Source organism: Pithys albifrons, chromosome 5 (assembly GCF_047495875.1).
Source record: "Pithys albifrons albifrons isolate INPA30051 chromosome 5, PitAlb_v1, whole genome shotgun sequence".
NCBI classification, from domain to species: Eukaryota; Metazoa; Chordata; class Aves; order Passeriformes; family Thamnophilidae; genus Pithys; species Pithys albifrons.
In genome coordinates this window covers 25,610,608-25,898,965 of record NC_092462.1, presented here as the reverse complement: position 1 = coordinate 25,898,965, position 288,358 = coordinate 25,610,608, and the positions used below count along the sequence as shown (strand labels likewise).

The following is a 288,358-nucleotide window of genomic DNA, read 5'->3' as shown; positions in this document are numbered from 1 at the left end:
CAGGACTTGGCGTAATGTGTCGCACAAGTGCAGATGTGGAAACTGCTCTACAGCCAGAGACAAACAAGATTCACAAGGCAAGAAAGGGATTGAAGTTGTTTCTGCTGACTTGTTCATGCACTGAGACCCAAGAAGACAACCACAACTCAACAGTAGGGTTGATTGCTAGTGTGTTATTTATGGATCAATAACCTCTGTCTCCAGAACTCACCAGTTCAACAGGACTCACTGACATTTCCCTGAGCACCTACTGCAAGCTAGATCCAACAATTAGGCCTTGAATAGAGAATGTAGTTAAAGATTCACAATTCCCACAAGAGCACCTTAACATATTAGCATTTCCCTACACCCAGAGTACAGGAAAGTTTTTCTCAAGACATAATGTGGAGTCTCAGACAGATTTGTTACTCAACACTAACCTTCCAATGCTATTTCTGATACATTACCCACATACTAGAAAACAGAGGGGGTTTTAAGTTTTATTTGTTTATTTTAACAAGTTAAATTGTGGAAACATTCAGCATCTGTACTAGTTTCCAGCTATTTTTTTTTCAAATTCATGAATCTATTCACTTTGAGTGGATACTCGCAGATGGCTCAGCTTCATTTGTAGTATGAAGGACCTGAATAACTGTGTGAAAAACATCTGAACAACTGCAATCTTATGAGTTTTCATTCCATTCGAAATATCTCAGAGTCGACAAGTTGGAAACTCCACCAGTTTTGACTTGTGGAGTGTTTCTGTGATTTTTCTCTCTCCGAGGGCATATTTGACTCTCCCCAAAGAGACCAGGAGTTTCAATCTACAACTTCAGATGGATCACTAGATGCAAAGATCACCTGCACTGCAGCTTACTACATCTGCTACTCCCACGAGCATTCACTCTGCTTAATACTCTTTCCAGGTTCTTCCTTGACTGTTGGTTTTTTTTCAGAACATCCCTTCAAGGGGAAGTTCCAAGCCACAGAAAGAGAAAACATTACAGTCTGCTGCTGACTGTGAATTGCACTATCAGCCTGGGAGAGAGAATAAAAGAGAGACAAACAGGAGAAAAAGAGAATGGAAGAAAGAGAATTTGGCAATTTCTACACCACTGAAATTCTAAATATAAAATATAGAGCAACAACCTGGGAGTGGACATGTGGAGATTCAATAGGGCATTTTCAGTATGAGAGGAAAGCCTGTTAACTAAAGAAGATCAGGTTGTAAATTAGATCAGCCACATTTATTGACACATTTCTAACTTGGCACAGAAGTGGTTTTTTATCCTTTTGGGCTGCTATTAAACATACCATTGTCCTTGCTTTAGCAGGGGTGTGATCACCAGTATCAAGATAATAAAAATAATATTTTGGCAAATGTTTTGGAATTGCCATACCATTAGATCAAAACAGTGAAAGTTATGGACTTTTTTCCCAGTATTTAAGTTCTAGACCTTTCTGGAAAAGAGATTGGTGCAACTTTGTACATATATCCTTGAGTTTATTAGTTTGGCCATTAGTTCTTTGCAGTCATAGTGGCAACATTAGCAGGCTTATATTAGTAAGTCACTGATACTTAAATGTTTCACTGTAAACCAGTAAACACTGATTCATCTAAGTGGAAACCTTTTTTTTCAGCAATCCAAGACATATATGGTATGAATACATGCTTTTGAATATGTCTGCATTCTTATTTCTTCTTGCTCCCTGTTTCTCCTTTCAGCTTTCTCTCAATGGCTGCTTTCTCCCAGCTTCAGCAGGAACAAAGCTAGCTTCCCAGGATTCCTGCCTGGCTCTTCAAACAAGTCAGCTCTCAGTCTGTCCCTATACAGGGAGTGCCCACAATAACTTTACACACAACTCTCTCATACAAACACACATACATATTCTTTTGATCTTTTGCCTTAGAAATTGGAGGTGATAGGGGTGTAGAAGGTACTCCCTGGAGACTGCTACTGGTGTGCCAAATCCGTCTCACCCTCCCCATGCTCTCAGTCAACAGCCTTTATACAAAAGAAAGCTGTTTGTCAGCTCAAATGAAATGCCCCAAAGTTTCCTGTTAGCACCTGGCAGTACCAGGAATTCTTTCACATCCCATCTTAGAATGGTGCTGCCTTGCTGTCCCTGGCCCAATGGGGCTGTATTCATAGATGACACAGGCCACTTGAGTGATTCAATGTACAGGAAGGGGCTACTTTGTGTGCTAAATGAATTTAAAAAGAGCAAGACTTCATTCTTTAAACACAACCAGAAGCAGTTCTAATTCACCATTTTAAACATGAATCACACAAGTTTTCCACCTTGTCTCAGCAGGACAATAGGTTCAGGCACACAAAATCAGAGCAAGAAGATGCTTACAGCATGTTTCTGAAAAGAGGACAATGAATGAATTATTCTCTGTCCTCCAAAGAGGTATCTATACATGTACTCATATTTTAAATAGATATTAACCTAAAATAATTTTTAACAGCAGAGTACAGACTATCCTGCCCACTCATAGAGAAATTAGGCAACTTAACCAAGAAATAATTAGCAGAAATTGCTTACATTTGGTCACATTGTAACTATGCAGCGTTATCAAGACCAAACTACCAGTATTTTCCCATTATTTTACATTACTTGTTATGGAAGTTGACTATTGCATTTCTGGGTAACTCCGGGCAAATCTAATAAGCTCACTTGCTCTTGAATTTAAGAGGACTTCTGAGATGCATGTTGAATGAATTCTGTACATGCCAAGTTCTTTAGAGCTTTGCATCAGTGGGTGTAGCCTGATTACAGGGTAGAGAATATAACAATAACACTAACATCAGACATCTTGCTTGTTTGATGGTTCAGCTCTTTTTCTGCAGCTGTAAAACAACTAAAGCACATCTTACTAGATTTGTCACAGGACTCCCGCTTGCCATGTGGAGTCTGAGGAAGAGCCTTGAGCTAATCCCAAAGAGCACTCTCATAAGCTAGCCTCAAGCAAAATTTACACTGAACCCTCACACTGCAATCAATCCCTGTTTAGTTTTGTAGTCTGCCAGCATCTGCCTTCTGTCAGCTACAGAAAGCCAGATGCAACACTGGGCACTGGAAAGCAGACAAGTTTTCATAAGAAGTTACACCATGTACTTCAGGATATCACAACTAAAGAGACAGGTTTGCTTATTGTTAATTGCATTTTGTTACCTCAGAAGTTTAAAGACTTGATTTAAGCCAGTCACTAAAAGATTGTCTCAACTCCTACAGGAACAGTACTTCTATGCAAGTACTAGTGAAGAGAAAGCATATTTTGAACATGTACAAGAATCCACCAAGAGTGACTCATGTTTTCACTATTCTCGTTCAGGCTTTTCTGTGGACCTTGGCTTTCCTAAATCTTTTGCTTTGTGCATCTATGAAAGAAGGAGACAGAAAACACTTTTGTTACAATGACAACATTATTAGCCATTCAATCACATCTGCAGAGCTGGGAAATAGCTCATGAAGAAATAAAACATTTTGGAAGGTCTTTGGAACCAAAGTGCTACCAGTGACCATGTTGACATTTAAAAACACAAGTGTTCTCGTGTCAGCACTTGGGTCATCCTGCTGTTGTTGCCTTCATTTCTTCAGGAAACTGTGGTTGTGGTAAGACACCTTGTCAGCTTTTGCAAGCTAGTTCAAAAGACTTTTAGAGAAAGCATTCCCATTCAAGTTGAGAAGCATTATCAGATCAGCTCTGCTTCTTGACATCACCTCAGGCAGTTCACCTCACACAGTTCTCCCACCACCATGTATCTTTAGCTCCAACACCTGTGCCACCTTCATTACAGGACACTGCACTTTCTAGTACAGACATACTTGTAATACTTTTTTTTTGATCCAAAATGTGACTGTGCTTTCTATTTTTTATTTGTATGTAAAAAGACACAATTGCTTCTTCCAGTAACTGCTCTAGCAGCTTGGAGAGGTTTTTTTAATTTGACTGGTTTTTCTTGTTGGTTTTGGGACTTCTTTTTCCCAGGCATCTTCATTCTCCAAGACAATTTACAAGAACAAATCCTTGTAAATGTTGTCTTTCATATTTATTGTGCTGTCCTAATTATCACATTCTTTGCTGTATTTCAGACACTGTGTATACCTTGCCTTGCAGCTACATTCCATTGCTGACATAAGCATAACTGTCTTGGTGGGAAATGATGCTATTTAGAAATATAAAGCAACAATAACAAATTCAAGGGAAAAAATGCAAAAATTCTCCATGACCTCCCTGACAAACTGCTGTAATGGTCTGAAAACTGCAGATGTTTTTCCACTAAGTTTTTACAATGTTTGTTTTGAAACGATTCTTTTTAAAATCATGTTGTTTTCCTGTTGTAATTTCTGCAAAGCAGATGTGACATCTAGGGCTTAAGGGCTTTAAGCTGATTTTGATGGCTCAGTCTTGCTGCTATTTATGCAGCACAAGAAGTTCTCTTGCAGTGGAACAGGATCCGCTGTGTAAAGAACAAAGAATCACCTGGGAGGAAAGGGGTTGTTCTCACTGCCAGTGATGGGACTTGGTCCTTGCATTTCGGAAAGGGGTTCATCTACTGTCTAGTCCCATATGGCTAATTCTCAGAAACTGCAAGAATGCAATGGGCGACACCCACTGGCCTCACATATCTCTATTTCAAGCAGCCTAAGGTCATTTACACACACACACACACACACTAGTGGTACAGCAAAATTGGGTCTGAGAATGGTAGAAAAATGGATTCCATCCTTGAAAGCATTTACAATTCTTTCTTCCAAAATTGAAAAGATCTGCAGAACAGTTATGATCTGGACCAACTAGATTAGCCTCTTATACAATCAATTACAGTCAGAGCAGAACTAAAGATTTTCCCATCATATGTCCTCAGAACAACAGTATGAGGAAAGTTGCTGTCTGAATGTCCAGCTGGTGAGAGTGATCACCAACCATAAATGCCTTGTCTGTCTGCCAGTTAAGCTGCAAATGATTTCAGTGAGGTGCAGAGCAAACTTGTGTAGTTTTTTTCCAGTCTGCAGTCTCAGGTTTCACTGATGTCTACAAAACAGGCATGATTGTATCCACAAAACCAGCTGGATCTTAAGCAGTACTACAGGAATAACAAAATAGATTATTTTACTCCCTTCCTCATAGCCCTGCTACCCTCCTGTTCCTCAACAGCCACTTACAGACTTTTATCTTACAGAATAGTTCTCCCTGCACAGGGAATTCTACTTGTGGCTACTGTTCAAAGCCTTTTTGTGATAAGGACAGATGTTATTCTAGAGTTAGCCAGAGAGGTTGTGGATAGTACCTAAAAAAATCAATTAACATATACCCACATCTTCCTGCTATCTCACTCTACTCATCCATGGCCCCTCAAATTGCACAACAGTACCATGCAAACCCCCCCACAATGAGACCATTACACATTCAACTGCGCTTAATAGCTTTATGTTGTAGACTGCTTGGGTACTGAGAGATTCCACATTTACCTGCAATCAAGTCAGGAAATCTCTCTGTTTTCTCAGGAACCTGGATCCCTGGACAAATTATGATCACATATTTTTCTCCTGATTCTCAGTCATGTCAGATCTTTTTGGAAAGTCACCTTCCACACTTATGACTCTCTGGTAGCCTACATAGCCACAGGAAGTGTACACATTCAAATTATTGTGCTGCTACAAGATGCACAGAAAGAACAAGGCCAATACAGCATACTCCTGAGCTGTGAAGGAAGATTTTTTAAGTAAAAGGCAACAGCCATTTAGTGCCAGTCAGATACTCATAAAGTGAAATACATTTAAAACCACTCATTAACCATTCCCAGCATGCTGTGAATCTTGAAACAGATATTCATTGCAGGACAGATCATGTGGTTGAGATGTCCCTCAAAAAGTCAACTGCCTTGGCCTCTTAAGGGGCAACATGTTGTTTTAAAGCATTATCTCAGACAACTTGGGAAATTGGAATGAATACTAAGACATATTAAACACGGTTTAAAAGACAGAGCAACATAACTTATGTAGGCAAAACAAAAGGCTGTCAAGCACTCATCACTACAGTGTCTTATCACAAGTAAGGTAATGAATAGTGCAGAAACATTAAAAATGACGATTTCAGAGCTGCCTGGGTGATCCAGATATCTATTGATTTTCAAGTATGTTTGACAGGTCAAATGCTGCCCATAAATTTCCAGTGATGGATCAAGGGCTATATAGCAAAGATTGATGAGAAACTATTGTCATAAGTAGACAGTATGAACTGAAATAGTAAGTTAACCTGAAATAGTAATAAGCCCAGAATGAAGGCTTATTTGATTTTTCAGTATAAAACCAGCATAGAATTTCACTCTTTTTACACATGCTCAAAGTGAAGCCATGCAATCTGGAACAGTGAGACCATGCCTTCATCAAATTCACTGTTCAACAAAACATGCATTTTGGTGTTAGTCTATCATTTTGTGTCAGTATTTTATTTCTTTTGCACCTTGAGTCAGGGACAAGACAGCAAGCAATGTAGTCCCATAAGGCATAAATAAGGCAGCTTTATAAGCAAACTTAGCTCTCCACCTCCCTAAAGATTGTTCTTTCCAAATTGTTCAAATATTGAATAACTCCAAAATATATTTATCCCTTGTATTCGATCATGTGCCAAAGTTAAACTAACCAAGCATTGTAATATAATACAGTTCTGTGAACCAGCTAAACTTTCACATTGTTTATCTCTCTGCCATATGTAAAAGGACCACCCAAACAGAATAGCAGGTAAAGGCTAATGAAATCCATGCTCAGTGAAAAGGACAATGCTAGAGAAGAGGCCATAGATGGCACAGTAGTAAGGTGATTTAGTTACACACAGATTTGTGCTTTATTGTAGTCACTAACAGCTGCAGGAAAAGCAGTCACATAACTTGTTTGGCCATGACTCAGTACTCTCTTTGTAAATTGGAGGCAAACCTATTGAAATGTATCTGTTGCCTGAAGATTTTTATGAGCCAGAAAAGAAATGCATCACTTTATTAAAATAAAATCAGATTTTACTTCCAGAAAATGGTGAGGAATTTTTTCCTTAGTGTTGAAGATGACAAATGTAGAACAACCTACTTTCAAACAATCACAGAAACTTCATTTGTCAAAAATGCAGTATTATAGTTTGGTTTAAGGTTAAAAATGAAAATGTTCCTTTCACTCAATCTGATCCTAGCAAACACCCTTCTATTTTACATGAATAAGGTTTCAAATGAAGAGATGTTATCTGAACCTGGGAATATCACCAGCTACTAAAGACTTTTTCCTTTCCACATAAACATCCAACTTTGAGACATGAAAAAGTAAGAAAACACTAAATAATCTGTTGAGACAAAAAAAAAAAAGGTTGCATTCATAGATAACTTCTTGGAAAGTATTTTAAAGACCATTTGGGGAACAGCTGATGAATTTAACAGGATTTTTTGTTAATGTAAGGACTAAGGGTCTTTAAAAAAAAAAAAATTGTCAGCACCCACTAAGCTTAGAGTATGATATTTCCTGACTGTTTCAGTTCAGATAAGCATAAGAGCCCAGTTATCCTGCATTTTCTGCTCTGAAGTCTTTCTCCAGCCATTGTCTGGAACACACGGTAAGACAAAGCGTGAAATGGGTTTTCCATATGGAGCGAAAAAGTCATCATCACCATTCAGTTTAAGCAAGGAAAGAGACATTATCATTTATTGTCGATAGACAAGGGTGAATCAGAATCTCCCAGCTTCTGATCCTGGTGCTATATAACACCATCTCCAGAAGGTCACTCCCATCCAGATCCTCAAAAAATGGCTAAGCAGCAAACTTTTAGTGAAGTTAAGAGTTCACATCCCCTCCAGAGAAGCATTGTGTAAGTATCATGTGGTTTTCTGGACCAGAATTTTAACTTGCATGCTTTCTTTTCAGTTTGTGAAACTTACACAGAAAGCTGTAAGAAAAGGGCAAAAGAAATTCCTAAAAGATTAGGAATAGGATTTCCCCAAAACTCCTTTAGATGTCTTAAGCGAGATGCCTAAATACATCCTGTGGAATGCCAGCCTTAGTTTCTTTTTAAAGTCATGGAGATGGAACTTGAAATGTGGCTCTGAGGTACCATTATCTTCTTTCCTGACCCTATAGTGCTGAAAAATACAAGAGGCTTTCTAGAGATTCTTGAACTATTAAGAGGAGGCTAGAGAAACAAACCATAAACCAAAATGATATGTGAACCCTCTAGAAGGGTGTGATGGAGTAAACTCTGCATTCAAGAACCGGTAGCACAGTTGTACTTCTGTACTGTACATGTCAGCTAATCATTCATTTGAAAAGCCTGTAAACTGGCATGACAAAACTGAGGGAGAGGTGAGGAGAAATCATGTGTGGCTATATACACTCAGATGGTTTTAACACATTGGTATTATCCAAGGTAGGCCTTAAAGATCATATGATTTCAGCCTTCTGGAGACAAAATTAAGATGGAAAGTAAGATACATTTGTCACAAGCCTCAACCTATCTACAAGCCTGAACACATCCATAGTGGCGAAGACATACTACCATGATAAGAAGTCATACACTAGGACAACTGATGAAGGAATACTGGACTGTGTTAAAGACAGGGAGGGATTACCATACACTTTGCAGGCTTTTAAGTTGCTAAAAAAGCACTTTATAAGTTCCTCTGGCACCAGCAGCTACATAAGGAAAACATAAGTTGCTCCATAAGAATATAAGTGTTTTTAAAGCTTTCAAGGAAAGCTCAAACTCAGTGCTTATAACAAGTTTTCAATAAAAGGAGAGATAAAAAAGGGGAGATTTTTGTATGCAACAATCCATACAACAACCCTTATTTCAAGCCAGCTGTACCCTCTGAAAGGATTTCCTACACTTATATGCACTGTTTTTTCTAATACTGTGTAACCAAGTTCCAGGTGATGGGATTGTCAGTACAATTTTGCACTACTGCATTAAAGTAAATGCCAACAAACGAAAAAATACCCCAACCATCTGAAAAAGAATAAGGCTCTCACTTATCTTTGCCCACTTACTCAGCGGTGCTCAACTCAAGCAAGTGTAACAAAGAACCTCAAATGTCAAAACCACTTTTTATATAGTCCCCCCTAAGTTAACTGCACAACCTTCAATATGCCACCAGAGCTGACATATGCATTTCTGAAGAGAATGAGTTTGTTAAAAAAAAATAAGAACTAGATTTTTTTGTTTCTGCAGAACAGCTCTAATCTGACATATAGTTTGCCTGTATTTTGTCATACAAAAAAGCCTCAGCTGCTGCCACTGGCAGCACGAACAAACAGGCTGTATTTTGCTCTGTTTAAACACCAAACTGCTTAAAGGCCACTGTAGAATTTAATGGCAGTGTGCCTCCTGGAAACATATTAACACCATAATTAGGGCTGGTAAATTACTTGCTATTCATTAGCTAAGAGAAACAGAAACAAATTTGAGTTGTATTTAAACTGACTTCTTGTTGTGTATTGAAGGTAAGCCAGCTATTCTCAACAGTGGGAGACAAAGTCTACAGACATAAATAAATATGCAAAAATATGTTTATTTGTGAACAAATGCATGGACTTAAAAAAATACCTCAGAGAACATCCTTGACAGGCACTACATATACGTCTGAGCCTGAAAGAATCGGATGCTAAATGCTGTGGCCCCATGCTATTTTTATTCTTAAAATACAGCATTGACCACAATTAATACATGTGCGCATACATGTGATTGAGCTTAAAATTTAAAAAGAAGGGAAAAATTTAAGGAGAAAGAAGATTGGCATCTACCAGAGTGAGACCCCAAAATATTCTTAAGCAAGAGTTGAAGGTGACCTGAGGCAATATGGCACTTCAAAGCAATGGAAAGTGTGTTCAAACAGCTGTACCTAAGTAGTAGTGTTACTAACACATCAGTCACAATTGTTTTAATATAAACATTCTTCCTGAATAATTATTCAATTTCTTGAAAAAGAGCTATTTGTGGTACACAAAGAGCTTTTAGACATTGTGAGATTAAATAAAAATCAACTTTTAACTGGAAAATCTCTATTAAGTATGCAGAAAAAAAGATGCAAGTAGGTCACCCTTCACTTTTACAAATTTCTCAAGCTGTCATCCAAACAGCACATAATCAGGAGTGCTGCATTTCAGAAAACTAGACTCCAAGAGGGAGGACATTCAAGCATTCAGGAAACTGGCCAAGGCTTGCAAATATGGGATTGATTTCTTGCTCTCTCAAGGATTTCCAATGTATCTTGCCTTGTGTTACCAAAGAGATTCCAAAAATCTAAAAATCAAACTTGGTAACAAATTTAGCATCAAATATTCATCAAAGAGTAGTTGCTTAACTTGGAAGCATCTAAGACCATCCACATGTATGCTTGCTACCTTCTAATTGATAAAATAGGCAACTCTTTGTTTTGGAGTACAACAATAGCATCTGAGCCTTATCATACGTGAACACCCATGTTCTGGTGGCATCACTAGGGTATACCCTCAGGGACCATGGGCGACAGACTCTATCTGCAGATTTCCATTGTCCACTCCAAGTGGTGCTCCAGTTCCTGCTCTACCTCCATACACTGGTGATAAGACACACAGAACTGACTTCCCGTAGACATGCAATAAAAGTAAACTGTATCTTTGTTTAAATGGCAGTTGTCACACCAGGTTTACTGTGTCTGTCTTGCACTTCCACACTACTGTCTTTGAGAAAGCAGAAAGGGTCCAGGTGAGATGCTCAGGCACTGCAGTAATAGGGCCACACTAAGTAGATGGAAAATATCCCCATTTTGGACTGTATATAGCCACAAAAAGGAAAGGAGTGGCAACTTTTGCGTAGCAAGTGTTCCAAAATGTTTCTAGGTCACGGCCCAAGGGGGGAACAAGCCCCAGGGACTGCAGCAGTTTCTAGCAGAGGAAAAGCGATCAGTTGTATAAAAATGTCCTGACAGTTTGGCACACCTGTACTTAAGGACTTTAGTGAATAACAACACCACACAGTAAAATGTGTTTTCTATTGTGTTACATGAAGCCAATATTTAGATTAATTTTACTTGACATTTTCCACTTCATATCATTACTTTTTTCATCAAAATGGAAAAAAAGTAATAAGAGGGATTCCCTGGAGTAACATTTTTCCAGTGTGAAGAATTTGTATAATGGATTCTGGCCAACATACAAATTCCATATAAAACAATCAAATGAAATTTTACCTATAGCTTTCTACCCTCTCACCCTCATCCTGGTAAAGGTACTCCTGGTTTTCAACTTCCTTCTCCTCTTCCTATTTTGGGTACTACTGTGACCCACTGTGTCATGAAAGGAAATGAGCTCCTGGTTAGTTTGATTTTCACAGCTGAAACATAAAATAAACAAACAAGAAAATAAAAAAATATAATAAAGAAAGATTCTTATCTTTAACTTTTATCTGTTATTTTAGTACTCCTTAATTTCATTATAGTCTCTCCCTGCTTTATTGCCAGATGAACTATTGGAGACTGTAGTGCAATCAGTGGTCAAAAGATTTGTCCTATAAGAAAATAGCTCTTCCTCAGACTCCTGATAACCATGAAAGGCAGAAACAATTTTACTAGGTTATTTTGAAGGTCTTGACATATGTGTGCAATCATAGTCAGGGATTCTAGCAAGCTAACAACAGAAATGCTTGTTAGAAACTCACATTTATTGTCGGAATCACTAAAGTTCAAAACAACTGGCTTTTTTATTATTATTTATTGATGACACAAATATTGTAAGATGAAAAGTATATTGATTTTTTCTTTTTTTTTTCCCTGATTTAGGCCAAATCTGGACTTACTTTATATGCCTGGCCCATGTGCCTGGATTCCTTTAGATGCAAAAGAGGGAGAAGTATGCCACCATGCACCATTATACCCCAAATGGACTTGAAATCAGCCAGCTGTGTACTGTGGCATGGCAGTTTGAAGGCATTCCAAAGACATGCAGTTTAGAGGTAGTTTTAGCACTATAAAAGTGTAATTTCACCTAGGAAGAAAATGCACAGCCATAGCCAGACATTCAGAAGTGGCTATAGATGCTACAGATACAGTTCCTCCTCACCTGTTCATGCAGAGAGTTGAAAAAAAATAGATAAAAGATGATAAAATTATCAACTCAGTGCTCTGACTTTTCACCTGAAGTGCTGCTAGAAGTTCCTCACTTACACAATCAATTCCCACTGTCCTTAAGCAATAAAGTTTTATTCTTTAAGACAAGTTGGTTTAATTTCTCCTTATAAAATGACAACAAAACCTTGTGCAAAATATGGTATTAGGTAAGGTAGCAATGTGATATATTCAGAACGGGCTTTGCTAAAAGAACTTACAGTTATTACAGGAAACTGAAACTATCCTACTGTAACAACACTGAAATTTCATGCATCTCCCTTGCAGTCCAGTATTAGTCACAAATGAAGCCAGAGCAGTAGATTAGAGAGATCCAAGGTCAGTTTCTAACTCAGGTGGCCACTTCTAAGTGCTTCTGTGTGACAATTTTCAGCAGTGAAAAACACATTTGTTCATAGTTTTGTACATACACAAATCATTAAGAATTTTACTTGCACTTTATACACACTAATCAGTCACAAACAGTCCCAACAAAAGCATGATCAGGAACAGAATTCTCACACTTAAAAAAGAAGCTTCTCCTTTGAGCTATCAGCAACTCAAGGATATACCAGGAAGTGGTTATTTAAAGAGTTTTCTGATCTTCACCAAGAACTTCGTTGCTAAATGAAAAAGAATGTACAAGTACAAAAGCAGCAGTGCTTTGTGTAACAGTTACTGAGGAAGAACAGACCTTCCTACTCCTTCCTTTTCAGTGAGGCATTGTCTGCACTATGTGCAGTCCAGAAACATCTCTGGCACTGACATTTTAATGATCCTATCCCACAAATTATTCCCTCAACCGATTAACCTTATTGTTGTAACACTATTTATGCAAGTCTAATTTCACTTCTAATTTGAAGGAAATTTTCTGCCTGCCAAGGCCACTCATTACTTTGAAACACTACTTAAAACTAAGCCCCAACAATATAAAAAGAGTTCTTAAAATAGCCCATAAACTGTGTGAATTAATGCCAGAAAGAAATCAGATATTTGCCTGTGCTCTTCCAGCTGCTTTATTTGATCTCTTGTGGGAAGAACCCAAAATCTCTATTTTTGTTTACTATAGTTCATATAATGCCTAGCTATAGAGAGATGGGCTTGATGTATATATCTGTGCTAATCCTACCTCTGAAATCATAGAGGACCAGGTTATGATCACTCAATCATTTGAATGCTCGTTTTATGAATTGCTAATAAATAAATCAGCTCTCAGGACAGAATGCTGTATAAAGGGAGAAAGCAAATACACATAGAAACAAACGTGAATGATATAACATCTAGTGATTTAAAGCACAGTATCCACAGTTGCACAGAAAACATCTAGAAAGACCTGTTCTTGTTTGGAAAGAGATTCTGGATCAGACTCTGCTGGTACGACTGTAGGTGTGTCAGCTGTTATACCAGCAGGCAGCCGGCACAAGAGGATCCTTAGAGTTGGATATTCCCACAGGGAGCAAAACCAAGCTATTCCCTTTTAGCTGAATGATATCAGAGGGGGGGTGGTTTGGCTGTTTATTTTAAACTGTGAAGATATTCTGAAACACAGGGTTTGGTAAGCAATCAGAATTTGTTATATATGAATTCATATTTTACTCAGTCTAAAGTCTGTTTCAAAGATGTTTTTGTGAACAAAGCTTTAGTAGGGTGCATTTTCAAAGCATTACTAGTATTTGGCAATACAGAGTGGTTAACAAATATAATGTAAGCAGAGATAAGGAAAGTGTGATGTATGACCAGTAGGTATAACACTAATCACACTGTTCTAAAGAACTCATGCAACCACAAAAGTGATTCAGATAACATGAATTTTTGAAAGATGCAGCATCTGGTATAATTTTTTGAAGCACAAGGCCCTCCACCAAACCTCTAGAATAATCTGTACAACAAATAAAGCCAAAAATATATAAGTTGGGGTGAATATTTGTTTAAAAGAAAAAAGTAATGCTACATGAAGACATCAGTTCAGTTATTAAAAATCTTTATTATTAGCCATTAAGTTGGAACATTATTTCTTGAAGTCAAAACTCCTATAATTCTTGATAAACTTATATTTTAGATAGATAGCTATACTCTATCACCACATCATGACATTACACAGCTTATTTTAATTTAGTAATGTAAAGTTTCCATTCACTGCTTTACCAAAAGTTTGCAAAGCTACCTTTTAAAACTAATGAAGAATTATTTTTAGGGTCTTCACTTGAACTCATGCTGCTTTTTTGATTCTCAAAAGACTTAAGAAAGGGTGATTGGGGATGGAAGTTGGAGGTAAAACTAATAGTGATGCAGTATTACATTTTGTCCCAGCTAGGAATGCTGCCTGGTAAATTTTTCAGCAATATAGGTTTATTGGCAAAAGTCTTTACTATCCCCTGAGACAGTCATCTGGATTACATCTTCTCTAGCAGTGGGATTAAACCACTTGTAAAGAAATAGATCCCTTTGCATGGGTTTTTCATTATTTATCTATTTATTTAAATAAAACAACTATGAAAGTAACTCCATTTAAAAAAAAAAAAAGACACAGTCTGAACTTTACAAGCTCTTCAGAAAGAGTAACTGTTTGGTTTACATTTTCAGTGTGTTGCAAGAGTCTCACTTATCCATGGGTCCAATCGTGATATTCCTGTGGGGCAAAATTATTATATGGTGACAGCACCAATAATTTTGCAAGCATAAGGCCGGGAACAGGGGGTCCAACACCTACAGATGGAAATCTATAGTCCCTCAAAATGTTTTTTACCTGAACATATTGAAAAAGGCTCTTCACCATAACCAATATTTGCCCAGTACAAGAATTTTGAAGACAGAGGCTAAACCAAGTAAGTAAATCACTACAGTCCAGATTTCTTCAACACTGACCCTTTAACAGTATCAAGGGAAAGTTGGGGTTTTTTCACCTCTGCCACTCCAACTGAAAAGCAATGACTTTGGCTACAGTTTAAGCACAGCTTTGAGTAGGATTTGGGATGTCTATAACCACGGTAGACAGAAGTTTATTGCTCCTGCTCTGATCTTAATGTTGGCTTTCACAGGGGCCTGTGGGAGATCCTCTGACAGCAAGCAGGTTTGAAAGCAGCTGTGATTACAGTCATTCTGAGACTGCCAAACACTGCACGTGGGGTGAGACAATGCACCATTCAAAATTTCAGCATGTTTTCTGCCAGCAGAGATTTTAGATTTTGATAAAGAAAGAGCACAGGATTAAGGCATCACACAGAAGGAGCATAAAGGAAGGGGGAAGTCAAGAACAAAAAACAACCCAAGGCTGTTTCAACAGCTGCATGGTATGAACCCAAGGCATATATACTAAACAGCAATATGAAACGATACAAGACATCTCAGGTACACAAAATGGACTGGTTATGGCGATGGCTGGAAAGCTAATAGTAAATATGAGTATCCATATTCGCAGAGTATTTTAACTGAGTTTTACAGCAAACTTTTCAGAGAGGTTCAAATATCCACTTTTCCAAACTGACCTTTCACAGTACTGCTTCTCCTAGTAGAGAGGTCACAGCACACCCTCTCTGCCAGCATGCCAGTCCCACCTATTACTGCTTTGAAAGAAGTGTACCATCTCACACTAAGGCCAGTTGTTCAACAATCTCTCCAGATCTCACGCACTTCACTTAAAATGGAGCCATTGGGGCTCTCTGAAATAAGCTGAGCCCTTTGCTTTCTACAGAGACATTTGTGAACTACATTTGGCACAGGTCTCTGAATGCATGCAAACCATCTTTCCCACTGCTGTAGATGGTATCCTGACATTTGATTAATTCATACGCATAATTTATAATACAAATGCCTGTTCATTAATCCATTCTGTTATCATTTTACAGTCATCACGTATCTGCGTGTCAGATAATGCAACACTTTTGTGTTTTTGATGGACTTAATCCAAAATAATAATATTAATAATAATAATAATAATCAGGAAATAATCCAAAATTATCTCCTCTCATTTGAGCACATTCTGCTTACGCCTACTCAGTGGGTCAGTGAAGCATCTTACACCACTGTAAAGGAGTTAACAGAGTATGTTCAGCTGGAAGGGTAGTTAGGTTTTGATCTGCTGCTCATGTATCAAGATCACATTTTTTTTTGTCCAACGATCTTGATTTAGTTTAGAAATTAGTACTGTACATGCAAAATGTTACAAGAACTACAAACTGACCCATATAGTTTAGTATTATTTTAGCTTACCTTAAAGTTTTAGGAAGGAATTTATGGCAATTTTTGAGAAATTAGTTGCAAGGATAAATACTATCAAGACAAGGAATGAATCCAAAGATTTTGTGCAGAAAATTATGTTGCTGCATTGTTAATTCGTTCTCCAATGCTACCCATCATTTCTATTATCAAAATAATTGTATTTTAAGTCTTATACTTGTATGGGAAAAGGAGAAAGGAGGAAGACATGCTTAACTCAGTTCCGCAAAGGTTGATTTGGATGACACACCCTCATTACATATAACCACAAACTTTTATCATCATATTTTTTTCACTGAACTTGTGAAATGCATAGGAAAGAAATTCTGTTCCCCACAGATGTCAAGCTTCCCTTCCTGACAAAGTAATCTGGGGAAAGAGGAGTAACAGTTTATAATGTCACAGAACTGTCTCATCTCAACCCTGAAAAACCCCCTCAGCACTGTTTGCTGATCATACACAACTTGCTAAGCCTAACAGAGCTTGAGGACTTAGAAGAATTAGTTAAGAAGGTGAAAAATTAGATACATATGACATGTTTTGAGAGCGAGTAAAACAGACCTGCATTCTGATGCTTTGTTGGAGTAGTATAGCTACTATTCTCTGGCAAAACAAAGCTCACTTCTTGCACTTGCCACAGGGCATAAAGCTGGATTTTCAATTGGCAAGTCAGTACTCTCAAACTATGGGTTTAGTGCTCTCCTAATGATTTTCAAATAATCAGAACACCTATGTTTCAGGGAACAAGTTGAAATTCCTACTAGGTTTCAGCCTTTGTATAGATGATTATATTTTCACCTTAACACTATTTACCCTATCTTTGCCATAAATTTAGAGCTACACATAATATAGGTAAGACCATTTAACTCAGAGAGAAAGCTCTTTGCATATCATTGTGTCTCTCAGTATCTCACCTACTATCAGTACAATACTCTAATTGATTATGACCCCATGGAGGGGAACTGAAAGCGACATTCAAAATGTCATATATAGTTGTCTCAAATTATCATTTGCTGTTTCTCAAACACTGACTACAGTGTGTGATCAGCAAATTCAAAAATCTGTATTATAAATGCAAACACACTCTAAATAAAAATAGAATACCAAAGCTAAGTTTAACCATGCTACCTATGCATGCCTTTAATGTAATATTCATCTGGAACAACAGTGAATCTGGAGAGACTTTCATTTCTACTATTTGTTTGGCAAAATCCTTCATTCTTTTATCTTAGTCATGAATGCTTTTGACAACAGCTACTTGGCTGAGAAGCTGGAAATCAAACTATAAGCAGTGCTGTAAGAGGTAACAGACAGCATCTCAGTCTTTCAAGAAAAGATGATTCCAGCTCTACAGTGCAGTAGCAGACCTACCTATGAGATCACATCTCATTCTTTGTGCTGATCACTGTATCATACTGTTTCAGAATTGCTCATTCCTACCTGAAGCCAAATTAGAAATATAGAATCATTTATATTCAAAAAAACCTCCAAGATCATCAAGTCCAACCATTAACCCAGCACTGTCAAGTCCACCAAACCACGTCCCCAGGTGCCACAGGACAATCACACCCTGCTCCTGTTGATACAGGCCAGGATGCCATTGGCTTTCTTGGTCACCCGGGCACACCAATACAATTCTCTGCAGATGAAACAAAACTATTGTCTGTGAAGTAAAATCAGCAGTGATCTTGGTCCTTTGTCTTTCAGTGTAATAGAAGCATTCATTTAAGTCACTGGGACAGACTTTATTTTTCCTCTGCCACTAAAAGATTGCACTGCCCTTGGTAGTTAGACTTCAAACACCCATTTCAGCACATATGCAAAAGCAAAAAAGATACTAGAGGAATCACAGATCAGATTTCTAATGTTGCCAAATAAAGTTGTATTTTCTACTTGATATTAAAGCAAGAGGAATAAAACAGTTATCCACCTTATTTGCTAAATAATAATTCTGCTAGTCAAATTACTGTCTTTCTTCTCAATCCACTTCCAAAATTCTGTGAGTGCATCCAGTTGCACAAAAGCAAGAGAGTAGATTTTGTAACAATTGCCACTGATAGTCAAAAAGCTGCTTCTTGACATTTTAAGAATGTCAGTTCTCTGGTGTTTGCAAGCATTTTTTAAAATGTGGTTAAAACATCAACATTTTTGTCACTAGAGCAATCAGTTCTAAGTGCACATGAAAAACAAAACCTCCATGATGTGCCAAGAGTGAATTTCAGAAGCCCTGAACACTTGAAAGATCTGTTGAATTCTGGAACAGACGCAGTGACGCCTTCGCCTGTGCTTCCCCCTTCAGGCAAGTTGTGAATAAATCCCTCTAAGCACCTTTCGTGACTATCCCAGGATTTCCAGAGACAGAGAACAGTCTCCAATGCACAAGTATCTAATGTCATCCAAAGACCGGTGGCTATGTAATAAATTCAAAGTTCATTAGTACTGCCCACTGATGGTTAGCTTCATTAGCAAAACGCAGGTTGGGGCATATATCACAGCAGCGTATGCCTGAAAGAAGGTCTTGAAGTGCTAGTTGAGCACTTAACATTCATTCCATGGGAATATTCACTTTTTCACATTGCAAGATGCATTACAGTGGACTACTGTACTCTCTGTAATATTTAGGGTGTTCAACAATCTCTACTCACAACAAGTTTACCTAGTGAGTTAGCCAGTTACTCTTAGATCTAATTATAAGTTGTATATGGAAGTTCTTACACAAAAGCAATAAATCTTGCAAATCTGACAAGAAGGTAAAACCATATTTCAGAAGGTTCAAGAATGCCCAGGCAGGTATGCACACTGCCCAGAAAAGCAACATAAGCATATTTATTCTCTGCTATAATTTGAGAATGAAAGTGCTTTAATTCAGAAAGAATTAGACATCACAGGGACTTAACAGCTTCTTCAGAAATAAAAAAAAAACCAACAAAACAGGTCAAGTCAAAACTATAGGGCCAGAATCTGCACTTTCACAACAACTTTGTCTGAACTCTGTAGTTATTCCTGACATATTTAGTTCACTTTTCACTTGATATGTCATACATACTTCTGTTCCAGGCTGTCATGCTGTATTGGCTCTCCAAGACTTGTATATATTGTATACTGCCAGCTATGAAGTCATGCTAAGATTGCAAAATACATCAAAACAAGGACATTCAAAGTTTCTCCAGGCATTCTCATCTCATTTCCTCCTTCTCTGCTTTAGCTGCAGTTTTTGTTGCACTACATTTAGGCTTTAGCCTGAGATTCTGGTAATCCATCAAAAGAATAAGATGCAGACCTTAAAGATATTTTTCAGAACTACTGTTAGTGGGTGAACCTCAAAGGCATTTCTGTGAGCACCCAATATATTCACTAAACCTCAAGTCTTTGTGACAGTCATTTTGGAATCAGCTGGCATCTCTCTTTGTTCTCCTAAGTAATATGAAATATTTCACGCTTTTGGAAATTAAAACACAGTTTCAGTGGTAATTCTGTTTGGTTGGGATGGAGGGCTGGTTTTGTTTTGTTTTTGATTTTTAATTTTTTTTTTAACTCAGAAGAAATTCCAAGTGGCTACATCTGCCTTGATTAACATTACTTGCAACATACATTTCTTGAGAAACTTGGATATGAGTAGATATGCCAATATCATAAACACAGATCTGTCAAGAAAGTCCAGCTGTGGCCAGGACACAGCCTATGCAAATGAACAGGGTTGATCAGCACTGAAGATTTGCCTATTCCTATTTTCATCTCACTATTGTCACACTCATGGCTTTGTCCAGCATACATGTAGTGACATTAAGAGTTTGCTAGTGGCAATGACCAAGAAGTTGGTAGAAGTTCAGGAATTATGCCTGTTATATAGCAACAAAACTCTCTCCTGGCTTTTAGACGGATCAAGCACTAACTAATTTTTCCACTGCAGCTCATAACACTTACATGAAAGACAATTATACTGGGAAACTTTGCCCATTTGCTCTTTGGAGGTTTTCAGACGAAAGAGACAATAAAATTCTAAGTCATATCTGTACTTATGCTGTGCACTGGCAAACTGATTCCTATTTCAGCCTAGCTAAATGACCGCTAACTATAAGGGATGCTGCTTTCTGCTGTCTGCACCTCCCTAAATGCTGGCTCATCAGCTGGTAGTGCTTTGCTGAGCCAACAAACAGCAGTTAAAGCCATCTCACTTAATAGAATAAATAAAATTCAATTAAAGAGCATTTCTTATTCTGATAAAAATCTGATTCATCTACTTATTATGAAGCCACCATTGTGCACCAGTTACCAGAAAAAGTCTACAGCCAGGTTTCCTCAGAAGACATTGGCAGACAGCCCATTGAACCCATGCTAAGAACACTATCTTACACCACTCTTCCATTGCTTTAAATATATATATATAAAAATATATATATATACATATATATATATGAAGTTACTTAAGCTATTTCAGGTTAGCAGCTGTACTGGTAAGACAATTTTATACTGCTGCTGGCATAGTTTAGAGGCTATTTTTTATTTAAAATTCACCGACTAAAAAAAGAAAGAGCACCACAGTGCCCAGATTTTAATTGACCAATTGGTCCTCAAATTTTAAAATGACCAACCTCTTTTCTTGCAATTATATTAAATTTTTCAGAAAATAAGCTTTCAGGAACTGGATGCATGTAAGTTACTGAGGGTGAGGTTTGGCTGTTCCAGTAATTCCACAAATAAAATACAAAATGAAGAAGGGTGTATAAGCTTGGGAACTTTTTCCCCCTCTACATTATTATTAAACAAATGTAATTTGTGGTCTATATAAAGAGATGATGTTAAAGCAGCCATTAGCCACACTCCCATTCGGACAAACTAACACTTCTACTAATGGATTTTTGTCTGTCAGGACTTCCAATCTACCACATACTAAAATCCAAAGTGCTCTGGAGCCAGTCTAGTCCACAAGTGCATCACAGTCCCCCTTGCATCCCTCTTGCTTGTGGCAATACCAGCTCTGTAATGCTCAGTTTCAGACGGCTGTCACAGTCCTATTCTACTTCCCAGCTATATGGACCCCTGCTCTTCAGTGAATCCAGAATTTAAAAAACTCCTCACTCTCCCTTGTTCAGCAGCTGACTGCATTGGTTCTCTGTAGTAAGAGGGGACTGATCTTTTGTTTGCTTTCCAAGAGTAACATTGTACTTCACCCATTCTTAGGGCATTTCTCAGCATGTCCTAAAGCAATTTATCATGTTATTCATTGACTGCTTTCCTAATTTCATATAAAAAGCCAACATTCTTTTTTAATTATGCAATACAAACAAAGGCATTGGCATTTCAGAAGGAGAACAACATGGGGGTGCTGATGGTTTGGTGTTTTTTTACTTTCTTCTCCTCTCCTCCCATTAACTTTTTTTTAATAAGATAGCTAGACAAATATCTTAAGAATTCTCCTGTACATATTTAGAAATAATAATAATAATTTAAAAAATTTCAGATCTAATAGAACTGATTACTTTAAAGGACAGGCGCATAAGGAAAACATTATTTTACAGTCTGCTGGAGCGCTCTTTGTAGAGCTGGAATAAATGCTTACACTCCAGCTTTTCTGAATACTGAAGTCCTGTTAACCTTTTGCATTCTTTTTTTTCCCTCTTTAAACACTGACCTATCTGGAATGCTATACAACAACTTGAAAACGTAAAATAATGTCAAATGGAGAACAAAGACAATCCAGTGCACATTAGATTTTGACATGTTTTTCCCCCAGCATTCCTCAAGCCACTTTAGAGAGCCATTGAAATTCTTTGAACTATTCATGGAGTGGGAAACTGTATGAAGCAGGGAAGTATTAATTATCACTTGTATAAACCAAGCAATCACAGAAAACTCTCCCTTATTTGAGCTACTCTACTATCTTATACCTAAGGTGGTAACAGCAGCAATTCCCAACAACTAACCTGCCATACAAAGCACTTGGCCACAAAAAGGTGCAAGAAGAAATACGTTCTCCACCATTTTAAAAAAAGCTGAAAGTCACTCTAAACACAAGTTTATAAAGAATGTCAATAACAACAACTGGCATGAATCAGTGTGTTGTAATGTGCAAATATTTACTTTGAAAGGGACAAAGACAGCCAAAGCTATAATCTGGCAGCACATTCTTTGTGGAGATTCAGGAGGAATGTGTTCTCTATTGATAAAGGTATCCTTCGGCTTGTATCTAACCATGAAGTATCTGTACAGCTGTTTTGTTCTTAAGTAATCATGATGCCTTTTTCATTTTGCTAAGAAGCCTTCAACACAAGCAAAATACAACCTTCTATTGACCTGGTAACTACTGAGCTAAACAGGCCCTTCTTGCACAAATGCCAGCAGTAGGACTGTTTGATGTGCTTCACTAAATCAAAAGGAACTAGAGCAAAACTTGGGGCTAGAGGGGAAAAGAAAAGAGGAAGAACAGGTTTAGGAACTTAGTTCTAAATCCATATGCAGAGAGGACTAGAAGTCAATTACTTTTGGTAAATGCACTTCAATGATTACTTGAGAACCAGAAAAATGCACTGCCTATGATGCCAGATATCTGCTGGGAGCTTCATACTGCAGAGAAGAGGCAGTCAAGAAGGTTCGTGGAGCGTATAGAGGAGAATTTCCTTCATCAACTGGTAAATGAGCCTACCAGGGGGAAGGCCCTGCTAGACCTACTGTTTACAAACAGAGAGGGGCTGGTAGATGATGTAGTGGTTGGAGGCCGCCTGGGGCATAGTGTCCATGAAATAATAGAATTTTCAGTCCTCAGGGATGTAAGGAGAGCCACCATTAAAACCTCTACTTTGGACTTCCAGAGAGCAGATTTTGGCCTATTCAAAAAACTGATTCAGAGCATACCCTGGGAAACAACCCATAAAGGCAAGGGGGTCCAGGAGGGATGGACGTGTTTTAAGAAGGAAATTTTGAATGCACAGCAACAGGCTGTCCCAGTGTGCCGAAAGGCCAGCCGGAGGGGAAGACGGCCTGCTTGGTTAAATAGGGAGATTCTGCAAGAAATCAGGGATAAAAAGAAAGTTTACAGACTATGGAAAAAAGGGTTGGCTACTTACGAAGCCTTTACAGATAGAGCTAGGTCATGCAGGAAAAAATTAGGGAAAGAAAAGTGGAATTTGAAGTAAATTTGGCTATTTCAGTTAGGGATAACAAAAAGTCCTTCTATAAATACATTAATAACAAAAGGAGGGGTAAGGAAAACCTCCATTCTCTGTTGGACTTGAAGGGAAATATAGTTAAGGAAGATGAGGAGAAGGCTGAGGTACTTAACACCTACTTTGCCTCAGTTTTCACCAGTAGGACAGGTGGCCCTCAAGACAACTGGCCTCTGGAGCAGGTAGACAGGGAGAGGGAGCTGAATAGCCCTCCTGTATTCCAGGAGGAAATAGTTACTGACTTATTGAGCCAGCTGGATCCTAACAAGTCTATGGGACCAGACGGGATCCATCCCAGGGTGATGAAGGAGCTGGCAGAAGAGCTTGCCAAACCTCTCTCCATCATCTTCCAACAGTCCTGGCTCTCTGGGGAGGTCCCAGATGATTGGAGGTTGGCCAATGTCACTCCAATCCACAAAAAGGGCTGCAAGCAGGACCCTGGCAACTACAGGCCTGTCAGCCTGACCTCCGTGGCTGGCAGGGTTATGGAGCAGTTCATCCTGAGTGCAATCACACAGCACCTTCAGGGTGGACAAGGGATTAGACCCAGCCAGCATGGGTTTAGGAGGGGCAGGTCCTGTCTGACCAACCTGATCTCTTTCTATGATCAGGTGACCCACCTGGTGGATGAGGGGAAGGCTGTGGATGTGGTCTATCTGGACTTCAGCAAGGTCTTTGACACTGTCTCCCATAATATACTCCTGGAAAAGCTGGTAGCCCATGGCCTGGACAAGTGTACCCTCTCCTGGATTAAGAGCTGGCTGAAGGGTCAGGCCCAGAGAGTGCTGGTGAATGGAGCTGGATCCAGCTGGCGGCCGGTCACTAGTGGTGTTCCCCAGGGGTCTGTATTGGGTCCAGTCCTGTTTAACATCTTTATTGATGATTTAGATGAGGGGATTGAGTCCATCATCAGCAAATTTGCTGATGACACCAAGTTGGGAGGGAGTGTCGACCTGCTGGAAGGCAGGAGGGCTCTGCAGAGGGATCTGAATAGACTTGAGAGATGGGCTGATTCCAATGGGATGAAGTTCAACAAGGCCAAGTGCCGGGTCCTGCACTTTGGCCACAACAACCCCCTGCAGCGCTACGGGCTGGGCACAGAGTGGCTGGAGAGCAGCCAGGCAGAAAAGGACCTTGGAGTACTAATTGACAGGAAGCTCAACATGAGTCAACAGTGTGCCCAGGTGGCCAAGAAGGCCAATGGGATCCTGTCCTGTATCAAAAACAGCGTGGCCAGCAGGACCAGGGAAGTGATCCTTCCCCTGTACTCTGCATTGGTGAGGCCACACCTTGAGTATTGTGTTCAGTTCTGGGCTCCTCAGTTCAGAAAGGATATTTAGGTGCTGGAGCGAGTCCTGAGAAGAGCAACAAGGCTGGTGAAGGGACTGGAGCACAAGTCCTATGGGGAGAGGCTGAGGGAGCTGGGGTTGTTTAGCCTGGAGAAGAGGAGGCTCAGAGGTGACCTCATCATTGTCTATAACTACCTGAAGGGAAGTTCTAGCCAGGTGGGGGTTGATCTCTTCTCCCAGGCACTCAGCAATAGGACAAGGGGGCACGGGCTTAAGCTCTGCCAGAGGAAATTTAAGTTGGATATCAGAAAAAAATTCTTTCCAGAGAGAGTAATCAGGCATTGGAATGGGCTGCCCAGAGAGGTGGTGGATTCACCATCCCTAGAGATTTTTAAACGCAGATTGGACGTGGCGCTGAGTGCCATGATCTAGTAAATGGACTAGAGTTGGACCAAGGGTTGGACTCGATGATCTTGGAGGTCTTTTCCAACCCAATCGATTCTATGATTCTATGTTATCATACCCATGCCATGTCTGAAGCCTTGAAAGGAGTCCATTTTGTGATGCTTTTTACCTTTTAATTGAAAAAGTCCTTGTGGGTGTCAGTTTTGCACATGTATCATGTCTATTGCCAGAGATATTTCCAATGCTACAAACTGAGGACTAAAGCTCATAACCTGTCTTCAACACTAAAAGAAAGGGGAAATGCCCACAGAAAATAATACATTTTTGAAATTCTTGTTCTTGTTCCAAAGAAATTGAACATGATCAAGCACCAGTTCACAGGCAGAAGGTTCCTGTAAACACCTATAGCCCTTATGATCTCAATCTTTCTCTGCAGTCATGCACAAAAAGCAAATATCAGGAAGACTCTTGGTTCTGGAGGTTGAATTTCCTCCATGTACATGAATATTCAAAGAGAACTTATAGATGAATGATGCTAGGCTAGAAATATATATTGAAAATGTTTGTTTTGAATCTGATCAATGTAATTCAAATATTCAATTACTTCATTGATGAAGGCAGTAATGTCTCATTCTTCACATTTTCTCTCCTGGATCAGTACTGGCTGTTTTATTACCACTGCTCATTTGTTGCTTGGAAAAACAGATGAAAGTCAAATTAGTTTCTGGAAATTTGGCAGAATAAGATATGTGAAGTCCTACATTTCCTTCAATTATTAGCACTGGAGAATTAGCTTATACCTGTCCCTCAATATCAAGAGTTAAACAAGAAATACAAATTAGACTTTACATTAATGGTATCACTAAAAGAGACAGGAAGAGAAACAGCATAGTTTTTGCATTAATTAAAGTGGAAGAAAGCAAATACCAAAACAATTTCCACAATTACAACATCACTGGATGCATGTAGCAAACAAAGGAATGGAAGTCTGGGTTTTAATGGCATTTCCAATCCACTTGGTGGGGGACCACATGCTGTACCCTGTAACAACTTAAAGTGCAAAGTTCATAGTATATAGTATAGTAGTCTAGATGCATAGAACAGGTCATATGATACAGTATAGTGTTAGATATATAAGTATATAGAATAATATTTTATTATTAAACTATGCTCTGAGCCTAGGCTGGTATTCTGGTTAATTAAGCTCTTATTTATTTGTTGCTCAGTGCAAGCATGTCTTCTTTCATAACTGATTTTGGCGAGTCATACTGTGTTCAAACTAAAATTTTATTTATATCAATTAAGATACAGAGAACCCCATAACAATGAGCCTTAGGAAAATTCAGGTAAAAAAGAAACATAAAAACAAGCAGTAGGGTAAAAAAAGGTTCCAAGTAAGTTCAAACACCTCACAGTGTGATATTACTTTTGCAGAGTTACTCCTGATAAAGAGCTGTACAAGGAAAATTTCCAAGAAAAAGAGTTGTTACTACTGAAAGAAGCACTGGAGCCACCAGTCAACTGGATTTTGCATCTGTACACTTGTCTAGTGTCCTTCATTTAGAATGCTTCAGGGCATTCCCCAAGATTATCTGGATTTTCTAAGGGCTAGTCTGTACAGAAATTGCTTCTGACCTAAAAAGAAATCCTTTTGGTTGTTGAACATGGCAACTTTTCAACCAATAAACTTTACAGCCAATTATGACAGGAAGAAAGTAGTAGAATATTAATGCAAATCAGAGTTCAGTTGGGGGTATAAGAGCCAGAACTTCATCTCTCAAGCAACCTGGTTGTTTCCTTACAAGGAAAGAGCTGTACAGGCCCTGGAGTGGGAACTGACTGAGTAGCTGGCAGCTCCACTGCAAAGACTCTGCAGTCCTGGGGGACAAGAGTTTAAACACCAGTGACTCGTGACCTGGCAACAATGAGGGCTAACAGCATATGCAGCTGTACCAACCAGAGCATCACAAATTTTCTAAGAAAATTACTAAGTTTCCTTAATTAAGGAACTTCAGACTGTCTCTGAATTCATTGTTGGGCAATTCCAAAAGCCTCTTCCAACCTGAATGACTTTTATTAATGTCATCAGATTGTCAAGGATCACAATGGTAATTTTAGAAATCACTTCTAGCAGTGCAGCATCTCCCAAAATAAAAAGCATCTGCTTCTCCAAACTATTGTGTCCCAGAAGGTTTCATGTCCAAAATTTAGCCTCACTTAGCCCTACCTTGCTTTGAGATCTGTATTACCATTAGGCATGCTTCTAAGGAATAGTACCTACCACGCTAGCCAAGTAAGGCAGTCTTAACAAAATCCATGCCAGCATATTTGAAAGATTACATGTATGATTCACTTCTTTAAAGCAATTATTGTGATGTTTTTATTGGAAAATTCTTACATTCCTTAGATTTTCAGTGCTATTCCTTGCAATTAGATCTCTAAGCACGGAACATTGTTTCTTTTGTTTCACATCTCCAAAATGAGTACAATCAACCAAGAGAGTTTTCAAGGCAGTTATCAAGGGTCAATCCAGGGCTATACAACTGACTCATAAAAGGAAACTACCACTATGTTTATCACACTTTTGATGAAAGGCAAAAAAAACAAAGAAAAGAAAGAAAGAACAGGAAGTTACCACCCCTGTAGTAATACTTTTTCTAAAAACTACTAGCTGAAGTGGGGGGAAATTTACTCACTATATTAGACCATTGATTTATATTGTCTAAATATACACTTTCAGCTAAAACATTCTGTTCAACCACCATTCATCACTAACTCAACCATACATGATAGATCTATCTGTATCTATGCCAGGGTTGCTGCAGAAACAGGAATATCTCTGCCCCTGGTGGGGAGGAAGCAGAATGAGGAGGGAAAATGACATTCAAATATTTAACAGCAGTTAAAAAATTTGTTGAGTGTGATTAGTACATTCCAGGTAACAGATTAAAATTGCTTCATACTTCAGGCATCTCTGAATGTTTAAAGGATTACAGTAGGTAAGTATTACTTTAAGGAAGCACCACATGGGATCACTTATTATGAAGTCAGACTTCAAATTAAACACATGGAAAAGAGAAACATTTTGGTAATTTACTCTATGCCTATCTCTAAAACTCTCTGTTTCATCTTCTGGGCTGCCTGCTCAGTTCTGTGTCAAATTGTCTCCCAGTGTACTCCTAAGTCCTGCCTGTCTCTTGTTACTGCACAGGCGTGTGTCAGGCAGCGAGCCAGCCAGAGGCGTATGTGTTCCTGGCTAACTGATACCAGTTGACTCTCTGCCTCCTGCAGTCAGTGTGATCCACCAAGGCAGCGTGAACCAACTTCACATCCACACCTTAATCAGGAGCACACCTGCCTTACACCAGTTGCAGGCACTGGCCTTCAAGCTGGTGGAACTTCATCCAGAATAAAGACCATTTCAATAGGTGGACTAATTACCTCCAGCCTTAAGTTTTCCATACAAACTTCTCTTTTTACTTTAACCTTGGTGAAATTCTTTCTTCTTTGCGAGAAGTAGAAAAACAATGAAACTGCTTATAGAGTTTGCCTATTTACATAAATTCAAAATGAAGTGATTTTAGGATTTGAAAACTACAGTGCTTTAACCATTTCCCATTCCTATGTGGCATTTTAAAATCAGCATAAAAAGCACCAACTTCCATGCACAACTGTACAAGTTCCTTTTTGGTTTTGAGCTCCATCATTACTCAAGATGTCCATGATGAAGTGAGACCAATAAGGACTGCGATGGCAGACATTAATTACTTTCCTTAAACAACTTAACCAAAGCATCACTGGCTTTCTGTTCACTACACATCAGTGGATATAAAACACACCACAGAGCTGCATATACCTGTAAACACACCGTCCTCTCAACTCAGTACCTCCAAGACTGTATTCATCTCTGAGTTACTTAGACTCAAGGGGAGGCATTTAACTTTATTGGAAAGGTTATCTGACAGTCTACATATCAAAATGTATGTAGGACTTAAAGTCACACAGCACAAAAACTTACCTCAGAGTGGTGTAGACCTTGAAAAACAAATCACTATTCCTCATGCAAACCTAAACCTGCCTCTGTGCCAGGTTTCACTTCAACATTATGGCAGCCAGGCCCTCAGACAGACTAGTCTTTCAAGAAAGCATCAAACTCACTGCTTCTTATGCCTTTCCTCTCCCCCAGCTTTCCCCCAGAACACTGGCCACATATACACTTGGATCTGCATCCAAATGACAGGCAACTCTCTGTAACAGACCAACCAAAAATTGAATTGTCAACTGCTTCCCCAGAAAGCTCACAAGTTAGGACAAATCTCTAGAGACTGAGGCTATTTAGTGGCAATCAGAGACTGAATGAAATTTTTACACAAGCACAGAAACAGCTTCATTGAAATGCTCCCAAGCCCAAACCAGAACAAGCTTTGCCAACAAGATTTAGAACCTCAGACTCTCCTGAAAAAGGCAGCAAGCCCTGTAAATTTCAACTCATCCAACAGAGAAGTGAAAGGACACTGACATATTAAGATACACAGGGACAAATATCTCTTTGTACAGGAAACAAATAGTGTCAAATACCAAGATATCTATGGGGATGCACCTACAAGCAGGGAACAGGATTTCATTTACATATCCTGCACTTAAACTTTCGATCACCACTTCTTCACTAGCCCAATCTATTTTCTCTTTTTCCCCAGCCTACATCTAGAAAACTCCTTCATTCTGTACCTTAATAATTAATTCCTACACCTCAACACCAACTTTTCTTCAGCAACCAGCCACTCACCTGCATTATTCAATGAAGAAAACCAGAGGCTGCTGCTCATCAGTGCTCAGCTTCTCTTCGAGCTTTGCAGTGTAAAAAATTAAAACAACTAACTGTAAATCAAACGCTACTGTAGTTCTTTAGAGAAAAACAAACTCACACAGAGCAGAACTACACTCACCCACACACATCTTTAAAAAAGGGTGCAAAACCTTCCCATTGCATGCTAGCAGCAACCTGTTTGGATTCCATCACCTGGGTAGCACAGGTGGTAGGGATCACCATCACCACTCAGCCACATCTTTGCTGGCTCAAAGAGATAACAGCATCATATCAAAAATGCTTTACAGCTGTCATAAATGCCTCTGTGCATGTCTCAAAACAAACCACATGTATTCTTTCTACTGTTTTATTTGCAAGTGTATTCACAAAACCTTTTAATTAAAAAGTGAAGAGAGGGAGACCTTTCTCACAGATGTCTAAAACTCTTCAACCTGTTCTTGAAACCTCTTGAAGTGTAATGTAAAGAAAAGCATTGCAAGAAGGCTATAGATCTCCTTTTGGGCATCAGATTCCTTTCTCTGTCTAATCTTCCATGATCTCTCCACTGTTCAGTCTTAAGGATTACTGCAAGAGAGCAAAGATATTCAGCTCTCTCCTTCTTGCACTCTAATTTCTATCCAACTCACTCAGTCTGAGACACTTCTCTTATACTCTTCCATAAAGTCTGATGTGGAAAACTACGGTCGAACAAGAATCTGGCATTTCCTTAAAGTGCATATTTTGTTGGCATTGATGTTCTTGAAAATAAGGTGAAGATAATCATGTCAGTTATAAAATCCTTTGCTGCTCTATAATGAGCGTGAAAACACTACCAGAGCAGCAGCAGCAGGGGAGGGTGTGAGTGCCATGGAGCAGCACGTGCTCATTTCTCTGCAGTTTCCATTAGAGAGGTTGGGCACTTTCCCTTGCTTACATGCCTGCAGGTGTGTGCACTTTGTTAAGTTTGATGGATTTTTTTTGCTGGAAATTGTCTCCTGGAGTGACTGAGAAGGAGAATCTTTAAGATAGTTGGGAACAGTCAATGTTTTACAGCTTCAAAAGAAATCATTTCAGTCCATCAGTTATCAGCAAAGATATTTCCATTGGCAATCAGGAATGCCATTAATAACATTTTTAAAAGTACAAGTAGAATCCCAACCTCATTACCTCAGTAATCCTGGAAGAAAGAGAAGCCAAGAAACTTTTATGTTTAAAATTTTAGTTAACGTGATTTCCTTCATGTTTCACAAGAGACAAATCTGCTTGCCTTTTTCTGTGTAGTATGAGAGCCAAAGTTTCCTCAAGCACTTCATTCCAACTTTGTTCTCTATTTCACACCTTCATTAGCATATATATAACCTTTGTGGTTATATGTGGTTGTACACTACAGTTCATTGCACTGAACTATGCTTTCTCATTTTTAAGACTATCATATGAAAAAGAGGTCATGGATCAGTTTTTAAATGAATTTTAGAGTAAGTTGTTCATATAGACACATGATATGCAGCTTGAATAGCAGGAATCCTATACTTGCTTTGTCAGCAAAACTTATCTTTGGTAGCAGTTCTGCTCCTTAAAACAAAAACCTGTGTTTCTAGAGTTACCTCTTAGCATCTGCTTCTCTTTTCTTGCTATCCATATGCTTGTCATATTAATATATATAGGTTATACAGTTGTACAGTAATTCTGCTGTTTCTATTTTTTTTTAAAGAGGTTTTGATATGTAATATAGTAGGAAACATGGTGGAAAGTACCTGTGGTTAGGCTGAAAACCGGCAGTGTTTGGACTGGCTTCACTTTTATGCAGAGCACTGTGGAAAGGTGCTCAGGAAAGTTCCTGAGGAGCTGAAGCCTCTCAAAGCCTCTCCTTTACAGACTGGTTCCTCCTCCAGTGTTACTCCTCATATAAAAAGGAACAGGCATGTATCTGAAGTATAGCCACCCACACAGGGAACAAGGGCAGCAGCTGGAACATGGCAAATCTCGATAGTTAAAAATTGTTGGAATGAACCCTTCTGTATTAGTGGTTTGAACACGCTGAAGTTCAGCAAAACAACAGATTTCACGCAGACAACTTTCAGTTGAGCTTGATAAATTTTTGCAGAGATCTCGACTAGTATTCACAATTATTTTGTCCTTCAATTTCTTTGATATTCACTCACCTTTCTGCTTTACCTTGTTTTTTATTTTTATATTATCACTGTGTCTTGGTTAACCAATGCCTAATTTGCCAACAGAGGTCAGGGTTTGTTTGCATTTCCTGTGCATCCACTTGTTTCACATGTCAAGGATCTCAGTAAACTACATCAGTGTCCTTTAACAAGTAACCTGTTGCTTGCTATCTCATAGTTTGAAATGCTGAAATTTCACCTTTTATTTCAGCTGAATTGAAATGCAAGAGATGACTCCTGTCACACCCGGCCACTTCTTTTTCACATTTGCCTCACTCCTGAGGAATCCCTTCATTCTGTGAGCAGAAATACGAACCTGCTCAGTTACAAGACATTTCTCTACAATCAAATGTGAGTTTTCTAGTACCACCAATAGAAGTATTTACATTCCTTCAAAAACCACTTCATAATGCCCATTGCATTAGTGGCTTCCAGTTGTCCCTGCGTTATGATTTGACCTAAAGTATTGACTTCTTCTTTTGTTTAAAGCACTGCACAAAAACAGGATGTCTTACAAGAACTGGCAGTGAAACCTGAGATCATTAAAAATCCAGTACTACATTTTGAAACATTTTTGATGAATCACTGGATAAATATTTGGCAGGAGCATGAATTCTGCAAACTTCAATTGACTTTTCTCACTCTATTTTCTTCTCCCTTGATGCTTTGATCTTGTGTAAAAAGAAGAATGGACAATAAAAACACTTACACAGATATTCTGGTTTCACAGAACATGCTTTTTAAATTTTGACAGGTTTTAATAAGGTTTCTGATTTCTTGAAGAACTGTAAAAAGAGAAACTGTGATTTTCCAGAAAAGAAAATAAAGAAGAAAAACAAAAGAAATATATCCAAAAGAGTTATAAAAGAGATTTGAGGATATTACAGTTAAAGTTCACCAAAACAAGTATCTCAAGATGTATGTTATGAAATGGATATAGGCTCTATAAAGAATAGCTATAGTTGTATGCTGAAAACAAAGGATTTTTAGCTTGTCATAAAACTACACTTGGATAAAAATATCTACAATGAATGCAGAAAGATTTGCTGAGGTTGTGGAACAAAAATATGAATTATATTAAACAGATTAAGAGATAATAAGATATACCCAGATATAAGATATTAAATAAGATAAACCCAGAAATTAACTTTGAAATTAGGAAAAATGAAAAGACTGCTGAAACTGAGAGGGAAAGCACTGTACTGGTTACAAATTGTAGAACAGTTTTCTACAAATATAATTTTTATTCTTCTTTTTCTCTGTAGACTGCCAGTTTTCCATAATCAAAGGCTATATAGCTGTATCAACAACTAAATTATCTGTTGCACACTAGGAAGAAAACAACAAAGATGAGAAAAATAAGCATTCATGGTTGTATGAGAAGTGCACATATACTTTTTCAAAAAACCCAAACTTCTCTACAGATATTCCAAACTTTTGGATTTTTAAGGTAAGGAGGACCAGAAAGGCCATGACAAAAATGTAATTTAATGTTTCTTCAGTTAATTCTTTTCTTAATGAGATACATTAAAAGGCAGATTTCCACCAATATCTTACAAACTGATCACACATTTGTACACTTTTCCATTATGTGATTTGATATAGCCAAGTGGTCATTTAGTCTTGGAAAAAGTTCATACCCAACACTTGCAGGCAGTTTTAGTTTTCAGTTTCCCAGGTTCCATTTGTCAAGAAGTTTTTTGTTTCTTGAGGAAATAGTTTGGCCTCCAAGTTGTGTCTGCAGGTTCTGAATTTTAATACACGTCCTTGCAAAAGAATCTTCAGACAGTAGAATCAGACATGCACATTGATTCATGGTTTTTAAAATGGCAGCAACTTTTCCTGACACCTACATATAACTAAAACACTGTGTATCTTAAAAGCTGTATAGATAAAATCACAAAATTAACACCATCAGGATAATTGTTCATATTTAGTAACTGCTGGTCACCTGTCCTGGTAGGTAAGAATCCATGGATTTCACAGCTGGAACTATTAAGCAACCCAGCAGCAAGACCCGTGATTTCCCCTGGTGCATGTCCAACATGAAAGTTCAGTGATATGAACCATTTCCTTTGGACCTCAGCATACAACATCTGAAGTTATTCCAACAAAGCAAAAATGATCATTTGTAGAAAGGAGTAACTCAACCTCATAAATTGCATTAGCCTTCATGAGATATGAGGTAGGGACTGGAGGGGTCAGTAGAAGACAGAAGAAACTTGAATTTGCAGTGAGATTAGAAACAGTATTCATCAACACACAGAGGTCTCATGACATGAACAACAATGCTTGATTTTCATTAATGATGGCTGCAACTCTCAGATAGACAAAGTAGGAACATGGGAGAAATCCTTTCTTTGGGACCACCAAACAAAATTAAATCCTTGACTGCGAGTCATGGAATAAGAACTTAATAAGTAAAAGAAAAAATGTTTTTCTGTCTTTGGCTTGAAAAAGCTGTGAAATTTATCTGTCTTGTCTGCTATTCTCAGAATACCAACACTCCTTGTTCTTTTATAGACAGAATATATGACTTAAGAGAAATGAGTACTAAGGGGGGAAAAAGGCACTTAAACATAGTGTCTTTTTATCAGGGACAAAATATTTGTCTCCCCTTTCTTAAGATGTTTAGAAGTTGAGTGCAGCTTTTTATCCTTTAAATAAATATTTTTCGCTCTCTCAGTTCATACTATTAAAAATAATAAGAGGAATATAATACAACTTTAAATGAGAGTTTATATATCACATGCTTTATGACAGCTGCTTTTATTTCACTTTAGATTAACAAAGCCGTTATGTTGAGACTTTGGAATTGACCTTACAAAGGAGCAATACCATTAGCCCTGAAGCACATGTTTCCCATTTGATGTTTCTGAGGTAATATTCTTTGTGAAAGTGAGAGAAATGAGAACGCAAACTTGCAGGAAGAATAAAAGTCTGACTGTCCTCTTTTGAACAGAATTAAAGTCAGTTTGGACACTTGAAAATATGAAGTGAGAGGCCATGGCCTTACAAAGAGTTTCTCAATGTGATCCTAAGAGTTACAATGCTCAGCTTTCCTTCAGTACACCATAGGTCATTGTCATTTCTTCTCAAGAGGATGAAAATATTTTGCCATCTCAATTTGAAGTGAAAGGTCTCACTTACATCAATGTTATTTCAGTTTTAACCAGCACTACTCAAATGATTTATAAGAACACCCAACCAAGAGAGCACTATAGTAGTTAGAGCAAATGAACCCAGTGAAGTTATTCTGAGGTACAGGAGAAAGGAATTTGATCTGCCATATCTGAAAGAGTCATAAGTTACTGTTATGCATGGAAGTAAAAATAATCTTAATGACATTTTACCATTATCATGTTCTACTGGCTCAATACAAGAGAAATGTACTTGCTTTTTTCCCTCAATAAACTTTACAGTGCCTACCCACAAGTCCTCCATCCTCCTTTTGTTCAGTATCCTCGTGCATTAAAGCCTGTTCAGTATCCTTCTGCATCTGTCACAGTCACAATTTTATGCTTGAAACCCTTTTCAGTTGGTGAATCTGAAAACCTGCAGACTAGAGTCTACAAGGTTCAAGATAAACCCAAGAGAATTTGACAACCACAGGAAAGAGCTGGACAAGGGCACTCTTTGGAAGCCAGTGGTTGCTCTTGATATCTGGGACCTTTCCAAAGAAAAGAAAAATCTGTATGCACAAGAAAAGGAGAAAACCTCTATGATTTGGAGGAGAAGCTGACAAATTTAGCACTAAAGTTCCCACTTATGCCAGTGCAAGTTGGATCAAAGTTCCTGTAAACATATAGCCTTTCACTCAGAGCAAGTCTCACCTTTGAAATACACATCTGTAAAGTCTTGCAACAGGAATGCTGCAGGATTTGTTAGAGTTGTATCCAGGTTTCAAGAGACTGTCCCTGCACAGTTACCTGGGACCAGTTTAGAATAGAGACACTGGTCTCTCCTTTTCCTCTCCTGCTCCCTCTCCTTCTCGTCTCCTCTCCTCTCAAGAAACAAAATGGTTGTTTGTAAATGCCATGTTTGAGCATTTAAATTCACAATTCTAATTGAAAACCACAATTTTCCTTTCTTCCTACTGACTCAAATGAGTATTCTTGGAAGCTAAGCACTTCTGGAAATTAGAGAGAGTATTTAGGGGACAAGACAATGAAGATACAGACTACTTGGAGTGTCCCTCTGTGACACTCTTTCCCTAAGACTCAGGGGTTCCAGCTGTTTTTTGCCCCAGGACCAATATTAACTTTCAGAGACCCACCAGCAGCTGCACAATAACTTTTCCTAATCTTGCAGACAGTCTGAATTTACATTCATGATATCAGTTGCAGACACACAGGTTTTCTAAGACTTTTTTAAAAAAATGTGGTTATTTTAACTTACACTAAGCAAAGCTATACAATCTTTATTTCACCAAGTTCATTTCCTCATAGGCACATAATCTTTAGACTCAGGTCAGGCTCCTCTGACCAATAAACCAACCAACACTCATGACTTTCAGTTCATAGCTTCTGCCCTACTCTGTGGTGCCACCAGTGCAAGAGTTTGTCCTGCACTTTGTCTACATGCCATATGCCTGAACTCTTCCCTTTCAGTTTGGGCACCTATCCCATCCATTTTTTTCCCCCCTCTTGGTTTTATTTTTATGCTGTGTAAACCAGTATTGGGGAAGAAGGAATAACAGAAACATGCTTACATGACATTTTTGCCATCAGGTATCTGGTATTCCTTGGCAATATTCCATGTAAGAAATTACTCTCTGCCTGGATAATCCCCCAGTTTCCTCTGACATACCTAACTTCTCATTCTAAACTGTTGGTTTGCTGTGTTACACTGTTGACATAGCTGCAGTTAAGTGACTCCAGTGTCTAGATTTGTATTTCAATGAGGTTAGATATGCTCAGATCCAAGAAATCTGAAAGGTGAAACACTATAAATAAAAGTCACTTATATGCAAGGGCAGACTTAAGTACCCAATATGTCTTATTGAAATGACAGTCTGAACTACCACATCATCCTTGTACCAAGGTTCAAATAGGCTATTTTCACCACATTACAGTTCAAATTACAATTTACTTTTTGTCCGTGATTAAATACAAATTGTGGGCCATCTTCTCTTCCCTTTCTTTTTCCTTGCTTTGCTTCCTTTAATAGCTGGTCTTGATATCATTAAATGGCATAAAACAGGCCAATATTTAAATTTCTGTCCAATTTTCTGTGTTTGGTTATTTAGACTTAACTTTCTTTGATGTCTAGAAAATACTTTTTCTTCATGCTGTTTGTATTCAAAGGCAAAAAGAAATCTGCAACTTTTTTGGTGTGCTATGAATAGCTGTAGACATGTTGGGACAGGATATTCATACATGCCACTGCAATTAAAAAAGACTAATTTGTTAGCAATTCCATAATATTCCCCAAATGCAGAAATTCTAAACAGTGTGAAGTCATCTGTGGAACTCCTCTTTTCAGATGCCAGGGTCGACAAGCTGAGTCTTCTAAAACAATGAATATCATGGGGAGGGAGACAGCATGCCAAATTTTGTGGCCTGATATTGAATGAACACTGCAGCACTAGTCAGTAGGATACAGTGCATATTTCATACAGTCACTGAATCCCTCATCTACTAAAGCAGACTCCTTTTTGGCAGCTTTTCTTTTATGATTTTTCATGCTCTCTCTGCATGCTAGATCTATCCTGTCTGCCTTTCCTGACACATCCATTTGCAAAGCTGGCCAGCTCCATGTGCTGCCTGTGGAACTCTGGTGCTAATGATACATTAAGAATTGTAGCTCTAAGAAGCTCTTCTTCAAAATTTTGAGAAAGTGTCTACTTTATTTATTCCTGCAAAGAAATTATGCATTCAACAAATAAACATGGCAACAATGCTGTCCTTGGAGGTCCTACGGGATCACTGAAGACACTTCTCCAGGCTCCAGTGCTCTCACACATCTTGCCAGAAGACAAGATATTTTATACCCCAACAGCGTAAGAGGTGGTATCAAAGATGTACCAAATCACTACACATGGATTTCTAATTAAAAAGAAATATTTCTCCTTTACCATCTGTTTAAGGCTGTCCCTCTGTTACAACATGTTTAAGATACATTTCATAGGGCTTCACTATAGGCCTTCAGAGGTTCCTCAGGAAGCACCAAAACTCAACTAACTGTTGAATTACATTGCCAGTTTATCTTTTCTAAGAAAGCAGGTAACTTGGCCACTGAATTCTAGCTGTATACATGCTAAAGAGAGAGCAGTTTCTTGAATCAGGGTGGATTTATCCTTCTGCTAGAATGAATTCTCAAAACCAGTTTGAAGTCACAAACTTTCCAGAAAATAACAGCCAAAAGATGATCACGGAAAGCAATTTAAGATGCAGCATTCTGACAGATGTTAAAACCAACACATCTTCTGCACAAATGTCATAAATTTATATATAATCATCCAGTTATCCAAATCTGAAACAAGAAAAACAAAACCATATTTTCTCTTCACACCAAGATTATAAATTAAGACATGAAATTTGGGTCTTGTGAGGTTACAGAAATGTTGACAGATGAAACTTTTTGTTCCCACATTACAGTTTTCATCTTTTTTTTTTAATGAATCCTTTCTCTCATTTGTGACAAATGCCATTTCTAAATAAAGAAATGTGGGTATAGACTGAAAAAAATGACAACTCTTGTTTGTTCTTCGTGGCCCATTGATGTTTTATGCTGACTCTAAAGAAAGGTTTTGTAAAATCTTAGCTGTTGACAATGGGCAAGCACTGTTTGAGCTACAGGGGAGATAATGAAGAAATATAAACTCACTACATAAGGGTTTGTTTTCTCCAATTCCAAACTAAACTTCACTTGAAACCCTGCATTATTCTTATTGGTTCACTTAACTGGGAAACAGAATTACTGGGAGTTGTGGTTCGGTCTCTGCTATACAGCTGTCCCCTGTACACCTCTGTTCTGAGAAAAGGCCTAGTGAACATTGCATGACAGTCATTTATAGCTGAATTTCCACCAGCAGGGCTGCCTTTGCATTGTGCTACAGATGGAATACTCTCATCTCTGCCACAGAAGTTATTCACAGCATGATGCTACATTTTAAACTCGTCTCATGGTTTAGTGTGCTGTATTGTAAAATACATCAGAGGCTTAACTATTTGGGAAAAACCACAGCTGACTACAGGAAGGAGAGACAATACTTTCACTTACTTTATCAGAGTCCATGAACTTGATAGTTGGTTAGTGAGGCCACATAATGCAGCTCTGTATTTTGCATCAACATCAGACTTCCAGTTACTGAATAAGGTAATAGTCTATCACACTGCAAGGCCTGAAAGATCCTAGACACATTCCAGAGTTTGTAGAGGTAACACATTCCTGAATGCAGCACATTACAGATGCTACAAAACACAACACTGAAAAGAGGAAGCATTCTGATTTCTTATATCCTTTCCACTGTGAAACACAGTGTTCCTTTTGTCCCCTCATACAGAAGAGGCATCAATCTAAAAAGCTCCAACTTCATAGTATTTTGTGACAGTTAATATGAGAAAGTTACAAGCATTGGAGTTCATTACTGCATCTGGGGCTCCCAGTCCCAAACCACATATCATCTCTGTAACCATATACCTTTCCCCATTATTTATCAGAATTCTAATAAACAATCTACAGCAATTCCACTTTTCTAAACAAGTGTGTTGTCAAAGCAAGCCACACTGGCTTGTAAGACAACTTTTACAGGATAATTCTTAGCATTACATGTTCAGTGGCTTGAGACCATGAAATATGACCTCAGATTTAGTTTGTTGGGAAAGTTTTAAAATATAAAAATCATCTGAACAGGTTTCATGTCCACAATCTATAATAATTATTAAAACCAAGAAGTGTAGTATTTCTAATTAGTAGTGCAGTTTCTTAAACTTGTGTTTTTCTATGGAATGCTCTTTGCAATTGAGCATATTGCCTCAAAAGTGTAGGTATACAAAGAGAAGACAGGAGAGATTAGTAATCAGAATTAAATATAAAAACCAGCAAGTTGTTAGTTATTGCCTATTTTAAGAGAAGTACTCAACATATATTCTATCCATAGAAATACAAACAGCCTGAAAAACCTGGAAAATAAGAAAATTAAGCAACTGAGTAATAAATCTGTCCTGAATACACACAGATATTCATGTTACTGAGGAGAAATATGTCATTTTTACACATCCTTGAGTTGAAACTTTATAACTCTGACATTCTATGAAGTATCTCTTCAGGATTAGAACGCAGAAGAGTAGCAGTGTGATCAGGTCAACTCTGTGCATTAGTGCAATTTCTGTGCTTACTAGTGTTACAATGGTTATACCCTTTCCAGGCACCATGGGAATATATTTGGAAAGTATGTCTTAAGTCATTTGGGTCCCTACAGAGCATTATACAATACGATAAAAATATTTTATTTTCTTTTAAATGGAAGCAATGCTGTTATTGCTGTACAGAAATCCACTCCCTTCAGCTAATCACTCCTACTACACATCTTCAAAAGGGTTAAATACTCCCTCTATTATTTAGATGAGCAAACTGAGAAACTGCAGCTTTTCAGAATTAGGGAATGAGTGTTATAGAAATAGCAGCCAAAGCTGGGGTTCCTGAGCTTCCAAATATGTTCACCATTCATAGGACTTTTGTCCCAAGGTCACAACAGGAGATGTATGGGGCCAGTCATCGAGTTCATCCAACTAACTATGTGTAAGGGAAAAAGGATACTTCCTGAAGTCGGTATTTTCATCCTTTCTGATTATTGTTACTTTCCAAATATATGACATTGAAATTAACAGTTTCTTATTTTGTTTTTATTGTTGTTTTAACATATTATCTACATATGTATAGTCTTACTCACAATATCACCTTTATTCCTTTGGATATTTTGCATATTTTGCATGAAGCAGTGAACAGAAACAAACATGTCAGCATTAAGGCACAGCACTATAGCCAGACCTGTGCATTACTGACCAATGTTCAACTTTTACACTAGGGAAAACATATTGTGGCAACAGGGTTGAAAACAATGCAGATTAAATATCTCTCAGTACTCTGCTCAAGAAATAGCATAGCACAATAGAGTATAAAAGCTCAGTCCCTCCTTGGCACCACTGGGTCTGGGAAATTGCAATTTTTCCAACAAGAACTGAAGACGAACGAAGATTCCTCTTGGAAAAGGAATTGAAGAGGAAAGGTGCCAGGCCAAAAGGGCTGGCCTAGTTCTCTCTATTCTGCCAGACCCCCTCCTCTCTCCACTCTCGACTCCTGGGTTAGGGGTACTCTTAGAGTTACGCTTAGAATTATGGTTAGGGTTAGGGTTAGGGTTAGGGTTAAGGCTAGGGTTAGGGTTAGGCTTCACTTTTGTTTTAGGATTAGGGTTTGGGTGTTTTTTTAATGTTAATGGTGCAGCATCATCAGCGCTTGAGAGCCCAAGGCTGCCACCTTTTCTCCTGGCACAAAGCTCAGTTCTTCCTTGGCACCAGTGGGTCTGGGATATTGCCATTTTTCAGCCAAGAATTGAAGACGGACGAAGATTCCTCTTCCAAAAGGAATCAAAAGAGGAAAAGTGCCATAACACAACGGGATGGCCTAGTTCTCTCTATTCTGCCACACCCCCTCCTCTCTCCACTCTCGACTCCTGGGTTAGGGTTACGTGTTGCAGACCAGGCTCTAGTGAGACCGCACACACCAATATGATGTTCATGCAAGATCCAAAGTTTTTTCAAACACACAGGTATATATCACCTTAAGTGATTTCACCCCAGGTACAATGGTCTGACTCCATAGGTTGAGGCTGGAAACATGTCCTTTTAAGGTGAAAATGAAACTTGTAAGGTGGTCCTTCAGACCCACCAGAATCAGGGGCAGCAACATCTCCCCCTTTTGTTTCAAAGAACAAAGCAAAAATACAAACAACATAATACACATAATAACACTGTAATTTTAAATCTTAGCTCCTTAGCTAACTTATCCAATGGGGCAATTGTTACCATTAGGATACTACTCAGATTCATGCATATTGCAACTTGAACTCAAAGGCTGAAAAACTGAAAATTGAGAAAAAACATTTTGAAGATTTTACTTAACAGGGTATTTTGCGGGTTACACATCCCTACCTCCCCCTCTCTTTTCAAAATAGACCTTTGGAAGGAGGTACAGTAACCTTTGTAAACTAACACAAATTAACACATGACTAAGACATGTATGCTTGGAATTTTCAAACTTACAACTAGTGCAAAACAAGAAACTTTTCTCTCACATGTGAGGTTGTAATCCTTTCTGTGCAGTCGTCACCGCACAAATGACTGTAAACAAAACTACAAATTTTATTAAATTTTGTGCAAAGTGTCCAAGAGTGCAGAGTGACTCTACTTTGCAAAGAAGCAAGTTCAGTCCAGCTGAGCTAAACTTCCCTATGCAACATTTCAATGTCAATTCTCAAAACCTCTGTATGGCCACTACAGAGGTTTAAGAATAGCCTCGAGTCTCAGTCACTTTATATTTTCTTGGTAAAGTAGTAATGCTGTGTGGAAACAAGTTTGAATTCACAGAGAAAATTCACAAAGGCTAAACATAACGACTTACATTCTGCAGAAAATGTTCAGCAGCTGAGGGGACAGGTGTCCTTACCCCTACAGCCTGCTGGGCAACTTGGCAGTGCAATAAGCTCAAAACTGCACTTTAACTGAAAATTAACAGAATTTCAAAATACAGGCTAAACCACATGCTAACTTGCACTGGACTGTTCTGGTTTGATTGACCAGTTAACGACTAGTCCTAGGCTACCACTGCTTGTGGTTGTGGTTGCCATATGGAGAAGGCAGCCTGGCTCCAGTTTCCATGAGGTATTTGACTGGCTGTGCCCCATGGCCTGCAGCCCCTCTGGTTTTCTGGAGGCCCAGCTCCCCACCTCATGTTTGTTAGAGGAGTACCATACTTTTTGTATTTAGAATGACAATCCTGGGCCCTGTGGCCAAGCCTGTGACAACGGTTACATTCCACAGTGAAGCTTTGGGTTCTGCTATATTTTGGTTGTGCTGGACAAGATTTTGTTGTTAAACTCCAGGGTCTTTTCCCCCTTTTTTGGGCAGATTGTTTGCTAAGAGCTGTGGCTATGGCAGAGGCATGTAGCTTTGTTTTTCTTCCTCTTCTATCCAGGGCACTTTGGCACAGGCTTCAATTGACTGTACCAAAGTAGCTGTAGCAGGAAGGGAGGCAATCAATTGCCTACACTGAGCATTGGCATTATTAGTTACCAGATCCTTCAATAAAGCTGGTTTCATTTCAGGGGTAAGATTTGGAGCTATGTCCAGGGCTTCTTTTACTTTGTCTACAAATTCCATAAATGTTTGTCCAGGCTTCTGCATGATTTGCATATAAGGTAGGGGAGGTTTTCCCTTCTTAGGCAGATTAGAGAATGCGGTCAAAGCAGCATTCTTTGATTGTTGCAAAATATGAATGTGTAATGCAGCTTGTGTTTGTGGGTCTTCGTAAGCTCCTGATCCCATTAGCTGGTCTAAAGATGCAAATCTTAAGGGATGTCCAGTTTCTAAGTGTATATTTTTTGCCTGTTCCTCCATTAACTGCTCCTTCCATTTCTGTAGAAATATCATATAAGCAGTAGCAGGTAGAATAAACTCCATTAAAGCTTTTATATCAGCAGGAACCAAATTGTTATATTTCATAAAAGCAAGAAATTTGGTTCTTCACTGAGGCATTATCATAACTTTATTGCATTACTACAGATCATATATTTTGCACGAGCTTCCAATCCAGTGCTTCCCATTTTGGACTCTGGGCAGTGGTAATCACTGGTGCAATTCTTGGTAGCTGAATACCTAAATTAATTGCAGCTTCGGCTCAACATTTCTATCTCTGGTGGCTACTAAAACTAAGGTCACGAGGTGGCGCTGTGACCACCTCATCTCTCCACTCGACTCCTGGGTTAGGGTTACGCTTAGAGTTATGCTTAGAATTAGGGTTAGGGTTAGGGTTAGGCTTCTCTTTTGTGTTAGGATTAGGGTTTGGGTGTCTTTTTACTGTTCATGGCACAGCATCATTAGCACCTGAGAGCCCAAGGCTGCCACCTTTTCTCTTGGCACAAAGCTCAGTCCCTCCTTGGCGCCAATGGGGCTCGGAAAATGCCATTTTTCAGCCAAGAATTTAAGGTCGACCAAGATCCTTCTTGGAAAAAGGATCGAAAGAGGAAAGGTGCCTGCCCACAGGAGGCTGGCCAAGTTCCCTCTATTCTGCCAGACCCCCTCCTCTCTCCACTCTCGACTCCTGGGTTAGGGTTATGCTTAAAGTTACGCTTAGAATTAGGGTTAGGGTTAGGGTTTGGGTGTCTTTTTACTGTTCATGGCCAGCATCATTAGCACCTGAGAGCCCAAGGCTGCCACCGTTTCTCTTGGCACAAAGCTCAGTCCCTCCTTGGCACCAGTGGGTCTGGGATATTGCCATTTTTCAGCCAAGAATTGAAGGTGGACCAAGATCCCTCTTGGAAAAGGAATCAAAAGAGGAAAGGTGCCAGTCCACAAAGGGCTGGCCTAGTTCTCTCTATTCTGCCACACCCCCTCCTCTCTCCACTCTCGGCTCCTGGGTTAGGGTTACGCTTAGAGTTACACTTAGAATTAGGGTTAGGGTTAAGGTGAGGGTTATCCTTAGGGTTAGTGTTAGGGTTAGGGTTTGCGTTACGGTTAGGCTTCTCTTTTGTGTTAGGATTAGGGTTTTATTGTCTTTTTACTGTTCATGGCACAGCATCATTAGCACCTGAGAGCCCAAGGCTGCCACCTTTTCTCTTGGCACAAAGCTCAGTCCCTCCTTCGCACCAGTGGGGCTCGGAAAATGCCATTTTTCAGCCAAGAATTGAAGGTGGACCAAGATCCCTCTTGGCAAAGGAATCAAAAGAAGAAAGGTGCCAGCCCACAAAGGGCTGGCCTAGTTCTCTCTATTCTTCCAGACCCCTTTCTCTCTCCACTCTCAATTCCTGGGTGTAGGGTTACGATTAGAGTTATGCTTAGAATTAGGGTTAGGCTTCTCTTTTGTGTTAGGATTAGGGTGTGAGTGTCTTTTTACTGTTCATGGCACAGCATCATTAGCAACTGAGAGCCCAAGGCTGCTACCTTTTCTCTTGGCACAAAGCTCAGTCCCTCCTTGGCACCAGTGGGGCTGGGATATTGCCATTTTTCTGCCAAGAATTGAAGGCGGACCAAGATCCCTCTTGGAAAACGAATCGAAAGAGGAAAGGTGCCAGCCCAAAAAGGGCTGGTCTAGTTCTCTCTATTCTGCCAGACCCCCTCCTCTCTCCACTCCTGACTTCTGGGTTAGGGGTACTCTTAAGAGTTACGCTTTGAATTAGGGTTAGGTTTAGGTCTAGGGTTAGGTTTAGGCTTCTCTTTGGTCTTAGGATTAGGGTTTGGCTGTTTTGTTAATGTTAATAGTGCAGCATCATCGGCACCTGAGAGCCCAAGGCTGCCACCTTTTCTCTTGGTGCAAAACTCAGTCCTTCCTGGCACCAGGGGGTCTGGGAAATGGCCTTTTTTCAGCCAAGACTTGAAGATGGACGAAGATTCCTCTTGGAAAAGGAATCGAAGAGGAAAGGTGCCAGGCCACAATGGGTTGGCCTAGTTCTCTCATGCCTTGCATATATTAAAAAAATTGATATGGTGCCATTGGGAAAATCATCAGTTGAACTGGGGAAGGGGACTAGTAGGAGAATTAACCAAACCATACAAACAGGAAACAAGAAGAGATTGCTACAGTGCTGTTCTAAGTGCACAAAGAAGCAGAGTGCTTACAAGAATATCACTCCTGCCAACTGAAGAGAAACAGCAGTTCCACAGCACAGACCTACTAGATCAGCATGTCAAAAACGCTGCTTTCTAATCTGAAGTTGCCTATTATTTGCAGAGGATGAAGGACAGGGATATTTTGTGGATCTTGGTGATTCCTTTGGAGAATAGAAGATCTGGCCGATATTGTCACTGTTCAGTTAGTTCTCTTCTATTTCATTTGAAATACGAAGTGGGTCCTTGACCTGCCTTTCAGCCAGCACTATTTGCCCTGAACCCATAGTCTGCTGTGAGAAGTACAGTGAGAGCCTGGGGAGCTGGTTTCACAGTTGTGCAAACATTGTCCAAAAGCTGGTGCAACTGCAATGCTAGTCTGCAGTTACACCCCATATCCTTTCCCCTTCTCAATGCCAATGCAGTAGCACACAACCTACACAGCCACCTATACTGCAAAAAGAAACATAATCTTGTAGACTGCTGATAATTGATTACTCCTGTTCAAAGTTACTAAGAATAGTAAGGACTGCATTAAGCAGAGCTAAAAATAATAATCTGTTTTAAGGAAAATTTAGTGTACTTTACATGTGTCATCCTTTAGAATCAGCACAGAAGTTTTGGTGTGAATGCAGTCCAGAAGGAGTAGAACATCACTAGATCTTATTTCTCTCTCAGCAGTGACGTGCCTGCTGTTTCTTAGAAATTACACATCAACAGAACGGAAGCCACACTGACTACATGGACTGCATACCTTTCTGGATTTCTCATGTTGTTTGGGCAGGCTAACAGCCTGCCTCTGTGTGTGGCAGTCCATAAAATGGCCTCACTGGGTTTTCTCTGAGTAAGAGAAATTCATCAAAGCGCATCTTAAATTACTTATTATGGCATCATCTTGGGCTAAAACAAGAGCACACATCAGGAAAGAAGCTGTAAGGAATGGGAAGGCGTGGGAACTAAAAGATGGTGTGTGGTAAGAGCTACCATGTGCCTAAAAAGAAACTCTGCTCTTTCAATTTTAAAAGATCTAGCCTTCTTGCTACACCCTAACAAGCATCATGGAGAGCTTGTTTAGGGTGTGCGCAAAACAACTGGGTGATCACAGGGATTACAACAGAACAGCAGCTGACACAGTACTGTGACTGAAGTGCATTGCAACTCCAGTTCATTCTGTAGCAGATACAAAACTAATGGCTACATGCAAATAATTTTATCCTTGTTTTATTGAAAACAAAGATGCTGGACACAGAAATGATGCTTATTTTCAACTAGATTAGGGTCTTTACTTCCTCAGATTCTTCACAATTCCTCTCTAGACTTGCTTGGTATTTCCACACAAGTACAAGGCTTCTTTTATCAGTTACAAGAATACTTCCTGTCTGCCAACTTATAATAGACTCAGGTTAGATTTTCTCTTTGCCATTTCAAAAATAAAGTAATATAAAAACAAAGCAAACAAAAAGAAATAGCTTACCCACTGGCAGCAAGCAGCTCTAAAAATTATCCAAGGCAATGTTATTGTACTCTACTTAGTCTTTGCAAATTCACAGTCTGACAGTAGGTAGATTTTAGGATCTCATATCTAAAGCCCCCAGATAATTGTCACTGGCTCAACTTAAAAGCTAGAGAAAACAAAAGGTCTTGATTTACAAGAATCATGTAAGGAACAGTAAATAACACTTCCAGTTTCTTGGCTGCTACCTTTCCATTTCTGCTGTTCAAATTCATTAATTAAGGTGTCTGCATGTTGTAGGTAAAGCAAAATATTTCTTGTAACAAAAAAGAGACAAATGCTTTTTACATTTCTTATTTCAAGAGATGTTTAAAGAGTTCTGTAATCTGTATTTTCTAATGCTGTAGCTCATTTCTGACCTGGTATTTTATTTCAGCATAGGACTGCAGAGCAAGGGGACCCCAGCTGAGTTTTACAGTACCTGTGGAGCAGGCTGATACTGCCACCTTGGGGAGGACTTTTTCCACATTTGAGGAGCCTATGCAAGTGCCATATAAATCTGTTGGATTTTTTTCCCCTGTCATATCCTCCCAGGAAGACAACTTAAAATCCTCTGCCTGTGCTGTTTAAGACCTTCCAGATGTGATCCAACTCGGACTGGATTACATTCATAATAACATTGGAAAGAAATTTCTTTTTTTGTGGGGGAGTTTGCTTAGCCAAGTTTTAGATCTCATTTAAGTAGTGCCTCATTTACACCACTCTTAATTTTACAGCTATCTTACCATCATAAAACACCAGTTCTGTATCCAGCTGGGCAAGCTGTATTTTGCATACAACACTCCTCTGCTTCTGGGATTCTAACTTTCTTAGTAGTCCAAGTCCATGCCAGCTTAAATTATCTCCTTGGCAGGCGACTAGCTTAGTTGAATGTGACTGCTAGGACATACACTACCTCAAATGCCATGAGGGGCATTATTGTGCATAGGAACAGTTCAATGAAAAGTACTGACAAGTTAAAGGAATCATGTGGATTTTATCTCACAATATCTAGTTTTATGAGCCTGACCTACCCTTTTGTTTTGCAATTGAGTCTACCCTCATCCAGACTTTGAGCTTGCATTCACCAGCAAATGAAGGAACTTGCCATACACTTCATATATAAAGGCGCCTTAAGACACAAAGACCATATACAGCATTGAGCTGTAAGGCTTTTCACAGTGGAAACTATCAGCAGTTGCCTCAGGTACACATACAAGTAAAGATTTAATGTCTGACCCATCACTAGAACAGGCAGGCTCAAGAGCAGAGAGCTATTTGAAAGTAACTTGTCTACGTGCTCTTAAAAACGTAGAGCAACAAAATCTTTACACAGCCATCTATAGCCAAGTATTGTGAAAGATGAACGCATTTATGATGAATGATCTGAATTTACATTAGCTCCTACCATTGCTTGTGCCTGTGGTTCCATAGCAGGAGACAACAGGCTTCTTGAGGAACTGAAGCCTCACTTCACTTCTGCGGCAGGCAGGAACAGCCCTGGTACTGTGGTAGACGAATACTTACAGGCTCCCCCACAGGGCTACACTTTGGAGGACTGTGTCTCCAGCAGCACTGGGATCTGGAAAACATTTTCCCCTTTTCCTCCCACCACAACTTACATACCAGATTTGAGTTCTCACTGTAATAATACATATGTTAATACCTTTAGAGTAAACATGCACCTCCATCCCCCTGGGATCTACAGTCAGAAAGATGGCTTAACCCTGTGAACAGACATGAAGGGATCATCCATTCCTCCATTCTATAACTAGAACACAGTCATTAAAGCATGAATTTGTACTTATTTTCTAACCAGTTACTTTCCCACTTGTGGGAAATTGTCCAAAAAGCAAGTGACAGGTCCTTTCAGGACAATTTTTTATCTCTGGTTTTAATGCTACTGTAACATGGCAAACAATGATACTTGCAAGAGAAATGTCTTAGGCCATCCAGCCAACAGCTAATGCACATGACAAGGCAGTTGTGCAAGACTTCGGTTTTCTTCCTGATTCACAAATAACTTCTGTATTTTAATATATTTTCATTATTTTAATCCATCTTTGTTAGGCAAATGGCTTTATGTCTGCAAATTATTTGCTATGAAAATATTGCAATTGTTAGTTAATTCATTGTAGTAAGAGAGAGTGCATATGCTCTTCATATTAAGAATACACAATACAAAATAATCCCAGTACTTCCATCATCACTCACATATTTAACTGCTGGTGGAATTCAAGTAACTTTCAAAAATATCAACATCATACGACCACTAAAGTGACTGCAAAATCGCTACCTGCAGCTAAGTTGCAAAACTTCAACAGTGCCAATTACTGACCAAACATATTCCATTGTATGAGGATCTATCAGTAATAGATTAACCAGACTGATGTGTACGTAACAGTCTCAGAGTGGTACATTGCTGCTGATAGTTTCAAAGTTCACATATGGCCTTATTTTTGTACTGCACATGTGGCTGATGAATGAAGTCTGATTTCAAGAATTTAAGTGAAAATAAGGTAAGTGACATGATATGAAATTAATTTAAGTATTTAAGTGTAGACTGCTTACAGGGGGAAAAGAACAAATCTTTGATTGTGATTTAAGAAAGGAATACACAAAAGTTATGTCCACCATACTACAGAATTATACAATGCAGATCTAAACTGACGAATAACCAAAGACAACCATTTCATAAGGTGTCTTTTCTAAAAGGAAATTGATTGTTGAAAAATCCACAAAAACCTCACTGTGAATTCAGAAAAGATTATCATGGACAGTATTCAATGTTGCTTGTAACAAAATCAGCATATTACTAGCTCTTGCATGTTTGGCATTGTTCTGAAGTTATTTCAGAAGTTTGATTTAGGTATGGATTTAATATGAGGAAGAAAGCTTAAATTGCACAGCAAAAATCTAAATAAATTAATCACAGGAAATCCCAGTCTAAAATATTCCATGATCTCTCTATGAGTATCTAAACAAAGAATCCTAACACAAAAATTCTTTCTGAAGTTCAGATGTCAGAGAAAACTTAAACTCAGCCTATTTGCCACTATGGTTTTTACCTTCTGAAACATGTCTGAGTTTATTTAAATAGCCAGCATGCCTGTTAGTCAATTAACATGCATACCCCATTCAGATACTGGATAACTGAAAAGTACAAAGAAATTGAGAGGTTTTATTCATGAACAATTAGAGTAACTGGAAATCATACCCAGCCAACTCTCCTCTCCATTGCCCAGTCTATGTTTTTCTTTTCCTATAACTGTGCTATGAAGTCTGTATAGGATACATTTCCAAAATCTCATTTTCATACGGGATTAGAAGATGCAGCATTGGCTATTTCAGCTCTTCTCTTTTTTTATTGACATATTTACCTGTATCAGACAGCCCTTTCAGATAGTCTATTACAATTGCAGTGGGGTTGACAAAAGGTATATTGTAAGGTGTTCTCTGTTGTGAAAAAGTGCTCCTTTAAAAATCTGTTTCTCATGATTATTCTTTTTTTCCCCCAAAAAACAAGAATATATTTACATCCTGAAACAAGGTCATTTAATAACAGCAGCACCCATTTGTTATCATTCTCTTCTTCCTCCCCTAGTTTTCATCCTTTTCCTAACCTACTAGTCCGCCTGCACACCAATGCTGTTTTCCACAGTTGTTTCCCAATTCTTCCCTTCTCTGTTGCTTCTCCTAAGCTCCGTCTGCTTGGCTTATTCCTAAATCTCTTTTCACATTAGATTCTTTCCTGGCTCTTCAGCTTCTGCCAGCAGTGTAGGAGTGCAGCCTCCTAGGTTGCTTTTCTGACATCTTTTACAGGGTCTTGTTATTTCTCAGCAGCAGACTGGGAAGGACAACAAAGATCCATCTTGGATCAGACAGAGGTATATATCCTGTACTGCATAACATTCTATACCACACTTGGGAAAACATTTCAGGCAGGGAAGAACACTCAGAAGACACTGCATTTTGAAATTTTTGCCATTTTTTTAAAGTTTTCTGAAACACCTTATGTTATTTGTATTTCAGTTAATGACAGGTTTCTAGATAAAAGCATAGACAATGACAGACACCTGTGAGATGACCATCAACCTTGTAGTCCTCGGAAGAAGTCAGACTGGCAAGAGTGCTGCCGGGAACAGCCTCTTGGGCAGCTCAGACTTTGAGAGCCGTCACTCCCCGAGCTCAGTGACCACATGCTGTAGCCTTGGACGCAGCTGCCGCATTCTGGGGATTATCCGAAGAAATGGCTGTGAGCTGGCTCTCCGTGTTCGAGTACTGGACACTCCAAGCTACCCTCACAGTGGTCTGAGCAAAGAGCAGGTGGGAGACATGGTGAGATCAGCCCTGGCTCACCACTTCGGGGACGAAGGCCTGCACCTGGCTCTCTTGGTCCTCAGGGCTGACTTGCCTCTGTGCCTGGATGAAAGCAATGATGCAGTTCAGTTCATCCAGGTAACAAAAAAAAATAAATAGAAGTCTCTGCCTTAATGGCAACTCCTTTATCTTCAGGTGACAATAGTTATGGAAGAGTTGACTGCAAAAGTAAAATAAAGAAGTGCAGATGAAAACTGGAACACTTCCCAGTCCAGCAGCTGCAACACACCACTCCCAACTCCAATACCATAGCTACACTTACCACAATAAATCTGAGAATAGAGAGGCAAGAACTGCTCTTTTTTAAATGGGCTCAGCACAGAGGAATTTAGGAACCAAACTTACTTATCACAGTAAGCTTTCCTCTCAGAATTACAGTTCATGCTTTATCATGACAGATCTACCTTGTCCAAGAGAAAAGCTGTTTAAAGCAAGCAAAAGTCAGTTATTACACTCTCCTGCACTCCGTAAAGCACCAGAGCAGAGTAATGGGTCCAAAATCACCCAGAAAATCTGACCTCAGACATGGATGATCAGCTCTGTCCTGTACTGTTACTACTGCTGTATCTATTCAAGAGAAAATAATTAGGGAGCTACCACAAATTTACTCAGGCTAAGGAAAATTCCTAGCATAACTGATTTGAAGCAAGTATTTTGAAGCTCCTGGGGAATTTTTTTTTTTTTGCAAGTAAGTAAGATATGTAGGAGAGTGCAATGAAAAGGGATGTCTTTTCACTTGGAGATTTCTCACTACCATGCATATACATCTTTGGAGAGAAAAAAAAGAGGCCAGCAGATATTGTTTTATTTGCCTATCTGATCAGATGAACCAGGTTAGAATGATTTAGTAAGAAACAAAGGATTTCAGTTATTGCTAAAGTCTGCACATTACACTTTGCATCTGTTACTGTAACAAACTTTCTAAAAATCAGCAGTTCTCAGCCCATCAAGTCGTTTCATCTGCTGATATTATCTAAACATATAATATATATGTAGATAGAAAATACACCGGTAAGTAAATATATAGATTAAATATAGCTTTCAAAATGTGCTTGATTTGCTGTCCTCTCTAATGGTAGGCTACTCACTTTTTCATTGAGAATTGGTTCTAACTTCAACAATTCAACAAATTCATTGTCAGTTTACATATAGTTGTTTTGAGTGTTACTCTTTTTCCTTATACAGTTCTCCATCTCTCTACACTTCATATTTCAGAAAAAGCAGTACTTAATCAAACAATCTTTAAGCGAATGAAAAATCATCATGCTTCTGGTCTGAGAGTGGCCTGGATTAAGTCCATGTGGGCATTAAAAGAGCAAGAGACATCACATCTTTTCTATCTAAATGAATCTTTAAATACCTACTGTAAATGAAATAAAGCACAGAACCACGGAACAGTTTGTGTTGATGAAGACTTCAAACATCATTTCATTTCAACCCCCTGCCATGGGCAGGCAAACCTTTGACTAGATCAGGTTGCTCAGAGCCTCATTCAAACTGGCCTTGAATGCTTCCGGGGTATTCTCTACAACAGTGTCTTGCCACCCCACAGTAAAAAATTTATTCCTAGTATCTAATCTAAACCTATCCTTTTTCAGTTTAAAGCCATTCTTCTATCTCTACATGCCCTTGTAAAAAGTCCCTCTCCATCTTTCTTCTAGGCCCTCTTTAGGCACTGGAAGGTGCTGTAAAGTCTCCTCAGAGCCTTCACTTCTCCAGGTTCAACAGCCCCAACCTTCTCAGCTCGTCTTCATAGCAGACGTGCTCCAGCACTCTGAGCATCAACATGTTCCTCCTCTGGACTCGTTCCAACAGGTCCACATCCTTCTTATATTGGAGGGCCCAAAGCTGAATGCAGTACTCCAGGTAGGGGCTCATGAGAGTGGACCAGAGGGGCAGAATCCACTCCCTCAACATGCTGGCTCCGCTTCTTTTGATGCAACCCAGGATACGGTCAGCTTTGTGGGCTCTAAGTGCATATTGCTGGGTCATGTCAAACTTCTAATCCACCAAAACCCTCACATCCTCCTCAGGGCTGTTCTCAATTCATTCTCCACCGAGCCTGTATTTGTGCTTGGGATTGCCCTGCCCCCTGTGCAGGACTTGCACTTGGCCTTGTTGAACTTTATGAGGTTTCCTTGTTGGTGAAAACAATGTCCAGCATAACAATGTCCTCATCTCATTGGCTCTTTATCACTTGAAGAGTAAAGTTACCTTTAATGCATTCCAGGAACCTCCTCAGTTGCTTATGTTCTGCTGTGTTGCCCCTCCAACAGATACTGGGGAGCCTGAAGTCCTCTGTGAAGGGCTTATGAATATGAGGCTGCTCCTATCTCTGTATAGAGATCCTTATCTGCTTAGTCTTCTTGGTCAGGTAGGTTGTAGCTGACCTCCATGTAACATCACCCAACCCTTCACTCTTTAATCCTGACCCATAAACTCTCAGTTGGCTCCTCAGCCATCCGCAGACAGATGTCCATGCACTCCAGCTGATCACTGATCGCCTCTTTATTTCCCTCATGCCTTTTCTTCTGAAAGAGTCTGTCTCCTTCCATTCCAAAACTCCAGACATAGGAGCCAAGCGACTGCATCTCCATGACACCAAAAAGGTGATAGCGCTGCAGGTGTGCACACACCCAGCCTCCTGTTCCATGACCAAAACGGACTCTCGGCTTCTATAGCCTGTGGCTCCTGCGATAACTGCTGTGGTTTCATCAGTCACAAACACAGAGGGTAGGACAGGTGTCTAGGTGCCGGGAATATGAACAGTAATGGTTTTGTTTCAGTGTGCCATTCCCTGGAGTCATAAGCATGAAGACTACCTTCAGCAATCGGGAGCTTTTACCACGATTGTTTGCAATCACTTCATATGAATGAAGGCAGAATATCAGTAAAAGGCTACTAGAATTTTAACCTGCATGAGATTTTTTTTTCAATAACAGCCTAAAGAATTGAGAGTGGCAGATATTAATTTCACAACAAACATTATAATTGAGTCCTCAGCAAATCAAAGCACTATCCTTTCTTTCTGAAAGGGATAATCCAAGGCTTCTTTAGGCAATTTATGGCAAAATTTTGTATACATTTTGTATCTTTCATCCCTAGTGTCTAAAACAGATTAACCACTACCAATACACCATTTTTTTAACTCCTTGAGTATCTTGGAAGAAGAAAGATGTCCTTTAGAGTAGTTTTATACACCTTGGTATTTAGGTTACAGAGTTAAGATCATTGCAGAGTGGAACTTGTTACTAAATGAGGCTTCTCATCACACACACGAGTTAGCATGATTGCACTAAAGTTGTAATTTCATTTACATCTGTAAATTAAGTCCAATCTCTTATTCATATTAACATTTTCTGTACTCATTGAAAGAAAAGCAGCTTATTTTATCAGTTCTCCTCCATCAGACGTACCACAGCAGTTGAAGCCAAACACTCTACCCCATTCTTTAGGTTGATACACTTGATTTGCATTTTTTCCTGAATTGCTGGGTCATAGCTAGAACTGCAGCCGGTGTTACACAAAAATTCATCATTTATTTTTCCAACAAATGGTGATTTGGTGATTTTTTTTTTAAATTTAAAGGGCTATAAAAACTGTAGAAATATGGATATGTGGTAACTACTGATTTTAAAACCATTGTGTGACATTACACAACCATTTTTCCTCATTTACATGAACATTTTTTAACTGAAGAAATTCTATTAACATCTGTAGTCAGAGAACAGATAACTGCTAGTACTGCATGACCACACATTTCCACAGAAAGTGAATATAAGTGTCCTGGAATGGTGAAAAAACCCCAGATATTTCAGCAACTCAGATAGCATGAACTGGATTACTGCCAGAAAAGAAACAACAAACCACCAGCGAACAAAAAAAAAAAAACCCAAACCAAAATGATGTAACTAGTCTGTTATTGTACTAAGTATATGAAACGGGAGTGGGAAAAAGGAACAAGAGATAACTATTTAAGATTTGTTTCCCATTACAGGAACTTCTGGGTCCCACATGGAAGGATTTCACTGCAATTTTACTTACTCATGCAGACAAGGCAGAAGAGGCTGGATGCAGTGAGGAAACATACTTACACAGTGCCTCAAGTGCCCTGTTGTCACTTTTGAGCTCAGTACAGCATAAATACATTTTCCTAGACAACCAGAAGAGCGTAATTAAAGAGGAAAGAGCTAGTGTATTAAGAAGGCTCTTGAATTTTATAAGACAAAATAATTATCGAGTGCTTCTACTTAAACACAGCAAGGAATAAAATTAGCTTTCAGTTGCTCATTTGTCTAATTCCTATGGTAGGTAACCTTTAATGGAAATAAGAGTAGAAGCCATCAACTGGAAAACTCCACATTCACACCAAACACCTTTAAACACACAATCAGAAACCTCTTTAGATTCCTAAACTACTCTCACTAGTGCATCCAGAATCCTAGCTTCAACCACAAAATCAGAAAAATTTAGTGCTCTAAAATCACATTCCTAATACATATGGAGTCACAATTGAGATTTTGCACTACATCAGACTGTATATTCCAGTTCAGACAGAATACAGACTTGGAAGAAAAAGATCCCAAAATCTAAAAATTAACATGAGTTCAGATTGTAAAGGAGACTCTGTTCAATGCTTCAAGCTTTCAAAATTCCAAAATTTTCTCTGAACTTTCAACTCTGTAAGAATTCTCTAGTATTAAAAGTTAAGATTTATCTACCATAACAGTATTTCCTTACCATGATTCAAGCTTAGTTAGACTTGAGTTTTTGAATTTCATGGATTTTGTTTAATAAGACATTATTGGATGTGTAGTTTACAAGGCAGATAAAATGGCTTCCATGTGCTTAATGCTATTCAGCCCATTTAAAAGAACTAATTACTATTGCTTATTCCCAGATGCATGAAAAATGAACAATTTACAGGCACATACAAAACTCGTTTGAAAAAGAAATCTGTTCATCTCTTTTACGCATGTTTCTTTCCATTTTATATCACTGTCATTTTGTTTTCTCTCCATTTACTGGATGAAGTTCAAAGCCTGAAAAATTTAGGGAGGTTATTTTTTTTTAATTTCCGTAGTTAAAATAGCACTTACTCATTCAATGGTTCAGACAGTAACTCTTTCATTAAATATTATATGCCAAAATATCTGATTTATCTCTAGATAGGTATTTGAAAGGGCTATTGTAAATTGATCCAAAATGTTTATTTTTGTATTTTGAGAAGTCAGGAATTCAAAGTAATTTGAGGCTATTACCCTAGCAACATGACTATTTGTACAACACTACTAGAGAATAATTGTAATTGTAAAACCAAAGGATCTTTTTTATAAATTATCACTGCATAAAAGCCACATTAAAACAGAACAAAAAATCAATTAATTTTATACCTGTTTCGGGCATTGGAAATGGATTTTTATTTTTTAGTATTTGAGTAGTTCCAGCAATCTATTTGTTATGCTTTATTTTTTAGTCCTATCTATAATTAGGGACAAAATACACAGGTGGACTAGATAAAAAACTATTTTAGTAAAGTGGCAGCTTTGATCTTAATGAAATTATAACAGATTAGTTATGGGACATGAAAGTATGTCCACTTACACATCTTAGGGCGCGAAACACCGCGGTTTAATCTTCCTCTTGCAACTGTCTGCAGACTACAGAGATAATACAGGCAAGAACCAAGTTGTAGAGGCTCATAATATGAATGAAAACTGCTTCTAAGAAAAGGAGAAAAACTATTACAAAGTGTCTAGAAAAATACAGATAACTGTGATCTTCACTAACCAATTGCTAGGAATGTGGAAAAAATTTTTTCTTACTTAGATGCTCTTCCTCCATAGATATCCTCTGCACCTTTAAGCCATCCAGAAAACAAACTTGTCTGTCTGTAGGTCCCACCATGAACAAGTCCTGGCAAATAAGTTATGAGCACTAAGTGGTTAATAACTGTTGACAACACATAACCTCAAGGAGAGCAAGCATAGCAAGTAAGTGAATGGTCAAAATATTGGAGGAGTAACACATTCAATACCTCTGGAAAAGGAGTCAAACAAAAAGGGTCTTAGCCATGCATTTAATGTTTTTTATTATGCTTGCATCACTTTTCATTTCAACATCTGACAAAGTTTCTAATAACCATTTCTTTATTTAATTCCGCTGTTTGCCATGGTCTCTGCCCTGCAGACTCCCTTCCCTTTCACTTCAAACGGAACTCCTTTGTATGTAGCAACACACTGGTCATTGGTATGAAGATCAGGTTGGATTTGCTCCCAAATCTTCTTCTTGGGATTCAGCTCCTTCTCAGGATCTCCTGTTTCAAAACAAAGAATAAACTAATAGCACACAGCCCAGAGCAAGAGCTCTATGACAGCCCACATAGCGTCACTTTAAAGGGGAAAAACTCCATTACTTTTGATTCTCAAAATGAAAACTTCAATTGGAATTGGTAAATTACCTAGGAAATGTCTCCAGAACTCTACCAAAATGCTAATCTTTCAGGGAAAAAAAAATTTTAACAGACCATAAACACTGCCAAGAGGATGAAATTAAACCATTACTGGTTGTTAGTTTACAATATTTACTTACAGACCAAAATAATTCCTAAGAATTAAGTAGGTGTGGACCACAGAAACACATTACTCACCAAAACACAGGTTTGTCAGCATCTTAAGTTTAGAAATTAATGATTTTTATAAGCAATTAAGTGAATTTAGCAGATCACCTTACAGTTGAGAAATATTGAACAAGAATAGTTCAGAGGCAGAATAGTGACTTACAATTTTAGCCCCACGTTTCAACACAGTTCTGTTACTTTTTGTACTATTTGATGACAAACTCTGGTGCCTAAAATAACAGAGGCAGTAGAAGTTTGTCTAGGTTTCAGGAACTATGGCCTCATTCTCTGTAAGCCTCAGTTTCCTGTTTCCATGCATATACCATGATAAGCTAGCTATGCCTTAGAGGTATTGATAGTCTAACTACATTAGCAAATCTGACTATTTAAGGATCTCTAATGACCACAAAACACAGGTTTCTTCTATTAATGTTTTGAAATACTGTCAACAAATTAGATAGCATAGTGAAGTATTAAATATCTTTCCTATTTTTGAATAAGCATGAAATGTGAAGTACAGAAATGAAAACAACTGACCTAAATAAGCTTTCTTGTGTAAAGACACTGAATAAATTGCTGTTTGCTGACATAATTTAGATAAAGCAAGGCTGCCAATTCGCTGTGCTATTATTTTCTGTTCAAAGGGCAAGTACATTTAATCTCTTAATTCTAATATAATATAGATTCTATTAAAGAAAAATCTTTTATTATAGATGTTATTTAATCAGAATGCTGTTGGGTTCTTTCAACTTCTTGTGTGTCACACTGGCAAGACAAATAAAAAAACCCACAAGAATTGTTTAAATATAATTAGAGCACATTTAAATGCTGAAAGGGATCCCATGCTATTTCATTGTTGTCACACTACGTATTTTTACTTGCTTGGAGTACCATATTGGCACCATTCTGACTAAACTATCAAAATCTAAAGTTCCAGAACATGTAAGAATCAAACACTAAATTCTAGTAATCATACCCTCCCTGAGATCCTCTCAGAGAAAGAGCTCTCCAAGTGACTAGAACATCAAGTACTCTCATATTCCACTATGCAGTGTTCCTAAAGGTTCAGGAAGAACAGCTGTAAGGCCACAGGGATTTTAACGTACCTATTTCTAGTAGATGGCTGAAATTTGTTATAGCTTGGTGTATTCCTGACTGACTGACCAAGTGGTTAAATGAACTACTCTCACTCCAGCCTGCCTTATACCTTATTAGCATTCTCCTTTAAATGTCTTTAATGGTTTAGGCTACTCACACGCTTGCAAAATGCTTGCAAAACTGAGTTATTTCTTCCCATAGATGAGTCTAAATTCTGTAGTTTCTGTATCTCTAACTACATAAGAGAAGCAGACCAGGCCAATAAATTAAAAAATAAATTTTTTACTTCAATAATTAAATAACAAAACTATTAAATAAAAATTATGAAATGTTTAGAACTAACTGCGCATTTTCATAAAAATAAAAATCCTGCTCAGTGCTCAAGTTCATGAACAAAGCAAACTTGGGTTTAGACCAAAGTGAATGCACACAAACTAATGCTAAGTGATTCATAGTGCCTTTTCTTTCCCCTCCTCAATATAAAAAGCACATGGGTTTTTTCATTAAGAAAACCCCCTGACTTTTATTATTAAAAACATGCTTTGAATGTTAATAAGTTTCTTTGGAATCTTGCGTTAAGCTCCCTTGGGATCTGTGGTGAGTTCATATTAGATTAGCGTAGGCACCAATTTTAAATACTACCAGAGCTTTAGGCTGTGCATTTTCCTATGCCTTCTCCTCACTGCATTCCTTCTTTCCAGAAAATATTCTTTAGAAGGATTGCTATAAATAAAATAAATCAAAGTTTTTAATGGTTTAATTTGCTTCCCATTCTCTTTATATAAAAAGGGCCAAATAAGAGGTCATAAATTTTATTAAACATGTCATTCAGTCTAGCAGTTTTAATATTACAAAATAAATTCTCATAATAAGCAAGAAACCTCTCCACTTTGTAACAGCTCAACAACTACTGAAGGAATATATCTCAGCACAAGAAGGGGCAAACAGACATGGTGATGTGTGACTTTATGAAAAGTTAATATCACTTACCCCACTGTGGATTATAACTATGCAAGTGAAGAAAAGCCACCCACATACCCAAGCTTTGAGTAAAGAAACCTGCTAACTACAGGCTAATCATTGCACTCCAGTATTAGGACTTTTTTTTAAAAGAGATAGTAACTAACTAAATTGCCAGTGATTCTTACACCAGAATGATAATTGAATTATATAACTTTAAACCACATTTTTGGTTCCTGTGGCATCAAAGCATCAATTACACTGCTATCAAAAAAAATACTTCAGCTAGCTTTGAAACCGCCAAGTATTATTGCTCTCTTAAGGCAATTACTGCATAGGAGGTTATAGTATCTACAGACACAAGAGAGAATAATTTCTCTCTGGTTTAAAAATCAGACCTTTTCCACTAAAGGTGAATAAAAATTTGATAAAGTTCTTAATACAAAAAAGGTCCAACAGATCTTGAAGATTCATGTACTAGACTATGAAACAGTATTAAAGTTCCACTGAGGGCAAAGACATCAAATAAACAAACAAAAAAGAACACTCCTCTAGGCAATAGCATTCCTTATCAAATCACTCCTCTGTAATACTCAAGATGGTTCTAGGAAAACTCTCCAGCTGCTGCAGTAAAGACATTTAATTGGTTTGAAACAAGATACCATATGTTTACTTTGACTAAAATGACCAAAGAAAATTAGGCTGTATCTCACGCATATTTTGTATGGTGGAGAGAGGCTTTCAAATAACTTGATCCCGGGCTGTCTGACAGACAGCTGAGTGCCTTTTAGAGTTGCTGTAGTTGCTGCTGGTGCTTCTGTTGTTTCACAGGCTTTCATACTTTGAACTAAAACAATTAAGCAGTGACATTAAACGACATCTGACATAGAAAGGAGTCTATCTCTTGGTATCAGAATTAGTGAAGTTCTGGATGGTATTTGAGGAGAAGACAGCTAAGAAGTGTGAGATTTTAACATATAAAAGGTGAGTAAAAGAACCAGACAAAAGACACCATTACAAATTTAGAGTTTTCCAGTCTCCTAGTGAATTTCCCTACCTCAGGAATAAAAAAACAGACCAAAACCGAAACCTCAAACCAACCCCAAAATAAACAATAAACCAACCAACCAACCAGCTACAAAAGAAAACTCCAACAAAAACAAAGAAACAAACAAAAAACAAAACAAAACCACACCAAAAACTATCCACAAAACAAGAAAACCCCCACAAAACAAAATTCCAAAACAAACCAGAACAAGTGTTGTTAATCACCTGGACAAGCAGGTGTGTTTAACAATCTTAGTTTCTAGATAAAAGAAATTAAAAACTCTGAAACAAACAAAAACTGTACCAAAGATCAGTGCTATATCTTCGTTTACAATGGCAACATGACAAAGCTAAGTAAACAACACATAAAGTTACAAAATCACTCCGACATCTGCTTGGTAAGTCTCCACCCAGTAGTGCTTTATTTCTTGCATAATTTCCTACTCACTTCAAGATAATAAAATCGCAAATCTTAAAATTCTTTCAAGTAAATTTTATGTAAGTAGGAGATGGATCACTCCACTTTGTACTATTAAGCATTATGTGTATTTTCAACATCAATTATTAGCTTTAATCTCATAAATTTTTCTGAGCAGCTTTTTACAAAACATTAGGAAACAGCCTTGGATATATATACTTTGTAAAGGAGTTGTAAAAGCCTTCATTTGGTACTTATCAGAGCTCTATGTCTTTGGCTCTGTCAGAAGGGAACTGATACAAAGCATACAAAACCTTTGTATCACTGACTGCAGGTCATAATTTCACAACTAGTACAACCTATGCATGACCTTTAGCTTATTCTATGTCTTTTAAGGATTAAAATGTCAACACAATGTTTGTATACCTTAATACATGGGAATTATTTAGGACAAATGTTTCTATAACTGACCTGCTCTAGGAAAAGCTTTTTCCCACTGAGAAAACCCCAACCAACCAACCAAAACAAACAAAAAAACCCAAACAACTGAATCAAATAGTTCAATTACTTAGACAAAACTTGCACCATTAGTCAGGTGCAAGAACAGACTTGCTGGTGAACTAGCATACATAGCGCAAACTAGCACTACTACCAGCTCTCACATTATTTTCAAATGCCAGGTATATGAAACTACATGATACACAAATTTGGAGTAAGGCTGTATCTCAGACAAAAACAAACAAAACAGACCCTCCAACCCTCAAAACACCCACATGCCCAGGTTAACTTGTGTATGATTTTGCAGGGCTTATGCTCTAGAGTATTTACTCTACAACTTGATGCTCTCTCTTGCACATCCATTTCCACAGCACTAGAAAGCAGTATGAGTGTAACTTTTCATGTAACAAATGTTACACACACAACACTTAATCTATCTTTACTAAAGGTACGTGATAACTACTAGAAGTTATGAGCGAGTATTCGTACAGTTTAGTCAATACAACTGTTGAAGCCCTTAAGACCTCAGTATAGTTTAGCAATTCTGCATCTCAGCTAGCAAGCTTAGTATATTTTTAAACCAGGAAACTAAAACTGAAAAAACACTGCCAGACTCATTTCCCTCTCAAATACAGTATCATTTAAAGTATTTTCAATTGGAGCATTGAACCACAGCAAGCTCAGCTATGCTTCTGCTTTATAAACACCTTAGATAAAGCATTGCTTCGTTTATCATATTCCAACCAAAGCATACTTTCTAGATTATCACAGTTTCACTCACAAGAAGTATAAAAACATCTATATACATTTATTTATTTGTTTGTTTATTTATTAAAGGTATTTAATGAAAATATTTTACAGATTGCACAGAGTATTCTGACTAGGAAGGGAGCCCCAAGGAGCAGAGTCCAACTCCTAAGTAAATGGCCCATATGGGGATCAAACCCACAACCTTGGTGTTATTAGCATCATGCTCTGAACTGAGCTCATCTCAAAGTCAACATGTTTAACCATAGAGCTAGCCCAGAGGTCCATAAATAAAAAGACTACTGTACAGCTAGAAATTGTCCAAGGTGCAATAGCTTAAAAAGGTTAATATGGTTCTACATAGAACATAGAAAGCTACACCCTTTCTCACATGTGAAAGCCAACTTTTGAGCAACAAATACATCTTCAAGATAAATGCACACACATGCAACTCCACCCCACAGGGGAAATACTGGTAGTTAGACAATTTGGGTTTTTAAAGTGATGCAGTGATCCTGACCAGAAGAGCACTATTCATCAAGAGCTGTGATCCACATCAGTTGACCTGAGTAGTTTTGGGCTTGGGCTATGCTGCACAAATTCCTAGGGTGCAGGATAAACCTAAGCAGCTGATTTTAACAGAGGTGTCTGCAGGCAGCTCCTATGTGGTACCCACAACTGAGCCACCTGTGGATCCCACCCTTATGGAACAGCGGAGCATCAAGTTCTCACATGAACTTCTTTTCTGTTCGACAGTTGCAATGTGTAAGAAAATTGAACAATAGCTTGAGTTACCAAAACGGGGGAAACTCTTCTCATGGACAGGGAGTGCATAGCATGCTGCATGTGTATTCCCATCATCTGGACAATATAAGATTATTTATAGTAGTTGCTCTTTTCAGGCTCAGCTCTAATAAGCAGCACTTTAAATGACATTTTACAGAGCCTAAGTGCCCTTCTTAGTGGAATCGTAAGGGCCCAGCACTTCCTGATGAAACACCTATCACCACCATAAAAATAACACAATAACAGTACTAACAATACAGCAATAGGAGAAGCTGATCTGCCTGCACCACTTGTAGACGGTGGGAATAGTGAACTGACATTTGGGTAGGAGGGAAGCATTCACCAACATGCTACATCTACAATGCTGATTCGAGGTCCCAATATGCAGTCAGAAACTAATAATTTCCTAGAGAAGAGGAAGGTGGAAAAAGTGGAAAAAGGGATGAAAATTATCTTTTGAGAAAGTTTAAATTTGATTAAGTTCTTAATCATAATCTGAAAATAAAATTGATTTATTGATTTAATTAACAGGGAAGAAGCCCAGTGTCTGTCTTTGAAGACCTAAAAAACCCATTTCCTCCCAAACTAACAAAGCCTGGTGTTTTGAATATTATAGGCTCCTCTCATAAACAGGAGATTTCCATCCCCTTCTATCCCCTCTATACCTTCCTCCTTAAAAAAAAAACAAAACAAGGGGCTACCTAAAGTTCTGAGACTTGCTTTGCAGAAAGGAGCCAAAATCAGGAACTGATTACTTCATCGCTTACCCTGAGACCCAGAGAAAGATGCTTTACCTTTGCTTATTGTAACTTGCAAAGTGCAAATACACTTATCTGCACATTTCAAAGCTGAAACACTTATTGAGACTTTAAGGAACTGGGTATTTTACATTAAGGTTCCATACACCTTTTTCAAGTTACAATTTTTTGACAGATCGTTACATATTTTCAATCTTTTTATTTACACAATATTAGCATGCTAAGAATAAAAACATAGTAATATAACTAATTCAGAAAATTTCAACAAAGAGTGCAACCAGCTTTAAAAAGCTGTTTTAAGTGCTACAATGCTGAGGTCACCTTGGCATACCTTTTTGCACCATTTTCCTGAATACCTACTTACCAGGAAAACCTTCAAAAGTGATTCTGTCTCCAGGCACTGCTCCAGGTGGGGGAGCCAAAATTTCTACTTTTTCTGGGGAGCTGGCACACATCACCATTGCTTGGGATACCACTCCTCTCATCTTTGCAGGCTTCAAGTTACAGAGTAGTATTGCCATCCGATTCTGCATCTTGGGGGAGGAAAACAGAAGGATTTGAGTACTTAAGATGCCACATTCTTTTAGGGACTCCCATTATTTCCTTACAACAAAAGAATTGCAATGAAGATGTTTTAACATGATGCGAGAAGCACGAGAGAAGGATGTAGCAACAGTTTCACAATTTTGATGTCTCAACATCATTAGCAAATAACATTTAAACCAACTAAGAGCTGGCCAGTAAATGGAGTAAATGCTGAAATGTGACATACTTATTACCATGTAAACAGAAAACACACAATTCAGAAATCTAAAAACCAGGTGACGGATTTCACACTCATTCCATCTTTGCTCATTCTAGATCTCCACTTCAGCCTACTTTCAACATAGCAGTATTAATCAAACAATTTCTACTTAATAACAAAACAACTCTACAGATTAGGCTAGCTCATAGGCAAAATTTCAAACTGTCTGTTGGAAGCACACAGCTGTTTTACATAATGAGCTCACATCATAAATTTCATCTTATTTAACACAAATGCTTTGAAATTTTTTTAACACTGCAAAGGGTTGTATATACTGTATATTCCAATTTTTTATAGAAAACTTGTAAAACTAGATTTCTCTCTTTGTTGTTTTATTTAAACAAAAATTACAATAGTAAATGAGAGCAAATACACTTTGTTGCAGAAAATTGACACACTTTAAGACTATAAAACAAACCGCACTTTCTAACTTATTAAAAACTAAACCCTGAACATTTTAAAGAGATAAAGTAAGGAAGTCTTAATTCCTGTGCTACTAGTGACCATTATTTCCATACATTTCATATTTCTTGATTTTGGTCTTTGTGCATTAAAATACAAACTTTAGCCAAAACTGCAGGATTAATAATTAATAAATCTCATGCAGTATTTAAAACACTTGATCATATATTTGCCAAAAAGAACACTTTAAAAAGCAAAAATATAGGCAACCAAAAGGAGGCAGTTACAAGAAAAAGTTGAACTTGTATAGGTTTCAAGACAGCCCATATTTTAGAGTTATTGCTATGGATATAAATAACCCAAAATAAAAGAAACAGCTGTAACATGTCAGTGACTAAAATGCAAGCTGCAGCATTATTTAGCACTGAATAACAATTAGTGAATGGTTATATGGAATAAAAGATTAAGCAAGATTTCTGCATTTGGTATTCAACTTTAGTTTTGATTAACTGAGAAAAAAATCTAGACTTCAGAGTATTGCTTTTTTATTATAGATTATACAATTGACAAAACCAGACTGCATTAACGTAGAGATAAAGATCACCATCTTTATCAAACTAACAGAAAACAAAACTAGCACCACATCATTCCTTTCTCTCCTATCATAATGGCCCAAATGTCTATATATAATGCATGAAAATTCTATATGAAAATATTCCTATACTAAAATAAACAAGTGTTTATGAACATTTCAAACACACATTGTTCCATCACTTCTACTTGGAAATATCTTCAAATGCTTTTGAAAAACCGCTCTAATTCCAAGATTTCCCTGATTTCACAATTAAATGGTAAGACAGCCCACAAGGTTAAATGACTTAAGTTTGCCAGCAAACACAAGTCACAAGTTTGTTCATATAGATATTTCTATTTGCTTCATATCTGAAAAGAAACAGTAGCATTTACTATAGCCTTGAAGCATAATGCTACAAAAGCAGAGGAAGATGATTTTCTTAGAGAAAGGCATCTTACATTACGCAGAATGTGTTAATAAGTTTACAACCATGATTTAGTCATTGTTCTTTAGGATTTATAGAAACACATTTTCCCTGCAGATTAGATTAAGAAAATTAGAAAATCAAGAGTATGTATAAAGAATACTATCACCAATCTATCTAAGGAAAAGAAACTAATTCCAGTACCACTCCCTAATCCCTGGGTGAACAAAATAATGATCTGTTAAAAAAAAGTTCAAGCCATTTAAGTGGAATGAAAGAGTTATTGCTATAAAAATCAGCCTATATAGTTCATAACATATATAATTGTAATGTATCCTCTCACAAGGAATGGTTGTAGAATAGTGTTTCTGGAGGCTGATGGTGGCCTCTTCTCTTCTTGCTAAGTGCAGGCTACATGTCCTGCATTCTTAACTTCTGATCACTGCAATGAAGTTCTCTTAAATTAGGGATTTCAGCAGGTTAGAAAAAGTGACATTTGAGAATTATCTGAATGTCAAGAATGACAATTGATGCTAGGAACACAGAGATTCACCTCAAAAAGTCACATGCAGTGGCAGAAAAGCTGTCAATTCCTATTGATATTTCAGAAAGTTCTCCAGTTGTCTCCAGCTGCTGCCCAAAGAGCTCGGCATTGGCATAGTCCACATCATGCCAGCATCCTTCCATATCCCCGTTACTGCTGACACATCTGTACAAGATACTTGAGGGTGCTACTTCTGACACGGCTTCACCACCATGTGGACAAAAATACAGCCTATCACATAGAAAGTGGGCATGCAATAAACTTTCACACCCATAAATAACTTGTACTACATACTGAAATGTTAGTGAAGATACATACTGTGCTTCCTAACCAAAAGTAAAATCAGATGATGCCAATACTACAGCCTCAAACACTGCAAAATTACCACATCAAACACTCAAATCATGAACAGCTGAATTTTTTGTGAATTATGGCTACAGTGCTTGATCTGATGTATACATTTTTATTTAAATATATGGCAGCATACACATGCCAGGCCTTCACATTTTTGAACACTTCAAAAAAACACCAAAAGATGGAAGCTTGCCCCTAACAATTTACTGTCTTTATAGAGACTTGCCGAAACCAAAACCAGACACGCAAACAAATTGTTCTCAACGAACACGCAAGGATGAACCCTAATTCTCTGTTAATGAATATTTCAGATTATTATTCCAAATAGAAAAAAGGTTAAAGAGAAAAAACTTTTACTGCCATTTCATTCTAGACACTTCATATTTGTATGTCTATTTAGAAAGGCTTTTAAGATGCTTTTTTCTGCACGCTTTTCTTGAAAGTGGACTGCTAAAAATGAGCAATTTGAAATTTTACCCACTGCATATCAGTAACTGGACACTATGAGGTGATCAGTGCAGAGTAGCCCCTGTGTTATTTTACTGGGGGCTTTTTTAGGTTCAATAACTTTCTGTAGCATAAAAACAAAAATCACAGTTTTAATTGCCTCCTACATTTGCAGTTTTACCATGGGGACAGGGAGGGAATAGGGATTGAAAAGACATTTGAGAAAGTGTAGCTTTTCCACACTAAGATCAATTCCTTCATGATCCATTTTGCAGTTGCTCTACACAACACTGTCTTAAATGCCAAGCTTGTATTTGAACTAAGAAGCAGCCTTCAGTCAATTCCTCCCACTCTCTAGAAGAGGTGTGAAAGGAAAATTTAATCTTGAAGCCTTAGGTTGTTCACAAGGCATCCATAAACCACGTCTGTCACATAGAAAAGTGTATCAACTAAAAAAACCCAGACACAGATTCTATTCTGCACAAGGAAGTAAAAACATGCATTTTGTATTTCATTGTTGTTTAAGCTACTCGTTGCCAGCCAAGTCAAACATGCTCTTTGCTTTACTTTATGCCAAATATTTCAACAGGCTATAAAAGACAATTGGAAGGCAAAGGTTTCAAAAGTTTGGATCATAGCAAAAAAGTTACTATGTTTTCTCTACTACATAGTCAGAAACCTAAAGGTAGAGTTGCATCTGTTTGGTTTGTCAGTCCACTGTGTACCAACGGCACAGGAATTGGAGTAAGACCCCAGGACAGAAGCACTGCAAGCAGAAAGGAACCCATTTGTGGTAAGGGTACTTCTCTGTTTTCCAATAAATGTCATTAAGCTATACTTCTATTTGCAGTTTATTTTTGTATTCACGACTGTACTAATCTTTTAGCAGAATGAAAACACCCTATAAACAGATGAAGGTCTTAAGATACTTTAGGAAAGGAAAAGCTATCAGTAAATAATTTTGTCAATACCTTTTCCAGAGGAACATGTTTCACTAAACCACTGACAACGGTCCTTGGACTTGCTTCACCAACATCCACTTGTTCAACATACAGAGTGTCTGCATCCGGATGCTTTTCAGCAGTAATAATGCAGCCAACACGAAGATCCAGACGAGAAACATCTACAGGTTTTGCATCACTACTTCCAGCAGCTGGCTGCTGTTTCTTCTCCTTCTTTTCACCTATTAAAGACAGGTTTGTTCATGAAACAAACATTAAAAAAGCACAACTAAAGTATATGACTATTGTAAGGGCAAGCAAGCTACAGTCTCAGAATTAAACATAAATTTAGTGTAAAACACAAGAGTAAAAAGGTAGCACCTCTATTACCAGTTTCCAGGGGTGAATCATCATACACGCTTCAATTTAGATTGTTACCTTAAGGAAGTACCACCTTAGGACAGAGGTATTTTCCTTATTTGTAAAGTGAAGTGATCCTGAACTTAAGTGTAGCTAACAAGTATGTAAGTGACAAACACTCTGCCAAAGGTCACATCAAAAGCTTGCTAGTCCTGCTTCAATAATCAATAATTACCAGTAAGCCTTGCCACCGTGTTTCACCTGCAAAGGGAAACCAGATAATCGCAAGTCATCAGGTTGCTAGTGTTTGACAGCTTTGTTCAAAGTAAGGAGCTGTGAAGTCACTGCAATGGCACTTTGAGCCCCACAGTGCAGCCTTTGAAGATGACCCCAGCTAACATTCTTCACTTCCCAAATATACTGGTTTGTGAAAATGTTCATGGCTTATGAGGTTCCCCTGACTCGGAGTCTTTACCCCATGGTCATCACCCATCCACACTGTATAGTGTAAAACAACAGTGAAGCAGCACTCCCCATACTCAGCTGCCTAATTAGGTGTTCCTTTCAAGATGAAGTGACATCCAGTTTGTTAAGACTGTCCTGTTCAGAAGACATTCAAGATTTCTCCAAAAACTATAATCTCTGGGAGATGAAGAAATGGCTAAGATGTGCATTAAGTATATTCTGTTACTCTTTCATCCAAGATAGCTTATTTGTATTAGTATATAATTCCCTACTTTAGGGAACCAAAAATGAAAAGTGGACACAGGATGCAATTTGATTCATTCATTGTTGTTCTAGACAGGCTTGAAATTAAATAATGCATTCAATAATAATAATAAAGGCGGTATTTTTAATACAAGCAATAGCTTTTCCAAAATACAGTTCGTATTCAATTAATACATGATGAATTAAAAGCTCTTGTGTTTATAACTGCGGTTTTTAATGTAATTGACAACTAAAGGAATAAAATCAGTCATATATATAGTAATAGCAGAGAAGCTGGGGAAAAAACCCAATCAAAATAATAGTTAATATATACAATCTCTCAAAGATCATTTGAAAGACCTGCTAACTATACATTGGTATTACTTGCCACTGTTCTCCATGAAATTTCTTTAGAAGAGAAATGAAGTCATGAGAGAAGGAAAAGAGAACACAGAAAACGTGTACATGGAGAGATAGAGAGATACATAGAAACATCCATTTCAAAGCCATAGGCTAAGGAGAAAAATGCACTCCTTTGGCCAGTGTTGGAATCAGTCCAGAATCAATATCCAGAGAAGTTGCACAGATGAGGTTTGCAGGACTGGAACAAAGAATATGAGAATAACCAGAGAGGAAACAGATGAGAAAGGTGACAGAAAGCAATGGATTTTGAGATATTCCATCACTTCATCAATTTCAAAGACTAAAAAACAACTTTTACATATTGGTTACTTCAATTGTGAAATACAATACCTACAACAGATACTGAACTCCACAGAAATAGCCTGTTTAGGGCTACTATTTAATGTTCATGCTGTATTTCACCTTTTTCCAAATACAGTCACTGAAAGGAAAAAGTCAAATAGATTTTTTTTCTATAGTTAAGCCACTTGAATTGTACTTCTCCTCATTACATATAAGAAAGTTTTTTTTATCATTACCAACTGAGTACTTGCTCTGCAGCCACTCAGCACTTGAAGAAAACAGTTAATTGTCTGATATGAAATGTGGCCTCTGCTTTTACAATCACAGCTCTGTGGAAGATTGTGTCTGTGGAGTGTTATGTGTCAGTATTATGTGCAGTACATCAAAAATATAAAATAGCTTATAAGTTGATGTACAGCTCACCAGAAAAATAAGAGATACAATGCACTATCAGCATAATATTCAAATTCTGAAAAGCTGTACAAATCTATTCATAGCAAAATCAGTAATAATTTGCATGAAGAATGATTGTAATATGAGTTTAAATTACAAGACACACTAGCACAAAAGTACTGTAGAACAGACATGCTTTTGTTGTTGTTGCTGCTTTTTTAAAATAAGGAAGCTCAGTCACATCAAACAACATTTAGCATGGATTCCACTTAAGGAAGAATCTGTAGCTTACTTGGCAGCCTTCATTAGCTTCAAGTACTTTCAAGATTTAAGAGCTAGCACATGACTTTTCCTACTGTAGCTGTGTTAAAGGCTGTTTTCCCGTGCACAAAGCAAAATGATGCAAAAGAACTTGCATAAATTGAATACCTTAACTGCCTATCACAGCTAAGAACAGTGAAGTACCTTTTTTTTCTACTTTTTCCTTCTTTTTCTTTTCTTCATCTTCACCTTTAATTTGATCTTTGGAACCAGGAGATGATACAACTGCTGTAGGCTGTGGAACATCATTTGAAAACGAACCTGTAGAAATGGTTGTGCCAGGAGGAACTGCAATTTGCTTTACTGAAATCAAAATCACAAAAGTTAGGAGTAACAGAACTTTGAATGCCAACATTTTTAAGTTTCCAACATAAATGAAAACGCAGAGAGAATTGAAAATTTTGCTTAAAATACCTAAACCACAACTCCTGAGTAGTGAAGCACATTACAAAACATGTTTCAGAACTCAATCTGTATATGATTATTATGATCAGTTAAGAACCAAGCATTTGACACTGTATTTTTTAAATGGGAAAAAGTGCTAAACACAAAAAAACATAAAAGCAAACACCATCCATTTTTGTAGTTTATTCCAACATTTAGTTATCTTTGCTACTGATTCCCTATTTCTAATTTGTGTTAGGCTAGTTTCAGTTTATAGCTACTAGCTCTTGTTGTACTGAAGAGTATTTCACAAATAAGTTATGCATAAAACTATTTTTATATTGCATCCAGATGATTCCTCAACACTTTTTCCTGATTAAGTTAGAAACTGAGCCTGAACAGTAACATTCTAAGAAATTACCTGCAGCCCTAACATAATCTGTTGATTTCTCACTTTCCTTCTCTAAATTTTCCACATTACCTGTCCATAGCTCTTTTTAAACTGCTGATCTAGAATTCTGGACATCATCTCACTATAAATCTTACGAGATGAAGAATAAGAATCACCTCTCCTACAGTCTGCTCTTCAAGAATCTCAGTAAGGCTTTTTACCTTAATAACTGCACTGGATAAGCATCATTGGTGCCCTAGACAGTATCATCAAGGCTCCCTTTCCCAGGAAAGAATAGATTAGATGATCTTTCAAGGTTCCTTCCAAGCCAGGCTGTTCTATGATTAATGACTGTTTGAAAAATCCTTCTAGTGTCAGTATTACACAGTTCTCCATTGCCCACACATGTAGTTCAAGGAAATGTCTGACATGCAAGAAGAAACACTTCGTTTGTTGATTCCTGCTCTCTTCAACACTGAAGTGATTTGCATAAATTACGATCTTATAAACAACTTTCTAAATCATTTGAATATGAGATTTGTTGCACCAACAACTACTGGCTTGGTAGTTGTGGAAACTCTTTGTTTCTCAGATTTTGGAAAAAATCTCATGATACTTTTGATATTCTGTGACTATCTAATTTCTGTGCTCAACTACTTAGTACTTCCAAATCTAACATACATCTACTTACTTAGAAAGGCCTAAATTCAGGTATTTTCTATTACCACTTAGATAAACTGGCTAAATAAAAGAAGATGCATGTCAAGCTAAGTATTAATTTCGTTTCTCATCTTAGACCAATATACCTTAGACTTCTCTGAAGCACAACAGATTCTGTGAAATATCCTATACCTGTCAAGAACTGCTGCAGATTAACAGACAACAGAAAAATATAAACTAATGCTTTAGTTTAGTACATGAAATGGCTTTATTGGTGCCCAAAGGAGAAAAATAATTCACTGTATTCACAACATGTCAATCTTTTTGAAGACTGAATGTGCTGTTTTACCAGTAAAAGATTCAGGACAGTTGAATGCTAGCATCTAGCTACACTGGATACCATCTCAAACTATTTACAATACTGACAGCAAGGGTAAAAATAGCAGGAGCTGTTGAGGACAGAAAGGACTTTTCTTTGAAATCATTTTAAAGACAATGCAGTGCACCTGAAACTCTTCAGTTTTCTTTTTTTCTCTGTTTTTAATATGAAGCATATAATGATGGTGCAAGCTGAACAGAACTACACAGAGGACTGCAAAGAAACAAAAAGCCCAAAGGAAGGATGGTCTTACTGAAGCATGGAATCTTAAATTAAAAATCACATTGTTTCTGATTTTACATTACCACAGTTTTTTCTGGGAAGTCCCTGGCCATCTGTACTTTGCACTGGGGCTTGATTTTTCCATAGTGGTTTTTCAGTCATGCTAGATTAAATACTGCAAGTATCAAGAAGCGTTAGATATTAAGCAATTGCTAAGATATCTAAGGAGTCATTGTCATCAGTCGGAGTACCTGTTAGGCTTGCAGCTTATTAAAATGTTGGAATTAAGTAATTTGGCAGAGGCATGGAACCCAGGAAAACCCAGAATTTGTGACAAATGCCATAGAGTTACACAGAGAGAAATAAAAATCAAGAAGAGTTAGGATAGTTTTGATAGTATTTTGTCCTAACTACATGTAAGTTGTATGAGAATAGAATATTTTTCCTCACCTCCATTTCGAATTTCTGCCTGAATCAACTCCTGCTTCAGACCTTCAATTTCTTTCTTCAGTTTGGCATTTTCTACACGGAGCTTTTTCTCTTCACGGAGAGATGCCTGCAAGACTACAGTTGACACATGAAACATGACAGGTTTCAGTAACTTACATGCATCACTTGGCAAACAGAGGTTTTGGGTTTAAAGGCAAGAGAAACATGGTGAGCCAAACAGCAAAAAAGTGAAAACTTTCAAGGGGTTTATAGTCAGAAATATTTTGAAATCATCTTATTTGCTGTTGAAGTAGTCATTTTTATAATACCTGCATGATCAATTTGTCCCTCAATGTTCTATTTTCTCAGTTCCTTAAATAGAAACACAAGAAAAATCTCAAGAAACCTATCAGAAAAACCTTGAAGATGTTTGTAAAACAGAGCACCTTAATTCACTGATACAGTTAAGCTCAAAATATCAAAGTTGAAGGTATGATACTCTTTAGAGAATCCCATAGCTGTGAAAAAGCATTAACACATTCAGAATAGTGCGTAGTCTTATACTCTTCCAGCTCCCTTTCTCCCTTCAAATGGAGTCATGTCCTATAAAATTTCCATCATCTGTCTGTGTCATTAATCCTTCCTCATCTATTCCCTTTCTATTTCAGAATAAACAGCTTCAAAAAAACCCCCCACAACCCACAAGACACTGAAGTGGTGCTTCTATTACAAGGTTTATCTTGGAGAACTTGAAACACAGGCTGACAGCACCAATGTTTTCCTTTTCTCCTTTGACCATTTACTGCTGTCTGTTTAACAGGTTTATCGTAAGACAGATAATTCCTTACTGGCTTTTTCCTTGAGCAGAGCAACTTGTTGCTTGAGGTACTCGATAACTTGATCGGCCTCTGCGCCCTTCTGCTCCAGTCTGTTCAGCACTGCATTGTTGGCTGCCATCTTTACCAAAAGACGGGCTAAAAACCTGGACAAACAACAGACAATCTGAAATTAATGACTTTTTAATGCAGTAACGCTACTCTCTCTTACCATGTGAAGCAGTTGTCAAATCAGTTGCCGAATAAGAAAATCTGCTAAGTGAACAAGCTGGGCTCCCACCTCCTAAATGCAAAGCCCAGACAAAAACGCTGATGGAATTTGATGTTTGACAGTTGCTTTCAAGTATTTTGGAAGAAAACTGTTTTTTCCCCAGGTGCAGAAAACATGTTCTGCCTTTATGAAACAAAAATAAAACCAACAAAATCTACCGTCTCAGAAAGAAAGGTCTTAATATATTCAGGGGGAAAAAAGGGAAATAAAAGGGAAATGATTGGACAGGAGAACACTGTATCCTGGTTTTAGCTGAAAAAAAATATATTAAGCATACACCGACTTTCATTGAGACTAAGAAAATCCAAATATTCCACAAAAATTTCCAAATTTTTCTAATATATTTATTCAGAATATACTGAATATTTCATACATTGTGGTTGTGCATACATTTAAATTTATTGCTGGTTTACTTTTAAGCAGAATTCATGAGTATTTTTAGTTATCTCAGATCAAGACCATTTTTATTGCAGGTTTATACCTTCAGAGTTATTTTGGCATCGATTTTGATTGTCTGATTTTCTACCCACTGAAATGGAAGGGCCAGCACACAAGTAACAAAGAAGCAGGAACACAAAAGCCCAGCAAGGGCAAAAGCACAAATAAATGCTGTCTAACCTTCTTTTAGGATATTCACCTTTTACTGGGTTTCTCTCATGTTCCAGAAACTAGCTATGCCTTGTGTACGACCTTTATTTCTTGAACGCTACAACATCTGTCCTGCTTTCCTTCTCAGCAACATTTGTGGCTAAACATAAAAGCTCAAATAGTAGCAACAGAATGATAAAACACAGTTACAGCCACAGATAGTGCTTTTACCCTCCTACTCAGTATCAAAATGAAGAAAGAATCTGTACCAACAGCTGCCTCATCTGTAACTTAAGAAAACTGATACAGGTGGGAAGATCTTTACAAGCAATGGTGATTTAATTCCTGTGAGGTGATTTAATTCCTGTGAATTTGCCCACCAACTGCAACAAAAGGAAGAATTGGTAAGAAAATGGCAATCCAGATGCATGCATTGGCTCCTCAACTTTATCCAAGTCCAAAAATGCCTTTTCTCATATCAAACTGGCAGAGAACTTCCCATTTTATTCCATGATTATTCCAACACTATGATCTAAATCTGGTTTTAACGTACAAATATTCCCTGTTGGGATTTGCAACAAATGTCATGCTGCAGACAAAACAGATTCAGAAATAACTGAAAGGTGAACAGATACAATCGCATTCATTCCAGTGTCGACACACTGCCTTTGCTGCATTCTAAATATCGACATATATTTTATATCCAATCCTATATTATTAATAACTCAATTCTCCAGAGCTACATATCTAAAAAAAAAAACCCAGAAAACCAACCCAACAGAAAACAATCTCCAGTCATTCAGGAATACTGTAATTAAATGCACGGGGACATCTGACTCCTGTAAATGTCATGCATGAACCAATATCCTGCCTTCTTTGCAATGTAATGCAATCGAAGTCTGTTCTATACACACGGTTACCCTTAAAGGTGTAGGAGTATTGCTGCCTTCACACCTCCCAGTCACCCACAATCGAGTTTTCTTTCAAAAACAAAGAAACTCTCAAGGGGTAAAGAGCAAGAAAATCATCTCTCCAGGACAACCAAATTAATTTTTATATTCAAATTAATCTCTGCTAACAAGAAAATAATTTTGTTTTCCTGGGCAGACTGAAAACAGCGAGTTTTAAAAAGGAAAATAGCGATTCCAATAAGTTACTAATTTAGATGTCAAATGGAAACAGACATAAAACTATTATGGCACAACACAGCATAACACAAACCCTGGGATATTACTGTCTGCATACCAGTAAGATTTCTTGCAAGCTACAAATTCTCTCCCGGGAACACAATACTAACAGTGGAAACTTTGCCAACAACAACAAAAACGCTACTAAAACTTCAAAGTGAATAGAATTGGTACATTTTATAGATTTTAGCCAAGTTGGCTAATGAACTGAGGATCTGGAAATAAAGTTACATGATTACAATGGGTAGACATTTTCCCATTTGTCACATAAATTTCTGTAAAGCTAGGATTGTAACAGTAACACAAAGGCATAGGTATTTCCGAGGCTAATATAAAAAGGCAACAGGCTGAAGTCAACTGCAGTACAAGCACAGGAACCCATACAGCAAAGTAATAAAACTGTTTGTAAAAAGGACACATTGAAAAAAAGGTAAGATCCACCCTTTATTACACAATACAAAACACATTACATTTGTTTAGAAAAAAGTGCAGCCTTTGATTATTGCAGTTCTAATTTTTTTGTCTTTCCCCTATTTCCTTTGCTCTGTTACTCTGACATCCCCCTGCTCCACACAAAAAAAATCCTCAAGCAACTAACTCTTACTGGTGATACACAAACTAAAAATTGGAAAGAAAACCTGAAATAATACAACTTAACCCCAGCCGCATATCTCATCACAGATAATTCTGACCTGTTTTGGAGAAAGTGCCCCAAAGGTCAACTGAAACTGGAGTCCCTTCATACAATTGTGCCCAAGTAGCTGCTTTCCCTTCAAACAAAAAGCAGAGAAACAGGTACAGAGTACCTACATTCAGACCTTCTTCAAAGGATAACCTCCTAAAGGTACCTGGTTGCTTAGCTAAACTAAAGGAAACTGTTTTATCTCAAACCTCTAAGGATTATTTTGTTACCTGCAGGACACTCAGAACTGCTCCAAAAACCCACTTGCTCCACTCACTGGAGCTCAGTCTTCAAATGAAAGACCCAAGTCCTGTAGTTATTCATTAGGTCACATATCAGCACATAAAAGCTGCTTCATTTCTCACCATTCTACTTGCCTATCTTCTTTAAACAGAATGCACTGCCTCCTGCAGTCTTCTAAGCAACTGCAATGCCCACAGGAGAAAACAGGCATTAATCTACTTTGTTGCTTGAAAACAAGTAGTGAGGAAGCATCCCCAGAGGAGCAAAAACTTTATAATAAATCAAGACTTCATATATTGTACAAAACCCCCAAAATTTTAACATGTTTTACATATACTGCTTTATCAACATCAGCCTCAACCTTAGAATATATCCAGATCAAAAAGTGAGCACACAAAAGGCACTGAAAATATAAACCTTGCTGTAGTTTACTCTTCACTATTAATATTCTCTGTTTTCAAAAGCAAGAAAAGACAATCCCTCCCACCCCCATAAAATTAAAGACAAAACTTAAAAGTCTAAAAATTAGTGTTGCAATCTATCCATAGTCTCAAAGTGGAACCGACTACTTCTCACTATTGGAAAAGCAACCATTAAACCCAACAAACAAACCAAAAACCACAAACAAAACCTCCAAACCCAAACCAAACCAAACGCCCCACAAACAAACCAAACAAAAAAAGCCCAAAAAACCCCAACCCCCAAACACAGAGACTGGAAGCCAACTGTTTCCCAAGAGCTAAAATAAATAGCTCTGAGCATTCCTATTTCCAGCTGGAAGTTTTAAAAAGCTCAGTACTTCGAAGTTCTCAGCTTTTTCTTGGAATGCTTTGCTAATGTCAACAGTAACTGCACAAGATCTAATCTGGTCAGTAGGACCCACCTGTAAAACTTAGAGATGGGCATGTTCTCCATGTGTTCATCAAGTGCTTCTGTGACAGGGATGCAGCTGTATTTCAGCCTGTCAATTTAGGAAGGTTTGATGCTGCTGTCTTAGGTGACAGGCATCTTATTTTTTCTTTCTTTCTCACAGGCCTTAATGCAACACAACCAAATAACAAACATGTTTCAGTTGGTCACCCTGAGCATGAGTTGAGATATAAAGATGCCAAGTTTTGTCTCAAATGATGCAAAATGAAACAAAATTACCTCAAGTGATTCCTTCTCCTGTCTTCCTCTTCCACATAAAATCTTCCACAGTAGGAGGGTAAACTTTGGCACCTCACCACACCAAGGCAGAATTTGCCATTGCACAGTGCTCTGCTCTGGCCCATCATTGTCCTTCCCTCAAATATTCCTATGGCAAAGCTGACCCTACTCATCTTTAACAAAAAGCAGATAACAATCACAAACTGGCCCAGGTAGCATTCTCCATGAGGTATATGTTTATACCGTATTTATGACAGGACTTGATTTGTTTGAAAGGTTTGGTTATGGTGTTGCTGTTTGTTCTGCTCTGGGTTTTTTTGGTTATACATACATATATTTGTAACAAAGAATTGTTACCCTTTTCTCTACATTTTCTGATTAAAATCTCTTAATTTCAAAGGTTATGGTGGTTTTAGAGGAGAGGCCCCCTTCTCAATCCAAAAGGATTCCTCATTTTCCTTGATAGACATCTTGGTTTCTTTTAAACTGAGACACCTGTTCAAATTAAGAGTTTGTCATTATGAAGCAGAAACAGTGGCTCATTCTAAAGATTATCAACAACACAAAGGTAATTTCTCCAATGCTAAATAAAGTTCAGTAACTTAAAATAGAGAAAAACATTTAATGGTAATTCCTCTTCCTAGGCTTTTGGTCTTAAGTCTCAAGCAAATCTGAAATTAAACTCTTTCTTCCTCCATGAGAATGTGGCCAACTTGTATAGCAAAGCATTTTACTTTCTGTAAAAGACACAAAGTACCAATAATGCCTTTGTTTCAGCAAGAAGTGTGTTCAAACACTTCTATCTCAGCATCTTTTTCAAGTATGGTCATTCCTGGCAGACAGCCTTACAAAAACCCATAAACATAACAGAATATGCCAGCTGTTTGCCAGATTCTGCTTTTCTATGTTTTGCACTTCTACAAACTGTTAGGATACTGTGAATCAGATTTGAGAATCCCACATCACACCTTTTTATTCTGGAAAGTAAGGAACAGTAGTTAGCAGATCAAAACAGAAGAAAACAGACTGGAATTACGTTTTCATGGGCTAAGCCAAACTATCAGTGTAACTGGGCTGTTGGTGCAACTTATCCACCTTCTCCTGCCTCAGAGAATTGAGATTCACACTTTAAAAATCAATTCTCGCTTAAAGGTTTCTCCCAACTTCTGATAAAGTATTCTAGAAGTGATGCTGTCAATATCTGGCTATGATTTAGAGTATCCAATTTGATGATTTCCTATTTTTGGTAGAAAAACTTAAGGTCTAGTTTCTAAAGCTATCAAAATTTAAACTATATTAAAAAAATTTAAAAATAAAACCTAGAAGAGCTACAACTGATCAGTTTCGAGATCAAATCTTAGTTTTGACTTGATCATTTCACTACTTCACTCTAATTAATGCAAAGATCATTAGGGAGGCAATGGCAGACACCTAGTTACAAATTTGCAATGATATAGTTCTATTACAAGGACATTCTGGAAATCAGGTATATTCTGTAAGTGTCATGCACTTATCACTACCATGAAAGGTTGGGTATTTCATTGGTTTTATACCCATTATACACTGTAAAACACAACCATGGCTTTTATACTCAAATATTCCTCTCAGCAAACACAATTCTAAAAGATTAAGTGTTTCTAGGCTTCAACAGACAAAGAAGAATCTGATTCACTTATCAGAAATACACATTTGCTACAGCTTTATCTGTGGAAAATGTAATTCCTCAATCACCAAATAAAGTAAAACATGAAGCTGTTCATAAACGGGTTTCAAAAAATTGTGCCTTTTAAACCTATATATGTAAGGCCAAGGTAACAATAACAAGCAATATAATGCTGAGAAAGAAAACACAGGTATCTTAGGCATTAGATATCTTTGCATTGCTTGAGACTACTCAATCACAACCAACCAACCAACAAAAACCCAACAGAAACAAATCAAACAAAAATCTCCCTCAGACGAAACAAAAGTGACTTCTCCAAAAATAAAAAACAAAGAGGTAAAAAAAACCCCCAAACCAATTAAAAAAACCCCAAACCACAACTGTATTATTTTTTTCAAAATCTAAACAACATTGATAGACTGCAGTATAAGAAGTCAAAATTGAGAAATTATTTTCAAAAGAATCATCATGGAACCCAATTTTGGACTCTCAGTACTAGACCAGTGCACTCCTACCAGGTAGTAGAAATTTGGGCACTATAAAAGATCAAATGAAATTTTAACTACTACCTTTGCATTTTTCTAAAGAAAGAATGCCCTTTTGAATATGACTAAAATAAAATTACAGCCTAAAATGTAAGAAAGTGTTGTAAAGTATGGCAATACAGCTTTAGAGACTCATAATTGCAGGGAGACATCAGAACTTTTATCTTCCTTTCTCCCCAAATGTGATTGCTATGACTGTGACTTTAAACAGTTGAACAGCTTGATTTTTTTTTATTTTTTGCTTTTAAATACAATTTATCAAGTACTCATAATCTAAGCTTCTGTGTAGGCAGCATTGAAAGTGATTTACCAAGCAGCAAATTATTAGGCAAACTTGTACATTTCTGCCATATGTTATTTCAACTCACACATTTGGCAATGAGAGAGTCAGAATAACCACTTTGCAGATTTTCAAACAACCAGAATGTCTAACACAGTCCATCTAAGTAGCAACGTCACCCCTGTGGAATGATTTGCTAGCTCTGGAGACTACAGTCCAAGTCTTCTGACTGCCAGATAAATCAGGCTCAGTCCCAGCTGCAGACAGGTCTTTTAGTAGTCCTAAGAGCCTACCCCTCCCTTTTTAAAGGGCTGTAAATAGTAAAAACACACAAAACTGAATACTTCATATTGAAAAACACTGCAGCATGAAAGAGATTTTTTAAACATGTGATGGAACATCATACAACAAAAGGCCCATCTACAGGTACCAATTTTGAGGCAACAGAAGTGACTTAGTAATGACGATTTTTAAACCTGCAGACAAGTCTGTCCTTAAAGGGCAAGCAACAAGCAAATCACAGTATTAACGAGACAGGCAAAAATCAGATCTGTGGAGAAGCAATAAATGAGGAAGTAAGACAGACATATTAGAATAATAAAGTAGAAGCATGAAACTTTTACTTCAAGAGTAAAAGAGACTTGCATTAAAATGGATGTCTTGGATCTGTATGGCAGAGAAACATGAGAGGCAGAAGTAAAAATTATTTTAGTATTTTGTTCTATTTGCATTTCAAGACTTCAGTAGAGGCCGCAGCATATTAATTAACTGCATCATATCTTAACACACTGCAGCTGTAAAATTCAAAAGGTTAAGAGTATTTGCAGTTGCGTTCACATCCCTGACGCAAACTTATACTAAATGTCTATTCAGGGAGAAATTTCTACTAATGCTTTCCTCAGTCCAATTCTGAATCAACTTTGTACTTTTTCCCACCTCTAAGCAGACACTCCAAGGACTAAACAAAGCAGAGGCATGACTACCCTTAAGGAGTTCTGTCCAGGTTAAATAAAGGCAGCAGTCAAGCATTTGGACGTGGTCTGTAACAAAATTTACGCCGTAATTTATTAATCTGAGGAGTCTGCCCAGTAATTCGATAGACACGGATGGCTCCCAACATGGCTCGAAAAAAGCAACTTCTATGTGCTGCTTGACTTAAGTCTCAACAGTTTACACACCCAGTACATCTGCCAGGTCCCCTGGAAGTTCCATAGGGGTTCATCTGTTTGTGCTTTGTAGTACAGTCTGCAATTTAAGTAGCAGCTCAGATGCCAAAACAGTTGGACAGCCTGATGTATTTTTTCAGCAGTGTGTATCTTTTGAATCCCAGTGCATTAATATTTTAATAATACTATCAAAATCTGATGCTAAATGATCACCACTTGCATAAGGAATTCTCACACAAATCCCATGATGAAAAAGATGCAACACCCACAACATGCTGCCTCATTTCTTTGACCTTAATGACTGATTTCCAAATCCAAAATACATCCAATTCTTTGGAACAGAATGCTTATATAAAAAAATCTGACAGGTTTTTTGTGGTGGTTTTTTGTTGTTGTTGGTTTTTCTTTTGTTTTGCTGGGTTTGTTTGTAAATTTTATAGCTTCAATTTCCAAACCACAGCATATCCAGTGGTTAACACTGTATATACATATACGTGTGTGTGTGTATCTACAAATACAAACATATATTAAAAAGTATCTGCTACTTATGCCTCAAAGTATCCTCATAAAACTTCCTTGTCAGGTGATGGACTTTACAATTACAGACACACATGTATGCCTATAAACTCAGAAATTTAAGAGGACTCAGCTGCATCTGGACAAGTCTGCAAGGTCAGCATATGCCACAGGAACTCGAAGAATCTGTGCTGTGGTTCATCCTCTAGGGTTTTCCTGCAGAGTGAAAGCCTTAGATTACTGTTGTAACAACAGAGCAAACTACTCATAAATAAGACTGAAGAATCAGAACAGCACTGAAATCTACCTGCTGATGCCAAGTAGAACAGTTTCTTAGGTACTTCATTAGATTTTTGTAACTTGATCCGAAGTAAAATGAACATTAACACTACATCCTTAATTTAGAACACATACAGCAGTTATTAAAAGGTAAAAAAAGTAAGAAATGTTCATACCCTCTCCCTAAGACAAGTCTCAGTTGAGAACAAAAATACATTTTTAAAGCATCAAAATCTGGTATTTTTCAAGTCTGTCAGAACAATAAAGACAATAACTCTTGTAATAATAACCCTAGGTACTAAAAAGACACTTTAAAAAAATCTTCGTAGAAATTTCAAGAATTTGGGAATAAGAATACCATTAAACAATGTATTTTATGTCAGCAATAGTCTGCAAAACAATGGTGTTAGGTAGTTCACAGGAACACATCTGATCACCCTGTTCACTTTCAATTCATAATATTCTTAATGTCTGAAACCTGTCTACTGCTTATCTTACACAGTCCAACTGTGTTAAAAAAGAATCTTGAAATTTAACCTTTTTACATTAATACTGGCTTTTCTTCTGTAAAAGTAGTATCTTGTAGCACAGCTAAAGGAAAACAGGACTTAGCCCCTCAGGTAAAGCAAGTGCTAAGGTTAAGCATAATCATTATTTATTCACAAGAGCATTCAGCAGACATCGTGCAGATGTACTGCAAAAGAATCAGTGTTGTTCTCTAACTTCAGACACTTTAACCACTGCTGGCATTTACTGAGGCAGAAACTTTAGGTATTCTTTATGAGGGCCAAATAAAAGCTGAAGAAAAAACTGAAAATGTGCATATTTGTGTGCATGTGTCTGTGTGTAATCAACACAAGAATAATGGCAAATACCTCTTAATGGGGAGCAACGAAGCTGTCAAATGAAGCCTTAAAGCAGCATTTTCTGCACTTTGAGCCCACAGTTGCCATTTGCTATAAAGATACTAACCCTGTGTAGAGAAAATTATTTATTCACCTGTGGAATGAAAGGCATACATGAAGTTTTATATATAAAGATATGAATATATGAAGTAGGCTGGCAACAACTAATGCAAGAGCCAGAAGCAGTTACATGTCACTTCAGAAACACATGCCAGCAGCGTCTTCCACTGCATATTCCTGGCATCACCCTCAAAACACAGGTCTTTCCTTTCACCCGATACAGTGTGAAAAGACTTAAAATTCCTAGCTGGCATCTCATTGACTTAAAAAAATCTACAGATACAGCTATTCAGTATTGTTAACGATCCACTTTTTTGACTAAAAATTTTTATTTCTGTGGTAGAAATATACATAATGTTTTTCCCTTATGAAGACAAAACAAAAGAACTCTGAAGAAAAAACTTTCAGTAGATCTACAATTCTGCAGAGGAAGACTCCATTATTCTCAACAGGAAAACAACTTCTGAAGCAAAGACTCTACAGCAACTACCTGTCAATCATTTTTACATAAGGAGTACAAAGTAAAGATTTGAAGGATGTTTGAAAACAAAATGTCAGCTTTCCCTCCCCTCAATCTTAAGGGTTGTAAGTACTACAAAGCTATTTCAGATCTTCTACTGATTTGAAACAAAATGAATTTTGACACAAAGATACCCTTCGTATGAAAAAATCACCACTTTTTCCTGTACAGCAAATGTTGCTTATTTGTAAAACATATTTTTCTTTTAAAAATGAGAATAATTTAATTCCTATTAACAGAGAACCAGATTTTATATGCTTATTTTACCCCATCCAAACAAAAAGCTTTTGACTAGTGTAGCTATTTAGCTGACACAGAAATGACCTTCCCAAAACAAACAGCATGATCTTGAAAGGCTTTTTTTCGTCGAGTTGTTTTCTATATTCTAAATTAAAACGGAACATCAAGAGGGTTTTTTGAGTACCATTATCACATCTCTTTTTAAACTCCAGCTGTTACAGGACAGTGCTCTCACTTTCTTCTTCCCTCTGTTAATTTAACATTACATAGCCATCAATACTTATCACAAAAACTTTGACACACTGATACTGAAAAGAACTAAGTTGAGAATGCCAGTGTAACTAAATATCTGGCTTTATGAGCACCTGATAACCCAATTTCAAAGTAAGGATACTCAGTAGCCCATTGGGCAGTCCAGTACAACAGCACTATTATTGAATTAGTGGTATGTTAGTCTAGGTAACCTTCTGGATCACATCTTTTATAAATACTCAAGCACTGCTTGAGAGGAAGCACAGCAATACTGTATCTTTTAATGGCACCAAAAAAACCAAGCAGTTCTGTAATTGCATTTCACATCCTTCTTCATAGTTGTATGTAGCAAGAACACTTGAGGTTCACAACTTTTAAAACTGCTAGGATGAAAATGTTTTCACCTCTTTTAATACTAGATCTGTGCAGCAGAAATAAAAAATTACAAAAACAAACTCCCTGTGCACTCAAGACGTTGAGGGGGCTGATGTCAGCTATTAAGACTGACAGCCTCTGACAGAAGAATCCTCCAAGCAGCTTTTGGGGAATACCCATTTTTCATCTATGAATTCAAACTATGGAAACAAAAGAAGCTTTAAGACAAATAGAGCTAAATTCGAGTTTTGCTGTGTTCCAAATTCTTTCATTAGAAAACCAATCATTTTCAAACAATTATTTTCAATTAGAGTATCTTGGTTTAACATCTTCAAAAAGTGCTGATTTGCAGGTAAGCTTTCAGTAAAATGCAAAGGAAAAAAAACCAGATCTGTGCCTAGTTCTTATCATGAGGGATCTGGATAGACTTGAGAGATGGGCTGATTCCAATGGGATGAAGTTCAACAAGGCCAAGTGCCGGGTCCTGCACTTTGGCCACAACAACCCCATGCAGCGCTACGGGATGGGCACAGAGTGGCTGGAGAGCAGCCAGGCAGAAAGGGACCTTGGAATACTAATTGACAGGAAGCTCAACATGAGCCAACAGTGTGCCCAGGTGGCCAAGAAGGCCAATGGGATCCTGTCCTGGATCAAAAATAGCATGGCCAGCAGGACCAGGGAAGTGATCCTTCCCCTGTACTCTGCATTGGTGAGGTCACACCTTGAGTACTGTGTTCAGTTCTGGGCCCCTCAGTTCAGAAAGGATATTGAGGTGATGGAGCGGGTGCAGAGAAGAGCAACAAGGCTGGTGAAGGGACTGGAGCACAAGCCCTATGGGGAGAGGCTGAGGGAGCTGGGGTTGTTTAGCCTGGAGAAGAGGAGGCTCAGAGGTGACCTCATCACTGTCTATAACTACCTGAAGGGAAGTTATAGCCAGGTGGGGGTTGGTCTCTTCTCCCAAGCAGTCAGCAATAGGACAAGTGGGCACGGGCTTAAGCTCTACCAGGGGAAATTTAAGTTGAAGATCAGAAAAAAATTCTTTCCAGAGAGAGTAATCAGGCATTGGAATGGCCTGCCCAGAGAGGTGGTGGATTCACCATCCTTGGAGATTTTTAAACTGAGATTGGACGTGGCACTGAGCGCCATGATCTGGGAAATGGACTGGATTTGGACCAAGGGTTGGACTCGATGATCTCAGAGGTCTTTTCCAACCCATCAATTCTATGATTCTATTATTTTATAGATGGTCACTTGGATGTGAAATTACTTACCCACTGTGATGCAGCAGGGAAATTGAACCCTTCCAAAAAGATTAATTTCCCTGATGTACAATTCAGTGCCATATCCTAGCTGGCAACAGTGACTTTCTTAGCACATGACTGTTACCAAAGCCCTTCACACAGGTTTCAAACCTTACAGTAGGACTAGTACAGATGTGAACTTGGGGCCTTCGCTCCAGAGCAGCTGCTCCCAAGCCAAGCAAAGCGTCTCCGGCGTGCCCTGCGCGACCCCCTGTGCTCCCTTGGGAATGGCAGTCCCCAGCAGACCAGGACAAACGAGCTGCTGAAATGATCTGGTCACTTATCTTCAGACCCTGCAACAACATCCACTACAAAGCTGCATATTAAACTGTAATTGAGAAACACTCTGGGAGAGAAACCAGACCCAATAGTCATGGATCGTTTCCGAGAGAGGGTCCTGAAGGTAGAGACTAATCTTTAAACTATTAATTTGTACTCAGCCAAAGTTAAGTTGGGAAAACTCCTGATGAGAAAGAAATAGAAATAAAAGTCTTTCCTATTAGGTAACTTTATGCCAAAAGATTGAACCAAATGACCTCAAGAAGAGATTTACAACTTGAGACAATTTTGTATGATTTTTAATGCATTGTCAACTGCCAGGAATTGAATTTCCTCTAATCCAGCACAGAATATATGTCAGTTTTTCACAATTATGAGGAAAGAATAAATTCTGTATGAATTGTGTTTAAGAGATGATGGTTAAATACAGTATATATTGCTTTCTAATATGAATGCCAGTTTAATCTTTCTTCTCTACAGTTTTGGAAGTCAAGGAACAGTTTCTAGACTGTTAATTTATATAAAGTCACAGAAAAACTTAAGAACTGAGGGTGGTGAGATACTGGAATAGGTTGCTCAGAGAAGCGGTGGATGCCCCATCCCTGGAAGTGTTCAAGGTCAAATTGGATGGGGCTTTGAACAAGCTGGTGCAGTTGAAGGTGTCCTGTCTGCAGGGTGGTTGGAACCAGCTGATCTTTAAGGTCCCTTCCAACCCATTCTGAGATTCTGTAACTGTATACAAAATTGTGGAGTGTAACAAAAATTGCAAAAGCGAGGTTAGCAGAGAGGCTCTTTTCTGCAATGTCACCCTGAAAATGTACACAGCAAAGAGGAATTTATCCAGTTCTCCTTTCAGTGAGGTATGAACATAATTTTCTTTACAAACAGCACACATCAACAAGTGAATATAATTACTCTTATAGGTGCTCACTGATGCATTTATTTATCCAAACGGATCAATTTCAGACTATCATAACTCTAAGTTACAAATGGAACTTTAGAGAAACCTTATCTTTCATCCTGGTTGGCATACACGATTTCCTTGCTTATGCCTTTTAAAGTAATTCATACCAGTATTAATGTTGATACCTTGTATGGACAATAAAGGGGGTTCAGATTCCATAGACAGAACAAGTGACCTACCCTTATCAGAAGGCCACCAACCAACTGAAAATACTATGACCAAACTGAAGGAAGCAAAACAAATCACAAATGTGCAAGGAAACAACTGAGAGGTGCTCTGCTCCAGGATTTCAAAGAAATTAGAATCTCAGAACATTTGGAGCCATCACACTACCCAAGCAAACTAGCACAGTTTTAATATGCTCAAAACTCACTTTCCCTTGTCCCATCTATCAGATCTATTCAGCTGACAGGAACCACAGGGGCTATATTTTCAGGAGGAAAATACCTGCTTGCAAAATGTTTCATGTTCATTATGGCCTTCAACATAAGACAATTTGCCAAAGAGCAACTAATGACTTAATCAATTTACACAACACCACACCACAAAAACTAGAGAACAACTTCTGACCTGGGAACTATTACCTTGCCATGCCTCCCCACTCCAGTTCAAAAAACAAAAATCATTTCAAACTTGCACTTTCTCTAGAAAACAAGCATGAGGGAAACAGGAGCAAATAAAGGAGAAGCAAGTCAGGAAAGGCCTGACTAGCCACATTTTATTATAGGCAAACTGCCTCAGCTGCTCAAGCAATACTCACATTGCACTCATACATACTCAAGACCCCTTACAACTGCCACAGAGATTTGCCTTTGTTCAGATTCCCCTTTCCTGTCTCTCAACTTTTTAAAGACACTTCAAAGAAGATCAAAAAGCCTGAAAGAAGTGTAGTTGTTTAGTCTATAGAAGAGAAGATAGATGGGAGACTTGGTCTCATTCTTCAGACGCAAAGCAAGTTGGTACGAGAACGGGACTAAACTGTTCACCAGGTCTGATGCAGACATCAAAAAGAATGCAAGATTTAAGTTTTGGAAAATTTTCAAGTGACAGTAATAGACTGAACAGCCTTTGCAGGCTGTGGAATATCCATCACTGGAAGGTTTTAAAAACAGGTTAGGCAAACATCTGTCAGAAGTGATTAAGATATAACAGAGAATGAATGAGATCTTTTGCTACTTTTCTGCTAAGGTCTTTTTGTTACACCCAGGGTTACAAACCCAATGATATTGTCCTTTTTTATATCCTTGTGTTTTATTTAACTTTAAAAAACATGTAGTAAAACATACCCTTCTGTATTATTTCCACATATTCAACTGCATTTATTTGGGACAACAAAATACACATAAAAGATCTGCTAACAGGGAAAGCAGGAGAAAGAATCCACCTGTGAACTAAAATACCAATGTATTAAATTCACACTCGCTCCGAATAAATTGACTTCTAACATCATAATGCAGACAGCACTCTAGTTTCTTGTTCCCCAAGAGAAAAAACTGTGTAAACTTCAACTGATGACTTACTGATCTGCAGTCACTAAGATTTTCCTTAAACGAATTTTTTTTAAAAAGACAGCACTTTTTCCCATGCATACATAAAGAAATATAAAATGATACATTAAAAATAATAAAAAATAAAGAAGAAAACTGTTTTGAGAAGCATCCAAATCTCTTTTAAATTACATTAAATTATGAGTAAAGATGGCTTCTATCACATCAAGGGGAGGAGGGGAAAGTCAGAGACCTTTTTCCTACTCCTTTACTGTTTAATAATAATGTAACCATGGAAATGAAAAACAAATACTGATTTCCCCCTAACTCCCAGTATGACAGGAAATTTAACAGGGGAGATGTTTCTTGGTAAAGGTAAGAACCATACAGGTAGAATAAACAGATTTCTGGGGGGTCTCTGCTGGACTGACATCATGAAACTCATAACACTACGAGAAATAAAAGGTGCTGTTGCTTTACTCTCATCTGATGTTCCTACCAGCTGCCCTCTATGCTGACTCCTCAATTTTATCTATGTTGTCTTGCATTTGACCTTCCTTAAGTTTTAAGACACTCCCCCTTAGAAGAGACGAATATGAATGAATACATTCACATTATAGGTGTGACATGCAGCAACCAAACCATAATCAGAGAAGTTAAAATTATTATGGTCAATACCAGATTTGTCTTCCTGGACACTTGATCAACCCTTCTAATGAGAACTGCTTTATGTTATTTTTATTTTACAGGTATTTCCCAAGTATGTTTATGGGGACTTGTGAAGTAGGTGGGATTTATAGGCACCCAAAACCTCAATTTTTCTTTACATTCTTGGTCTGGACAGGTCCTGTATAACACTTATGTCCTATTTTGGATCTTGATATGTGGTTTTTACTGCCAGTTCAGGATCCACCCTTTGGTCTGATGTCAAGCTATGTCTGCTGCTTCCTTAGACTTCTTAAAAAATGAACAGAGTAACATGACATCCATAAAATTATTTATTGTACTTTAATGGGGAAGGGGCTGTGAAGCTGAGAAACTGATAGTTTTCTTATTTGATTCTACTGTCAATTAGTGAATTTACATAAAGCAGCAACTTCAGAAGTGATTTATTGATTCAGAAGGAAAGCACAAAACACTACAACTGATTATTACTTTATGTTATCTCTTACCATATCGTAATTCAAACTAGCATGGTTGTACAGGACAAAACATGCTGTGTAATAAAAACATAGAAATACTTTGAGGCATTTTTACAGTATTTCCAGAAGCTGTTTTTAAGGTTTCATGCCAACTGAAATGAGTATCTCAATATATTACAGACTAATATAAAGTTTTAACTTTCTACTTTAGTCTGAATTTAAGAAACAAGAACCCCCCCCCCCCCCTCCCAAACCCTCAGAGTTAAAACCAACCAGATCTCTATGGAGTTTATGGGACAAAAACAAAAAAAAGGTTAAGACATAATTTGGAAATGGCAATCAAATTATTGTGATGATGTGTCACTTAAATAAAGAATTCAGTGTGTCAAGCACATACCATGAAATTTCAGTGACGAACTCTACAGTTAGGTATATATATTTCAGCATTCCCTGAAGTAGAACCCTGCCCCTCAAGAATGTGATTTTATCAAGCATATTAAGCAGGCAACTTTAGAAAGAACTAACAGGAAGAAAAGGGAGGAATGGCACCAATACATCTCACATGACAGTGCATTACTCACATGGTGTTTTATAGTTCTCTTTTCAGGAAAACATAACATTCTGAAACGTCCAGGTCAGCAGAAAGTCAAAGACTCCAGCAGACTCGAATGTATGAATTTTTGATTTTCAAAAATAATTTTAAGAAAATGGTATTATTTGATTTAAAAGATTTTGCAAAGCATGACTAGCAGGGTAGATAACTTATCTAATTGAAATAACAATACTGTATTCAATAGACTTCAGTCAGATAGTGTTAGGAGAAAAGCCATTACAGACAACATCTAAATCAAAAGGATGAAGAAATATCCATGGACTGCTTAGCGCTCCTTTGATCATGAAATCCCAGGTGAACTTCATACTAAATTAGAGTCATAACAATGTCAAAGCAACAAGAACACACCTTCATGAATTAAACTTATTTTTCAGTTTTCCCACTCAAATATGCTTCATTCAGAAACATCAAGTCCTCGAGGCTCTAGGAAACTCAAGAGTTCCATTATTTCCAACCTGATGGACTGTTTTTAGCAGGTGTCATTTTTTATTTGATACCATTATCCACTGCTTTCCGTCTGGAGAATAAGTTGTTTCCTTTTCTTACATTTAGACGTGTAAAAGGCACAAACAAACCTACAGCAATATACAGAAAATATGCACAAGCTTCGAAATTACAACTGGAAAAAGACATTCCTGTGCACAAATTTGCCCAAGATAGTTTTAAGAGTTATTTTAACTTAAATCACCCTGCTTTCAACATCTTGGACCCTCAGGATCTGGTGGTGCTAAAACATCAAAGCAACTCATAACGTATTGCTTAAAACACATTGAAGTCAAAATTACTATAACAAGAATATATTGTTAATGTGTGACAGGGTGGAGAGAATGTATTATGAAGAAGCCACACTGATAAGAAATGACCCTTAAAGCTAGCTAAAAAAACAAAACACAAAATAAACAACAACAACAAAAACCCAACCAACCAAAAAAACCTCAACTAAAAACCCTACTTTGCCAACTAATTTCTAAGGCCTTATAATTTTTAACAACTTTTAATATCCAGTATTAAAAATTCCGGTTTGAGACTTTGGTTTTGCTTGGGTTTATAATTTTGGTCTTGCTTTCCAACAGGTCTGCCAAACACTGTAATAAAATTTAATCATAACTGGAGAACAATACAGCAAGTGAATGATAAGGACATACAAAACTGGGATGCTGTATGGAATCCCTGCTGCCTTGCCTCACTAGACTTCATGTAAGCATCCTGAATCACAAAACTATTTGTGAAAAGCAATGACTTCATTAAAAAAAAGCAATAAAAACTCCAAGTTAAAGAAACAGAAAGAACAAGAAATTTAAGTGTTACTTAATTTGCAGTGGTATTTTGTTCATTTTGCCAGCTGCTAAACTCTGCTCAAAAGCACTTACAGCTCAGCCTAAAGTATGCAGCACTGCAGCAGTGCTGCCCTGCCACGTGTTGGTTGGCTGCTGGCTCGGAATGTGTCCTAATGAGCAACAAACCATCATCTCTGCTATCCAATTAATCCCCAAACAGAGTAGGTGCTGTGTGTTAAGTCTTGCAAGTAACTCTGTCGAGGGTGGACCAAATACTGAGTTTTTCGCTCACTGAAGTCTGTATGTATGTGTGTATGTGTATGGCCAGACTTCACGAACGCAGATTTGGGCAGGGCTCTCCCCACGTGGGTGTGCCCTTCCAGCCTGTGCAGGGGATTTTTTAGGTGAGGCACAACGTGCGCAGAACTGGCCCCACCGTTTCAGTCCGGAGGTTCATCTGCCACGGCCGAGAGAGCTTGGACAGTGACAGTGAAGTCCTCGGGACTGTCACAGCACCCGGTACTAACCGGGGCTGACCCTGCTGCGCATCCGAGATGTGACGGGATGGGATGGCAGGGAGGCATTGAACTGCCAGGGGACGGTCCCACTGAGACTGAAACTCAGGGCCTTCGGATTTAGAGTCCGGAGTGCTCTCCTTTACACCACGGGACCGCCCCAAGGCATAATAAACACACAAGGCATAACGAACGTTCTACAATTAACCAAAACTGAGGCAGCATCTCTTTCCCATCATTAACAGCCGTCCCTATGCAAAGCCCAGCAGATGCTCCGTGCCTGCACTTCCCAGGCTGTTACTGCGTTTCCTTCAAGAGCCCACCGCCCCGCGGCTTCCAGGCCCTCATTCCAGAGGAAGGGTTGCACAAAGGAACACAACAGATTTCGGATGAAGCCCTTCGCATTCAGGGGCGCCCTCCGCGCTCAGCGCAGTCTCTGCATCTGCAGCGCCGCCCCAGAGCGGGGCCCGCAGAGCGACCGAACCCACGTGCGAGCCGAGCCGCTAGTTCAGCGCCGTGTCCGCCGCTCCGACCCTGCCCCTCGCAGGGAACCCCCCAGGGAACCCCCGCTCCAGCCCACCCGCGTTGCACTGGCGCCTCGAAGCCAGTTAGCAGAGGCAAATTAGCAGGACCCTGCCGGGCTCCCCCCTGGGCCGGCCCGGCCAGTCCCGCGGGGTAGCCCCCAAGGCGTGACAGCTACGGCGTATCGCCCAGCGGCTGGGGAGGGACCCCCACGGGGCGCGGAGACCGCGGGGCAGGGCCGGGGACAGGAGCGGGGACAGGAGCGGGGACAGCTGCAGGAGCGGGACCGGGGGCAGGAAAGGGGGCAGGGGCAGGAGTGGAGGAAGGGGCAGGAATGGGGGAAGGGGCAGGGGCGGGTGCAGGGGCCGAGGCCGGGGCCGGGGCGCCCCTGCGGGACACTCACATGAACCGGGAACCGCCGCCGCCGCCGCGCGGTGAGGAAGGACCCGCTCCCTGGGCTCCTGCAGCGAGCGCCTAAGGCTGATATAACCGGGAGCCGGGACCGCTCCGCTGCCCCCACAGGCACCGGGCTGAGCGCCGCGCGTTGTGCCCGCAGCGCTGGCAGAGTACACGCGTACAGAGTACGCGAAGAGTGTTAAATTCTCTCGTGGGTTTGGGTTTTTTTTAATAACCAGAACAAACACAGAGCTCAGGCATCGTACACGTGAGCCTCCGGTCCTACAACGAGCGGCTGGCGCAGCCGAGTGACGCCACTGCGGGGCGGGGCGGCGGCACTTGCGCAGGTACCTCCTGGCACCTTCCCAATCCCGTCCCTATTCCCGTCCCTATTCCCATCCCTATTCCCATCCTTATCCCCATCCCCATCCGCTGGCGGTCCCTGCCTGGCGAGCGCAGAGCGGCACGCCGTGACCGGGGGCGTTGACAGCGGGCGACCAGCGAGGCAGTGCCGCCGATCTCTCCGGACGGGGCTCAGTCCCCGAACAGCCGCTCTGTCGAACCCGTCAGATGGTGACAAACCCCGTCTTTATGTCTTTGCAGGGACACTGGTATCGCAGAGCAGTCAGGCTATGGGCAAAAGAGAGTCATAAACAGGCAAAAGAAATAACGGGTTTATAAAGGAGAAAAATGGGACTAAAAGCCTATTCTGACCTATCAAGATATACATCAAAACCTGGCATGTATTTATTCCTTCACGCTATCCCAGTGCTCTGATATTCTGAATGTCGCAGCTGCAGGTGTGACACTGGAGGGGACACGTAAGTGCCACCAGTTTTACCCCGCCTGCCAAAGCAGCAACACCTGAACCTGAGCAGTGACATTATAAATGCTCCAAACAGCACCAGTAGCTCCTCTGTAAATACCTGCAGAGAATGCAGGTATAGAACGGGTATGAATAACAAAATTCCAACTATTAGTGAGATACAAGCAATCAGCAAAGGTTTAAAAATGTTCCATTTCACTTGAGGGATGTTTTAATATCCCTACAAAAGTAGGGAAAGGAAATACTGTTTAGCATTTTCATGAAACAACACTTCAAATGTGTGTTAGTTACCTCTGCCAAAAACACCATGATACCTCTTTGAGGGTTCTTCCCCCAAAAAATTTAGTATTGATTGAAGGCAAAATAGTGGCACTGGAGCCTTGTCAAAATCTGGTTTGCATATTCTATTTATGTTGAATATCAATATTAAAATTTTAATATACTTGTTTATTTTATCTATTGCTGAATTGGTGTAGCTGGAACCTGAAGCAAAATGTTTTTTCTACATTGAATTTATTAACCTAGACAGAATAATGAAAATATTGGGTTTTTCCTTCTAAGTGTGCCGTATTGTCTGTCGTTATCTGCCCATGACTCTATAGTTATTCTTTATTTATGGTCAGAATAATTCTTACTTCAGTGAATGTTAAAGAAGTTAGTAAATGTTGTAAACGAGGATGTTTTAATGTTACTTCACATGGGAAAACATTTGATTTAACACAGCACTGCTTACATTTGGAGTTTTTTTAAGCACCCTCATGGTGTTTGTGGGAGATGTTTATACTGCAATTAATTAAAAATTGCAAGGTGAACTAAATTTAATGCACAGGTGCCCCGTTCCCTACAAAAATTAAGTTGATGATTTAATAGGTTTTATTATTATTATTGCAAAAGGAATGTGTCCCATCTCATTAATGTGATTGCCCAAACAAACTCTTCCTTATTTTCTGTGGTCAGGAATCTGAACTCAACTGTTCTTCAATACCTATTATGCATTTTAATAAACTTTGAATAGCTTAGTCACTGTGGACAGTGGGAGATAAATGGCGGTTTGGGGGTTTTTTGTGCAGTAGCAACACTAGGTAAAATTATACCTTCCATTTCAGTTACTTTGTCAATAATTACTGTGATTGAGGCAGAAATATTGTGAGATTGAGAGTGAAGATGTTCTGTGAAAGAATTTCTTCTTACGAAATGGCCTTCTTTGTTTACAATACTGTGATTTAATGAAAGACAACATAATATAGAATGTTCAGGATATCTGGTCTCCTGGAATTGTTCTCAATTGCTTTAAAAATAGTTGAGCAGCAGTACTGATTATAATTATGTTTTAATGCAGAAAAGCTGCCTTCATTAGGTGAGGAGTATTTGTACCTGGATACTCAAGAGGTGTGTAAGTAAACTGCTATTTCATGTAACTAACAGTAGTGTGTGGCTCCTTGTCATTGTTTCTGCACGTGGACACTTTAGGAGAGCCCCTATGTGTGTTTCACTCAGTGTTTTCATTCAGGTTGGCCTGTCTGTGTGTGCAGTGTTTGCTTCTGAGAGTCTGATTTGTTTATGTTGATTGTTTTCTTTTTTCCTAAGGGCACGGTGTCTATTAACTCGATCACTTTAGCACTGCTCTGGTAAAGAAGTTGTAAATAATGGAGAGAAAAGGCTTGATTCTGGATAAAAATATGTTTGTTCTCTGAGAGCAGTAGGTATTCAGAGGAGCAGATAAGTTGTTCAGTAAATGAGCTCCCTTTTGTTTTTTATTTTTGGGTCTTGGTCATGGAAAATCTATCTAGTGCAAGAGTTTCAAAATGGTACTAATCTGAATATTGAAAAGGAATCTGTAAAAGTCATTTTTATTTTCTTTGATGTCTGATTTTCGTGAGAGTATTAGTGTTTTTGTGTACTGCAAAGGTTTCTAAGGGAGATTTGGATGAAGGTAAGGGAGCTAGGGAAGGTCATTCACAGGTGGGATGAAACAAATCCATTTCTGGACTTCTAATCTTTATGCCCGACCCATTTCACAGATGTGATAGACTGTGTCTCATATATAGAATAAATGGTGCTTTGGAAACAGTGACTCAGTAATTTTAGATGACACTATTAAGACAAGTCTTCGCTTTCTCTTCCATATGTCTGTTTTGGATTATCAGAATTAAATTTCCAGAATTCAATCCCAAAATGGAATTTGCCTTAACTGTTTCTCATGTCAGTTTAAAATAATAAACCTTTCTTTTTCTCTTCCTATTTTTATTTCAAAGTAAGAGGGAGGTTTGATATAATTCATGCCGTCAAATCTTAAAGTTAATGCAATGTGTGTCTTTTCAACATAGTAAAGCTGAGTTTGAGGTGTAAAATTGTGTTCATTGAACATAAGGATGATGCGTCACACACTGTTGGGTTTATTGTTCTTCTAGACTTTGGTGTGGAGTTTAAGACAAACAAAAAAAGACAAACAAAACAAACAAACACCCCACAATTTAAAAAGCTTATGGTTTCCCCAGAATTAAGTCTATAATAAGAGAACCTTTTTAATGCATAGCTTTTAAATTCTTTATTGATTCCTTTAGGTGTGTGTCAGGAAATATTGATTGCTTATATCCTGTCTTTCTTTTTCCTGTTTGCTTTCTAGCCAAAGGAAGCAAGTGATAAGTTGAACACATTGCTGCTGGTCCAAATCATTCTTGTAGGCCAAATGATCCAGAGTGCAAGGAAAGTTTAATCTCTTAAAGTGAGTTATTGAATTTATGATTTTTAACTATTCTTTTAATGCAAATTTGTTTCTAATTGTAAGTTGAACGCAGGTACAATGTATTGGGAAATTATTATCTAACCTTATTTTTCTACAGTAAAAATGAAAACATTGCTCTTACAGGGCCATTGTGCCAAGCAAGATTATAATTCGATCTCTAAATCAAGCTATTTTCCCTGAATGTTTAATATATTTTTTCTTTCTGGAGCTGAATAGTTCATTAGGCAGACATGGTGTTTTTACAGAAATGTGGGTGTTTTTATAAAAACAGAGTTAAAGGCTTCCAATTGGAATTTGCTGCATGCCAATAAATCTTTATGCTTTCCATTTGTCCAATTGGTGTCTTTCCAATGGAAAATTCTATCTGTAATTTGCATTGCTCGCATCCCAAAATAGATATTTACCAGAAAAATTTAAATATTCATTAGATAAAGAAGCATTGTGTCTCTACAAATACGACTTTTAATACAAATACTACTATAAAACTGCAATGCTCAAAGCTGTTTCAGATTTTCTTCCTTTTTTAAGTTTGATTCCTTAATGCTATGCATTCATATCTTATATGATGTTTATTAGAATATAAAAGTATATATTTCATGTCCATGTTTCTTCAAGGGGAAAAAATCAGAAATGAGAACAGTTTTTTAAATTTGCTTTGTCTCTTAAATTGGCCTGTATTTGTTAAAACAGAAGGTACATTCCCTAATTTCCATTTGTCTGGACTTAGTAAATATGTTTGGTATATAATGATCTTTGTGCAGCCTGTATGGAATCACTCTCAGCTGGGATTCACAAAATAAATGTAGTAGCTTTTAACTGGGAATTTTATGCTTGTTCCCACAGAGAAAGAGTAATTTTTTGTTAAGTGTTCTCTTTTTCCTGTGTAACTTCTTCTGGAGAGAACCACTTTTCCTGAAAGCAGCAGGTCGATGTTGGCTTGAGGAATTAATAAAAAAGTTGTAAATCGCTTCATTAGTGCTCTGCATAATCTTCTCTTTCTTGGGTTTTGTTTCATGAAGCACCTATTATGTTAAAAAAGTGTCACATCTGGTTCAAAAGAATTATGCTGCATTTATGTTTTAAGCTTGTTGTATTACTTCTTTTATGGGATTCAAATCCTGAGTGTTCCTCTTCCTTGTTTCCCGGAGAAGTTGCATCTCGGCCTCTGCTCCTCAGAGCTTGTAGTTCCTGCTCTGAGGCTGACAGAGTTCTTTCCATCTCAGTGGACTGATTCTGTTGATTGTATACACAGATGCCTTCAGACTCTGTGCTGTGATGTTGGAGTGAACTGGATGGTACCTCCTGAGCAGGTTTTTAATGAAGTGGGCTTTTTTTTTTTTTTTGCCCTATGACCTCTTGTACTGTGACACTTCAAATTGTTATCTGCTTCACTGTCACAACATCCACACCAGAGCTCACTAAGAGTGTACAATCTCAGCCCTTTTATCTGTGTGTGTATCCCTATACACAGGAACAAGTGTGCTGAGGGAGTTCAGGTGTGTGGCAGGTGCCTGATGGCAGTTTGTACTGTCCGAGTCACCTACTGGCCAACCCAGATAGGAGCTGAGAGAGAACTGTCACAGCATCCAGCACTAACTGTGGCTGACCCTGCTGAGCATCTGAGATGTGACGGGATGGGGCGGCAGGGAGGCATTGAACTGCCAGGGGACGGTCCCACGGAGATTGGAACTCAGGTCCTTGGGATTCAGAGTCCAGAGTGCTCTCCTTTACACCACGGGACCGCCCTCTTGAATGGTGTTATGGCAGAGGAAATTTTTAGCTTGCACTGAATAGAAATGTGGAGTTCAGGAGGGAACTTGTTCCTGCTGGAGAGAAAAGTGGCCATGAAATTAAGTGCTCCTGGAAATAATATTCAGGATGATTTATTTTGATTGTCTCACAGAAATATTTAATGAAGATTACTTCCTTAATTTGTTACTGACCCACTGTGTGAACTGGCAGATTGCCCATGGATAGGGCAAGAAATGGTGGTGGGAAAGATGACTGTTACTTGCAGCTTTAAATATTGGGATTGCCATAGTGTAAAGATGCTGGATCATCACTAAAGCTGCAACAATCTGGACTTGCGGCCTGATGATACTAGGTAGTATTTTAGAAAGGTGTTTTCTGTTTGGTGCATTTACTGTTTTTTTGAATAAATAACCTACTGTATTGCAGTAGTCATCTGAAGATTGCTTGTATTAAAGCATTTATCTGCTCCTAAAAAATAGGTTTGATTCTTAAATCTGTGTTTAAAACTATCACTGTATTTTCATCTTTAAATGTGGTGTTTATGATGCAGCAGTACTGTATTATTGGTATTGTGTTTATTATGCAAAAATGTCCCATTGTCTCATGAAAGAAAAAACCATATTAATTGCATTTATTAGTAAACAACAATACCCTGAGACTGTATCCTTTGCAGATAAATTTTTACTTTGTTTCTCTAGGAACACAAATTGCTCTGAAGGGCTTAAGATTGTGTGAAAAAAATGTTTCCTTTAAAAGACACTGTGATGGGTGCCTCCACCTTCTTTGCCTCAGCTCTGCCGCATGATGTTTGTGGAAGTAATGGCCTTCCTCTAACACCTAACTCCATAAAAATTTTGGGAAGATTTCAAATCCTTAAAACAATCACCCATCCCAGGCTTTGCCAGTACATTGACATAACCAGAGGTAAACATGGTGAGTATCTGTCTAAGAAGCAAATTCTTATGTATGGTTACAGTTATGTTTTTGTGACAATATATTTTAAGGTGACTGAGCAGAAGATTGTCTTCATAGCACCAGACAGTGGCTGCGTTTCAATCTTAAAATTACTGTATACCTTTGCTGTGACTGGCAGTACTGGTGCTTTTGTTTCTTGTCTGCAGAGTCAAGGCAGAGGGTTGTTACTTGTCCTGTTTTGTCATATGTTACACTAACTGGTAAAAGCTAAGTACTTTCTTCTTTTTATACTTCACTAAATTCTTGTATTCAATTGCTGTTCCATGTCTTTGTGTGGGACATGGAAATACATGTATTTTTGAAGCTGTGCTCCTACACCCATGTTCTAATCTTACTAACATTTTCATGGGTTTTGTACTCAATTTGCAGCTGTTCTTGTTGTCTCAGTCATCTTGTGCTTTGCATGTAAGCTTCTGGTGTTACCTTTTTCCTATCTTTTCAAGATTTCTCCCACTAATGGTTGCTGTATTTTAGTACAGGGGCTTTTTTCAGTAACTGTTATCACACTTATTTTTAGCTCAAATAAAGTTTCAGTTTTTTTTTTCTGCTCTAGATGATCTTACTCTGTTGTGAGCTCAGCAGGACTAGAGCATTTAATTTCCACGAAAGGGCTGCAACACCTGTGACAATTTTAAAGATTTCCACCTTTAACTTTTAAATCAAAAATATTTCCATATAAAAGTGAACTGCATGTATTTGATTAGTTACAGGTTCTCATAAAGTAGAACTAGTAATTTTTGTCCCCTTTAGAATGCAGTATGATAGGATGTTTCAGATTTTTAGGAAATTAGGATGTTTCCAGCTCCAGACACTGAAGTATTCTGTGGGGCAAGGGCTTTTTTATGTTTTTCTCTGCTCTCATACATGTGAATTTTTCATTTATGCCTTCAGGAGATCTGTAAAGTTTAATTGCTTTCAGTTATTTTTGCTAGTACCTCTTGAAACAAAAGCTGGGATTTTCTTATAATACTGTTTAGAATGAAAGGTTAGGAAGCATTAACTAACATTTAATAAATAAAAAATAAATAGAAAAACATGATGGTTTTGACAATGAAGAGTAAATTGCATGAAGATTTAGGTGTGTATAAATATGAAAGAAAAAAGTACCTTCTGATTATTGAAGTAATTTGAAGGATAGCCAATAAGATGTCTAATCATGAAGTCAGGAGCCTGTTCTGTTCCTAATGGTAAGAATATTAACTAATAACTTTCAAATAAGAAGACGAATTTGGTGTCAAATTTGGTCTTTCTTATACTGATGGAATTTTCAGTTTATCAGTTCTCCACATAATGATTTAATGTTTCCATGATGTTTTGAAAATATCAGTTTCTCTTCTTGCAGAGAAATATCAGAGCAGACTAGGAAAACAAGGAAAAAAGTAGATGTATGTGTTCCCCCCAAAAGACCCTCAAAGGAGGAATATAAAAGTAAAAAAAAAGTCAAAACAATTTTTTTTTGTAAAACTGAACTGCTTTTAAGTCTTTCCTAGCATCTTAGAAGGCAATCTCAGAAATTTTTTTCTTGCAAAGAAGTCATAAGTGGTCCTTTAAAAAGGAAGAAACAAAGTTGAGTAACAAGCATTCCTGCTTTAATGTGGTGATGTGTTCCTTAGTTTTCTGTCTTCATCTTACTGAAGCGGTCATCTTTCAAAAATGTTTGAAATAGTGTAGTTTGATTTGATTTTGAATCTGAGCATTGATTACTAACCAGTCTGTGAATAATGGAAATAGCAAAGCCTGTCTACTTTGGAAGTTTTCTTAACACTTCTGTGTAACATCTTACACCTCTGTCGTTTCCTGCTGTATGATTGTTGTCTTAAGTGCAGCAAGAGTTTTGGGTTTTTCTCAGTATTCAGAGCCAGCCCATCAATCTGGGACCCCTGCAAGTTCTATAGCTATTTTTTGAGTACGAGTTACTTGAGCTAGTTGGCTCATCAAGACTGAAGCTCCAGTGCTCACCCCAAGTCCCATTTCTCAAAGGTGGTGTTCTTTGAGTGTCTTTGATCAACCTAGCCACATATTTCAGCACATTTATAGTTGCTTTTCTTTGAGACCATTATTCTTCAGTCAAATCTGCCTGATGTTCTCTGAGGTCTTCAACATTTATTGGGGGATGGGTGGGTGGATTGATGGATTGACATTGCTTTGCACGAGAAAACAGGAAAGACAATCTGCTGCATCTCATAGACTAAAAATAGTAGTGTTATCTGTAACCAATACATCTTTAATTATGGGTGATTTTCTATACAGTGTGTGTCACAATGCTTTAACATCTGCCAAATAGGTAGAGTGAGAAGTCTGTACTTCCAGGGTCTTGTTTGGATTCCAGTCCTCCTATACCTGTTTTTTTTTCCACTTTAGAGAGACTGGTTGTGGCAGCTGAACACTGTGAAAAGAGTCTGGAAGATTTGCTACGAGAAAGAAAGCCTGTGTGGTAAGGTGTCAAGCTAACTCAAATCCACTCATCATAATTTCCCATATCATCTGTGGCGAAGTCCTGGATAATTTTGTAACTTTTGCTGGTTTATATAAATTTTACTCTGTTAAAGTTTAATCTAAAAACATTGTCAGATAAAATATGTGCCTGAAGAGGGAGTCCTCATTTCCCTGCAATTCTAAAAGCCAGAAGAGTTACAGGGAGCTTGCTTACAGCTGAAATACTTTGTAACTCATAAAATCCTGTCTGTCTTACAATAGTAATTTGGGGTTTTCTAATTAAAAATAACACCAGACCTATGACAGGATAAGGAACTTTTTAAGAATTGATTAAATGATTAAGTCTGCCAGATGATGAAATACAACTTTCACTAGAATGGATAGAATTTGGTGTGTATTTTTCATATGCAGGAATCTATTAATTTATCAGCTGGAAATTGGACAAGATATCAGATACATATGCCGGGGTGCTACTAAGTGATGTGAATTTGGTTTTATATAGTCACTTCAGCAACTCTTTGGTCAAAAATCAAGTCCGAAGGCTGGATGCCAGTACTGTTTGCTTAAATACTAGGATGAATGGAGTAGTTGAGCTGTATCTTTAAAGAAATAAACAATAAACCCCAAAATCTCTGTCAGGCTTGTTGCACAAAGTGTTAGCTGTCATTTTAAAGTCTTCTGTTATTACCTTCCTAAAAACAAGTGGTATCTTGTCCTAGATAATATGTAGCACAAAAAATATGAAGAGTGGCAGGTGAATAACATTTCCTTTTGGGAAAGCAAGGTGTTGTGTGCTATTTCAGAACATAAAAAATATATAAATATAAAACACATTTTAGAAAAATCCTGAGTCTCCTTATTCTGCCTTTTGAAGCTTGCAGAAAGCATTCGATTTTATCTTTCTTGGAATTTATGCAAACGTGGAGATCATGATTGCTCAGTAAAAGAATTGATAATTGTTTTCCCAATTAACATGAGTCATGTCAGGTGGGCTGTGTTTGATAAGGTACTAGCCTTCTGTGACTTCCTGTGACTCATCCCAAATTAGATTTGCATAAAGGAAGTGTTACTGGATGTGTAGCCTTTTGAGCCTTGCAGTCCATAAGTAGGAGGATAACAATGTCTGGCAGAGATACATATAAATGCAAAATGCTCTGTGTTTGTGTTAGCATTTTGTAGGCTTAAGCTTGTATGAGAGTGTGTTGCAGAGGACTGTAGCTTGAGGAATTTTAGGGAAATGTGGCTTTTATTTTCTCTCAGGGTAGAGAAGTAGTTAAGTGTAAAGGCTTTTTCATGTGTAATATATATTAGAGTTCTTCACACAGTTTTGCATCAGTTTCCTATTGTGCAAAGTTCCAGAAATTATTAAAGCATCAGAAACTCTTTTCATTCCTTTTCCATTCAGTTCTCACACTGTTCTTTGAATGTGTGTCTTGGTGTCAGATGAGGAGCAGCCCAGGCTGTCTCCTGCCTTGGGACTGCTGTTGAAAAACCATGCATGGAGCTATTTTAATTCAGTTTGAATTCCTTTATACAGTATACTTATGAGGGTTCTCAGACAAAACTTTCTCAAATAACAGTTGTGGTCTATATGCACATCCATTATGCCTCTCTATACTCACATGTGTTTTGAGGAATCCAGAAAGGTTTCTGAGACCTTTTTAGGTAGTTTGCTAAGGTACACGACTCTGGGGTTTGGTGTGCTGAAAGATGTAACTTGCTTTGTGACGGTCACCTCAGCTCTTTGGGCTGTGACTCTGTTGAGAGTAATTGCACAAAATCTCGGTTTATTTTCTTCCTCTCAACTTGAGTGTTTTTACTGAAGTAAGTTATTTTACTATCTGATCTTACTTTTAATGAGCCAATTGGGATTTCTTGTGGAAGCTGCAACACCTGAGGCATAGGGTTAAAATATAGCCTGTATATATATCCATAGCTTTAAGAGACATTAGTGGTTCATCTACTGAAAATTACAGCTTTTGCAGTAGTAGCTAAAAGATAAATTATGTTCACTTTAAATGAAGTTTCTCGCAAGACTGATGTTTTCCTTCTACTTCTGTTTTTTTTGTCAATGAAAACAGAATTTTTTTATTCTTATGTGAGACCTGGAAATTTTCAGAAATAACTTGGATGGACCAATTCCCAGTTATTTGTTATGTGATCTGTCTGTATCAATTACCTTTTGAGGGAATTATTTGCCTTTTTTAATGTGTTCTGATGGTATTGGTCAATGGTAGCATAGCTGGTTATACATCCGGAGTTGATCTGTATGCTATTGCAATTAATTTCATAAACTGTTTATGGAATGTGAGAAACTGCTCTTCTGGTTTCTAGATTAATTTTCCTTACGCTTGCCAGTAACCCAAGTCCTTTGCACCTGTACCACAAGCTGATGTAAAATCAGCAGGAAATCTTCTATTATGCTAGTGCTGAAATTCAAGACATTACATTATGGACTGTCTATCTTTCTGTACATACTTGTGCTGGTTTAAAGGCTGTAACTAGGACAATACTGGAAAACAGGCCATACAGCTGTTTGGTAGTTATTTGCAGTTAATCTTTGCTGAAGTCATGCATCAAGTATAGCATACATTCTTTAATATATGAATTATACTTAAAAAAAGAAGAAATACAACAAAGTTCTTTCCTAGGTTTTCGAGTCAGTTGCCATAGAGGCCAAATACTGAAAATCAGACCTCTAACTGTTTACTTTATCTGATCTGTCACAGTTCAGAAAGGCATTTTACTGAGCATACCACCAAAAATTTTCTAGAATCTGGACTTGTGGTATATTCAGGAATTCACTAATTTGCTGCATAACAGTAAGATGTCAGCAGTGCCAGGAATCGCAGAGGTGGTTTGTCATCGTCCTCAAAGTTGACATGCTTAACTTCACTTTCAAAGATTAAGCAAGTAGGTGTTTGTTAATGTATGGCCAGATTGTTTTCTGTTTTGAGAGTTGCATATTTGGGATCCTGGAATAAGCACCTGCTGCTGTTTAGAACTCTTATTAGTTAAATTTCAAGAAATCTCAAAGGGATGAAGTGAGTGTCAGCTCTTTGCAATTCTTACCATAATTAGCCAGATACAGAAAAGGAATTGAATACAGCTCTACAGTGTTTTCTGTGTTTCAGGGGATAGCCATGTGGACATTATAACTACAATTAATGCTTCTAAAGGTCACATTAATTCAAATTTTCATCACTGTGCTTCCATAGGCATCACAGTAACAGCAGGGGAGCTCTTTTGGAGTTGTGTGCCACAGGAAACTCACGCTGCAAACATGGCCAAGAGTTTTAAGGGAGGTAGGATAAAAGTTTTAGGCATTGGTAACCCATTTTTCACCAGATTATTTTTCATTGTCCTCTGTGTGAGAGATTGTAGTCTGGGTCATTTTTCGGGAGTGAGTTAAATTTTTTAAGGGCCAGGAATTTATGCAGTCACAAAAAATAGTAAATACCTGATTTAAGCTCATAATAGTTTACTGCTATTCAGAGATTTGAAAATGTGTCTCAGTCTGGCTGGCTTCCTCTGGGTCTTCTTGCACAAGCAAAGATTTTTTTCTTGTGAATGAACTGAAAATAAGTCCTGAAAAATTACAATGAGTAGACATTTTGTACTGTTAACAGTCTCACTAAGGGTAGTGGCAATAAAAATTTGACTAGCTCTTCATAGTTGCTAGTTATTTTAGCACTGTTGATACCGAAGACCAGAATGTAGGATGTACATTTATCTTTAAGGTTTTCCATCTTTTAAACACATTTCTAACTACTCCTTTGAGATACCTTTTCCAGACAGTGTTAAAGGAGTTCTTTGCTCCTGTGCTGTTATAATAGGAGTTGTGAGCATTTCCTTTTCTGTCAGGCTTGAAGTGTGTTTCTTCTTTGAAGAAGTGGGTCTGCACTTGTATTCATAATAATAAAAATGCCAGCAAATACTGACATTCAGCAGACGTTTGGCACCTACAACAGTTTCTGGATTGGTCTTTAATTTGTGGCTTGGACAGTCTAAGTCTATTCCTTTCTTCAGTAAAATATAGTTGTCATATGTTTTGAAAGTCATGGTATTGAAAAATTACTAGTGAACCATCAGAGATAGAAGGTATAGTTTGTTATACATCGAACATTTGATGGGAAGCAGACTCTGTCTGCAGCTGTTTACTGGTTTGGAGAAAACATGATCTGACTGATTCAGATGAGTGCCTTTTATTTGACTGTATTAAACAGTTGTCTGTTCGGGGATTGACTAGATTTCTTTATGCCATTGTTGCTGTTACTATGCTTTTGGCACACTTGAAGTGAAATTGCCTTACAGAAGAAACTAGATGGGGGGAGGAAAGCAATTTCTGAGTAGCCAGGCATTCTTCAAAAATAGTGTAAAACAGGTGCAAGTCATCAAAAGGCTGAAGGTTTTACATGATTTGACTTGAAGAGCTGCATATGAGCAGAGCTTCATGGCCTGAGTGTATTCTGCTTTGAATCAAGTCTGTATTGGAATTTCACATGAGAAATCCATATGCCACAATGAGGCTGCATTTAGCGAGGATAAATTATGTAATAGTAAAATAAGTAGCGTTAATAAACAAACTTAAAATTATTTTTTCCTAAACATATGTGATATTCTATAGTTAGGGCATTTAGTGTCCATAGATAGATTTTTCCTTTAGTTTCATGATAATGATTTCATTTCAAAGCTATGATGAAAGATTATACCTCAGTCCAGACCTGATTATGTATTGTCCAATTATGCTTTTCTTCATACAGCAGTACTGTTTTATTTCTGTAAGTAATTTTCAGTCTGACTGCAGATCTTCCTCTAGCATTCCTTTTAGCATAGATTGTCTCCTGTGGCTGCTTTTCCTCTCACAACAGGAAAACAACTGGAATAGAAAAGAAGTCCAGCTGTTATGATGTATTCAAGGTGAACATTGTTGATCTTGATGTTTGAGTGACATTTTTAGGTATTTCTTCACTTGTATAGTTGGCTGCAGTGTTTGATGGCAGCACAAAGACCTTTCAAAACGTATGTTTATGTCTTCCTTACATGTGAAACATAAGTGAGTGCATCCTTTTTTCTTGTCGTCCTCTATTTCAGGAAGAAACAAAACCAGAATAATCCTACTCTTTGAGATTGATAATCTCTGCTTCTTGCTATTTAAGTGTAGGTATAGTATCTGTATACGATATAAAGTCTGTAGATGTGGAAAAAGTGTGTGATTGTGCTTCAACCTTTTGCTCAACTTTGCTTGTTCTGTAGTTACTTGTGGACACTTCATACAGATTTTGGTGCTAAAAGTAGTGTTAAAGATCTTGAGCTGAAAATGAAATATGCTGAGCCAATTGAGGACAAAAGTAGTGGAGAATTTGAAATCTACGGTTTTTAGTAAAAGAGAATATTGAGTTTTTCAAACAGACCAAACACCATCCTCAGTGGGAGGATGGCTTCATACTGCAGAGATTTATCTGCAAGGAATTGTGTAAGGATCATTTTAACATTCCATTCTGCGTAAATGTGCAAATTACTACTAATGAGCTAATGGCTGAGAAGCGAAATGTCAAATTTGTGCTGTGCAAATCTTACTGGATTTAAGGCACTTATTAATCCTAATGTTGATTTACAATAGTTGTGTTTATAATAAAAATTGTCTGTAGACTGTGAGGACAAGATGTAATTAATATATGGTTATTCTAACTTAATACAGTATTTGACACTTCATCCTGCTGTTAGGAAGGGAAACAAAAAGGAAGGGTAACCCTCATTAGACTTGCTATACAGTGCATCCTTCTAGAATGGGATTGTTTTTTTAAAGTGCAAGTTCTTGTCTTTGGAACTACTTAGCCCTGTTTTCAGGAGAGCATTTGTCACTAATGAAGGACAGCTGGTTTATTTAGATGCATTGATATGCTTACAAATCTCTGTCACTGTGGTTTGAGATTTTTTTCTTCTGTGTGTGTGGATGTTCTGTCTTTGGGTTTATGACTTAGATACCAGGGAATCAGAGATTGCTGCAATAGAGTGTTCAGAAGGCTGGTAGATCAGGCTGGTTTTGAGATTTAAAATGTTGATTTCATTCATTAGCAGCACACATCTTGCTAAAGGTTAGCTCATGCATGTTATTAATTATCACTGTGTACACAAAACACTTACTGCAAATTAGTGACATCTGTGGCCCTTTGAGGTTTCTTAGAAAGTGCTTGAAGCTTCTTCAAAGTGGAAAGGCTTAAGAGCTCTTTGAGTGAAGCGTGGAGGGTCTTTCTTCTACCATTTTCTAATGCCTGATATTTGTACTCCCACTACAGCTTGTTCTATGTTTTCCCAGTCATCCTTCTTGTGTTTGGGAGTATCTGCAGCATATTTACAGTGTGTTGTGCTTCTCTTCCCCTTGCAACTTTACTTGTGTGGATTTCTCCTGCATGCAACTGTAGCCATCTCTATTTCCCCCTTTGGTGATCACATTTCTCATATAACATTTATATTAATTGTATGCTGATTAAAAATTTCTACTTTATGGTCACAGGCATCTGCTTTGGCTATACGTAAGTTTATGGTTTCCTCCCTAGATAGGTGTTTTCTGCCCCTTGATGATGTGTACAGGTTTACAGATCAAAGTGATGCACTCCTTAATGGCTTTTAGAATATTTGTTAGCTATGAAATTCCTAACGGCGCCATTCCTTGTTAGCCTAGTTGCAAAGTCCCTTTCATCACTTGTATTTGCATGGTGTTCTTCTCTTAGAAATTTCCATCATTTCACTTTGAGTAGTGTTTGTGTCACTGATATGAAGGTACAGGTTTTTTGATCTAAACACTAAAATGGACTTAGGTATGCTTTTAACCTTAGATATATAGATTTTTTTTTTTTAATTCTGTTATAGCCAAGTTGTTTGTTAAAATAATACTTTCAAAGTCTGCTCATCTACAGAGAATGCCTGGCTTTAGGAGAAGTTCTGTGCTGTGTTGCAAGATTCATTCCTAGCTTAAAAAAGTCTGTTGCAAATTCATTAAATGGGGGGGAGGGGTTTAATTAGGAATGTGGCTTGTTACTAATGCTTAATCCTCTCATAGATTAAGCAGGAATTAATAACAAAAATTTCCTGCCTGCAGGGATTAATAACAAAAAACCAATCCTGCCTGACTGTATTATTTATTGTTAGTCACAATTTCTAGAGCTGCCAATTGAATTCATACTGCCACATAGCTGCAACAGTGTTAACTGCATTAATAACTACTCTTCATTTTCAGGTTTTCTTTTCTTGATCATGTTTTTTATGAGGTTTTACTGAGCCACCATGGGCACCACAGTAAGAATGAGGAAATCCATTTCCTTGTGCAATGAGGTTAGAGACCTATCACTTCTGTTGCAGTGGGAAGGAGAAAGCTGGCATGGCTAACACTAAGTAAAACTCAATATAGGTCTTCCTTAAAATAAAGTAAAATATGCAATTCTCCATTATAACCTTAAGAATCCCTATGATGTTAATGTGTTTAATCAATACCTTGCCCTCAGTTGCAGTTCCACCCTGAGATGCTGATCATGTGTGCTCTCCCTGGCTGTGGTGAAAGAAGTTGTGGACAGCTGAGCTAAGACTTGCCCCGCTTGTGCCTCATGATGCTGCATGTAGGAGTTTGTACAGGGAATATTGGCTGGGGTTTGCAGCTGCCTTGGTTGTGGGGACAGCCTGTAGGCTGTGTGTGCTCCCCTTGGCCTACAGTGCCAGAATATCTTTGTGGAGCTCAGGAACACAGATTTTCACGGGTGAGGTGTAAAAACCTTGGATGACCTGTACTATGAAAAGGGACTTCCTCAAGTTATCTCTTTATTAGCAAGTAATGTGATCCATTAAGAACAGATGTGTTAACCAAAGTGTGCCATGCATCTTTTAGGAGTACTGATTCTATATTGCTCCAGTCTACTCTGGACCAAATGCCCATTAGCAGCTGCAGGGAAATAAGCAAGTTCTGAATCCTACCTCCTGATTCATATAAGAGGAATCCAGTTTGTGTGCTCTGAAAACACTGTGAATGAAGCATGGCAGGAGGGGCTGATCAGTAGGGTGTACTTTAAAACTGTGTTCTGGTCCCAACTCAAGTCTTGATGTAGAGCTCCTTAAGTGCCTTGAGCTCCCTGCTGCAAACACAAAACTCAAGATTGCTGTTTTTATTTTGTTTAGCTTAAAGAAGGCTCAGTTTTGCATAAGCTGTAGAAAATCTGTGAACTGGACTTACATAAGGGGCTATATCTTATGTATCTCCCTTGCTGATTATCAAAGTACCCTGTAGGGAGTCGAGTGTCTCCTCTTTTCATATTAGTTGTTCAGAATTCCTGACAGCTGTAATTGATTTTCAAAGATGGAATACTTTGAGTGCAGAGTGAAACAAGGGAAGGCAGCAGTTATAGGACGTAGTTCTTACTTTAGTTTATATATGTAGAATTACAGGTAAGATGCTGAAAGTAGATGAAGATTGTTGATTCTTGTATGAATTTGTGTACTTCTTGGGGAAAAGGTAGGTATTTGTACTTGTATGTCCTCAGTAATCTCTACACATTTTTTTAGTTTTAAATATAGTACCTGTGAGATTGCTCACTTTTGAGTTCTGAGCTACTATATTGAGATGACATAAGATTTACAGCCCTCAAGCATTCAGAATTTTATTAACTTGCATGTTCTTGTGTTACTTTCTTGACCATTTGCTATCATAAAAAGCCTTTTTGTGTGTTGTTGGTTGGTATTTTTTAACAGAATGATTAGGCCTACTTTCAATGCAGATTTCCTTCTTCACACCTAAGGATTTTTGCATAATAGTCTGAAGATCTCCTTTAGTCTCTGTAAGAGATATTCCTTGGCTGCTTCTTGTTCTACATTATGTGCAAAAGAAAACTGTCCTGTTTCGAGACGGTAAATTCTTAAAGAGCTCAATTCTTAAACTTTTAGGTCTTTGATGAAGAGGATCTCTCTGCATTTTTTGTGGTCTGAGTGTTTTGATATTGTGGACTTTTTTTTTTCATCTTCAAGCAAATAGAAAAAACTGTTGAATTTATTCAGGAGTAGAGGACATAATGTTGAAAATCCCATTGCTGATAACATTTTCCATCAAATTCTGAGCAGACAACCTCATCTTGATTTTTATTTCCCAGTGATTCTGAAACCTTGTTTTCTTCAGCTCTTGTACTTTTATCAAAGATCATAAACAAAAGGTATAAGTCAATTTCAGTGGGTTTGCCCTTATGGTATTTACAAAAGTAACAATACACTGGCTTTTCTTTTCTTGATAGGGAAAAAGCATTTAGCACTGTGAAACCACTGTTAGAGTCCTCTGTGTGTGCTGAGCATAGCATGTTCTTAAAAGGACAGAAGCTAATATGCAAACAAATTGGCTAAAGGAAAAAAAAGGATTAATTTTTTTATAGAGAATTATTTCTGTGGCTATTCCCCAGTTCATTTTCAATGCATACATTTGTTATAAAGCCTAGACCTATATACTGTAGGAATGAAAGCCTCTGTTGAAATATGTGTAAATTTTTCTTCTTGTGAAAAATGTAGCTCTAAGCAAAAACTTTTCAGAAAACTTCTTCTTAATAATGATACATCAAATGCCTCTGCTCATAGTCGAAGTTGAAGTATGTCAAGACATCTAGGCTTGTAATGGCATGGTTGCAGAGTTGTTCCTAAGAGCAAATGTAGATTATGGCCCACCCTCCATCAGAATGAAAACTTCAAAATGCTGCTGTTCTGTTGTTTGTTTCTGTGAAAATACTGCTGTGATCTTTGTAGAAGATAATCCTCAGCCCTAGTAAAATCACAGTTGTCATTGTAAAGCAGATAGAACGTTACACCGTCCAGTTTGTGAGGACTGAGTTCTCTCTGGATAAAGACAGCACTGGCAAGAGGAAAATCCTCTGTTGTCTTGTGAGCTAAGCCTCAACAGTGTAGCAGTTTGGGATGAAAAGAGGCTGCTTTAGTATCTGAAAATAATGTACCTTGAGCATGTGAACATTTGTTTTGTGAAGAAGTGCTTCAAGCGTGCACTATAAGGCGTCCCACTCTTCTTTCATATGCATTTGACTGTGCATTATGAAAATACTTTCCTTCTGGCCTTGGTGTGTAGAAGGAACCTGCACTGACTTAACTGTAGCATAGTAAGGCAGTTCTCTTAATATTCTCCCACTTCCTTTCTTTTCTGGCAAAGACCATGCTAGGAAACTCTGTGCAATTACCTCTTTTCTTGGTGGGAGGGGGCAGAAAAGCAGTGATGAAATTAATCAGCAGTATCCTGTCAGCAAATCTTTGAAAAACAGCAATTCTGAGTAGCTAATGCAAAGAATACTGAGACTTGCTGACTTTACAGAGTTGCTGCTGAACAAGCATATGGTAATGTCTGGTTCAAGTGTAGTATTTAATGATCAGAGTAACTTTTGGATATTTATTGAATGCATTAACACCAGAGGATGGACGGTTTCTGTTTATTACTATAATTTTTGACAACTCTGTGGGTTCAATTTGAAATTAATGCCTGGGTATTAAAAACAGTTTTTGTTTCTCAGTGTGGATTCAGCAATCATTAGAAATATCATTTGGCTATAAACAGGGAGATTGGTAATCATTTTTTTTAGAATCTCTATAGTGAATGATAGTGGTGAATATAAAAGATTGTTTTATTATATTCTTTCCCTTGAAAGAGCACTTTTGACATGCTTGAGGTCAATATGGTCTTCCATAATTACAGAATCACAGACTATTCTGAGTTGGAAGGGACTCACAAGGATCATCAAGGCCAACTCTTAAGTCAATGGCCCACATAGGGGATTGAATCCATGACTTTGGCATTATTACAACCAAGTTTAACCAACTGAGCTAATTAGGTCAACACTTACACTTAAAAATTACCCTTTAAAAAAGCTTATATGACACTAAGAAATTGACAATACATAATGTAACACAAGCTTTTTCAAAGTTATTTTTTTCTTAATTCATTAATATATTTTTGAGAGGAAAATATGGAAGAGTGCTATTCTATAAATTTGTTCCAAATGAAGTAATAATTTTATGTTACTAAGAGACTCAAAAATCTGTAGTGGTAGAAAAGCATAACAAGCCAGATTGTGTTCTGTTAGACAAGTGCTGGGTAGATATTCCCAGCTCAAAATAAAATTTTTGTGTAGACAGAGCATTGGTTGATACCTGGACTTGATAGCCCTAACATGCCAACTTCAGCCACTGGAAATGGTGTCTTCAGAGCATGTGTGAAGCACAGATGAAGCAGAGCTTCCCCTTCTGACAGTTTGTTGGAAGTGATGTTGCAAGGATTTGAGCTGCAAAATCGCTGTGCTCTCAGATAAGGTTTTTCAGATCTTCATAACCTTCTGGCTGTATGGAAGTAGCTAAAATCTGTTGACTGAGTCTTTACTTTGCTAGTGTAAAAGTAATATAAAAACAAGAAGAATGCTTCTTGGTCTCCATCTTTGCTATTTACGTTCCTCAGAGGTTTTCTTAAAGGAAAGGGAAAAGTATTTCCTCTACTTCAATTTTCCTACATTATGAAAATCCTGAATCTGTCAAGTTGTGCATCAGCAAAATTCCTTGTCCATGCAATGCTGCAATGAGGCAGGTGAAAAGTAGCTGGCTGAGGAATAATGACAATGTTTTGTGGAGCACCTTGCTTTGGTGCTTGATACACACTTCCACAAGTCTCTATAAGCACCTTTTATACTGCTCTATATGCTGAAAGGATGTGCTGAAATGAACTAGTGAATTACAGGGATTATATGGACTTTGAAATGTGTGGTATTCTTTTTCTGTAATGTTTTTTTTCTATAAAGTTAGTGTTGCTAACTCTTCCAGTGCATCGTAGCTGTCAATTTCTGGTTTTTAAAATGGCAGGTTAGTACAGTTTGATCAGTTAGATACGATTACTTCAGAATATGTTCTTCGTTTTTGAAAGAACAAATCTTACCAATATAGCTGTAACCATGAGCTGCTGTAATCCTTCCCATGTCTTCCTGTAGCAGTAGGACTATTCTTTTTGATGTAAGCCTCAAAAATGTATGGATCTACTGGCTTCTCTTTCTTATTATTTATTTGTCATTCTGAATCTGCCTTTTCTCATGGTTCCCATTGTATGAAGTTGTTGGGTTTGTTTTCATAACAAAGGTTATTGAGGAAAATCCAAAACTATGCTTTTGGTTTACCCTCTACTCTCCAAACTGATATAATTTAGATGTGATCTTTGCTAGGTCTATTACTTCTGCAGTCCTATATATTTTCTATCTAAACATGTAATATTAGGTGTTTAAGTCTGAACAGATTGTGTGTAGGGATTGTTACAGGGTAGGATTAGGGAAGCAAACCAGATTTGCTTGCTACAAAAGTCATTTGCACACTTGTTATAAACCTAGATGTCTTTAGCGTATGAGCGAGGTGCTTGGTCTATAGTTGCCAGTTGGCATTTTGCGATACAAACAGCAATTATTTTTAGAAATCTTTAACATGAGAAAGGTATGGAAATTGGCACTGCCTTCTGCGTGACCACTCATCACACATCTTTAGAAGTCACTTTTTCTTCAATGGTTAGTGATTTAATACACTGGTAATACTGCTACTTTTAACATTTACTGCATAGCAAACATGTAATAGAGGAATGTTGAGGCCTTTGTTCTTAGAGAGGCAAAACTTAACATACCCTTTGCCTAGAAATTAAGATGCTGGTGCATTCAGATACATGGATTTGATGCCTGGTTTGGAACTACATTAACAAAACACCCCCGAGCAACTGAAGGTCTGATTTAGTGCCTTTTATTGTAAAGAAAGAGTATCCTAGTTAGTGTTAATTCTTGTCTCCTTTTTATATGTTATCTGATTGGTTTCCCAGGTCTGTCAGATTGAGATAGACTTTGCTGAAATATTGATCACAACACAAGCCCTTTTAGAGGTACATGCCTTTGTTCAGGTGGGATACAAAAGAAAATAAAATGAAGATTTTTTTTTGAGATATGACTTCAACTGATCTTAATTCTACTTCTACACTTTGAGTTTGTTCCTTTTGGAGAAGGAGAGGAGCATGTGAGATGTGTTGTTTCCTGCAATGAAATGTTGGCAATGTGAAGTATGGTACATGTATGTAATGCTATTGAAGTTGAGGTCTTTATTGTATAATTTGAGGCAATTGTCTTGTTTTTTCTCTCGTTAGGTCTTCTCTCCTTGTCACCTGTGCCTCTAGTTCTATTGTGTTACTTACATCAGAATGTATAGTAAGTGATAAGAATGCAGAGTCTCTAGTCTGGTTTTCAGTGAGGGCTACTTTACCTAATCCTTAGTGATGGAAATTTTGTTTATTTCATTGCACTTTTTGGGCCAATGGAAAGTATCACTATTATATCTTTTACCTATGAGCCAGCTGAGGCTAAGATGCAAAATAAGGCTTCACAGAGGTTAATCAGGAACAAGATCAAAAACTGGAAATGTGGATGTGTCTTTCCTATTCTGTGCATTGAATCAGATAGCACTAGAGGTTTCATTAAAATGGTGCTTTATAAGGTATGCTTACTTTTCAAAAGGACTTTGTTCGTTTGCTCCTCCACTTTTTGGGATGAATGTTGGATGTCTTAAAGGAATTCAATGCGCAGTGTTTGATAATTTTTGTTTTATGAGGAGCAGATACACGTAAATCATTTAGAGTGATAATGATCTGAAAGATCACCTGTCTGATAAAAATCCACGTGTTCAATCTACTCCATATATGAAGTTGTTCTTCATCTGTGTCTTTATGTGTTATTTTATGGACTTTTTTTATCATGTGTTACAAGTTGAGGCCTTCATAAAAACATAACACCGTCTGTGTTGCTTTTAAAGTCATGCTTGCAGCTTAGAACTTTAAAAAAGAAATGAAAGGACTTTCTGAGTTTCCTCAGATGAGCAATATGAACTTGTTGAAGATATCCTGTGTGAAATAACTCTGTGCATGAGTTAGAGACTTCCTGAAGACTCTGTCTATACAATTCTTTTTTTTTCTTACTCTCTGCTTGTTGCATTCCCTTCCAGTTCATTTGATTCTGATAATGTGAGTGCATTTCCAAGTAAATTGGCAGTGTTGACAATCTCAGTCCCCTGTGCCATTTTTTAATCAAACACATAATAAAGTGCTAAATAAACCATTCCCACCTGCATCAAACTCTTTATGTTCTATATAGGGTATTTTGTAATTTATTTACCCAGGAAGACCCAATTTATCTGCACATCTGGTTTTCAACCCAGTTCTGCTTTTTATCCCGTTTCCATCTGGTTGATTGAGGCATAAGGAGGTCAGATGGCTTTCTTGAGGTCAGCATAGTGATTGCCCCAGCTGGGATTACACCCGAACTTTATCCTTTATCCATTGCTGTAACCACTTGGCCACACCACTCCTAACCAGTCTATCCACATTGTTGGTGGTAATGGAACTAACTGCAAATGTCATTTTCTTTGTTTTATAGTTTTGCCTGTATTGAAATATTGTCACTTTCATTAGTTCAGAAACATTACATCTGTTAACAACCTGGTTCCCTTCCACTTTGAACAGACAATTTTTTGTGATGACTCTCCTTCCTGAATTCCAAATGTGTGTTAGTTCCACAAGTTCTGGCGTAATGATTGATGACATTGCTGGTTTGTGTTGCTCTGGTGTGCTTCCTCTGGGCAGACCCTGTCTGACAATCCTCTTGGGAAGAGGAACCCATGTTTTTCCTTCTGTGTATCAGTGCCATAAGTTTCTTAAGACTCCTGGTTGCTGAGTTTCAATTCCTCTAGAGTTTAATTGTTTATAGCAATATTACAATGTTAGAACAAGATGCACAGAGTTGATAAAGAACTTAGCTCCTAAGCATGCACTTCTCTGTATGAATCCATGAATTTTAAGTCTAAGGACAGAGAAACTCAAACATGGTATCATCAGCATAATCTTACCCCATTTAGTCTTGCTTTCTTTTCCTGGGAGAAGTCAAACAGTTCTGATTCCAGTTTTTGTTATCAATTTCCTCTTTCCTTGAGTTGCCACTGCATTGAGGAAGCCTGACTTAATACTAATCCCCATATACATCTCTAGTACATACAAAAATTACAGGACTCTCTACAGTTAAGTAGATGATGAGTCTTTTCTTTCTGATACCAGTCCTGTGTTGTTTTCAAATTCCAGTGGGGTCTCTGTTCACTAGATGAAACACTGTTATTGAAAAGGGTCCATGAAGTGCTGATTGCACTGTCAGTATTTTCCAGACACAGCTTTCTTCCTTCTACAAGATGGATTAGGTACTCTCTGTTGACTGATACAACAGCATCAAAAGAACTGAAATTTACAGCTGCTCCTAACCACTTAAAAATACCACAAATGTTTTTGTAACAGCCAGAAATATTTCTCCTTTCCCCAAGATTTTGCTTCTGCCTCGACTTTGCTTCCAGCCCATTGTTTTTATTCCTTTTCTGCTGTCCAGGTACATCAATATGTTCTAATTTATCTACACCGTAATAGCTCAGTTGGTTAGAGCATGGTCATGGGTTTTATCCCTGTATGGGCCATTCACTTTAAGAAAGAGTTGGACTTGATAATCCTTATGGGTTCCTTCCAACTCAGAATGTGATTCTGACTTTAAGCTACATTTGCCTTGGCCACAGTCATCAAAAGGGTAGATGGCTTAGTCTAGCAGGTAGGATTGGAGACAGTAAGGATGCAGAAAGATCTTCTGAGATACCCAGTTACTCTCATGTTAAACTATTATTGCAGCACCAAAAAAGGATAAAGAAGATGTATTTCCAGTTAATGGCATGAAAGCACTTTTCTTAAAGATGATGAGTAGAGTGAATTTGTGTGCAGATTGGCATTGATTTTCTTTTAAATTGAAGGAAAAGAAACTTGTGTGAACTCGTAGCTTCCATGATACTGACATGGCTGCTGAAAATCTATCTCTTCATTGTTTCTTTTCTCATGTTGGAATTCAATTAGTCAAACAGATTAATAGGTCAGATATCCTGACCCCACTCATCACCAATTTCAAACTGTATGATCTTCAGTCCTCTTGTTCTTAAGTATTCAAGATGTCATACATCAAGTAGTTTTTATTTTTCCCTTCAGCATTCTGTGGTGTATGTAGGGACTATTCTGCTTCTGGCTGTCAAATGCATTTTTTCAAAATTGCTTTTCCTGCTTTGAAGTTAAGCAGAAATAAAATAGCAAGGAGATTTTATCAACAGAATACTTGATGGCTGTGAATTTCCACAGGAACTAGTTGGTGATGTTATCAGAAATAACGCTTAGGAGGAAAACATTTTTTTTTTCAATACAGAAGCAAGCTTCAATTAAAGAGACTGGAAGCCAGGGAAATACCAAGGAACATTTCATATATGCTTGCTATGTATCTCTGTATTCTCTCTCTCTCTCCTAGGCATCTGCCTATCTCTCTTTTTTTTTTTTTTTTTTTTGTGAAAAGGATAGTGGTCTCAAAAAGGTTTTGGTCTGAGCTAGTGTCACCATCTGTACGGTTTGAAGACCAGTAATTTTGTCTAAAATGAAAATAATTAGTTGCAGAAAGTTGTTTGTTCTTAGAACATCCTATCTGGGAGTCCAGCGTCCTGCTTCTACAAGCAGCTGCATTATCATTCCCATTAATCACAAATAATAACTTGATAAATAGCCACTCAAGCTGAATAAAACATAGGTAATATTGTTGGGGTTATTTTAGCAAGAATTCAGCATATTACCTTTCTGTCATAAAGTTTTTTACTTGTAAATGTGTTTCTAGCCTTTTTTGTTTGATCTGGTGTTTGTTGACCTGTAGCATGGGTAGTTCTCCATGGATATTTTTTCTGAGGTACTGCTCCATCATTACTGGGTGACTATGTTCACTCTTAGTTCTCCAATCCCCTAATTAACTTCAGGGCTCCTTGTCTTTACTTAGTTCCTGACAAATCACTCTTTCCTGCTTTCTCTATTATATATCTGATGCTTTTGACAAAGGTAAGACTTTTGGTATGCCAACTTCTTCTAGTACTCTTCCCTTTCACTCTGGCCCAGAAATTGTTCTCAGTCAGATGAAAGAATGTAGCAGGTGCGCTTCTTTCCTTCTCCCCTTGCCCCACACCATCTCAATCCAAGAAGTGGCAACAGTGTCCTAAGCAATCAAATTAGTTCATCAGTGGGTTTGCAGAACCACAGGAGATTGAAACTCTGCTGAACCATCTGTTTCCTGACTGGTTAGGTTTATTATTCCTGAAGTAAACTTCCAGAAAAGGGCTTTGTGTCCTTAACAGTAAGAAATCAACAGACTGCAGATCAGGCTGACTGCTAAGTGGAAAAGTTGATGGATTTTGTGGAGGCACAGTGCAGCCACCTGTGTACTATTACAGTGTGGAAATTAGTCATTTGTCTGGTATAGTTTTTGGCTTGACAAATCCTGGAGGTAGTAAAACAATCCTCATTTTTGAGGGTTTTTATGTTGACTTCTCTCTCCACCCACAAATGCTATGCGTATGCCACTCTTAAACATGCTGGGATTTGTGCTGTTGGCTGAACTTGCTCATATCAACTTGTAGAGATTTTCTCTTCCCTCTTCATACTTATGGGATGAATTTCTGAGGGATGAATTCAGTTACCCTTTGTGCTTCCTTTTCTATGGGTTTATGCATTCAAGTTATAGCCCCAAACCTGGTACTGGTTTTAATCCTTCTATTTTTTTAGTTCTTGATTTGTAGTATGAAGGATCACAAAATGGCCCTTTTTCCTGATGATGTTTCTTCTTTTCCAAATCAGAAAAAACATAGGAAATTATTAAATCCAAGCAGTTTGATTTTTGTATCAGTGCACAATCCTCTCATTTGAAGAGAACCCCTTTTCAAAAGCCTAGCTGAGTAGGCTACAGCTGAGTAGATTTTTTGGTATCCAGACTGAGGATTAAAATGAAGCTGGCTCCTTGAACATATGCTGGTAGTTGTAGCAAGATCATGCCGTGTCTTCTGTCTGTGAAGTGTTCCTTTTGCAGAGAACCTCCTGTTTCTTCTCTTGCTCTTCTTGGTGAAGAGGAATATAACCTTAAACCAAGTCTTGATAGGAGAGGTAGGAAATTTCAGTCCATCCCACAGTTTCATGTTTTCACTTACTGCCTCCTACTGTATTTCTTTGAGCAGCAGAATGATTTCCTTCACCATAATGTAAAGTTGCAACCATGATCATCCACTGCTGAGATGAAGAGGGTACTTTGAACAACGCAGCTGTCATTGTGGCTCCTGTTAGGTTAGTGCTGTAGCATGGTTGGTGTCAAACCTGCCATGCTTGCATTTGGCCACCTCTTCTCCTCTGTTGTTTCTAGTGCTTTTGCTGTAGGTTGCCCCCCAGCTCCTGTTAAAGGAAGGTGCTCAAACCTCTGCAGTTCCAGAGGCCCAAAGAGCTAAACCACTGCTCTAGGTCTATCATAGTTCAACAGTAGCCATTCTATCAAGAAATAGGCTTCCGGTTAATCAGGAAAAGAGTTTCTGAATCTGCTGAAACACCCCCAACATTGGATTTTATGTGTCCTACTGTGTTTTCTTTTTCTATGTATGTTTTGTGGGGTTTTTTTAAAGGCCAACTTAAGCTGAAGGCTGAAAGCAGCTTCATGGGTGCACCTTCTGCACTTGCAGAACGTTGTTGCAAGGCTTGTGGTGTTGACAGTGGCTGTAGAAACTGGGAGAGTGCTGAGATCCACTGAAGCAAGGGGATAGGCTTGGTACTCCCCTCCAGCAAGGCTGGGAACATTTGCAGCACTTGGCCGTGCAGAGTTTGAAGGAGAGAGATCTCTTGTGCTTATTACAGCAATTAGTTGTCAGGCCCTTTGCAATTAAATGCAAATCTCATGGATTATAACCACACAGTGTGCTTTCCCCAGTAAATAAGGACAACATAACGTGCAACAGCACTATGAAGAGCTTTTTATGCAGAGGTCCCTCTCTCCTGGGGAGGTGGTGTGGGTGCTCAAGGACAAGGGTGAGCTACTTGGCTGATGCTTCTGCCCAGCAGGGTGGCATCAAGAGTGTAACAGCACTGACAATTATGTGCAGTGAAAAATAATTAGCATTCATGTGTTTCAGATCTTTGTAATGGCGGTGAAGGGTTTATCTTCAAGAGCAAAGAATCACAAAGCAATATTTTCACGTGTTTTTTCGGGTTCTGTTTTTGTATGAATTGCAAGAGGACTTGGAGAATAAATGGGTGGCAGAGGCCCCCTGGCGCCAGCAGAGCGCACTGCACTCCTCAGGGAAACTGCCACAAAATTACTCTTTGTATTTACTTTAAATTTTTTAATGCACTATTTTTACTTGTATGTTTTAATACGAAGAAACTTTCTAGCCCAAAATACTTAATGATAATTGTTCATATGCAATTGTTTCCTTACTGGAAACATGAATAATCTTATCCTTTATTTTTCATGTCTCATTTTGCCAAGCTGTCCAGATATGAGAGGGGAGACTCTGTTTGCTATTATCACTAATATTTAAATTCCAGGCAAAAAATTACACAAGGAAAATGAAAACTTGTAAGGTCCATTTTTTTTACCACAGTTATAGCTCTGCCCAAGAAGGACTAGGAGAAAAAACTTCACAGCTAATGGTGTCTGATGTTGTGGTGTAGTATTTAACTTGGAGGTGGGAGGTGTGGGAAAGAAGAAGTACTAGTGAAGGAGGAGCAAGATAGTTGTGGGGTATTTTGTTTTTGTGCTTATTAGCCATGAGGTTTTGGTAAAATTGCTAAAACCTCAAGAATCACTTTCAAATGCTATGATCTAAGACACAGCAGTGTGGACATATGTTGGAATAGATTCTCTTTGTGCCCAAAATTTAGCTTAGAAGTTTATATTCACAACTAGTATAAATTGATACAGAGCTCTCCTAAGAAAAAAATTATCTAGAGAGCAGCTTCATGCAGGGTAACTTAGTTGTGGCTCTTCAGTATTCCTGTGTGCACTAGTCAGAACTTGTTGGAAGTGTGGTTTTTGTCAAAATTTAAGTATTTTCTCTTGGGACAAAGTTTTGTCATTCCATCAGGTATGAATAGCAGCTAATGAAGGTGTATAAAGAAATTAATTTTGGTGCTTAGTCAGCTAGTTGTCTTGTCATTCTCATCAGTCTGTAATGTTCTTCCTCATTTTGCTGTTGCATAAATTTTTAATAAGCAAGAGAAGGTGATGACATCCTCCAGAACAGTATTATATGGTATTCATTAACAATAGAATAAAACAAATGGGATGTGAAGCTAGGCCTTTGTAAGCAGACATGCTTTGCTTTTTGAATATTTTGTAAACCAGTGCCTTCAGAGAAAAAATTGGCAAACAGACTTGAAATATCTGAGGGGGGTGAGTAAAATGAGGAGAGTAAAAAGTTAAATGAAATCTTTCTGGGTGATATGAGATCTGTGCCATTTGTTCTTATTTTGGTTGCACTTTGGAAGGCTGTTATTGGTGGTTTCTGTACAGATTTCTGATCACTTGTTCACAGAATCTCCTCTTAAGGTTATCAGTTCTTACAGTAAATTATAACTTTTGCCAAAATACACAGTTATGTCAAAATATTTTGGATGGTAAACTTCAGTTTTTCTTTCCAGAGATGGTAAAGTTGATACTTCCAATGTTGTAAAACAATATGTGCTGAAAATGAAATTTTGTTTCCTTTCTTTTGTTTCTTGTTTAAGATTTTGAGATGACTGAAAGCTATAGGTGTGATTTGGCCAGGCCTCTGTCTTCTAAATAAGCTCCAGTTAACACATGAATTTCAGAAGCGCCTATTCAGCTGAACTTGTCTGTGAATATCAGTAGCAGACTTAAGAAGAACAAATAAAAGGAGGGTTGAGATTTTTTTACCCTCATTAGGGAAGATATTCCAACAGAGTTTCTATCACAGAGAATATTTTATGCTTTGTCATCATTTTCTACTGTTCTTAAGGATCAGTTCAGGATAAAAAACCCAAACTAGTTGTGGGATTTTGAGAAGTTGTGTATGGCACTGAACATATCCTACCGTATTCAGTGCTGATCCCTGAAACTGTTCTGTAATTCTCAAATGTGTTTGAAATACTGTGAAAAACTACTTTTCACAGATTAAAAAGCACAGCATTAACTATAACCTGTTGTTGGTTGTTTTTTTTTCCAGTTCTTCAAGGATCTTATGCATAGCATATGAGGTTCTGCAAGGGTTGCAATATATGAATAAACATGGAATGGTCCACCGAGCGCTCTCACCTTGCAATATTCTTTTGGATCGAAAGGTACAGCTACAGGAATAAATCAATTATTTGGTTTGCTGCTAACAAGTATCTTGCTATATAATACATGGAGACTGTGCAGTCACATTTCTACAGTGAGGGGAAAAAATAGGTGTCTGGAAAGGTGTTTGTATTGTTTATTTGTTTTAAACTACAGTTTCCCCCCATTGCTGAAATTTAAAATATATTTCAGAACTTATTTTTCAATTTTCACATTTTCCTTTATGTCAAACCACATTTCTTTCTCCCTTTTCCTCTGAAAGTGGTAATCTAAGTCTGCTTGTCATCATTGTAATTAGTTACAAGACATTCCTGGCTGTTTGAATAGGAAAATACATCTTATGGCTAATTGGCTGTTAATAGTATTCCCTGTGTTTCATGGTGCTGTGGTACTTGACTTTTAAGATGGCAACATATTTCTTTGTTCATGTTAAATTATTCAAATTTAAGCATCTCTCAGTTCTGTTACCACAGACTGTGGAGTTGTCAGTGTGGAATTCAGGATCTGCTTGTAAGAGTTGAGGGAAATTTATAGCCCTGCTGTACTCAGAGCAGTCACTTCATTTGAACTGATGGCTTAAGAGCTTAGCCTGTCTGCATAACCTCTCTGTCCTTCCCCTTCTGTCTCAGCTTAGATCCTCCCCTTGGAAGGAAGAAAGAGAGGACAGAGGAAATAAGGAACACATACTTTTTTATATGCTTGTAAACAAATGAAAATCATAATAATGCTCTAACATGCAGAAGTACTGTAGGATTTTAAGGTATTCCTGAAATCAATAAAAGAACAAAAGAGGGCTGTGAGACCATACACTTCTAAACTCTCCCCTGCCCTTTGAATAGCCTTCTCTGTTGGACCATCTGCAGGCTCAGTGTAATTCAAAATCCAGCAAGTATAAGACCTCAGTTTAACTGCTATGCCTATTTTTTGTTGGTTTGGTATTAACTTTCTGTTTCCACAAATAAAAGCAAGCAGTTGAAAAAAACTGTGTTTTTGAAATAGATGTTGATAGAGTTAGGGAGAGCAAGATAGTAATGAGTTGATGGAAGAACTGGAAGGCTGGGTCAGTGGAAGAGGTGAGGGACTAGTGGTTATGTTTAGGGAGTTCTTGGAGTCAAACAGGATTTTGAACAGTTTACAAACAGGAAAACTGTTCAGTAGAGTATTTAAGCCCTTTTAATGAAGGTGTACTGTAACTTAGAATGGTCTGGTATTCTTGTGTGTTACAAAGTAACTAGTTAATACTCTTAAAAAGTAAAAGCTTTAGAAATAAGCACCTTTGTAACTTGCATGAACTTCTGCATAATACATAATACAGAAACATAAGAGAATGTCTTTTTATAAGTATTTGTCATCTGACAGCTAATGCAACTCGAAATTAATTTTAATTTTTTTTTAACTAACATGCAGATTCTTACAATGTCAGATTCTGCCGCTCTTCATGATTTATTTTTTCATTTTCAGGGACATGTGAAGTTGGCTAAATTTGGACTCTACCATATGACTGCTCAAGGTGTTGATGTTGATTTTCCCATAGGGTAAGGATGTAGCTACACAACAAAAATACATCAGAGTTGTATTTTTTCAGGAAATATATTTGTGTTTTGAGCAATCATCTTTAAAAATGTGCTGTATGCACAGGTTATAGTTTGTTGGTTTAGTGTATATCTGGTGCATACACCCTTTACATAGAAACTTCTGATAATGTCACTTAAGAGGTTGTCATCTGACAAGGTGAAATGGATGAAAGACAGAGAATGGGTACCGTGCAACCATCTTACTGTAACTATTTGATGGTAGTCCTTGTTGCTTAGATTTGCCTTAAATGCTAGTAGTTCCCTGTGACTTGGATTCCTAATTTCAAATTTAGGAAAATGCACAATCAGTGCTTCACTGTTGCATATGAGTGGAGGCTTCTTGTCTTGTTACCCTTTTGTGATTTATTTTCAAGTGGTCCTGCCATCTGGTCAAAATGGCATGTGTTGTTGCAGGGGGTTTTTTGCCACCCTTTGTTTTTTTAAGGTGTCAGGTTGTTTGCAATTGAAATACTGAGCTGATTCTTCAATAAATGGCCAAAAAAAGCAGTGATGTTTCCTTTCAAAATACAATTTTGATTTTTTTAAGTATTGTAATGAATTCTTGACAGAAAAAAGTGATAGTACTATTTTGAAATTATCTAGCAGCAGGTAGAACATGTCCTCAACACCTTTTGTTACTTTTTTTGCAAATTCAAGTTATTTGATGGGGATGCTATTGATGAAGAAGAATACTGTCACCATTCCCAGATATGTGTCTAAAATACACTCATTTAATATACTAATGCTGAAACTCAATGTGCGTTTTCTCTGAGATATGTAGACATACTAGTTTGAAAGCTGCTACTTTCTCTCACAAAAAGACTGAGCTGGTGATTGAAATTTGACCTTTTATGTAGTAAACACTGTGTATTTTGCAATTGGAGTGAAACTTTGCTGCAAAGTGTAGATTTTGACTGAAAAAAGTTGAACAGTCTGCTTTGCTATGAATTCAAGTTTCTCAGAATGCAAAATTATTCTTATTATGCAATGGAAAGTCACACTTCTTGAACAAACAGGATATTACTTAATGTTTCTGCATCTTTCTAGGTACCCATCGTATCTGGCACCTGAAGTAATTGCACAGGGAATAGTCAAACCCAATGATCATATTCAGTGTGAGAAGCCTCTGCCTTCCGGCCCTAAATCAGATCTGTGGTCTCTTGGTATAATATTATTTGAGCTTTGCATGGTATGTAAGAGGATAATTCTCTTGATTTTAACTCTTGGGGAATAGTTTCGTTGGCTTGATTGCTGTTGAGTATGGGGTTAATGACACTTTGCCCATCACTCAAGCACAAATATCAGAATACGTTGGCATTCCTACGTGAACAGTGTTGGTTGTTCTAGGAGTAGGATGCATATTGGTGTGTAGGGCGCTTGGTGTGACTATATGTGATAATCATGAAGGAGAGCTGCTTGTGGAACCACAAGGGCGTGACTGCAAAGCTGTTCCAATTAAGAGACATTATCAGTGATGTATTTTTTCTTTATAATGGTATGAAACTATTTCTGCTGGATTTGGGGTAAATAATATTTTCTGTTCTTGCAGATGCTTTTTATATATCCAAAATTCACCTGTAGAAGCGTATTTTACTGTCTTTGTATATAGACGAGATACAATGTTATGTAAATATTTTCAGGTAGTAGTATTCAACTGTTGATTTGACTGTTATTTGTTTAGGGGAGAAAATTATTTCAGAGTTTGGAGATAGCTGAAAGATTGAAATTTATACTTATGTTAGGTAAGTAGCACAAAATGATTTTTTTTCGAATTTCCAAACAGTTCTACGATTTAGAGTTTTACAGACTAATCAGCTTGTGATGCTCAAACCTAAAGCACTTTACCTTTGTCATCATTCATCTCCAGAATTAAATAGCCATGTGAAACATGGTTGCTTTTCTAGCTAAAGTACAGAGGTGGGTGCAAGGAAAAATAACTTTGGAAGAGCTGTAAGTATGTTACAATAAGGGCAAACTATTAGAAAAAACATGCTCTGGAATGGTGGTCATTTTCATGGTTATTTGTTGGTTTGTGTTGCAAAAGGGCTCAGAAAAGACCTGGGACTTGCATAATGCTATTGAAAACTGTCCCTGCACTAGCAGTGCTGATGTAGTAGCTGCAAAGAAGCAGGACTCAAATAGGAAGACAGAAATAGAAAGAGAGCTGAGAAGTGTTTTACTGGGTCCAGGCATGTTTCTGGCTTGACCTGAAAACTATAAAACATTACTGTAGATGTGATATTTACACTTAATGTAAATAAGTCTGTAATTGGGACTCTTTGTGTGTGTTTTAGATTTCTTGTGGTTTTTTTTTTAATAAACCATGGGAGGGGATGGGCATGAATTCATGACTTGAAGCTTTAACAGTAAGTTATTACTGTCCAGAGCAAAGAGTAATACTGTTGAAGTTAATTACTGTCAGGAGAAACATCGTTTTCATTCATCAATTAGTGCTTAGGTGCTAAAATTCTGACTGTTTTGGAGATTTTTAACAAGTTGTGGATAGCCTTTATCCACTGCAAAACGTTCATTCCTGACTTGGGAATTATTTACTCAATAATGTGATGAAAACAGGTTCTAAAATACTGCTGGTATTATCTGCAAGTAGCACCAAAATGAAAAACTACTTCATGATTCTATATGCAGGTAACTTTAAGGGATTTTTTTCCCATTTATAGGTGGAAAGACTATTTTAATTTATTTGGCAGAGACTACCAGTCTGGTAGCTAATAAGCCTGCAAAAAGATTTTCACTGTTAGCTTAGATGTGCTACTTAACTTTCCTTAGGCTTCAGTTTTCTGTTTGCAAAGGTGATAGTTTTCATTTCTGATTCTGGTAGTTCACTTTCAAGTGGTATGGCAATGTTAATAAAAAGCCAGTATCTAGTGTTTTTTATTGGAGTGGAGGTTTATCTGGTATCCTGTTTAATTGGTATCACCTTTTTCGTAATCTTTCAACTTTTAATTGTTTGTTTTTCAAAGGCTGTGTAGATGATATTGTAACTGTATTGGCTGAAGAACATGGATGCCTTGATATTATTAAGGTTTGTGAAACAAGTTTACTCTTTCATGCTGTCTTGTGTAGAATATTTTATTATTGCTGAATAATATTTCACTTATTTATTTTTTAACCTATTTGGTCACTTATTGTTTTGCAATATGACGAAAAATTTTGAAGTCTAAACTACATATCTAAGATCCTTTTAATAGCCAGTACTGGTAATATTCTTTCGTAAAATTACTGTCAATCTCAGTAAATATTAGTGCTCCCTAGGTAGTTTAAATAAGTTACAAATTTTCTTTAAAGTAGTATTTTTCTTCCAGAAATTTAGTTTCCACTTAATGCATTTTGATTATGTAGATTTATAGAGTTCAATTTCTCTTCACCCACAAAAATAATCACTAAATTTTAGCGTCTGTATATTTTGAGACATTATGTGAAAGGGTTCTGACTATTAGCAGAAGAAAGTCCCCAGGTACTGCATTGTTGCAAGTTGGGTACAGAATACCTAAAAACATAAAAGTCTAAAGCTGCATACACTGCAAATTTTTCAGATGCTTTTCCCCCAAATCCAGTGTAGGATTGGGAGGTGAGAGAATTACTTCCCCAGAGATTTCATTCTTGCACAGCTAACCTCATGTGTGTAGGTGTGAAATTTTATTGCCCTCACTGGAATAGCCTGTGTTAAAAGCTAAGCGTGAGCCAAGTGGCTTGCTGAGTTAAGATCCAAATAAACAGACCTCTTCCATATTTTTCTTTTCAGGACCTTTCTGAAAATATCGTAGCTCTACTGAAGAAATGCCTTACATTCCAGCCTTCTAAGAGGCAAGTATTCGGGCCAAGGGCCTAATAAACTACGTGGGTTGCTATGAAGTTAGAAGAGCTGTTGCAGAGCCTTTTTTTTTTGGAATATTGGCATTTGGGCTATTCTTGGTCTTGTTGCTTTTCAGTGTTTAAAGGGAAAGAATTAGGAGGAGGACACAGAAACCAAGTGAGCAAACCTTGAGATTGAGAATTTCAAGGGAAAACTACTCAGGCGTTTATAGTTCTAAGTTCACAGCTTTTACTGAGTCCATTCCCTGCTTTGAGCAACTGAAGGGCAATTAATAAACTAGTTACTATTTACAATAAATGAAGGTAGGATCTGAGTTTGGGCTGTGACAAACCACGCAGTCTGTTTGTGCTTCATGAATTGAAAAATACTGGTAGACGTTTTTGCTATTAAAGTTTTTGCAATCCAAATATAATTTAAAAAAGCATGATAATATTTGTTACTGACGATATTTCTCACTGAAATAAAACATTTTTGAAAACATTTTGCTCTAAGTATTTTATTCTATTTTTCTTAATTCAAGGCCAACTCCAGAGGAATTGCTGCATGACAGTTTGTTTAGTGAGGTATCCTCACTGTATCCTCCCTTCCACAAACCTGCTGGTCTGTTCTCCTCTTCTCCAAGGTGTGCTAATTTAACGCTTCCTGAAGACATAAGTCAGTTATGTAAAGGTAAAAGCAGGTTGTGGGATAAATGTCATTGGAGGGGGAAGGAAAATAAAATGTTACTGCATTTTCTCTCCAACAGTTTATTCCAAGAAACTATTAAATGTTGCAATACTACATTAATGTAGGAAGTTGATTAATTAACAGATATAGGCAAACATGTTTTGAGGGATGTGTGCAAGTCAAAGGAAGACATCTTAATTTTATGCTTCAACCTTAGAAAATAAATGTTTAACATTAGTAGTCAATTCCAGGTTGCAATAACATATTATCTTTTGCCTTTAGAATTTGGACATGTGCATATACAAGGTAGGGGGTTTTTTTCCACTAAATTCTGTTGTGAATTGGTAACTGGATTCTGCTGGATCATAACATCAGGTGATTTTTGAAACTGTTGGAAAACAAAATCCTTGTGAAAGAGGTCACCTTCTAAGCTAAAAGAATGTACCTTCAAGTTTTGAACTACAGTATGTTGAAAGTATTCTTGAGTCCTCATTAACTTTTTTAATGAACTTGGAGATGTTTAGAAAATCTCATTTGACAGTTTTTGGAGACAAGTATTTTATAGCTTATTAGAATGAATGTGATATGTGAAGGGAAGAGAAGAGAGATTATAACTATTCAGTATGAATCACTTGTTTCTTATTTTACCTTAGTGCTGTGTTGTGTACAAAACAATGGTTTGTTTTGGTTAAAAACACTCAGAAAGCAAAAGTCCATACTTCAATGTATTTTTCTGAGAGGTTCAAGGCAAACTGTAGAAGTATTTGGTTTTTTCCTGATTTTTTCCTTAATTTCATAAAGAGCACTAACAAAGGGAAGATTACTTTTCTAGAATAATTTTTTTTCAATGTAATGTATTTAGAGTAGTAAGAAGAAATACAAACTACCTCATAAGTTCTAATATATTTTTATTTTGTTTCTCCCAACAGATGAAGATAGTGATTACCTAGCAGAAAGATCAATTGAAGAGGTTTATTATCTCTGGTGTTTGGCTGGAGGAGACTTGGAGAAAGAACTTGTCAACAAGGAGATCATTCGATCAAAGCCGCCTGTCTGCACCCTTCCCAAGTAAGGATGGGAGTGAACTTCGAGGAGAGGATGGATGGATGGATGGATGGATGGATGGATGGATGGATGGATGGATGGATGGATGGATGGATGGAGAAAGCCTAGTGACTTTGAGAGAATGTATTTAGTTTCAAGACCTGTATGTGTGCAAAGTATTGAAAATGGCGTTCTGTTAACAGAAGAAAATTGCCACTTCCCCTCTTACCCAAATTAAGGTATTATGTGAATGCTTTATATTTGTCACCTGCCTGATCTGCCTCTTGTTTTTTGAAGGGAAGTGCAAAATACTGAACTGGAAGTCCCTAAATATTGCACACTTTCCAATGGCATTAAGTTGTATTAATAATGTCTAACTGTGCTTCAAAGGCATATTTGTAATTGTAATTTAATTTACTTAGTTGGGCAGCAAATTCCCACATTCTGAATTCTCTTTCCCAGAGATGCAGAGCTGAATAGTCAACCCAGTAAATTCAGCAGGTCAGCTGATTACTTTTCAAAAAAATGCTTAGTTTTATGACTTATAAATCTGTAACAGCATGTCAGTCATTACTACTTTTATCTTACTGCTACATATTGTCATTTTATGTAGTAGATTCATGTTTTACTATCTGATCTTAGTAAGCATAAGTGTGTGCATATATATATATGAATTTACTATTTGGGGGTTTAGACATGAAGTATGTGTATAGCCAAAATGCTTTTTTGTTTTAAAACAAAAAAAGGAAAAGATGAAGCTAAGTTTTAAGTGATATTCTGATGTCAAAATTAGTGTGAGATTTTGAGGAATTGCCTATTTCTTTGCCCATAGGTGAATGAATTGCTTTTGAATTATGAGGGACAAACATTTTTCATCATACTGTCTATCTTGAAGATCAGGTGTTAATTTCAAAGAAATGCAATCTAACTGCATCCTCTAAGTGATACTGATAGTTCTAGTTTAGTTTCTGAAAATCAATTTTATGTGGTCTGCTTTAAAAATATCATGAAATAGAAAACTTGTATATACTCTGTCTTGGATTCACTTGTATCTTTAGATAGACTGCAACAGAAAAGGTCTGGGTCAGACTTTTGCTTTTTTTTTTTTGTCACGATGGACAATGGCTTTCATATGATAATAATATTTTATTTTTGCTTTTCACATTAAATGGCAGTCCTGGTCGGTGCCAGATCAAGAAATAAAAGGAAGTATGCAAACCAAAGTTATAGAAAAACTGAAATGTGCCTTTTTACGACAAAAGCTGTCTGAATAATTTAAGGTGATTGTACATTCCCTTGATAGCAGGTTTCCTGACATGCAGAGTCAATACAACATACTTCTAAGGCTAATACTTTGTTTTAAAGAGGAAACTCCTTGATGTAAGAAATTTTTTTTCCTAGCTTAAGTCCTGTGTTATAAAATGACCTGATTTTTCTTCTCCTTTTTGAAGCTTTTTATTAGAAGATGGTGAGAGCTTTGGGCAAGGACGAGATAGAAGTTCTCTCCTAGATGACACAACTGTGACTTTGTCTCTGTGCCAGCTCCAAAACGTAAGCCTAATATTGTGCACTTGTTCTTCCAACCTCACTGCAGAAACATTTGTTTAAAGGGATATATAACAGCAGCTCCTGCTGCTGTTTCTGCAAACGGAAGTGTCGCCAATTCCAAGAGAACACTTCTTATTGTCCAAGTCAGATTCTGACTATTGTTAATAAATTTGTCTGCAAAAGCTTACTAGATTTGATTTATCTTCTGCCCCTCCATCCCTTTCCTGTGTCACTCCCTTTTTTTTTTTTTTTTAACCTTCTTTGTTCTAGCATAGAGCAAATAGTTCTGTAGTACCTGATATTCTCTTCTCCGGGGACACCCCCTTGTCGCGGGGGAGAAGCTTGCATGCACTCATGAGGTTGAGAGCTATGCTGGAGGTGGTTTGTGCCACCGGTAGGGGCTCCCATGCCAGACAGGTCTCAGCTGAAGGGTCAGACAAAGTGTGTCCATGGGCAGGATGGGCTCGCTAGCCGTCTGGCAACCATCCTAGGAGAAGGACAACTCCAACCCCAAACCCGGGCAGATGGAGCTCGTTTAGCCCTGTAAGGCCATCCATCTAAGAGAAGGATACTTTAACCAAACCTGTGTCCTGAGGTATTCGCTGTCACCGTCCAAGCTCGCTAGGCCGTGGCAGATGAACCTTAGGAGTAAAGGGTGGGGCCAGTTCTGTGCACGCTGTGCCTCACCTAAAAAATCCATTGCGCAGGCTTGAAGGGTTCACCCACATTGCAAAGCCCTGTAGCGACAGGTGAGGGTCAAAAACGGCAGGTGATAGGAAGCAGCTGGAAGCCGCAGACCCAACCCTGCATGCAGGCGGTTCAGGATAAGGGTCATTAGAGACTTGACCCCGGAGATGACAGTCTCTTGCGGCAGCATCCTGAATGACGAAGCAGCCTTTTCTAGGGACAGCACTGCTTGCTCCACACGGAGAGGGGCCTAGCAAAGTGGCCTAGACAAAGCTCATCTCCACACCCGGTTGGATAACCGCGGCCAACCGGCATCTTCCATGCGGTCAAACAAAAACAAAGAGATTTCAAAGGCATACACCTGCCTGCAAAGGTGTGCTCAAACTAACACTCGCATGTTGGAACATCAGAACCATGCTTGATACTGGGGATAGTGGACGTCCTGAGCGTCGTTCTGCTCTGATTGCCCACGAACTGTCACGGCTCAACATTGACATTGCTGCTCTCAGTGAAGTTCGTCTTCATGAGGAAGGCAGCCTTAAAGAACATGGTGCTGGCTACACACCCTACTGGTCAGGCAAACCCAAAACCGAAAGACACATTTCAGGCGTTGGCTTCATGATTAAAAACTCCATTGCCTCCAAACTTGAAAATCTGCCGACAGGTCATTCCGATCGCATTATGTCCTTACGCCTCCCTCTACACAACAAGCAACATGTTGTTCTTTTTAGCGTATATGCCCCAACTCTCCAAGCTGACCCAGCGGAAAAAGACAAATTCTACACAGACCTGCGCTGCCTCACCCAAAATGTTCCTGCAGATGATAAGATCATAATCCTTGGTGACTTCAACGCCAGAGTAGGTAAGAATTCTGAAGCCTGGAAAGGAGTCCTGGGCAAGCATGGCGTTGGAAACTGCAACGACAACGGACGCCTCCTGCTAGAGTTTTGTGCAGAATGGCAGCTCACCATCACCAACACTGTCTGTCAACAGAAAGACAGCCTGAAGACAACCTGGATGCATCCTCGATCCAAGCACTGGCATCTCATTGACTATATCTTAGTACAACAGAGAAATGTCAGTGATGTCCATCATACTCGAGTGATGCCAAGTGCAGATTGTCAAACAGACCACTGCCTTGTGCGCTGCAAACTTAACCTCCACTTCAAGCCCAAACCTAAGAGAGGCGGCATTCCAAGGAGGAGGCTCCAAGTCAGCAATCTTCAAACAGCCACAGTGAGAGACAGCTTTCAGGTAAACCTTCAAACTAGACTTAAAGATAATCCCATAGATCCCTTTCCTGAAGCGCTTTGGCAACATATTAAAAGTTGCATCCTGCAGTCCTCTGAAGAGTCCCTAGGGTTCTCCTCCAAGAAAAACAAAGACTGGTTTGATGAGAACAATCAAGAGATCCAGGAATTGCTGAAGAAGAAGAGAACTGCTCACCAAGCACACCTTGCTCAGCCATCTTGGCATATTAAAAAAGCCGCCTTTCGTTTTGCGTGCAGTAAGCTCCAAGAGAAACTTCGAGACATCCAGAACAAATGGTGGCTCGACCTAGCAGAAAAGTCACAACTATGCGCAGATTTGGGTGACCAAAGAGGATTCTGAGGCCCTGAAAGCAGTGTACGGACCCACACACCAGGTTCAAAGCCCCCTACTCAGTGCAGATGGTCAACTGCTTCTAACAGATAAAACCTACATCCTGAACCGATGGTCTGAGCACTTTCAGACTCTCTTCAGTGCCAACCGTGTAGTCCAAGGCTCAGCAATTCAGCACATTACACAACAACCGGTGAAACATGAATTGGATGCAGCCCCTACTATGGGAGAGATACTCAAGGCCATACAAGAGGTGAAAACTGGCAAGGCAGCTGGGGTTGATGGAATTCCACCTGAAATCTGGAAGCATGGAGGTCAAGCACTCCATGCCAAATTCCACGAGCTTGTTGTGTGTTGCTGGGAACAAGGGAAACTACCACCAGATCTTCATGATGCAGCCATCATCACCCTGTACAAGAAGAAAGGAGAAAAATCAGACTGCTCAAATTACCGAGGTATTACTTTGCTCTCCATTGCTGGTAAAATCCTTGCAAGAATACTTCTGAACAGATTAGTACCCACTATTGCAGAAGATCTTCTACCTGAAAGCCAGTGTGGTTTCAGAGCCAATAGGAGCAGCACAGACATGGTGTTTGTTCTCAGACAACTGCAAGAGAGGTATAGGGAACAGAAAAAAGATCTCTATGTAACCTTCGTTGACCTCACCAAAGCTTTCGACACTGTCAGCAGAAAAGGCCTGTGGCAGATCTTGGAACGTTTGGGATGTCCCCCCAAGTTCCTCAAAATGATCATCCTGCTACATGAGGATCAGCATGGACAAGTCAGATATGGCGATGCACTCTCTGAGCCCTTTCCAATAACCAATGGTGTGAAGCAAGGTTGCGTTCTTGCACCAACTCTATTCACAGTCTTCTTCAGCATGATGCTCCAAAGAGCCACAGCAGACCTCAATGAAGAAAATGGCATCTACATCTGATATTGTACTGATGGAAGCCTCTTCAACCTAAGGCGACTGAAGGCCCACACCAAGACCCTGAATCACCTTGTCCGTGAGCTGCTTTTTGCTGATGATGCCGCCCTCGTTGCTCACACAGAAGCAGCTCTGCAGCACTTAACATCCTGCTTTGCAAAGGCTGCTGAGCCTTTTGGGCTGGAAGTCAGCCTGAAGAAGACGGAAGTTCTCTACCAACCTGCACCTCAAGAAGTCTTCCATCATCCTCACATCACCATAGGCAATTCAGAGCTTAAGTCAGTCCAGCAGTTCACCTATCTGGGAAGTATCATTTCCTCAGACAGTAAGATTGACAAAGAGATAGACAACAGGCTGGCAAAGGCATACAGAGCCTTCGGAAAACTCCATAAAAAAGTCTGGTCCAATAAACACCTGAAGAAAAGTACAAAGATTAGTGTCTACAGAGCCATTGTACTGTCTACTCTTTTATATGGGTCTGAATCCTGGGTCATCTACCGCCACCTGCAGCTTCTCGAACGCTTCCATCAGCGCTGCCTCCGTTCAATCCTAAACATCCACTGGTCTGATTACGTGACCAATGTGTCTGTTCTTGAACAGGCAGGGGTCACCAGTATCGAGGCCATGCTGATGAGAACGCAGCTGCACTGGACAGGGCACGTCTCCAGGATGGAGGATCACCGCCTTCCGAAGATTGTGCTCTATGGTGACCTCGCCACCGGCTGCCGCAAGAGAGGAGCCCCAAAGAAGAGATACAAGGACTCCCTGAAACAACACCTCAGCCTTGGCCATGTTGACTGCCACCACTGGTCCACTCTGGCCTCCAATCGGGATTCATGGAGACACACCATTCATGACGCTGCTGCTTCCTTTGAGAATGCACAGAGAGTCAGTCTTGAGGAGAAAAGACAACGCAGAAAGAACCGTTCCTTGCCAATGTCACCTGAGGAGACGTTTCGCTGTGCTTTTTGTGACCGGACCTGCCTATCCCGTATCGGCCTTTTTAGCCACCAGCACGCTTGCAGCAAGCGTGGGTAGTGCCCTTCTCAAATCTTCGTTTGCGAAGCCTGGCCATGAAGATGAAGACCTGATATTCTGTACAATTGCTAAACTAATTGGATACGAGTGTCTTCCTGTGTGCTTTAATTGCTGGCTCATGTTATCCAAAGGAAAGATCAACTCCCTTCAGTTTCAGCTCTTTAAAAGTTTTGTACTCCAAGTTGAATACCAAGTTTCCAGTAGTTAATTGCTAAACTTCAGAATATATAACTATGAAACAGCTAGTTCAAAAGATCTCTTCAAAGCATTTTGTAGAGGTGCTGTCATGCGGTTTTCTTCCATCTTCAATGAAAAAGTCACCATATGATAACTCTTGACTTTGCTTGGTGTAATGATGAGTTACAAGATTTACTTCATATATTACTGAAATGTTTTATTGTTCACATGTCTTTGCACATGTTTATTGCAAATTATTTAGGAATTTATGCTGCAGTGGCAAATGTAATTCTGTCACAGCATTAAAAAAACCCAAACCTTTCCAAATGATTATAGGAAGGTGACCCTGGAAGTCTTGTTTTCTGCCGCCTTAATTTTGGGGGCAATGTGTCAAATACTGTGCAAATGTATTTCTTAAGTAAAACTTTGCACTACACACAAATGCATGAAGACAGACTAAAGAGTGGGATACCTTCTTTGCTTGGTCAGTGGGGTTTGCATGGCAGGAGAGAATTTAACAATATAAAACAAGTATTTTAAACTTAATACACACTGCAGCTCCTATTGTTCTTACAAAAGGGCAGCTTTTTAAGGCTTTTTAACAACTTTAATTCTGTAATTCTGGATATTGTTATCTATTTCCATAAATACAGCAGGAAATAAATACATACTGAAGTTGCATTTTGAGGAAGATGGAAGCCTGAACCTTGCACTATTAGTTAAAATAAATTTTTGAACCTATGCAATTCTTCAAACACCTTTTATAGAGCAGAGCATGATGCTTATAATCAAAAGAGGAGCAGTACTGAATGAACTGATCCATCAGCCCCAGGAGGGAGAGGCTATGCAGTATGCCTTCAAGTTAAGTATGGAACTGCAAAACAGAGCACTGCATGGAGCGTGGTATTAAACATTAATCGTGATGCTCCACTGAAAAATCCAAGCACATTTGTCTGTCACCTTTCCTGAGAGTGTCTGTATTTCCTAAAAGTTTGTGTGACTCTTGAACTGATTAGAAACATAAAACCAAGTTATGCAGTTGCTTTGCAGCTACTTGGGTAGGAATTCCATGAAGAAAAATGAGGAAAAGAAAAGGAACTCTGTAATACTATTAGTCTATTAATCCTTGGTCATTAGAAGCCATTTTTTTGTGTGTGGAATAGGTTTATGAATGAGTTATCTTCAGACAGGAGCCCAACTCGAAAAGCCTGTCTTAGCATAAGTTTTTAATATTAAAAGCTGTATTCTTCTTTGCTGTTGGACAACTGAGCTAATTCTTAGCTCTCAAGGCAAACTACTAATTTGGCAAATGAATTACTAATTAATAGTTGTTGTATTCCACTAAGATTTCCACTTGAATTCTGAGAAGCATTTTGATAATGAATTATTTTTCTTCTTCATTTCAGAGACTGAAAGATGTTGGTGGAGAAGCATTTTATCCCCTGCTTGAAGATGAGTAAGTGTGTATATAAATTTGTACATCTACAAGGGATTGAATTTTGAGTTATTAGTTTTATTTGAGTGGCACGCTGCAGAGCTAGACACAAAAAGCAAAACTAACATGTCCTTTTTTGCCTCTAAAAGTTAAGAGCTGATAAACACTCTGCACTTAAGGCCCTGATACCAAACTGAGGATCTTAGCCTGTTTCTTTGTTCTGGAAATCAACTGTTTATGCTGAATATTCAAAATTACCCATTTATACTTGTTTCTGACTCAGAAGTGCATCATAGGATATTTTTTTTTCAATTATTTGTATTTCATGCTCTTCACTACTAATCTAGCTCTTTTTGCAGCCAGTCAACGTTACCTCATTCAAACAGTAGCAATGAGCTCTCTGCAGCTGCCAGTCTTCCTCTGATCATCCGGGAGAGGGACACAGAGTACCAGCTAAATAGAATTGTCCTGTTTGACAGGCTGCTGAAGGTATGGAATCTTTCTAATGCTGGATAATTGGATTTGGACTGTTAATTGGAAGATTTTTAAAGGACAAAGTAATTGAAAAAGAAGCAGTAATACAAGAGACAGCAGCAGAAAAGGGGAAGAAAATCCTACAAAAGTATAGGAAGACTGAAGATAAAAAGAGAATCGGTCTTTCCAGTAGTAAGGAATATGAAAGTAGATTTTAAAGTATGCACTGAAAACAGAGCTGCTGCTAGTACTGGTTATTTACTAATGAAAATAATTTTGCATCCTTTATTTTATAACAGACTAAGCTATTATAGATACAAATATGCCTGTAACATTTCTGCATTTTCAAGTAGTAAGGTACTTGAAAATGCACCATCACAGTGGCATGTTATAAATAAGAGGTTTATATTGGTGAAGAAATAGCAGTTCCTAATTTACATGTATGGGAAGAGATGGTCTTGTTTAAGAGTGAGAGAGCTGATGCACATTATCAGGTGTGAACTAGAAATGTTTAATAAAACCAAGATCTATGCATAGTATGAAAATAAACAAATAATGAAGAAAAAACTTTTAATAAATTGTTTGGATTAGTAAGTATATCCAGTATATACCAAAGCACATGAATGCATTTATGTGAAAGAGTAGATGTTTTGGCATCAAACAGTAGTTTTCCTTCCAAGCCTTCCACTTAGGAATTAAATTTACTTTTTGTAAAACTTGTAATCTCTGTTCAGCTGACAGCATTTGTCCTCCTAGGAAATGACTGTCCCAGGGCTGGGATTTGAGTTGTTTCAGTTTCATGGTAACATTTTATGCAATTAATCTCTTCTCTTTGAAGGCCTACCCATATAAGAAAAACCAAATTTGGAAGGAAGCCAGGGTTGACATCCCTCCTCTTCTGAGAGGTATAACCTGGGCTGCCCTGTTGGGTGTTGAGGTAAGGGTAATGGGAGGGCATTTGCAGAAGTTCCAGTACTAACAGAGTGGAGTGGTGTAGAAATGGGATTGACAGGGAAGTTGAAATGGATTTAAAGATTTGGCAGATAGAGTTACTGGAATTTCAAACAAAATGAGTCATGAAATTGTGTTAATGAAGAAATTCAGACAAACTTGCCTCTTGTCTCTAATGTTACTTGATTTCAGAGCAAGTATGTAAACTTGACTGCCTTTAATTTTGATTATGAGATGGAAATATAATACCCTTACAGCCAAATTCTGCTAGATAGTTTACATTTGGTAGTTAACAGAGGATTTGTTTTTATTTTTTTCTTTTGACAAATGCTGTTACAGTCCTGCTCCAGTCAGCAATAGTTGGACAAAACAGGATGAAACATATCAAATGTGTTTTTCTCACCTGCCAATCAATGTGTTTCCCAGAAAGACTGGGGAATAAATAAAGCAAGTGTAGCCCTTTCAGACAAAGGACTAGTAAGGAATGTCCCAGAAATGAGAGAGCCTCACATAGTACCTCAGTTGCAGCAGTGTAGCAAAGAGATTCTTGCAGGTAATACATCCCAAGTTTTTCAAGATACTTAGTGTCGGATATGATCTTCAGAGTGCTACATAATATAATCAACAAAAAAGCTGCAAATAAAAGCTGCTGATCATGGTTGTAGCCTGAGTCTTGGGAGATGAGTCAGTTCTCATGCTTCAGCAGCCTACCATATCTACAATATGGGTTAGGTTTCCCATCTCATAACAGGTACTTGAGAGTGGTCTACATTGGCAATATCCATTAACAAGCCACTGGATTCAGTGCCTTCACAGAGATGATGCTGAAAGCCACTTGCTAGGGGTAGGGGTAAGCGCTGTAAACTGAGAGCATCTCTTAATTTGAAAATGGGAATTGTATCAAGGACCTAGCTTTCTACATAAACAACTGAAAATCACTGAAGATTGTACTGAGGACGTCACAGAAAGGTCTGTATGTCCTGGATTACAACAGAATAAAGATGGTTGTGTTCGAATTTGGCTGTCAGAATTTTCTGTACTTTTTCAGGAAAATATATTTGCTGACTAAAGAACTTAACAAAAACAGTCAATTCTTCTGCATGTTGGCATGCACATTGTCATATGCAATTATGTTAGTAAAGGCTTTCTAAATTCAAATATTCTTCTTCCACATTTAGGGTGCCATACAAGCAAAATATGATGCCATTGATAAAGACACACCGATTCCTACAGACAGACAAGTAAGACTTCTGGTGTTACCAAATATTGTCACTTGATGTTTTCCACCCATCAGAGTCACTTGCCTATTACAGCAGATGTGGTTGATAATATGAAAAATGTTCCATTTACCCTCTAACATTACTCATGCTGTGTAGCAGGAGTCTTGCAAAACAGATATGAGCAAGTACTGTGATTCAACTTACATTAAAACATGTGGGAAGTGAAATCCTCTTTTACTTCATAATCGCTATTTCTGTAGCACCAGCTAAGTGTAGTGAACAATATTAATGATGTATTGTTAAAATCCCTGGGTTTATTGAATGCTTGTTGGGCCTTTTGGACCTTGTACCAGATAGTGCTGAGGGCCCTGAGATCCTGTAAGGTGAGTTGTGCTTCACAGAAGTGGAGTTTTAAGCAATTTGGTCCTCCAAGAAGAGGATGTTTTCAAATGTTCTCTTACCAAACAGAAGACATCACAAGCAACAGCTGTTCCTTTCAGCTGGATGAAGAAATATTTTCCATCAAATTGGTCACAACATTGAGAACTCTGATTTGATTACCTTTTAGGGCAAAGTGATATTACCACCTGCAATGTGTCCAGAAGTAAAAAACTGTAACTGTAATCTGCCTTCTGCCTTTTTCAATGGTTAGCACCCTTTTAAAAGTATGAATGCAGAAAAAGAAAAATTCTCTATTTTTAAACTGCTAGCTCCCCTGTCAGGTTTGGTTTTGAGAGTGGTGGAGGAAGCAGATCGTGTTTATGATGGTGGTCTGACATCCATTCTTTGGCTGACTTCCACTTCTAGTACTGCAAGATTACTGTAGTACTACCTCACTTTTCCCAATTTCTCTTTATATGCTTGGCTTTGGTGCAGATTGAAGTTGATATTCCTCGATGCCATCAGTATGATGAATTGCTGTCATCACCAGAGGGTCATGCAAAGTTTAGACGAGTATTGAAGGCCTGGGTTGTTTCCCATCCTGATCTGGTGTACTGGCAAGGTGAGTTTGACTAGCTGACAGGGTCAGATAATTAAATGGAAAACTGTGACTACCCTAAAAATACCTCTCCCTCTTCCCCACAATAGAAGCTTTTTTTTTGCGTGCTTTCCTTTTTCTTTCCTTTGAAGAACAAATCTGTGGGTTATTGCAAATAGAGTTCCTAATAATTCATGTTTAATTTCTAATGGTAAATTGCCTCTCTCTTTTTATATATTTACTCTTCTTAAGTTTCAGTCACTTTATTTACAAACAAAGAATCTGTTGCTTACTGTTCAGTTCCAAGATAAAATTGCACAAGTTACTGAGATCTTGGGATAGTAATTGACCTTTCTTGGAAGCTTTGGGGCAGATTATCAATTCAGCATTATAGTTTAACAATTTGAAATCTTCTGTTTTCATGCATTGATTTCACCGTTGTGCTCAGCATTACATGGGGAACCCCTGGCAGAATTATAGCCAGTATCAAGTATGCAAATTTTCATAATAAACTAATGAATTTATTTTGTGTATTAAAAATAAATGAGCTCTTTATGCTGTTTCTTCATGGCTCTTCTCTCTTAGGTCTTGACTCTCTTTGTGCACCATTTCTGTACTTGAATTTTAACAATGAAGGTGAGTACTTTTTTCTGCTGGGAGTGAAGGGGAAGCACAGTCTGTCATCTGTACCTAGTTGCAGACAGATATGCACACCTGCTAACAGATGGAAAGTCTCTGTACCAAAAAGGAATTTTAAAGCTCTTGTTGCCACAAGTCAAAAGAAATGGTTGGGTTTTCAAAACTGAATGTGGTATACTGCAGGTGTTCAAATCCTGTGTTTATTGCCAATTACTATAATGATAAATAATCAAAAGCACAAATAACCTTGTATGTAAAAGAAGCAAGAAATGTTGCTGTAGTACATGTGTGTTTCAGAGGAGCCTTAAACTTTAAGGTGAATGTATTACTTATTAACCGAAGTGTTAACCTGTCAGACTAGCTTTATTCAGAAAATTTGATGATAGTTTTAAATGCCTAAGAGTTTTTCAGATCGTCTTTGGATATGTGGCCTTCATCTTCTAAGAATGTGGTTTGGTCAGATCAGGTCTTTTATTTTCTTGCCCCTGACTTTCTTTATATAAAGTCTGCATATGGGAAAACTAGTTTCTAAGGACAATGACTCCTATTATGCCTACTGTGCATGCAGTCATTTTTGTGTATAGATTGATTTAAGCATTTATGCTTTTTATCTGCTTAATAATGAACTTTTTTAGGTGTGGTTTTGTTTCTGCCTCTGTCATTGCATCCATTTTTCTAATTCTTTCAGCTCTGGCATATGCTTGCATGTCTGCTTTTATACCGAAGTATTTGTATAACTTCTTTCTGAAGGATAATTCTCATGTTATTCAAGGTAAGTCAGTCCCTTTATTTTTTGTAGTTCCAAGAGAAGTAGAATTACTTCTGGATATATAAATACACTTTTTCAAGGGATTTCGAATTTTGTATGCAATTAGAATGACATAGCTGTGCAAGAAAATTAGGCCCAAAATAAGAGGGTAAAGATTCAGAAAGGAGAGAAAACCCAAATGTGTGCACACACACAAAAATGTACTATGTAAAATCCAAGGTAAGAGTCAGTCCATCCTGCAAAGTTGTAAAAGCATTAAATAGTCTTTCTAGTGTTATATTGTAAAGACTTACCCTTCAGATGATCAAAATCATACTGTTATCAGCCCTATTTTGACAATCAGGGAAAATTAAGAGGAGCAGTACAAATGAGGGGATTCTCAGAAAACGGAAGTTACGATATTCAGGGAAGTAGGGATTTGAGGAGAATTTCTAATTGCGTGGAAGATAATGTCAGTCAAAGCAGGACAGGAACTGGACAACCCTGAGGAATAATGTTCCATAGTTCAGTCCTTAACAACTTTTTAGGTAACTCAGAGAAATTAAAGCATTAGCTAGGAACGTCTGTTCTACTTGAAGATTTATTTTAAATTTCATGGAAACTTGATAAAGAATTATCTACAACTAGAAAGCCACTTTGGCACAGTCTATGGTGGGAAGATAATTTGTCTTCCAGGCAGTTTTTAAAAAACAGAAGAAGCTGTTTGAAAAGCCATCAGTAGTTTAAAAAAAAATAGGTGGTAATGAATGCTTTTAATTGCACACAGTTATGAGTGTTTATTGAATACTGGGTTTCAGCATGGCTTGCTGCCCTGGTATTTCTTTTAAAGAAATTCTTTTGTATATTTCTTGTGAAACTCATCAACTTCAAACTGTCATTTTTTTGTCTTCAAAAAAGGAAATTAAGAATGGATCACCAAAACTAACTAGACATAAAAGCATTTACATATTAGATAATCTGGAGAGAACTACTGTAAGGAGAAAATGCAGTGGTTAGGAGGGTTTATGTGGAGAAGATAGTGGGAAAGAGTTGTTACAAACTGAATCAAATAATAGTTATGCAAAAATTATTCTGGAGAACTTGTTTGCATCCTTTTGTCTGTAAAGAAAGATTGCTTGCTGTAAAGGTCTAAACATGAAAAGAACAGGTATGCTCCTCTGGAGACAACTGCTTTGGATTTCAAGATTAATAACTTGGTAAAGACTTTCCTTAAGGGAGTATACTTTTCCATAAAATAATGCTTTTGTTCTCCAGGGTTTCGTGAAGTTACTCCCGAGGAGCTTTACAAAAATATGTATCAGCTGAAGTTAGAAATATAGGTCAGTAGGATTCAGTGAACCAAAGCAGTGTAGGCATTCCCAAGTTCCTGTTCAACATCTGGCATCGTCAAGGACCTGGGGAGACTGGACCCTTCAGGATTCTTTCAGTATTCTAATTAATCTTTTCTAGGGTTGTAAGTCTAAAACCAATGGTTAAGTACAGGTTTGAAGAAAAATTCTGTGTCATTTCCCTGCTTTATTGAGTTAGAAGAAAGTGTTAAGAATATGTCATTTAACTGTCCACTGCAACTTTACCTTCTTTGTATCTTTTGTGTAGAGGTGGATGGAAGGAATCTTTCGAACTGCAAAGTGCAAAAATCTCATTTCTGAACTGTTGCATACAATGAAGACAGGTGTTTTTTTCTAAGCTTATCAGGTGTATTTCTTTACATGAAATAGGAAGCAGGAGCAGTTAAAGAGGTTTTTCTATGGAATGCCCAATATTTAAACCAGAAATTCTTATTGTTAAATTCCAACCAACTGCAATTGACTATTTTTGCAAAGATGTCTGTGTTTTTCATTAGTCTCTTAATTACACACATAATCCTACACAGTAATTACATTTCATGACACTGGCTAATCAAATAAAGATGGAATTTATCAACCTGTGATATATCCATAGAGAACCATAGTGGGCATGAATCTTCATTTTTAAAATAAATGTGTTTCAGGAAAGCTAACTGGGAAATCATTTTCATTGGCATATAGATGAAGGTGTAGGATTACTGTTTTGTTCTACCTGAATAGAGATTGCTGGCAGTTTCACGAAGGTGTGGATGCAAGATGTGCTTTTTGTAAATTATGATGTAGTGTGGTATAAATTTAAGTTAGTTAATCTCCCTACTTGTATGCATATGAATAACTTTGGCTGGAAACTGAGAAAACATGAGACATATGAGTAACTCCAAAGTAGTCTAGCCATGGTGACACTAAACTCCTCGTGCTTCTGTTTACCTACTTACCTCCCCAGGGCAGAGGGGAGATGGGGCAGCTGCAACACAGCACAGATGCAGTATCAGAGCAGAAAGGCTGTCACTCCTAAAATGCCAGAAATCTCTGAAGAGGTTTAGTATACTGTGGCTTTGTCATTGCAGCTTGAAGCAAAAAAAGTTGTGAAATTCTCAAGTAGGCTCAAGAGATCTTAATTTTTTATTGTAACTTACCTTGGAGAATTAGGCATCCTTTCAAGTGTAATCTGCAGTAGGCTTGTGGCTTGTTTCCCTAGTATTCTTACAGTGAGAGCAGAATCAGCTTTTAAAATTTCTAGTCCAAACAGTATTATTTTACTGAGGGATTGTCCTTAGCTAGCTGACTTAACTTGAGAAGAGTTAACTTGAGTGCAGATAATCAAGACTTAAATAATACAGGAGTCTATATAAACAACTGAATGTTTAGACCCTCTTCTATTCTTAAGGGAGTCTATGCATGACATTGTCCAAGCAGAGCCACTTCTGTACTTCTTAGCAGTGGAACTGGAGTTTCATTTTGTCACTTGAGGAATGAAGACGAACAGCAATAAAGAATTACTTTTTCTCCCCTAGAGAGACAGCAGTAGGCATCTAGTCCTACAATAAACTTTAAAGCAAGCAATGGCAACTCTGAATGACTACTTTGTGGAGCTGTGTGGACTTGGTGGATCCAGGTTTATATTTGGGGACAGTAGTTGTGGAGCCTTGAGGTGTCGGCATGTTCTGGAAGCAGAGTTTATGCTCTCTGTCTGTCTTTCTCCCCTGCACTAGCTGTCTGGGCCCTAATTACTCTGTTCTTGGGAGCCTGGAGGAAAAGGAATTGCCATCTGTTACGAAATCCCGATGTTAGTGCCTCTTCATCTTCCTTCTAACAAAGCATACGACTGCGTGGACAAAAGTGAGAGAGAGGCGAAACAGAGAGAGAAACCTGTCAGAGTCTGTGTTCTGCTGTCTGCTTCTCTTCCAATTAAAAGCAGATGTTACTTAGATAACTTAATGAAATTGTACCCATCAACCAAATGTGCCAGGCTGAAGATGTATTAAGTTTTATCTGTTACAGTAAGCATTTCTCCTTGTTGGTTCAAAGAAAAAAAATAGCAAGGCAAACCCCCAAAAAACGCCAAGCAAATTAAGGTGTTACTGATCATGAAAATGGTAATCTTAGAGCCTCATTGCCTTAAAACCTCAACTTCCAGATTACAAAATTTAACTTTGTAGAAAAGAAACCACACAGAATATTAAAACAATAATACAAACTTTGTGTATCACTAAAACAGTAGAAGTCTTAAAAATTCTTGGAACAGTGTTGCTCTAATTTGCTTCCATTGGTATTTTGCAGCTTGTACTCATACTGAAAAGTCTTTAACTTTGCATGTTGCACATGCATCCCAACCTAAGGATGAACCAAGAAAACCATTGTTAAAAGTCCAAATTAAGAAGTACTAAAAAAGAGAAATGAAACATTTCTTCCTTTATATTGAATATCATGGTGACAAGGAGGACAGTGATGGAATTCACTTGCTGGTTTTATTTTAGGTTTAAAATTAGTGATTTTCCTTTCCTACAGCTCTGCTGTGAGCTATCAGCATGTGGCAGAAGCTTGTGAGCTTGCAGCTTGTGTTTTTAACAATGATCTTGGATTTGTCATTTCAGAATACCTGACGGTGTTTTCCCAGATGATTGCATTCCATGATCCAGAGCTGAGTAACCACCTTAATGAAATTGGGTTTATTCCCGATGTAAGTGCTAAGGATTCTCATAAGTATTATTCAAAGGAATTAAAAAAAGAAAAAGGAGGGCAACTGGTATTGAGATGCCTTTCTAGATTGTTTCAGTACTACTTTGACAGAAGTGAAGCTTCCATATTAATGGACCTTTGTGAATATGCTGATAAAATGATGACGTTTTAATTCTTATTTTACATGCTTACCAGTCACTCCTGTTCTGTTGGGATGGTAAATACCAAAAAATAGTACTAGCCAGTTATTATAAATTTACAGGTTCATCTTAAAAGGTGTATATATTTTTTGAAATGTGAATTAATATACAAAAATCAGTGTGGCCATAAATGACTATTAGCAAAATTGCTGCAAGATAATTAAGTGCTGTTGAGTAGCACAAAAGACATATAATTTTGCCAGTAGTGCAAAAAATATGTGCAAGTGATGGTTAATCTTGTAAATGTGACGATGGAAAAGGCTTAGCAGTGATTTGCTGCAGTCTCTCAGAAATATAGGACAAGTGTATAACTTAGACACAAGTTTTATGCTTTCCTTGGGAAAAAAATCTGTAAGATGAAGGAAAATGAGAATTGAGAACACAGCCAAAACATAGTAGAGAGGGTGGACTGTTGGAAGAAGCCAACCAAGGCCTTCTTTAGATCTCACTTGTAGCTATCAGTGTAAATAGTAAAGCTTTCCTCCTCCTTTTTAGAGAGGTACTTTTAGTGTAATAATGTTGCTTGAGTGACAGAAATTTAAAAGATACTGGGATGTTAAAATGAGGAGAAGACAAAGCTGATGTATTGCATTATAAAGAGAGAAGTTTGAGAAGGCCATGTGTATTGCCAATGACCCACATCTGAAGAGAGCAGGTGGAAGAAGATAAAAGGAAGGTCAAGAGAAGGGAGAGCATTGATCAGCAGAAAGCCTAGATATTTGAGTAGACAAAGGGCAAGGGTAACAACAACAGTTAAGTTCCTGAGGGAGAATCAATTTTGCAGCATCACTGTGTAAATGCACTTGACAGATAAGCATCATCTGTTAGAGGCTGCAGATGACCAAAGCAATTCCTCAGTGTATTTTGTACAGGAAACTAGTTCCCACTGAAGAGGTTGAGATGTAATTTCCCTGACTATTGTATGGATCCTCATTTGGGCTACTAATCTGTGTGAGAGCTCTGTAGCAACCCATCCTGGTTCTTACCTGATGTTTCAGCAGCTCCTTCTGTCTGCATATACAGTTATATTTCAGTGTTCTTCATTGACAATGTCTAAGGTATAAGTCAGATGGAATAGTTTGAAATCACATGTTTTGTTATATTTTAGTTTTGTGATGTGTTATTTATTGGACAGCACATAGTTATATGTGAGCCTTGTCTCTACATCTTACAGTTTAGAAATGATTAAGTAACTGCAAAACAGAGGTTTATTTTTGGAAAAAACCTCTTGCATTGACCAATGCTAGTTCTAAAATTAACACTAACCTCTGAAGAGGGTTTGTCCTTTCTAAACTGTGTCTGGTTTTGTGGTTTTTTGTTTTGTTGGTTTTTTTCTCTAAGACTTTTTCTGCCTTTTAGATTAGTTAGAGAGGTGGGGGTTTTTTTGTACCTATAAACAAGGCAGCACAAGATCCATCAAGGTGAAGTATATGCACTGTAGTAATGAGATCTGAACCACAGTTTCGTGCTTGAGTACTAATCCTATCAAAGTAAATCCTGATTAATCTTTCATCATTGAAACGCAGGCTCCACTGCAGGGAAGAATGTGTTTCCTGACACCGTCCTCATTTGCTTCAGGTCACGTAGCTCTCAGAATATTGAGCACTGCTGAAGCTTGAATTGTTGTGAATATTATTAGCTCATGTGGTGCCTGGATTAGGTACATTGCTATGGCTGTGTGATTTACTGTAAATACAGGGGTGATATATACAGTGAATCTTACAGTTCTTTGCTCACACTCCCAAAGTTTATAATCTTCCTCACCCTATGTAATGCTTTATAATATATTCCTAATTTACTGAATAATTCTGACCCCAAATAGCAGACCATTTGGAACTGAAGAATAACAAGAAAGTGTACTATGTTACTAAAAGTGTAACTATAACCATAAATTATTCTGAAGCACTTTCATCTGCAAGTTGTGGAAGCTAGAAACAGTTGTCATCTAATCATAACGTAGATGTCAAAGTCTGGCTGCAGTTACTTAACATCATTGTGCTGAAGCTGCTGGCACAGTGGGACAGATAGATACCTTAGCTTGGTTTTGGTGATGTGCAGGAGGTGTCAATAATAGAGGCTTCATCTAAATGAGAATTAAAAATCCTGCCCTTGAAGTAGTTTATCTCTGTTTGTTCTGTTATGCAATTACATGATGGTAATTACCTGTAGGAGAAGTTTCTTGCTGGTATTTTTATCTTCTTCAAATTGTGTTTATGTAGGTGCGTATAGGTGGGTAGTCTAATATTAAAAATTTGACTAAATTTACACTATCTTTTGAACCTTTCTGTAGCCTTTAAATATATGATTAATTTTCTAGGCACCATATAGGATTGAAGCTAAGTATGTGTGTCTATGTATGCATTTAAAAGATGGAACAGAAAGGGGAAAAATCGGGAGTTTATAGAATAGACTATTTCATTTGGAAGGGACCTACAACATTCATCTAGTCCAACTGCCTGACCACTTCAGGGCTGATATAGAGCATACTCTTAAGGGCATTGTCCAAATGCCTCGTAAACCCTGGCATCAACCACCTATCTAGGAAGCTTCTTTCAGCGTTTGATCACCCTCTCAATTTTCTGGAGACACAAATTTGTAGTGCTCTTATCTTCTGGAGGATCAGTCAAATAATGAAACAATCCAGACAGTTATAACAGGCAATAAAACAATCCTTGTGGAGAAAGCTTTCATCAAGTTTTGAGCCAGTATCTCAGAGAGCTTTGAATGTCTAATGGAAGATGCACTTTTCTTAGAATATGAACACCTATCTGTGGGCAAATAAACATCTTCACCCTGCTGAAAATCAACAAACTTGATCTCCATGCTCAGGTACTGAGCAGAATTTGTTATAGGAGAGTACTATTGGAAAGGAAGCTGTAGACAGAGATAATGGAAAGGTGGAGAATTAAACAGTCTGAGATCAACAGGTTTCAGTTTTAACTAAAGAACCTCGGTGGATTTATTGTTTGAATGATTGCTGTGTGCTTCATATATAAGAAATGTCCAAGAACTTACTGGAAAAGATCTTGTATTTTACTAGCAAAGCAAAATGATAATTCATGGAACTGTTCATCTCAAAGTCACTCTGAGAAAATGAAGTGTTTGGTTTACAGTCTCTTATTTTAAAATTACTTATTCTCAGGCTGTTTCAGTGGTTCAGATGCTACTTTGCTTACACATTAGGTGTACTTCCCAGCTATGGAGAGTTGCGTCAATAAAAACCACAACCCAGCAAAATGTTTCAGTGTTCAGTAGTGAAGGATTGGAAACCTTTTCCCGGAGCTTGTTATTCCAGAGGCAGGGCACGGCGCTGTTCCGGCGGGCGGTCGCTGGAGGGCAGCATTTACCAGCGCTGCGCCCAGTCCCGCACCCGGCGCTGCCGGTGCGCTCGGTGCGGGGGAGCTGCGGGTCCTGCAGCCCCCTCTGGCCACCTCTTCCCCTTTGCCTTGAAGGGGGTGTAGTGCCACCAGTGGTGTGGCTTTCCTCTGCTTGCCTACTAATAGTAATCATAACTTTTTCAGGTTTACCAAGACCTACTTGTCTTAAAACACTGTATTTATTAAAAACAGGGGAAACTCCCTTGAATAAAAACTTCACTGATAACCTTATACTTGAAGTGTTTGACCTGCTTTTCAAGTCAGTGTTAATAGTTTTAGTGAGGATGGTTTAGAACTAAGCAGTGCTTTTTCTTATGGTTACCTTTTAAGAATCTTTAAAGTTTTGCGTTTTGTGTATTTTTTTTAATTTTTTTTTGTAAGTGCATACACAGTAGAGGTGTTTGTGGCATTAGAAGAAAGTTTGTATCTGCTTTGGTAAAACATTTTAGTCAAATATATGAAAAGGAGGAAATAATTGCTTTTAAATACCAAGAAAGTAATGTAGCTCAAAATGATGTCCACATAATATGTACCTCCAAGGCAAGCAGAGCCTCGGGGTACTAGACTTGTTTTCCTACTGTGTGGGAAGCAAGATATTGCATACTAGCAAGTAGGTAAATAGGTGTTACCTGATCACAAACACTGTGGGGGATCTTTCAGGGGAGAAGGCATGTTATATATTATTCACTAGAACGCCATCTATTTAAGACATGATGTAGATATACTTGGGGAAATAGAATGAATGTATTTTAAGATTAAAATGGTGATAGAAATTTATTTGTTTTAGATTATGAACCCTTAAAATCTATTGGCAAGTTGGAGACCAAGCTTCGTAAAAGCCTTCTGAATATTAAAAGTGGTGAACAGTCTGGTCATTCATTGCAGCTTTTTTTTATTTATGGACAGTATGGTTCAGATATAATCAGCTGCTCAGATGAAGCCATAGAGCTAAAATTTAGAGAGAGCTGTGCTAAGAAGGTTTTCAGTAAATGTGTGCATCATTTAGTCAGTGCCATAACACAGTTAAGAGTTTATGGAATAAGTAGTCATTTATTAACATAATATCAATTATGCTTTCTACTTTTCATTTGTTTACTTCCAGCAGAAGCTTAATAGGAGAACTAATTTGCACTTTTTATGAGCTAAAAAGTAATATATTAAGCTTTATGTCTAACTGTAAATCTTCAGAACATGAGCTATGCAACTGAGTAAAATTTGACAGTGATGCTCTTGCGTTCCTAATTTATGGGGGCTTTCTGTGCAGATTGTTTCAAGAAAATGGATTCTGTTTCCTTCAAATAAGAAAATAAGAAAAATAAGAAACTCAGTGTATCATAAATGCATAGCTCTTCTTTTTCTGTATGATGCCATGAGTACAAAAGTTTGCAGAAGTTAAAGGTTTTCTGTAGCTGGGAGCAGCAGATTTTTAGGCAGTCTTGTAGCGGTGTAAGGTCTGAAGCAGGACATCATTGGATGCCTTTAAAGCTCAGAGCAGAACTACATAAATGCTTAACGTGTTAATAACTGACACTACTTTTGAGAATGAAACTGTTCTTAGTTCCTTCACTGAGAAATATACATGTTAATAAATACCAACAGAGAAGAAAAAGTCAGATCTGGTTATTTTTTCCCTTGGATATTGTGATTTGTGCTCTTAGTTCTTTATATAAAACCATTTTTTTCTGTAGTCAGAAATACATATTGAATCAAGTCGGTTTATACTTTTCCAGGCATCCTTGGCTAATCTTTGCTTAGCTTAGTGAGAATTTTAATAGGTTAATAGAGCAGGTGGTTTAGTTCTTTAAGACTTTGGGGGTTATTTTTTCACAAACACAAGCCTAGTGGGAGTGGTGATTTTTTTTGATACAGTATCACAAACTGAAAGACCAGAGAACTGGGGCTGGGGAATGGAAAAAGCTTCTGAGGGGCTAAGAGTTGTGTGGTAGTGGATCCAACACTGATGCAGTTTTCCATTTTAAATACATTCATATGAAATAAGCAATTTTTAATGTATTTGGCAGACAACATTAGTTCTCAAAACACTTATTTGTTTTCTTCCCTCCATCACCATCTTTTGCAGCTTTATGCAATACCTTGGTTTCTTACAATGTTTACACGTGAGTATGCTTTTCTTTATTGTCTGGTTAAACATTCTTCTATTTCTTAAGCATATTGTTTCTCACATTTTCAGCTAAAGCTTTCCTAATTGGTATGATATGTAATTTAGTAGTATGCTTGTAATTTGCCCGGATGTGTTCTGGTTTGAAACTCAAAAGTGCCTGTCACTTACTGTCTGCCTGGTTTGGCAATAGTTAGCATTTCTGGGGGTTTTAATTATTATATTAAATTTGAACTGGATGTTATTACACATGGAATATTTAGGTTGTATGCAAAAGAAGCTGATGGTCTACTGGCAAAAGATACAGCAATAGATTAAAAAAACAAAACCAAACCACACCAGCATCTCCTGCCATCACACAAATAGTGCGAGAGTAACTGTTTTTGAAGATCATCAAAAGAAGTTTTTTTAATTGCACTTAAACACACTGTTATTCTAGTAGCACTAGTTTGCCATATGTGTATGTATGTTAGGAACAAAAAGAATTTTATGATTTGTTGAGGTTTTAATTAAAGAGGACAAAATTAATAAAGTCTATAAAAGTAATTTAAAAACTTCTTTCCTTAAAGATCTCTGGGGTTTTTTTATGTCACGTCAACATGTGCAGACTTTTAATTTAAATTTTTTAAAAAGTGGCAAAATTAAAAGAGCTAATAAGTTATTTCTCTGATGAAATATCAAAGAATTTAATGTGAGATTTTTGATTGCAATTTCTAAAGGTCCTGACTAAAGCACTGGTTTCTCTTTCTGTAACTTTAATGACAATCACCACATTTGGAAAACCAAGGAGATGATTTCTATGGCAATCAACTGCAATAAAATCTTGAACTATTTAGTTGGAGGATAGTTTATATTAAGAGTCACCTTCAGCTTTATATGTAAAATCTTGCTATTCTAATAGGCCTTTCTCCTTGTCTTTCCTTTAATCTGCCAGTTTTTGCTTTATTCTGCTAATTTTTTTGTCTAATTGTAAATAGTTGATCATATTGATTAACTCATTAGTGTCTTCATACCATGAAAAATTGATATGCATGTTCTAATGCTTAATTGTGCTGTACCAAAAGAAAAAAAATTACCTAAACTTTGCTTAAGCTTGAAATAGGAAAACCAAGTATTCATTCATGAAAGAAGACAGTGATAATTTCCAGAATAAAGACAAATACAATCTAAACAGGCTGAGTCCTTTTTGCTCCCATTTAGAAAAGAAATAACTCTAAAATGGGAAATGAAAAAAGTATATAGGCAGTTCATTAACACTGTGAATGTGTGTATATGCTTATAGGGGTTTTCTAATTGTGCTTATTCATCATGCAGATGTCTTTCCTTTGCACAAAATTTTTCACTTGTGGGATACGTTACTGCTTGGAAATTCCTCCTTCCCATTCTGTATTGGAGTTGCCATCCTTCAGCAGCTGAGGGATCGTCTTCTGGCTAATGGATTCAATGAATGCATTCTCCTTTTTTCAGATTTGCCAGGTACAGCAAAAACTCCTTCTTCCTTCTGCCTTCCCAGCGGGTCACTGCATAAAGCATGTGAATGTATGTTTTGAAATCATGGTAGATTTAGGCAAACTCACTACCAAAGTGTGTAGGTCTTAACTACAGTTTGTTGTAGTTTGTTGAAGTATTTTTGCTGTCATCAACAAGAATTCAGTAAGCTTGTTATTTCCAGGTAAAGGTTGGAGTATTTTGTTGTGAAATTTAAAACAATCAAAAATAATTCATAACCAACTTTTTGTAGACATATAGAAACAATCCAGTTGATAAGAAATTTTTTAAGTGAATTTAGTGTTGTTCTGAATAGTGTTTTACCACTTTGATGCTAGTACTAGCCTGTTTTTCTTTCAAACATAGTTAAACTTCTTCTGTGGAAGCAATCAATGTAAATAGATCAGGTAAGGCAGTATAAGAAGCCACTGGAATTGCTGTATGTATGAATTTCCATTTGAAATTTAAAGCTCTTTGAAGAACTTCCCAAATGATATCAGAGGCTGCATGATCATTGTGCAGAAGCTCTGTATCCTTGTTCAGTGGGAGGTGGTTACCTCTCCGTACATTCAAGAGTTGCATCAGATAAGAAAAAGAATTGCTGATAACCATGAAGATTGGATCCTCTTTCTGAGCAAGTATGTAGTGAGAGAATAGAATGCTTTTGAACTAAGCAAGCCATGTCAACTGAAAGATGTGTTTTAATTTGTAGTAACACATGAATAGGAAGGCTACTGCACTCAGAACATGCTTATGTTCTTATATTAACTCTCTCTCTCTAACCTAGGATCTTATTAACATAATAGAGATGTTCATTAAGAGGTGGCACTGTTCATTTGTGTGGGTTTTCTTTAGATAACTTCAACTTCTGAGTAATTCCTGGGCTAATTATAGATGTAGTGGGCTGTGTTTGAACACCATGTGTGCAATTCAGTAATTCATAATTTATTGAAACAGAAGTCATTCTTCAGAAGAACCAAAGGAGTCAATGTTGTTCAGAGAAGCATTTAAGTTGAAAGCATCTTGTTAAGTGTTGCAGTCTTCACTACTGAAGAGTTTACAGAGGTCAGCAGTAGTCTAGGATATGGCAGCAAGCAAGCTGAGGCTGTGTTCATAGTTGCATAAATCAGTCTCTCAGAAGTTCAGTGAGTTGTCATAAATGAAGCTCTGTGATTTCTTTAAATGCTGTTATCACAAGTGCTGTCTCGCACTGTGTACCCTTTCACATGGGTCTGGATTTCAGTTTTACTTGTCACCACTTACTGGTTTAGTGCAATTCATTTGCTACTATATTATTGTTTATAAGAAATTTAATTAGGCCATTCTTTATAATGCGGCTTTTTCATTTTCAGTCTATATGCTTAGTCATTTCAAATGCTCATATTAAATTTAACTGGATATCTTCAAAGGGCTGAAATGTGAGTGCTAAACTAAAAGGTGGTCTCTCTCCCCTTCTTCTCATCCCCCATTTGTTAGCTGTATGTCTCAGTTAAATATAAATTCATTAATGTTTAACTTATTTCCTTGCTTAAGCTCAGTTCTCCATAATTGTTTTTTCTGTAGGGGGTGCTCGCGTACAGATTCCAATTTGTGTTTATCCAGCTGATTTACTGACAATTAAAGTACTTTATGCTGAGATCATCTGCAAGAACACGTTAGTTCTCATAATACATACCTGTTTATATAATAAAATTAATTCACTATAATCTGTACTGTTACAATGTACATATGTTGTTCTGGTTTTAGTTGACGACAACTTTGTTAGTACTCTGGTACGAAATGCCAATTTCTGAAAAGATCTATATTTTTTTTAACATCAGTGATGTCTGTGATATTTAGGATGACAGCAGTGGCACAGTTGAATATTGTGAGATTAATCTAAAGCATATCATAAAATACTACTAGTAAGACTAGTAATGGAAAAAAAGAATGAGGATGGAATATAATTCTAGTGTGACTTAATGTTATTGGTCTAGCTTAATCAGTAATTTTTTGAACCTGTAATTGTCATAGCCTTGTGCCTTATCTTTCTGACCCAAATCTTATTTCTGGTTAAGAAGTAGTGACTAATTATGCTTTATGTCAGTTGTGTCTTCCAAACAAGACTTATGTTATTTTGGTTACAATAAATTGTGTGCCAAGGCTGAGAATTTCCCAGAAGTAATTTACAAACAACCTTCAACTAAAACTGAGTCATCCCCAGGAAAGGATTATTTGTTCAAAACATCTATGATAATTTTAATCTAAAATCAATTGTTGCTCAACAGTCTGAAACTCTGTGATTTTTAAGCTTTCTGTGCACTGGATTGGGTTATTTCAGGCTTCCAGTGAAAGTAACTTGCTTTTCAGTACAATCTTGCAACTTTGTGGAACATTTTTTTTAAGATGTGTTTTTACAAAACAAACAAAACCCCACTGCTTTATTTCCAGTTCACAGTATATAACAATATATAACACAGATTCAATTACTTTTTAAAAAAGTTAATGATGTGAGAAAAAAGAAACAGTATCATGTCATTATTGATTACTTGATTCTGAAAACCCTTTCCAGTCCTTGTCTCAAAGCTTTGGCCATATTTTATCTATAAAGTCAATACAATTGGGCATTACTTGCTATTTTTGGGAGCTCTATTTGAAATTTAGTTTATGTTTATATAGTTTAAAAATGTCCTAGCATAGTAGGAAACTTATTTGAAGAATTTGACAAAATTTAAGAATGCTGGAAAATCCCTTTTCTGTAGCCACAAATGTGTGTTCATTTCTCATGGGGGCTGTATAAAGGGGACATATAAGCAACAGCTAAAACTTAAATAGAATTAGATTGTTTAGGAAGTTACTACCCCAAGGTGGTTTCTTTCTTTAAATTCTCTTCCATTTGTACTTTCATATATTTTTCCTTGTGTTTAAGAAGCTTTGTTAAGTATGAATTTTATTCAAACAATATAAATACCAGAGAAGATTTAGGTACGATTTGAGACAGACAAACAAAACCAACCTTGGAATCACTGCTGATGTTTTATGTGTAGTTTAGAGATTAAGTAAATTTTGTCTTATTCAGGAGATGCAGAGAGATCCAAGACCTTTGATTTCGTAGAAGTCTGACATGTAACGGAATGTGGCAGGAAAATGAGGATAGTAAGGTTGGCACTACTGTGATGAGATTACTGAGACAGGACTCTGCTTTCAGACTGGTGCTGGCTTGTACTCAGCCAGTTGGATATGTCTAAATCTCGTGTATCAGCAAATTTATAACCCCAAAGACTTTTATGCATTGAGGACCTACTGTATAATTTTACTTTAAAACTTCCGGTTTTACTTATATCTTAGTCTTTAGAATTTTGCTGTAAACTTGTGTGATAATGTCCATTATTAAACTCAGAAATCATTACTATTGTAGCCTGACTTAATTACTAAGTTCATTACCCACTGCTTCTAATGGCTTAGTATCTTTCTTATATTGCGGTGCCCAAAACTGCACACAGTATCCAAGGTGAGGCCACCGCAGTGCAGAGCGGGACAATCCCCTTCCTTTGACTGGCTGGTGATGCTGTGTCTGATGGCCCCCAGGACACAGTTACCCTCCTGGCTGCCAGGGCACTGCTGATACTCATTCAACTTGCTATTGACCAGGACCCCCAGGTCTCTTTCCATGGGACTGCTTTTCAGCATCTCAGTCCCCAGTCTGTCTGTATATCCAAGCTTGCTCCATCCCAGATGCAGAATCCGGCACTTCCCTTGTTGAACTTCATACCGTTGGTGATTGCTCAGCCCTCTAATTTGTCAAGGTCTCTTTGCAGGGTCTCTCAACCTTCGAGGGAGTCAACAGCTCCTTCCAATTTTGTATTGTGTGCAAACTTGCTTAGTATCCCTTCCAGTCCTGTGTACAAGTCATTTATGAAGATGTTGAAGAGCACAAGGCCTCAGATGGAGCCCTGTGGAACCCCACTAGTGACGGGTCACCAGTCTGATGTTACCCCATTCGCTATCACCCTCTGTGCTCACCCACCACATTATGTGTTTATCCAGCTGTGCTGGACATTTTGTCCAGAAGGATCCTGTGAGACACAGTATTGAAAATTTTACTGAAGTCCAAAAAAATTACATCAACTGGCTTCTCTTGATCAAGTGCAGAAATCTGTCTATAATTTGCCTGTGCTGAGTGTGTTTGCCAGTACAGATATAATTGGCCTGCTCAATAATCTTTAGTTCTCTGTCAGTTGAGGACACAACTACACAAATAATGCATTTATAAAATTTCTTGATTAAAATGTAAATTAGCAGCACATCTCTCTGTGATGATAGATTTATTTGGAGGGTGTCTATCAAGCAGTGTAATAGAGATACACACAACTACTTAATACACAATTGGAATGGCAACGTAGGCTAAGGGCTAGAAAAATCTGTCAAAATGAGGACTGAGAAATGAGGTCTGTTTTAAGTGAATTCTCAGTGTTCCCATACTTTGGTATAGCTGTCAGTTCCTTTTGGTTCACTTTCACATAACATTTCCTCATAAAATCTTGCCTTTATAAATCTGCATTAGGCTTTTGATTCTGTCTGTCCAAACTCTTTGTTCTTAATATACTTAAAACTGGAGTTTAGTAGAAAGCAACAAAAAGACAAGTAGAAGACCAAAACTAAACATGGAGAACTAGAGCAGGGTTTGTACCTAAAACTGAGGCTTTGTTGATATTGCAAGCTTGGAATAAATTTCAGGATTACACTCAGTATTGAAGGGCAAAACTTGGAGGTAGGAGAAGGACAGATATCCCAACTGGGATAAACTGAATTCTGCCTGTATTGTGAAAACTATGATAAGTGGTCTAAGTAGCCTTCAGGGATGTGTCCAGTGAAACCTCTGTCCTTGCAAAAATTTACAAAGTCCAGACATGCGTCTGTAGGGGATAGGCTGGCCACGTTGCATTTGGCTTCAGAGCAATCAAAGGAGCTAGGCAGTTTCTTGCTGGTTCTTCAGTCTTTATGCTGAAAAAAAAGCATAGCACAACTCTAAGGAAACTTAATTCAGCAATCATGTAAGCTGATAGGGTATAAACCACAAACTTGGCTGCTGGGAATGTAGAAATGAAACGACAATCTTAAAAAAATCTTGAATGTACTTAAATGCTTTCGTGTATAAACTCAAGTGAGGAGTGTTAGCTTTTTCACAGAATAGGGCAAACTTTTTTCTCAGCTGATGAATAGGGTAATTATGCAGCAAGCTTTAAATAACTTAGAAATGTATACTGACAAGGTTGGCTTGATGTTAGTTACTTAAAGCTATTAGCTTTGCAATGTGTAACACTAACATAGACTTCACTATTTGGTAAACACTGGAAGTTTTGGATCTCAGTGTTACCTACTGTAGTGCCAAATGGCGAGAGTATTTCTTTAGAAATGAAAGCAGTTTTAAGCATAGGTACATAAGCAGGACAGATATTATCCTTCCTGTTTACAGTTGCTGTATTTGTGGGAAATAACATTTCAGCCTTGAATAAGATGTTGCTTGCTGTGGCAGGTTGAGAGCATTACATGGTTCAAGATATTCATTTGGCACATCTAGATATTTTGTTTGTATTTACCCAGAGGTTTTCCATCATTGATCTCGAATGAATGAGTCAAATTAGAGGCTTTCATCCTTTTCTCATGGCAATAGGTACTCCTTTTCAAGATTGTTTGAGTTTTTGTCTTATTTTTAAAAATCAAAAATCTGAGTTCCTTCATATTATTTCCCTAAGAATATCCTGAAGGCTAACAGGAGGAGAGCTATGTTAATATAAAGGTCTTCTACTTACGACTCTTTGGAGAGTCATGAGTTTTACAAGCGTTTGGCCTGGTCAGGATTTCTGACTGCAGATTTTTAACAAGTTCATATCTGTTATGCCTGACAAATAACAGAAGTAGCTCATAGTTACCACCCAGATGGAAACCTGAAACAGCATGATCTCTCTTCATGCTGAGTTTCAGTATTTGCATATTATTTCTGTGAAACACAGATTTAGGATAAAGAAGGTGAGTTTCACTGGCATTTCAGATTCTAAAACTGACTCAACAGATACTTAGCAAATACTGTAACAAATCATACAACATATAAAAGCCAAAAAGCAGTGTTTTTCCTTCAAAAATTGAATGTTGTTGGATGTGGTGTTGGTGGCACCACAAGTTCCTCACCTCCACATGTTTCAAACTTTCAAATCTTTCCTCTGAGCTGATTCCTGCAATTTTGTGAACATCTCCTTTTATGTATCTTCTGTAGATGGTTATTATCTACCTGTGAAATAATGTCTATTCTTCTGCTGAGCTGCTTTACTTTTCCTTCTGTATCTCTTGGGTTTTGCATATTAGCCTCCATCTATTTCCATTATATAGTCTGAATGCCTGTGCTTCTGTTGTTGGCCAGTGTCCTACACTGTGGTAGGGCTCGTTCAGATGTCTTAATCATTTTGTTAGTTTGTAGAATGTTTGCTGTTAAACAGCCCTGGAACAACTCATAACAATATTTTAGAAAAATGCTTTTCTGATGGAGCTTAGCCAACATTACAGACTTCATGTAATCTGTTTCTGTCTTATTTCTCAATAAGACATAGCAAGTGGCATTTGGTGATTCACTAACAGTAAAGCTTTACACTTTGTACAGTCACTTGGCATTCTATGTCTTCCCTGCTCATCTTTCTCAGTGCAGGACAGCATCACATTTCCATACTGGAAGGCACACTTTATTAAACCTTTTCACTGAACTGCTGAGTCAGAGCAATTTTTACAATCATGAGTAAAGAAAGGGTGCAAGTTTGCCCTTTATGCAGTCTAATGTCTCAGGGAATAATTCATAGTGTTTCCTCTGCTGCTTCCCTCTGTTGCTGTCCACAAAACAACAAAGTCACACAACTATCCTGTAATGTGTGAAATACAATAATTTTGCAGTGACCTTTTAGTTTATAATAACTTTCTAACACTAATAGATACAGAGATATTGGACAGAAATGTCACTTCTCTTCCTAGATTTGTCCTTTCAAATATGCAGACTCAGTGTATTTATTTGTATGACCTCAGAAAAAAGAAAGAATTTATGGTCTTTCGCCTCTGTTTCTTCTAAGAGCAGGAATCAGGAAATGGAAGTGACTGACCTATTCATCTTCACACCTTTTATAGCACAGAGATTTTCTGGTCTATTTATGTGGCTATGTGGTGAAAGCTGATGTTGCCTGGCAGAGTAGCAATAAAGTATTTGTGATGGAGAGGTCAAACCAAGCTCATAATTCTGGGCTTTTCCCAAAATGCAGAAGCGGTTTATTTTGGCTGAATTTCTTAACTGGTCTCCTGTTACCCCAGGAAAGGGCCCTGGAATTGATTAACTGCACACAAAGACTTGGTCTGTGTACATTTTCATTGTGAAAGAACCATTCAGGTTCCATTTTTCTCCATTTCTTTCCTTCACTTGCTGTGAATGACATGTGCACATCTGGTTTTGTTGTAAAAATAAAACTTCTATGTGCTTTTGTCACAGGTGTATTGCATTTAAACAGATGCTTTTTCAACATCTCTTTCAAGTGCAATCTACTTCTTTCTTGTTCTAAATTTTGAAGTGATAACTTATTTTTATAGTATTTGTGTTATGTTTAAAGTCAGGCTTAAATTTTTTCAGTGCACACTTCACAGTTAATGACACCGTGTTATGTCAGCACATTTTTATTTCAGATTTTCCAGTGAAGGAATTTGTATTGATAGAAACAGAAGGCACATCCTTTTTAAACCACAAAACACCTTGGGACCTTGGAGAGCACAGAGATGTTACATGTACATCTCCATGAGTGAGCATGCCCTTCTCATCCTTTCTAAATGTTTTTGTTAACTTCATGCTGATGCCTGGAGATGTATGCAGAGGCTGCTCTCAGAAGGATGTTCTTCTAAGTTGTTTGCACTTTTCAAGTACTCTCATATCCTGGGGAAGTCGTCTCTGTTCATTTGTTCAGAATCCCGTTCAGGAATCTAGACCACTGCCTGGATATATTTATGCTTCTGACATAGCAGTGATGTGTTTTAAATAATCTGTAAGCTCTGATGTTTTATGGCTTGTAACAGTTACTTGGGAGTAGGAAGAGTACAAGCAGGATTAATACTGTGTGAATTCAGAGTCCTGGTGCGATAACAAAAGATGGACATTTCACCAGAGACTGACTCATTTGTCACATAATTTGAAAGGACATGGGAAGAAATCAGGACTGAAGGTTAGCACAGCAGACCCTTACTTATTAGCCAAAAGGGGAAGAAAAGATCTTATCCAACAAGGCTGCAAGAGATTGCATTGCATTTTAGTTACTGACAGGAAGTGATTTTTCTTAAACCGAAATTTCAAACAAATGATGAAGACAGGCTTGAAGGTTACTCAAGTGTGAAGCCTGTTTATGCAATGTGACTAATAAAGATTCTGTAAATATTTATACCAGTTTAATGTAGTCTTAAATTCCAGTATCCTGAAGGTAATTGTTCTTAGAAAAGGAATGTAAGGTCTTCAAGTAAATTCTTTCACTCCCAATGGTCTTGTCTCCCTTATGGGTGCTAAATGTTGACTGCTCCTATATATATCCATGCAAGTGCCTATGGTTCACACATGTTCTTGGGAAGGGGTGGAGGGGGTGCTGTGGAGGCTTTTCTTATTATTACTGTTATTAGTGGAAACCACAATAGCCTTGTTTTGGTTTTGTTTTGCATTATTTAGAAGCAGATCAATTAAACCACAGACCGTAACTTGGTATTAAGCTTTTGACTGCCTCCCTCACAAACCATTTAAAGTTTGCTTTTGTTCTGTGAAAATTCATTTTCAGCCATGGCCACTGACCTTCTAAAATGCTTAGAAGAGATGAGAAACCAGTCAAAAATCACAGAACAACAGACAAATTCCTACCTTTTTTTACTTACCCTCTGATGTGTGAGAGCTGATTATTGTGTTTAGGGAAACCTATTGCTGCATTTTCCACTTCTCTAAATGAATACCTTTTGGAATTACAGAGCTTGTTTCTAGGAAATATATTTCTACCTGTCTCAGTGTTTAACACCGTCAGTCTCAATTTCTGCTTTTAGCTCTTTTGTAGCTTTACTGCACACAGAGTTCCTGTTTCTCTCCCAGTTCTCTGTTTTTAGTTTCAGATAAACGTAGGCTATTACACCCTCTCAAAACCAAAAGTTTCTCATGCTATTACTTATTGTTCAGATTTTTTTATTTACTGGCTAAATTCTGTGTTTATATAATTTGTTACAGAAGTACTGCTAATGTTTCCTTAGCTAAGACTCTCAGGAGCATTATAGCTTAGTTTATAGCAGTCTCTTTACAGAGAAAAAAAAACAACCCAACCAAACTAAACCCCAAAACCGACCCCGCCATAAATGTCCTACAGTCTTTAACTGAAATTCTCGACTTTTTATAGATAAAATGAGTCTTCAGAATTGTAGAAAAAGCGCAACTCTAATGACGATGCTTCAGGGTGTATTCTGAGCTTTGGGAATAATAACCAGTGAAAGGCATCTCCTCTCTTTGCCTGAATTTAGAAATCATATAAAACTCTCCAGTTGAATGGATTTTCCTTGGGAATTATAATAACTAATAGCCTTTCATTTGAATATACTTGAAAAATATGTTGTTCTCAATGAAATATTGTTAGTTACTGTTGAGACATCACATTGTCCATTTACCTCTGGCACCTGTTATCTCAAGTAGCTAGGGAACCTTATATTGTCAAGAAAAACTGTGATTTACTTTCACATCCACAAATAGTTTTTAGAGCTAGAATTAAAATTAGGTGAGCCACAGCTTTGCTCTCAGATTTTTCAGATTTTCAGAAGCAAGATGGCACATCAGCATGTTGTTGTCATCAATGAAATTAAAGCATGTGCTGCAGATTGTATTCTGCTGGAGTACAGACAGCTTTTTGAATGTGAGATTAGTAGATCACTTCGTTCAGATTTTAAACAAAGTCAGTAATCTCATCCAGCTGGAATATTCTGTCAGAAGCTTCAGCTTCTTTCACTCACCACCCTGCTAATGACTGAGGTTTCTGGAGTAACTCTCAGAGTGATGGCAAGGCATCAAATCTGTTTGGAATATATAGATAAATCTTGGCTACAGTTCCTCTGTTTTCTTCATAGAAGCTGATGCTTTAATATTCTAAATTGTGAATGTTGAAATGAGTCATCCAAGACACTTGGAAGAGACACCAGAAGTGCTGATATACTGTTTGTATATCAGTGGTGTGTGTCTGTCACAATACACTAGTTTTGTCATGAAATGCAAGTTAGAATAATTTTTCTCTTCATCAGACCACACACAGGAGATGTAAAACTAACTGGTCTTTTTATAGTGGCAGAAAAGAATGCTGTTTTATGTTACATCTTCTTAGAAGATAGATACATGCAGAATGCCTAGTGTTGCAAAAATTGTATTTCTAATAGGTTTTCCTTTTTTTTCCTTTTACACATGTATTTCATTGTGTTTTCCTATTTATTTGACTGCAGCTTATTTTAGGATGTTTTCCATTTGAGAGGTGCCAGCTTTTCTCCCAAAATGAGTAATAATCTTGTCACACATGGTGGTTCACTCTTGTAGCCAGAATGTTTCACTGTGAATATCTAGTTGGATTTTTGGGCTGTATTTTTGTTTGTTTGTTTGTTTAAAAAAGTCACTAAGGCAAATTCATTATGTTTGGCACCAAGTACAATTCAAGGTTCAGAACTCCTGTTTTCCAGCAAACTGATAGCACGACATGTAACTTTGTCAAAATAGGCAGCCATGCAAAGTTTGGTAACTGAAAGCTTTCAGTCTGACTCTTAGCAGTATTTAAATGACAAGTAAGATATTCAGTTGATCCAAAAATCCTGATGTCTTTACGCTGCATGAAATCTACTTTTGGTGTACTGCAAGAACTTACACTGAAGAGTTCAGTCTGACTTGCAAAGACTTTTAGTGAAGATGCCTTACAATGAATAGGTTTCAGTTATTGTCCTGTCTTTGCATTGTTTAAAGTTCTGATACATTTCTTTAACATATTTACGTACATAACTAGGGATAGAGTTAATCCTTAAAATATTCCTGCTAGTTTTTAATAAAAAAATGAGTCTTTTTTTTTTAATGGAAAAATGTTTTTGAAAATTACATGGCCTTTGAATGAGACAGAGACAAAAAGGTATAGATGGATATGTGTATATTTAGCAATGTCATAGCTAAGATAATTGGCTTTACTGATTTTTTTTTTTGCACTTGCCTTTCTTGTTTTTTTCATGAAATCCCTTTCAGAGATTGACATTGAGCGCTGTGTTCGTGAGTCAATCAACCTGTTCCGCTGGACTCCGAAGAGTGCCACGTACCGGCAATATGCGCAGCCTCCGAGAGCCGGCGAGAGCAACGGCACAAGGGGCTCCATGTCCTGCTTCTCGGCAGACTATCAGGAAGCACCTCGAAGTGACCTCGTAAGTAACCTGGGAACTGGAGGGGAGAGAATTGTTCACATTGCATGATGTTTCTCCTGCCTCAGGTAAGGTTTTTTTCCTGTTTAAAATTTAAACAGGAAGAAAATGCCCACCAAACCTTAGAAACTGACGTTTATACTGTCACTCCAAGCACAGGGATTTGATACATTGTCCTAGTTGAGCAGGAGGGACCAGTTGACACTGTATGGGGGATGATCAAAGCTGTGTATTCTACCCCCTCTATTCATTCCCCAAGGACAATGGGCCATTAGCAGCAGCTGCCCAGGGAGTCATTATCACCTTCACACTCAGCCTGAGGGGGCGGAGCTGCCAATGGGCCATCAACAGTTCAATACCCCCTGGCTCCCAGAGTTAATCACCCATTGTGTGAGTCCTCGCCCAGGGGGAGGGACTGGGTGCTCCCTGAGGGTACATAAGTGGTGGGTAAGAAGACTTTGGTAACTTCTTGTTGGATCCAGAGAAGCAGCAGGACCTCAACAAGAGGAGATCACCGCTCTCGCCCAGACCACAGCCCTTGCCTGCACCAACAGGTTTTTCATTTCCTTTTGCTCTGGACTTGGGGGAGCCACAGGGGTCTCAGCACAAGGGCAGACAAACCCCCTTGGGTTTTTGCCCCAGGACACTGGGTTATACTGCTGGGGTTTTGTGAGTTGAAAGCAATTTCCATTTTGTGTCAGTGTTTTTATTGTAATATTATTATTAAATTTTAGGTCTGACTTATAATCTCTCTTGTGGTGAGTTCATTTCCCCTGCTGGTTTACCTTTAAACCAGCACATATATTCATGAGATATTCTGATCTGCTTGTCAGCTAATGCACAGTGTTAAAGCCTCTGCTGTATCATTAATTTTGATGAAAAATCCAATGCAGTCTATGAGAATTAACTCAATGAGTTGCGGGATTTTGGTGGGTTTTTTGTAATTCTCCTGCTTTGAACTTTGGCTTCTTTGTTATACAGGCCAATAAAATTATTTCTTCTTGTGCTGTATTCTTGCCTCTCCTAACTCCTATTTCTTTGGTTCTGTGGTATTTTTTTACCACAGCAGACCAATGTCCATAAGTTACCTGCAGAACTACAAACAGTTTATCATAGGAAAAACACAGTAAGGAGAACAGTTTGCCAGTGAGAAATGGGGAACTGGAAAGTGATGCCAGCAGCTCTGGCTGCTTTTACCATCTTGGCATGTCAGGTAAAAGGGATGCTGCTGTTTCGGTTGAGCTGGCAAAATGCCACCTGTCCAATACAGTGTCAGAGCCTCCTTCCCCCTGCTGAGAAAAGGAAGGGAAAAAAAACTCTGGAAACTCAAACTAACTATATATCTTTATACAGAAAAGAGAAAATTAAAAGAAAACTACAATATAACACAAACTTACACAAGTTAGATATAACAAAAAATAACTCCCCTCTCCCCATCGAACACAAATCCCACCATTCTAGCTACAAATCACTCTGGAGAACTCAATTCCCCACAGACAGACCTAAACAGAGAGAAGGACTAAGAACAAACATTTTACTTCCCTAAGATAACATAGTGGTGAGCCGGTGCCGGGCCTTGGCCTCCCGTCCCATTTGGGATGGCCCAGTGCGTCCTCCTGGGACTAAGGCAAAGACCAAAGGAGACTCCTTCTCTCTCTCTTTTTATACTTCTTGATGTTTCTTGATGATGTCAGATGATATGAAATACCTCTTTGGTTGCTTAATTCAGGTGATGCTTGTCCCGTCTAATCTATGTCACATCCTTTGGGCCTGCTAAAAACTAAGGCTTAGATAAGGCCAAACTAAAACTAAAGCCAAAACTACCACAGCTGCAAGTTATTCTGAGTATGTGAGTTATCTTGTGTTTATCTTGGCAAAGAAAACTAGTGACCAAGAGAATAACTGCATTAAATAGATAACTCAGTTTAGCAAAAAGTTTTTCTCTTCTCTCTCCAGTAAAATCTGATGATTGTTTTTCTTGTCAAATGCACCATCTCAAGAATGCTGATGGGAAATTATTCCTTTTCTTCCTCTCAGCAGTATAAATCTCGGCACTCTCTTTTAAAAATTAAAGTTTTACTTTGTTGGTGTTTTTCCTTCCTCTTTCTCCTACTGAGTTCATTCATGAGTGTGTTACAACAATAGGGGAAGTGTATGTAGCCCTGCCATATCTGTTGGGGGAATTGCATTAGGTTTTAGTCTTTCCCCTTGTTTTTCCTAACTACTAAGAAACAAAGAAGTGTTGTTGTGACTCAAGTGAAACTTTACTTTTTAGACCTTAAAGCTGAATTTGATATACAGTCATTTTTTAGTTTTTCGCTTTAGTTTTTATTTTATTTCTATTGTAATTTCTGGAAGCCTTAGCTACAAGTCCAAGTGTAGACATGCAAATGCAGAACAAAAGGAAATTTCAAAGAGCTTACGGAATTTAAGAAACAACAGGTGGATATAGAAAGGCAGTGGGGAAGAAAAATGAAATTACAGGAGAATACTGGTTGTTATCATACAGGAAGCGTAGCCAATACAACTGCTGCTGTGCTGTTCTAGAGATATGTAGAGAGGCTTTCTGAAGAAGCTAAGGGTTGCACATTCACAGAATAATTCATATAGAACCTTAGGAAATCATCTGTTACAAATTCCTGTAGAAAACAGGTCCAGCACTGAATTCAGATGGGTTTGCCCAGAGCTTTGATCCATCAGGTCAAGAAAACTCTCTTAGCAGTTCAGCTAGATGCCTGACAGTGCTAACAGTGAAAATTATTTTTGTGTATGTGCTAGCTTTTCGGACCGTTATGGCAAAGGAGTAAAAAGACAAGTCTTCTGATTCCTAAGCATTTTCCTGTGCCTTTATATGTCCAAGCAACAGTGAAAGCACTTGGAAGTAACAAAGAGGGAGGCAGGAAAGAGCAGCAATGGTCTACTGAGCTAGTAAATAGAAAAACAATTTGTATTTTTAGCAGAGAAAAAACTTTCTTTTGGATCTAGCAGAGTTCTTTCAGGATTATTTTCTTCCATTTCCTGAGAAATTTTTAGGTGTTTTTTTGGAGATAGTAGTTTCAATTTCATACCAGAAGTTCTGTGTGTTCATAATGCTGGTAACTAGGCTCATCAATCCCACAAATTCCAAGAAATTAAGCAAATGGTTTTGGTATGTTAAGGAGAGAAATAAATACTAGAACCTCTATTGCATTCTCTTTCATTTCTACTTTCTACTTAACAGCAAAGAACGTAATATTTACTGCAACTTAACTGAAGATTTAACATCCTTTGAAGCTCAACTCTATTGAGTGTCTTGGTTACTGCTATAGTTTGGGGGGTTTTAGCTCATCATGTGGAGCAGAGCTGTGTGATTTATACAGAAATATGGGAGCATACTCAGGCTTTTTCTGTAGCAAAGAGGAAACTAATCTCATGGACACTCGAATGACAAGGAAGATGATTTATATCTTAAATTATAGTCTGCAAATGTGTTTGCTGTCATGTGCTCTATTTTTGTGTTTCAGCTTTTGCGATGGATAGATACAAGTCAAGTTATGGTTCAATCAGGAGCCGTAATTCAGACTTGGAAAGTCCCATGTAACCTCAGTCAATAATGACCTACCTCTCACCTGTGACCAGTTCTCCACTTTTGTATGTTTGTCTTTATAAGATGTCACTTCTCAGAGATTAGAGTAATATTGCTGGAAAAAAAAATTAAATTATTAGTTAAATACACTACACACAAAGGTGCATGTTTGGAGTTTTTTTATGCTTTGTTTTTGTTGTTTGGGCTTTTTTTAACCTTAATCTTGCAATTTTTTATCTTTCTCCAAACATGTCTTCTACTGGTGTTTGCTACTATGGGAAAGCTTTTTATCCAGTTGGAAGCAGTGGAGTTTGAGTTCAGTCTTTGGTATTCACAGTACACTTTAATGGATTTTCTAAAACACCATTTGTGTCCTTGCTGTTCATTTAGCTCTTAAAAAATTGCTTTGCTTTTCCCTGCCTATGTAGTTGGTTATTATTTGGACAAGTACTTAGCACTACATTTCTATCTCCAGTCTTACATTTGTGGGTCACCTCTGTGTTTGAAAGTGGGCTGGGTACAACACAATGCATTTGTGAACAAAGTTCTGAGTTTGCTTCTGAAGGTAATTTATGACTTCTTGAAATGGTAAGCATTTAGTGTTTTTAATTGTAAACACCAGCTCTCCCCTACCTCTGTTTTTGTATTTTTCTTCTAAGCTGCTTCAGTTTGTTCCTTAAGTGCTTTTTGTTGGCTACTCAAATATTTGTGTGTATCTGCATGTTACTGTGCTTTGGTTAATAATAACACGAGAAGTATTTACCCCCTGGGTGTGCATTTTTCTCCCTAAATCAGCAGTTAGTGAAACAAAACTGTTTTGACTTTTTTTTTATCACTAGCATTACTTAGTTTTCATTTTAGAGACATTTGTTTGCAACTTCATAAGTAGACTTTGGTGCTCTCTTTCCTCCTGGTCTTGTGTGTTGCTTAATCTTTTACTCTTTTGGCCAGTAAGCGTATTTCTACTGAGATAAAATCCCAAGGAGGAAATAGTTTTAAAGAGGATGAATGTACATCTTAAGTGGTTTTGCGTGTTTATTTTGAGAAAGATAAAACGTCAAAACTAACAACAGAAAAAACCTTTGCATTCACTACTGAATTTACACTACAGTGTACTCAGTTTGGTATCTGTAACTTTTCTTTACCAGCACATGGATAATTTTTTTTCTTCTTACTCTTCAAGAAACTTACCTTCATACCCTGGAAACTTCCAAAGTGTTTTTCTTGAATGTCCAGGAGTCACAGAGACAAATAACACTGTCATATAACAGTTGTCTGCGGTGTCTGTGTCTCCATTATGGACATGTAGATGTACACTCTCTCCAGCTACTTGTGTAATTCTAAATAAAAGGGAGAGAATATTACAGCTTCATTATAAGTATCTGCTCAGGTGTGGCAGGTGAACTTGCAGAAATCCAGAGGATGATACAATTATGCCTTTGCCTTGGTCTTCTACTGGCAATCCTCTCTTCAAGGGTGGAAGTTCCTGAGGGATGTTGAGGAATGAAAGCATTCAACTAGAGAAAGGTCTGCTATATCATTATTGATCCTTGCATGTATTTAAATGCCACCAGTCCTTTCACCTTTTCCTTTTTGATGAAGTAGTAGAAATATCTAAGCAGCAAGATGACCTAATGGCTTGATTGAACAGCACAAACATGAAAAACATTTGTTTTTATTAAAAATAGCACAAGCAATGTTTCCTGATGATAACTTTACTTTGCAGATAATCAAGGATAGCTTTGTGTGATAGACTTCTTATAGATGACCTATTTGCAATAAATACAGCAGCACTTGGTTGCTTCTGAGTTCCTGTGTGCACTTAGGATATATTTGCCCATGTAAAATGTATAGTCTGGGTTTATATGAGACCATTAAATAACTGGTGTGTAAATTCCATTTATTCTTCTAAAAGAATCATGGTAAGTAGTGTACACCATGTGTAATGTTTCTGTGCAGTGTACAAGCTAAGAAATGTCCAAATGCAATGGTGCATTGTTCATGTTGTTCACAGTAGCTTCTATATATATTCTGCCTCAAGGGTCTTCTGACTGCCTTGACCCATTTCAGGTTTGTTTTGTCTTCTGTTTTTGTGGGGAACTTATTTTTGTTTCTTCTTTCATTGTTCTACTACTCAACAGAAAGCTGTTACTCAAATTTGTATTTGGTTCCTATAGTGCAAAGCATTAACTGGTCAGGATCAGAGTTAATGCTTCTATCTTATTTTATATTTGCCTTTGATGCTTCTGTTTTTCTGGTTGTAGCTGCAAACAGCTTCAATGACAACCTGGGTTTACTTGTCTTTTTTCAGATGAGTTGATTAAAATGCACTTTTTATGTCACTCTCCTGTGAGAGAATAAACAAATCACTTTTTAATTAGGCATGTCACAAACTCATAACATTCTGGCAAATATTTTTAGGAGTTGTTACAGACTTCAAAACTTTCTGTGTGTATAGGTTAGCTTTTCAAAGTTCTATTGCTGCTCATCAGCCAGGCAGTCAGCAACAAGAAAGTGGGGAGCATAAGGAAACCTCTGCTTGCAATGCTTTGGTTGTTCAGATTAAATTAGCTAAAGGAAGCCTTTTTTACCACTTTCTTTACTCAGATTGGTTTTAAAAATACAAGTGTGTTTTCTTACATTTTAGGACTTTTTGTAGTAGAAGGTAAGGCATGAAATCAATTAACCAGAGTGGATAAAACACAAAATACAAGGCTTAGGAAATACATGATGTTACATACTAATTTAGAAGTCTCTAATGAATGTTGAGGTTGTTTTTAAGATGTAATATAAATAGCCATTGTTTTAATTGAATGTAAATTCATTGAAACAAGTATGCTGCTTACCTGAGGCAGAATTAAAGGAATATGTTTATAATAATCTAAATATTATTTATATGGGTTTTACAGTTTGTGAGACACTCGCTCTAGATCATCTTTAAATATTGTAAGTATGTTTTGCACAGACTTGGTTTTCAAGCCTCCCAGGGGTGTGTTTATCTGCTGTGGATGTAAATGGGGCAGCTGAAGCAGCCAGAGTGCTCTCTGCTGCAGCCTCAGGCTCAGGTTCTGGATTCACTGATTGTCCATCAGTCCTTCCTCACAAGCCTTTGTGATTATATCCACTTTGATGTTGAAAGCTGAGTGTTATTTGACCTTTTTGACCTTCCTCAATTGGGATTCCATGACTGATTAACAAACATGCTGAGGGGAAGAGTGGTAATTGTACCAGTAAAATTAATTTTTTAAAAAAATATCTGGCCAGTTCCTTCTATCTGCATCTTGTGGGAAGGTTATTTTTGTTTTCATTTTTTTTAATTTGGAGATGTTTTAAAACCAGTTTTTAGGTTTGATATCCTTTGATTCCCCTCAATCACTTAAAAATTAGGAGCTTCTTTTTTTTCCTCTCTTTGTTTGTTTTGTTGTTGTTGAGGGTTTTTTGGTCAGTTTTGCCATACTTCTGAGGAAAAGAAATTTACTTAAAAAATTATGAGCAGTAGCCACTCTATGGAAGTATAAGGCATATGGCAGGTATCTTCATCATTCTTCGAGATGTGGAACTTACTGATGAATGAGCTGGTTACCAGACAAAAAATGGGCAGGGTCTATAATAAAGTAGTAAACACAACGAATAGTGCTCTCGAGTTTGCTACAGCTATTAAATAGCTTGGTTTTGAGGCAACACTTTTTTTCCTTTCTATGCCCATCTTAAGCCCTGTGCAGTGTATCCCATGAGAAAACATTGCCTGAAATGCCTATGGGTAGCACTAGTAACGTAGTCTGATGTTAGTCCTTGCCAAAGTAGAATATTGGAATATTGAAATGAAAAATGGAGTAAAACCAGGATTTCTGAAGTCTGCCTGGCCAGTGTTACATCTGCCAAACCCTACTCAATCCTCAGCTGTATCTGACAATCCAAGTCTGAGCTCTGCAAAGCGGCACTGTGGTTTTCACCTGTGCTTTTCCCATCCGCATTGATTGATGCCATTTCGTTAACATATTATTGGTGGGTGATCTCAGTGGTATGGTTGCATTCTTGAAAACTTCATGTTGTGCAAATATTTCTTTCCATTGAAACAAAGCTTTGTGTTTTAACTAAATTTTAGCAAGAAGTAATTTGCTTTGTCACACTGAGGAGTAGTAGCATTAAGCTATTTTTCAAATGCTTCTTTTTAATGCTCATCCAATGCATGGAGAATGTTAAGAAAAAAATTACACATCTCGGTGTTTTAGTAATTTTTCAGGCTGTGGTGGTCCTGAAGTGCAATCTGTCTGGCTGAAGACACAGTTGTTATTTTGTTTGTTTTCATGTGATTTATCACTGACTTGGTTTCTCCTTTGAGAGGGAGTACTATAGCAGAAATAAGTCTTTTTAGTAGCCTAAACCAAACTGGTTTTCTTAGTAACAGCTTTTTTCATACTTTGTTTAATAACCTATGTTTTATTTAAAAAAATAGCAGCCTGAATCTAAAAAAAAAAAAGGAAAATGAAAAAGCAGTGCAAAGTTTATGTGAATTTACTTTAGGTAAGAAGTAACACTCAGAGTAACACACTAAGCACACTAAAAATGCTCATTAGAACTAGCACAGATATAAAAACCTTAATGTTTTATTCAGCTTCTGATAAGCACAATTAGATAGTGGAGAGAGGAGTTGTCCACTTGGTATTACATTTTTTATGGGTGTTCTTGTAGCATTAGAAGGCAATGGAGTTTGGGAGAAATTTTCAAAGTCAGGTTTTGGAGAGGTGAACTCAAGGATCTTAATGGTTTACACAAACATGCTCAGGTGCACAGCTGTGGCTGCCTCCTGCCACTTACAGCCACTCTATTTCCAGCTGGAACCACCTCCTCTGTATGCCATATCCTGCGGCTGTGAAAGTTATGTCTTACAGTACAGTGGGATGTGAGAGTGTTAGTAAGAAAATGTATTAAAGGTGAATTTTCATTACATAGGGAGGGGGTGCATTATGTCAGCCTAAGGTGTTTTGTTCCTCTGCTCCTCAGTCCTCTGTCCTACCCCTATTCTTTCCTCCACATACATCTCTATAGGAGCCTGCCTTAGGCTAGTCTTGAATTTAGGATTCCATCACATTCCTTTCTGAGGCCTGACTAAGTGCTGTGTGTTTTCTCAATTGAGTCAGGATGTGGTGTCATTATGATCGAACTTTATTTGGGAGTGCAGTTAGAGGATAGAAAAGACTTTCCTGAATGCACCTCTCTTACCTGGTGCTGTTGCTTGTCTTCTTGCGGTTGATAGCCTAGTCCAAATGGGCTGGTGGCCTATGTGATTTTGTCAACACCGTGTTAACCTACTAGTAAAATTGTTATAGCTGTGTATATATATTTTTTCCCAACTGACATTAGCATTGAAAATCCTTATTTTCAGATGTGTGTGACAGAGTAACTGGAAGAGTCCATACTAATAGTAGTGTTGAACCTGCAGCAAAATTTACTCACAGACTCCATCCTACAAATGTAAATGAACACTTTGAGGCTGATACACAGAAATGTTTCTGTTAATGCTAAAATCATGATTTTCATATAGTTCACCAGAGCTGAGCCTAGGCCAGTGAACAGAATGATGCAGAAATCCAAGGAGATTTATGTGAAAAATACATTCAGCTTACAGGTAACTGTCTGGATAACCATATTTTCAAACTTTTTGGCTATTACTCAAATTCAGCACTTGTTTTAGTAGTCACCAGTTAATGTACAGCCTTATCAGTATGTTTTGACAGGCTTCACATAACTGAACATGTCACAGAGCTGTGCTACCACTGTTAATGCCAGTTCAGAGAACAGGAATCATGAATAAATAGCAGCTACAGATGAATCCTGAAAAAAGGTGAATTGTCTAAGTCAAAGGTGTCTGAGACCAAGGGAGATACATGATCACATGATGAAGGAAATTCCTCTTCCAGTTGTAGTTTGCATTGAGATGTGATATTAAATTCCTGTAGGTTTTGTTTTTAAAGAGGACAAGGGAATCTGACTGTCCTAAAGATGCTGCAATAATTTTTCTCAAGTCGAGGGAATACAATTTCTTGTCAAGGAGAGAGCATCTATGAAGAAGGGAAAAAAAGAGGCAGCGATGGAAGGCAGGGAAGGCTGATCATTCTTGCTGCTGCTATTCCTTCAAGCTTTATTTCACAATATAGCTACCATCTTGTGATGGTAGGCAGGACTGGAGTATGTCTCACAGCTCTGTATTTTTAAATAGTTCCCTGTAGTGGTGAGAAGCCTTTACCTGTTTTATCATATCAGAGGCAATAACTGAGACTTTGCAGCATGTCTGCCTAGCTGCATACAGGGAATAACTTGTCTTTCAGATCTGCTGACTCAGCTAATTCACTCAACTGTGTAATTCCAGGGAGAACGAGAGAGGTTTCCTTAATAATGAGCTGCTTTGGCAAGAAGAGCTCACTTACATTTTTATAGACTGCCTACAGTATTGTGTGAAAACACATGGAGGATTTTTATGATTGACAGTTGGCTGGAAGATGCTGTTTGCACACTCGTTCTGTAGCAGGGAGCTTTGTGGGGGAGTCCCGGTGGTGGAGGGGGTGGAACAGTACAGCTTGCAAAGTGAAATGGGCCAAACTTAAATAGGAAGTAGAGGGAGTTATGGAGCATAAAGGAGGTAGGCACCAGCGCCTTGACTTGGAATTACAAGAAGTAGAATATGTTCACTAGGAAGGACTGAATATGAAGTGTAAGAATGAGGTTGCAAGAGGGATTGTGAAGAGACCAGTTGCTCTCAATTGTTGAAAAATTTTGGAAGTTTGACTTCTCTTCCTTTATAAACAGTCATGATTGAACATCAAAAAACATTGAAGCCTTTTTGTATGGCCTTTTGCTAATAATGGTCTTGGAATGGTGAAGAGGTGTGTTGGGAGGCTTAAACCATTTTCTTACAAGCTTGTTTTAAAATAGTTTTGTGGTCCTATTTCATACATACATTGATTTTAGAAGCAAAACATTGTTCCAAAAATACGAAATAACATCTTCAATGAAGCATGTTTTTTTTATGAAGGACTTTGCTACTTTGCTTGAACCTCAGATTTTAATTATACTGACTCAGACTGAAGTTCCTTTTGTATTAAATTAGTTGCGAAAGTTTTGCCAATTTCAAAGACAAAGGAGAGAAACCCTGTATTTACTCAGATAGAGCTATCCTTTCCATGGATAAAAAATTGCTTTATAGCTACTGTGTTTATCAGCTGGGATTGTTAAGTTCAGGTTCAGCAGGACTAAAGATACATGGTTATTTTCTCAAAAAAGTGGGTATCTTCATTCAATATTCTTGGTGAAATGCCTATGAGAGATTACAGGCTAATGGGAAAAGAGATAGGAGCTATGATTGTATCAGCCTCATGTTCTGGAGTGCTTTAATCTTTCTGAAACTTGACTTCTAAATTGAGAATGGTTTAACAGCTTTAATTGCTAATATTAAACAAAAATTAAATTCTTAATGCCTATTTCTTCTTATTAAGAGCAGTAAATAAATATGGCTTAGCAATTCCCAGAGCTGTTTGAAAATTAATGGGGTGAGAAGAATAAGTACTTTGAAAGTAAAGAATTCAGGGTGTTGTCGGAGAAACTTCCGGGAGACAAGAAGACCCCAGACTTCAGCTTAAGGACTCTTTTTCCTTTTACCATCTTGCTCATTAAGCAGTCTTCCCTGAAAAACAGTTTCTTATGGCTGAATAGTCTAAAGCACCATTCCTTCTTGAAGTTAGAATATGCTAAAATAAGTTTCTCTTCTTTGCAGGAAAACATATAAAGCAACTTAATATACTAAGTCAGTATCTTAGCACATGGAGACTTGTCTGTACATGTGTGGGAGAATGTGCATGTACCTTTCTGATAAATCTTACATTTTCTAAGTAATGATAGAAAGTTCATCTTTATATATCACAGAATAACAGAGTACCTATGAGTGTATTGAGTAGACTGTAGGAGCACTACACGGGTGTGTGACTGGACATTGAACTACTTTCTGGCACTGTACTTAAAGTAGAGCATTTGCCTTTTTTAAGAAAGAGAGAAGTTTTTTTTAGAAATTATGTACTTGCCTTGGAAAAGTGTAAATAGGTCACAGCAGAAAGATAATTGAAAGGAAGGAAGAAAGAAGCATCTTACATATATGATGGGCTTTTTAGTTTTTTTACAAGCTTTTCCCAGTGGTTATCCTAGCTTTTTTAAATTGCCCTGTTTGTACTCCCCATAGATTACTACCAGCATGAATATTTGGGATTGTGGGATAATCCTTACAGCCCCTTCATTGCTTAAAACAAATTATTGCTAGTGATAAATTCAGCAAGATATTGTAAGCAGCTGTCCTGAAATATGACTACCTGCAACTTACTTTTTTTGGAGTCAAAGTCTCAGTTGGATACTACAGCCTGTTCACAATTTGTTGGATATATGTAAATAATTACTAAGAGTCTATCAGCATCATAACCTTTCTCTGAGTGCAGCTAACCTAAGTCAAAGGATTTGGTTTAAAGGGGGCCCTCTGCCTTCCTCCATGTGCTTTTCCTGCTGGTTCTCCACTGCTGGAAAGCAATGCCTGCAATGACATCATAAATCGTAAGCAGGCATTGAAGCCAGCAGTTAGGACAAATGTGAAGCCTCCTCTCTAAAATGTTAGCCTGTGTCTTGTGCAAGATCTCCTCTTACTTGGCCAGGCACAGGCAAAGAGAATAGTCACTGGAGTGGTGGACAACAGCTGGAACACTGTTGTGGAGAGCAGCAGGGAAAGCGTTAAAGGTTCAGAAGAATCTGCAAGATTTGGGTGCTCAGCACCTATGATGGCCTCAAGAGCTGTCTGAGCTCAAGTCCAGTGCCAAACTCTAGCAGGACAGTGGTATGAAGAGAAGGTGTGAGAACTGGGTATAGAAGGATTGACACCTTGGTGTTAACTGTGGTGAGCTAATGCTGGCAGCTCATTAGAAAATTTCTGTGAGAACATGTCTGACATGAAATATAGTTGTTACCAGATACAGCAGATAAAGTCAATTTTTGACATATAATTAGGAAAGATTATTTTATAATGCATGCATATATTTCACCTTGCAATTTGAAGGAAATAAATTAGTCTGATAAAACAGTGGTTAAGGGAAAGAATTGATTCAGCAATTCTATTTCCAGCAAGTCTGTTGAGGCTTCGGCTTTCTTCAAAGCCAATATAGAGATGCTGTATCACTAAATACACTGTTTATGCAGATTCAGACATACTAGGTCAAAGCAAAGATTGTTGTAAAATTCACAGTTGAATGTGCTTTTCCTTCTTTTCATCTCGGTTAAAATTAAAAAATGCTTGTCCTGGTTATTAAAACCTATTAGCAGGACAGATAGTGTGTACCTATACAGCATTTTTTATGGCTTTATACTTTTAGATAATGAGAAAATGTTTTTATATAGGTTTAGGTGAATTTTAGCTGGTTTGTTTTCTGCTGTGGAACTTCATGCTTTCCTCTTAAAGTTTCATTCTTTCCTGGGGCATTCATCCCATCTACTGCATTAGACAAGATTTCTATATATAAATGTAGGAAGTGGTTGTGTAATTACAGAACATCATAATGTAAATGTTTCTCCAGAAGATTTAATTCAGGTCATGTCAGCAGCTTCACAGGCATAGACTGCATTTATAATGCCTGACTTCTCTAACTGAGTGTTTGTTACCTGTGTGACCGTGCTTCAAGGATTGGACTCCTTGCAGGAGACTTGCTTCCCCTCCCTCCTTGGTGTTGCTCCACACTCACTCTCCTGAGGGAGAAGCTGTTCCCTGTGGAGGGGGAATGCAGATTCAGTCATCAGGCAAATTAAGCTGTCTCAGCCAAGTGTGTGTTCATGTAATTGGTACTCGTTCTGCATTGCTGACTTTCTTGGAAGTCTTGCAAACGTGTGTGTGTGTGAATCTCCTAGGTATGGACTGCTTAATTTATTTGGCAAGTCTGAAGTTTGTGAGAAGAGTTTGAACTTTTTTTCTTACTTTTCCACTTTGGTGCAGTTCATTTCCTTCGACTTCTCTGAGGAAAATTCAGCTTTTCAACTGGGAGGTGGCTTTAGATGGCAACTGGGAGTTGGGTGTGCCCTCTGTTACACTGTTACTTTTATGGAAACAGGTCTCCCTTGAGTATTGACTGTCCTGTTGAAACGAATAACATTACCCAGAAACCACATATAAAGCATCTTGACCTCTATTATTCTGCACTAGAGAGGAAATTATGTGTTGAGATGAACAATTTGTAAGTTCCTTTGTTTTTAATACTATAATATACAGATGGAAAAGGCAGTTTGGTGAGCTAATATATTCCCTGAAGTAGAATTACTGATTTTATTTGTAATTTTGAGTGCTTTTTGATAACTTGCTTTACAGCAGAGGTATTTCTAACTGCTAGACTGCCAAGGAAGTAATTTCTGGAACATGACTCAGAAAAAGTATATATTTATGTCTCTCTGTTCTGTCTAGCATATTCTTTAAATTTGGAATAGTTCTCAGATAAATTAGAAACCAAAACAGAAGCTAGAGCTAATAACAGTCAATTGTTCTAATACTAATCAGCAATACCTCCATTTTCTTCATAGTATTCCTCCTGTTCTCTGGATTTTTTTTTTCCTGGGCTATCAGCAAACAGTGTTTTGTACTGGTGTGATCACTGCAATCTAAAAGAAAGTATCAGAAATGGAATATTTTTTAAAAACATAATATTTACTACTATGATACTCTTTAGGAGTACAGAGTACAGAAAAACTAGCACTTAGGAATATTTCTGAGATAATTCACAATGGAAGTTCCTTATGCAAAATAACATCAAATATTATGCTAGTTGCTTGAGTACTGGCAGGTGTGTGGTATTATATGTTGTGTTGTCATCTGTCCCATCACCCAAAATATATTTTTTATATAAATAAAAATTTGTGTTTATAAATTTCCTTGTCTCACAAAGCTAAGGGCAAATTTTCTGGATTATAAAACAGGACTGCTTCGTCTATCACTGGTGTCCTGTTTTGTGCCTAGTCTTTGGGCTGGGGTAATAACTGGTATTTAGATAGTTCTGTATCTTACAGAGGCATCCCTGCAGTTTCTGTGCCAAGTTGCCTATTGCTACCCATCTTTTCTGCTCCAAGCAAGAGACCTTTCAGTTTCTCTTTTTAAAGAGTGTTTTCTACCCAATTTACTTAGTTTTGAATGCTGAAAAATGTTCTGTGGGTGTTCTGACCCCCTCAGCCACAGTGGATTCATTAACAAATCACAAACTGAAATAATTTGCACAGATTGCCAGGCAGTTCTCTTTTTTTAAAAACTTCAACAGAAAACAGGGTTATAGTTGTCAGATAGGCATTTGGCAGGCTCTGGACCTTTTCTGTATGGATAGTTTAGCTCTGACTAGTTCAGAATTATAAGGAAAAGATGTGTTTCTGTCTAACTGGGTTATTACACTTGGAGGTTGTCAAGTTTCAAAGAAAACCATATCTCTAATTCTTTCACCTGTAACATAAATTCTTTTCTTTTATAGTCTAGGGATTCCATCAAGTTGGATGACCTGAAAGCAGAGGTGTCACCACGAATTTCAGCAGAAGATCTCATTGATTTGTGTGAGCTGACAGGACCTAGTCATTCCAAAACACCTGTAAAGAAGACAAAGCCTAGCAAGCCAAAGCTGCTGGTGGTGGACATTCGTAACAGCGAAGAGTATCCTTCACATCTGAGTGCCAGTGTTGTCAAGTCATGCTTGTATCAATTACTTCATGGTCTTCAGGCAATGAGATGTTAGAATGGTAAATAAGGGAAAGGGATGTGGGAGAGGTAGAGTGGGAGAACTGAAGGCAGGGGGATTTTGTCATAGAGAGGCCTGGTTTGCAGAAAAAGGACAAATGAGTTTTTGCCTTACCATTTTAAGCTGTGGGAATACACTTATTATTGGTTGGTATAATTTTTTTTTAAGCATCACTAATTTTATGATAGCAAAGGTGATGTAGATAGAGGGTTTTCTTTGCAGCCTACTCTTAGCTTGCTGTGTCAGAAGCTAATGGGCAAACAATACTCAACAGAAAAGTAGCAAAAGACTCAGAGTTGTTTAACTTGGAGAAAAGGAGGCTTAAGGGACCTTATTGAGTTGTAGTAATTTGAGGGTTGGTCCCTTTTCCCAGGTAACAAGTGACAGGACAAGAGGAAATGGTCTCAAATTCACCAGGAAGATTTAGATTGGATATTAGGAAAAAATACCTTCACTGAAAGGGTGGTCAAGCATTGGAAAGGGCTGCCCCAGGAATTACCATCTCTGGACCTGTTCAAAAAAGTGTGAATGTGACACTTGGGGACATGGCTTAATGGTCACCATGGTGGTGCTGGGTTAACAGTTGGACTTGGTGATCTTAGCAGGCTTTTCTAAGCTTAACTAGGGTCCACCTTTTACTTTGAGAAAGGATGATCATTCCTTTTACCAGTGTCTGGCTTGCTCTTGAAGGTCTTCAATAACAGAGATTCAACAGGCTCTCAACACCATTACCAAGAGAAAAGACCCAACTAATGCTATTAACATACCGTATGTGTATTAGAAGAAGGTAATTTCTAGACATTGAAGTGAATGATGAATCAATGCCAGTATTTGGGCTAAAAGATGTAGTAAAAATTTAAATAATGTTTAGACCACATATTTTCATCCAGTTTGTTAAAATGCCACTTTAAAATTAATTGTATATGCAGAAAGGCACTGCCTCTAACATGTTTTCTATTAAATATTTTTTACCAATCTTTGTGACAAAGCATGGTGAAGTAGAAAACTAAATATTCCTTTTACTATGTAGAAGTAAAATTATTCTTATCATAGTAAATGGAATTTTGCAATAATCCAAATTAAAACTAGGTTTTAAGAAATTATACTTTCATTGTATGCTAAGCTTGAACCTGTAATGTGATCTGCTGTATAGATAAAACAGAATCTTCAAAGGAATACAAAAAATTAGTTTTTATTTTGCTTACATGTAATATTTTCAGGGATCAATTAAGACTCTAATTAAGTACAGATTCATATATCTGACTAGTTTAACTCTTTATTTTCTGGGCTCTGGTCTTTTCTTTACTCCTCCATCTAGATTGTTGAAAATGTGGTCCTCTTTATTCAGAGAACAGTAAAAACACAGGCTATTTTCTGACAGATGATTTCTTCATCAATAGAGAGTACTATTTAGAGTCCATTTTAAAAGAGGAGTCTCTGGAAATAAAAACTATGAAAAGTTACTGTTATGACTTAGAAAGTTGTGATACTACAAAGTTAAATTATGTTTCTATTTCTCCATGCATCATTGTATTATTAATTATTTAAGCCACTTCCTAGAAATCGCCAAGGATAAAGGAGATGGAAAGCAAGTAATATAAAATGCCTAGACTACAATCATGGCACTGAAAGGTTATTATCTGTGTACAGTAGTGGATGTATTTATAAGTCCATTAATCATCATGTAATGAGGATGAAAACCAAGGTGTTTGCTTAAATGTTTCTGTAGTTCTTCTAATAGCTTGATAATAGACTCTGCTGTACTATTGTACTAATCCTATTGTACTCTAGCAGTGTGGATTGAAAATTTCAATTATTTTAAAATCATTTGAGTTCTATGAATTAAGTGTTTTTATGAGGGTGTCTTTCATATTATGAAATCTTAATCAGACTTTATATTTCTTGAGGAGCTGTCGTGGAGAGTGAAAATCTCCATTACCTTGAATAGTGCACTGTAATCACTGCTGCTGCTGTTTCAGTCTGGTTGAAGTCTATGATAGACGAAAATGTCCTGTCTTTTAAATAATGGGTGGACTGAAATTCTAATACCCGTCTGATATCAGGAGGTAGGAAATGTTACTATTAAAAAGCCAGCCTGGTAGTAAAATTACCCTTGAATGTATCAGTTTGTATTTCAGTTGCAGAAGAAAATATATGGTATGTAGAAAGCTATTAAGCTGTCAGCAGTTATGACTATATGTGGGAAACCAAAGAATGCTGTGTTCAGTGTCCTGTTCATTCTTACAGTAAGGAAATAGTCTCTGTGTTGGTCACAAAATTTCAGCAAACTGTACGGTAGGATCTGGCAGTCTGTATGTTACTGTGGCATGTGTTTTGAAATGTGATAGATCACTGTGGGCTCTTTCAAAAATATGATCATTTCTTAGGTTTTGTTTTTAGTTTTCTTCACCATCTTTGCCTATCATACTAAACCTTATCCTCACTTTGTTCTCAGAGTGATTTGATAAAAGGATGAGAGGACTTCCAACAAGTACCACACATACTTCATATTTTATAATAGCATGCTTTTGAAAGCTAAGGGTTTGTTTTGTAATGAATCTCATGTTGAAGGGGGCAAGAGCTACTATCCCTCTGTCCCAACAGAAGACTTTCTAATGAAAAGGTTTTATACACAAAGCACTGTTTCAGTTGGCCAGCAATTCACTTAAGGCTTTTTTCATTAAGCATGTTAGCAGATATATTGTCACTTTGCATTCATGTTTAAAAAGTTATACCTGCATACTTATGATCTCTCAGTCTGTAGCAAAAAATCTTGGCCTTTGCGATAACTATCTTAGTAATTAGAACTTCTTAAAAATATTAGGTCAAGTTTTTCTGAGCAGTTAAGTATACTCAGTGATGTAGGTATAAGCAACTTGATTTGACCAAAGTCATTTTCTGTCTAAATTATGGTAATTTCAGAACTTGGTCAGTAGCAGTGAGAGTTATGTGGTTATAAACAGTTGGAGAAAGGGAGTTGGCACAGATGAGGGAAGGAGGGATATAATTTTTCCATTAAAAGTGGAAATAAACTGACAACATTAATAAATGGTACGTGATTGTCCTTTATTCTTTCAAATGTTTTTATATAGCCATGTAGCAAATATGATCATAAAACTGAAACTGTTAGATAAATCACAAGAAATGAGTGCTACTATTAAGCTAAATCAATGAAATTTTACCTCCATTTAAGGAAGCTCCTTTCTTTCATAGGATTCTGGGATTTAGTTAGAAATTTCACCAGCTTTCTGCAAGTTTGGTAATAGTGACTAATCTGGATATTTAACATTGTATATATTTTTGCAGAACTTTTCCTTTTTTCATCTTTTCAAAGCTGTTCTTTTTATCGTCAGGGAAGGGCAGTGTTCCAGGCATGTGTGTACAGTCTAGGAAAATAATTCAGACTTTTTTCAAGATTGTGGTGTGTTTGCAAATTCATGAAAAGCTAAGTAGTAGCTATCCAACTTAATTTTTATTTAAGAGACTTGCACAAACAATCTCATTGAACATTCATCCTCTGAAAGTGAAGGACAGCTGACTATGTCTCAGAGTTGTTTGTTTTACAATACCCATTACACACTTGCTGTTAGTGGGACTGCAGATCATGTATGTGGTGATTATTGTCTGGGAGTCTGTAGGCACGTACATTAGAATGTCAATTTGGATCAAAATTGTAGAGGGCTTGGGAGGGTTGACAGGAGTTTTGAGGATGTTTCCCTATAATCCCTGTTTAGCTTTGGTTCTTCTTGTAAGTACTTCATTCCTTTTGCATAAAATTCCTCTAGAAAAGGTGCTCCAGCTGCTTATTGGTATTTGGCTATTATTATTGGACTAGAGCTAATTAGAAGTAAAATCCGGAAAGTTACATATACTGTGCATATTGGTTCTTCGGCACCAAGTGTTTCATTTAGCAGATCATTTTCTGTAGTGTTGTGCTGTGTCATATGTCAGAAGTTTTTTCCTCCATATGAGTAAATAGCAAATGAGGTTTGTCAAATTATACTATCAAAGAAGACCAACACTGTTGTATCATGACAGCCAGGGTGGCGAGCAGGTTCCTCCTACACCTATGCATGTACCACACATTTCTCTGCCTTTCAGATCTCCTTAACTGGTCCTCCTAAGCTTTAACCGTGGCCACATTTCTGGCAGCATCAATGTCCCATTTGCATCAGCATTTACTGGAGAGGGGGAGCTCATCCAGTGCCCAGCGACTGCAACGCTCCAGAGCTTTAAAGGCAGAGTTGTGGTGATTGTAGGCAATGCAGTGAAGAACACAGCAGCTGTAAGTATATTGCTATAACATGTATTTTTGCACTTAGAAATACATGAACGGCATGAATACAAACAGTAGTAAGTGGAAAACTTAGATTAATTGGGTATGATTACAGAATTTGGAATGGTGTTTTGGTTGTTGTTCATTTCTGCTTCTAGGCAGACATTTCAAGTGCTCAACATCTGAAAAGGTTAATATTTTGAAATTAAATTACTTAACACTACCTTCTACTTTAAAATCTTTGGGTTTGGCATGTTAGAGAAGTGACATCGACACTACTAATGTGCATCAGTAAGATCTAGTTTTCAAAAGTGACATGCATTTACCTTCTGTGGTGTTAGGAAGCACATACAAGATAAGTTGGATGCGGACAGATACCTTATAAAATGCAAAGGAAATAAGATAAAATTCTTATTCTTACTAGTAAATAGTAAAATACTAATAAGAACCAATGTATTGCTGAGTTTTTTTGAATTATTTGTTCATGAATTTGTGCTCAGGGAAGATGGCAGTGGTTCTTCCTGGTAACTTTCATATGATATTTTTATTGTCATTGCTTTTAGTTAGACAGGGAGAATATTCAGACTTGCCTATTCCTTTCTGTAATTAAATATTTGATGGCCTTGAAAACCACCAGAATAACAAGTAGAAATATGTAAGCACTTCTCTCTTTTTTTAAGACACTCTTTTAAGTATCGTATACCTTTAGTTCCCCAGTTTCTTAAACTCATTTACTCAAAGAACATGAGCTGAAACCCTGATAAGATGGGCTGAGGGTCATTAAAAGATCTTCATGTCAGGAATGGCAGAAGCACCAGCAGAACACATAAAGATGTTTTTTAGAGAGAGCGCTGTAGAGTGAGAAATTCCTTTCATTAACCTGCATTTTATTATTTAGAAAGTTAACTCGTGTTATGTATCAGGTTTTTTAAAGAGTAGCAGAGATGACATAAAAGAGACTTTTCAGCAAATCTCAAATAGGTTCTGTTAGTGAGTGTCTAGGTTTGTGGGGAAGGTCTGAGTAAGTTCATGATAAACATTTCAACATGAAATCAATCAACTTGAATAGTAACAATACCTCACTAAGTGCTGAATGCATAAATCCCTCCCTCAGAGGGACAAATGCAAAATGTATAAAATGCTAAGAGCAAAATGGAGATTATTTTAATGATGTTTTACATGTTTGATGGTGGATTATACAGCTGTTTTCAACAATGACATTTTAAATCACCGATATCTTAGTTTATCTCAGTAAGAGCCTAACCATTCACTCACTTCCTGAGAAACTGGAAAAAGGAAGTGGTTTGATTTGCACTAATGAGTGCCTTCCTAGAATACATTCCACATATTACCAAGTTGTTTTCTGCGAGTTCTGGAGGAACTAAAGTGGATTGAAAAAGCTACCTGTAACAAGTTTCCAAGTATGGAAAGGACAGAGGCTTTACAGTGCAGCCTGACAGTTCCACTACAACCATGAAGATACCATTTTCTTCTATGAGTGACGTTTCTGATGCAAACTTATGTATTTTTTAAATGTTTCATTAAATGAAATTCAAATGTTTCCTTTGCTATGCAGCTAAAGAAAACTTGCAGTGTGCTTATTAGTGAGTCTGTGAGAGGTGCTGTCTTACCCTCTAAACCCAGATTTTCTGCAACTGAGACAATATTGACCCAGAATTGTCAACATTTTAGCTTTCCATAAAGGAGAAATGCTGCTTTGCCTCTTGATTTGCTTTAGAGTTCTTGAAAGCCTAACAAAAGAGTGTAGAGCTTTAAATAGCAAAAAATACAGGATTGACCAGTTTGACCGCAAATTATTTGAATACTTAAACCTAAATACTGGTGAGGACCAACCACCTTTATCACACCCTCAAAGTACATATAAAACCTGAATTTGACTGTCTTGATAAAACTTAGAACTGCCTTTTGTGGAAAATTTATTAAGGCCAGTTTCACTTTTATTCTGCACGGCTGCATAGAATTGTCTGCCACTATTCATGCCAAAACTATGTAGCTCAAGGCTTGACACAACAATAGTTTTTACTTTTTTAATTCTGATAGGTAATCCAGTCATAGGAAAAATTTTAGAAGTGAATGCACTGAAACAAAACCAGATTTTGTATCTGTGTTACAAGATGCTCAACTTAAAATGTATTTTTTCTAAACAGAGTTATCCATTTCCAGATGAAATGCAACAGGCCACATATTGTACCTTCCACCTAAAGGAGAATTTTTCAGAAGTATTCACTGATACTTACACAACTAAAAGTGGTTTAAATTTATACAGGACTGAGAGGTGGGGGTGCTTATGGGGCTTTTTGTAATTAGAAGCTTGAGCCTTTCAATTGTGCTTCATATTAGTAGCCTACTTGGCATCATTTAAAAAATAATTTAAAAAGCAAAGTTGAGTGTACTGAGCAGACCTGTACAAAAAACCTTTTCACACTTCATTTCTGTTTCAATCTTCTGTATTTGATTTGGAGCCAGATGATAAAACATTTAAATTGGAGGAAAATGCTGTCTAGAATTTGAGAGGTGAGAGGGAAAACTGACAACTTCACCACAGGACTGTTCCAGCAGGAGGCCAAGGAAGCCAGCACTGTCACATACTGACTCTGGTTCTGAGAGCTCTGGCTCTAGCTGAACACTTCCTTAGGATGAAATTAAAAGAGGGTAATCCTGCATGTTTAATTTACTGCCATTTAATTTACTAACCCTAAAAATTAAATTAATAGATTGGCTAATGTACAAGAGTCTTACTGAATGTGCCATTAGCAGCCTAAAGGTATTGTAAAAGACGTATCATGTGGTGGTGCTTGGTTTGCACCTGTCTGGTGAATATTCCTTCCTTTGGGCTGGTTCTCACTTTGTGCCAGCCACTTTGTGCTAGGAGTTTCTCGGCACTTGTTAACAAGTCTCTGAAAAGTATTTAACTTCTGAATATGTTAAGAGAAGCTGCCACTTAAGTACATGATATTCCCTTTTCCTACATCCATAGATATGTAAGTGTGCTGTAAATTCCATTATGGGCAAGGGATCATTACATTTGGAATGTAATAGTTACATAGGCAATGAGTGCTCAATTCTAGCTCCTATTTTTGTTGCATGACAAATACATCTCCTGATTTGTGTCACTTTCAAAGTCAGAGATACAGCAAGTAAAAAGGTAGATTGTATTTATGCATATGTAGGACAGGGATTGGTCTGGGTCTTTTTTGGGAAGGGAATAGTCCTTCATCTTCCCTCCTTCAGTCAGCTTTGAAGTGCTGTTACCTGTTTTCATTTCAAACTTCTGTCTGTATTACTCAATGATGATTGAATTTACAATAGGAGGAATATCTTACCTGATGCTAAATCATTCTCTAGCAAGTCAAATTTGTCAGTGACACACTTGCCCTTGTGTCGTGTGGTTGTTCAATGTGTTTCCCTGCTGGTTTAATATATGTGTATTATTGTCAGTTAAACACTAACAGAATAAAATAATACAGGACACTTTAATCTGTCTAATAATGAGCAACTCATTTATTTTTTGCCTTAGAAAAAGATAGTTAGATAAGCTGTAAATCAAAGCTCGAAAAACGTCTTTATAGCTGGAAATAAATTTTAAATTGTAACTTCTAGTTGCTACATTGATTATTTTTTATCTAGATAAGTTATGCTGCTATAAATATACTGTCTAGACAATTTCTACAAGTTACTGAAACAAAGTAGTCATTCTTATTGCACAAATTATCTCCAAAGCAAAGACAAAAAGTCCTGAGTTTCCATGAGATCTTTCTGACCCTTTTCAAGGCAAGAATGAGAAGGTCAGGTTTAAAATTCTTCTTATATAACATATTCCTGAGCTGAAAAAAATACTTTTTTTTATATGAAAGTAACATTTTTCTCTCAGCACACTATCAAAAATGCATAGACTGATAGTCCTGTGTATTTTGTTGTCATCTCCCTCAGACTTTTTCAAAAGCGCTTGCCAGAGAAGCAAATCCTTGCATGCTGAAGCTGTTTCTTGTTATAAGCCTGTCTTAAAACTACAAATGGATACCTATGAAACTTTAAAAGGTGATCTGAAGATTAGGTGTTACATAAATACTGAAGGGCAGGTGCTTTTGTGCTGCTAAAGACAGATGAATTAAGTTGGAAGGCCCTAATGAAACTTCTAGCGTGAAAGTAAATAGAAATTAGGCAATAAACTTCTTGAGATGTTTCCACTATGCATCTTTCAGATTCTGTGTTTTCTTGCAAATAATCTCTGAAGAAAAGCAGTTGAACAATTGGAGTGAAAATGGAAGATACTTTCTCTTTGCAGGGATGGAGAGGCTCCTTGTGATTCCCAGAATGGCTCTTTCTCATGTTTATTTTGTTAGGGCTCTGTCCTTCCATCTGCATTCAGACTTGGAGCTTTCTGGAATCATCAGGCGCCTCTTTGTTGCCTTTAAAAATGAAGAGATTGAGCTTGTATTTTGAAAAGTTTGAATGGTTTAGTTCAGTCAGCAACAATCCTGGTGGTTGTAACTAATACAAGCTTAGGTCTTTGTTATTTATTCTGTGAAATTAGCCCTTTTTGTTAGTGTAACAAACTTTGTAGTGCTTTCTTCACCAGAAAGCAGGCCAGCTGCTATTGCCAGTACATGCTCTTCACACAGCCTGAGGAAGACACTTGGGCTGCCAGCCAGGAGTTGTGTTATGCTGTTGTAATTCTGGAAAGGGGGAAAATGAAAGATGGAGGTTCAGGAGCAGAACCTGTGTGTTCCTTTTCCTCTTCTGAAGGAAAGTAGGCTACTTCTAAAACTCAAAATAGGTTCTTTTTTTTAATTCTCACTGAGACCAGTGTTAACAGTCATGGGAAATTGTAGTTGTTTGATGTAAGTGTTGTTTGGCCTGCATGCCTTACTACACAGAGGTTTGGATTTCTGAGTTGAGGAATCATGGAATCCTTGGCTTTGACTATCAAAATATGTCTGAGAGATGCTGGCAAGCAGAATCTCAGCTCTTCCCAGTCACCTGGGAAATGTTCAAGGACAGGAAAGATGGGAGAATGGTGAACCTGAATCTTGGAGTTGTGCTATCAGGCTCCAGAGTTCCTCCAGACATTTGTCTTGGCTGTGGTTACACTGTCTTTGTGGACTGCACCTCTGAAAGAATACTCTTGAGCTTTCATGGATGAGATTGTATCCATATCTCTCAGGTCTATTGCCTCATAACAATAGAATTATCACTTTCTGGGGCTGTTTGCCAGTTCTTAAATAGTGTTTTATCTTTGCTGGTATTGTGGTTTGGAGAATCTGAAATAGTGATAACTGAAAGAGCGATGCTAATGAACTATAAATGTGTTATAGGTCTGGGAGACTTTTGTAAGGATATGCCAGTAGAGTGGTATTGGTGAGTTGGGCAATTAATATCCATACTGCTTGTCTGGAGCAAAATTGTTTTCTTTTCTCTAAACTGCATCTGAATCAGCTTTTGAAGAGAATTGACTCACTGACTGACAGACTGCTTCAGGAGGGATTGCATCCATTGCATGGGCAATCCAAAGACTTGTGCTAGAGTTTAAGCAGGAACTGGACAAAACTTGCAGTTTAGGTAGTCTTAGAAAAAAAGTACTGCAAATCACAAAGAAATTATTTTCAACTATTTCTTTGAACATTTTTCAAGGTCTGGGACCATCTTTAGACTTGGGGGAAGGAGGTAAAATCTTTCAGAAAGACTCATGCTTTCATTTTTAAATTCAAGCCAGCTGTTATGCCTCTTTTCAAAATTATGTATTTCTGTTCGCTCACAGCTTTTTTTCTGTTGAGACAAAAATAAAATAGTTTGGCTTCTGTATTTTTATTGTACAATCCTTTCAACTGTGTTGTGTGCACTGCATATATTTTGGTCAGTATAAATTTGCTGTGTTACAAAATCTCTGCAATTGATTTTTAAATTTCAAGTGCTTATTTTCAGCTGGATATTTTTTAATGTCTGTGATTTTAATTTTTAAAAAAAAATTAAAATTTTAAAATTCCTGTGTTCAGAATTTATTACTTCAAGAAATGTGTTTACACTTACTTGCATTCTCAGTAAAGCTTATTCTGAAACCAGCTAATAAGTACCTGTTTGTGTAGGCTTATTTTAAAATCTTTGCATGTAAGTCCTCTAGCTGCTGTGTTTTTGTACTGATGGAATAGAAAGTGTTCCATTTGACCAATCTGCATGTAGATAATTTTCCCTTGATCTTGTTAGAGCAGCAGGTTCTATGCTTCCCTCCCCACCCCATAGTATGTGTTTGCACCAAGATGCTTTCTGTGGGATTTTACTTCCATTCAGCAGTTTATGGTAATATTGTAACCAATAACTAGGCTCTGTTCTGTTGATAGGAGAGGCTTTAGGTTCCTATCGTTCCCAAAATGTTAGTGTCATTTCTCATTTATCTGGAACTCTTTAATATCAGAAGTAGCTGACTAAAAATAATCTTGAGTGATAGGTCTGCTTTGTGGCATATGGAAAGTGCCATTTAAAAAGCTCTAGACTAATCACCTTGACTGGGGGGTTCTTTCAGAGAGGTGAAGGTGAGCTCTTGACTGGTAGCACAAAGCCAATAGAGGTTTGTGTAGCGTGAGTTTACAAGTGAAAAACTAGAAATAACCTTGTGGCAATGGATGAATACTAAAAAATATGGATGATATTTCTCCTCCAGCTTCTCAATTGTCTCTTCTTTCTTTTAAACTCAGAGTATGCTATTAATGTTTATAACCTGGTAACATTACTCACAGCAGTCTTCTTTTGGTGTTCTGGTGCAGTATGTTACTCCTCTTTCCCTCCCAGCATGCCCTTTAATTACAGCCTGTCACAAGAATGTCTGTGAACGTGAGTAATGTGTACACAGCAACCCTCTTGGCCAGCCTGAAGGGTACTGGGAGCGGCGCTGCTCAAGCTGTTGTGTTATTAGACCCTCTGCTGTAGACAGTCTGAAAATGTAACGTGCCTGGCATAATACATTCAGCACACTTGAAAGCTGTTATTTTACTGTTTGGAACAGGGTAGTAGAAACATTTTGATAAATGTGCTAATGTGCAGATTATTAAGGGCCTTGATGAAACTTAAAGGAGCAGTCCTGTTAGGCTGTTTGTATTGAGAGCAACACCAATGCAGGGTAAAATATATTATTTGCCCAAATTTTGATATGAATTTGCTGTGATCTTGTCTGTCTTTGAAAGCCTGACTTCTTGTATCTGCATGAAGTCTTAACTGACTGCTTTCAAATGCAAATTACAGTTTTCTGTCTCAGTTATGCTCACCAGGAAGGGTGTTTTATGTGGAGTTAATTGATGCATTACTTTATAGAGGAACAGTGTTTCCATAGTCTTCACCAAAGACATCACATAGTAGTCATTGTACAAGTTTCTCACATATTCACGCTTTAATATGCAATTTTTGCTCTGAAAGTAGCAAGAGGAGGTTCAATTTAAAGACTAGATGCAGCTAATGAAAACACAGTAACTGCATTTGGGAAGTGTATTTGGAGGAAAGGTCACTGAGGCAGAAAAAAAAAGCATAAAGTCTTGTAGCATCCCTTTGATGCTCCACCTCAGATAAGCATAACTCCATTTCCTCATATAGTGTTGTTGTCTAAATGAAAACAAAAGCATTACAGAGGAGTGTGATTCATTGGTGGAATGGGGAAACTGATACTAAAAAGGTATGTCAACACAAACATTTGATAAATTTTTGAAAGCATAAGCAACTTAAAAATACAGCTGGTTTCTATTGATAGAAATATATTTATGTATAAAGGAAATTTAATTGTGCACTACTTTTATAGGTGGTTTACAGATTACAAAGGATGACATAACCCATTTGCTTATCTCTTCACCATGTTATCATCTGTCTTAACTGCATGCCTGTAAATTAGGTTACTTAGCAGACATCAAATCATATAGGCAGGGGCGTGTTACTAAACTTCTAGTTGCACATTATGATAGCATTTATAAAGGAAATACAGCCCACACATGAAGTCCAACATGGCAGTTTCTGCTATAGGAAGTCTGTGGCTTTCATTCAGAGGAGCACTTTGGGCTTTTTTGAAATGCATGAAATTTTGCTCTTTTTGGATCACTGATTTTCAACTTTTTAGAAAACATTAACCTTTTTTATCTTTATTTCTTGGATTCAAGCTACTAGTATTTGACATAAATTAAGGGCAAACTGGGGAGGCAATGTATGTAGCTATTTCAAATAGTCCTTTCTCTCATGCCCCTCCATCAGTGCACATGCCAGAAATAACACTTTGATATATTTTGAAAATAATAGTTTCATGGAGTATATTTTGGCATGGAAGGATATCAGGTGGTATTGGAACATTTCAGAAACATGGGGCACAAGTTCCTGTACTTGTCTGTGACAGATGGGGCTCCTCTGTCTGTGAGAGGAAGACACTAACATGTACTGAGGAACAGAATTATAAAAAGTCAAAGCTTTAATAAGGAAGACTACAATGCTAATAATAGACTACTTCAAATCTACTCTCTACCAAAAGTTACTATTTCTACTTTCAGTGACAGTGTGGAAAGGCAGAAAGTAAAACTAGGGATGTCTTTAATCAAATTAAACCTTATTACCATATGTGTTAAACTTGGACTCTTCTTTGCAGTGCATGGACAGGTATATGTGCAAAGCTCTTGGGGGCTGCTCTTTGGAGTTTGATGGCAATTCTCAGCTTATGTCAGTGTGTGTGCCCCTAGGCCTCTGACTTGCAGCCAATTCCCACAGTAGTGAGATGCCAATAATAGTCTGTTTCCTGCTCAGTGGATTTTCCCTGACAGGACGTTCAGGCACAATATTCTCAACTGTAATTGCAATCTTTCTCACAAAAACTAGGTAGACAACAGCAAGCAATTCTGTGACAACTTAAAAAAAAAATAAAAAGGCATGTCATCTTGTGCTTTCTATGCATCATTTGCTGACAGCCACAGATTTTGCAGTGCTTGCTTCACAGGGGCCCTACAAGAAGTGAGAAATTCCACACCATAAGATTTTAAAGTAATCTCTTGTCATATGAAGTCAAGAAAATATATTTTCAGCCATACCTCGCTACTAAAGCAGTTCTAAAATACAGTGGGACACAGGCCTTAATGCTCAAACTCTAAGTGCAAAGCATTTATTTGCGTGTTCTCTTCTAAGACTACATTGAATGGTAGTTATAAAATGGATGAGGCATCCAAACACTTGGAGCAGAATTTACCGTTTATTTTCAGCAGTTTACAATTGTCAGTAGTCAGAGAGTGGAACCTCTCTGTTGACACATGGAACATTGTACTCAGGAAATAACATGCTGTTTCCTGTCAGCCAGAATGCTTGTTGCTGTTTTTCATTTCTGCCAGCTATGAGCAGCATTGGTGTCCAAGACAGAGCACTATCCATTAGTCACAGGTGGAGAGCACTGTGAGATGATAGATATGTACATATGAATTAGAGATGTCTAATAGAAGTATTTCACTGGGAATGTAAACTATTTTTGTAGTTCATTATATGCACAGCTGAGCGCTATTTGTGATAAAGAGACTTATCTTTGTCTCTGTTTCACTGTACACCACAGTGCATCTTTGGACTGTGATTATAGCGAGAGGTATTTGCACTCTGCTGGTGATTTCTCTGTGTATATTGCAGCATCTGTGCAGCCAAGTGCCTCTCTAAAAGCATGCCATTTACTTTGCTCATGATAACTGGCATTGTTTGGTTTAACTTTATTATCAGTTGCTTTGTTTGCTTGATTGAGGGCATTTTTTTCATTTGCTTCTTTGAATCCAGTTCTGAATGACCCAAACTAACAAGGAAAGAGATGTTTGAGCTTCCTTTGGTCTTCCTTGGGCAAGTACCCAAAACAAATGTAACAGCCAAAACGTCTAAGGTGACCTGTTACTCTGCCCCAACAAGTCCTCAGTGGTTACAGATCATATACTAGTTGCTCACTTCCTGGTTAAATCCATCCTAAACACAGAGAAAGGAATGCAGAAGCTATACAGGTTTGCCACATACGTGGACAGATTAAGTTCCTTGCATATATAAAAGACCTTCAATGTGAAGCAAAAGTTCTGGCTAGAGAAGTTTAGAACTTTGCTACTATGAACTCCTACTTGTTAAAGAGATTATTTCGGGACTTGTACTTGATCAGGTAGTCATGTAGTGCATCTTGTTCTGCCTCAGTGTCTCTTACACTATAACTAGGAGGAATGTAAACAGAAAAAGAAATCCTATATACTAGATTTGTTTGGAGAGGCTACAGCTGTTGTTGAGTTGGTATTTTAGTTTTTCTTACAAAATTAGTTATTTGGACATCATGCCTGAACAGGTTCTTAAATAGCATCAGAAATTATTTTAAAGAGTCAAAAAGGGAATTAAAAATGTTTTACATAGCCCATTTGGAAACACTCAGTGATTTTACAGATGGTATTAGTTTGTCAGCAAAGTAAGAAGCAACAAACTCACAGACGGAGGACACGGCAGTCTCTACTAGAAATAAAGTAAAACTATTAGTTTTTCACTGATTAATCTCTTTTGGTGACTTGCATTTTAATGCATTGTAGTCAGTATTTAGAAGGCAAGTTTGACATGTAATAAACAAAATACTGTACCTTTGGGTTTTATTTTGATACGTAATTTTGTTTTTTCTTATAATAATTATTTTTATATCCAAAATGCTGTTTCTTCATCCCATCCCTGTAACAATGTTTCACGAAGTTACTACATGGAAACTAGTTACTGTTCTGTTTGGTTTATGGAGTGAGCTAACTGGGGAGAGAGGCTTCCAAGGGTGGAATGGGATATGTGCTTCCACAAATCAACCTGCCTGTGGGCACACTGGTGGTCACAGGGGAGATTACAGCTGCTAGAACCCAAATTCATGTCTGACATCTGTGGAATCAAGTCACAGCAGTCAAGTTTGACAGGTAAGAAAATGACTGTACCCTCAAACTGTGATGCTTATACACTTGAGAACCTACAGAAAACAGCTGAGAGTTGGATTAAGGCAGAGAACTACATCTGTTAGTTCATGCTTTGAGAGAGGTTGCAATGATTGCTGTGAGATTCAACAGTCCTGTTAGAATGAAGTAAAATCCTGCCTGAGCAGAGATGAAGTTCAATATTATCAGTGTGACACTTTCATGACCACCAGATTCATCTCAGCTGTTTCAACAGACAGGCCTGGGCTCCTGTGTTGGATTAGTTGGTGTAAAGAAAGATCTTCTAAGGTCTGATAACTTTTACTTTTTTTAAACTTGCCTTACTTAACACAAAGTTATTTTAGTTTAAGGACTATAATATGCAGTGTGCTAATGATATATTTGCTTCAGTTTGCAGCTCACCTAGTGAAGAACAAGTACCCAAGGGTCTGCATCCTAGATGGAGGAATCAACAAAATCAAGCCAACTGGTCTCCTCACTGTTCCTTCTCCACAAATTTAAGTGACTGTGAACATTCAGGACCATCTCTTGGAATAGGAGTCTTATACAACACAGATATCCAGAATTCAAAGGGCATTATGGCATCTTCATTATACAAGCTATCCTGATGATCAGTGTCTCACCCTGCAGATCTAGAGCAGAGGAGTTTTGCATTTATTCTTTAATGTAGAGCTTCAGTTGGAACAGATGAAAACTGAAGCTCCAAGCTTTCCAAGAAACCTCTCTCAGCACTGATGTAGTGCAAAGTGCGTGAGCAAATCTGAACACGGAAAGAATATTTCATGTGGCATTTGGTATCCTGTATTTCTGGCACACCAATATAAACTGGCACTTGATGGCTCTAAGCTGCACTTGGATTATTTGAAAAAGTATTTTACTGTGAATATTGAAAGTAACAAGCTGAAACTCTACTCTATGTGTATCCTGTGAAAAAGTGCATTCTGTAGTATTTTAAAGGAGTAATTGCTGTATCTTGTGACCTGATTTATTTTTGAGAAAGCATTTTTTCATCTGGATTGGAAATAAAGATGTGTCCCAGACTGGAAGTCACTGTAAGAGCTGCTGCTGAGTCAATCCTAAATGTGTTAGGAGGTGAAAAAGTTCTACTTCTCTGTGGAGAATTTAATGATCTATGTCCGCAGACACATCACGTGCAACAATTTCTGAAACAATCATGCTTACCAGGAAGGTGAGCTTTCAACAATAATGTGTCTTAGGACTATAAATTATTTCTTCTGCAAATACTGGAGTGTTTCCATTTTAGAAGCTCTCACCTTAAAAATTACATTGCACTTTTAATTTTCATATGGAAACATTCTGAAGTAAACACTCTTGTATGAATTGGAAGTGCAGGATTCTCTTTGATATCCTCTGCTCTTTCTGCTAGTGCTGTCAATTTTGTTTGTTTTTTTTTAAGTTCTTAAACATGAACTTTAAAATGGACACATTGAGACAGCAAACCTGTTTCTAAGCTAAACTGGATGCAGGTGCTGCAGATGAGAGAAAGCAGGCATCCATGAAGAGCATAAGGTGACTGTGTAGTAAAGATGTGGGAATTACTGTGCAGTAAGAAGTCACAAGTATTTAGAGCACTGATAGAAATGGGAATTGCCATCTCTGTGTTGCTGAGAAGCTAAAAATAAACTTGATTCAGACAAGTACCACCTTTCAGCAGGTGTGAGGAAAAGCAAAACCACCTTAATTTGTCCCACTCCAATTCCCAGGTTAGGTGTGCTATCTTGTTAGGTCCTTTATTCTAGAAATAATGAGTGAGGTGTAAGAAAGGCTAGGAAAAGAATCAGTCTTCAAGAATGCTACTTGAAAATAGTGCCTTTAATCCAGGAAAACCAGTTGTGATAGAGTGACGGTAAGGCGCTGAAATTTAATGGGAGTTTGGAAGAGTTTGTTTTAGAAGACAGGAAGTCTTTACATGAGGCTTAATAATCACTGAAGTGTGAGGATTAAAATTGTAAAATTAACAATGACAGCAAAGATCTGTTCACTTGATTACAATCACTTATTACCTTGCACTATCTCTTTCATTAGAGCATCATCTGAGACATGACTGTTTCCACGATACGAACAGGGTAATGAGGATTTGCTCTGGGAGATATGATTATTGTCATGCCTTCTTTGAGGATTTTATATTGTGAATAGTTTTTAATTTGTCAAACAGAACACTGCAGCAGCTAACTTTATGTAACTTTTCTTCTCTCACAAGAGGTTTTCAACAGTGAGAGTTCTGAGAGAGAGGTGGTCAGTGAGAATGCTGTGATCAATCTCTGTAAATCACAGGCAACATGATCACTTATTCTGTGGACTTTTTCTAGGGCTGGTGGTTGTGGGTTTTGTTGTTTTGTGAGGGGTTTTTTGAACTGAAACCATGGAAGATGAGACTTTGTAGAAGGTGCTGAAAGAGGAAGTCTTCATTCTTGCCTGTGCAATGACCAGAAGATTTTATCCTGAATCCTCAGAAGCTGATCAGTAGCACTGTGTGCTGTCTCCAGGGAGGTTTCCTCTTGCCACAGCTGTGGTTTTGAGAACCTCATTGTAAAATATGATGTTTGGAAAGAATATGGGGTAAGAAAGGCACCTTTTAGCTCACTTTAACTCAGCTGTAGTTCAAAAAAAAAACCCTTGAGTCAAAAAAACCCTGGTGGAATTGCAACATGTTGAGATACAGATAGATAGAGAGATATCTGGGCTTTCTTTTGTCCAAGGTCAGCATAATGTACTGAAGCTTTCAAGAAGTTTTTTACTTTAAAAGTCCAAGATGCCTGGCAGAGTGACCAAGTAGGGGATCAAAAATGAAATGTCATCACATTCCTCTGTTGGCAGAGCATTTCTACAACAATCCCTGGTGAGGCCCATGGTCCTCAGCTGACTTGAAAAATTACCTCACAACAGAGTGGAGCAGGGAGGTTCGTAACAAGCTTCCTGATGCTACAGAATCCACGGGGAGCAGTTTTGACAGGCTGCATGGAGAATGATAAAGATCTTGCCAGTGTCACAGAGATTCACTGTGAAAGGGTAGGCATGGGACCCTACAAAACAACATATTAACCATTTTTGACAGAGAATTCATTGGCAGGTAAGAGATTGTTGTCGATGTCTAACAGAAGCCAGAAAGCCACACAGGTGATTTGTGATTGTAAGGAAGCAAATGAACAAAAGAAGTGTGCCATGCCATGCCATCAGAGAATTAACCGGTATGGAACATTTTGAACACAGCACAGATGCTTTACAATACAAAACAACACAACAAGAAGAAAGTAAAAAGATACACAGGATCAGAAAGGATATAAAATAGTGTCAGAATATGATGACATTAACTATGTTGATTGAAACTCTTTGTTTTGGAAAAAGAGGCAACCAAAAGAGAACGGTATACCTTTTGCCAAAGGTACATCCCTAAAATGTGGAATTTGTCACCAGAAAAGGCCAGTAGTTTAAGTCACACTCATAAAAAAGGATTAGGTGACTTTGTGGAAGAGCTGTATCTCTGGCTGTTAACCGCAATGGTTGAGAAATGGTATTCAATGTGGGGCTTTTCTGATGTGTTGATTAGGAAAAGCTGGGAGGATACACCACAGGAAGATTTCATGCCATTACTCACATTCCCTTTTAAAGCATTTGCCTTTGGTTGAGTGACTGTTGGGCTGTACCCAATGCAGTGGTTCAGAAAATACTGTATATAATCCCAGATTGATGCTTCCTTCTTTACACAGGTATTCAGAAAAGGACTGTAAGTACAAAGAATAGAATGCCTTGGAGAAAAAAAAAGATGTAATGTTAACCCAGGTACTTGTTCCTTTGGTAAGAATGGCAAGAAGTGTACTGTATCTCCTACAGTTATTTTCATTCTTAGAGAAGCCAAGTTATTTTTTCAGTAAAATTGCCTAATATTTAATAGCTTCTACAAATCCTTTCTGACAAATACAACTGGTTTTAGTATTTAAATGTTGAATATCTCTACATGTCAGTTCAGTCTTCACTTTTAATTTAGCCAAGATTCGTAACTTCTGTATTCCATTTGTGTGTGGATATGTTTTTGACAGAAGACTTAAAAGCTAACATTAAGTCAAGGTTTACATTATAAAGTAATGTTTACCTGTATTTTCCAGGAGATGTTGTGAAAGAGGATGTGTGTGAAAGTAGAAAATACCAAGAACTCCTGAAGAGTATTGAACTTTTTTCCCATGTAAATTGAAAAGCATCTGGAAATTTCTGTAGCTTATAGCTGCTTGTAACTTACAGTTGCTGATGTGCCTGCACTTGTGACTTTAGTCAGTGTTCTTTATACCATACCAATAAATAAGCCTATTATGACTATTTAATTCAGTTATTTAGGACAAGTGTTCAGTCATGAAATCAGCTTCTGATATTCTTTTCCATGGACAAGAAAAATTCTTGCATTTTGTGGTAATTTCTTATTTAATAATTTTATCTAATTTTTGTAGCATTTGACCATTATAAGAGCATAAAACTGTATTTTTTGTTACCCCAGCAATATTCACAGTGTTCTGATAGGACATGCAGTTGTGAGGTTTTGTAAAGCTCTTGAAAGTTTCTCAAGGCCACAACATGTTTGGAAACATGCTCATTTCTTGAGGCCATGCATGGTTTGTCCAGCTGTGCCATTGTCATTCTCTGGTCTAGACTGCAACTGGATGCCATAAACATCTAGTAGGAGAAAAAAACCAATATTAATGTTCCATATGGATGCCTTCTGCTGTTAGCAGAAAAATATCCTAACTAAATATTTCCCAGTGTTGGGCCTGGAAAATGGAGCCGCTCCTAGTCTGTTTTTTCCTGCCCTATTAAAAGCATCCTGAATCTGTCCCAGCCTATAGCTTCCTGCCAGGACAACAATATTCCTAGAGGGTACCCAGGTAGGCTTCCAGGGAGAACAGAGCAAATGAGTTAAACCTTTTGGCAGTCTCAGACTTATTGATCATTGTCATGATCATTGATCATCTGCTGACATTGCAGTGTCCTTCTTTAGATAAGACACAGTCCTCTGAGGTTTTTATTGCAGTTTGTGTGTAAGTTTCTTGGGTTCTTTTTACAAGTGGTATTAATCCTATTTGGTCCACTTTTTTTTGAGCTAAGACTGAGACTATTTGTTCTTATCCTAGAAACCTTCCTTCTTGGACCCATCTTTCACAGTGTTCAGAGTTACTGGGAGGTCTGGGAATTGTGTGGAACTGAGTACAGCATTTTGTCTCCCATTTCCAGTTATCTTTTCTTTGCTGATGAGTCAGACTGGCCTCTCCCATTGTTATGTTAGAAACCTAAGTACTGCCTTCAGTCTTATCTTGCTATTTTTAGTTTCTTCTCTTGGGCCCAACTTGTGAAGATTGACTGAGGGAATTATTATTCTTCCCAAAAGAGAGTTTCTTTCCAGGACAAGTAATGTAATGTGACGCATGCTGACTGAGCTAACATCAGATTTGTGTATTTAACTAGCAAAGTAGCAGTTTTTCCTTTTTCTTTGAACCCCAAGCTGTAATGAAAGTATTGCCAATCTTTTAGATTTCCAGCCTTAGTGAAAAGCTGAAGCCAGAAACCACAGACTGTTTTAGAAATAGTATTTAATCTGCCTTTCAAGTAACCATGAGGCTTTAAGTTTGCTGCTGGTAGTGCCTTTTAAATAGTAGCACCAAAACACCTGTTGGACAACAGTCAGCGTTTCTATGACAACAGTGTCTGTACTCCATTAATTGTGGATGAAAAATTCTTCTACTACCATAAGCATGTGAGTCAGCATAATTTGATATTGTAATATAGCTGTGTTATTATATCAACATCCAGCAAACCAGTGTTAAAGAGTTTAAAGAACCTTTAAAAATATAGACTCAGTAGGGTGTTCCTGCCACTGAAGCAGTATGTAAGGTGTTTTTTTAAAGACCTTTCTCAAAATGTGTTTAACCATAACGTAAATCCATGTTCAGATGAATCTCTGATAGTGGTCTTGCACATAAAGGTATAGAGACCCCAGTGCCTGCGCTCTTTTAAATCTTCACGTATTTTACTTCCCTAGTGGTAGGTCCTTATGTGCTTTAGGAGCACAGACACCTTTTCCAGACACAGCGATTTGTGCAAAAAAGCAGGCACAGTAAAACAATGTGTAACCCTTATATTCGATGAGAACAACATAGGGAAATATTGTAGGCCACTGGTTTATTTCATTTCCTAACTGAAGCAGTATTAAATTTGTCTCCTCTTTGTCTGTCTAGAATTACCTGCCATTGCCTCATTTTAGTGAGAAATAGCATCTGGTGGTATCAACTCTTGCCACCTGAACTGGTCAAAGGAGTAAAGCTGAGAGTACAGAACAGGTATATGGCATAATTAGGGGGTTTTAAGAAATCCACTGGTTATGGTAGTAGCTTGAGTTACCAGGCCATTATTCCCTTCCTTGCTACAAACTTTAGATATGCCTTATGCAATCTGGGTGATTCAATTCCCCTCACAAAAACAAAGCTAATAACACTTCCCAATGTTACTTAGCGTAGAAAGAAGAAATACAGTGAATACTGTGACCACAGTACTTTGTGTGAATATGAAGAAAATTAATACAGCAAAGACTAAATATGTTTTTCCTAGAAATAAGCTGTTTCCTTGGGAAGCCAGAGATAGAGATGATATGAGTCCTCTATCACTAATTTTGTAAACAATCCTTTCACTAGTAAGTACTATTAATGAACAGACTTCAGCAATGCCACAAACAATTCACAACTCCTGTCAAGAGTATAGTAATAGTGATGAAGAAGCCCTCTTATTAAAAAACTTGTTATAAATTTTGGTTAGCTGCATGCAGCAGCTAATAGTTTTCTCACAGCTTCCCAAAGAGGAAATACAGGCACTGGGGCCTGCATGAAGGTATAGCACAGGGGTCTAATCTCACTGATGTGTTTATATGCTGTACTAAAATACCAAAAGCTAGGAAATGTCAAGCTTTTTGGATGGATATCTCCCTATCCCATCCACCTTTTCTCCACTTCAGATTGCCATTTACAGGACTTGATAAGGAACAAATAATTTTCATTAAGTGGGATACATCTAGACTAGAATTTGAAATTAAATGTCATGGAATCAATGGTGTGATATTTAGCCTTTACTAGTAGTCATCATTTTAGATAAATTAGCTTGTGATGTCCTGCTAGTACTCAGTTTTTCATAGTTTTATACTGTCAGTGTTCTTATATAAATTGAATACATTCATCCAGTGGATATTCCTGACATGTTCTAATAGCTATTGAAAGACAGGGTTTTAGCCTTAAATGTTTCTCATGTGGCATTCTCACAGCAAGCTGACTCAAAACAAGTCAGAGCTGTACTTTTGTTTTTTAAAGTCTCATCTATAGAAAGAACTTTATCTTGTTTGGGGGTTTAGTGTGTAGTTCTGGTATGAGTGAAGACAAGAGTAGCACAGTCTATCTTCTACTATGTAATTATAATTATTACTTTAGAAGTGTTAAGCAAACCTGGAGTTTCAGAAACGTACTTTAGTGAGCACTCAATATGCAGCTTCCAGAAAAGGGTTGACTTTTTTGCCATTACATCAATTAATTTGATTTGACTCAATTGAGTTCCTACCCTAAATGCATTTTTTCTCAAATTGTTTGACATTTGAATGAGCTAATATCTCTGGTTTTAAATCTTTATCTTAAGTCAAACTGTTATTTCAACCAATGTTGTTTCTCCAGCCTCAAAGAAAAAGGTGACGTCAGATGTAGGATGATGTCCTTAAGAGACACACTTTGTGACTTTCAAGTATTACATGTCCTCAGTGTAGAACCCGTTCAATGCTGCTTTAAAGGCAGCTCTTCAACAACTGCAACACCCCCTACTCCAGGTCTGGAAGGATGCTCTATGTGCAATACATACCCAAAAAATGAATAGGGAGAATTTACTTTAGAATAAAACTCTATGGATATATAGAGAGGTATAATATGCATGTAACTAGAAGAGTATAGGTAGCAAACAGCTTTCTTTAAATTGACAAGTCTGTTAAAAACTGCCAGCTCTTTGGAGGATCCTCTGAACTTAACTAGAATAGCTCAAAGAAGTTGTAATAATTAAAATTTCTCCTTTGCAGTGTTTGTACAGGTGTACAGCCCACCCACATATGCATGAATACAAGGGCTTTACTAAAGTAGGTAAGTCCTCTTACACCTTCATGCAGAGAGAAATTTTGCAATTACTTTTCAAGGAGAAACCAGCAAAAGTGGACAGTTAGAACCCAGTGTTATTGCAATATATCTGGGCTCAGTTATTACAAATATGCTTACTGCTTTTGAAATGCTTTGTCTCCTGGTCTTACATGTGCAAATCTGCCCTGCATTTCTTCTGAAAGTCCTGTAGGTAAACCAGTGTTTGGCTGTGCTTCTTGGCTTTCTTTCTCTGCCTCCCGGATTTCATTCACCTTTTCAGAGGCCCTTACCTTTTGCTCACCCTGCCTTATTGGAAACATGTGATGGGTTTTCTTTCTCTGAAGAGTTTTTTAATGCACTCATTGTGTCTTGTTACTGGAAACTACTTGTTCCTTATCAGCAACTGCCCAAAGCCACTGAGAATCCTGGGCTTATAATGAAATGAGGTTGTTGCTGTGCACAGGGCAAGGAAGGGAGGGAGGGAGAAGTGGAAAATTCCTCTCAGTGCCTCCCTTGGAAAGTCAGCCCTTTCATAATGAATCACTGAGAGAAGTCTTCATGATGATGGATGAGAACCAGTAGGGGTTGCAGGAGGGAATTGAAGGCATTAAGGAGTTAGTCTTTAATTATTCTTTCCTGATGAGGTAGCATAGTTGACATCTAGGGCTGGTGCTTCAAACTGCTGCCTCTTGCTCAGTGCTTGTTACAGAAGCACCAACATTCCTCATGGACTAGGGCTGCTCTTGGGTTAGCACATCCTGACTCCTGTTGTGGCAAAGACAAGGTAGCTGACTTTTTTTTTTTAAGTAGTGGGAAAAGATAGGCAGTGGAAAAAATTCAAACAGTTCTATTATGTGTGCTGCACTTAAAAGTTGTGCAATAAATAGTCATTGTAGCCTAAATATATGGGTATTAGGAATTTATTATACTGCACTGGAAGAAAGCCTGTGTTTTCAGGGGGTCATCTGGAGGATTCCAAAAGAAAAGGGAAATCTCAGCCTTCCTTCACTTTCTGCTTCATTCAAGCTTCTTTTCATCTTATCTCTTCTCTGTGATACCCCTCCATGTGACTCCAGTACTTGATGAATCTTGTTAAGTTTGCAGTAGGGCATACCTTTTGTGCTCAGCAAACTTGAGAATTTGAAGTGCTTAAAGCTGAATAAATAACATGCTCTGGCTGTGACAGACTTGGTTACTGTGATGCCATGTTACAAAATGGAATGTTGGTGGCAAATGGAAATTTTGTCAATTTTTTGCCTGTGGGTGTTGTGCAAATATAAATAGATACATAAACTGTGTACTCCTCATTTTCATACCTTACCTGCATATGTGTGTATGTGCTCTAGGAGGGAGAAGTCATTGTCCAGGAAAAATCATCACATACCATCTGCTATTCTTGGAAAACTGGGGCTGCCCTTTCTCCCAGGAATCTCCCAAGTCTTCCTAGAAGCATCATGGGGTATCTCTGGTCCCCTGAGGAAGTGGGGGTGGAAGTCCTCCATTGCAGCTGCAACCCTTCTCCAGTTTCTACAACAGGTGGCCTCCAAGCAGGCTTTTCATCCTCCTGGGTGACAGGAAAAATTTGCTGAGAGCATTGAGAAACCCTAACTGGTGCATGTAATGCAGTATATATATCTATCTCTTTCTCTAAATACAGAAATTCAGATATATGCATGCACAGTCAAGAGGAAGTCCCTAAAACTGAGGTGAGGTCTGTCTTAAAAAAAAAAAAGAGTCCTTTAGATTGCAGCCCTTTAACTGTTTGTTTAAGTGTTTATAAGTTTATAAGTAACTGATGACTGAATCCAGAATAAACGTGGGAACTGAAGCTTAAATCCATTATTGGACATGCTGTAAAAGGTAGGAGTTTCTGAACTTTGCAGAACTATGGTTAACTTCAGTCAGGAACTCAGAAAGGTCACTTCAGAACCCCGATGAGGAGTTGATAAACTGCTAAAAAGCTCTTGTCTACAAACAATGCTGTTAACTTGCACCCTCCCAGGCTCTTTGCCACTAGCACATAGGACCCTAATTTCTTTCTGTTACCTTCAACTTCTACTGGAGTTGAAGCAATAAAAGCATTTAATAATTCTGAGTTACAAAATGCAAGAGAACATGCACAGCAATTTTTCTCAGGATTTTGGCTTTGTGTTTTCAGGATTTTGCTTTTTTAGGACAGGTAGACATATATTCTGAGGACAAAATTATGCTGGAGAAGCCCCTAAGCATCATGTCCTACAGTTTTGGAGTGGTCATCAATAGAACAATTTATATCAAAACTGCAGCAGTGGAGGAGTCATAAATTTGGATGCAAAACTGGGCATAAGGGACTGGGAATTTTGACTCAATATGAGGAAGTTCAAGGTATACTTTTTTGTCTGTATAAATTTTTATCTAAAACTTTAGCAGACTGTCTCAGGGATCAGGAAGCCGTGATTCCTGTGCTCTTACACTGAGCTTGGCTTAAGCCTGTATATATTTGAGATGCTGGGAGGAATTCACCTTATTGTAAATTTTTGTCTAGCTGGCTGGCATTACTGATGCAGGGAACAGAAGAAAAGGACTGAATGTTTGCCCCAGCCATTGGGTGGGTATTGTTGCATGTTGACTCCATTGTCCCGCTACATTAAGGGTTAGGGTCATTTCCATTGTGCACCTATTCACTTACTGCAGTGCTGTGTTGTCCTTTTGCAGAGCCTGGCCTGTTTATGATGTACCACATCTTGATAGATTCCTACAGCACTGATCTCTTGCAGTTTTGTGCAGAAACATATCAGACTACTGTCTGTGTCACTAGGCATGAACCAAGTTAAGTTTATTTCATGCAATAGAAACTGCTTCTTATAAGAAGTGGCCAGTTTTCAGAAGTCTTCAGTTACTTACACAAAGGTCTTGCAAAAATCTGAACGCTTTGTTAAGTTCTCTAAATGGGACCCAAGTTCCTGGAAATCAGGCCCACACACTACCTGCTAAACACTTAAAAATTTGGATTGGAGCTTGGAGAATTTGTACTCCTAAGGGTCAGGATTTACATAACACAGTCTGTAAATGGTTTCGGTGGGAAATGCTGGCAAAGCCATCCCTCTAGTGTTGTTAACCAGTTTTGCAGACCACCCATTCTGCCTGTGCAGTAGAACAAAACTAACTGAGGCATTCATTGACAAGTTTTGTCCTTACTGATTTCACTTAACAGGAAAAAAAAAGAATTGTCTCCTGTGTCTCTTTTCCTTGTGAAATCTTAGACTGACAATAAAATCCTTTTAAAGTCTCTGCTGACCCAGTTTCAGATTTCATTTTCAGGAGAGTGCTTTTTAATAAGAAACCTTAAGAAGTTCAGATATTAGCAGACATGGAGGTTGTTTTCCTCCACTTTTGTAGTGATTCAGCAAGATACTTATGAAGATGAGCAGAGGCACCATCAGGTCGAAGGTAAACTCCATGACTCCTAGCTTTAAGTCAGAAATAGGATTAAATTCCTTAAATACTTTATTCTAATCTGGCAACAGAAACAATTAGCAGAGATGATCAAAATGTCAAGCTTTGTCTGAATCCTTAAAGACCTGAGAGTCTTTTGCTGTGTTGCTTGTTTTTATTAAACCAAAATTAAAAATACTTCTTATAGCCAGAGAGTCTTAATTGCACTAAGGAATGGCTGTTAGAATAATAGCAAGGACAGTACTTTAAAGGAAAGAGGAGTGTGTAGAAACAATCAAAAACAAAATGGAGAAAGGCCACCCACCGAAGACATGTTCAAACCCTACTGTCAGAGGTAGGAGGAGCCTTTCTTGGCTGTAGTTGTTGAGTTGCAGCCTGCAATTAGGCAATGTTTTGTTTCAGGGACCTGCTCAATGGGAGGTACTGCTTGTGTGAAGGCTGCTTTTGCTCATAGATTCAGAAGTGGCGTAACTTCCAAGGAGAAAAATTATCTCATTTGCTCTTGACAAGCAGAGGTTTGCAGCCAGAACACTCTACATGTGTACAGCATGGTCTCTGTCACATAATACAATTTGTAATTGCTGATTACTTTTTGGCCGATGTTGAAAGCCTGCAGCGTGTCAATCCCCACCTAGAATGCAAAACAGTAAGTAATCCTCCTCCCCCACCTCCAGTCTAGTTCAGTGAACTTCACAGAAGGGGCAGGCACGTCTTGCTGTAAGGAAGGATCTTAACTTTTGGTCATATACAACTCTCCAAAACTATAAATTAAGTTTCAGAAAGATCATACTGTAGGTAGGTTTTGTGTATGAGTGCACATGTACTTAATACATTTCAGAAGTGGTTTTTTTCCCCTCTTTCTATTATTTTATTTTTACCACCTATTTGACAGGGGCTTGGGGGATTTTTTGGGGTGTTTGTTTTTTGGGGTTTTTTTTGTAGTGTTCATCATGGAGCTTGGGAAACCATGGGATTTTTCATAAATAAGTGAATCCAGTACAGGGTTCTTCTTGCTTGAAGTCAAGCAATAACAATTATCCAAGCATATTTTGGAATAGTTAATAAAAACCCAGGATTTGGACCAAAAATCATTATTTAATGTAGCTTTTAAAAATTAAATACTAAGGAAGTTGAAATTACATTGTTGTCATCAAGGCAATTAAAAGTTTAGAAAGCTCATGTCAGTGAAAATGAAGGAGTGTACAGATGACGGAGACACGGAGTAGAAAAGATGTTCTACCCAAATTTGTCCACCAGTCAATCAAAATCATTCAACAAGTGCTCAGTCTCTAACCCTGCTTCCTTCTTCAGCCTGTCCTGCATGCTCCCAATTTCCTCCTTGTATATGAACACAGGCTGTCTCTGCCTGCCTCCTTCCCCTGCCTCACTTTGCAGGTGCATGTGTGTCCTGAAAGCAGAGGTGGTGTTTTTAGCATCTAAATAGTATGTTGTGTTATCTTTTGTTCCAAATGGATAACTAAGGAGTTTTTTTAAATTAAATGCTTCCAAACCTAATGACACGACAACTAATCATAAATGGACGTTTCTCTGAGATAAAGAACAATTTGAGAGAGGAAGAACCTGAACTTCATATTCCCTGCATTTCTTCAGGATTGTCCCCTCAATGCTGAAATTCCCTTTTCTGGAGGAACTGAACATTCCAATCTCTGGTGCACTGGTGTCCTTGCCAAACCAGTGGTGTGTAAAACTATTTCTGTACCTTTTTCTAATGCAGCTGCCCCTGTGTTACAGCAGCACAGCTGTGGATGGCAGGTTGTTGCCCTTCTCTGAAAGCAATGAGCCTTACACACAGTCCTGTCAAAAAAGGACTACTCTCACCTGTAGAAATGACAGTTAGTAAGAGTAAGTGTTGTCCAGATTAACAGCAATTTCTGTGATTGTTTTGGAGCCCAAATTGCTACTGGGGAAAGTTTGTTCATATGCCCCTCTGGCCTATAAGCTAGAATAGACTTATTTTGTGGGAAGATAGTATAGGGTTATTCAGAACTCATGACTGTTTAGTCAGGAGGTGAAAACAAGGAAGTATTTCAGCACAGACCAAAGTTCATTTCTGTTTATCAAAAAACCCCCCATATTTATGGAGATGTCTGTCCAGTTGACATCTCATACAGAGGAGCTGCTGGGGAAACATTGCTTGTGACACTGGACAGACCTGTAACTGTGTCTTGTGTGTGTGTGTCCAGCTTTGACTACAGGGTAGAGATGACTTAAAAATGCACCAGGGAATGGTGCTCAGAATAGGCTCAAGGCCTGAAATGTCTTCTTCATTTCAATTTTAAATATTTCCTTCTGAATCCTCCCTCTCTGGTGCAACTCTTCTCAGCCCAACATCGGGACTGGGAGCGCACATGAGAGCTGTTGATGCTGCATGAAATTAATCCCCCCATTGCTCTCACAGCAGAGTACTTTGCATTTCTTCCCTCCTCCAAAGCAAAATAACAAAGCTGGTGCTCAAGGTGACACCCCTGCACATGTGTTCAAGTACACCAAGCAAAATCCTGCACAGCTTTGATGAAAGTGGAAGACAGCCTTCACTTTAATAGATAAGAACAGGACTTTAGGGAACAGTTTTCCAAAGAGGGGCAAGTCTGGGAAACTAAACTGCCTAGGAAACTAAACAACTAGGTTGTTGCTGAGTTGGCTCGTACTGATGATTCCTGGATCGTTGACATATGTGAAACACCAGAGCTGTGAAGAGGGAGAGAGCCTCAGTGTTGCTGACAGATTGGCCCTACACAGTGTCTTGTGGCAGGATTTGTTTTGCTGAAGGCTAGAATTCATCTGTATGCCATATATGACATAAATATACTGTTTTGACAGAATGAGTGTGTGGGAAGCTCTTTGTACTTGCAGGCTGCATTATTAAGATACAATGATTTATGACAATAGAGGTAGGGATTATTTGAACTGTTAAATTTTTCTCTGGGGAAATCTGAGATAGCAAGGTGAGTTAATGCTTTCTGTGCAGATTAATTTCTGTACACAAAATTATGCTTAATTAAAAGGAATATTTTACTGTGGCTTAATCAAAAAATCCAGAGTCTTCAATCTCCATGTTGGTTTCTTCAGATATCAGTAGGGCTGGAGAATATTGGCAGTGCAGGTGGGAGTTACATTCATGTATTTACTGGAAGAGTTTGAACTTCAAACCAATTCAGGGGGGAAAGAAAAGCTGTGAGAAACCTGGGAGACCTGCAAAGTCAAATAAAATATTTGTGTAGGCATTCAGAATGTACTGTCAGCAGGGAATGTTTTTTACCATTAAAAGAGTAGAAATTGTACTCTTTCTTCAGAGTACTTCCACGTAACAGACTATCTAACCACAGAAAACACATGGGAACAACTTAATAAGTAAAGAGAACAAAGGGATTAATGTCAAGTGTTGCTGAACTAATTTGTTATCCAGAATCTCTCAACTAGTGCAAGTCTGGAATGTATCCGTTCTCCCAGTATTGCTCTTGTGTAACTATTTGTTTAAGAGGTATTGAGGTGTTTACTGCCTTTACTGAAGCTGGTGTTTGCTTTGCAGAGACCCACAGGCAGGTCTGGCTTCTTTGTGGAATCAAAGGCACAGTCATGCGTAAGTGAGGTACACTTTTCATGGAAGATGTTCAAAACATGCTGAGCAGAACATTTCCTGCCGGAGAGTTATCAGATATACACTTCTGAGTTGTGGACAGTCATTTAGCATAACAAGTGTACTGTAGTACACTCTTGACATATGGGTATCCTGAAAAATAAGTGGGTCATTTTATATAATGTAGCAGATTCTCTCTTCAGATTTCTTTGTCCCCTTTTTTACAATTGCCACCTATTTCAGTTATTATTTAATGGATGCATCACTAATGGCAGCATTGTGTTGTTTTTTCAAGCTTAGGGGTTTTGGTTTTAGCCAGCTTTCATATCCTGCTATTTCCCTTAATGTCTTTGGGATTTGTGTACAACTGTCAAACAAGACATCAGTGTCTCCAAGTGGTAGTTCAGCTTGGGGCTGAAAGACAGGGTGTTAATTAGTATCCTGAGGGATGCAAGTGTCAAGTTTTCCCCTGTAACACAGATTCTGTTTCATGACAGCCAGTTATTGTGTCTCTTTTCATTCCTTTTACCACCTCTGGAGGTATAAATGTTATACTCACTCAGCCTGTGATCAGACCTGGTGATTTCTTTACAGTTAAAATTGCACACAGGAAATCTTATGACATTAATGGAGCAAGCTTGATAGTGAATAGCTGAAAAAAAAAAGAATTGCTACATTTACAATAGTAGTTCAGACAGCTGCTCAAACAGTGGAGCAAATCCCATAGTCCTACTCGACGAAGATCGTAATATATCTTTAGCTGAGAGTCAAGCTGGACACTGTCTCCTGTTGTTAAATGCATCTGCCAAGAGCAGCAAGGTAAATTTGGATGCAGAAGAAGAAAAGTAGAATAAAGCAATCCAGACTGGGTATTTTCTGGATGTGTCTCATAAACTGTGTCTTTTATTAGGATTTGTGGTGAGTAAAAAATTGTCAGATAGAAAGAAAACAATTTGAATCTTATATGGCCCTGAATGAACATGGAGGGGAGCTACTGAAGCTGGTTGTAAATAACATTGTTTTGGCCAGAAACTTCCATACTGAACTATGGAAGGAAATTTGGCTGTGCTCCAGTGTTTGTTTTGTCTGTCTTTCCAGGTCTTTAATAAAATGATAACAGTCATGTGTTTTCTGCATTACTTCTGTATGTTGTTAGGGTTTGATTTTCTGTCATTGTTCAGATATGCTGCTGTTCCTGCAATGAATTCACTTATTGTTATCTCCTTTTTTTGTTTTCTGGGGTTACTATTTCTGCCAGTTCTAGGTATGTACTTTTATGACATTTCGTGAATACATTTCAGGGCGTGTATTCCAGTGCAAATCACTGGGACAATACAATAATTTGTCATTTGATAGCTTGATTTTGACAGAGATATCTACGCATGAAACTTTAGCAAACTGGGCATTAAAGAGCAGTATTAACGTTTCCTCATGTGCTATGAGTTGATGTTAGTGTGAGCTGTGAGAATCCTATTTCTCAAGCTGAGCTGAACTGGAGGTGGTTTGCTTCACCACTGTTCACATTGTAAGTTACTTGCAGAAAGCAATCAGCTTTTTAAAGTAGTTTGGGGACAAGAAGATGCTGCCACTTAAGCTGAGTAAATGTGTGAGGTGGAGAGGCTGTGTGCCACAGGCATTGTGCCATCAAGAGAACTGATTGCTTGCATGTTTTATCAGTAGCAGGTTTGTGATGAGCTCATATATTCAAAGTATAGAAGCTGGGAAACTGTATGCAGTGACTGACAGGCTTTTTAGTTGCCTTTTACCTGTTTTAAGATATTCATAATTAAATTACCATCTTCTTAACAAGAGACTGCAGTGCCTTGCTGACAGAGTGGTCGTGCTTCCCACTGGCAGGTGGCATCAGTGTGAAATGACGTTCGAATGGGAGAGAGCTGGTGCTGACTACCTGATTTACCAGATTTGTTCAGCTTTCACTTTAATTGGGTGTTAGGGTGGAAGCATGATGATAAGTACATTTCTTTTGCCATCTTGCCAGTACTTTCTTGTGGAGAAATACACCCACTCTGCTTGTAGCAAGAGGTCTTGTAAAGCAGAATTATGGTTAAAGCAAAACTGAGTTTAATTTGACTGACAGACAGGTAGTGGTTTAATTAAATGATGAGTTTTTCTGTGAGAAGTTGAGTTACTCCACACTAGAAAATATCTTGATTTATTTTTTAATTTTTGACATGGATGGTCAAGACACAGAACTCTATCCAGCTGTACCACTGCTGTGTCAGATCCATAGATTTAGTTTCCCTTAAGAGTGGTCTCTTGCCCCTTTAAAACCTACTTGTTTTCTGTTTTGTTGTTTTCTCTTGAAAAGGGAATTCTCAGAGGTGCCAACTTTTCATCATGTATGAAATGTTTTCTGTGTAGGGTTTAACTTCCCTGGGAAACGTTTTTTTGAGAAAAAGCCTTCATCAATTACAGCAGAACAAAAAAAACTGTATCTCTTTAAAATGAAAGAGGCAAAGTGGACTCCCAAGTCTGTGAACTCAGGGAAGAGTTCTCTCAAAACTGAAAATGTATCTCTGGTTTATATTTTGCAGAAATCTAGTCAGGAGACTGCCCGTTGCACACACTGAAGAAGGTAGAAGTGCTGTAACCTCCTCTGTGATGCTGGGTTAGCAAACCTGGTGCCCTGCCCCATTGCATTGCCCTTGTCTGCTGGAAGTGTGAAATAACTGTCTGAGCAGAAGAGTGGAAAGTAATAGGTGATAAATTTATTTTGACATGGATGAGCTGTGTGATTCAAAGGAGGAAAATTTCAGGCATAATAGATTCAGGGAATACAGTGAAACAGTCAAAACTCAGAAGTTTGTGAAGCATATTTAGGTGTCAGCATCTCTGACAATTCTCAATAGCTCATACTTATGCTGAAAATTAAAAAGGGCAAGTTTTTCTTTAACTCTCTGGAAGTTTGTTGGACACATTGGGGTCAGGATCTGGAGTTAACTAGACTTAATTAGTCTGTTCTAGCTTGGTAGTGCAGACTGCAGGAGCTGTTATTGACAGTGAAACTGAAGATTGACACAAACTATACAGATACAGTCCAACAAGATAAACTCACATAATCTTCTCATTCACGTGTTGATGTGTGTCCTCAGGCATAAAGTTTCTGCTCTGGGTTTAACAGATTATACCTATGAATGGCTTCTCTTTCATTATGAACTTCATTGAATAACTAAGATATTTTGAGGAATATGTAGATTTCGGGATTATAAACAATTTCCAGAAGGAAATTCCATCTTTTTGCCAAATCAAAGGTACAGTAGTTACATTTCAGTGAGATGTCATTGTGCTTTATCAGGTCATATTCATTTCAGGCCAAACACTATGAAAACTACAGATACTATTGGGTTCATTTGAAGAAAAAACTATTCACAGTGGCCCAGACTTTCACTGGCAAAACAATAACAAAAATAAATACCGCTACTGTTATTATGAAAGATATATCCATTTTTAAGGGGGGAAAAGTGATTTTTTGGGAAGCTATTCTGAAAAAGAGAATTATTAAAATGGATCTCTTCCTGTTTTGAGGGTGAGTGGTTGATAGTATTTGTCTCCTACCCACCCTCCCCAGTCTCTCTTCTCAGTTCCAGGCACTTAACTTTTCATGGAAATTGATGTGACAGCTCTTACTCAGATAAAGCTCTGCTCACAGTGATTCCTGTAAGAAATACTGATTTCTTTTTTTCTATTTTTGTGAGTCAGAGTATCTCAGATTTACAGAGGATCCCTTCTTTTCTGTATCAGAGAGGGTAAGAACAGAGTAGCTCAAGTAAAATCCTGCTTGAATTCTGAAATCTGACTTAATTTAGTGTATGAATTGTTGATTGTCATGTTTCCCTAGGTATTAGATAGCAAATCTGAGGTGCTTGAGAGACCTCCATCTAGGCCATGAGTGGGAGAGTATTTATCTTGCATATTGACCTTGGCAGGGCCTAATGTGAATCTCCTACACTCAAAAGACAAAGAATTTTATAATGCTGAATTGCAGAGCTTTAAGTGCTGTTAGCAGGACATGAATTCATATGAGAGTGAGGTTTCTTTTGGATGATGGCACTGTACCAGTCAGGAGGGTATTGCAAGGGTCAAGTAATTTTTTTATTAGAAAGGATCTGTTCAGATAAAAAATATCCTAAAGAAGAGAAGAAAATAGTATTTGAGGAGTTTGGTCTGTTAAAGCAAATGACATGTAGGTGGGATTCCCCAGCACAGAAAGCTTCCTGTTCATACATCATCTAGTATAAGATCTCTCATGGATCACAATGGTAAAGTATAAAAATATTAATTAATTAATGTAGCATCACCTATTTGGACACTACTGACTTTCCAAAAGCAATCTTTCCCTTAGAGTGGCATAGGAATTTCCCCATCAATTCTTCAGATGTTTTCTAGTTTGAGAGTCCAGTGCCTTCTCTCCTGCCACTTTGTGGCATCACTTTTTAGTCAGCACAAAGGTGGCGTGAAATACACCCTGAGCAAAGCTTGGCATTTGGCATTCAGAGAGTGCTGATGCTAAGAGTAGAACAGTGATGAATTGTGTGATGGGAAGAGCAGCCTAGAGGCATCTCTAAGAGACACTAATCCAGGGCTGCTGTCAGGCTTTGGCACAGAATCAAAATATCCCAGAACTGTCATGCAAGAAGCCTCATTCCTGACTACTCATTGCAGTCTGTAACCTTCTGTTATTTTCTGCAGTAGGCTGCGTGATTGTTCAGTCTTAATGGAAATCTGAGACCTGTGGAATTTTCCTAACAACGAGGCAGAATATTGGTAGTGGTAATTTACCTGAATTAGGTGGATGTTGTTACTTACCATTTATTTCTTGATCATTTTTTCTTATCTCTGTAGCAGTCCTTGCATCTGATTTCCACTGTGGGAAATAGATTGATCTCAGACTGAAAGAGGAGAATGGGCTGTAACTGAAGGCTTGGCAGTGGGCATGGGGTGCCCTTAAGCCCTCTGAAATTTAAAGTTGCTGTAGGAGCAATTGCAGGAAGATGTTGCCTGTGCCAAGAACAAAGCAGGCAGACAACTGTCAATTGATGTTTAGGAATGGATTTGCTAATAAAACCCTGCCTGCAGGGTGGTGCAGGCAGACTTCATCTTGTTCCAGTTTCAAAGCCAGTGTAGCAGTAGCAACAGGGAGCTTGCACAGGCTTCGGTGCTTCTCTCGTGAGCCCAGTCCGGGTATTGAGCTGGTCTCACTAGTGCTAGCTTTGGGAACACAGTGTCTGCAATTACAATGCTGCCTGGCTTTGTGCACCTGTGTGAAGCAGGAGGAGATTACTGCAGGTTAGAGGAATGCTGAGAGCAGCATCAACAGTAGCAAAGTGACTGCAAAGTTTGATTAACCAGGAAAGATCAAAAGAGCTGCAGGACTTAAGTTTGGCCAGGTTATTAAGACATGACCTGAACTATACAAAGAAGTTTTGGATGGTTTCCCAAGAGGAGGAGCTTCAAATTAGCTAAAACAAACCTTCTGGCTGAAGGTCAGGAGAAGTACTGCAGTATTCACTGCAGTGAGCTCTCCAGCATCTGTTTACATCAGGTACCACCTGGAGATGCCAGGCTCTGCCTCCTTGTGCCAGGCACAGTTTGGGTGTACACAGAGGTACAGTCTGCTTGTCCATGAAGAGGGGGCTTTCAAAGCTCACCTGGCAAAGCAACAGAACAGATACTGTTTTGGAGTTCTGCAGGAGAGGGGAGATAGGTAGCATGAGCTATTAGGCTAAACAAACTTCGCTTTCTGTGATTTTGGCTTAGAGCATGGTGGGTGTGTATAAACACTCCACATGGTATTTTTAACTAGCTCATGTTATGTTTCTTTGAACTCTCAAAATGTCAGGAGACTGAAGGCTTTTGTTACAGCAAACAGAGCCTGACAAACTGCTGAGAATTTGCACCTGTGAAAGGGGGAAAACCTGGCACTAGGGGAGGTTTTTCCTTCTTAGGTAGTGCTTGCTGCACCAGGAAGCCCCAGGGAGGGGTTTGGGAGGTCCTGCTTTCCCAGCACTGACGAGCTTTGGCGGCACTTCACAGGCAATCTTTTTTACATGATTTACCTAAATGCGTAAATAAGTTTATACCTTTTTATGTATATGTGTATGTGTTCCTTCTATGTCAGTCAATGTGCATATTGGAATTGGCTGCCTAGAGGCGTGTTCAGCTTGTTATCTGTTGTACTTCATTGTAGATTGTTCAGAAGAGGTTGAAAGTTGATTTTATTTTTTCATTTCCAATGTCTGTGAGAACAAATAGAGAGTCTAGAAAAGTAGATAAACCACTGGAATTATTGTAAGCAATATTGGCTAGAGGAAAAAATGCTTACTTATTTTTCTCATGTAATTTTGCTCTGTTTTGTTGAAGTCCTTCCTGTTTGGACTCTGAAATTAGGTATAAGTTGATAACTTTTTGTCTGTTGATTTCTCATCCAGCAGTTGGTAGCATTCAGCTTTAGAGAGCTCTGCAACCCAGCACCTTTTTTGTTTCTGTAAGTTTGATGTGGAAGAAGCAAAGTTAATTTTGTGATTCTGACATATGCGAGAGTTGAATTTTATTTCTTATTCAATGAATGATACTGGAATTCAGGGGGCAGAAAATTAGCTGATGTAACAGCATAGTTCTGTTTGAACTAAAGCCTTTATTATAACTTTGCTGTCAGATGGATTTATGTGAATGTCCTTTCCTAGCATAGCAGTAATACTAAGTGTGGTTGTGCTGTCTCTGAGTCAGTAGGTGAGCTCCAGGAGGAAGGTGGTACCAATGGGTGTAGCTCAGACCTGCACTTATCTCACAGTATCTGACATTCATCTCCCCCCTAGGACAGAGTAGTTTGAAGATGGACTCATTGAGTAGAGGGCAAAGAACATTAACATGCAGGAGAAAAATCTTAATTTTCAAAATCCACCATTACCAGTTGTTGAACTCCATTGCATATCAATAAATTAGGTTTTGACTTGAAAGAGGCTTTTGTCTAAGGGTGCATTTCCAGCAGCAGAGTGACTGTGACAAGATGCAAACCAGAGGTATGAGAGGTTGCTCCAGAGCTTGGCATGTCTTGTGGCCTCACAGACACTGCTGAGAGCAGCAGCAACAGAGCGGGTTAGGGTGAGGAGGACAGGTGGCTGCAGACTTGGTCTGGCAGGTACAGAATGTGGCAAGAGGCAATTCTGTTTTCATGAGGGCATGTGGCCACTCCCTCTTGTCTGGGCTCAGGCAGAAAAAAGCTGATTTTGTCAATAGGAGATGGCCAGAAGTGTAAAGGGATGGGAAAAAAGAAATGGGGTCAGGAGCTGGGAGTGAAAGGTGGATTTCATGGGAGTGCTCTCCCCTAGCACGGACCACGGGCAGGCAGAAATAAATGGTATGTGTGAATAGAAAATAGATGCTCCTTGCATACTTAGGAGTTTAACTGAGGGTTCAGACGTTGAAATCAGGGGGAGGAGATATTTGTCCTAATTTTAATCTTTGTTTATATTTACTTAGTCTTAGAAAAAATGTTTTGCATTTTATATGAGAGAGCAAGTACAGAGGAGAGAGAACAGCTAAGTGCTCTGTGTCTCTGCCTGTTATTTTAACAAGAGGTCCTCAAGCTGATATGGGTTTGTATCATCATTTGCTATGAACTCTGTGCTTCTTTTAAAATTACTAGCCAAGTCACAAACTCATTTTACCTGTCATCTCCTGAGATGAAGGGAACAGTATGATTGTTGAAATGGCTGATGTTGGTGCCCCTTTCTGAATTTAAGCTACTAATCTTATTTTTTCAGGTATTTGTTATTACATGGGCAGGCAACATGTGGGTTTAGGTTCAGTTTTTGCTTTTTGAAACATTGGAGAGAAGTACAAGTTTTTCTCTTCTTTTTTTTAGTATGCAGGAGGTCCAAGATGCAACATTCAGGGCAAGGACATTTCCAAGATGTAATGGAGTCTTAGAGAAGGAGCTAAGATGGTTTCCTGACAGGTCTGAGCTGCTGCCCAGGAGAAACAAGTGATAGAGGAAAGGGTACAAAGATAATAATTGGTTTTTTCTTTTGACAGATGGTTAATCTATCTGAATTTGGAAGTCAGGAGGCAAAGATAGAGTAATAATAGCAAAGCGTGTTTGAAAGAATGCCCTACTGCTTTATAGGTTTTAGGAAAATACCACAGGAATGAATTTTTTAAAAATAGCTCAGCGTTGCAGGCACAAGGGGTGTGACTTTGGCTGCAGGAAAAAGTTGTAGCTTCTTAGTTCCTAAAGTAAAAAAATTCCTGTTTGCTTAGTATTTATCTCAAGGAGTAAATTGGCCTCTTGTGCCAGAGAAAACAGTGTTTGGGTTCAGCAGGTCCTGAGGCAAAGAAACTTTATTATTGTTTGGGCAGGACCTGGCAAATGCTGCCAGGTGCAGTGCTTTAACCTAAATTGAATCTTCCTGGTAGACAGGGGGCCTAAACTTAAAAGTGTGCAGCTGAGGATAAAGGCTTTGATAGCCTGTTTTTCAACCAAAGCTCAAGACCACAGCAGCAACACAGAGCTGGAAGATGGAGAGAAGGTTGGGGTCTTGGAACAAACTGGAGGGTAAAAGTGCAGCTGGAGAAACTTTAGAAACTGTGTCAGGAGGAGGAGGAGGAGGCAAAAGAAGAGGAAAAGGAATGGGGTTGAGAGGCAGCAACCTGTACAGAGAGTGGGAAGCTGTATCCCCATGGTGTGCTGCGGTGAGCACATGCAACTACAAAGCATGCGCACACACACACACCATGGGCAAGATAAAAAACCCCTCCAGTTCTGATTTCACAGCCTTATCTACTTGACCAAAGATTCGATTATGCTTAGAAGCCACACCAGTGCCCGCTCTTCTGCTGTCAGTGGAGTGTACATGTCAGGATCTCCGCTGTTAGGGCTGTCTTGGCACTGTGGGGTGGGTAGTTCAGGAGGAATGTTGCAGTTCAACTCTTTGATATAGGCAAAAGACTTTGTTCATTTTCAGATGCAAGAGAAATAGGATTATAAACAATATCTTACTTTGAGTAAAACCTCCATTTACTACATCTACCTTGACCCTCTGCTTGGATGTTTGTTCCTGGAGCACACACAGTGAGTTTGCCAGCTGCTTGGCAAGGGACAGGGGAAATGCCTATTAAGAATTAACTAGAAACTGAGATAAATCACATACAAATAGCTCAAGGAACATGGTGAATTCATCAGTGTCTAACGTACTTGCTTGTCTCATGGCTGCCCAAGTTCCTCTGTACTGTGTTTTGGTTTTCTTAGCTCTGTACAGCAGCCTTCTAGATGCCCTGTTCAGCAGTTCCTTCAGGAGAGAATGTCAGATGCATTTGTTTGAGCAGCTAAGAGGATTCATTTCAGACAGAAGCTTGGTATTTTGTATGGTATTAATGAAGAGCCTGATCTTGTGCCACAGAAGCCAATGGCAGGGGCGTCTGAAGTGTCTTGCTGACTGTAATGTTGTGTCAAAAGGGCCAAGTCAGAGGTCCAGGATTCTGGAACTGAAAGACAAACTAAATTTGTTTCTAAGTTTCTCCCCTTCAATTATGCTGCATAATGGAAGCTTTTAATTGTCTCTTTTAACTAGCTGCTGTTGCAGGTTAGGTGGATTGACCTGAGTATGCTATGGCTGTGTGGACAGTGTGTAGCAATAAGTTTGTGAGTAAGTTCAAGTAAATGGCATTTGCTTACCTCGGGGTGCATGATACAAGCATTTACTCACCTTACTTACACCAGTATTAATGTGAGCGTGGAGAGGTGCACAGAGAAAATTCTACTTGTCCTTTGAATGTGTTCAGGGAGCTCATGGGCAGCCTCACCCCTGGACTGAAAGGCTGGTTGGCAAAGCCTGAAACCACTGCAGCAGCCTGTGCCTGTCCTGCTGCAGCTCTCTCAAGCTCTCTTATGAGTACATGCTGTTTCTCTTCCCCAAAAGGAGTTGTTGTCACTGAAATGTGAAGCATGGGTTGCCTGTATTGAGTGTCAGGACAGAGCCATCATTCCAAGAATGTTTTTAATAGCAAGGTTTGAAAATCTCACACATATTATTTTGCCTGCTGCAGGATTACCTTGTCGTTGCTGTTGGCAGCCTCATGTGGTTTGGAGATGCTGTGTTCCCAGGCTGTTCCAGGCAGACTGGCTGTTGGAAATCTCACCAGGTTTTGTCAGTGCATTTCAAGGTCAGAAATGGAGTCCAGTTGTTTTGCCACTGCACTCTGGTGTGTTGCAGGATTGCTTGCATTCCCTATTTGTGCTCCTGTTTTACCTGTAGTTGCTTCTTCAAAGATCATAGTTCAAATCTGTTTCCCACATGCTCAGTGTATTGCCCTATTTGGGGGTTTTTGTGCCATTTGCTACCTGAGCCCCAGGACCTAGTGCAGTACACAGGGGATTTCGATCGGAGCAGCAGTGCAGAGGGTGGTACTGAGTGGGTCTCCTCTGCTGAGAGTGTCTCATTAGGAAGAAAGCACACTTCCATGCCAGGGAAGGAAAAGCTCCTTACCTTCATCACATGGTGTGAAAGTTTGAATTTGCCCAATGTCTTTAGTAGCATAGGTGATACCTCTGACAGAACTTCAGAGAAAAATGAAGAATGTTGTACACATTAGGGACCCCTTGGTCCCTGTCAGCCACAGAGAGTGGTAGTCATTGTGTGTTTGTGGTGATACCAACATACTTTGAGTTGGCAATGGTTCCCTCTTTGGCAGACCCACTGTGGAGCAGCTGTGTGACAACCTCAAACACAGGATCTGAGGAAAATGTGCTTTAGGAGTGGGCTGTGCAGTGTTTTGAGTGGGAGTGTCTGTATGGATATGGGTATTATGTACTATCTAACTACAGGGCCAGAGGACAGTCCCAGGAATATTTAACTGACTGCCAAAACACTGGCCTCCATGGAGTTCATGGAGAATTAATTTCTGCGAAAGCTGTTGTTGTTACAAACTGAACCATTTTGAAAGAAAAATCTTTCTTGAACCAAGTGGAATATTATGTGACTATGCCACCAAACCTGAGTGGTTTTGCACTATCTATGGAAGCCTAACATTACCAGCTTTCTTGCAATAGAGAAAGATGGGCACTCAGTAAGATACACATCCAGTGCTTTTGTTGTTTCAAAGTTGATTTTCACTGAAAGGCTTTTTTTTTTCTGTTCTTTGCAGTTCAAAGACAGAACTGGAGTGTATGCATGCCCCAGTAATCCTACTTCATACATAGGGGGATTCTGCCTTGAACCATCCTAACCAGGGGGAAAAAAATCTGCTGAGTCCAAGAATGAAGTTTTTGACCTAAAGCAGGAGAAGGGGCAAAAGGCAAGGCCAGAGGTGATGTGGTCCCCCTCTTCTGCCAGTGCACCAGCAGTACCAGAACAATAATGGTGTCTTCCTGAAATTCTTGAGTGTCAATCTCAAATTTTAGCACTGGCATTGCATACAAAAGCAGTAAAATCATTCTCTGAGTACACACTGTACTTTGCCTTTCCAGGTGTTGTTCACACCCAAAATGAACAACAAAAGTGTTCAGAATGAGAGCCTGAAGAGAGAACATGGGCTGTTGAAATGCATGACAAGATAAAACCTGGGAGAAAAATGTGACTGAGAACTTTACTGCCTGAAAAGGAGCAAAATGTCATAAATTAGAAGGTTAACAAAAGTTACTGGAAATGTGCTGTAGTAACTCCTGGTCAGAAGAAGGCAGGATTTGGCTTTATCATAGAGAGAAGTGTTCTTATCCTGTGTGCCAGATACATGTTGACTTCCTTGCTCAAACACTTAATGCAGACCTTGGCCTACTGGACATGATACGTATGTGTGTGCCCATGCACACATAGTATATGCTATCATACATAATGTTTCTGGTATGTAGAGTACAGAGATGCTGTGGAGATGACCCTTTTGGCTGTGCTGTCTGTGATGCCTGTGGAAGAGTGGTTTGATGGCAGTGGAGGCTTGTTTCTGGGTCTTGGGGAGATCTTCAATAGCTGGATTGCAGGAAAACAGTAAAGTGGCAAAAATTTAACCATATATACAGAATGACCTTAAATATATTAAGAAGCAAACTGAGGAAAAATAATGATGGAGTGCTTCTCTATAAAGCTGGGAATTATTTCTGCCTTTTTCCAGAAAATTCAGCTCTGATTTGCTCTGTTGTTTGACATGTTATTAAGAAATTGAGAGATAAATCTATGCTTTTGACATGTATCAAGCACAGGCAAGCATGATATCTCATCTGGCTCTCCACTGTGAAATTGGAGACATCTTAGAAGAAAAAAGGCAACCTAACATGAACAATCCACAGTCCAGTGAGAACTTGCATCCAAGTAATTGGATCAACTAGTCTGATCTCAGTAATGTTACCCAAGCTGTTTATCAACTTAAAGAAGAGAGATAAATAAAAAATAACCCACTTACTTATTTTTCTACAAAAAACAGGTTATCTCAGCCCAGAGCAGCCAGCATATAACACTGTCTAGAGGACAGTTTGTTTCAAAGCAAAGGAAAAGGTTTTTGGAAGAGGTCACATAAGTGCATAAGGAGAATTGGTAAAAGAGCAGCTGGAATGTGATTTGATTCATTTTGGTCTTAAATCCTGAAAACCCACATGGAGCTGGTTTTTGAACTCTAGAGGTGCTTCAGTCTGAACTGTTGAAGTTGTCTTTGTGGTCCCTGATGGTCTTTAGTCTGTTGGCATCTTCCTCTCAAACAAATGGAGCATTATGGACATTGCAAGTCCATTTCCTCACGTATTGTGGGTCAGTTTGATGCAGTAGGTGAGTCTGAGCATGCATTACCTTTCAAAGCTTGAGGAGATTGCTGTGATCTTTCAAACCACTGCTGAAACTTACTACTAAAATGTCTCATATTTATTTCTGAAGTTGCAGGTTCACACCAATGCATCACTCAGCTTTTTTTGGTATTTTTTTTTGTTTTGTTTTCAATTTGTATGGAAAATCTGAATTCATAAAGCATTGTTGACTATAGGACATCAGGGTAAAACAGCAGGTAAGAAAGTGTTTTAACCACCAGGAAAACTGATAAATTTTGTTTGAGAGAGATATTACAGATCTATATATAAAAATTTCTTAAGATTTAACTGAACCTTGCTTGCTAAATAATTACATTCATAATTAAAATTTTAAAGGCAGACAGTTATAGTTTATCTTGTTGCATATCTTTAAAAGTAGAGTGAACAGGTTTCAAGGTGACTGTCACAATGCATAGCTTGATCCAAAGTCTCTAATTTTAGCAATCTTTCTGAAAATTCCTGTGCCTCATTTGCAGGGAGAAATATTCTCTAACAGAGGCATATGGTTTGGAGGCTGATGCTACTGTGGTGCTCCAGCACAACAGAGCAGGATGATGGAAGGCTCATTCTTCTGCTCAGGGTTGTCTTCTCATGACTATCTGACTCTTATTAGGGTGGTTATTGTAATCTTCAACTGCAGTAAAACCAGGGATTTGACCTCCAAGTCTTGGATAATTTATTGAAGGAAACCTAGGGAAGCTGTTCTCCAGAATGAATGGGCTTCATTTCATTGAAAGAACTCAGGGCTCTAATGAGAGGTGGGGGGACTGTATAAAATGGAATCTGGTAACAAAAATCTTGTCTTGGTCCCTTCCATTGTAGTCCCTTTGATGTCAGCAAATGCATAAATGCCAATGGTTCTAGTATTTGTCATGAAGAATCTTTATGTTCAGTCTTTTTTGGGGAAAAAGGTTTAACATGTCTCAAGTAAAACATTCAGTTAGAAGCTGGAAAGAAGTTATACGGTACATCTGTTAAATGTTTTCATATTAACAATGAAATTTCTTCTGCTTGTGTAAGTATCTAAGCAGGAATTTCATTTGGCACAGTTACCTATTTATTAAACCCTAAGCAGGAAGGGCAGCTATAACTTACTTCAGAGGAAGACCTCAGGCCATATTTTCATCCCTTTCTCGAGGCTCATATGGAAGTGGCAGTATCTGCTCCATGCTGGCTGAAGTATGTGTGGCTGTGGGAAGCTGCTTGAAAGGGCCAGCACAGCAAGAGGTGGAGAAGGATCCCCACAGGACCACTGAGTGACCTCACCTTGTCAACACACACAGTGTCAGGGCCCATCAGCGGGAGAGGTGAGTGACTTACAGCCACAGCAGCTCTGCCAGAGTTCACCAAGGGGCCTCAGTGGCTGCTGGGACTGCAGTTGTTACATGGCTTTACAGTGTTCCTTGTTCGATTGTGACAATGAAATGCAATGATAAAGGACACCCCCCATCCTTCTGCTATCACCCTGCTTCTGCCTACCATTTGAATTAATTCAGGTTTCTGGGTTCTGAGAACCATTTGTAAAAGGGGCTAAAAACTTGGACAGTGTTACAGAGGTAGGAGATAGGTTTCTATTTTAACCAGAGTGTCTTAATCTCAGAAAAGTGATGTCATATGTGGTAAAGATCATCTTATCCACTGTAGATGAACCAGAAGCTGTTAAATTACCTGTGAAACTTCTCTTTAAAAAAGTTAGGTTGAAAATTGTCATTCTTCTTTCTGAATAATACATATAATGCTCTCATTATATTATAGTGAAGTGTATTTTGATTCTTAAATCTAGTAACGAGCTATTTCACTCTGGTTGTATTGTCATATTTTGGCACACTTCACTGCAATAAAAGGGAGATTTTTCATCTAGAAATGAAAACAAGATTTCCAGTTAGTAGCAAGTAACAGTCTCCTTTACTGATTACTTTAAAATAAAGACAAGGTATTTCAACTATTCACAAATATTTCTGACATATCACAAAGTAACATAAGAGAAAAAGATTATCATATTTGAAGCAAAATAGTTTAAAATTTAATGTTTACAAATGCATTTCTTTTTTTCCTTTTCAAAATGTTTGGTGATACAGTTTTGCAGGAGACTCTCTGTTTGGTCATGTACAGTTCTGCTGTACACACTGTGCTTTGTCCTAGGGGACAAATGAGAAAAGTATTTTCTAACTGGTACTTCATCAGAAACGGGTTTGGAATATGACAACTAATGGTCTTGCAATTTTATCTCTGTACTTTGTGCAAGACTTTACATGCATTTTTTTAATGATAGTTTTATTACATGATATGCAGGTGACGTTTATTTTACACTGTACTTAAATAGTCAAAAGATCTGAGACCTATTTATTCTACATATACATTTTGAAGCTTTAAGGCTGCGTACCACTAACAACATTTTACCACTCTTTTGTCATTTTCTTAAATGTTACAATTATTTTGTCAAATTTAGAATTGTTAGCAGTGATAATGATGCCCATTTAAAAAATCCCAAACCAAACAGAATTTCCTGGGAAACTGAACACTACGTGCATGATACGTAACTAAAAAATTAGTCCAAAGTTTTGAAAAATATTTAGTTCCAACTAGAGCTAATAGTTGTTCTAGTTCTAAAGGATAAAATGTTGATTATATACAGAAGGTTGGATGGAATATGGACATTTGACAAAGATCACTCAAGGCATTTCACGGTCTGAATTGTTCGTACAGTGTTAATGCAGATGCCCTTTCTGCTTATGCGTAGGCTTGTGCCACCTATGGGAAGGGACATTGCTGGTGGTGTCAACGGGATCAACTCCAAGTTCATCTTCTCCTGGCTGCTCAGTCTTCAACTGAACCAGGAGCTTCTTGCAGCATTGAGAGCCCTTTAGGGCTTGCTTCTGAGCCAGATGCAAACTTGTACAGCATTGTCAATGCCAGTTTACATCAGGTGAGTGTTTGGTCTTTTGCCTTCAGGACATGAAAAACTGCACCAGCGTTTTTCAATGAGCACCATTAACTGACTTTGGTAACTTGGCACAAACAGCAATATTGAAGAACATGCTGAACTCCTGTCTTGTACAATAAGAAAGTACAGTTGCCAATTACCTTGCAACTAGAGGCTGTAAATATTAAAAACATAAATAGTTAACCATACACATATACACAAAACACAGCAGTAGCAATATTACAGGATGCAATGCCTACTCTATAGAACTGGTTTTTGTTAATATAAATGCAACAGCAAAATAAAAGCTATTTAATATAAAGCAAACCCTTCTTCAAAGGCCAGTGGCAGTAAGCCACATTTCATGTCCAGGCCTTCACTGATCCAGTGTGACTCAAGCTAGGTCAATCCCACTGTCTGTTAAATCTCATCAGTGAAAGAGTAGCACTAGGGCAAGATAATGACTGTCAGTTAAGACTAAAACTTTGAGCTGGAGCTTTCTTTTGCCACCATTTGTAATTAATTCTCCCTTTTTCACCAGTGCTTTTTCTGCAAGCACCACACTTAACAGGGCATAAAGTTATTACATAGAAACTACGATTTAAGGGTAAGGATTAGTAGAAAGAACCAGCCTGAGAATGGATTTCCTGAATCCTGGGAGGTGTTCTCCATGTATTTAAACGAAGTTTCCTTGAGGTTGCACTTAGCAGACCACGAAGAACTTGTTGCTCTCCCACTTTTTCTTCTTTTTCATGCAGTTCTGTTTCAAAGCTTGGTAGGAATCACATGAGAAAGGGTAAAGAAAATGACTGTGCTGGTCTGTTGTCTTTGCTAATGCTCTTCATAGCAGCGTCCTCTCCTCAAGATCACATCATCTAGTCCAATATCCCCAGTTCTTCCTTTCCCTTTCTCCCCTTTGAAAATAACCTAAGAAAAGAAATAGAACAACTTGAGTAGGGGCAGGGGGAAGAAGAGTAAAATGAAAGAAGCATTGGTTAAAAGTCTCAATAGTAAGAAAGCACAGGGATAGGCAGTTGTAACTGACTCAGAAAAGCTTATTTGTTCTGCTTGGAATTATGGCTGCATTTTTCTATTTCTGATCCTCTCCCTTCTTCATTTTGGCAGGATCTTTGTGAAGACCCAGCAACTCAGGAAAGAGCTGCTGCAGCTACACCATCTCCTGAGGTGAGATGAACTTTCACAGAAGAGAATCTCTACTGCTTTCTGCATCTCATTTCTGCATTATTTTCATTGTCCCTCATGGAAACACATAAAATCCTCTGTATTCTGAAAAATGTTGCCTAACAGAGGAGCTTTCCATTGCCAAAGCTCATTGCAGCTTCTCAGGTTTCCAGCAGGCCCCTCTAAAATAACTAGTGTTTAGTTGGTTTTGGCTTTTAATTAGCTAGAAAATAAAACCTCCATATTTCTGCCTGATTTCTCTGTGGCAGAGGCCTTCCCTACTTACCTAGAGTTTTCCCTCACTGCCTGGTCCTTGGAATAAGTGTCACAGTGGTTCTGGACAGCAGTCCTGGCTTCCCCATGCTGGCTGGAGAAGATCTCAAACTTGCCTGTGCCATGAGGCAGCTCTGGTCTGTGGTGTGGTGACCAGGTATGTTGGCAAGCCCTGCTGACAGCTACAGCTGAGGTGGGGACAGGGAACAGTGCAAGGGGAACTGCTGGTCTAGCCTGGGACCTCTAAAACTCTTTTGCTTTTCTGTCAGACAACAGTGTGATACACTGTTATTGAGACAGTCCTGAGGACTACCAGAAACATGAAACTTAGGAAAAAAATACAGGTAAGAATAGGGCAAATATGTAGTTCACCTGTTACAAATGTCCACATTCTCAGTCTGACATTCTTTTACAGCTAACAAAGTCAGGTGTCTTTGTTACTGTTGCTGAGGTAAAGTTTTATGAAAATTATATATACTCTATGTGTCTTGTAGTCTGCTACCACCATGAACATTATGATGTGTGAGCTTTTCAGACTACCTGATATCTAAGTGGGAATAAAACAGGCCCTGAAGGGTCCAAGCCCATCCTTCAGATCTGAAATAGAAACTAAGGTAACAAAGGTAAGCAAAGGTTGAAGAATAACACTGAGCTTTTGATATCAGTTTCTCTCCCAATAATTCTCAGAATCACAGACTATTCTGAGTTGGAAGGGACCCACAAGGATCATCGAGTCCAACTCTTAAGTCAATGGCCCATACAGGGAATTGAACCCATGACCATGCCATTATTACAACCAAGTTTCAACCAACTGAGCTAATCTAAGATTCCCAAGTATTAAAAGATTCTCCACAGCACTTTAGATCTTTTTTTACTTGCACTAAACTGTTTTGTGTTATGGTCATAGTTAGGTCATCAGTTAACTCCTAGGCCAGATCAGCTGCAGGTACACTGAAGAACATAAACACGCACCTGACTGCACATGTAACCTCCCTATATTACCAAAAAATACTTATTTTCGATATCTTTACCTTGGTTTAGCCAGTTACTACGAATCCACAGGGGCTGATACTTCCTATTTCGTGGCACTGTATTATTGTTCATGAGGAATCCTGGTACAGGTTTTTTTGAAGTCTACATACAATGTCTCTGTCCATTGGGCTGCTCTTTCCTGTGTGGTGACTCTCTTGAAATGGGCTGTACAAAGCAGCTCAGGAAATGACAAAATAGCCTTTACTGTGAGTCTATCGCTGTGAGTGGATTTGGGGGGGAGTTTTGCATAAAACTAATTGAAAAAAAAAAGCACGACTCTTATATCCTCAATGTGATTCCATTGGCAGAGATCAAAGTAGTAAAACACAGACTGAAATTGGACCCAGAAGACAAACAACTCCGTGCTACACCATTTAAGTGTCTTCAGCTTCTCATGCAAAAAACCAAAAAGCAGCACAAACATCAGTACTTACACTCTTGATGCCTTGTCCTCGTAAAGTTATGTGTGTGTGTCTCCAGCCATGGCCACCATTTCTTCCCCAAACAGCTGGTCCGTGAGCACCATTTTTCCTTACAAAGACTTGGAGGGCACCGGAGTGCAGTCCAGGCACTTTATGCCTAAATGACAGGCACAAGTCTCCAGCATGAGCCATGTGACCCAATGGCAGAATGAGATGTGCTACTCCTCCTTCTTTGCCTTTGGGATCAGAAATGGTAAGATACTGTCCCCCTGCAGTGGAAAAAGCAGTTTGTGGGGTTTTGTTGGGTTTTCGTAATGCTACTGGCTTGCAGAACCAAGTGTACAAGAGCAATAAAAAATTTACAAAAATAAGGTACAGTGAGTGTTAAGACTTACAGAACCAGGACTGGTGCATCTGTCTCCTGTAGGGTAAGATTTACAATGCTGCTCTTTGATTTACATCAGCACCTGGCTAGGTGTTGCCCATCTAATTTTTTGACAACTAAAATTTCATGTATTCCTTCATTTCCAACAACCCCTTAGTGACTGCATGATTTTAAACCCACAGCAACATTAAAGCCACTGTGTAAATTTATGCACCTTTCAAGCTGCAGTGTTTTTCTCTTGGATAGATGAAGGAAAAGACCAGAATGAATGCTATCATATAACTGAGCTATGGTTCTGTCTCATTCCTTCTGTTTGGGAACTGTGTTAACAGGTTAAGTCTCAAATCATATGCATTTGCAATGGCAGATAGCCTTTTTTATTTAACCATAATTTAAACTCTTAATTTGGATTAGATACAGAAAGACAGAAGCAGTAATGATTTCAGCATGACTATTAACCCTGAAGTCTACTCTAAAAGTAGGAACTTGTCAGTGAACATACATCTTAATTCAAAATCCTGTAATTATTTCTGATCGTGTATGAAGTAAAGGTGCCTTCCAGAAAACACTTGGAACATGAGAAGCTGAGACTCTCCAGTATGGCAACATTCATTAAACTTTAAAAAAAAAACCAACAACCCAGCATTCAGAACAACACTAAATGAGACTTCACATCTTGGAGAAAACCCAGATCTGTACTTGTGCTTTGTACTTTTCATTAAAACTTTTGCAAAGTGCATGGTAACTTTAAAATCTGAAATTACCAAATGGAGGAAGGTTCACTTTTAAAAAATAAAAATTAAAAATACTTCTTATCCTACACTGAATCTAAAATCATCTTTTTTTTGAGATCAGGTTTTAGATCTTTTTTAGTCAAAAAATCCAAGTTTAATGAACTTAATAAAAAAAATCTCAAGTGTTTAAATGAACTTAGGGTAAAGGTGGCATTTAGGCTCCTTACTTGAAACCAATGAGGTAGAAATGTTGGGGGTTTGTACTATTGTTGATGTACACAGTCTTTACTCAACTATAGGACAAAAAATATTTTTTATTTAAATTTTCTCCCTGCTGTACCTGAGCTGTACTTTTTGAAGCCTTCTCTTTGAAAGTCACAATGATTTCCCTCAAAAGCTGTGAGGTTTAATGACACTGTACCCAGGCTTGTCACACACTTAAAAGGAAAGCCAACCTTGTCTCCAAGTCACTACTTTTACATGTTTTTCAGTTCTTTGGTCTCAATGAGATTTAACAAAGCAAAGTATTATGCTGCTGTCTGGGCCCCTAGATCAGCATCTGTTAAAGCCTTTTGGTGGGTATTCTTTCAGGTTTGTTTTTTTTAAATTTATTGGTTTCTTTATCAAGGCCACTAACTGCTAAAATAATCATAATAGAGTTTAAATAACTGTACCTATTTGTTGAAGATACAATTATATCACTATAAAAGTACTGACTTGACTCATTAACTGCATTGGTTTCAGGTAGTTACTGTAACTGAATCCAATCAATAGGAAACAGATTTAGGTAAGCACAAAGCCAATGTATCTGTAGGCAAGCCCCTGCAGGAAAAGGTTCAGCATTTCCTGCATGCAAGATAAGCTTATAAGGCTTCAGCACAGCACCTTTCAAAATGCAGATTCTGATAAACCAATAACTAGCAGACTTTGAAAGGTTAAAGCAAACACTCAGGAACAAGCTGTGAAAATAAATCCCTGCAACAAGGTATTCCAGACAGGAGGGAGTGGGTGGGTGACTTCAAGGGACTAGTTTTAACAGGTTATGTCAACAGCAGCAGAACATACACAGGAAACAAAAAACTGAGCTTGTCCCTGACTACTGGGAAGCAACACTAGAGAAAAGTCTGACAAAAAAAGCCAGTTAAAAATCATGGGTTTGGAACTTAATATGTATTAACAACAATTTTTGAGCACAGATACTGACTATACTTTGAGTGAAAGTACTTCTAAAGCCATTGTTTAAAAAAATGTATGAATTATGTGTGATCATTTTTTAAATGCCAGTCTGCAAGCAGGAGAGACAGTTACATGTTTTCCCATCTACAAGAGAAAGGAGCTCTGCTCTAAGTCATTCACAAGAGTTTTTAAGTGTCATAAAGAGCATCTAAAATACTAGAACATGCCTATGGGTGGGGAACAGGCCTGCCCAGAAAGTGAAGGCAGCACTTCCACTTAGCCAGCTAAACAGCCTGGAAAAGGCACCAGCTCACCTGCTGCAGTCTCACTGATGGCAGCGTAGGACAGACATCTGGGACAAGGTGGTGCTTAAAGAAAATGGCTCTCAGTGCCCTCACCCTCCCTCATCTTAACCTATATCAGTTTGCTGCCTGAGAGCGCAGTTCCTTCCGAAGGCTGCCATCCCCTCACATAATGTGAGCATTGTGCACTTCAAAGGCTGCTCTCCTCGGTCTGAAGTAATCCCATCATTACGGGGAGCCAGAGATGTGTGTCTAATCCCCAGCACTGTGGGGCAAGCACTGCTGGGGACAGGGTGTGCAAGCAGGGACAGCCAACCTCTCTGTGCCATACAGTGACATCAGCAGGGGACAGAACACGTCCCTCTTCCAGCAGCGTGGCTGTGCACTCCCCCGGGACAGCAGAGGTGTGGGGGGGATGGGTTGGTGCCTTGGCTGACCACCAGTACCAAGGCCAATCTTCTTGTGTTCTGCAAGCTGCTAGTGCACACTCCCCTGAAATGTTCATTGTAAGGTCAATTTTACCATCACAAACGATCCCATTTTCAGCAGCCTCTCCACATAAGCACAACTTGTGTGCCTTCCAGTTACTTCACATTTTTCCTATATACAGATTGCTGTAGTTTAGAGTAGAATTCAATAAAATCAAACAGAGGTTAAACTAGAACATTATATTTGGAAGCAGAACAAAGGCTATTTTCAGCACTTTCTATAATTTTGCTAGTGATAGGGAAATATTTATGTGTACAGGGTAGTTTGAAAAATAAGATTTGATTCACCATAAATAGAAGTTGTCCTCTAGTCCACATTTTTGTTCTTTGAGATTCTTTTAAGAAAGATAAACTTTTGCTAAATACATTTACTACTCCTTCACAGACTTTCCTATTTTAAAGACAACAGCTATGATAAAAGTACAAATTTTCAATTGCTCTTTCATGTTGGGAGTCCTCAGTTTTGACTTTTATACACAGAAGAGGTGTGGGTGTGAAATATATCCTGGAATTAAAGGGAAGAGAATTGGTGTAATTTGTTCTAATGCAGGAACTGACATCAACCTCAAGCCTGGGCAGTTCTTCAAGCGCAGGATATGATCACACACAGATAACTCACCTGATGCATCTCTCACTGGTTCCCAGCGCAAGTTGTCATCGTTGTCCTTGATCCATCCACACAGTCCACTATCAAAATTACAGCTGTGTACCAGCACACCTGGCAGAACAGAGCAGGAGGGCACCAAAAAAAAAAGTGCTTTAACAATTCACACTATTTTTGTGCTAAATTTGTAAGGAAACAAAACTATAACTGTTCACATAGGAAGTGGTTTGGGTTTTTTTCTCTTTACAAAGCAGTTTCAACAAGAGGCATAAGATGTAGGAGTCCTGTAAAAACGTATTAATCCCCAAGAAATCAAAAACTCCTAAACCCTAGGCCCTGAATAGGAGGCATGGTCTTTACCTGGGTCATCATTTGCTTCAAATTCATCGGCAGTAATCCCTCTTTCAATTTCAAGTATTTCAAACAGATTATTGCTCACTCCAGGCTGGCGTGGAACTGTGAAAAAAAAAATGAATGAGATAAGGAAGTAGGTCACTAACTAACTTTCACAAAAACCAGCAGAGCAGCTCTGGGCATTGTGCTTTTCTTGGAGATTTCAATATATTTAATTATATTAGACATGAAGACTCCTAAGCTTTATGCCTGTGTGATTTATGATTTATGTTGTAACATTTATCTGACCACTGTAAAAGGTGATTCCAAGTCTCCTAAAGGCTCTTTGAATGAAAACTCCTTTTTAACCACGGGGAAAGCTTTAACCTTGAAGTACACTATTCCGCCCCAATTGTATTTTTAAAGGCAGTGGTTTCTCAATAAAATAAAGCCACATTAAAGCCCTTGCTCAGCCCTTCCACAGGCATTTATAGGAGAACCTCAACAGGAGGCAGCAGTACTTGGGAAAGGTTCCACATGCATTAAACTTTTGAAATGCAGCTAAAGGTACATCCATCTATCTGTGAAGGATTAGAGGTCTCTGAACAATTACCAGGATTGTACTGAGAGTTGAGAAGGAGGAGCTCTAGTGAAAGCTGGAATTCAACTGTATTTATACGTTTTGCTCTCCAGCACCGTTTGTCTTGCACTGCTGTTCCCAGCAGCAAGGAGAAGGAACAGCTCTTGGTGATTAACAGGCCCCGAGGTTATTACACAGTCAGTATTCCAGGACAACCTGAAATTTAAAAGGTCTGTGTGGGAATGATGGCTGCCAAAGTCAGGTGGCTATAGAGACTCCCACACAGCCCTGAAGATGCTGTGCCAGTCTGTGTAAGTCTCCAGAAATAACACAGAGTTGTCTTGCCTGATGGACAGCTGTCAGCTAGAGATAAACACATGGCACTGATTAGAGCTGCCTTGGAAAATTCCTTTGTTAAAGGCATGTCTAGTGCATAATTCATAACAGTAGTACTGTGTTTCAGACATGTCCTTAGATGTTATAGGCACCTCTGACACCTAAGGTATTTGTAAGGACCTTATCTATTAAAAACTTGACACGCTTTCCATTTGCAGTGCTAAAATAACTATCTTGATGTCTCTATAGACTTCTGAGGCAAGAGAGAACAAGAAAAATTGAGACTACTGAAATATAGGACTGTTGTTTTCAGAAAATCAAATCAAAGGTAAGGAGGAACTTCTTTTGCAATAGGGCAGCATATAATAGCACAGCTGCAAGAGCTCCTCTAAATTCAGAACAGAGAAAGGCAAACGATTTTTGAAATCAGGACAAAATAAGCAAACACTAAAGTATTTTAAAAGTACTATTCTAGGCTAAAGATCTTAAACAGGAATTTTCTATCATAAAAATAAGCAATTAAAAAGTTTGAAGTCTGTAGGAAACTGATTAACTCCTAAGTATAATAGTAATTTTTAAATCATTGTCTCTTTTTTCTGTTTTCTTTTTCTTTTTAATCCCTTGTAGATTTTAGATAATATCGATTGGCAGTCTAGGATATTAGCTCAGAACAGCTTCAGACTTGCTAGTAGAGGCCTGTTAATTTTTAAAGATACCTTGTTTGTAATAGTATTTTTGCTGCTTTGTTTCACCTGTTTTGTTTTGGGGGGTATTTTGCTTACGTGATTAAAAATGTTGAGCTTTAACATGAAAGACACCTTACAAATGTGCCCAGTCCACACCACCTAGGCCAGTAATTGCCCTGTAGTACATTAACACACAAATACTATATTCAATTATAGAAAGAAAAAAAAAGCCATTTACCTCAGGCAGCAAAGAATTGAACAGGAATGCTCCAAACCCATCGTTCACCCTTAATCCCTCCCAGCAACATTCTGCTGTCTTTCCTAGGAGCTCTGGCTACTATGAAGGTGGGACAGTTGAACTAGCACATCCTGCAGTGGCAGGGGCACCTGCATGGAGGTGCTTACGGCAGCACAAGCTGTGCTGACAAGTATAGCAAACATACTCCAACAGTGACAGTCGTGCACAGCCAGGAGCAGTGGCTTATGGAGCAGTCATGGGCATCAACTGTCAGTGAGTACCCAGACCACCTCTGCTGTGGTACACACAGCAGCTGTTGGCACCATTTAAATTCAGCTGCAGTGGGTTTTGTCAGGAGTGTTAAAAACTGATCATTCCATTTTTTGGGCTTACTGTGACCAGCCAGCTGGGAGAGCAAATTTTGCAGGAGTGTTTAGGTACAACACCTGCTAAACTATCAGCACCCTGTCACTTACTGTCACTTCTAGCAGGACAGTGCTCTGACTGAAACTTTACCTTAGATAAGCCCTCATAGCAGAGTTTTACCTCACAGGCTGCTGCTCCCTGTGGAATGCAGCAGTCTCCATGCATGGGACACATCTATGCTGCACACCCATGGACTACCACCTTGCCTTTCCTCACCTCACACTGTGCTAAGGGAAAAACATACAGTATCTTCTATACTGTGAAAAACAAATTGGCAATTCACTTCAAAACTGCTGAGCACAGCAGCAGTAGGTACAGTAGATGCTAGTCTGGAACAGGCACATTAAAGTGTCTTTACATCTGCCACATCCACATGACACGGGGATGGGAAAAGGCCATCCCACGGGAGCAGACAGAAACAGAAGCTGCCCTCTCCCTGAGCTGCAGGACAACTCTAGTCCGCAAGGAGCCTCACAGCCATCAACCATGCTGCCCCAGGCAGCCACCAGCAAGAGGATGCTTCTCATCTAGGGTAACACAGAGCAGTACTCTGCACCTCCATATCTTCGTGTTCTTCCCCTGCTCCTTAAGTTTTTTCTGACAGATCAAAGGCTTGGACCACAGGCTCACAGATAGGGTTCTAAATGAGGACTGTGGCAAAGAGCACTGAGGAAACCCACTGCCATGCTCTTAGATTTGTAGGGTGCTCAGGTGTCACAGTTTCAAGGTATGTGCTTGCCCTGTGCACCCTCTTCCCAGTCTAAAGCAGCCCTTGCTTATGGAAAACACTGCAAGAAGTATTAGGTATTTATTTTCCAAACTACTTGAATTTACTTCCTAAAATACCATATCTAATGCACTGCTATTTTATACAAACCTGAGTTACATCTGTGCACACATACAAGCCTTCTCCCAATTAAAGTTTATATATTTGCCTATAATTAAAGCTCTAAAAAAATATTCCTTAAAAAATTTCCCAAAAGTTCTTTCCAAACACTGTTTTTATGAACTTCTAGAAGAATGTCTTGAAGTGCCTTAAATAAGTCACTTCAGTTCTCAGACCTAATTAGAGGAATGTGCACTCAATTTGAAACAAGAGTTACTGTAAAAGATGCAGGACTCTAAATATGATCCAGGTGTACACTTCTTTTTGCTACAACAACTACTATGTTGAGTGGTGATCGTGGGAGAAAGCATTTGGCACAATTATTTTCTGCAAGCTTTCCAAGCCCTTTCTATGTACTTTATATAGCATATCAGTGTGTTTTTCACTTAACTTCAATGGTTTGATAAAGCTCGTTAAATATAAACTTATCTTCTTTTTCTTGGAGAAATTTATAAGCTCCGAGCGAGCCAATATATCAACACTACCATGTTCTCAAGGTTCATGAGCTAAGTTCTTCACAGATGCATGAATCTGGGGGAAAATATTAAATAACTGCATAAGAATGATTTCTTTCCAGCTTTTTAAACCTTTTGGAAAACAATAGGGCTTGCTTTTTTTTTTCCCCTAATTTACTTGCTAATTGCTGAATTTGGGAGTACATGTATCAGTTTGTTCACAATAAACAGGGTAATTGCTGTTTTGGTGTTACAAAACCAAACCAAAACAGAATGCAACTTCACGTTATTAGTAATTGTTATGACTACTAGTAATGCAGTTCTCTGGCTTGCAACAAACCTTGGTGTTGCACTGTAAGAACAATTCCATTGCATACAATAATCATGACCAAGCTTCCCAGTTGTTAAAAACAACATCAAAAAAGACAAAGATTTTTTTTTCTGAATAGTTCAAATTGAAAGGTTTTAAATCCCACTTCCAAAAAATTCCCACAAGTGATGAGATCTCACGCAGAACTAACAGAAAACAGCTAAGAGTAAGGGTAGTCCAGAGGTCAGTCAGACTGAGAAAACAAGAATAAACCCAGTTTTCCTCCAGGGAAGATTTTGATATGTGCTGGGCTAAAAAGAAGAGGCAGCAGAGAGGTACACTTCACCCTTTTGCCTGGACACCCACAGTGTCCAGGATATGTTTCCTAAAACTCTGAAGATTCAAATTCTGCAGTAAGAATTATCTCAGGAAGGGCTTTCATGAACTGTCCCACCCTCTGCAGCACCATTTGCATACAAGGGGAGAGATGGTGTCAGCATGCTGCCACTCTAAAGTCCAATCTTGCATTTCTCAGCCAGTTACAAGGCTCATTAACTTTGACAGAAAGCAAGCATCTTACTATATATCTTTCCAGATTTTCTGCAAAGTAACCTGTCTGCTTTTCTGTGAATATCCATTAAGAAGGTGCAGAGTGCCAACTGAGTCTCAGGAAAACACAGTTACAACAAGCAGTCCACAGAAGATTGTGTATCAGATCTGGGAGTAAAACTAGCTGGAAGACTGATCAAGGGTGGTGTCATTTTTAAGACTCCCTAAATCTTATGATTGAACTCCAGAGTACCAACAGGAACAAAGTATTTATCTTAAACACATTTTAAAAGGTGCCAGAACAGTGAAGACAAATGAAATGCTACTCTAAAATGTTGCTACTCTAATACCAAGGAATAACCCCCCCCCATTCTTTGCTTTTAGCATTTCCCTTTTTTCAACAGCTTCAAAGATCACACAACTGTATTATTGCACTCAGGACTTTTCAGTCACTAAATGGAGGAACAGAAAGAATCAAGTTTTAATCTTTAATTTTTTAATAGCTGTTATGGGAAAAGTTTCCTAATTCCAATCTTTTCAGCTCCACTAAGGACTAAGGAGGAAAATTGTTGAACTGTCTTTTAATATAGATAGGGGGGGTTGGTTTTGCTCTGCTGATATCTACTCTTATGCTCTAAGTTTATGCTGTTAATGTTTATCACCCAGGTCCCAATGGTAACAGAAATTCATAGTCTTATGGAGAAGTTAGTTCTATTTCTTAGAGACTTATCCATCTGAGTAGAAAAGAATCCTGTACTTAACTGTATTTTGTATCAGTCCTGAAACAGTTAAATATTAAACCATCACTGCATTCCTCTCTCATTGCCATTCCCCCCATATCCATATCAGGAGAAGATTATCCTTGGTGCCAGATTCCACTGTCTGCATCTGACTAAGTGGTTCAAAGGCCAAGTGTAGGAATTCCGTTTTAAAAGACACTGGTTTTTTATTCTCTAAAAAAGCAGCTCCCCAAAGTCACTGCAGGCATTTTAAGATAAAGGGCAAAGCATCCAAAGAAAAGCAACAACCCAATAACTTTAAAAAATTGCAAAGACATTTCAGTAACATCAGCATTTTTATCATTTGTGCTCTTTGTCACTGCTGAACAGACCTGTTTCACTGGTCCTCAGCTGATTTCAAGCTCAGCAGCCCATTCAAGAGAGCTCTGAAGTGAAAGCCTAGGACAAATTTACTCAGTGTGTGGGACAGGAGGTCAAATAACAAGGGGAGAAAATAGGGAGCAACGAGTCACCAAGGGTCAGCCCAGGAAAAGATTAACTAAAAAACTTAGAATGTGAGAGATGCTTGCAGACAAAAAAGGTACACTTGCCCCAGCCTGTTTCCTCTTCTGATGTGAACCAATCCTAGACCACCCTGATTTGCACAATTTGACCTAGTACACTAGGACATCTATCACTGTACAGCAACCAGTGACCCCTTTGCCACGTTTGGCCTAACAGAAGTACCACCTACTCAATGGCAAAGCAAAGCAGTTTACTGTCATGCTTCTTTGTCAAAGTCTGGCTAAGGCTTCAGAGCCACAGGGGGAAAAACAGAAGGAAAATGTCCATGAATCACAAGATAACCTGGTTGAAAACACACTTTAAATGTTGAGGTTGTCACAGATGCTACTGGCTGGAAGATCAGAATGCCAGCAGTTGCTGGGTACAGTCCTTTGTGCTGGGTTCTGCCCATCCCTGTTTGATAAAACACTACCTTCTGTGACTCTTTGGGATACAACAGCCCTTGGTGACACAGCAGGAAGCAGCCATCTAAGATGACACAGTAATTCTTCTGAACACTTTACAAAATTGAGGTTAAATCCAACTTAATGATCTGAGTGGATCTAACATCAACTTTCTCATCTGTTTTCGAAGACAGTAAGAGTTACAAGACTACTGAATTGTTGCCTGCCTTCTCCAGTGGAAAACAAAGGCAGTAAGAGTGAGGCTTTTTCTTCTCTTTTCAGGCAGGCATAAGGGGACCACAGTGGGAATTAATTTTTGAGAACTAACTTCTTTACTACTTCGACTGGAGAAGCAGATGATGTGGGGAAATGAACCTAACGAAGCTTAGTATAAGGCAAATGAAATTAGCTCATACCCACAACCCAGGACACACTGTAAAGATGTCTGATGAAGACTAAAACAGCAACAGCTTTAAAGAAGCTGAAAGAAGTAGTTCAAAACTCCCCTTCCCTGAGGACATATATAGAGGCAAGTGAAAAATCCACAGATGTTTTTGGAGGTTGGGAGGATTTGGCACTTCCACACAGCAGGTAAGAAGCCAGTCAAAGGTTAGCTAAATGTTCCTCGTTATTGCAGTTTGAAATTGTGTATTGTCTTAACATCACGGTTGTTAACACCGTGTTTGGCTGCGAGGAACACTTTTTGAGAGGCACCCGCTTGCACTCGATGCCAGCGCTGCTGTCCGGAGCTTGCAGTGCTTCACACTGAGCAGCTGCAGCCAGAGTCAGCCACTGCTCTCCCACAGGGCTGCAGCAGGTGCATGGTTGGCCAGCAGAAGCTTGAAGCTTAACCCACCCTGCAAACACCATCTGTAAGCTAACATGAAAGGCATTTGAGCTAATACACTTTACCTCACATTTGCCACTGGCCAAGAGCACTCATGCAGTCAGGTCTGCAGCCCAGGTAATGCCAAGGGATGCAGCACCTGGAAGCAACACTCCCACATTGCTGAACCCCTGGTGTGATGGCATCTGAGGATGTATGAGTATCTGTATTGTCCTGAGAAGTGCAGTGCTCAGAGCAGGCAAGGACAGGCAGAGTCACGCTCTGTGCATCCCACTGTAGTGATGTATGCGGCTCTAACTTTTCTATCTGCTGTTCTAAATGTCCCACATGGGGAAATGCAACTTCTCTCTTTCCCCACAAATTCCTGCAGCAACAGGATTCAAAAGGTGAAGGAAAACCTTACTCTGCAAGCAATGCTTTCTTTGACAAAGTAACATATTCTTCTGAAACAAAACTGTTTTGCGCCCAACTGTAGGTTTCAAATCCTTAACAAATGGTTTTGTGCACTGGCTACATAAATGCCTCTGGGTAGAGAGAAGGTGGGAGGGGACACCAATGACCACTACCTGGATGATATTTTCAAACTGTCCAGAAGAGAAAAAAAGAGAAAAAAAAAGCAGAAAGGAGAGTGGAAAGGAGAGAAAAAGATAAAAGAGAGAGGATAAAAAAGACACCAGCTTCATTAATGATCACACTACTAGCATCACCTATAGCACAAGTGGAGTATATTTTCAGTCACACAGTTATGTCGCACACATATGTATATCAAGTATATCTCTGACAGGGGATAGGAAAAAAAAGATATGGGATTAAAGACAGACATCATTGACTTGAACTCAGGAGCTGTCTATCCCTGTAGCACATACTGAGGCCAGTAAGAGCAGCTGGTGCTTAACCCACTGCAATCCTGCTGTGTTATGCACTGAAGCCTTTGAAGCTATGTATGCATATCACAAACCTCAAAGGGTGGCAGCTGACCTAAACAACTAGTTGATAAACAATGTGCAAAAACCTGTGTTTGTTACAGGTACCATAATGTAAGCTTGCAGTCTGAACAAACTACGCTTACAATGCTTATACTTTCCTACTTTCCAAACCCCTGTATCTGAAGTGCACCTACTGAAAGCATTAGCTTAAAAATCTAAACTCTAGGGACAATACAGAAAGGCTAATGGTAAATAATAAGATTTAAACAGACGATTGTTATGACTTCATTAAAATAGCTGAAAACTATCCCTTTGCTTTAGAATTCCAGAGAACACTTCCAACAAGAGATACCTGGGAAGCACAATGCTAGAGTCTAGAATAATTTCCACAAAACTATGTATTTTTAACTATTGTTCACATTACATTAAGTTTGGGAGTCCTTACTATATTTCCTTTTAAAATGTCACATAAGGATGTTTTTATATTTTTAACTGAATATGGATTCATTAAAAAAATAACCTTGAAAAAGCCAAACCCACACTCTACTAAGTAGTACCAGGATTTGTTTTCTAAATTTTAGAGTCAGCTTCTGTCTCCATTTTAATTTTATCTAATTGTCCATAACAGATAAAATGTCACAGGGAAAACTTTTTTCAAAGAACAAATATTCCACTATGTAAAGACCTACAACAGCAAAGCCCAAGAAGTTACCAGACAGATGCCGAAGCAGCCGGAAAAAAACTCCCACATTGCTTGAGCACCTGCTCTGAGACAGCAAACTTATACCCTCCTACTACACTGCTTCAGCAACTTTACTGTACAACAAGCTGAGGAGAAGGGCTGATCCAACACACCCTCCACATCTCTAAAATTAGCAGCAGAACTAAAGATGAAATGGGGCACTGAGTATTTCTTGGCAGATATACTTAGCTCTGTAAGTGCCAATAGTGTCTTTGTGGTATGCACTAAAGCTGGCATGATGTTGCTGCAGATTTCAGAGAAGCTCTTAAAATGACATGTGTTCATGCTATGAGAATCTGTACTATCTTCAGCTTTTCATGCATCCCTTTTCAGAGACACAGTCCATAAAATTACCCTCTTATTTTTATCCAGTTTTAGTCATGCACATCTGAGACTATTTAAATTCATACAATATAAGTCACATAAAAGTCTTTAGGTAATCAGACATGGTCTCATTTCTTACCATTCTTAAAGCTATGGAAACATACTGTCTAAGAGTCACTCTCAACTCTCTGAATTTGAATCCATTGACTGTCTATGAGTTATGTTTCATTTCAGCATTTTTCAATAAAATGTCTTTCATTTCCCTAAATGCATCTGAAAGCATAATTTGGTTAACTACTTATACAGGACAACATACGCAATAATTTCAGAAAGAAAAAAAGAAATTTTGGGGGGAATTGATTCAGAACTTCCCACATTTTTCATTAGGTAATAAAATCCACTGTTTGTGTAGTTTTACCACATTATCATTTTCAGTTTCATGCCTTTGTTCTCATTGGTATAGTGTTCCATAAAACCAAGGAGTGTAGTGCATGCTTTTACCTCACTCCATCTACATGTCTTATAAAAGAAGGATATGCAAAATTACTTACTGAACACATCTCCTCGGGGTTTCTGAGGATCTGGCTGGATCCTGTTGTCATCTATAATTCCTTGGGAAGATGTAGTTTCAATGGGAACAAGTGAAGGTTCTTCAGTTGTTATCAGAGGAGTTCTTTGTGGTGGTAGTGTAGGCCTTATCGTTGTAGGTTGAGGTGGTGACGAAGGTGGAGGTCTCATTACTGGCGTCGTTGCTGGCCTTGTTGTCACTGGCACATATCTAGTCGTTGGCTTCGGTGTCACGCGAATTGTTGGCACAGGTGGAGGTCGAGTTGTTGGCACAGGTGGAGGTCGAGTTGTTGGCACAGGTGGAGGTCGAGTTGTTGGCACAGGTGGAGGTCGAGTTGTTGGCCTGGTCAATGGCTTTTCTGTAACGCAAGAAGGTACAGATGGTGTAAGGGGTTGCTTTGTACCTCCAACATCAAGAATATAATTCGTTATACCACTGTCTCCTTCAGGGAGAGTGCAGTTGCCCCTGAATGTATGATATGGACCAGGTGGTTCAATCATAACACTAGGAATAACTGCAGAGAGAATCAAAATGGGACTAAAATGGACATCTGAGCCTCTCACTCCAGAAACTTAGCAATCTATTTCCTTATGAGACAGAGAGACTTTGCTGAAATAATTTTTTTCTTCTGAATGTCTCCACTAGTTAGAAACATACTTTAGCATCAACACTGTGGAATTGTCACATCCCTTTAGATAACACTTCTCATTGCAGAAGTTTAGAAATGACTTAGAATGACTGAAGGCTAAGGGACATTTATATCTACCTCCTCCTAAGCACCGAGTCCCTTTCAGAGTTGCCAAAACCTACCCCAAAGCACTGCTGGTTAAAAAAACATGGCCAGGAAGCTGCAGGTTAAGCAGCCCTCTAAATTGGACAAGTTCATAATCAGGAGTGGAGGCAAGTTTAATAAGACTCCAGTGTTAAAACCATTTTGGTCATAGATGGGCAGATGCCTTTGGCTTAAGAAAGTTATCTTTCAGGCCTCTTCTAAACTTTTATCCTTGTCAGTAAGGGGTAATAATTTTACAGAGATTGAACCTAAGCCAGCCTTCATCTAGATCTTTACCTGTGCTAAACATTGGGAAACTGAGTAAATGACAGTTTTTCAGAGGCCACAAAACTAAGGTGGTGAACTGAGCACCACCTACACCACAGTTACAGGGCCTACAGTACCATCTCCTCCAGTATTTCACAAAGGACAACTTGGTTTCACAAGGGGAGTTCCTGCAGACATGAAACACAAGAGCATCTGTTTTGTTATTTATAATTTCCAACTTGTTAATAAACCTTTTATATCTCAATGGAGATCTTAAAAGGCCAAATAAGAACTCTAGTCACATATTTGGTTTACAAGTGTTTCAAGTATAACACACATTTAAAATGAAGAACTACTATTTATTAAACAATGAAGTGTTTGATGGTAACAGGTAAAAAGGTTTTCCCTCTGGCCACTTGTGTATATTACAATATGAAATGCACTTTAGGACAATGTCCCAATAACACATGTGAAATGTGTCCACATATAAGTGCAAGCCCTGCAGTTATGAAAGATCACGTTTAACTATGATAGCTACAGCCAAAGGACAAAACAGTACTGCTCTTCAAAGAGATCAGTGACTCTCCCAGGACCAGATGCCACGAGTGAACACAGGGTCCCTGAAATGATTGAGCAGATGTCAAAGAGCTGCACAGTCCTGGGGGATATCAAATGTAGGGGAGCTCCAACAGCCCACGCTGTACCAAGGGGGAGGGATGCTTCTCCCAAGAGAAAGGTGAGGAAGGGAGTCCTCCAACAGTGAATTCTTTTAGAGAAATCCTACCTCTCAGCTCTGCTCTGGGAAGCAGCCGGGAGTGGATGGGGTGAGCCGCCGAAAAGGGCCCATTGCAGAGAGTACATAACAACAAGGTATGAGTAATACATACTGTTTGATCACAACTACCCTGCTTACTCAGTTGTTCTCATCCTGAAGCAATCTCTAGAATCAAGCTGTGAATAGGGAGAGGTGAATTTCTTTCTAATGATGAAAATGTCTCAGTGATAGATATTCTTACCAAGACATGCTAAGACTTAGAAAACTCCAACTGCATTCCCTGGCTCCTTATTAAATATTAAAAATAGTTAAGAGAAACTGAGCCTGGTAGTGCTGTACATTAAAGTTTACAAAATGGGACTCATTAACTTTCAGAATCTCTTTTTTAAAAGGAGCATTACATACGTATGCAGATTGTTCCGTTGTCTCTGTAACCTTCTTTACACTTGCATTTGTAGGATCCCGGAGTATTGTAACAGTATGAAAAACTACCACAGTGATGGTGGCCAAGGGCACATTCATCTATATCTGCAATAGACATTTACATTAAAAAACTCATTTGCTTCAATGAAATTGACTTTCTGCTTATCCCTGCACAACACAAACATTATTTTGATTATTTGAGAAAAACAAACAAACAAACAAAAAACAAAACACCAATAAACTGAATTGCTAGTGGGAAAAGGAAGGCAGACAGTCATAAATAATGTGGTGATACAAATGTTACAGTAAAAGGGACTATTGGGCAACTTTTGTATTGCTCAACTTATACCTCAGCATCAGCTTGAGATGTGCCAAGGATAGATTGAAGTTGAGATCATGAAGAGGAAAATAATATTTACTACTTCTTACAAGCGACATAATAAGAAAGGAAAAACAGGGTAGGAATATGCATGTTCTTAATTGCAGAGATATTAAACTAGTTTTTCTTCATAAAATGCTTCCTATATTATACATTGGTACAAATGTTTCTACATCAAGTAGAAACTGCTTGAAACTTCTTGTATGGCATTTCTATGTTTGTTGTTAGTGATGCATGAAAAAATCTTCAAATTCCAGTGCTCTGCATAAAAATTTCTAGGAAAAAAATATATTTATATAAACATAAAGCAATTTCTCATTATGTCCACATGATCTTTTTTTATTGAAATAATCAGAACCAATTGAGCCCTTGTGAAACTAAGGCAGTGAGACCTTGGAATATCTTTGTTGAAGGATATACATCAGCTGCATTTCAGTCTCATGTCCAGACAAAGACAGGTGATTTCCTAACTCCTGCCTTTTCCTCAGGGGAAGGAAAGTTGGGCAGTCTGGATTAGGAGTAGCTGAGGTGTGCACATTTTCTTATCTTGGATCTCGGGGCATGCCATGGAGCTCACTGGCATAACAGCTCAGACAGAGTCTAAGCTCGTGCTCCTCCAAACCTACAGCTGCCTCTGCACAGTGAACCCTGCAGGACAAAGGCTTTGAAAAGGAATTCCAGGGGTCATCAGCTCTGCTCTCCCACTGGCTTCCACATAAGAACCAGTTACAAGAATGTGAGCCAAATATGTATGCTTTCTCTTTCCCAGTCTATTTCTATAATCCACCCTTTCTTAATGCAGTGCAAAACAACCTGCATCAATATTTCAGCCACAATAAATAAACACTTCTCTTGAAACCATTAATTTCATTTTACAATATGCAACTCTATTACATGCATATAAGAAATAACTTGTTATTACCATGGCATTGGTATTTGCCTCCAATGTATATCAGATCAAAGCCTTGATGACACCTGCAAATGTAGCTTCCAAAAGTATTGACACAGTGCCTAAATCGTGGACAGATAACTCTCCCAGTAGCACATTCATCAATATCTGTGGAAACAAAGGAAATTTATTATCCTTCATAGCAGTTCAAATACAATCTATGCTGTCTAAATTAAACTGATCTCATGTAATAGGAAGCTAAGAAATAACCAAAGTATTTTTCTTAAGGTCCTTTGTCAGCCAGCAGTAATACTTCAGCACTTCTTCTGGCTCTGCTATCTCAGTTCAGCTCTCGGGCACATGCCCAAATCTTTATGTCTCCTGTGCCAGAAACCTTTCCAAATGTTGTTGAATGACAAGAGATGCACTGGCATAACAAGCACTGTTACAGAATTTGGAATGCTTGGTCTCTACTCTTGCCATCTTGGTACCCCTCCCCTTGAAGAGGAGACGTTCTCCCACAGAGTGCATGACAGCTTCCTCAAGGCCTCAAAGCATTCCTTGAGACTAATAGTATTTGTCTGAAGAAAATCTATTTTATGTTATTTGTATAACTTTGTTTTGTCCCACTAAGACCTGCCTGGTTATAAACACAGCACCTGCACTTACAGGCAAGGAACAATAATTAAAACTGCCAGTAATTTGTTGCAGCCCGATTCAGGTGGGTCTGGAGTGACCACCTTACAAGTTTCGTTTTTCCCTTAAAAGGACATGTTTCCAGCCTCAACCAATTGGAGTCAGACCACCGCACCTGGGGCGGGGTCACTTGAGGTCATATAAACCTGTGTTTTTGAATAAACTTGGGATTTGCTTTACATCACATTGGTGGGTGCAGTCCTCCCTAGGGCCTGGCGGCAACAGTAATTCTTTTTCTGAAGCATGCCTGAAATATCATTCCTGCAGCACAGGTCATATGTGCACATTCGGAGGACATCACTGTGCAGTTGGAAGAAGTTTGTTTTTTAAAATCTCAGGTGTCCCTAATCCATGACCTGCCCTTTGAGCCTACCAGGATATCTTCATCTCTTCAGGACTTGCTCTAAACAAAGAGAGTTCAAGATAATGAATGCTAGGGCTGCAGTATTTCTGTCTCTTCTACCAGTTACTTGCCACAGTTCAAATGCTTTTTGACTACCTGCTCTTTTCAGCCTCTTACACTGCACAGTGCCTGCACTGTAGTTGAGCTCTCCTTTCACAGAGAAGTTGGTTACCTAAGTGACCTTAAGATACCTCTGAGGTCCTGAGGTACATGGCTCCCACTTGCCCTGCCAGGAGCTCCCAGCAGGACCTGAAGTACTGCTGCTGTTCTTCACATTGACTAACAAGACACAAATACCCAGAGAGGAGCTGCTGCTCACCCAACGCTGCTTTCACTGCCTGGGAAACTCTCAGAAGAGGTCAGGCTGACACACAACAGCTCCTCACACTACCATTTACTCTGTAGTCCTTGGGCACTGAGCTGAAGGCTGCTGAGTGCTTGTACACTAATTCTTTACCAAGGTAGAGACCCGCCATGCACGGCTGCCTCTGACACACACAGCTCCTGATGTTTCTTGGTTATCCACAGAGCACAGTTCAAGCTCTGCAGCTCTGTCAGCAATATTCCTCTCTCCATACAATTCTTTTCCCAAAAGAAGAACTTCAGCTGCAGATGTCAAGAGTGCAAAACAAAGTCGAGTGGTTGACACCCTGCTGCTTGTGAAAGAAGCCTGAACATGGCAAGAGAAGCTTGAGTCTCTTCCACCACACAGAAAAAAGTGTTACCACAAAGCTTCTGGTTAGTGAGCACAGCCACCTGAGGCAGGGGAGATTTAGCTTCAAATTCTTCAGGCTGTTTCCCACAGCCAAAAGAAGTGACCTACAACCATGAATTACTGGCCAGATGGGTTCTCCCAGCAGCTCCTGCTGCCACTGTCCCACTCTGCCTACAGAATTACTGAGGACAAGAGGGATTCAATCCCTGAGCTCCCATATTCCTGGCCCATCAGACTGATCTGACATAGCAGCAAACCTCCACTCTCCACAAAGAGAACTTCTGGAATGGTGTGGCAAAGGCCTGAATGGGAAAGAAAACAAGGCCAATACCGGGCACATTTCCACATGCCTGAATCTTCCTATAAATCTCTCTCTTGATTTGAATCTATTATTAACATTTTAGGTTTTGAGTATGTTACTAAGTTTTACAAACTCTCCAACGTTCCTTACTGAATTTAATTTACAAATCCCCAGTTTTCCACCCTCCATTAAAATATTATTTCAAGACTGCAAGTTTCAGACTCTTGATTACTGTTAGTTGTGTTCTTTGTTGATTTTGGTTGGGTTATTTTATTCTTTAAAACACAACTTCAAAATGTATTTCAGTGAGAAAAAGATTAGCTACTGAATATACCTCAGAATGGCATGGATTATGATCTTTAAAACCTAATGTAGCTTGTCCTGCTTTTCCCTCTGTACACATTCACGAGGCAAGTAGTACATTAGATGATGAGAGCAGCATAGTGGTATTGTTTAATTTTCTAGGCAGTTATACCTCTTAAAGATACAAGACCAAACTGCTGATCCATACACTGTTAAAAACTGACACAAAAATAATGGAAAAATGTAACAGTCTTCCATATGCATTTCATGAGAGATGCATGGATGCTCATTACTGGGGAGGAAACCACTTTTTGATTATTATCTAGAAGATGATGTGCAAGTGCTTATAATTAGTTTCCTGTGGGTCTCAAAAAGTACATTGGCTGTGGCTTCTTTCAAGTCAGTTCCCACCTGGACCAAATGGTGTAAGGTTGTTTCCCTTTTCCTGCTACAACATGCTGTGGTTCATACCTGCTTCCTATGAAAAGCAGGAATGAAGGGGTGATTTGTATTCCCAACTCAGCACCGGCATGCTGCTCCAAAGGCACATAATGCAGACAGCACCTAATGAGTGTAATGCTTAGTGATCAACAGAGAAGCAGAATTATTGTCTTTTTTCTCTCTTGCTGTGAGTACAACTGTATTACCAACTCAAGCACAAAACAGCTGTGAGACTGATTTAAAAATAGTATGATTTTTCAGTTTACAATGCCATATTTAGATGTTTCTACACATACACACACACAGGAAAGCATTTATTTTAGAGTGAAAATCTTTATTTTCAATCCTCAAATAACTTCAGACCTTCCGCAGCTGAAATGTGTGTACTGCTAATTTCATTAAATAAAAATCCCAATCTAAAAATCTGGCAACACTGATTGATTTATTGATTCAAGAGTCATTAATCAATTAATCAGTTGTTTGATCCACATTTTCACTGAATACCTTGTTGATTTATTTTTCACTTTGTTGCCATTTACTTTGTGTGATTTACCTTCATAGTCAATTTGGTGTCTCTTTACTGATTGTCTGGAAAGAACATTTTAACAAGAGAATGATCACCATGGGTTAAACTAGTAACAGAATAGTGCCTAGAGGAATTTCCACCTGTGCTAAAAATAAGTGTTACATTCCTAGCTGTCCTTCAAACTCTCCTCAAACAAAGATTTCATGATCTGTAGCGAATGCACAGTTCAGTATTTTTACCATCATCTACACTTCTATTTGTACTGCAGCATTATCCAGACCCTTGCTGGGGCTGACAACCTCCCCAACAGGGATGGACTTGTACACATGTGAGGGAAAGGAAAAGGCATACCCCTAGTCCCAAATAACTTTAGTTCTTGAAAATATTTAGTACAAATTAAACTTGACAGAGAAATGGCACAACAAGAGCGCTTGTCACAACCACTTCATACCAATAAAGAGGAGTACATTATGTTATGATGTGGAAAGAACAAAATATCTCCCACTATAACTGCTTTCTCTGTATTATATAAGCCTGTTCTGAAATCCTTATGAAAATTTCAGAAATATGTTATGAGATCAATCTGAATGATCCAACTGGAATGTGGGTACACAGTTCTTCACCTTTCTGGGTTAAAAAAATGGAGTTTTGAAAACTACACTGAAGAACTGAAAGAGCTTCACATGACTGATCTGAGTGCTAGTCTTTGGCATTAAAATACACTTCGTTTATCTCAAAGTATGAAGTTTGCTTTGTTATGGGTTTAGTCAGGTGGGCCTAAACTTAGGTTTTAAAGTTCAGCTGGGCCTAGGATTGTCAGCTGATTTAAGCTGGACTGAGCCAGCTAACAGCTGACTTCTTCCAGCCAATAATATTGTATTCCATACCATACTACATCATCTCAAAGGGTGTAAAATCCACTGTGTGGAAGTGGCTGAGTTAGTTCCATCATGGCTGCACTAAGAGGAGGACATCTAGCAGCTCCTCTACTATGCTAGGCCCTGCTCCTGTTGCCTGTGCTTGCATTTTGTTTGCATTCAGGGAAGTTTTTTTTTCCTCTCTCCCTCTTCTTTTCCCCTTAGCTGGTTGGGGGGGAGGAGGAACCCTTTTCACTCTGTCTTGGACAGTTGGCGTTTTGCCAGCTCAACCCAGGACATGCTTGAATATAAAAATGCATACTAGGAGAAAGTTCCAAGCATTTTTTCTACAAATTTATCTACTTGGTATAACTTCCGTGAATTTGCACTTAAAAATCACTCTGGAAGATACTTGTACCATGCTATAGTGAGCAAAGACCTCTGTCTGCCGTGATGTCCAAAATGTGATTAATCACACTTTAATCCCTTCAGCATGTAACAATGGTTCAAGGAGTTTTTTCTCCTGTTCTTTCCATTCTTTTCTGTACATAAACATGCCAATGATGCACTTTAGAAAGTCTCCAACTCAGTGCAGAGCCTGCTTTTTATATCAGAAGATCTAACATCTGTCCCTTTCTCTACCAACAAATTCTTTGTCAGCACTTGGAGAGCCACCTTCCCTGTGGACAGCTAAGATACCCAAATGCATGATTAGGACATCCACATTTTCTTGCATTCTTTCAATATTGTTACTGGTTTTGGACCTGGAGCACTGCATAGAATATAAATAATAAAACCACTGGAGCATCATACCCGCTCAGGATGTATAGTTAATGACTAATAAAATCACATGTCACACTGTTCTTCAGACCATAGTAGAGTCTGATTAACCATAAGTACCTTTTCCATGTTCACAAACATGGAAGCAAAACATTTCACTTTTTTACACTCTGAATTCCCGAGTTTGTTTTAACCTGGAGTTTTCACAGTATAGAAGCAAAACAGTAGATTCAATCCCATTAATACTGGGAGCATGCACAGACCTCCACCTTGTCGCACTATGATCTCCATGGTTTGTAGACATTATCCCTCTAGCCCTGAGCTGGGCACCATCTTGTTGGGTATAAGGGAGAGCTGGCCTCCCTGTTCTCTCTTTTATGCAGGCAGGTATTTTGGGGGTCTTTGTTAGCAATAGTTTAAAATGTCCTAGAAGTAGCAGGAATGGTAAGGGCTAAAAGTGTAAAGAAGACCAAGCAGTCTCTATGGACTTTAGGCAGACAATGAAACTTGCAGGACTGAAGGAAAACACGGATGATCTCTGACAGATCATTTGAGAGCACCTGAGCAGTATGTCTCACTACAATTCTCATTCATGACATCTTTAAATTGCATGTACAATGCATTCTAAGCACATCTGAAACTCTCTTGAACTCCAATCAGTGTAACGATAAAAACATTTTAGAGGAAAAAAAAATGTTAGATCTACATTTGATCACCTACCTACACAAGTCCTGCCATCTGGCCCAAGCTGCAGCCCTGGAGAAGGACAGCGGCAGCGCACCTCCCCTTTCAGCACATCACAGCCATACTGACAATTTGCCATCATGCAAGAAAGGGCATCTAGAGAAAAATAACCGAACATATTTAGGTAAGGACTCTGATCAGTACTAGAAAATGACCAAAAACTTTGGAGAATTAAGATGTCACATAACTATAATAAAAGTGGAAAAATGCTGTTGAACTTGACAGATATCCATTCAGGCTTCAAAGAGCAAATGCATCTGCAAGAAAATTTTTCTTCCCACAAACTGCATCTCTAAGTAAAAACAAACGAACAAACAAAACCCACAACCCCCCTCCCCCCCCCCACATGTGTAGCAAGTTGTTTCACAGAACAGAACGCAGTTCCCACGATGAACATGAAGCCCAGCATGTACTAAAACTCCCATGGACAGTATTGCCATTTCAAAATAGGAGCATCTCTAATTAAAGGTAATTTCTCTCCTGTTCCCTCTGTCCAGGCATTCAAAATAACCACTTTTATGAGAGCAAGTAGGAACCTGATCTCCAGAGAGATGACAGTACAGTTTTATGCCAGTCAAACAACCAGCATCTGCAGCATTAAAGATTTTACATTCATAAAGCCATAATACAGCAGAACTGCAGGTGCCTTGCTGCAATGAAAACTGCAGGCACTTGTCCTTGAAGGCCAATTAACAGTGATTTACAGCCCTGCAGAACGCTTCTGGGGAAATTTGTAATAAAAACTAATAAAATCAAAATAATTGCTCTTGAGTTTTTTCCAGCCTAATTTTATTAGAAAAAAAGAAGCTCATCTTGTGCAACTGCCTAATTTCCAGGAAGATTAATCTTCTGCTTTGGAACTCATCTTCATTTCATAAAAGTTTTCCAGGAAAACTCAAGCAGGGATTTTAAGAAGCTTGAAAAAAAAGCAAGCAGCAAGCCTTGCCGTACTGGAGCACGTTCCATCTGGCATGAGCATGTAGCCGTTCAGGCAGTAGCACTTGTAGCTGCCGTAGGTGTTCATACACCGGTGCTTGCACGGCCGTGGCTTTAGTCCACACTCATTCAGATCTGAAATGAAGGGCACAAGGGAAGAGGGTGGGCAAAGAAAACATACAGATCATGCATGACAAAAATACCAGCTCAAGTTGCTGGAGAAAGTAGCAAAAATACAGCGATTAGATTTTCATATGCAGTTCAGCTGATAGCAAGTGTCCAGAACACCCTGCATGAGGCACTGTTCATTCCTCCTGCCAAGTGGCTTGTTTTCTTTGGTTTCATAGATATCTTCTCAGAAATGACAGTATTAGTATTAGATGATGGGCCAACCATTTCACTGGGGAACACACAAGCTCAGCTTGCCCACATCTTGCCATGACTCACATTGATGCCATGTACAGGACCAGCCAGCACTCAGGAGGAGGAGGAGGAAGAAGAAAGCAAATGTCACTCTGAAATCACTATCAGCAACTCTGATAGCAATTCAGTGATGCACTATCATGCTTCAAAATTAGTTGCAGAGGAAGGTAGGAAAGCTGATGCCAACCTACTTTAAACAATCTCACAGAGAAAATTTATTACTTACTATCTAAAAAATACTGAAAAAAAGAAGTATCTGACATCAATTACATTTGTCAAGAAATGTCCATGAGGGCCTACATTTCAGATCTACAATTTAATACAGAATTCATGACTTAAACTGAAAACATTTAGCCTACAATTTCTGTATTAGTAGGCAGGGCTTCAAAAAAGAAGTGAACATTGAGTGATTTACTTCAGAATTGTCTTCCAAGAATATGTGTTGACTTTATGAGTAAACCAGAGTAATTTGTTACTTAGTTATTTGCATAGTGATGAAAAAAGTTGACAACAAAGGTGAAAATAATATATCTATTTGCAAATCCAGCCAGTGAGTACTTAAATCTGAATTACCAACCCCATCTCTTATGAACAATGTTGCCTGGAGGTCTGTCACAGAAGAATTGCCATTACTTCCAGAACTTTGCAAAGAGCCATCTCCCCACTGTTAAGCACCATCTCACCAAATGTTACTCCCTAATCCACGTAGAAGAAAAGCAAGCCTACCATGTGGGAGACACACACACAGACAGACCACTTATAAAATAACTGAGGAGGTGACCCATGCTTTCTATAGACTAGATGTGGAGACTCAGGATTAAGATGTTAAAACAGAAAGATAAATTTATCTCTGGTTAAAACAAAGCCAGTAATTCATTGATAGCTTTTCAGACTAAAGTAGAAAACTTAACATGATCTACATAGTAAACGGAGTGAGAAAAGTTACATTCACTGTGGAGAAGAAATTAGAGAAAGCATTGCTTCTAGACAACTACCCCTGGATGTTTTTCAAGTGTCTAATGTTTGGATTTTAAATGAATCCTGAAATACTGTAATCACTTAATTTTAGACAGCTCATTCTTTTCAGGTCGAAGTATTTTTAAATGGTATTCTAAAACTGAGAAATACTTTCCCTTTCATTTTGCCTGATTAAACAACAAGAAAAAAATCAAAGTATCACACTACAAGTCACTGATGTAACCCAAAATCAGCTGCAAGGATGTGGCCTGTTACATCACTGCTGAGAGCTCCTAACAGTGTTTATGTGAATTATAAAATTTATTGTCTTCTGACTTACTTTGTTTTCATCTTCATTGGGTCAAGGAATAGCAAGCATCATGCAGACAGGTATTTGTATTTCCTACAACCCTTCCCCTAACTGATAGAGATGACCTATTTTACTTCCTTTTCCAAGGCCTCGGGAAGAGCAGCAAGTTTAAGGATAAGAATACTACCTGCTCCTGTCTCCTGCAAGAGGATAGTGGTAAGGGATTTAATTTTCCCCTTCTTCCTGTGAAAGGTTGACCAAGATGTTCCAAGAAAATTTCACAGGGAAGCTCCTTGAGTGGTAAGATCAGGTGTGCATAAAGCAGGACTTCAGTAAGAAAAGGTTGCCAAAATAAGGGCTAGATCTGTGCCTGATAAACAAGAAGTGATGAGCAACTTTGCAGTCTTCCTGTGGAAAATGCACTGCAGAAAGAGCACTCCTTTTCAACTCTCATTCTTTGGGAGTGGAAGATGTTTCAGAAGTTGCTAGAACATACTTCTCCCAAGAGGAACCAATGCCCCAGTCACAAGAATGCACCTGCTGGGTTTGAGAGAAACAGCTGTAGAAGAATGTACACTCAGTCCTGTGGAAGCAAATCTTCTGCAGGATAGCACTTAGGCCACATGGAAATGCGGAAGGTCATTATGCTAGAGGGGAAGGACAAGTTTTCATTGTGAAAACCTTTGAGTAAAAAAAAGCCTTGCACATAAACATGTTCAATTATAAAAAGATGAAAGCTCACGTTTTGGAAGGCAAAATTTTCTTGGCAGGACAAAATAGTTGATTTTTTCCTCTTTCTTTTGTCAAACATACTACAGGTAGGCAGCTCCTGATAGACACGATAACAGCATGAACGTATTTATTGCACACAAAAAAATTGTTAAATTCAAAAACTCTGCTAGAATTTTATTTCAATTCATATACGTATCCCCAAGGAGCCCACACTGTTCAATGTACTGAGGTTCACGGACAACCATAATTTTGAGATGTGAAGTAAGAGAAAGTAAAAAGTAGGAAAAAAATTGTCTAAGTCTAAAGTATCTGTATTCTTCCTCTTTTGTACAAAAAGCATCACATTACAAAATCATTGCATAACAGAGCTAACTATAAAATATATTACTAGAAGTAGGGACTGAATAAGGAAAAGTAACACTGAAATTAAGTCGACAAAGCAGATTTTAACAGTGCCTTGTGTTAAATTCTAGTGCTGAAATCCCACTGCAATTCAGCTCTCAAGTTTAGATACTCCTGGAGACTTTAGAACTGTCTAGCACTTACTCCCAGAGTTATGACCACAGACTCAAAGTTGAAAATCATAACAATTTGTGACTGCCCTCAGTTTACCATCTTGCATCAAGTATAGATTACATTATAAGCCTTAAATAATTGGATCTTTCAATAGGACTCTGAATTCTACACCACCATTTGGTACAAAATATTCTCAGTACAGAAATAAAATCTCTGGTACTGACAAATAGAGCTATTAGTAACATACTATGAAAATAACCTCATATCTAAAAGCAGGCACCAGCAACTGTAATATATTACAGTATCATATCACTTGCTTTCTATTTGTGGAATTTTGCCTAAATTACTTTTATTGCCTTCACTTCCATTATATCTATTACATATTTCTAGCTATAAAAAAATACTGACAGACTCCTTTGATTCACATCTTAATAAACATACAAAGTAAAATGCCAGTGCCTTGAAAAAGTAAGAATTTTTACCTTTGGCTGATGTAACACAAACCTAAGGTCACCAGACAGTAAACATGGGCTGCTAGCACAACTCCACTAAATCTGGGTCTCATGTGGCATTGGTTTTCACTTTTGCCTTTGAAATTGGCTGTTGATAGAAAAATGTTTTCAACCTTATGGAGTCGGAACAAATGCTACTGTTCAGGAAAACAAGGGCTGCTTAAGAGAAAGGGTAGCCTGCAAGCAGATTCAGTGTGTTAGAGCATACTGCTCAAACCATCTAATTTTCCCCAAAATGCAACTTTTCTTCTTTGCAGCAGTGCAGACAGGCACACACTGGGGAACCACATGACAAGCACCACTCATTTTCCTCAGAGACACATTGTCCTGTTACTGGCAGGTCCTACTGGTTGTGCATAAAGGTCTGGGTGAATACACTGACAGCTCCCTCAGTCCACCTCCACACACCCACCATCAGGAGCCATGTAAGAAACATCCGGATGTGCTGCACATGGACAGGGGAGTGCTGGAGCATTCCTGCTATTTATATACTCTCATCTGTCTGTGTGTTTCTTGTTCCTTAAGTAAGGGCTACTTTTCAAAGAACAGGCTCAGGCAAATGTCAGTAGCCAAAAAAAATCAGCCATAGCAAGATGGCTCTTGAAGAAATGCTGGTTACTTATCACCTGCATATTTCAAGCAACATCTATAAAGACATCTCAGTTTAAATGTCTATGCAACAAAAGAGGAAATAAGAAAACAGCAGAAGTTGCCTCTAAAAAAAATATATAGCTAAAATGTATAAACTCAAAGGACAATAAAAATAACATTTTTACATCACTTTTTTGTTTTAATAAATTCTAATAATTTCTTTTAGTCACTTATAATCTCATATGTAAAATATAAAGTGTAACACCATTAAAAAGTTTAACAAATCCCTTTAATTTCTTTGTGGGGATGCCCAGTCACTCCTGCACTTGAGAATTTAATTGTTCAGCCATTTAATTTCCCACATTGTCTACAGTTGTACAGTCAATGCAAAACCAGAACTCTTAATTTCAAAAATAACATAACACAGTACTGTACAAAAAAACCAGACTGAAGTTTTGAGTACTATGGAAAGCAGATTCATAACAAACACAGACTGCTGAGTACAAGTATTTTATTTTTAAAGACATTAAATGAAAATGTGAGTGCAAGGAAAGGGCAAAAATACCTTTTGCTGGCAAATCCGGATGTGACTGCTCAGGCTGCTGTGTGGCACCACACATGATCTTGGACCAACTACAGGGCACACCTAACAATGGGGTGCTTTTCCTGGGAAGATGCAATACACTCTGCTCTTTTATTTTAATTAGCTCTGCAGACTCCAGCACTCAGGCTTTTTTCTGCCTTTTTCTGCCTATTAGCTAACTTCAATCAGGCAACAGAGAAGTCAAATATTCAATACCTCATTTACTCACCTTTGAAAACCAAAAGCCAAGGACAGGAAACCAAGTACAAAAATTAAATTGTTATCACCACACTATAAAGAATGGACCAGCTTTCATTTCCAGCAACTGCCACCACAGTACCATGTCAAACTCATGAGAGATTTGTATCACCCAAAGAGAGTTTTGTTCACATCACTTAGGCTGATTAATCAACAGCGGCCAAATGTAGAAATTAGCAACCGTCATTATCTTCAACTTCCAGCTGTACCTAAATCATAGTTTTGTCTTTATCTAACCTGAAAAACAATTTCCATTGCTCTCACTTTACAAAGGACAGGCCTTGAAAGAAGAGCAGAGGGAAGAAACAAATGCCAGTGAAAAGCATGAATAGGGTGGAGAGTCAAAACTTTTCAGAATACAGGCACACAGCATCAAGGAAATACAATCAGTTATTTGCTCTGCATGCTAATGGCACTGCAAGTTCAGCTTTCCCATCACTGTCATTGGTCTATCAGCCTCCACCCCTTTGCAAGAAACTGCATTACTGCCTGAAGCCATGCAGGCAGAAGTATCACAGCACCTGAAACACAGGACCACCTCACCCCTCGATGCTACATTTCTTGCAGGATGGTCCAGTGGGTAGAAAAGAAGTGTTTCAAATCTCTGACCACGTGGACTTGTATATAGCTGCTCATCTTTGCAGGATAGGGAGAAGGCATAACAAAAATTTAGCAGTGTGCATTACTCCATTTATAAAAAATAAATAAACAAGCAAAGATATATAAAGTGCTGACAAGAATTTCAACTAGTGAACTTAGCATCACATTCCTAGAACAAAGAGGGTAAGAGGATAGTAAGTTACAGAAAAGCAGTCTTACATTCTCTCCATAAATACAACCTTTCACAGCCACACAAAGTTAACCTGATTGTGCTATAGATTGCTTGTAAAAATTACAAGTTTTCAACTATTTGTATTTGTGTTACTGAATACTTGTATTTTCTTATTGAAGGCAACTATCCCTTTTCTGATTAATACATTTTGAGAGGAATATGGGTTCTGATACTATCACTAGAAATTAGAAAACTGGCACGGAGTATTTTCTTTCCTGTTGCTCTGCTTTTTTAACTGGTTAGAGCTGTAAACCTGGGGTCAAAAAGCTAGAAGGGAAGCACTAAAGCTGCTCAGGAGATGTGAGGGCTGTGGGGAGAGCACATAGTTAGCTCTTGTGCAAAGTCACTGCAATTTAATTGCTAGATGACAGCAGCATAATAAAAAGAAGTATCAGCTTATCCTAACTTTTAAGTGATCTAAAGCGAGGTCTGGATTGCCACAGCAGTAGTACCACTGGAAAAGGACAAGCATCCAGCATCATCACACAGTCAGGGTTCAAAAGTTCTGCTGAGGGGCTGAGTTGTCCTCTTGGACTGGTCCCTGAACACAGCTGGATCCACAGGTTGTACTCAAAGAACAGCTTTCACCAAGAACCTGAGCACACTTTACAGCCCAGCACTGTTCACACATCCTACAAATACTTCCATCTCCGGGATAGAACTCCAACATTTTTTCTGCCAACACAATTACTTTGTTATTGTTCTACAACTGAAGTGACAAGGATGGGCCACAGATGGAATAGGACAGGTGCTATGTTAAGGTATAATAACACTGGTCACATTTATCCTGTGTCATTTGAATTTTCTCCCAGCAAAAGAAAACTCTGCATCCACTACGCACTTCCAGGTCCTACCTAAACATAGAATCAGCACATGGCAAGAAGGCACATCTTGAACCCAGGAACAGATCAAGGGTCTCAGCATGTTATAGAATAGTAGTAGGGACCTGTACTGGTGTACATTTGGGGCACCACAGTTAGCAGGCATCTCAGAAACCTCATGCAACTTTGTCATCAATACCACGGAAGAATATTGGATCAATACTGCCTTAAGGGTTTCCTTTAATCCTTTATCAGTGCATTTTTTTCTTTCCTTAGCATTTAGTGACAAGTCAATAGTTTAGTTCAAGACTGCAGCCTCCAGCAATTGGCACAGCATTCTTTTAATGTTGTTAAAGTAATTGGTACATATAAAAACAGTTACATGTACATATAGCAACTGTTAGTTCATTGCACTGTTTTCTAAAAATGTTCTAGACTGACTAAAGCATGTATAGAATAAAATCATAACAACCCATCCTTTAAATGTCAGCCCAGAGTAAGGGGAAAAGAAGACAAGATAATTTAAGGGATGACAGAAAGTTAGAAGAAAACTGAAAAATACAACATTCATTTCCACATCAGTTCAGGAAGGATTCCTAAATCTGAAAATCAATATGTATCTATTGCCTATGAAAATAACTTGCTCTAAAAATCAGTGTGTCATAGGAAGTTAACAAACATCAGGATATATTTTTGAAAAACTAAACCATTCTAAATATCACAGTTTCCTACCATACTTCCTCAGCACTCAGAAAATGCATGAACTTTTCCTGTAGGCTGATATAACTGAAAAACAGAACAGTCTCATTGAGATATCTTTGTTTGTATGTTTGATGCTTGGCCATCAAAAATCTCATAAATCATGTATTACAGATCTGTTTTATACTCTACGATCTTTATACCATGATGTGACTCAGAAATAATTTTAGTGGGAAAAACCACAAATGAAACTATATTGATAATTCAGTAAAAAAACACTTAATCTTTGCACCAGCTTCTCAGTGTGTAGTACAAGTTATTGCTACCCAGTTAGTTCAGGATTAAAAAAAAAAAAAACAAAACAAAAAAACCCAAACATATGAATGATGGGGGTTTTTAATTAAACAAATACTATTTCACTATCAAAACCTGAAAATCGTGATTTTATAAAATAACAATCCTGACCACAAGATTAAATCATTTGTTGCAGATTCAGGACAGCATGTAAACACATGCTATATACTTATAGTATATATAGTGTATATGTTGATTTCAGCAGAACAAAAGCCATTTTCCCCCTCATCATTCCACTGCACATGTCATTCTCTCTAAAAATGTCAGTCCCCACAGGAATAGCTACAGCAGTAACTTACCTGGTGTATGAGTTCATTACCCTGTAAACACAGGGGACACACACAGCACTGGCAGAAGGGGGTAGAGGGATCAAGAGTACTTCCATGACTTCAAAACTAAATTCTTTCTTACCTTGGTTGCAGGTTTTTCCAGTGTATCCTGCGTGGCACTTACACTTGTTTGGTCCAATGCATTCACCGTGTTTGCACCCTGGCTGACATATAGCTGCAAAGAGAGGAGCAGCCATTATTTTTCCACCCCAGTCACAGCAGGCAGCACTTTACTTTGAAACAAATGGCAACAACTTAACAAAGTCCTGTTTATGTTCCTCCCTTCAGCAACTTTGTATGATTCAAATACTGTGAAACATCAGGTGCACTTTGAAAAACAATCACCACCCCAATACTTGGGGGAAGAGGGAGATACTTGTTAGTGGTCTATGTATGTATGTTCTATAATACATGACATTAAACTTGACAAATCTGATATATGCCCCAGCTATACAGGGACAGAGGCAGCACAAAAAGCCAATGTGCAGTTACTAGCTGGCAGAAGCAGAGATCCCAGTACTCACTGCTTTCCTCTGTGATTACAAGACAACACTCTTTACCCCATTATTGAACAACATTTTGCCTAAATCTCTCCATTTTAGGTGCTTGGATTCTGGTATAGGAGTTACCTTTTTTTTCCTCTTTTGTTTTGGAGGAAAAAAGAATTGGACAAAAGCAGCACTGACTGCAATATGCTGCTTTAACACTGCACACATCCAAGTCACATTTCAAGCATTTATTATCCATCCTGCTGTTCAGATGCAGTTTCAGAATGTATAGACTGTAACTCAGAAGTTGTGGTCTATTCAGCTTCGGGAGTCAAATAAACACAGAACTCCAAGAAGTAATAGCTAGGAAGCCATTCTTGGTCTCTCTCTCAATATAACACAAATAAAATTCATAAAACAAAGTTTTACAACTTCACTAACAGAAAAATAAGCACTGGTTTTGAGGAAATATAAGAATTCATCCACAAATTTAGTTCTACTGATGTAGGATTAGCTAACAGGAATATTTTCAGAGTGCAATGAATCCTGCAAAGCTTCAGAAGCCATTTGACAGATGAAAATTTTAAAAAACCATTTCCAATTTCTTTTTATTAGAAATGCTTTCTGTTATTAAACATATGTTTCAATGTACTGGAAAAAATTATGTACTTACGATGCTCTAAAATATTGTTTACCATTATATGATAAAATGCAGAGGCAAAATTCTGGTAAGCTCACTGTTCAAGCAGGACAGACACAATACAGACAGAAATCAGAGCATGTCAGAATTCGAATAGCCTGTAATCATGATTTATCTATTTACCCTGGCTTGAAGTTCGTTTTATAAAGTAACAATATCATTTGGAATTTGCAAAGTAACTAACTAAATCCAGATGTAGTATTAATTAATCTGAAAACAGGCTATATCACATCATAAAACTGGATGTATTAAGGCTGTAATTTAACAGAAATCTGCCAGAACACACTCAATAACGTAGCTTGCATTCTAGCCAAGCTGTTCAACAGAACTGAATTAAACAAAATTAAAACAGAAACAAGATCAGGTTTGGTTGTGGAAGAACTATGTAAATACATCTCTGATGTTCTAAAATCTTTTCCATAAGATTCAAAGCATCCAGCATCAGCAATTCCCACAAATGCATCTAGAAAAGAAACTTTTAGCACAGAAGGAGCTTGTTTCATTTTAGGACTACATTTGCCCCTTACTATTAAGCTTTTTTTTTGTTTGTTTGTTTAAACATAGTATATACATGTAGTTAGTGATATCCCCTAAGAATATAAAGCCTTGTTTTAAATCTACAGAACTGTACTTGACAGATCTTTTTAATGTGATGGTGAAGTCTCTTTCCAAAATATTGTGTTGAGGAATATCTTAAAAGGCAACAGAAAAAGATGTTTCTAGTTAATATAAGATAGATTAGATGGATGGATGAATGGATGGATGGATGGATAGGTAGGTAGATAGATAGATAGATAGACAGACAGACAGATTTATTTTCTCCAATAAACACTATCCAGAAACAAAGAAATGCGATTTGGATTCAGAAACACCTCTCACTGAAAGTGTAAGGGAAAGGAGCTTCTTGGACTACTAAAAGATGTGTTTCAAAAAGTATGCTATGCCCTTGGGTAACGAAGAGATCTGACTGAAGAGCATCTGGTACACCATGAGAAACCTCCAAAACATTGTACATGGAAACAATTACTGCTTTTTTAATCACTAGGGTCATAAACAGAAAAAAGTACCTTCTTTATGTAAGAGTTTATTTGTACACTGAGACCCCTATCTTCTGACATCATAGACCCAAGTCTAATTAGTGGTGATGGTGGCAAAATTAAAACTATGAAGACCAAAGTCACTAGGGGGAAAAAGTGACCTAAACTACCATAGAGAAAAAGAAATTACTGTAAATACATTTTTGAAAGCTTCCGTTAAATTTCAACTGCACTTTAGAGAAGATGCATATTGTGATGTCAAATACACTTATTTAAATAAGACATTTTTAAAACACACAAAGTACCATAGGATCAGCTTGATGTAAACTATAGCAGTCCAGTAGCTGAACCTGTGGCAACTTCAGGTTAGCTGATTTTAAAGCCTTTGTCCTTCCCTCAGTTGCATAGATTGTACAATTGCAGCAGCTTAGAGAAAAAAAAAAGCTCATACTTGAAGACCAAAAAAACCCATAAAACTCAGTAATGAAATAAATGAGATTTTAGTTCCATTTAGAAATTAAAATGTTCCTCCAGTTCAAAAAGTCAAATGCATTTGTATTTGAAATCAGATTTTTGCTTATTTCTCTTAGCTAACCAAGTAGGTTATACATAATAATGAACAAAAATTATGTATTAGCATTTGTTTAAAACAAATAATGTACAGCTTCTACAGATAGGAAACATGTAACACAGGTGTCCTAGTTGAGCAGGAGGGACCAGTTGACAGCTGTGTATTCTACCCCCTCTATTCATTCCCCAAGGACAATGGGCCATTAGCAGCACCTGCCCAGGGAGTCATTATCACCTTCACACTCAGCCTGAGGGGGGCGGAGCTGCTAATGGGCCATCAACAGTTCAATACCCCCTGGTTCCCAGAGTTAATCACCCATTGTGTGAGTCCCCGCCCAGGGGGAGGGACTGGGTGCTCCCTGAGGGTACATAAGTGGTGGGTAAGAAGACTTTGGTAACTTCTCGTCGGATCCAGAGGAGCAGCAGGACCTCGACAGGAGGAGATCACCGCTCTCGCCCAGACCACAGCCCTCACCTGCACCAACAGGTTTTTCATTTCCTTTTGCTCTGGACTTGGGGGAGCCACAGGGGTCTCAGCACAAGGGCAAACAAACCCCCTTGGGTTTGTGCCCCAGGACACTGGGCTATACTGCTGGGTTTTTGTGAGTTGAAAGCAATTTCCCTTTTGTGTCAGTGTTTTTATTGCAATACTATTATTAAATTTTAGGTCTGACTTATAATCTCTCTCTCATGGTGAGTTCATTTCCCCTGCTGGTTCGCCTTTAAACCAGCACAACAGGCCATGTTATTACATCAAAGAATTGGGTCTGTGGGATCTACAAGATCAAGTCCAACACATCTCAACAAATGCAGATCTACAGTATGCAGGATGTCTTGTGTGACATCCAGGTGGGTAACTGCTGATCTAGTCTACCTCCCAGTCTCAAGATATACTTAAGAAATGCACTTAAATCACATGACAGATATGTCTCCTTTCTTTTTTTTAAAAGTCTCTATTAAAGGAGATCTCAGCCCTCAACAGTTTACAGTTCAAGAATCAAAGACATCACAACTTTTTTTTTTTTCACATTAAACAAGTATTTGGAAACCTTTCTTTGGTGCCAAACACTGCACAGGAAGAAATCTTGCTTACTAGAGTACATTCTATGCACTTTGGCTACTTAGGCATTATGCACCTTATTTATACACAGCTGAAATTCAATACAATGTTACAACTGAAGAATTCGTATACCCAGGAGAAAAGTGCTTTGCAGTAAATGTAGCAACATCTGCAGCTCAGCCAACACCACAGATAAATCTCATGGCATTTCCTATGAGGAATCAAGCCACCCTCACAAAAAGTCTTGTCTATCCTCCCATTAACTTTAAAGGGGCTTTGCAGGGTGCTCAGGACCTAAGAATCAGATAGTGTTCAGGCAAGTCTGCACCCCTGGCTGGGGCGGCACCAGGGACAACCGTGTGCCCTCCCCACTGCCCCCACCAGAGTGACTGCCCCAGAGAGGAAGGGCAACCCCAGCCCTGCCACCTGCAGCCTGCAAATACTCCCTCCCTGCTCCAAAGGAAAAGCTGCCCCTGCACGGCATCAGATACACTCACTGACACCAAACAGATTCTATTTGAACAGTCCCAGTGAGGTCCAGGTATAAAAATAAGTTTAAGCCTGACTTTCAGCATTTCTTTTAATAGCAGATGACTATTTCAGCAGTTTGGTATGAGTCTGAGCACACGCTACATGTGCTGATGTGACTGGGAGTTTTCATTTTTTTACTCTACTTGTTTTCTTGCAAAATTCCAGATACAATAAAGCAGACTACTTTAGTTGCTCTGCTCACATGGATAAATGGAGTTTATCAATTTTTTAAACAGAAGTAGACTCACAACTAGCAGGGGAAAAAGCCTCCCAATTAGTAATTTTTGTATCTTGATAATTAAAAAATTTCTCCACAACTAAGAAACCATTATTTCCCTCCAATCAACCCACATTTACAATGATTGAAACAAGCCATGTCCATGGACTTCAGCCTCTTATGTAATACTTGCTTCCCTACTAGGCAAAAAGGAAAAGTAGACAGTCAAGAGTTGCACCAGGCTGAGAAAGTCACACTCTTACACATTAGGGCAATGAAGTACAAAAGACAAGAGTCTAAAAAAGGTTGACAAAAAGAATCAAAACCTTTCTACTCTATATCAGCAATTGTTTTAAACAAAAGCTGAAATTACACTTGTATAGACAGGTGCCACTAAAAATGAGATAGCTAATTTGTTTTTGAATCCCTATCAAGACAGACCTACCACTTCTCCAAGGATTTCTCTCCGAAAACTGCTAAGTTGTACTCCCATTGGGTAGTATTGTGGACTGAGCCTGAAAAAAATTCCTACACACAGCTGGTTTTAGTCAAATGTTGCCTATTTATTATGCCACTGAATAAACTACAACTAAACTTTCCTTTTCATTATGTTGACCAATTCATTCAAGAGACATTCATTCCAGATATCAGCAAATAAACTCTGGAGTCATGATTATTCTTTTCAGTTTGATCATTTTAAATTCTTTTTTGGGGGCCAGATGGGAAGACTTGCTCCATGTTAGTTCCCATTAACTTCAATGGAGTCAAAGAGTTATGACCAAATAAAAGATTTTATGATAAATCTAATGGAGTAGTATTTTAAAGGTTGGCAAGAACTACCTTTCTCCTTCAAAACCAGGTGGCAATTGCCACATTTTCAGCCTCACACTTCAGGACAAATGACACTTTCTGTAAAAATAACACAAGGAACTGAAATATGAATGCATGGTTTGGGTTAATGACTGTTTTGAGGGGGGTTTCATGTGTGGGAGAAAGGAAGAAAGAATTTCTGGTGAAATGCACACACTGTTAATATGTGTTATGCTTGTGTAAAAGCCAGAAGCCACCTACCTTCCCAGTCACTGCTTGCTGATGGTAGTATTTGAGTATGACTCAATCATTCTGAATTATTATTTTTCAATTGTTGCATAAATACAACAAATGAACAACACATTCAACCTATTTGTTAGGGGCGTATAATGCCGGGGTTTTAATTTTGTCTGTATTTTCTTCCTGCCCCCAGTTCCCTCAGAACTGCTTTGGAAGTGCCCCTCAGGATCTGTCAGTTCCTCTGCATTAAGCTGCCCACGTTTTGAGGGCAGGGTTGGCCAGCACACGCTGTCCCCCTCTATTCCTTCTCATCTAGAATTTTAATTTAATGACTTAGTTATTGATTACTAAACACTGTTTAATGGAGTCCTAATCATGTGGTTACAATGTCTGGTTCCTACCTGCCTAAGTCCTTCATTTGTGGCCAACAATGGAAATCCCTGAGCTTTCTTAGTGGAGTATTGTTGTAGTTTGGGATTATTATGTAAATTCTCTCCCCTGCCACTAACTGCCCATGCCAGCAGTTAACAAAAGAAGTAGTTAACTACTGATCACTTGGATGGGGGCAGGTTTTGTCTCTTTTGTTTTTTGGGGACATCTTTTTTTCTTAGCTCCGTGGAAGGCAGGAGCGGTGGCTGCCGAGGAGAGAAGTGGCTCCGCTGGCACTGCTGGGGCTTCTGGCTGAGCTGCTGCTTTTTTTCTCCTCGCCGTGGCTGTTTCTCCCGGTTCCTGCATCTGGGATCCCGGCCTCTGTTCCAGCCTGACCATCGCCTGCACCGTCACAGCCTGCCCGCCCCGGCTGGGGCAGTGACCCAGGAGAGAGAGAGGTTTGCAGCTGCTTTTGCAGGACACGTGGTGGTTCCCCACTTTCAGCTTTCTTTTTCCTTCATCTGGGACAAGAGACACAGAGTTCATCTGAGAGCTAACCACTCGTCTGTCTCGCTGGAGAGGGACTGGGAACTACTGGGAACTCACTCCGCAGCCAGCCGGACTGTGACATTTGACACTGCTTAAGTATAACTTTTCCTCCTGGAGGAAAACCTGCTGGGTTTTGTTTTTGTTTTTTTCTTTCTCTTGTGGTGTTGGGGAAGCGGTTTGCACTAGTCTGTTTATATATAGCAGTTAAGAACAGTTATCCTTCTTCTATTAAAATTCCTTTTTTTCTTAAATTTGATAAAGAGTGGCATGATTATTGTGGAGAAGGCCCCCTCCCCCGCTTGTGGGTAAACATTTTGGTTTTTTTCCCCTCAAACCGAGACAAGTATCTCTGGCAATTTGATTTTACTTTGGTTTTTCCAAAACTCCTAGCTATGTCTTTCATCAAAACAGCATTGAGTGTAATTCTTGCATTCTTTTTCTCTGCTTTGCCTGCTAACTTCTGTTCCTCCATAGAGGGTTTCATTGATAGAATGAAGTCCTCAGAGTCTTTAATTGCTCTTCCTGCATCCCTCTACTGAAATCTGCCTCAGAATGCCAGGCTGCAGGTGTCCATCCTGTCCTTGAATTTATACTTTCACCTCTCTGAAGTCTAAAAATAAACACAAAAATACCTGCATCCGAAACAACCTATGCTGACCACCTGCCTGAACAGCCTTGCTTCTACCCTCTCTTCCCAAGTAACATATATCTTCTTATTTATCCTGGCTCCAGATCCCAGCTCCTTAAAATTCAATTTGGTCAAACACAGAAAGCAATTTGTGCAGCAGCGCAGAAATTATTACATACTATTCAGTTTCACAAACCCATACTGGATCCTCTTACACTGCTGATTGCAGAACAGACTTCCAGTCTTAAGATCACTACTTACGTTCCCCCACTGCCAACTTTGCAATAAGACTTTCACTTGTGTTGGTGAAAGAAACTCCTCTTTGCTGCCTCCTGAACCTGAAACTGGCTGCCTTTCTCCTGTGGTGCTAAAGACCACAACCTCAAGTTCTATCATACTCCTCTTCCTCAGAGTCAGCTTCAGCTCACGTCTGCCTCTTTCTACTTACTTTTTGCAATTCTTTGTAAATTATACAACTACATAAACACACACTCTGGAAAATTAATCTGCCCTACTCACAGTAATTTTGACCTAGGATCCCAAAGGTATGAGCTAATTTGTAAGATAAATAACTGTAGCTCTTTCAGAGTTACATACTTCTTTTTTCTTTAACTACTCACAAGTGCAGAAGAATGAATAAAGTGTAACCCACCTCACAGTTACTAGTAGGTGGTAAAAACAAGTGCATTATACCCATAACTCGCATTATAGAATTATTTCTGAAAAAGTGACTTTGCTTCCCAAATAAGTGTAGTAGTAGTCACAACATATATCCCTGCAGAGCTTAATAAACCTAACTAGGGCAAATGGGTATTAATTTTTAGATAATTTCATCTGCACAACATTCTTTATTTTTTGTCAAGATAATAAATGTTCTTGACCAACTTCTGTAACTAAAAACTGATATCCTCACATAACATGCTAATGCCTAATGCCTGAATAATTTTTCACAAATTATTTGTCCTTATTTGTGACATTCATGATAACAAGTGTTGTCAAAATGCATGCTTAAGCTTCCTTCTAAAACATACAGTTCCATTAAGTATGTGGCTCCTAATTTTTCATGCACAGCTCCCACATTTGCCTGGGTAAATCAGTTACTCAGTTTGCACATATGATTCCGGCGGCAGCACATTAACATGACAAACTGCAGCCAGTGTGGGCTATTCATCGCAGTGAGTTCTCTGCTTGTCTGTGACTGCTGCCAAATGTGTTTCTAAACCACACAGACAGATACAGAGCCTGGTTCATGTATGTCTTGCTACTAAGAACAGCACTAAAAAGTATGCATAACTTAAGCATGGGCTAACACTGAAATCAATAGAATTTAATGAAGTCAGTGGAAGTTAATCTAATGCTTATACACCTAAACACCCATAAAATCGGTTCTAGCACATACAAAATTAGAAAAGCAAGAAATAGTTCATGCTCTGTCAATCTTGTCATCTTTGCATTTCAAGTTGTTCATTATATTTGCTTAAAGAATGGTGCTCTATTATCTCAAATGCCTGTTCATTACCTGAAATCGTTCTGAGTGTCTACTGAATTCCACCAGGCAGAAACAACCTAGCGTGAGTGTCTCCATGTGTGGTGGCAGAAGCCAAACTGGTCCCTACTGCTATTTTGCTCACTCAAATATAACATGCACTGCCTTCAGCAGAGTAACTTCTGTCTTGCAGCACCAAAGCTGACTTTCCCAGGCAGATGAATGGCTGATCCATTTGCTCCCCGCTATCTGGAGGCTGGTACCTCTGCCACAGGATAAGCAAACAAGACATACCAGCTCCTAAGCAGCAGCAGAGTACAGCCCTGGCTACCAACACAAACTAGTGCTGAGTTCAGTTTGCTCTAACATAGGTTGTACACTGCTACAGACCAGGGGCTGTAAAGTTTCCCTGTTCTGGAAACGACAGCCTGGAAGTGCAAAGCAGGCCGTGGGGAGCAATAAGTGCCTCACCATCCCAAATCAGCCTCTCACGGCATGTTATTCAATACTATGAAAGCAAATTAGGCCTCCTAAGTCTGACAGCTTGTAAATACAACGCTGAGAGTACAATTGCAGGAAGGAAAAAATATTGCCCAGTGCTTGAGGGTAAAATAAAGAAAAAGACTGAAAAGGGAAAAGTGTAATAGTTTAGAAAGTATGTATCTCATTGGATAGGTGTCTGGGATAAAATAGCCCAACTTATTTCCTTCCCTCCCCCCCTTATCTTCCCCAAATCAAAAGTGTTTTTTTTTAAATAAAATCTATATCTTCTTGTCATACAATTTGCATGTAAACTTATGACTTAGAGGCCATAACTCCAAGTCAGAACCTTGCCAAAATTATTTCAAGAAATATATTCAGCTAACCTTTGGGCTGGCACCTTAGGATGGCTATTCTCTGCCTTAAGACGTAGAACGCTGCAAAAACAAATATCCAAAAAAGAAATTCCAGATTTTTTTTCTCCTGTAAGGAGGATGGATGTGGCTGGGATTTTTATCAACTTGTTACATTCCTGGAGAATTACACACATTCAACATTCAGAGCTTTTCTGAAATAAAAAAAAAATCTGGTACACATTTAAAAATGGAAATACCTTATATCAGTATTTCATTATGAGATTTAACAAACACATTCTGTTCCATAAGAATAATTAAATATAATGACATGATGCTATTCTTATTCAATCAGCTACGGAGCTACACTTCATCATGTTTCATATGGTACATAGTTGTAAAAATTCTCACGTTTCATGGTTTAGGTTCAATGCTTCCATCAACAGAACAGAAAAGCTTTTCTTAAAGAGACAGTATCCATTCATTTAAATATAGGCATATATTTTTAATTTAATGCTGCATCTTCACAGAGCAAACAAAAGCTTAGCATCCGGATGCTAATTTGACAGCAATTAAAATTGCACCCATTTATAAGTATGAACATCTGCAACCAATAAAATATGTTGGCATGTAATTTTACTGGTCAGCTTTATAATATTTAAAAATATGTCATCTAAATTAAAACTAATACTTAAAAACCTTCTCAGATCTTATTCCGAGATGAAACAAGATAGGCTACAAAATTTGAATAAGGTGGAAACACAGATATATGTTTCAGGCTGCTTCAAATCAATTTATTTTCCAATAAATTTAGTGTTAGCAGCATAGCTTGTTAGTCTGCATAGCTTTATTATGGAAGACTGGGCCTTAAGCAATGCCAGTCCTCTGTATTTTATGTAGTATTTGACCAACACCTATGAGTTTTCTGTAATTGCAACGCTTACTCTTTAAATTAGTTTTAATTAGAAAGTCCCTTAGCATTTGTTACAATGTAGGGAGATTGCTCAAGTTGTTGCTGGGCCTTGAGAGAAGCTCTAAATACAAATATACTAAAGTTGTAAACAGTCAAATCACATTAGTGTTGGGAGTTTCTTTGGGGGAAAGTGGGTTGCCAAACTGTTACTCGATGTATGAAGTGCAGGAGGGATGCACCAGGGAAGTAGAAAAGGATACTGTATCTTTAACATAGTAAAGTCATAACTGCTTTATAAGCATTAAGGTTCTAAAGTGGAAAAAAAACACACACAAAAAACCCAAAACAAAACAAAAAGAAAAGCCCAAATGCAAACCAAACAAACAAAAAACCCAAAACAACTGAATAAAAATAGCAAAACCTCATTTTTTTTCTTGCATAGCAGCATAAAGCAGTCCTGCAATTCTGTATAAAATGTCTTTTCTTTGAAAAGTACTAGGGATGCACAAAAATATTGGTTATTTTATAAGAAGCAGACATTCTGCATGACAATATCCATTGAACATCGCCACACAATGTATTAATACAGACTGTGTTCTTGCAAACCCAAATTCAGCAGCAAAACTCTTACTGACTTTAAGGGTGTTGATCAATCCCCTAGAAGCCAGTAATTTCACAGTTCATTATTGGCACCATCAGGAGTTTATTTTTGTGCATCGTGGACTATACAGAATTGCCATTCCCATTGAAAGCATTGTTACATGCAAGAAACAGAAGACCTAGGCAGCTCATGACCTCTTCTCCCATTGATGTGTGGGATGATTTGTGTGGGTAAAGTGCCATTAACAATGTAAGTTACACCAAATCTCCTTCTACGCATCAATGAGAGCACGGCCACCCCTTCCTCCCCCTCCCACCAGCTTGCATCTCTGTAAATAGATTGTGCAGTACACAGTCTTTAAGCTCATTAGGTCAGGAGCAGCAGCACAGACACCAAGTTTCTCACAAGTGTTACAAAAGGCAGCAGCATGCATAGTTCCCAGCAAAGCACTCAGTTATGGCTGCATCTGCTATGCATCAGCTTGTGCAAGCTCCCCTCCCTCTCTTGCAAGTCCTCCTAAGAACTTCCTGAAATTGGATACTTTCTACTGGGCTTGACTAAATCTAAATGCTAACCTGTCACTCTTCAATTAACATTCTTTTAATGATGCAAAGCTAAGGGAAGGTGTAAACTGATGGTTTGACTTTACTGTATACCTACCTTCCTGACTGCTCTGCCCTAGGCTTTTACACCAATTGCTATGGGTTTAGTGTAAGGTGGTGGGAAACTACTTTGTTGACCTATTCTGCGTTTGCCCTCCAGGTAGAACACTCAAACCTCAGCACACCTGGAGATAAGGTGGAGTTACAACAGATGGGTGCTCTGAAAGAACACACCGATCTTCACCACCCCTTCTCAAGACAGACTTCACCTGACTTCGTTGTTTAAGGAGAATTACACACAGAAAGGAGAAAAGTAATCAAATAACATTCCTGTGGGTAAAATCCACATTCATGGGAATTTTATTCCTGTTGGTCAAACTTTCTGTTCATCAGACAAAAACTGCTGACTCCTACAGTCATGCAGACTCCTGCCAACAGAGGATCTGACAGTATACCTGTATCTGTTTACAGCAGCTGCAGATCCAACCTTCTATTCTGTACATACATGAACACAGCAAAAAGAGTCATTTTTGACATCACCTCTAGCAAAGGAGTTTGTCCAAACTGTAAATCAGAATGAGAATTCAACGTGTTTTATATTGCTTTCCTTTAAAATAAAAATCTTGCTTAACCTTTTAAATCTATGTTAAAGTATCCCTTTCTACAATTATTGGCTGTTGAACTGCAGATAAAATTTTGAACCAAACTTTAGCATACCCTGTCTATAAATAACTACCATAAAAATCAATTACAGACACACAGCCAAGTACAAAGCAGGTGCATTTCACTCATGAAAGACACATGTGTGGAAACAATTTATACAGCTTTTGAAAGAGCTACAGGTATATTTGTAAGCCAGCTATAAGCAAGGCAGGTAGATCACCACTTCTAAGAATAATTTTCAAGAAATCAGAATAGATTAAGGTGAAAACATCCAGAAAGAATTTTATTTCAGATAACCCCTAGCATGGCCTGTTGGAAACTGAAAGGAAGCACTTCCACTTTCATATTTGAGAATAAAAAGCATCATATTGCTTCTCACACAAATCTCTGCATGTAGTTAGGGCATCTCTTATCACATATTTTAGTTTTCTGATAGGTTAACTGAGTTCAGCATGTGAATATACATCCACAGTTGATTTCTGTACATCAGATTATCAGCGAGGGTCAGTCAGCAGTGGTTCCAAGGGCTTTCCTGCTGTTTTGCCTACCCCAGAACTAGCAGAGACATTTGGAGGAAAAAAGGTCCAGGTTATCCTTTTCTTGAGAAATACTCAAAAAAATGCCCATCCCTGACAGCAGAAAACTCACAGAGATCCTATTGGGGGATAACAGACTTCAGCAGGTCTACCAGATATAATAGCTAAATAGAGGAATTAACATAAATGTTTTCTATTCTGCAGTTGACATTTCTCATCCAGTCCAAAGAACTGAGTTCCAGCCCTAACACTGCTGGAAATTCTCTTTCCTCAGGTGTTTCAAACAATGAAAAATCAATGCTGAATACCACATTAACAAAAAAAATGGTTTAATGAACTTTCATTCTGCTGGCACATAGAAAGTGTGTTTGTACAGGATGCATGCAATGATGCATGTCCCTGGTTTCACTGTGTCATTTAAACCCCATTGAATGGGTCTTGGGTTAGAACAACACACTCAATACCACAGATACAGTTGCCTTACAATGCAAAAGGATTTAGGAAATAAAAATGCGCTATTGATATTGGCTCTCACCAGAAACGCTGCCACAGAAAATCACCTCTCCTACTCCAAGAAAAGAAATCCAGAAGAAACTCTTTCTACCCTCACTTTTGCTCTGGCCTATAGTTTTGCTGCGTGCACAACAATTACACATTAAAAAAAAAAAAGGGAACAACGCTCTTTTTACACATACATCATCAGGTAGTTAATCAACATACCATCTTACACAGAGGTAGGCTTTTGTCTGATTGCTCCCACTTAACAGCTATTACTCCCACTTCTAATAATTAAGGTGCAAGTGGATCCCACAGGCTGGACAACAACGTGGATTTTTTTACTAATTTCAATTAGGATATATAATATCTTACTTTAAGGTACTGATGTTGTGAGTCCATCAGTGCAAAGGATCAACTCTACCAATGATGGGAGCACTTCACATGAATGAATAGTTGGGGCTTAAACAACATTTCCACTGCTTCCAAATTATCCTTTCTGCACACCAGGTTAATGAACCTGGTTTATATACCAAATCCAAACTTCAGAAAAGTTACTTAGTTATATTAATGATGAAATATATCCACAGTTCTTAATCTAGGCCACAAGGTAAGAGTGGATGGATTTTCAGTTTACAAGGACTAAGAAATGTCAATTAATTTGAGTTACATTTGTTCAGCCCCTTTGAAAATATGGATATATTTGTAAAAATCTCAAAATGCATCCAGTTGCCTAAACCTTGATCTTACTTTGGTGTTCACAACCTACAAGAAAGAAAAAGAAAAAAGAAATCCAACCTGTTGGAAAGTTCTTGATTATTTCAGTTTAGAAGGGCCTTTGCTGGAACTGGAAAGGGCACTTGCGAAGCAAATTTCATGTCACTGCAGAGCGACTATTTCTACCAGCTGAGGTGTTACAGCTGACACTGACAGGCTTTGGAAGCAAGTTTATAGACAGATCAGATCTACGTGCTTAAGTCTTGATTGGTGTAATTTATTAAGAGAGAGAGAGAGAAGGTTGTAAAGGAATAGTGTAAATTAAAGGAGGGGCCCTATTTCAACTTCTTCCTACATGTTTATAAGAGCAGAAGGCAGCCAAGTTATGCTGACCCGTGTTACTGAGCAGCAGTGAGCAAGACTATGCTCTATCTGACAAGGGGACATAAAAGGAACAACTCCACACTTCACCAACCCAAGTTTAGCTAACATAGCTCAGTTTCCATTTGCAAGTGTATCGACGGATTATAGATGAAAGATCAGGAGCGCAGAATCACGAAGGCTTAATAAATTACCACTTGTCAGCTGTGCCACACTCCTGCCCTGTTAGAGCTGACACATATGGGCTTAAACATTTGTCACAATTAAACCATTAAATCACATGGCTGGTTTAAACTGACACATTTTTACTCACTGGCTGTGGGCAGGAGGCATGTCCACATGCACTTGGTGCAGCAGCTCAGCTGGACAGCAGAAGTGTCCAGATATGTTAGCAACCACTTGCCCATGGCTCATGGGAGTTCAGATGCCTCTCTAAGCTGGGACAACCTCCTCATGTGTCAGAGCCTCTATGTTTGCAACACTCTGGCTCCAGCATGGCTCCCACCTTACATTTGTTGTCAGGAGAAATTCAGAGGTAATTAGTGCCCACACAGTAAACTATGCATGAGTAACCAGGTGAGAGTCCAAAGGTGCTGTAGCACTTCCAGGCATGCCAAGGATGGCTCAAAGCAGTTTGAAAAAAAGCAGTTCAAGTCCCCTAATAAAGAGCTCAGCTTGGCCGAATATTTATAGCTTCTTATTGGAGTAATTTGTAAATTTGGTCTCACTACTAATTTTTAAGCCTGACTCGATACTTGTTTTCATTGTGCAAATAGAACTTATTCTAGAAACAACAAAGAAAATGCACATCTAGTAGGGACAGGACTAAGAGATTTGCCTTTGTCCACAGAGAAAGCAGAAGAAATAATTTTATACCTGTTTTTTTGGAAAATTTTCAGTGATATTCCTTTGTATAGTAAAATATCCAAGTTTTCCTTTGAGGCCAGGAATGCTGCTTTCTGTGCCAGGTTAATCCTTCATACTGGGTGCCACATTTCCAAGGTGGAGAGTTGACTACAGATTTTCTATTTGGCTGCAAGCACTAGAAAGACTCACTTTCATATAGTGTAATCTCCCACTTTGTGATATGTCTGGAATTTTCACCACCCACAACTGGGGCAGATTTTCTTTATTTTGCTAAGAGTTTGGCTCCCATTTAAAACCAAGAAGATGCTACTATGGTTTTAGTAAAGTTTTCACCCAGATACCTGAGACTCTTCTGAATCAGCAATTCAAAAATTATCAGCACCCAGTATGCAAATGAAAAAGAGGAAAAAATGCTTTTACTTTTGAAAGTCTAGTTGCAGCTGTTGGAGATTGCAGAAAATACACCTCTACATGTCTTTGAAATGTAAACAAATCTGTAAATAATGCACTAAAATGCAGTGGAAGGAGATGAGAGAATTCACCTGGCTTTAGCCTTAAAGAAAAAAACAAACCAGCATTGATAGCATCTGAAAAAGCTGGCACTAAAAATGACCTTATTGGTAAAATTCAAAGAGTAAAAAATAAAAAATACTTTCTGTGTATTTTTACTTTTATCTCATTTTCAATTTTTGGTTATGAATCTTTTGACAGTATCACTTTGTGCTATTCTTGTCTCCCAAGATCATAAAAATGCAACCACAAATCAGAATTGGCAATAATGACAAATTGACTTCCACCTAAACATGAGTTGCAATTTATGGTCACAACACAGGAGACAACTTGTCTAATAAAAGGGCCACCGTGAGACAGTGACCTGGGCTGTTTTGGTTTGGTTTTTGTTTTTTTTTTTTAAACGATGCAAATTACTGATATTTGCCAGTTAAGCTTTCATAGCCTCAAATAATTAAATGTGCAATGATCTTCAAATAAAACTGCATTGTGAAAGGTGGATATAAATTCTATCGTCTCTGGAGTAACCTCAATCAGTCTATTACTCCTTCTCCTTCCTTCTTCATAAATATTCACCCCAAGGAAAGGACTACCTGTTACCAATTAGGGCCCTAGAAATCAAAATGATTCATGGTATGGCCTGAGAGGTATCAACCTGAGAACTCTGCATCAAAGAAACTGTATCAGGGATGTTATGTTCCAGAGGTAGTGTACATAGCTTTTTACCAGTATAAAGCTGTACCAGCTTTTTACTTATATACCTATTAAACATTATGAGCTTTCAACATACTTGGGAAGAAAGAAGATAGTCTTGCTGTTTACAGATTTGAACAAAACCTTTGCTGAGGGTTGCATTGCCAATTCTCTATCCATCTTTGCCTAATATTTGCCACCTACAGTCACTGCCCTGCAGACTAAGCAACTTACAGCAGTTAACACCTGTTTTCCTTTAAAAGTAATATAGTCTGCATATGCCTGTATCTAAATAAAAAATCCTAAGGAACAGGGTTTATAGGTTTGCTTCTGCAAAAACTTCAGGGGTGTCACTCATGTTTGCACTATTAAACACGAGCAAGTGTTTCCAGTATCAAAGGCTGTAATTTTAACAAGCTGAGTTCTGTATAACATTCCTAGCACTTTTAACTTCTACAGAGTACTAGCTGCCACCTCAGAATACCTTTTGAAGGTGCAGTTAATGATGAAGACTTATCTACTTGTTTATCCTGCAATTATATCAAAGATTCTAGATAGATTAAAGAATCTTGGCGATGTTTCCCTTTACATGTGACCCAGTAAAAGGATGTTGTCAGGCGGATTTATTCCCTTAGTTTGGGGTTGCTGAAAGAGTGTTTGAACTTAATACTAATAGGAACACTTTCATCAACTTTCTAAGTGAAAGATCAATAATTTGGGTTTCCTTCTTCGACACACAGTCTCACCCTGCAGTGCTTGTAATATGACACAGTATAATTCCATCAGGTTATCAGATCAGAGTATGAAATGAAGTGGAAACCAAACCGAAATTCCCAAATTCTCATTGCCCTAGCTCAAGTTTACCTTACTTGATTGTAATCATTTTTAGTGCTGTTGAAAACAGCCTTTTAACGTGACAACATCCTTCTAACTAAGTCAGACTCACACATGCAAAATCCTAAGCCCTGTGTTGTAGGAATGTGTGTGAACACGTGAAAGACGTGACTAGGTGTGTACAAGCCTTTCCTACAAATGATTAGAAGCCCCAGCAGCAACAATACTTACGCTGGCACTGTCCCCAGGGCACTCGGGCCCAGCCCCAGCAGCAGTCAATTCTGCTCCCAAACCGACACAGTCCTGCAGAGGAGACCATTTGCCTGGGCCACCTGAACAACAGAGTGCAAAAAAGTCTGGTGAAATGTATTGAAAGTAGCTAAAATCATCCTATAGTAAAAAAACAAAACACTAAACAACACAACCCTCCCCCCAAAACCCCTCTTTTTTTTTTTTTAAAGGGTAACTGCTCAGTAGAGCTGAGCCTGTAATATCTCTGTTTTTAATACTTTGTCTAGTTCAACAAATGTAAATGACTACAGGTGAGAAGGGAAAAAGACAATTAGGTAAACTCAGCAAAGCTTGCAAAACAATACGCTCACTGCTGCCACTCCCAGGCTGGCACTGAACAGCTTCAGAAGTCTGAAACAAAATTTATCAAAAAGTTTCAGCATTGGTTTATTTCACAACATACGGCCTAATTTTCTGACTGATGCAGCCAAATGTTCTCACTGAAACGCTAAAGGGAAAAAGAGTCAAAACAAAAGCTTCGTAGACTGTTAAGTAGAAATGAAATACAAAAGGAGAGCTGCAGTCTTCCCCTGTTCCAAGGAAAAGATACCACGGCTTCAAGCAGCTATAAAGTATTGACATGAATCAGTAATGTCTCTTAACGACGAGCTGAAACCCCGTGAGCGGTGCATTAGAACAAATCCTAAAAAAGAAATCCCTGGAGAGGGAGGGGGTCGCTCTGGCCGACTCCCACACACGGCAGTGTCCGCTCCCTGCAGCGCTGCCGATCGCGACACCTGTCACGACACGGCGAGGCCCGGCGGGCGCGCGCGCCCCGAACTTCATGTTAAAACTTGAGTCGCGATCTTCGCCGTCGCCTGTTGCAAACGCCTCCAGGCGTCAGGGAGCTAACTTGTACAGCACGCGAAGCGCCCTGACTTTTAATTCTTGCAGGACGCGGCCCTGGCAGAGACATGAACTTTTTCACACCTAAGCCCGTGTTTGGGCTGCCGAGGGAGAGGGCTGGGAGTGGAGCCCGGGGAGCGCCCCCGCGCCTCCACCTGCCCCCTGCCCGCGGCACCGCAGCAGGGCCGGGAGTGCTGGGACCCCGCAGGCCACCCCAGCTACCGGCATCGCAGCCTCTCCACGCCGCCCAGGGCACAGCCCGGGCTCGCCCCGCTCTCCCCGCGGCTGCCCGACCTGCCCGAGGCAGCGCCGGTTCTCCCTGCCCGCCGGCCCCGCTCGCCCCGCTCCTACCTTCTGTCAAACTCGGCGGCCGCCCCCAGGGAGAGGCAGCACGCCAGGAGCAGCCGCAGCGGGAGCTCCATGGCCGGGGGAGCTCGCTGGCCGCACAGCGGGGGCCGAGGCGCTGCCTCTGCCGGCGGGCGGGGGTCCGGCTGCCGACCCCCGGGGCGCTGGAACAGCTCCGGGCCGGGGAGCTCCGCGCTGTCCGTGCCCGCCCGGCTGCCGGCGGAGCAGGCGCCGCCTGGGCAGCGGCAGCGCCGCCCGCCCCCGGCAGAGGCGCCCGTACCGCCCGCCCAGCGGCACCTGGAGAGCGCCGAGCACCGCGGCAGGAGGCACCGCGAACCAGCCCCGTGCGCTCGGACACGGGCCCCGAGAGGCAAAACCCGCAGCGTGCCGGCACTAAGAGGGGTGGGCGTTGTTGTTATAAGCTCTTCTAATTTAACTTCCTGAAGTAGGACGGCTACGCCTTCCTCTCTGCAACAAAGTCCCAATCTAAAGCCAAAAGCGTTAAGATTTGGCCCTCTAACCAACCAGCCCTCTCACGCCCCATCCCAGAACAAAGCTTTTCGAAGTAATTACGAAGTGTAGTTGTTTTTTTCTGGCTCCAACACTTCTATTAAATAGCTCTCAGGTGTTGGCATGTGCGACACTAGGTGTCCCAGCCCTTGTCCAGAAGAAAAAGGGACAAGTTTATCCATACAGCATGTAAGGATGTCCTCACACCACTACCCACAGCAACGACTCTACATTAGCATGTTAAAATACAGCCTTTATTTTTGTTTGGTTTCCATGAACTACAGTTCTCCGGACTTACCAAGGGACGATTATAATAACAGCCTGTCACCAATTTAGGGTCAGAGCTGCCCTGAGATCCCCCTGATTACAGGCAGATGGGGTCAACAACTTGGATTGGGTTGCAGTATTGGTTTTGATTCATCAGCTGTTCCTACAAGGGTCTGGCAGTAGCTTAGAATCAAAAAATAAATATCTTCTCTGGGTAGTGTTGTAACACAAAGCCAAACCCCTGAGGAAGCATTTGGATGCCAAATACAGCATAAAGCTTCAGATTTGAGCTGGTAGTTCTTTACAGAGCATTTTCCACCTTCAAAACACTTCACAGATAATTCAAGCAATACTGCACAAAATACAAATCATGCCACTAAACTTACAAAAGTTATACCCTCCCCAGAGTGGTTCTACCACTTTCTGCTCATGTTTGAGCAGAAAACCCTCTGCAATGTTCCGTCCCCTCTTTTTGTCATCTCTTCATGACCAAGTGATCCCATCCTAAGCTTTCTGTCCACAGCCTCACCCCAGGACTTTTCAGACAGAGAAAAAGCAATTGTAAAAACTACAAGGTGATGATTCTGAAGGTGCTTATTCCCTATGCTCAGATAACAAGAAAGCTTAGAGGACTCAGACAGATATAAAAACTACACCAAGGACCAAACCTGGTTACTTTCATTTAATTAGAAGCTGATAGCCAAAAGTGAAGGCAACAGCACAGTGTCATTTGGGAAAGACAGAAGAGCATCTGGCTCATATTACATCCTTCCTGAAATATAGAGCTGATTTCCAGCTCTTGACTGATCACTTTTTTTTTCCCCACTTGTCTGTATGATGTGGTATAACAGACCATGCATAATGAAATCACTGTCAAGATTTAATGGGTGAAAGGGGAGAAATCCTATTTGAGATAACCACAAGGATTTCTTTCTGATAATGGCATCTGCCTGCATCTCTGCAACTTGTAAAAAAAATAATGTCCACAAATTACACCACAGCCAAGTTCAGGACAAGTGCCCAAACCAACATCATTGTGAATTAAGGTCTAGGGCAACCTGACACTTTCCCTCTGATGTCCACGTCATAAAATCAATTCTTTTCATGCAATGCCACATAATGGTACTTATGTACACAGCAACTTTAAAGCAAACACTACTTTAAAGCATGTACACCCACAAATGACAGTAAAATCACTTAATCTCTCCAGACTGCATTAAGTCTTTAAGATTTCCCCAGCAGTCTTTTTGGTGCCTACTGAAATTAAGATTGTCTGCTGTTGGTTAACTTTTGCTGCCTTTACAATTTGTTTTGGAAAATAAACCTGAAAAAAACAGTTAACTACCCCCTGAAAGATCATACATTGCACTTCCATACCCATCAGCGGGACTGAATAGCCTATAATTTATGAATTCACTTGTTTTGGCAATGCTTTATCAATGCTAGTGGAATTTTCTTGACAAGGCAGTTTCTCATATCCATAACAATAGAAGGATTACTGAACGAGCTGCTGAAGAACCAAATCTCTTAGTTAAAAAAAGCTAAAGGTGTATAAAGTTGTGTGGGTGTGCATTGAAATACCATACAGAAGATGGAGAAGTCGTTGGCAGCATTACTAGAAGCACTTTCATGCCTCATGTTTAGTGAAGCAGTATAAAAGTCTGGCAAAATGTCGAAGCCACAGGGTGGGCTGACCTGACGTTCATCAAGGCTTATCTCACAACAGTAAAAGTCCAGACGCTGTGCATCAAGTGCTCAGATGGATGAGTGGAACAAGTATTGAAGAAAGTTTTTTCAAAGATACTGGTAAGACACTTGGTTGAGAATAACATGATAGTCAGGCTTTTAGCTGCAAATTATCAACAATGAAACAGAAACACAGAGGAAGACAGTATTTTGGACAGCACTGTTGCTACTCTTGTGTATAAAAAAGTCAAAATGCATTGATGTGGTAGTTTTGGCCTGAAAAGGTGTTCATTTTATGCAAGCATAGTGACCCTTCCAGATTATTTTACTCTTCTTCATTCCCCCATAAAGATGCTTACCTAATTTGTACCAAAGAAGCCATGCTATCAGCCACAATCCTTGTCTCACTTTCAGTCTCATGTATATATTGAGCTCAGGTTGAGACCCTTCTATGCAAATCAAGACCTAAACTTGTTAAGATATGCTGTGGTGAGAGCAGAGGAACAGTCTAAAATACTTACAGCTGACCATGCCATTAGCAAGCACATTAGGTTCTGAATTATCTACAATTTTGCAGGGCATGAAGCCACAGGTATATATTCCATTGCTGTTATTCTATACCATACGTGATAAAACCCATCTGACTGCACAAAACCCTGAATTTTGGTGATAAGGTGGCAGAGAGTGAAGAAATGCTATAAAGAGAGGGGCTTGCTAATTCTACTCCTGGATAGGTTAAAGGAGGTGAGGACATCTGCTGCTTCTGGGATGGCAAGAGTGATAGAGTGATGTCTGGCAGTCTGCAGTTAAACTACACATACTGGAATGTGTTCAGTGTACCACTCAAGACAGTAGTCATATTTTAAAAAACCTCAACAATGTAGTGCAGTGTATATATGCAGTGTATATTCCATTAATGAATCAATGTCTTGAGCAATATATGTAACTGGTAATACAAGTAACATCAACTAAAAACACATGTAAACAACAGGAAACCCAGTTCTAATGAAGTGAAGCTTTCTTAGTTTTCTCTAGTGAAACAAACCGTTCTTGTATGCATGGCACCTGCTCCTCTTGAACAATACTCCTGACTTTTACTTCACATGGGGTAGACTGTGCCCCGTGGTCTCAAATGTTTCAAACTTCAGCTGTGGGGCTGAGTACAGGTTTTTATAAGCTCTTTGTCCCTATAACCTTTCCCGAGAGGTCAAACCAACAGAAAAAAAAACCCAGTTTCTGGAATACTCCCTGGCATTGACTCAACAGGCAATATTAAGAAAAAAGATCTGGAAAGATACAAGTAGCAGATATGTTAGTCTGACAGATATTGATAAATATAGTAGAGGATAGAATATGGTAGATAAGACAGAAATCACCCAAACCCCACTTTTATCTTCATTGTTTCAGGCAGCTGTGAATTGGACATATACACATTAGTAGAAAACACTGCTTTCAGGGTATTCTACTGCCAAGTAACTTTTCTTTGAGGGAAGCATGAAATGCCTAACTTGTTTCAAGTACATATTTTTAATATTAACTTTCTTCTTGTTGTCTTAAAACACAATATGAATATTAATAAATTAAATTCTCTAGTCAGCAGAATCAGGCAATACTTTTTTGTAACACTTCCATTTACATAAACAGAAATTAAGGAACAGAAAATGATTTTTCCACAATTCAAATAATCTGTCATCAAACCAGAAACAGATCTCCGGTTTTCCAATTTCATACTTAAACCACAAATCCATCCTTCCTCTCTTCTAAGTATTTCACCCTCATTGAAGCTAAGAGCATTAACCACAAATCCTACACTATCCCAAATCACTGACTTACACTATGGCAAGTGTAAAAGACACTTGATTTGTAGTTATTGGCAAGCTTGATCATAGTCTGCATTTGTGCTGCTAATGTAACAGGTATACTTCTTGCAAAATGGAACAGAAGAAAAGAAGCAAAGTCCAAATTATCTGAGAGACTTCCAATGTCATTACTTTTCCTCTGGGGTTATGCAGTTTTGGTTTTCAACTAAGTTTATATGTGGTATATTTAAAAGCAGTACTTGTAGAGATAAATACTATCTCCTTTGTATGCTAGGAAACAATCTCTACCAGTCCCATGCTAATAAGAAAACTGTGAGTCATCAAGAAAACACAACAATTCAATCAGCTATATCAATCTTGGTACTCTACCCCCATCTCAGTAAACCTTCCTGAAAGGGCAAAGAAGCCATCAAACCTGTGAGACACTGTAGTATCCAATTATCTTATATACAGATAAATCCTGTGCTTTGCATACTAGTTCAAAAGCTTCCAAATGATTTTCTGCATCAGGTCTTCCAAATTAATTTGCTTTTTCTATTAAGTTTTTCCCACACATACTTGATCCTTCTTTAAAAACTATGAGTGGTATTTGCTTTGAAGTTTACTACATTTCATTACAGTGTAAAGAAATTACTTTCCCCCATAAACAATAATTTATCTTTCAAAGCCTAGTAAAATTTCATATTCCCTTCTGCATATGCATTTTAAAAATACTTCTAACTGTCCAGAGTATCAATTTTTGTACCTAAGTTATTTTGCACAGGGGATCAGTATGATAATCCCCCAAATTTAACATTACCTCCTTCATTATGGAGTCAGTCTACTTTGTTTCACTTTTTGTTTCCCACCTAATCTTTGTAAGGTCTTACTGTTCCAATAATACACCAAGTCCCGTACAACTCCTATAGCTTTACAGCATCTGTTTTCCAGATCCTATTACAGCCCTTCATGCCCAGTTTTACACTGTGCAGCCAATGCCTGATGCTGTTTCCTCAGGAAGCCAAATGCTTGAACACAAGACTGTACTGTACCTCATTAATACTTTGCCACTTGAATCATTATCATCTCCATGGGCTACATGCACATGTATTTAGCAGTCAGAGCACAGAGACCAAAACTGAGGCCCAAGCAAGACATTCAGCCGTTGTGGAAATTACCAAAGGAATATTACTTATATGGCAAGAAAATAAATACTCAGCAACAAGTAGGATCAACAGTGCACTGTTTTTTCATGAGCAAGAAGTGCATAAAAACCTCCTGTTCAACATTAGAGGCAAATGACAGATTCTGATAAAAAAGGAGAAAAAAAATCTAAAATAACAATATTATTCTCTGTAACTAAATAAAATGAAACAGGAGAAGAGTCACATTTGTCATACTGGATAAAAAACTGTTAAGAATCAAAAAAACACAAGTACATTAGCTGAAATGAAAAATTTATCCTCTAATATTAACAAAACACAACACTAACAGATCTGCATGAAGATGTGAACCTGACCACAGTTCTAATATAAACAGTATTGAACTAAATAGTCCAACTGTTTTGCATATTACGTGAAATAATTATGGCTAAGTTTTCTCCTTCATGAGCCCAAACTGCAAGCTAGAACTTCTTGGGCTGCATAAGAATTTTAATATATAAGAAATAGTCAGAAATCAGCCTGAAAAGTTAGCAGAACTGCCTTAGGACAAAAGCACCAAATAATCTGGTGCAGCATGGATTCCATTGTTCCTGCTCATGAAATAGTCCTTACATCAAGAAATTCACTGGGAGATGCAGATCCAGAAGAAAATTATTTACAGTAGCCTAAGATATCAGCTTGACTATGACCCAGTTTTCATAACTTTGTTTTTCTCCATGCCTTGGGCTCATTGCCAGTATCAGGAGGTGGGGGGAAAGTATGGATATGTTGCCCAGACTACCCGTATAAATTATAAATTACGACAATGACTTTCCAGAGAGAAACTATCAAGCACTACTTTAACCTGGCCCTTTAGATTGTTTTACTTTTTTCATACTGAGCCTGAATATCTACATAAATTCTAGTAAAGATGGAGTAAATTATCTTCAAACACATAAATCACCCTGGGTCCTGTTTTTCCCTCTTGTTTCATTTGGTTTCAGGTGCTGTACCTTTACTTGCTTGAGCTGAGCTATAGTTGTGTAATGACATGGATCCTCTGGTTCTGGTTGCTGATAAACTGATCCAGAACTACTTACAAAAATGAGTTTGAATTGCTGTTCTCCAGGGGAGATTGCTGTGTCTAATGGAATTCCTTATTTACTTTCAACCTTGTTTTGTTATACAGAAAGTTCCTAATGTATCTTTAGAAACCAAGGGGGACTAGTAGGCAGGGAAACCTACTATGGATGGACTGAGGGGGAGTTTTCAGATAGTCTTGTTATTGGTCAGCCAGCTTCTCTGCACAATTCTATATTACACTGCAACCTCCAGAAGAACTTTCAGAA

The 288,358-nt window shown here is 38.4% G+C and overlaps 4 protein-coding genes across 12 annotated transcripts; 2 read left to right on the top strand and 2 right to left on the bottom strand.

Moving 5' to 3' along the window:
* The first annotated feature begins 49,892 nt into the window (after nucleotides 1–49,892).
* GIMD1 (GIMAP family P-loop NTPase domain containing 1) lies at nucleotides 49,893–60,184 on the top strand. Its single transcript, XM_071555970.1, has 3 exons — nucleotides 49,893–49,988; nucleotides 51,502–51,927; nucleotides 55,847–60,184. Exons 2-3 carry the CDS (start codon nucleotides 51,535–51,537, stop codon nucleotides 56,117–56,119), a joined length of 666 nt encoding a protein of 221 aa, XP_071412071.1. The 5' UTR covers nucleotides 49,893–49,988; nucleotides 51,502–51,534; the 3' UTR covers nucleotides 56,120–60,184.
* On the bottom strand, nucleotides 57,924–94,591 carry AIMP1 (aminoacyl tRNA synthetase complex interacting multifunctional protein 1). Of its 2 annotated transcripts, XM_071555968.1 has the most exons (7): nucleotides 94,484–94,591; nucleotides 75,072–75,205; nucleotides 74,245–74,358; nucleotides 71,903–72,061; nucleotides 69,302–69,513; nucleotides 65,145–65,313; nucleotides 57,924–58,165 (listed from the first exon to the last, which is right to left on the bottom strand). In XM_071555968.1, coding segments are annotated over exons 1-7 (957 nt in total). In that variant the 5' UTR covers nucleotides 94,486–94,591; the 3' UTR covers nucleotides 57,924–57,998. The 2 variants fall into 2 exon arrangements, with proteins under 2 accessions (XP_071412069.1, XP_071412068.1); XM_071555967.1 differs by lacking the exon at nucleotides 94,484–94,591.
* Nucleotides 94,592–94,804: 213 nt separating this feature from the next.
* TBCK (TBC1 domain containing kinase) lies at nucleotides 94,805–201,661 on the top strand. Of its 6 annotated transcripts, none has more exons than XM_071555962.1 (29): nucleotides 94,805–94,823; nucleotides 96,642–96,691; nucleotides 97,929–98,027; nucleotides 100,499–100,733; nucleotides 103,137–103,209; nucleotides 124,350–124,464; nucleotides 125,924–125,997; nucleotides 127,084–127,225; nucleotides 127,718–127,778; nucleotides 129,018–129,079; nucleotides 129,800–129,861; nucleotides 130,392–130,540; nucleotides 130,820–130,843; nucleotides 131,467–131,605; nucleotides 133,033–133,132; nucleotides 138,971–139,020; nucleotides 139,359–139,488; nucleotides 140,312–140,410; nucleotides 141,603–141,665; nucleotides 142,521–142,647; nucleotides 143,209–143,259; nucleotides 143,951–144,034; nucleotides 147,972–148,057; nucleotides 153,714–153,750; nucleotides 155,067–155,228; nucleotides 166,522–166,694; nucleotides 181,782–181,957; nucleotides 186,168–186,327; nucleotides 197,649–201,661. In XM_071555962.1, the coding sequence occupies exons 4-29, from the start codon at nucleotides 100,541–100,543 to the stop codon at nucleotides 197,757–197,759; spliced, it is 2,703 nt and encodes a 900-aa protein (XP_071412063.1). In that variant the 5' UTR covers nucleotides 94,805–94,823; nucleotides 96,642–96,691; nucleotides 97,929–98,027; nucleotides 100,499–100,540; the 3' UTR covers nucleotides 197,760–201,661. The 6 variants fall into 6 exon arrangements, with proteins under 6 accessions (XP_071412063.1, XP_071412064.1, XP_071412062.1 ...); XM_071555961.1 differs by having other exon boundaries at nucleotides 94,815–95,049; XM_071555963.1 differs by lacking the exon at nucleotides 96,642–96,691.
* A 25,476-nt stretch (nucleotides 201,662–227,137) lies between these two features.
* On the bottom strand, nucleotides 227,138–281,973 carry NPNT (nephronectin). 3 transcript variants are annotated; one of them, XM_071555957.1, is made up of 13 exons: nucleotides 281,612–281,973; nucleotides 280,355–280,455; nucleotides 272,345–272,395; nucleotides 262,876–262,968; nucleotides 254,892–255,011; nucleotides 253,917–254,036; nucleotides 248,208–248,342; nucleotides 246,889–247,011; nucleotides 244,653–245,027; nucleotides 235,137–235,232; nucleotides 234,792–234,890; nucleotides 231,100–231,356; nucleotides 227,138–229,105 (listed from the first exon to the last, which is right to left on the bottom strand). In XM_071555957.1, the coding sequence occupies exons 1-13, from the start codon at nucleotides 281,680–281,682 to the stop codon at nucleotides 229,010–229,012; spliced, it is 1,737 nt and encodes a 578-aa protein (XP_071412058.1). In that variant the 5' UTR covers nucleotides 281,683–281,973; the 3' UTR covers nucleotides 227,138–229,009. The 3 variants fall into 3 exon arrangements, with proteins under 3 accessions (XP_071412058.1, XP_071412061.1, XP_071412059.1); XM_071555960.1 differs by lacking the exon at nucleotides 254,892–255,011; XM_071555958.1 differs by lacking the exon at nucleotides 272,345–272,395 and having other exon boundaries at nucleotides 281,612–281,972.
* Between the last annotated feature and the right edge of the window lie 6,385 nt (nucleotides 281,974–288,358).

Bases quoted from the DNA above. Each gene is read 5' to 3' on its own strand.
- GIMD1 (XM_071555970.1), top strand. From the start codon at position 51,535: ATGACAGACACCTGTGAGATGACCATCAACCTTGTAGTCCTCGGAAGA. The intron at 51,928-55,846 runs GTAACAAAAAAA...TTCCCATTACAG, and splicing joins ATGCAGTTCAGTTCATCCAG to GAACTTCTGGGTCCCACATG.
- AIMP1 (XM_071555968.1), bottom strand. The intron at 74,359-75,071 runs GTAAGGAATTAT...TGTCAACTGTAG, and splicing joins TCTGCTCAAGGAAAAAGCCA to TCTTGCAGGCATCTCTCCGT. The intron at 65,314-69,301 runs GTATTGACAAAA...TCCTCCCCCAAG, and splicing joins AACATGTTCCTCTGGAAAAG to ATGCAGAATCGGATGGCAAT.
- TBCK (XM_071555963.1), top strand. From the start codon at position 100,541: ATGTTTCCTTTAAAAGACACTGTGATGGGTGCCTCCACCTTCTTTGCC. The intron at 129,080-129,799 runs GTTTGTGAAACA...TTTTCTTTTCAG, and splicing joins GATGCCTTGATATTATTAAG to GACCTTTCTGAAAATATCGT. The intron at 148,058-153,713 runs GTAAGTGCTAAG...CATCTTTTGCAG, and splicing joins AAATTGGGTTTATTCCCGAT to CTTTATGCAATACCTTGGTT.
- NPNT (XM_071555957.1), bottom strand. From the start codon at position 281,682: ATGGAGCTCCCGCTGCGGCTGCTCCTGGCGTGCTGCCTCTCCCTGGGG. The intron at 254,037-254,891 runs GTACGGCAAGGC...ATTTTTCTCTAG, and splicing joins GCCAGATGGAACGTGCTCCA to ATGCCCTTTCTTGCATGATG. The intron at 248,343-253,916 runs GTAGGTGATCAA...TTGTTTCCACAG, and splicing joins AGATGGCAGGACTTGTGTAG to ATATTGATGAATGTGCTACT.